We start from the raw sequence: 288358 nt of genomic DNA on the forward strand, positions 1-288358 counted from the left end.
GTTGTTGTATCTCTTAAATAGGAATGGTAATGAGCTTCATGGTCACTAAACTAATTTCCTGGCTTAATTTAACCCTCTGGTGGGAACAATATCTTTAATAATGAGTTTGGGAATAATGTGCCTGTCAGGCGCAGGCTAGAAAAATACCTATAACATCTAATTTTTGCAATTTCAGTGATCTAAAAGTGATCAGAGACCTTCATAGGGATGCAATAAAAGAGACTACACATTATCAGGCGCAAAACAAACCCATTTACTCAACATAAAAGTAATAACTCTGAAATACACACATTTCAAAACTCCCACCAAATAGCCCCCAGTTATAATACATAACGGTTATTAAAAAGAGAAAAATTTGGCTAAAAAACATAATTTCAAGGCACCTAAAATAATATTACACACAAAATTATTCAGATTTAGATCCTGAAGTTTTCCCAGAAAAAACACATTTGCAGAGCAAAGAGCAAGAGCAACCTTATAAAGTGTGATGTGTTCCGGAACAATGAGCCTGAGAAGCCAGCACAGGTATATCTGCTCTCCTGAAGCTCTGCACACCAACTGTGGTATCAGGTTTCACACAGCAGCTCGAGCCAACAGACTACCTGGAGAGAGGGGATTTCCTGAAAATCTGGTGAGGCGGGAGAAATGAAAGTAAAAGAGAAGCGCTTGTGAGGCACATTAATCCCATCTGAGGGTTAATAAACTCCTTCTCTTTACTGTTCTTATGTAGGGGCGTATATAGGAAGGAGAATTCAGGGCTCGGCTGGAGGCCCAAGTTGTCTCAAAGGTGGCTGAATTTTGCCGCCCACTTAAGTGGGATTTGCCCATTCTATGAGCCAGCAGTCAAGCTGATAACCAGCACAGAGGTGGTATAAGACGCTAGTTCCAAGCTGTAAAATATGTACTGCCATGCTTTATTCACTTGCATTGAGCGATGCTATGCATATCTAATCAAAATCTGGTTGGAAGTGTGCAACTGTCTGCCCACTCTTGCCACTGGCTTGGTAGAATCTTGACAGTGTGCATTGCACAAGCTGTGAGGATTCAGAAGTCTACAGTCACCTAAAGTGATTTCAGATTTTCATCACAAACCTTAACAAAACCCTTTAATTATAAAATTAAGCACTGTTGCAGGCCTGATCCTAACAGCATGTAATATAGTCACTGTTAAGAGTTGGCTCTGCTTGCCAGTTCTAGCAATTATCACATGACCAGTGATGAGTGAATATATTCGGCATTATTCGTTACTCGCACAAATATTAAGGTATTCATCATATCTGTTACTCATTTAGTATTTCGGTATTTGCCTCATGAGTTTTGAGACCCTTCCCAGACTGGTGCTTGATTTTCAGCCACTAAACAAGCTGGGATTGCCTACTAATCAACTAATCACAATAATACCATAGCCATATTTGCTACTAGCATTACTGCGATTGGGAGGCGAAGTGAAGAAAAAAAATCAATAACTGAGTATCCCTGTGTCTATCACACTCCTTCTGGACATACTCATTAGATATCATACATATTCACTGCTTCCTCTTTGCTGGTGTAAAGTAGACAGCTGGGGCCTGGTATCCTTAGGCTGGAGAGGCCCATGGTTATTGGACTCCCCTAGCCTCAAAATAGCAACCTGCAGCTGCCTATAATTAGATGTGACAATTCCAGGGCGTTACCTGGCTCGTCGCAATTTCCCTGGTGCGGTGGCAATTGAGGTAATATAAAGGGTTAATTACAGCTATGATTTTTCAAAACAGCAGCTGCCGTCAAGCCCTGGATTAGCAATGGGGAGGGGTCTATGAGATATGATCCTGTAAGTCAAAACTAAAAAAAATACAAACACATAAAAATCCTTTATTTTTTTTTTAAAAACACAACCTCTTTCACAAATTTATTAACCAACAAAACACCCCCGCAGGTCCGATGTAATCCACATGAGGTCCCACGATGATCTTGGGTCTGCTATGTCCAAAGTCTGCAGTGACCGATAACATGACCGGTCACTTCAGACTCCGGGAAACACTGGCAGCAAAGGGGGGGACAAGCGGTGACATCAGTCACTGGAGTTCACACTGGGGGCTCCCCGCTCAGTGAAAGTAGAACCCACTGCCAGATGGCCGTGCAGCCATGCCCCACAATCTGACAGTCCAGCAGTATGTTCCACTTTCACTGAGATCAGCAGGATCAACTTTCATTGAGGGCAGCAGGGAGCCCCGAGTGTAACCTCCAGTGTCCCATGTCCTGCAGTTCGGCAACAGGTTCCACTTTCACTGAGAGCAGCAGGGAACAAATGTGACCTCTGGTGACCTCACTGTAAGACTGTTGTATTGCGGGATGCGGCGCCACAGCAGTCTGGCAATTTCAAATGTATTTAAGAAATGGCAGTTAACAGAAACAATGGAGGTCAAGATAAGGTCTGGAAGACCAACCAAAATTTCTGTGAGAGCTGTTCGCAGGTTTGCTAAAGAGGCAAATCAGAACCCCAACTTGACAGCAGAGGACCTTCAGGAAGATTTAGCAGACTCTGGAGTTGTGGTACATTGTTTTACTGTTTGGAGACACCTGCACAAATGTGGCCTTCATGGAAGAGTCATCAGAAGAAAACCTCTCCTGCTTCCTCACCATAAAATTCAACATCAAAAGTATGCCAAAGAACATCTAAAGAAGCGTGATGCATTTTGAAAACAAGTCCTGTTGACCAAAGAGGTTAAAATAGAACTTTTTGGCCACAATGATAAAACATATGCAGGCTGAAAAATGACTAGCTAAGTGTAAACAGTGGCTACATTTGTCATTTCTCCTGAAGACGTTTCTACCAATTGTGCGTTGGGGCAGCATTGATGAATGGTTGTGCTATATCTACTCAGTGTGAGTTTTCTTTAAGTTTCATTTAGTCTTAGTTAACATTTTTGTCTTTGACACAAATCCCTTATAAGGCATTTTGGTTTATGACCCGATTTTATATCTGTGTGTTTGGCTATTCTGACATTTACTCTTCATGATGTACCATGCCTTTTTGCACATATATAGCTGTGGAGACACGGGGCTCAGTGGGTGCTCTCGTCCACTAAAACCCACCGTCTTTAGAAAGACAGCGTGGCTCAGGGCTCATCCCAACTGAACGCCGACCTCCTTAACCGTGGGCGTAACACTACTCAGACAACATAGAGTGAGGGAACCACAATAATTAGACTTTATTAAATCCCCAAACAATTAACGGAACATAACACATAACCAGCAAAACACAAATGTAACAGGCAACAGAGTCTCACCCTTCCGCTGACTCACCAGGGATTTAGAATGTCCATGCCTCAGAGCTTCCAGGGCCACTTACTCCAATCCAGCAGCACCCCGCTTTTGGCGGGCACCCACCAAAAAAGGAATAATGCCAGATTTAGGAAGCTGGCTGAGGTCTGAAAAGTCTGTAGCAGGTGACTGAACTGTCCCAACCTGAGTGTCCTCCTTAGGTATTCCTGGTATGATGTTACAATCCTGGCAGCCGGAGTCGAAATCCCTAGGCTGTGGATATGGTCTCCAACCGGAACCGGAGTCCCTAGATTGAAGCCATAAGATATCCTGATCCTCTAGTCAGCTCCAAAGAGTTTAGACTGGATCCATTAGCATCCAACAACCTGGTGGCTTAAAGAAGTCCCTTTTTATAGCCACAGCCTTCCACTTAGATACACTGCATCCTCATCGATTGGTTGGACAAGAGCGCCTCTCCCATTGGATGAATCTCAAGCTGCATGGACAATGTTCATCCAAATGATGTCTACAGAAAGACTGAAGATTTCTACATGGAGTCTGCAAGTCACAGACTCAACAATGGCTACTAAGGTAATCACATTAGCAATACACAACTACAATACAATGGTTACTGGAAAAGTCTGGAGAACAATACGTCTGGCTTTCAGTGGCCAACACAATTACATTGAGTCAACAAGAGTCTTGTAAAAACAATGAGGGACTTCTCCCCCGTCTATAAACAATCTATCATGCTGTCTGGCTGAATTTTAAGAAACTTTAACCCATGAGAGTCCATGTCGTCACATTCCTCCCTCTTCTTAATATTAGCCAGACATGATAGGCTTCCGATCATCCTTCTCCTCTTGTCGGGAAAGCCCATCCGCATTTCCATGGTTCTTGCCCTGTTTATGGGAGATGGAAAAATTGTAAGATTGTAATACCAGACTCCACCTGAGCAAGCGTCCGTTGTCCCCAGCAGTGCGATTTAGCCAACTCAATGAATTGTGGTCAGTGAGGACTGTGAACTCATTGCCATAGAGGTAGGGCTGCAATTTTTTTAGGGCCCAGACTATAGCCAGGCATTCTTTTTCTATGGTGGCGTAAGCCCTCTCTCGGTCCAACAGCTTCCGGGAGAGGTACGCTATCGGATGTTCCTCACCATTGTCCCCCACTTGGCTAAGTACAGCTCCTAGTCCTGTGTCCGATGCGTCTGTTTGGACAATGAATCTGCGACGGAAGTCAGGAGCAGTCAAGACTGGGCTTTGGGCTAGCCGGTCTTTCAATTGGAGGAACGCAGTTTCACATTCTGGGATCCAGATAAGGTTACGGGCATATCTTTTGGTTGTGAGGTCAGTGAGCAGTTTTGCTATGGTACTGTAATTGGGGATAAACTTTCAATAGTAGTTTGCGGTTCCTAGAAACGCACGGACCTGTTTTTGATTGACCGGGCGTGGCCACTGGATAATGGCTTCTACTTTTGCAGGTTCGGGATGAATGCACCCACTTCCCACCCGATGTCCCAGGTATAGCACTTCGGCCATCCCCATTTGGCATTTGTCAGGTCGGATGGTGAGCTGGGCTTTAGCTACCCTCTGCAGCATCTGGGACACATGCTGAAGATGCTCTTCCCAAGTGTCGCTGAAGATAGCGATGTCATCCAAATAGGCCTGGGCATACCCCTGACATCCCTCTAGTAAATGGTCTACCATCCTCTGGAAGGTGGCTGGGGCATTTTTCATCCCAAAAGGCATGCTGGTAAACTCAAAGAGGCCAAAAGGGGTTATGAAGGCCGATTTCTCTTGAGCGTCTTTTGTGAGTGGTATCTGCCAGTATCCCTTGCTCAAATCGAGGGTAGATATAAACCGAGACCCCCCTAACCTATCTAGTAGTTCATCCACCCAGGGCATGGGGTAAGCATCTGTAATCGTGAACTCATTGAGCCGTCTATAGTCCACACAGAAACGAGTACTCTTGTCCTTTTTTGGCACCAACACCACACTGGCAGCCCATGGGCTATGGGAGGGGACTATGACTCCCATATTTAACATGTCATCCACCTCGGCCTTCATCATTGCCAACACAGGAGGGGTCACCCGGTAGGCGAGTTGTCTTAGTGGGGTGGCTGCCCCTGTATTGACATGATGCTGGACCAGGGGGGGTTCTACCAGGCTGACTTGTGAACAGGGTTTCATATGTTCCGAGTATGTCTGATATCTGTCGCTTCTGTGATGGACAAAGCTGCTCCCCTAGTGATACATCTTTTACCCCCATTTCCCTTTTGGAGTCCACTAGTAGGTCTGGGATCTGGTCCAACTCTGGATCATCTAACTCTGGACAGCAAACTGATAAATTGGTGACTTCTCGTTCCTCATAAGCTTTTAGCCTGTTGATGTGGTAGGTACGCTCACGAACACCTGCTCGATCCAGGGCCACGGTGTAGTCAGTATTGCCACATTTCTTGGTAATGGTGAATGGACCCACCCACATGGCTTGCAGCTTGTTTTTCCGCACCGGTACTAGTACTAGGACCTTCTGTCCACAGGCAAATTCTCGGGGCCGAGCAGTGCGGTCGTAACATCATTTTTGCCTTTCCTGAGCCACTTCTAAATTCCCGTGGGCTAACGCCATGAGGTGCCTCATCCTTTCCCTAAACTTTTGAACATAGTCCAGTATGGGAACCTCTTCTGTGGGGAACGTGCCCTCCCAACTCTCTCGTACCAGCTCTAGGGGCCCTCGTACTTTTCAGCCGTACAGCAATTCAAAGGGAGAGAACCCAGTGGAGTCCTGCGGCACCTCCCGGTAAGCAAAAAGGAGCTGCTGCAGGTTTTTCTCCCAGTCCCCCCCCTCGGACTCCACATATCGGCTAATGAGCTGTTTGAGCGTTTTGTTGAAGTGCTCACACAATCCATTTGTTTCAGGATGGTAGGGGGTTGTGCGCATGGGGCGGACTCCATGTTTTTCCCACAGGGTGTGAATCAGTTCACTTTGGAACTGTGCCCCCTGGTCAGTCAATACTTCCTGTGGAAACCCTACCCAGCTAAAGATGTCCAGTAGGGCTTGAGCCACGTGCTCTGCATCTATGGAGGTTAAGGCAACGGCTTTAGGGTAACGGGTGGCAAAGTCTACCAGGGTGAGGATGAATCTTTTTCCACTGCGGCTGGGGATGGCTAAGGGGCCTACTATATCAATGGCAACTCTCTGGAACAGTTCTCCTATCAAGGGCATGGGTTGAAGTGGGGCACGGCATGGGGCTCCCCCCATACGCTGACACACTGGGCAAGAGGCTCTGTATTTTTGCACTTCTTGAGTGACCCTTGGCCAGAAAAAACTACGCAGCAGGCGGGCCCGAGTCTTTTTGGTCCCCATGTGCTCAGCCGCAGGGACATCATGAACTAAACGCAATAGTTGGGGTCGGTATTGCTGGGGTACCACAAGCTGATGTACACGGGTCCAGGGTTTTTCTGGGCAGGATGCGGGCTTCTCCCGATATAAGAGGCCTTTTTCCCATCTATATACCTCCCCCTGATTTCCTCCCCCAGGTTGGGCGGCCGCACTACGTATAAGCTCTAGGGTGGGGTCTGACAGTTGAGCTTCCCTGAACTCCTTACGATCTATCTCCCCCCAATCAATGGCCACAGTTGGGTTTGATGTACTCACATTTGTTGGCTCTGATGAGGAGGCTGAAGATTGAGGAGGAGGGTTGTCCTCTGATGGGCTGGAAGAAAGACCTGCACCAGGATGGTGTTTGGCTTGGCTGCGGGTGATGGCGGTGACAAACTGGCTGGATAGTCCTTGTCCTAAGTAATTTCCCAAAATTACAGGGGTGGGGAGGCCATCCATGAGCCCCACTTCAACCTCTCCTTGGTCAGTTCCCCAGTCCAACTGCACTCGTGCCAGACGGATGTTCGAGCGCTGGCCCCCAGCAAGGGTGATGGTCACTTGGCGGCCAGGAAAATGATGTTCTGTGGGAACAATATCTGGCTGACCAGGGTGATGGAAGATCCCGAGTCTCGAAGTCCCTGAGCCTATATATCACCGACCTTGACCGTCTGGATGTGGGGATGGAGGTTGGCTGGTGTACGGTGTCCGGCCTGCCGTAGGGTGTGGACTGGATAAACCACTTCCTCAACTATTGGTGTTTCTCGGGAGTAGCATTCCTCAGGTTTCGTTGGTTCATCTCGGCATATGTTGACTGGTAGACGGGCTCCAGGCATGGGGACCCGGTTTTGTAGACACTCTTTTGCCATGTGTCCAAGGCGCCCACACGTATAACAGCGCCGTGGGTAAGACAAGTCACCCGCCCTGTTGGTAAACCTTTGTCTTGTTGGGGCTTCTGTGGGGTAATGAGTTAGTCCAGCACGTAAGTCTGGGGGTTGCATGGATCCATGATTTAGGGACCTCCTCAGATTGGTGGGCCTATTGGGCCTCCAGCTGGGTCGGTTGGCTGTAAATTCGTCAGCCAATTGCGCTGCTTGCTCTGGGGTGTCGGGCTTCCTGTCAGCTACCCATTCTCGGATTTCCGGGTCCATCTGCTCCAGCAGCTGTTCAAGCACTATCACATCCCGGAGGGCAGCAGCGGAGTGGGCAGCCCGACCATCAAGCCAGCGATTACAGTGTCGTCGGAGTTGACTGCCAAATTCGACATACGAGACACCCTGGCAAGACATAGTCCGGAACTTAGTGCGATGTCTCTCGGGTGTTATGGTAAAAATGGCCAACAAAGTGTCCTTAATAATTCCGTAGTCCAAGCAGTACTGAGGCCCAAGTTATCGGACAGCCTCCTGGGCCTGGACCGGCAAGCTTGTCCACAGGTATTTGGACCACTCATCTGTGGGCACCTAGTGCATACGCATTAGCATCTCAAAGTTTTGCAAGTGTTCATCTATCTCAGTGCTGGAATCATTAAACACTGGCACATCCCTGTAGCGAAGATGACTTCCTTTGTGGTGGTCTATCCTGGAGGTAGATGCTGATGGTAAGGAAATTGGAAATCCAAATACAAATTGCAGAACACCAGCCCTCTCTTCCCTTGAAGCTTCAGGCCCCAATGCAGTAAACAATTCTTTGACTCTGTCTACTTGGGTTTGGTTTGTTTTCAGACTGTCAATGGATCTAGGATGAGATACAGGGTTTACCTCCTCTGATACCACAACGGCAGTGTCCTCATCATCCTCTGCATCATTCTGATTAATTTCTGTGGAAAAAGAAGCGCAATAGGGTCTTACCCCGGTATAAGGGGTCTTAAGATAAGTAATCCTACTCACCAGATCAGGTTGTGAAAGTCACAACTCCTATGCAAGCATGTAACTCCAGGTCACGGCAGCAGTCCCCGGTTGGCAGATAACAGAAAACAGTAGAGAGGGGTTTCACACCGCGCCAATGACCGACAACTCCTGAAATTTCAGATCAATGCTTCTTTATTTCACGCACAGGTCAAGTCAACGCGTTTCAAGAGTCTTAGCTCTCTTCATCAGGACAAGCTGGCAAAGAACATCAAATCTGCTGTAAGACAACCTATACAGCAATATATACCTTAGAGGTGGAGTCCTGATCCACCCCTTTTGAAAAAAATCGGCGGGAATCCATACATTTAAAAAACAACAAGACAATGTAAATCATAATATTGTCAAAAAAATTCCTTTGTGCGAATATATTCATAATTTCAAGATAATTGGTAAACCTGAATAAAAATAATATTGAACGAAAAAATAAAATAAAAGATGTATATAACAGTGTGCACAGGTGTAGTTCTTGTTTCCAAAAACATTGCAAAGACACATATGTTCCCAGATATGTCATTATTCCATAACCTGCCTAGAACCATATTACAAATGGTCTGCAGCCTACGATCCAAGTGTCAGGAACATAGCACCAGAAGCATTTAGCCGTCTGTGCCACAGATGAATACGAAAAAACCTGCCCAGAATCAGCTTTATCAAAAATATATATTCTCCTTAGTCAGAAACAGAAAAACAAGGGTGGGGAAGGGATGAGGAAATAAAAAATTGGATAAATATCCCTTTCATCGCCCAAAAGAGGGGTTTGAAATAATAATTATATATACTACCAGGTGTGAATTGAACCAAAAAAATACAGTGAACAAGTAACCGATCTAGTGATCAAAAGCCCGACCTGTGGTTCCACCCTGGGGACACATAGGAGGGCAAGTGAAAAACTTATATATACATTATTAACCTTTGCTGGGGCTTAAAGGAAAAATCCCCGAGTACCAATTTAATGCAACACAATCCTCTATGTTAAAACAGAGATTATAGCGTTAATTCAAACCCGCCATAATCTTATCAAAAGGAAAAAGAAATTATCGCCACAGGCGTGAGGAGTAAATAAGTGTAATGTGCTGTTAATCTGGGCTAGCCAAATCCCGAAAAAAGTAAAAGGTGAGAAGAAACTATCCCTAAATTCTTGACGGAGGAAAAGTCGGGTAAAGTTTATTCAACCACTCATTATAGTGGAGACCGGACCTATATCTATTCCGTAGCAGCTTAGTGCCGCATTCATGATGGCTTTAATGGGAGAAATAAGTGTAACTCTGTGACAAGGTGAATTAAGTTGAAGAGCAGTACGCATGCTCCAAGAAGGTGCATAGCTAGTGTTCCTAGAAAGTTAATCAGGGGAAGCCGGGGTGAAAGAAGTTCAAGGCGTGGGAAAATTTACTAGTGCGCATGTCACATTCTATTCATGAAAGTCAGTCCTCCTACCATTTGGATCTTAGGAGAAAGAACTATAAACCTGAAGGGAAAATCCCTCACAATAGCAGGGGACTAGCTCCATCTCAACCCCAAACCGGGTTAGGGACAAAACGCTAGTCGGGTCTATCCCTGCAAATTCCTTATGACATTTACGGGCAAATATGTGATAGGGAAATTAGGTGTCCATGTATTACACCAGCGCAAATATAAAAAATCTTAGTAAATGTGTATATAAATAATTACATAAGAGGGGGGTTAATATGACCGTAATGGATTATAAATTATAAAATATATGCCGATGCCCATATGTAATAAATATAATAATGATAATAATATAAAAAACCAAGAAGGATTCAATCCTACGGACGCACAAGATCATAAAGCACATGAAACATATACACAATATATAAAATATATAAAAAAATATATATATAAAAAATATATATATAAAAAAATATATAAATATAAATAAATAAAGGGGGGGACTAAAACCAAGAAAATTCATAATCAGGAGAAGTCCTAAACAAAAAACTCCATTTTTGCAAAGGTAGCAGGACAATAGTCCCATACGGGATTAATAAAAAAGGTCAGTGACCTCATTGAGCCCACAAGGTTTGAGGGTATTTGATTTGTAAATCCAATAAGTCTCTTTTTTCTTCAATAAATCGGTACGGTCGTGAGCAAGAGGGGGTATTTGCTCTATAGGAGTGATACTAAAATTCGATTTCCCTTTATGGCATATGGTCACATGCCTGGATAGACCATGCAGCATAAAACCTATCTTAATGTTGTGTCTATGGGAATTCAGTCTACAGTGTAATGCCTGGGTTGTTCTCCCTATATATTGTTTATTGCACTCACATTCAATCAGATAAATGACAAAATCCGATTGACATGTCAGGTGGGTTTTAATGGAGAAAACCTCACCCCCTCCTGGGGAATTAAAATTAACCCTTTGGTGCCGGATGGACTTACAACATAAGCAGTTTTTTGCCAGACATTTGAATGCACCTACAGTTTTACTAATGGTCCCTATACCAATAGTATTTCTTAGTCTACTGGGTGCCAAAATGTTTTTCAAGCTGGAGGCCCTACGGTAAGTGACCCCTGGTACCCCTGGAAGAGCATCTTTTAGAAAGGGATCATTAAGGAGGATCCCCCAATGCTTGCGGATGATGCCCTTAATCAGATCTCCATCTTTGCTAAAAGTAATCAAAAGATTGGAGGAAAAATTATGATCCGATTTATTGCCGGACTCTTTGTTCAGTTTGATCAGATCTGTCTGTGTCATGGTTCTGCTGTCATTGAATGCTCTTCTGATCAATGAGGATGGATAGTCTTTATCCAGAAACCTATCCTTCAAAACCTTCGCCTGTACAAGAAAGTCAGCATCCCGTGTGCAATTCTTACGGATCCTTTGAAACTGATTTCTCGGGACATTCCTGAGCCACTTATTGTAATGGCTACTAGAGAAGTGAATGTAACCATTACTGTCAACTTTTTTGAAAAAGGTTTTCGTATAAATAGTCCCTTCTATATGCATGATGGTAAGATCCAAAAAGTCGATCATGTTCTTATTAATAATGGGCGAGAAAGTGAGACCCCAATTATTCTTACTGATGTGTCCCAAAAAACTATTGATGTTATCATCTGAGTTATCCCAGATGAGGAACAGATCGTCGATATATCTTTTGTATAGAATTACATGTTTGAAGAAATCAGAGTTGTATATATATAGTAGCTCAAACATACCCATAAAGAGGTTTGCAAAAGTGGGTGCGACCTTCGACCCCATCGCTGTCCCACAGCACTGATGGTATAGTACATCTTGAAATGTAAAGTAATTATTATGCAATATGAACTCCATCCCTTCCAGGAGAAAATATCTTTGGGTCTCAGGTAATCGGTCGTCACTCAGAAGGAATTGTTTAAAACATTCCAAACCTAGGTCATGTTGGATGTTCGTGTACAGAGCTGCTATGTCCAGGGATATGAATAAGAAAGAATCCTGCCATTTAATGTCTTTGATCAAATTTATGAGATGTGTCGAGTCCCGTAGATAACTACTCAGGTTGGTTACATGCACCCGCATAACCTGATCAATATAGGAGGCTAAATTCACCGTAAGGGAATCAATCCCCGAAATGATAGGTCTCCCTGGTGGATTTTGAAGGCTCTTATGAATTTTAGGCAAATGTATTTTTTTGGTTCAATTCACACCTGGTAGTATATATAATTATTATTTCAAACCCCTCTTTTGGGCGATGAAAGGGATATTTATCCAATTTTTTATTTCCTCATCCCTTCCCCACCCTTGTTTTTCTGTTTCTGACTAAGGAGAATATATATTTTTGATAAAGCTGATTCTGGGCAGGTTTTTTCGTATTCATCTGTGGCACAGACGGCTAAATGCTTCTGGTGCTATGTTCCTGACACTTGGATCGTAGGCTGCAGACCATTTGTAATATGGTTCTAGGCAGGTTATGGAATAATGACATATCTGGGAACATATGTGTCTTTGCAATGTTTTTGGAAACAAGAACTACACCTGTGCACACTGTTATATACATCTTTTATTTTATTTTTTCGTTCAATATTATTTTTATTCAGGTTTACCAATTATCTTGAAATTATGAATATATTCGCACAAAGGAATTTTTTTGACAATATTATGATTTACATTGTCTTGTTGTTTTTTAAATGTATGGATTCCCGCCGATTTTTTTCAAAAGGGGTGGATCAGGACTCCACCTCTAAGGTATATATTGCTGTATAGGTTGTCTTACAGCAGATTTGATGTTCTTTGCCAGCTTGTCCTGATGAAGAGAGCTAAGACTCTTGAAACGCGTTGACTTGACCTGTGCGTGAAATAAAGAAGCATTGATCTGAAATTTCAGGAGTTGTCGGTCATTGGCGCGGTGTGAAACCCCTCTCTACTGTTTTCTGTTATCTGCATCATTCTGGGCATCCCAACAGACTAATTTCCGGATCAAGTCTGACCGAGTGTCAGTGTTCCCGTATTCAATCTTTCGCATCTGTCACAGATCCTGTAGCATCCATTTACTGCTTCGGTCGTATCTCCTCTCTGGTCCTTGTCCCATGGCTGAGCTAGTGGGGTTGGACATGGCAGCGTCCGAAACCTGAATGCCTCCCCTATGGCCTGCTGGGTATGCTTATGTGCCTCCCTGGTTGTTGAGCCCTGGACGGTGTTCACGAACACCAGTCCGCTGCAGCCCCCCTCGGTAAACCAGGCTGAGTAGTATCCCACCGCTGCCACCAATTGTGGAGACACGGGGCTCAGTGGGTGCTCTCGTCCACTAAAACCCACCGTCTTTAGAAAGACAGCGTGGCTCAGGGCTCATCCCAACTGAACGCCGACCTCCTTAACCGTGGGCGTAACACTCCTCAGACAACACAGAGTGAGGGAACCACAATAATTAGACTTTATTGGATCCCCAACAATTAACGGCACATAACACATAACCAGCAAAACACAAATGTAACAGGCAACAGAGTCTCACCCTTCCGCTGGCTCACCAGGGATTTAGAATGTCCATGCCTCAGAGCTTCCAGGGCCACTTACTCCAATCCAGCAGCACCCCGCTTTTGGCGAGCACCCACCGAAAAAGGAATAATGCCAGATTTAGGAAGCTGGCTGAGGTCTGCAAAGTCTGTAGCAGGTGACTGAACTGTGCCAACCTGAGTGTCCTCCTTAGGTAGTCCTGGTATGATGTTACAATCCTGGCAGCCGGAGTCGAAATCCCTAGGCTGTGGATATGGGCTCCAACCGGAACCGGAGTCCCTAGATTGAAGCCATAAGATATCCTGATCCTCTAGTCAGCTCCAAAGAGCTTAGACTGGATCCATCAGCATCCAACAACCTGGTGGCTTAAAGAAGTCCCTTTTTATAGCCACAGCCTTCCACTTAGATACACTGCGTCCTCATCGATTGGTTGGACAAGAGCGCCTCTCCCATTGGATGAATCTCAAGCTGCATGGACAATGTTCATCCAAATGATGTCTACAGAAAGACTGAAGATTACTACATGGAGTCTGCAAGTCACAGACTCAACAATGGCTACTAAGGTAATCACATTAGCAATACACAACTACAATACAATGGTTACTGGAAAAGTCTGGAGAACAATACGTCTGGCTTTCAGTGGTCAACACAATTACATTGTGTCAACAAGAGTCTTATAAAAACAATGATGGACCTCTCCCCCTTCTATAAACAATCTATCATGCTGTCTGGCTGAATTTTAAGAAACTTTAACCCATGAGAGTCCATGTCGTCACAATAGCCACTGTACAAACTTAGCTAATCATTGTTCTGTCCCCTGCACCTTGAAGTATTTATGTTTCTACATTCTTATTATAATGATGTTTTTATTTCCCTTCTATTCAATAATATTACATTTTAGGCCTTAAACTTTATTCTTGTTTTCTTTGGTTGTAATTAGGTATATAACTTTACTAGCTGTACTATCCGGCTTCGCCCGGGTTAATAACTGCTGTTAACAAAATAGAATGTATTAAGAAAAATGTATTCTGCACACAAAAAACACAAAACAAATAGGTGTGTTTTAGGGCGATTATGTGGCGAGGTTGGTGTATGTGTGGTGAAATGTGTGCTGAGGGTGGTATATGTGTTCAAGTACGTGGTAGTGTGTAGCGCATTTTGTGTGTGTGTTCATATACCCGAGTGTGGTGAGTATCCCATGTCGGGGCCCCACCTTAGCAACTGTACGGTATATATTGGCAGTTGTCAATTTGCCCCCAACTCTTTTCGTTTCACTTTTTCCCTATTATGTAGATGGGGGCAAAATTGATTGGTAAATTGGAACGCGCGGGGTTAAAATTTCGCCTCACAACATAGCACCCAGCGCTGCCCGGGATAGTAACTGTCTCTCTATTTCTCTCCCATTCACTGTCTGTCTCCCCCTCTGTATATATCTCTCTGTCTCCATCTCTTTGTCTGTCTGTCTCTTTCCCTGTCTGTCTCTTTCCCTGTCTGTCTCTGACTGTCTCTGTCTCTTTCTCTGTCTGTCTCAATCTCTTTCCCTGTCTGTCTATTTATCTCTTTCTCTGTCTGTCTATCTATCTCTGTCACTTTCCCTGTCTCTCTTTTCCTGTCTCTTTCCCTCTCTTTCCATGTCTATCTCTTTCCCTCTTTCTCTTTCCCTGTGTCTGTCTCTTTGTCTGTCTCTTTACCTGTCTTTGTCTGTCTCTTACCCTGTCTGTCTCTTTCCCTCTCTTTTCCTGTCTGTCTGTTTCCCTGTGTCTGTGTCTGTCTCTTTACCTGTCTTTGTCTGTCTCTTACCCTGTCTGTCTCTTTCCCTCTCTTTTCCTGTCTGTCTGTTTCCCTGTGTCTGTCTCTGTACCTGTCTGTTTCTGTCTCTTAAACTGTCTGTTTCTTTCCCTCTCTTTCCCTGTCTCTTTCCCTGTCAGTCTGTCTCTTTGTCTGTGTCTGTCTCTTTGTGTCTGTCTCTTACCCTGTCTATGTCTGTTTCTTACCCTGTCTGTGTCTGCCTCTTTCCCTGTCTGTGTCTGTCTCTTTCCCTGGCTGTGTCTGTCTCTTTCCCTGGCTGCATTGTGACACACCAACATTCCATATAAGGGCGTGGCTGCACATTCTTCTGAAGTTCTGGCTGCAATGTGGCTCCCAGCTCCATTCGCTTTAATGGAGGCAGATTTGTTGGCGAATAACTGTAAAGCGCGGGGTTAAAATTTCCCCTCAAAACATAGCCTATGAAGCTCTCGGGGTCCAGAAGTGTGAGTGTGCAAAATTTTGTGGCTGTAGCTGCGACGGTGCAGATGCCAATACCGGACATAAACACATACACACATACACACATACATACACACATTCAGCTTTATATATTAGATGGCCAATTATTAGTATTGCTTAGGGTACTGAGTGTTATTCAAAATCCACAATAGATGATCTCAAACGGCGTAAGCTGAAGGTTGTACAATGGCCCTCACAGTCCCCTGATCTGAACATTATGGAAATCTGTGGCTAGACCTCAAAAGAGCAGAGAATACAAGACGACCCAGGAATCTCACAGAACTGGCAGACTTTTCCAAGAAAGAATGGATGAAAATCCCCCAAACAAGAGTTGAAACACTCATGCCTGGCTATAAAAAGCATTTACAAGCTGTGATTTATCCCACTAGGATGCTACTAGGTACTAGCATGCAGGGTGCCCAAACTTTTGCATTTGCCCATTTTCCTTATTAGTTAATTTTAAAATGTAAAAGCTGAAAAGATATATACAACTACAAAGGAAATGTATTATCTTTAACTTTATGCCTTTTAGAGACCATTTCATCTTTAACTTGCTAAACTGTTCACAATTAAAGTAAGGGTGCCCAAACTTTTTCATGCCACTGTAAATCCATCTATGTCTTATGTCATGTTATCAGCAACACTGAACAGACATTAATCAAGCAAATCTGCTACCGCTAATTCAACTTTATATGTTTGTCATGTAGTTTCACCATTGAAATCAGTGTAACATGTTTAGCACATTTTTTTAAATCTACATATAAAGGATGAGATAATTTATTCTAACCTAATAACATTTATTTATAATTTTGTGAAACCCAGTGAAACTTAATTTTTGCAAATTGAGTTTGTGTAATACAGCAAAATAGTGGTCAGTTGGCTAATACTTTTTTGGATTCATATGTACCAAGATGAGGTAAAAAACAAGGAAATATCATAGTTACCTCACCACTTACATGTTACTGTCACTGCAGCTCCCCTCCTGTTCTCTGCTGCCTCCCTAATACAATGGCTCCTGCTCTGGCGTTCCCTTTAATATTTGTTGGCACTTGAAGCACATTTGATTTGCATCAAAAAAATTCATTGTGAATCAATTTTCTAGACAGAATTCCTTATAAAATGTCGGCAGATTCATGCATTTCTACTAATATTTCAAATTCTGTTTGATTTGTATCTTAATATATCAATATATTGATAAAGAGTGCCAACTGCCAAGTTCCCATTTTAGGCAGAGAGGTATATTATACAATTCTGGCTGTCTGCATTGGTATTTATTAGAGCAGTCCCAGATATTCTGAAGACTTGTCATGATGACTATGGGATAGCGGGGAACTGGGGCTCCTAAACTGACCCTCAATCTAGGGGGCCCTATGTTATCCCTAATATCAGGGATACTCCTGAAGGTGGAGAGGCGTGAGTCTCCTTCCTGGCCCTGCTCCTGACCAGTCCTGATCTGATTCCCCCTCCCCTCCTCACAGAGAGGGACAGGACAAGAGTCTGTTGAAAACCAGACATAAAGATAGACAACAGAAAACCAAAACTCTGTCAAACAGAATGCACACACAAAGGTTAAGAGAATAAGATATCCAAGAGGAAAAACAAGAGCAAGAAGAAAGTACAAAACAACAGTGGTAAACTCCACAACTGCTCTAAGCAATAGGCACAAATTTAATACAATTTCCACTAGAGAGTCAGGGACAACACACTTCACAGACCAACATAGAATAAACTATAGCTAGCATGGGTAGAAGGATTCAACCAGCATAAGTAGGAGGTGAGCACATGTGATAGGTTTCCCCACAACATGTAATTAAAGGCTGATAAAGCACTCCTGATACCTTCTAGGCCTAAAGGCCTATTTACATGCTACGATATCGCTAGCGATATCGCTAGCGAGCGTACCCGCCCCCGTAGTTTGTGCATCACATGCAAATCGCCGCCCGTGGCGCACAATATCACTAACACTCGTCACACATACTTACCTTCCTAGCGACATCGCTGTGGGCAGCGAACAACCTCTTTGTTAAGGGGAAGGTTCATGCGCCGTCACAGCGACGTCACACAGCGACCGACCAATAGAAGCGGAGGGGCGGAGACCAGTCGCATTAACGACACACCCACCTCGTTGCTGGACGATGCAGGTAAGCTGTTGTTCGTTGTTCCCGGGTTGTCACACATAGTGATGTGTGCTGCCTCAGGAACGACGAACAACCTACGTCCACAACGACCAACGAGATTTTGAAAATGAACAACGTGTCAACGATCAACGAATAGATGAATATTTTTGATCGTTAACACTCTTTCAGAGCTGTTACACGTAACGACGTCGCTAACGAGGCCGGATGAGCGTCATGAATTCTGTGACCCCGACGACATATTGTTAGCGATATCGTTGTGTGTAAATGGGCCTTAAATCTTGATAATAGGTTCCCTGTAAGACTTAAAAACAATATAGTATTACAAGGTGAATATTCACTTCACGCTTTATAAACTTTAGGAAAGCAAATTATTAATTATCATTGAATCATTAATAAATATGTTTAGTTTAATTAGACTGCAATTTTGTTTATGACTTGATCTATGAAAAACCTAATGAAAGTACACAAGACAAAAACCTCTATTACAGATGTTTTTATTTAACTTTGTCGTATGCAAAAACCATTAATTTGCGACAACACAGCTGGGTACCGATACAGAGCACCAGCCAAAAAAAATCTCTAGACTGGATGGCTTATTTTTCCGCAAGTGGACAATTTATTTAGTTAAATGGCCTGATCTATTCAGAGCTCGTAATCAGCCATACTAAACTCCCATCATCATTTTTCGCAGTGTTAAACATTCAGCAAAATTTCATCAAAACGATTAAACAAGAATGTTATCTACTTCCATTAAACAAATGGAGTCATTTAATTTCTCACCAATTTCCATTTGTTTATCAGATTTGATTTTTGGCATTTCTTCTCTTCCCTTCAGGAGAGGAAATGTATTTCTCTTACCATGATGATTAAGTAGTAGTTTAATAATACTAAGTGATTTTCCAGCAATGTTTAAAAGTCTGTCAGTGACACATTTTAATGGAAGTTGGCCTTCAAGTACCATTAAATTAATGATTGTACAAACCTGTAAAAAAAGAAAACAAAGTTTTAAGATTTTCCCGCTTCCTATTACTTTTTCATTCCTTTTAAGTCTTTCATGTAATTATTTCTCGGTGACAAAGTTATGAAAATACTCGCTAGACTTAAAATCCCAATTTAAAGTGTGTTTCACTTTAACCATAACCTAATTTTACATACAAAAATATTCTAAATTTGGGGCATGTGTGGAAGAAATACTATAAAATAAGAATACTTTCAAAAATAGAATTTTTTGTTGCTTATTTTTATCAATAAAGAGAATGAACAATAGAGGAATCGATTTGTGGTCTGACCAACCACTGCCTTCAACACACATTAAAGTATTCAAACTTGACAGGGACATTTTCTAAATATCTTCTAAGGATATAGGCTTGCTCAAATCCTTCTATCTTTTCATTTAAAGGAAATATCTCAGCATTTTTATGTTATCTCTTGTGAGAGCACCATGATGTAGGTAAAGATACACTGAATACAATCATGTATCACTTAAATTACTGGGTGCAACCATTCTGACACAACCATAGTATTTAGATTTAGTGGTTCAGCAGAACTAAGAAAGCAGACTCTGCCCACACTAGGCTCTCTATATACAATGTCTATAGACAGTGAGTTGGTAATCACAGCAGGGGGTATGTCAGACTACCAGGCACAAGGCAATGTAGTGCAGCAATGATAATCTCCTGGTGCTAAAAAAAAACCATTGCAGGTAAAAAAGAAACACAGACCTTGACAAGAGAGGCATCGCTGAAATCTGTGTTTTAACCCCTACAGCATGCGGTCTTCAAATTACATAGCAAAAAACTGCTGACAGATTCCCTTTAATCCCAAATAAATACTGAAGGAAAGAAAGGGTTATTTCCTGTGCTACCAAGCTGAAGAGTCATAGATGGAGCCACATACTCAAATTTGTAAGCCACATTTCTATCCAATCGAGTAGCTGAATCCATCCGTCTACTACTTTCTAGTTTGGCAATGCTAGAATTAACCCATTCTTTCTTTTAGTGTTCATGCTGTATGTATCTGCAATAGCCTTCTTCAAGCGATATCTGTGGTTGTCACAACATAAACCAGGTGAGTAAATTTCTCATTCCACCAAACAAATTTTGCCCAGGTAAGACACTATTGCGCTTGTCTTTTCAGCCTATTTTACTGTGTCCATTTAATCCCAGACATAATATTGTTGAGATAAGATCTCTGTGGTGGCCATATAATCACTTCCAGGACTCCTTGTTCTTCTTTATGTTGAAGATGGTTCTTAATATCTTGCCAAGTAATAAATCTGGAGGCAATCCAATATCTACATAATAATATTACATGATGGATACATATCAGTAATACTCACATATCAGTAATTTTCAGCATTTAGAAAACCAATAGTCCTCACCAAATCCAAAACTCCAAATTTGTTGAAATGCAGCCTCGAGCTTGTAAAGAATCTCCACCATGCATCACTGTTGCCTGCAGACATTCATTATTGTACAGCTCTCAAACTCATCTGTGATCAATCTGTCTTCTGTTGTAGTTAAATATTACAAATTTGAACTCTTCAATGAAGACCACTTTTGGTCAGATTTTTCTTAACAGTAATAAGTTGAGGATGAGTAATGCTGTGGCATTACTGTGATTGGCTGGCCGCCGCCATTTTGTGCACAGTACATTGCCAGCGTCTCTCCAAGCGCTTCATATTCACTGATCACAGGCACGGCGCGGCTGTCATGTTGCTCCCGCTGCCACACATTCTTCTTCCCTATCCACTCATTAGCCTCACTACATATTCACTGCTTCCCTGCTCACTGGCGTCTATGAGTGCTTGCAGTTAGACCTGCCCCCACGCTGAGTGTAAGGTGTCTGAGTGCAACCAATCACAGCTGCTGGTAGGCGGGTCTATATCGCACAGTAAAATAAATAAATAATTTAAAAAACGGCGATCGGTCCCCCCAATTTTGATACCCAGCCAAGATAAAGCCTCACAGCTGAGGGCTGGTATTCTCAGGCTGGGGAGACCCACGTTTTTTTGAGTCCCCTAGCCTAAAAATATCAGCCAGCAGCCACCCGAATTTGCCGCATCCATTATGCATACGTGATTTTTCCCATTTATGTGGATAACACAGGAGGCATCATCCATGTTAATCAAGGCAAGCGGATGGTGATCAGCAGTGGAGAGAAGGGATAGACGCTGCATCAAGGATAACTATTGGATCTGACAGTTCAGATTTATTTAGAGCGCAAGAGAATTTAGAAAGGTTTTTGAAGTGTATACAGGAGGAGTCAAGGGATAATATACACATTTATGAAATGCAGCTCAGGCACTACTGAAGGTGCTAGGATTCCTTTAATTCCTGTGAAGCACCTAAAGGGTTAATAAACTTCTGGAATGTGGTTTTGAGCACATTGAGGGGGTACATTTTTTTTAAAATGGTGTCACTTTTGCATATTTTCTGTCATATAGGCCCCTCAAAGTCACTTCAAATTTGATGTGGTCCCTAAAAAAATTGGTTTTGAAAATTTTGTTGTAAAAATTTGAAATTGCTGATAATTTTTTAACCCTTCTAACTTCCTTACAAAAAAAAAATGCTTCAATAACGCTGTTGTAAAGTAGACATGTGGGAAATGTTTATATAATTTAAATAATATTTATTAACTATTTTATGTGACATAGCTCTCTGGTTTAAGGGTATAAAAAATTAAACGTTTTAAAATTACAAAATTTAAAAAAATTTCCCTAAAATTCAGATATTGTTACAAGTAATTGTAAAGAATTTTGACCTAAATTTACCATAGTCACATAGTACAATTTGTCACAAAAAAACCCTCAGAATCACAGGGATTGCTTGAAGTGTTAGCAAGTTATTACCACATAAAGTGACTTTTGTCAGAATTGTATAATTTTTCCTGGTCAGGCATAGGTGATAATAGGTTAATTAACTATTTATTGTATTTGATTATATAATTATTGGTGCACATAGTTTTACTTTTAGCTATCATAATTATAACATGCATGATTGAAGCTCATGTTGTAACGTTGGCCCAGTCAAAGCCAAAGTAGTCAAAGTTTGGGAGGAAGAACAGTTGTGGATATCTCCAATAATCTTGCTTGCATCGCTTTATGATAGGTAGGCAGCATCAATGTTACCCACACTTTAAATTTACTCAGCTATTCCTCTCCTGACAAAGACGCATCACCTAATTAGCAAATTGAATCCACCTGTATGTAATATATTCATAATATAACTACAGCTGTTGTGTGAAGGTCTCAGAGCTTTGTTTGAGAACATTGCGGATAAAACACCATCATAAAAGCCAAGAAACACACCAAACAGGTCAAGAATAAAGTTGTACAGAAGAGTAAAGTAAGGTTAGGTTATACAAAAATATCCCAAAGTCTAAACATCTCAGGAAGCACTGTTCAATCCATCATCCAAAAATAGTAGGAGTATAGCACAACTGAAGTCCTACCAAGAAAGGGCTGTCCTCCAAAGATGGCATCCCAAGCAAAGACAGCACTAATTAGTGATGCATTTAAGAGGCCCATTGTCAGTGTGGAGGAGCTGCAGAGATCCACAGCTTAGGTGGGAGAATCTGTCCACAGGACAGCTATTAGTCATGTACTCCACAAATCTGGCCTTTATAGCAGAGTGGCAAAAAGAAAGCCAGTTTTGAAAGCAAGTCATTAGACGTTATGCAGTTTGCAAAAAGCCATGTAGGGGACACAGCTAGCATGTGGTAGAAGGTGATCTGGTTAGATGAGACCAAATTAGAACTTTTTGGCATAAATGAAAAATGCTGTGTGGCCAAAAACTAAAACTTCACATCACCCTAAAAACACCATCCCCACCATCAAACATAGTGGTAGCAGTATCATGCTGAAGGGATTATTTTCTTCACCAGAGACAGAAAAGCTGGTCAGAGTTGATGGGAAAATGGATGGAGTGTCACAAGGAGGTTTTTACAAACATCGCCAACTGTTAAGGCCATCTCAGGATCTGTGGAGACTACAGATTCTGGCATTCTGCCTGCTAACATCTCTGATATCTTGGCATTTTTCAGAATTGCCAGATGGACAGTCTAGCTCTGGGTCCAAGCTTTAAATATTATGACAATGGTGCTCCGAGCACCCATTTGTGGTCAAGACTTTGTGTATTAGCTGGGAAAAGCACTCGATGTAGATGCTAAGTACATCAATAGAGCTCCATCAACCCGATGAAGGTCAAAAGAGTTTCCCCTAGGTCTCCATTGAGACAGCATATGCCAGTACTGCAAAAAGAAGATATTGAGTATTTCATTTCATACAACGATGATTAAAACCACTTGGTTTATGTTTTTAATATTACTTTTTATGTCTTATATCTCCTGTAGGCTACAAGGCAACTGTATATTGGGACCCATCTTTTGCACCTCTGTATTCAAGATAGATAAATCAATGGAAAATAATAAAATTGACAAATATAAAAATCTAGCAAATATAATAGCAGATAAGTTAAAATCCCTGTCCTACATGGCAAACTGTAAATGTAAGATTTATGGCTTTGTATATGTGCTTCCCTGCTTTGTGTTTTCATGTTGGCTACAAATGGCACCCTGCTGTAGGTAAGGGAAACTGGCTAAGGATCAAAGGTTATACTTGCTCAAACCCAATTCCTTACTGTTATCCTAGCAAAGTCTTGGTCTGCTTTCCCTGACTAGGGGGTAACGTTAAATAAGAGATTGGGGATTTATCTGTTTTCGAGCCAATGTGTAATTTGAACCATTTGGCACGGAGCCTGTAAAGTCAGATTTGCAGCTCTTCAATGGTAAAGGTAATGCTGTGCTTTAAATACAAGCATCTCACTCCCGAGGTATTTAACAAAAATCTGGTTTAAGTCACAAATTCTTATTTTTTTCTCAGTCCCCAGTGATTAGTTAAATACATTAACAACATAGCTTCTCAGCTTTATCTATTCACATACACTGCAGATATAGGCAAGGCTATAGTATGGACGCAAGGGTCAAATATTATAATATTCAGATGTAAGCAAGTTCTATGCATTGTAGAATGTACACTCACAAAAGCCAGAAAGCAATGTAAAAAGCAATTTAATAGACATGTTGTTTATTAGTAAATTCGACTCTCAAATGACTCCTAATGTTGAGTCATCTTTTCTCTATTCAATTTCTTGGAAGAATAGTTGCACTTGGACTCAATATAATACAATGTAATAATACCAGAGTTACTCAATATCAGGATCTCAATAGAATATGTTATTCCAGCTAATCAGAAGACTGCTGTTTAGTATCTGTATGCAAACTCAGTATTGCATGATATTATATTGTAGTCTGACATTAAGTAGATTATTGTCCCTTTTCACCCTAAAAATGGTAGCTTATGGTAAATGATGGCATTTATAGAATATTTAGAACATTGTTACCTGTAACAATGGAATGGAAAGGAGTCTATTGATCCACAAGGAAAATGCCCTGGCATCGGTAGTCGAAACGCATTGGATTTACTCCCTAAGGGGTTTGTTTGGTGCCAGTACCACTGCAGCATTATTTCAATGATTCAATAAAAGGAAGATGATTTTAACCTAACTTTCCCCACTGGATTTCCTTCTTTCTATATAGAATATATGGGATAACTAATTTAGCATTTTCGAAATGTTACCACAACCAACCATGTTGTGCTGAATATTGCTTTGATTCTAAGATTTTGCAACAAATTAATGCTTATTTATATTGATGAATAGAGCACTCAGAGTATAGTTCCCATCTAGAATGCAATTGTAAAGATAGAAGATTCAGTAGCGTAACTTTCGGTGGGCTAGATAGCACAGTCGCCTGGGATCCATTTAGACTGTGGGCACCACTCGGAGTATCAAGACATTGTTAAACTCTTATGTATAGCAGGATTAAACATAGAGACATAGAAGCCATGGTTTGTTCTGTTGTCCGAAGGTCACTTTAAAGCGGCAACCTGCACAATGAGGAAGCACAGGATATCAGAATCCTGGCGCATGTGATGCAAAAGTCAACACTTTGCTTGTCCAAGAAACTCACAAGGATCCACTAAAGGCCAGTTTACATGCAACGACATCGCTATCGATGTCTCTGACAATCGCACCCGCCCCCGTCGTTTGTGCATCACGGGCAAATCTCTGCCCGTAGCGCACAATATCGCTATTACCTGTCACATGGACTTACTTTCCCAGCGACCTTGCTGTGGCCAGCGAACAGCCTCTTTTCTAAGGGGGCGGTTTGTGCGGCATCACAGCGATGATACACGGCAGGCGTCCAATAAAAGCGGAGGGGCGGAGAGCAGCCGCATGTAAGACACGCCCACCTCATTGCCAGAGGATGCAGCTACGGTGCTGTTCGTCGTTCCTGGGGTGTGACACGTAGCGGTGTGTGCTGCCTCAGGAACGACGAACAACCTGCGTCCAGAACGAGCAAAGATATTTTGAAATTGATCGACGTGTCAACGATCAACGATTAGGTGAGTATTTTGGATTGTTAGCAGTCGCTCGTATGTTTCACACGACGCAACAACGTCGCTAACGAGGCCGGATGTGCGTCACGAATTTTGTTAGCGATGTCGTTGCGTGTAAACCGGCCTTTAGTACTAAAAAGTGGCTGTGTCTTATACTTTTGAAACAGCTCTCACTGCCCGGCCTCCCCGCCGTGTCACACCTACCTCCCTGTCCCTGCTTCCTCAGTGACCTGGGAGCATGCTCAGAAAGTTGCTCCTCCCATTATGTAATTTTTTTACCATCAGAGTTTGGTCAAAGTTTAAAAAAAATGATGGAGGTTTCTCAAGGTTTTGCAACTGAAGAGTCTGTGAAAAATGGGCAGCACACGGATGGCATCTGAATATTGTCTGGTTTTTTTTCACAGATCTAAAGACTTCCATTGGCTTGTTTGGTATGACACCTGGATCAATCAATTATCGGACCAGTGCTTTTGTGTGGACATGTGAACTGCAACCATAGACTATCACGGTTACAAGTGCTGTCTATGAAAAACACAATTTGTGAGGGAAAAACTAGGCATATGGCAGAAAAGGAGATCCAAAGTAATGGTTGTACAGTTACATTAAGCCTTAGGGTAAGTGCACATATTAAGTATTTGCCACATGTATTCTGAGAACTCAGCATTTAACAGCACAAGCAAAGTGAAGGAGATTTCCGAAATCTATAGCACATGTTGCATATTTTTTTAGTAGTGATGCGATTGAAGTTCTCAAAGAATCAAATTTCCCAGTAAAATCGTGTGAACAGACAAATTCAAATTTTGCTCTTTCCACTCCTCTTTAAGACTATGTGCGCATGTTGCGGTCAGTTACTTGCAGTTGTAAACGCATCCTCTGGCAGAAATAGTCTTTGCCAAATTTGATTTTGACCACAAAAACGCTAAAAATACGCGTGCGTTTTTACCACGTTTTTTTTTTCCAGGAGGTGTAGATTTGGTGACGGAATATGGTATAAAAATGTCAGCATCAAATCTGCATCTCTTGGGAAAAAAATGCACAAAAACAGGGGTTTTTTTATGCCATTTCAGTGCAGTTTTCTTCCGGGAGCTGTATATTTGGTGCTGAAATCTGGTGCAGAAAGTGGAACAGGCTAGGTGGTGAGGTCTCCATCAATGGAAATCTTAAAATAGATGCTTGATTAACATATAGCTGAGATAATTTAGAAACACCTGTCCTCTCAGGAGGTTGGACCTGATAGTCCTTGAGGTCCCTTCCACCTTTACCATTCTATGACTTATAAACTCTCTCTCTCTCTTTCCTGTAGAGTGTAAGCACTTATGGTTAGCAAGGTCCTCTCCCTCTTCTGTAGAGTGTAAGCTCTTATTGTCAGTGAGGTCCTCTTTTGCTCTTCTGTAGAGAGTAAACTCTTATTGTCACTGGGGTCCTCTCTCTCTCTCTCATACTCTCTCTCTTCTGCAGAGTGTAAGCTCTTATTGTCACTGGGGTCCTCTCTCTCTCTCCTGTAGAATGTAAGCTCTTTTTGTCAGCGGGGTCCTCTTCTCTCTCTCCTGTAGAGTGTAAGCTCTTATGGTCAATGGGGTCCTCTTCTCTCGCCTGTAGAGTGTAAGCTCTTATTGTCAGCGGGGTCCTCTTCTCTCTCTCCTGTAGAGTGGAAGCTCTTATTGTAAGCGGAGTCCTCTTCTCTCTCTCCTGTAGAGTGTAAGATTTTATAATCAGCAGGATCTGTTTTTTTGTCTTTCCTGTATAGTATAAACTCTTATAGCTAGCTGTGTCCTCTCTCCCTCTCTCTCTCCCTCTCTCTCTCTCTCCCTCTGTCCCTGCCTCTCTCCCTCCCTCTCTCCCTCCCTCTCTCTCCCTCTCTTTCCCTCTCTCTCCCTCTCTCCTTCTCTCTCCTTCCCTCTCTCTCCCTTTCCCTCTGTCTCTCTCCCTCACCCTCTCTCCCTCCCTCACCCTCTCTCCCTCCCTCTCTCTCTCTCTCTCCCTCTCTCTCTCCCTCCCTCCCTCTCTCTCCCTCCCTCTCTATCCCTCTCTCTCTTTCTAACTCTTTCCCTCCCTCTCTCTCCCTCTCTCTCTCTCTCTCTCTACCTCTCTCTCTCCCTCTCCCTCTCTCACTCTCTCCTGTAGAGTGTAAGTTTTTATGATCTTCAGGGTTCTCTTTTTTCCACTCCCCACTTGTATTTTTTGAGCAATTACATGTATAAATGTCATGTAAATTTACATATCACAAATCAATTTTTGGATGAAAATTAAGCAAATTCAGCAAATTCGAATCTCAATAGATCTGGTCGTCTCTAGTTATCACCTAAAAGGGGCCCCGGTTATTTTTTCTGTAAGAAAAATAAGATGTAAATTCTCAGTTTGCCATCTTGTGTCACATAAATTGAAATGTAATTATTCTTAAAGGATAAATCTTACTACCATTGAAATTTCAATTTTATCTAATTTAGTTTAAATCTGCCAAACGTCTTGCACTCCGGTTTTGCTTTACTTTTAAAACATTTTCCTTATAAACAATAACATCCTTCTCATCACTTCCACCATCTTTCCTCATGTTGATTGAAAGAAGTGGTTCATTTTAAAATACCAATGAAGTGACATTCATCTACGAACCATCTGCTTTCAGATAAACTAAACAGAGAGTAATCTAAATAAGCAAACCGAGAGTGAATTCTGTTGATGTATCATTCTAAGCAAATATTTCTCTCTACGTGTATATTATGATGTCTAGCTTCAGCAGTACCTGTAACAAGGAGCTAATATTACAGTACAAAATTATTATTAAATGTTACATTTTAGACGTAATCGTGATGTGTATGGTTAATTTAGTTAACACATATTACACTAATAAACTAACCAAAGATTTTTATAGAAAATATTGAGAGCTATGAGAAAACCTACAGTGACAGTACAGCGGGCCACAGAGATCTAACTGCACCTCTGCAACAATAAACTTCATACAGTTTGTACAAATTAATAATGGAATACTTTTTTGCTGTATTGGATATTTTTTAAGTTTTCATCACCTAAAAACTTGTACAAGGCCAGAGGTAGGATTTTGGTACAAATGAATTGAAGAGACCAGTTTAAATAGGGTGATAATTTGTAAATGATCCTTCATTAGAATACTGCATACTATTATTGGTTCATATAAATATACCTCCAATAAGTTGACAAACAAGCAAAGCTCTTGTTCATGGGCATGGATATCATCATGAACTTGAATGCTAGCTTGCATTGTATTTGCAAACCTTCTGTCCCATACAGTTGTCAGCCTGTGGCAATGAGCCATTAAACAAGCTCCAATTAACTAGTTTACAGTTTGTTTTAGGAGTAGATACATCAAAGTGTCTACACCAGTTTTCTTTTGTTAAAGCCAAGTCAAAATTTTGCGACGTTTGGAGTGTTCATGTCAGTCCGGCCAGCTCTTCCAAAATGGCCGGAGCTGTGGCACGACCAAGAAATGCAAAGAAAATCCCTCAACAGCTCGTAGTTGAATGTGCGGTTGTCAAATTAGACTAATAAAACAGCTCTGCAAAATTGTAATGCGTATCTATTTTTCTTTTCTTTTTTTTAAACACCGTTCTCCCCACTAGACAAAAACACCATAACAAATAATTCTACTTTGCTAAATAAATTCATGCCCAAAAACCAAAGTGGACTAGTAAAACAGTTGTGTGCATATGTTAAGAATGTATTTTTTTAAATATATATATATATATATATTATATATATATTTTTTTATAAAATTCTAACTCCCCCCCCATCAACCAGAAGTTAGATATCTAGAAATTCTAAATAGATACATCTGTAGATGACCTATCAAACTTCAATGTGCTGTCTTTAATAATCTAGTAATGCCCGGTTGAAATTATATAGCATACATATTAGCAGTTATTAACAACCAACACAACAGGTAATAGGGCGGGCACGGCAGCTAAAGTTCCTTTCCGGTCACATGGGCCCGAAAAGCATCTTGAAGTCCAGGCAGTGTCTCTCAGGCACAGGCAGTGGCACAGTCTATTAGGCATAACTGATGCATTAAGAGGTCCTCAGTGACAAATCCCAGTGTGTCCAGGCAACTGCAGTATAGCACTGCCGAACAAAATCAGAGGCAAATATAGTAATAAGCTCCTCCTGTCCTACCCAAAGAATATACGCTGATACCGCGGCTAACCACTGCGTGCTGGCCGGTGTGAAACATCTCAGATTTGGGAGCAGCAGAATTTTGCCACTCTCTGTTGAACACCCCACTCCTGTGCCACAAGAGAGATGTTCATCTCTCATAGCAGAAGAGGTAATGGCCAAGGTAAATAAGTGGAGAAGGGAATTGATTTCATATAGCAAAGTTGTAATTGAATCCACAGTACTTATCACTGTAGTATTACTGATATTGCTATAATAATATTTATTCATTTATATATCACTATTAATTCCATAGCGCTTTACATACAGTACATCAGCAACACTGTCCCCATTGGAGCTCACAATCTAAGGTGCTATGAGGTGTGTCCATCTAATTATAAAGATGAGTAAATCTGTTGACATTCACATTTACCAGATTACCTTGGGTCAGGTCTGAAAATTTGATTCACATCAATAAATTTGATTTGTGTGTTATTATGCTCAGAGGACCTTCCAAACAGGAGCTGACCAACAAAATGTATAGGGCGGCTTGGCTAGACTGGTGAAGGCAGAGTGAGTAGAATTTTTTTTAAACTCTTCTTAGCCCTTTAGAATCCTGTAAAATGGTGAATGGATGACTGTTATTTTGCCGAATTTTTGCAAAGCAAATCCCAAAATAAACAAATTCAGGCACACTGATACTTTTTGTAAAATCTGAGAAAAATTATTTTTTTACCTTAAACCATTTTGCTCATCTCTACGAAATATATTAAAATGAAACTTGGCATCATTAACCACTTAATAATCTCTGTACCTTGTGGTCATAGAATTACCATTTCCTTCTGCTGCTGAACCCCAGAGCATAATAAGGGACATTAAATTTGCAGAGAATAAGTTCTCAAAGAATGAAATTTCCCAGTAAAATCGTGTGAACAGACAAATTCAAATTTTGCCTTTTCCACTCCTCTTTAACCCCTTCAGCCCCCAGCCTGTTTTCACCTTAAAGACCCGGCCATTTTTTACATTTCTGACCAGTGTCACTTTGACAGGTTATAACTCTGGAACGCTTCAACAGATCCTGGCGATTCTGAGATTGTTTTTTCGTGACATATTGTACTTCATGTCAATGGTAAATTTAGGCCGATATTTTTTGCATTTATGTGTGAAAAGTTTGGAAATTTGGCGAACATTTTGAAAATTTCGCAATTTTCAAAATTTGAAATTTTATGCCCATAAATCTGTGAGATATGTCACACAAAAACAGAAAATACCCAAAAGTGACCCCATTCTAAAATCTGCACCCCTCACACTGCTCAAAACTACATCCAAGAAGTTTATTAACCCTTTAGGAGCTTTACAGCTACCAAAGCAATGTGGAAGGAAAAAATGAAAATTTTACTTTTTTACACAAAAATGTTACTTTAGCCATAAAATTTAGCATTTTCACAAGGGTATCAGGAAAAATGCACCATAAAATTAATTGTGCAATTTCTCCTGAGTACACCGATATCTCATATGTGGGGGAAATCAATTGTTTTGGCGCACGGCAAGGCTCGGAAGAGAAGGAGCATCATTTGAATTTTTGAAAGCAAAATTGTCTGGAATAATTAGCAGATGTGATGTTGCGTTTGGAGACCCCCTGAGGTTCCTAAACAATGGAGCTCCCCCACAAGTGACCCCATTTTGGAAACTAGACCCCTCATGGAATTTATCTAGATGTTTATTGAGCACTTTGAACCTCTGGGGGCTTCACAAAAGTTAATAACTTTGAGCAATGAAAATAAAAAAAAACAAAATTACCACAAAATTGTTACTTCAACCAGGTAGCTTTTTTTTCACAAGGGTATCAGGAAAAATTGCAACATAAAATGTATTGTGCATTTTCTCCTGAGTACACAGATACCTCATATGTGGTGGAAATCAAATGTTTGGGCGCACAGCAGGGCTCGGAAGGCAAGGTGCGACAATTGACTTTTCAAACGCAAAATTGTCTGGAATCGTTAGTGGATGCCATGTTGTGTTTGGAGACCCCCTGAGGTGCCTAAACAATGGAGCTCCCCCACAAGTGACCCCATTTTGGAAACTAGACCCCTCATTGAATTTATCTAGATGTTTACTGAACACTTTGAACCCCTGGAGGCTTCACAAAAGTTAAGAACGTTCAGCCATGAAAATATATATATTTTTTTTTTACCATGAAATTGTTATTTCAACCAGGTAGCTTTTTTTTCCACAAGGGTATCAGGAAAAAATGCACCATACAATGTATTGTGCAATTTCTCCTGAGTACACAGGTACCTCATATGTGGTGGAAAGTAATTGTCTGGGTACACAGCGGGGCTCAGAAGAGAAGGAGCGCCATTTCACAGCAAAATTGGTTGGAATTATTAGCGTACGCCATGTTGCGTTTGGAGACCCCCTGAGGTGCCTAAACAATGGAGCTCCCCCACAAGTGACCTCATTTTGGAAACTAAACCCCCATGGCATAAATCTACATGGGTAATAAGCACTTTGAACCCTCACGTGCTTCATACATTGAGGCATAAAAACAAAAAAGTACTTTTTTTTTTTCCACAAAATGTTATTTTAGGCTCCATTTTTTAATTTGTACAGGGGTAACAGGATAAAGTGGACTGCAAAATTTGTTGGGCAATTTGTTCTGAGTACGCTGATACCTCATATGTGGCAGAAAAACACTGTTTGGGCGCACGGCAGAGCTCCAGAGGGAAGGAGCGTCATTTGACTTTTTAAATGGAAAATTAGCTGGAATCGTTAGCCGCACCATGTCGCGTTTGGAGATCCCCCTGATATGCCCAAACAGTGGAGCTCCCCCACATGTGACCCCATGTTGGAAACTAGACCCCCCCAATACAAAGAAATATTAGTTTGGCATAATAAAAAATACAGACGTCAGTAAAAAAAAAAAAATATATATGCACCTGCAACTGACACTAAGGGGCACTTTGCACACTGCGACATCGCAGGTGCGATGTCGGTGGGGTCAAATTGAAAGTGACGCACATCCGGCATCGCATGCGACATCGCAGTGTGTAAAGCCTGGATGATACGATTAACGAGCGCAAAAGCGTCGTAATCGTATCATCGGTACAGCGTCGGCGTAATCCATAATTACGCTGACGCAATGGTCCGATGTTGTTCCTCGCTCCTGCGGCAGCACACATCGCTGTGTGTGAAGTCGCAGGAGCGAGGAACATCTCCTACCGGCCTCACTGCGGCTTCCGTAGGATATGCGGAAGGAAGGAGGTGGGCAGGATGTTTACATCCTGCTCATCTCCGCCCCTCCGCTCTGATTGGCCGCCTACCGTGTGACGTCGCAGTGACGCCGCACGACCCGCCCCCTTAACAAGGAGGCGGGCCGCCGGCCACAGGGACGTCGCACGGCAGGTGAGTGTGTGTGTGAAGCTGGCATAGCGATAACTTTCGCTACGCCAGCTATCACCACATATCGCTGCTGCGACGGGGGCGGGCACTATCGCACTCGGCATCGCAGCATCGGCCTGCGATGTCGCAGTGTGCAAAGTGCCCCTAAGGCAAGTGCCACACGTGAGAGCAATGCACAAATCTCGCATCACATCACCCGACACAGCCGCACACTCCTGAGAGGGGAGTGGCAGATGCTGGGGCGGTGGAGCAGCAGATGGGGCGAGAGCAGTGACTGATGGGGAGAGGGGAGCGGCAGATGCTGGGGCGGTGGAGCAGCAGATGGGGCGAGAGCAGTGACTGATGGGGAGAGGGGAGCGGCAGATGCTGGGGCGGTGGAGCGGCTGATGGAAAGAGTGCAGCGGCCGCCGTGACGCTCTCCTCCCGCTGCGCCACCCCCTGCATCTGACGCCGCTTGCTCTTACTGCTGAGTAGCGGCGTCAGATGCAGGGGCGCAGTGGGAGAGCAGGGGCGAAGCACATGGAGCAGGGCAGCGGTGGATCGGGGGCTGTGACTCACAGATGGGCGCCTGCAGGGATCGCTCTCCTCAGATTCCACGGAGGGAGAAGCTAAGGAGAGCGATCTCCTACAGCGAGCTCACCCGGTTCCAGAGGCACGGTGCTGCTTGGAGAAATCGGTCACAACGCCGATCTCTCCAATCAGAGCTGGGGGCGGGTGCAGTAAAGCTCACTGAGCTCCAGCCAATGGCCAGTGCTGCAGCTGCACTGACATAGCTGGATCTCAATGCTTCAGCCATTTTCAATGGCTGAAACATAACACTGGCTGTGATTGGCTGACGAACGCCGTTCAGCCAATCACAGCCTCCGTAGGTCCGGGAAGGAGACACCACCCCTCCTGAGGTCAGGTACAAGTCCTCTCCTTCCCGAATCTACAGTTTTTTAAAATCGATCGCGGTGCCCGGTGCTCCGGGGCCGCGATTTCGCCATGACGGATCTAGCCGTCATGGGTCTTTAAGTACCAGGGCACCATGACGGCTAGATCCGTCAAAGGTCATGAAGGGGTTAAGACTATGTGCGTATGTTGCGGTCAGTTACTTGCAGTTGTAAACGCATCCTCTGGCAGAAATTGTCTTTGCAAAATTTGATTTTGACCACAAAAACGCTAAAAATACGCTTGCGTTTTTACCGCGTTTTACATGCTTTTCATTGCTTAAAGTCAGATGCATTTTCAATACAAATACACTACTAAATAAAGTTTAAACATTCAAACACTATGAAAAAACGGGAAAAAAATTATAACAAATATCATGCTTAAAATCAAACACAAAATAGCTAATTTTATTAAAATGATATCTGTGATCTATATATTTATGTTTCAAATAACGTTAAACTATTGATTTTCATTAATGTAATTGTCGGCCTATATGTGTGTGTAAAGGGACACATCATGCCCTTAATATAATGTGAAAAACGCATGCGTTTATTTTGTCAGAAAAGCAAGTAAAACGCTAGGATTTTGATTTAGGTTGCATTTTGAAACTTCTCATTGACTCTAATGTTAGTAAAACGCAGAAAAATGGCAAAAACAATTGACATGCTGCTTCTTTAAACGCAGAGATTTTGACAAATTTTCTGCAACTAAAGCGCAGCGTTTTTAACAGCATTGTGCGCACAAGAAAGCCCAATTTCCCATAGACTTTGCTTGAAAATCAAAACGCATGCATTTTTGCATTAAAATGCTGCAGTTGAAAACGCTGCGGAAACGCATGAAAAAACGCAACATGCACACACAGCCTAAGGCTATGTGCGCACTTACCGGATTTTGCTGCGGATTTTCCGCGGATTTGCTGCATGTTTCGCTGCAGAAAATGTTCATAAAATCTCTGCAGTGAATCACCAGCAAATCCTATGGAGAAAAAAAACCCTGTGCGCACTGGGCGGAATTTGACAGCTGCATGTTTTGCTGCAGGAATCCCGCAGCAAAAACAAGTGCATGTCAATTCTTTTCCGCACGTCGCTGCGGCATTTCACTCCATTGACTCCAATGTTAATCATGAAATCCCGCAGGGAATAACGCAGGCAGCAAATTCTGTGCGGTTCACTGCGTTTTCCTGCGTTATTCCCTGCGGTATTTCGCGGTTTACCTCCGGTAATGTAAATCGCTTGTCTGCGGTTTTGCAGGGAAGTGATGTCATTACAGGAAGAGGAAGCGGAGCAGAGAGTAAACACACACAGATCACAGACACAGACATCACAGACACAGATAGACATCACAGACACATAGAACACACATAGAAAGAAAACGGAAATATAGAAAACAAAGAACGTGGGCTCCGCTGCATATTTACCTTCCAGCCGAGGTAAGCACACAGCGGCGGCCCGGTGTTCTCAGGCTGGGGAGGGAGAGGGGCAGGGTTAATGTCCCCCGCCTCACTCCCCCTCCCGCAGCCGAGAATATCAGCCGCAGCTGCCCCGGCACTGTCGCATGCATTATGCGGCAGCACCGGCGTGTCCTCGGCTCTTCTTGCTGCCGTGTAGCAGTGGCAGCAAGGTAATATAAGGGGTTAATGATGGTGGGGGACCACCGCCATTAACTCCAGGCTTGATCATGGCAGCGTCTATGTGACAGCTGACATGATCAACCCGTAAGTAAAGTGAATAAAACACACACACAGAAAAATCCTTTATTTTAAATAAAACAAACAAGCCTCGTTCACCATTTTATTAACCCCTCCCGCACCAAAGCTCCGGCGTAATCCACAGGTCCTGCGCTGCTTCCATCCAGCCGCGACTGTCACAGACACAGCGCTGAATGAAAGCAGCAGACAGCAGAGGTAATTACCGGTCATTTCCCACGGCCGGTAATGTGAACTCACTGCCGACCGTGGGAAATGCAGCGATCTGTCCTCTATCTATCTATCTCTCTATCTGTCTATCTATCTATCCCTCTATCTATTCTTCTGTCTATCTACTATCTCAGAATTAAATGACTTTTTTTTTTTTTTTTTTCTTCAATGTGCTTTATTGCATTGAATGCAATAAAGCACATCCCAACCCGCACGCGGCAAAACCGCGGCAATACCGCGAACAATACCGCGGTAAAACCGCAGCAAACCGCATGCGGTTTTCGGGTGCGGTTTCCTGCGTTTTTTTACCGCGGGTGCGGTAATCTTTGAGAGCATGCGGAATTTTCTCAAGAAAATTCCATTTCCCAGTGCGCACATAGCCTAAGGGCGGCACGGTGGCTCAGTGGTTAGCACTGCAGTCTTGCAGCACTTGGGTCCTGGGTTCAAATCCCACCAAGGAAACCATTTGCAAGGAGTTTGTATATTCTCCTTTGGACACTCCAGTTTCCCACACTCCAAAACATACTGATAGGGAACTTAGATTGTGAGTCCCGATGGAGACAGTGTTGCCAATGTATGTAAAGCGCTGTGGAATTAATAGCGCTATATAAATGAATAAATATTATTATTGTTATCTTTAGTGTCAACTGATTTAGAAATGGTGTTTGTAGTTATTTTGTCTGTTATCGAGGTTATCTGGATATACAAAAATTCTATATGGGTTATACTTGTTTGAGGTTTAAATTGTATGCCCCAAGTGTTTTCATTTCATTAAATAAAGAATTTTTTACTTATTCTTTGTTGCCTTGCCAGATGATAAGTAGATCATCTATATATCCACGGTACAGAAATAATGTCATTTTCAAATCTGACCATAAGTACATTGGTTAAATTAAGTAACAATCTCAAGCCTATTACAGTCCCATTGTTCTCGTGGTAAATTATGTTGTTGTTATTATTATTATTATTATTATTATTATTATTATTATTATTAAATGGGATATGAATTTTAGACAGAATCATTGTGAATGGGCACTGCTTTGATACCCATTTTTAATACCTAAACTAATGTAAGCAGTTTGTTTGTTATTTATTTATCCCTAAAGGGGTGGTGAGAAGCATAAATTAATTTTGACATCACTTGCAGCAGCATCGCTGGTTTCTGCACACTGGGTATACTTACAACGCAGACTGAGTGCGCACTCTTGCCGACTCTGGTCAAAACCGGCACAGAGTGCACTGTCACTGTGCACATTGCACAATGACAAGAATCTACTGAACATTCGTGGAAACGACATCCATCGCATGCTCAGTGGAGGAGGGACTAGATCAGCCTTCGGAAAAATCACTGCTCTCTCTGTAATGACTTGCTTAATTTACCTCAATGCCATACAATTCAATGGTGTCCTGAACTGGAGTGTAAGTGCATTCCCCTGTGGGGCTGCAGTCCTTTTTTATCACTGGCATTCTGTTGGAGCTACTTCTATAAGAAATGCAGTGGCAGAATAAACAATATATTACACAATGCATGAATCCTTTGTAGATTAGGTAACAATGACATGATTCAGCATCTGTATTATACTTCCAGCACTTGATGGAGGACATGAACTTTCCTCCATATGTGATGCATCAGACAACTGTGTAAATGTACTTTAAAAAAAAATGTATCATGAAGATATATCCATTAATAAAAATTCCAAATTAATTTTGACCTCATGCTTTTATTTGTTGGCTGTACTTAAACGATTGGATACAATTCGTATAATTTACCCCCCAACAAGAATTTTTGTTAAGCTCTATGGAGTAAAATCATTGGGAACGTTTATATACCCATTAGATTAATTTCTAGACTGATGCTGATCTGGTCCAGAGTTTACTATAAAATTTAATTTGATTTTTTTTTTGTTACATTGTAATAGTTGTTGTTTAAACTTCTGCAATATTTCAAGAACACTTATTACGTTGTCTTAGTATTTTTTCCATTCCTAACAAATATCAGATCTATTTTTTTTTAATTGTTTAGTATTTTTAGACTCCAGAGACAGAGCTTGTTGGCAAAATTCCCAATATCGTCATGACTAGTAAAATAAGATGTAAATTACTCATTCTATTGGTTTTTCTTTATCTGCATCAATTATTATATACTATTATATATACTAATCATTGGATTAAAACCAATGCAATGTAAATTAAAAATAGATAAATAAATAAAGTTACAAAACCTAACTCCAATGATGTACAAACCATATTCATAATGCAACAAAATATATTCAGTTAGGGTTAATGATGAGCGAGTTTCGAAATACTCGAATTCACGATACTCAACGAGTACTGTCTAATACTCGTGTATGCATTACTAATAGTGTGTGCAATGCAAGTCAATGGGGAATACTCGCAACATAACGAATAACCGAATGCCATACGATTCGCTATTCGCACAAATAGTGCGACATTCAGGTTACTCATTACATTGCAAGTATTCCCTATTGATTTGCATTGCACACACTATTCGGAATGCATACACACGAGTATTAGACAGTATTCGTTACGATCATCGCGAATCCGAGTATTTCGAAACTCGCTCATCACTAGTTAGGATATGTCTTTAACTATTAATATGCATCTAGACTGATGTAAAATTAGCTTGGGACTAGAGTACACTTGGCTTTATTGATCAGAAAAAATGTAGTAGATTTTACACTGATTTAACAGCTTCGTAATAATAGACTATTCACATGTTTTTTGTGCTTTGTTTTATCACTGTTGGGGCTTTATTTTTCAATCATTTTTATTAAATATTATTTTTAGTGTTACTAAGAGGAAAGATATCCAAAAGGCAAATACAGTAAAACTAAATGAAACCATAATTATCAAGTGAAATGTTACTTCAAAATAAAGTGCTAAAATTAGTTGCAATTTTCACTTTTAAATATTTGTGAAACAGTTTTGAATGATTGGCCAGACTGAAAAATTAAGCCAAAAGTCACATTTGGATATATATTTTCTTTGAAAAGTAAAACTTTTAAAGCTAATTATAATACGTTTTCTAGAGTGAGTGGAGGAGTGTGTTCAAGATGAATCTCTTGAAATTCATGGTTTTATGAACATTGAAACTTTTTAGATTCAATTAATTTTTTTTACAAAAAAAACTTGCCCAGCACTCTGGAACATCAGAGAGCGGGCAAACGTCATTTTGCATTCCCGCATGGGACCTCCCGTAATGCCCTGCTGATGTAACATCTCTGGGATTATCATAGTTTATACTGTGATTGTCAGTACCTGGGTGATCAGAAATCAGCGGGTCTCAGTGAAGCACAGTTTACCGCAGCCATTTTCCAATCGAAAGAGTCAATAGGTAAGTTGCTCTTATAGTCATTGGGGTCTTCTCTCTCCTATAAAATATAGGAGCAACGAGGGTTTTACGCAGGTGACATCCATGGAGACAATGAGTAATGTAGGATATAAACAAACCAGTAGAGATGAGTGAGTTAAACCCTGCGCTGCTGAGGATCCAATGAGGAGATGGGAGTCGAGCAATATTAAAGTGCAGTTTTCATTATCATGGTGGGGAGATAAGGTATGCACACCAGTGACTATGTAAGGGGAATACATGAAATAGCAGAAACTGCTGTGTGAATACTGACTTGAAAAATCCAATAGCTATATGTAAGAGTGAAAATGTGAAAAATGGAATCTGCATTACTGCCATGAACATATGAATCAAGAGAAATTTAGCTACTGAAATGATCAATGCAATAGAGCCCCAACACTACGCCAAAGTATTTCTCTACGTTGGGGTCCCTAGCTAGTGTGTGTCCTCTCATGCAGTTAAAAAACTTACCGTGTATGGGAAGCTGAGACCCAGGCTATTTATGCGTATGATATGGATTGGCAATAGGTGTGGTTGGGGAGGGTTCACAAATGAAAAACTACTAACAAATAAGGAATAACGTTTGGAACACCATTCTAAGTGACATCCATGGAGACAATGAGTAATGTAGGATATAGACAAACCAGTAGAGATGAGTGAGTTAAACCCTGCGCTGCTGAGGATCCAATGAGGAGATGGGAGTCGAGCAATATTAAAGTGCAGTTTTCATTATCAACTCGTTTCGAATAAAATCTTCATCAGGACAACCACAAATATGTCAAATAAATGACATATTTGTGCTTTGTCCTGCAGAAGAAGATTTTCTTCAAAACACATTGACAATAAAGACTGCATTTAAAATGACTTTACTCCCATCTCATCAATAGATCTTTGGCAGCCCAGGGTTTAACTCACTCATCTCTACTGATTCGTCTATTTCATGTAAAATGTAATCCCTTATGGTCAATGGGGTTCTCTCTCTCATCTCAAGCTTTCCAGTATTAAAAATTGCATGAATTTATTTCCCACAAAAAAGTTGGGAAATTTTCTGCAAGTTCAGTGAATTTGAATTTCAAAAGATTCAGGAATCTCTAATCTTTTCCAATGTTAGAGGGAAAATTAGATCTTTAACAAGTAGAAATTTCTTTTGTCTTGGCATCACAAAAATCATATGATCAGCCATATGATTGTAAGGAATGATAAGTCCAAATGCTGGTCCCTCTATGACTTACAAAAAATAAATAAAACAATATATACAAATCAATTTTCATCTATTCGGCACTGAAGGTGCTTCAAATTGGCTGTGGAAAAATATTATTTTTGCAACTAATATACGTATATTTGAACCCCTGGTTGCTTTCCTCCCCTCTAATTAAATTTTGCGCCACCGTCGCCATTATCCCTTTGTCACTAAAATGGTGCACTAGTGAGCGGGTGCACTTACTGCCGTCTCCAGAGCCATCTGCAACAAACTGGTGACTGGATATATTCACAGAGACAGTGTCTTCAATAAAATGGCATTCGAGTTCGCGTTGACTTAGGTGCCATTTTAGGGTATGTGCGCACGTTGCTTTTTACCTGCTTTTTACCTGCTTTTTTGCTGCTTTTTCTTCTGCGCTGTTTAATGCCAAAATGGATGTGTTCTTCTATTCAAGCAAAGTCTATGGGAATTTGGGTTTCTTGTTCACACTATTGTTGTTCAAAATGCTGCCTTTTTGTGGCAGAACTTTGGTCAAAAACTCAGCTTTGCAGTGCAAAACCCAAATGGCAAAAACAATTGACATGTTGCTTCTTTGAAAAGCTGAGTTTTTGACCAAAGTTCTGCCACAAAAAGGCAGCATTTTGAACAACATAGTGTGAACAAGAAACCCAAATTCCCATAGACTTTGCTTGAATAGAAGAACACATCCATTTTGGCATTAAACAGCGCAGAAGAAAAAGCAGCAAAAAAGCAGGTAAAAAGCAGGTAAAAAGCAACGTGCGCACATACCCTTAATGAACAATTCAACTACACCATGACCATAGCTCTACACACGGGCTGGCCAAGCAGTTCGATCCTGGCTTTGAACAGAGGGAAGCGTTCAGCATTATATAGGAAATAAAGAATACGTACACAGTGTCTATTTTTTTCATGTGAATTATCATGCACTATATGCTCTTTATAAATACTGTCTTCTATATATATTATTTATGTATTTCCTATTTTTCTGCCTCAATTAATATATGTATAGTTTCATACTTAACTATAATACCTTATATATTTAGCACTCATTATGGGCGTTAGTGCCTTGCTTTTTCTCCCTATGTTTGTTCTTAGGCAGCATGCCCTCCCCTACTCTCTCCTTTTATGATTCAATGTATCCTGTTCCTCACCTCCCTCATCCCTCACCATAATGTGTTTGGTGTAGGCAGACCAAGATGATTTCGGATGGTTGGTGAAGCATCTTTGTTTCTCGCATCTCCCCTCCCTTTATATGACGTGTCTGATGTGTGCGGGCAGACGTGACAGCTGGCGCATGCTCAATGCTATGTTCATGGGAACATATCAATGTGCATGCACCGGCCTGGCTTCGGACAGAGTTGGACGTATTCAGCATTATATAGTGAATATTCATGATGTTTACTTAAGCTTTAAAATATATTCTCAGTTCTGATTTTTAGGCAAATTAACATTTTACTGGATCAATGTTTCTCATAACAGTGTCAGCCTTCATTTAGACATGGATTTTTCAAATACGTTAAAGGGAACTGTAGCACCCAGGGTGAAGGGGGTATCAGGCACGCGGGATCTCGTACCTGATTTACTAGTTACCGGGCCGGTGTGATGGTCTGGGATATCGTGGTTGCCTGCCCGGCTTCATGCCCCGAAGTGTACACCAATTATGAGAGAGGATCATGGGGGTTGTAGTAGGAAGATTGTCGTGATGCCACCTGCGGTACGCGGCTAGAGATTAGCCACCGCTGCTGTCGCTGTCATCCGGGGTGGATGGTAATAGCAGCAGAGATGTTGTCGCTCCCCACAGGTGGAGCAGGCCCCAGGAAAGATGATGAGGGGAGTAGTGACGGTGAAGGCTTTTGGTGCCGAGGCGCAGGTTGTCGGTAATAAGAGTCTGAGTCAAATGCTGAGGTTCCAGGTGTCTTTACTCACTCTTTGTGCCACTCGGGTAGTACTGGTCACTCGCTGTGATGTGCCCCATCGACCTCGGATAAATTAGAAGCAGTCACCGTTGTTTGAAAGAAGAAATTTCTTTGTCAGAGTTGAACCTTCCAGCCGTGAGGAACCTGTGCTGAGTGCTCCGCTTTAAGCCACAGGCCCTGTGAAGAGAAGAGAAGAAAGAGGTGATGGTGTTGTGTCCCAGAACTGGTGTCCTGGCTAGACTGACTCAAGATTGTGTGAGTGTGCTCCTACTTCTACCCTAAGTGGAACTCGCCCCCAGGTGGCTGGCTACAGTGACTGGGGAAGTCCCATGCCTCGTGATGGCCACTCCCCTGCCTACCCTGAGCCATCGCCCCCTGTGGGAAGGCTCCTAAGCTACATGTAAAGTGTGAATGTGGAACACTGATGATTAACCCCCTTCTTACCCAATGCAAATATCGCACCTTAAATAAGATGCAATACTATGTAGCGATTGGAGCCGCAGGTTGCACTAATGATATGTCCGCCCTTGCAAAGATTATAAGGGGTATGCGTTTTATCTGGGAAAACCAGAGATAGAACTCTTAAGTAAAACCTGTCACCAGATGTTTATAATACTGACCTAACAGTCAGTGCGGAGCAGACTGGTCTGATGAGCGTCTCCGTTCTCTGGGTCTATGCCTCCTCTTTCGGGCCATCTTTGTTCCTCTTCTGAAGCTAGTGTGGATGATGCGTTCTACATCATCTACACTAGCCAACATTGAGCTCCCGTGCAGGCGCACTACAATACTTTGATCTGCCCTACTAAGGGCAGATCAAAGTGCACCTGCGCAGGACCTCAATGCCGGCTAGTGTAGATGACGTAGAACACTTCATCCACACTAGCTTCAGAAGGAGGACAAAGATGGTTGAAAGAGGAGGCATAGACCCGGAGAACAGAGACACCCATCCGACCAGTCTTCTCTGCACTGAACATTAGGTTAGTATTATAAACATCTGGTGACAGGTTTTATTTAAGTGTTCTATCTCTATTTTTCCCAGATAAAACGCATACCCCTTATAATCTATGCAAGGGCGGCCATATCATTAGTGCAACCTGTGCAGGTGCACAGGGGCCCAATAGGTTAGGGGCCCCTTTGTCATCATAAAACAGTTTCCTAATATTAATTATATTATATATAAGGGTTAAGACTAATAAAGTTCAAAGCTCCCAGTTATTTATTTATGGAATTTTAGAGAGATAATTAACTTTTCCCGAACTATGGGATAAGAGGGGCCTATTTTTAGCTCTTGCACAGGGACCTCAGGGATCCACAGGGATTAGAGGTGAATACTCACTGTATTCACCTCTAAATCTATGGATTGATTATTATAAAATAATATATATATCTTTTTTTTTCTCATTTAACTAATTTAGGATTAGACTTCCCTATTCAAGTAAATTGGTCCATCAAAAATAAATTGACAGCACACGAATGTCATCCATGGCTCATCTGAGGGCTGTCCGTTTCTATTGTTTAATGACTAAAAGAAGGTTAGAAATTTTTTTTTGCATTTGAGATAAACTAATACTACAATGACACAAATAGTCGAAAGTTATATACAGATAATTCTGCTGCGCTGCTGGTCTAGAAGATGGAGATGATGGTGTTGAACTAAGGGCAGTTTTATTAATCCACACGTTTCAAAGTTGATCAAACGCCATTATTAGGAAACAAACCGCAATCTTCTTGACCATCAGCACAAGATAATTATCCATACATCCCTTTCTACTATTATATTTGGAGCAGAGAGGTACCTGATCCAACCCAAACAGTTGAGCAATACCATGCTATCAACAAAGTTTAATTCCCAGGTTATGTCCCATAGTGCTCTTATTGTAACTGTTTAGCTTTACTACACTGACACACAGACAGAAATGGATGAAAATTGAACTCAGCTCACTACTGAAAAATGTTCTTAATGATATCTATGGCAGCATTCACAAATTGAGCTTTATTTGCAGTGTTTTATACAGATCATTCAAGTCAAAATACAATAAAAGGAAATGTGTAAAGTGGTAATTCCATGAAAATACTATATTTCATTTAACAGTATGTTTCACATTTAGTTATACTAGCCATATCATTCTATTAAAAGTTCTGTGCTTAGATATCTTACTTTAACCTAAGTGGTATCGCCTTCTATGATCTCACTCCTGGGACTGAATTGCGTTATAAGGTGTGCAGTTGTGACACCCCTGATTCTATCAGGGTGTCACATGGAACAGAACCCCTGTCTCTCATGGTACAGAACTCACCCTCAATGGTTCTGGGTTCCTGCACACTGGTATTTCTTCTATCAGCACTCAAATCCTAACCACACCTCACGCCACACCCTGTCAGGCACACCAGTGGGTGGTCTAGCTGGAAAAGGGCCACCCGCCTAGGGGTCAGACAGACTGGTGGGAGAGAGGAAGTCAGATCAGTAGTAGCCCTCAGAGAGTGAGGAGACGAGGGAGTTGTAGCTCCCTGTATGTATGACCTTGGTTGGATCGCAGACGGTGGTCTGGGACCAGAGAAGTCGGAGACCCTGTCGCAGGGTATTGGAAAAGGGTGTACTGACTTAGTTTTGGAGAACGGTTGGCATCGGAAAGTCCAGAAACCAGACTGGAACAGAGCACAGCATGGTACAGGACCCTAGATTGGGGAGTAACTTCACGCAACCTGATAATTTACCTGTGGAGGATAGTCTCTTTATAAACTTTACCCAAGAGCTCAGAGATCGAAGGCACCAACACAACAAGGGGGATAGGGATTTCCAGCTTATGCGGCCTACAGAAATCCCAAGTGTTGTGAATGTCAGTTATGCTTTTGCTGCTGTGAGGCTCCCTCTTGTGGCCAGGAATGGTCTGGACAGAGACCAGGTGTGCTGGAGCAATGGGCGTTTCCATTGCTAACTCTCTGCCTATTTAAACCCTGGCCTCCTAGCAGGCTGAGCTGGTTATCATTGTCCTGTAGCTCACCAGCCTTTTCATCTTGCTCCAGACCACATCTACGCCAGATAAGTGCTTGGTTCTTTCTTATGTTGTTTTGTTCGTTTGTTCTTATATGGGTTGTCAAATATTGTGGTTTTTGTCAGTTTATTTGCATGCAGGAATCTTCCCTCTCTGTTGCTTTGCTAGGAAGCTCCCTGAAGCTATGTTTGGAGTTTTGCTCCTATAAGTCCATGTGTTTGTTGCTTCTTGAATTCGTAATTGTTCCTGTTTTCTGTTCATTGGTTTGACAAGAGCGCCTGATATAGGACGGAGTGCAGATCGTGTGATCTGAGGGCCTTTTGTACTATCAGGTATTTTGTTTTTTGTAGGGTTTTTCTCTGGCCACCATCAGCCCCTTTCCTATCCTTTCCTATTTAGTCAGTGGGGCCTCACGTTTGCTGATGCTATCATCCATCTGTGTATTGTATTTTCCTATATCACCGTAGTCTTCGAATGTGGGGGGCTTGCTATACCTTTTGTGGTCTATTTCTGAGGCAGAGAGGTATTCATCCTTCCTCCCTTTAAGATAGCTAGTTCTCCGGCTGGGTTCGCAGTGCATAGGATATAAGTTCACCCCTCAGCTACTTCTAGTGTTGATGGTTAGTAAGGGGATGGCGGCCAGATTAGTTGCCAATGCTCTTGTCACCTTTTTGCCAATGATCTATTATGATTTTCCATGGTTCTGGATCATAACACCCAAGTGTCAGCCATCGAGAGCACAGCTCTACTATATCAATATAGGGAGCGAGACCCTGACAGCTTCAGGCCAAAGGGTCACTTAGGAACATCTACAAAATTGTGCATGGAGGCAGGCTCCGGACCACTACGCAGTACCAGTGGGGATGGATACCCGGACGAGATCCCCCGAGTGGCAGCGGCACCGAGAGACTTGGTTTACTTCTGTGTCAGAGTCTGCTTAATAATTGCACCAATGTCTACACAACCTGAGTGAGTACACTGCACACCCTGCATCTTGCCTACCCGCATAGCCTGCACAACGCTATCCGCAACTTACATTCAGAGTACCGGGGTCTCCCCTACTCGTGGACGGATCACCATCTGGCTGCCCCACTCCATCTCCCCTGAGTACTCCCATCGGCAGTGGCGATACTCCCCTTACCGCGAACCACGGGCGGCGTCATGAACTCTCCCTTGTACATAACCCCCCCTTTAAATTTGAAGTGGCCGCAAGCCCCCGGGTCCGGAGACCCTCGAGCCACAGCAACCCCGGATCCAAGCAGTTCGACTGCTGCAGGGGCGGCACACAGTGTTTTGAACTTAGGTGCAGAGTGGTAAGTAAATTAGCTAAAAAGTGTCAAAAAGTTGTACAATGGCATTTTTTCTGTTGCATCAAAATCACTTGTCTAAATAGGGTAAGTTTATTACTTTGCCAAAATCCCAATGCTGCCGTGAATCTGCTCCTGCTTTCTCTTTTTCATTTAGTGCCTCTGTTGCTGAGATATTCCTTTTTTCTATTTTGGGGCCAAGTATACTTGTGGTCCTAGAAGACCTTACAGAAGAGTTTTTTTACTGGGGGTGTGTAGTCCTTCTCTTCTATGACTGTCCAATCACTTCTCTGTCACAAATGCACTGTTTGCAATCAACTTGCAGCTTCAAAATGGCTACCACGAAAAGGCTTAGCACAAGCTACTCCATTTCTCAGAACCCATGGGTCACACTGGCCTTCACCCTTTAACCACTGTGCAGGAATCTGTACTTACACAAGGGTTACTGTTTCAGTTCCACAAACTCAGCTGCTGTTCAGTGGTGCAAGCTGGCTGGAAAGAAAGTCAGGTAGCAGGGTCAGATCCAGGAGGTCACATCAGGAACATAATCAAAAGAATCATAAAACAAAATTGCAGTTAACGTTAAGTAGGGATCAAGGAGTGGAAATAATCAGAACAAAACACAAGAGCACAGCATAAATGTATGATACAGGATATCAGATCTATTGACTGGCAGTGGGAACTGGCTCTCATGGGTTTATATAGAAAACCAAATTAACAAGATTAACCCCATATCTTCAGGATTGTCCAGAGCAACAAGTCCCAGGAATGATATAAGATTGATGCTGTCAAGCATCACCCACAACAAAGGTGAGAAACCACCCAGCGGCCAAAGCTGTAACCGGCATGGATGTTACCCTTTCGATAGCATCTAAAAGCAGTGAGCAAAACCTTGTGACATATTCCTGTTCTTGCAAGGCCATGCTGTTAGAAGGCTAACCTCAGTATATGCCACAACCAAGTCATACATATCTCACGATTAAGAATAAATAATTTAGATTTGCACCCGTGCTCAATGACAAGACGAAATAAAACGAATTAAAAATAGGATATATTCTTAAAGTAAAAGAGACTGACTTACAGGTCTATAAACATATATTCCAAATACACGTGGCAGTGATTGATAAAACAATTACTTCCTATTATCTGTTGTTTAGCTTTATAAATCAGAGTTTAATGGGGGAGCAGAGCATTAAACATTGGCAGGACGAGCTTTGGCTCTCTAAACACTGCACATGCAATTGAACTTCAATTACGGAGGTCAGGGAAGGCCCTTGTAAGGTACTCTGCAGTTTGTCAGATGTATTTATTCATGTGCAGGAGATTAGAATTCATAAATATTTTGCACTTCTTCAAGTTCTATGCCTTAGACTTTGTTTTTCTTGGCACTTACAAATCAATAGAGCAATAAGCTGCTTTATATGTCCCATTATCAGCAAAATATTAGCTACAACAAAAATGTAATTGTAAAGATTGCAGCAATTTTTGATTCCCAGGTGGAGTCAGGCGACGTAAATGTATTGACTTAAAGGACTGGGGAATGTTCAGTTCTTCTAAAATATGTTGCTTGAGAAAAGACACGCAACAGCTTACCAGCCATAGTCAGCATTCTTCATTTACAGATATTTTGCATAAATTCAACCCATCTGAAATCTTTCCTTTAATTTAACTGACCCACAAAAATATTCACTTTGCAATATAATTTAGTTTCAAATAATAACAATGATAATCATTTGGGAAAGGCACAGGAAATTCCTGAATTCAGTTGCCAATTATGTTGATTTTAACAATAAACCAAAGAAATATCTCTTGTTATGTTTTCTTTTTCTTGGAAAAGGCTTAAGAAAATAGCTAGCTGTTGGTCCAATCAGCTGAGACTTTGATGATTCTAATGAATGTGTAAAAAATTGTTGATGTTTTTGGTTAACCCAGAATTTTAGGCAGAAAATTTAACTTTATAAATATATGTTGTTATAAGTTACTATTCTGGTGCATGTGTGGCGCCCCTGTGGCTTCAAGTGACACAGGGTACTGCACCTTATTCTGGGTGCAGTATTCATCTTGGATACGGAGGAGGTCATCACCAGTAAAATCACCACAATCCACCAAAACACACAGTTAGTTGCCCTCTCAACGGAACTTAGCTTGGGTAGGGTCATTTGGATGGTCACCATAAGGTAGGGGACCTCCCACCCACTAGCTTAGCAGCCTGGGGGGTGGAGTACACAAGGGAAGTAAGGCGACACACACACACAGCCATTCAGTCAGTCAGCAGACAGTGACAGACAGGGAACAAGGGAGACTTGGAGGACACGGTCGCTGAGGAGAGAGCTACGATATAGCTCCCTCAAGACTGGGCACAGAGAGAACAGGGTGCGGAGCCCTAGGCTGGTGAGCACTTCCAGCAGTATCCATCGGGCAGAGGATTTCAAGTCTTCTGGCCCACACAAAGTGACCGGGGCACAGCAACATATAGAGCCAGGAGTTGTGACACAATAGCGGCACCAGTAACGCCACTGTCTGCCATATGGGACAGGAACGGAGCCAAATCCAAAGACTTGGGTCCCAGCGTATTTTCAGACCATCAGGACTCACACAACACCACGCAGGGAGGAAGGACTCATAGAGAAACCCACCGGTTCTGACCTCTGAACTATCTGGGATCGGGTGGAGCCCATGACAGCGGAGACCGGCAGTCCAAAGGCAGCAACATATCAGTGAGTAATGAACTTTGATTGCAACCCCTGTGTCGCTCCTTTTCTTCACTGCCTCCAACCCTGCACTACTTTAATATAGTAGACTACTACTCCCAACATCCTCCCTGGGGCCTGAGCTCTGCCTGTGGAGATCTATACCATCTGTGCAGCGTTATCATCTGCCCCAGAGATGACATTCCGTATCGGCTGCTAAGACTTGGCCGCACACCACAGGTGGTGTCACGAATAACTACAACCCCAATCCTTATCATTCCCCCATTTATTAACACCGCTGTGGTCATGGAACTGGGCCTGGCCACTGTGACAATACGAATCAACACTGGCCCGGTGATGAGTAACCCTTGGGACCCCGTGGGTGCGTCACATGCTCTTTGTGCACTGTATTCAGAGCTGCAAGATTAAGGGGAAGGTTATGAAGTTGCTCAAAAAGTGTACGATGTTTGGCATTTTCAGTGGTGAAGCTGGGGCAGGATGTGACGTGAAAAATTCTGCCTGATATATTCATCAAAAATTGTGGCTTCATTTACGCCAGAAATGTTACTCTGATTTCTGATTCCTTAACATTTTTGGTGAGGTGCATGTCAGTTAAAAAAATGCATTGATCTTATTAAGTGGCATGTGCATCTTAATGAATTAGGCACACCTTACACCTGCCCATTATTAAGACTGAGATACAAACTACATATCTTAATTAATTGGACCCTGAAAGTTGCTAGGTGCCTTAAAGTATGGTGAGTATGGCTTGAAGTTTATTGGAGATCTCAAAATGGTGTCATTCCTGATGGGCCTCCAATGTGGTTTTACAAAGTGTACTTGGTTTCTTTGACTTTCGGACAGCTGGGACTCTAAGATGCGCTCTCTGTGCCTTCAGTAATTTAGCAGACCTGGAATCGTTGTGGGACCTTGTGTGTATTAAGTTGGACCTGGGATTTTTAGGGGTTAATAAAGGGGTAAGGGGTGGGGTTGTATTCTATTTCAAATAAAGTGTTTATGAAGTTTTTTTGTTTATTTCTTTTCACTTATAGATTAGTAATGGGGGTTTCATAGACAACTTCATTACCAATCTAAGGCTTAGTGGCAGCTGTGAGCTCTTATTAACCCCTTATTACCCCAATTGCCCCCACACCAGGGCAATCGGGATGAGCCGGGTAAGGTTCCGGGCTAGTCACATTTAATGGATGCTACAATCCTGGGTGGCTGCAGGCTGCTATCTTTAAGCTGAGGGGCCCAATAAGCATTTTTTCTCCCCAGCCTGGGAATACCAGCCCCCAGTTGTCAGCTTTATCATGGCTAGGTATCAAAATTAGGTGGACCTCAAGTTGTTTTTTAAATTATTTATTTAAATATTTTTTGAAAAAACCACATGCGGTCCTTCTTATTTTGATACACAGCCAAAATAAGCATATAGTTGGGGGCTGCAGCTTGTATCCATATGCTTTATCTATGCTGAATATCACAATATGGGGGGACCCTAAACCAATTTTTATTTATTTTTACAGCAATATAGATACACTCTGACAGCATTTCTGATTGAAAGCAGTCAGACACACTGTCACACAGGGTGGGGGCGCTTCTTACTGTAACCAATCAGAGACACGGGAACTGGCAGTGAGCAAGAGAAGCAGTGCATATGCATTGAGGCAATAAGCGGCCGCCGAAGTAGTATAAGAGGCCCAGAAGCAGTGTACAGCCATGAAAGAGACTCGGTAAGTATAGCTTTCCCCTGTTTTTCTTTATTTTTCCTTTATTTTTTTTTAATTATCCGAGTTGGCGGACCCGACTCATTACCCAGAGTTCTCTGAGAACTCCAGGAATGGAGTCAGTGCTCGGCTACTGTTGAACCTGTGCGGATCCAGACTTTTACAGTCCAGGTCAGAACACTTATGGCGATACCAAATTTATATATTTTTGTATATATATTGTGTTAATTTTGTACAATGAAAATGCTTTTGAAAAACAAAATCTTATTTGTGCCGCCATATTCTGGGAGCCATTAGTATTACAATTTTACATCAAATAGACTTTAAGGGGCTTATTGTTTGTGTGACAATATATACGTACTTTTTAGTATTACTTTTTTCTGCTAAGTATAACCTTTTGATTACTTTTGATTCCACTTTTTTTGGATATGGAATGTAAAAAAGAAACTGTAATTCTGAATTTTTTAAAACATTTTTCTAAACACTATTAGTTAATATGTTTACCTTATTCTGCAGGTTGACATAATAATGAAAATAACAAATTTGTCTATGTTTTACTACTTCTACACAATGAAATACATTGTTTTGGGGAAGGGAAGTTGCCTTTTGGGTATCAGTGCTCTAAAGAACCCACTAACCATAATGTGTAGAAGTTCATGATTAAAAGGAACCATTCAGGTCCCCTGTGCACCAAGAATCCTGAGCTGTTCTGCGTGCATATCTAGAATCCCTGCCTAACTATCCCATGGTTTATTAGCATGAATAAACAGATCTTTAGCAAAAGTATTTCTAAAGACCATTTATGAGATGCTAATTATGTCAGTGATTATATGAAGGAGCGTTAGTTCCCTGACTAGTCAGCCCACTAAGCATGTTATCATGCCCCTGTTAACGTGAATGGGATTATCGCGGTGTCACCCATGTTTATAAATGTTTTGGTGTCATCAGTGCTAACAGGTTTCATTCAAAATGCTGATCACCCCTCTGCACGCCATCTTTACTTCACAGCTAGTGTGCAGAGTAGTTGTATACTCTCTGTGAGCTTCTGAGTTAGAGATCACATTAGTGGCCATTGCAATCCTGCTGCATCTCCTGCATTCATTGCGCCAATCTGTGCTCTTGTGCTGTGTGTGCTGACTATGTAACATATCTGTGATCACAGCAGCAGTTCCTAAATCCCTGTTCCAGATACCTCCCATACCAAATCCATTCCATCCCCGAAGTCCATTTTTGTCATACTTTTTTTGTGCATTTTATGTATTTATATCTGCACACCTCAATTTCATTTTGCACTGAACATCTGGGCTCAATTTTTGGAGTATTTTTTTCTGACTAACATCTGCAGTCGCAACTCTCTGATCCATATTGCTGCTAATAAGTGTCTATGCCAAGGGACTTTTTCTTTTTTTTCTATTACTAGGATAGTGGATGTCACACTGTTAGTGACTAGAGATGACCAAACTTGTTAAAAAAATTCGCAAATCTTAAATTTGGCACAAGCCTTGCCCATTCTGATTTGGATTTGGATTAGCAATTAGAAAAATTCGAGCTTTTTTCAGTAACATTTTGCATTTGCATTAATGCTTTTATTCTTTCCTATGACTTTGGATGTGATAGTGATGCTGTATGATGAGTGGGAGGAGATGTTTGATAAGGAGAGGGGGTGGGGAGAGGTCAGTGGTGCGGTGGACTGCTTTTTTTTCTTACTTTAATGTGTGGATTTTCAATAATGACATGTTCATTCAGCTAAAAGTTAAAGAATACTGCAAGACACTTCATCAAAGACAGCAGACACCCCCAAAAGAAAAAAGACAGACTCTTCAATCGTAATCACCAGACTGGGACACTGTGGAACGTGAGGACATGCAGTGGAATGCATCGAGGACCTGCGGTGGAATGCACACATACCACAAACACACACACAAACATAAATACACACACACACATACACACATACACATCTGGTGATACCGTATTGCTCCAGTGACCTGGGATGCTGTGAAATGAGAGAACCTGCTGTGGAATTCATCAAAGTCGTGCGAGAAACTCATCAATGCTCTTACGCTACTTTGTGTGAGAACCACCACGTGCACTCGTGATGTCACCGCACATCAATGCCCACAGCAGGACACAATCGCTGTCTTTTAACCAAAATGGTGTGACCTATGGTGACCTCATGCCTCAAACAGCAAATAGTATAATGGCACAGCATGGTTGCATGGGACAATGTCTGGGACATTGCCTGTGAATTGCCAGCTGGCATCAAAGCCTGGTATTAGTAATGGGTAAGCGTCTATAGGACACCCCCATTACTAATCCAGTAGTTTGAAATAGAGAAAAAAATGTTGTTTGAACAAACACCCCCCAACTACAGCCCTTGTACACAAATTTATTTAAAATTTTAGCAAAAAAAGGTCTGTCGTAATCCATAGCAAGGTTCCACGACGTTCCCAAAAACCAACCTGAAAAACATAAAAAGAGAAAATTATTAAAGAAATGAAGACAAAAGACACTCTTATTCACCAATTAATTTCCCTGAAAAACCCTAATCCACGTATGCCGTAATCCAATAAGGAGGTACCACGATGATCCCATACTCACTGTCCCAGCCTTTGAAGAACAGAACATTCCTCTATAGGCTGGGAGAGCAGCCACTGCAGCCTCACACACTGATCTGTGTAAGAACCATTGAAGTGAACTGAGATGACTTCATGAGGACAACTCAGGTCACAGAAGCTGGTCAGACAGTGTGTGAGCCACCACAGGCATGGATGAGCAGTGACATGATGAGTACAGCACAGTTTACTGCCCGCAGTTCTCAAGCCAAGTATCGCAAGAGCCCATGGCTATAAACTGAGATGAACTCATGAGGTCAACTGAGCTCACTGACGGCAGTTCTCATGCCAAGTATGGCGAGAGCCCACAGCAATGAACTGCGGTGGACTCATGAGTTCAACTGAGTTCACTGCCTGCAGTTCTCACATAAAGTATTGCGAAAGTCATGGTGGTGAGAGCTGTGATATGCGGTGATGTCATGAGTTAAACGCCGGTCAGTCCTGGTGGCTCTCGTGCTACTTTGTGTGAGAACCACTCCAGCCACTGACCTGCGATGAACTCATGATGTCACCACACGTCAATGCTCATGGCAGGTCACACACTACTTTGTGACCCACCTACTGTGACCTGCGGTGACCTCATGAGGTTATCGCAGTTCACTGCTGTGGTTCTCTACAGCAGTGTGTGAGGCTGCAGTGGCTGCTGTTCAAGCCAATGGGGAATGTTCTGTTCTTGATAGGTTGAAATAGTGAGTCTGCAGACATCCTGGGACATCTTTATTGGATTATGATAGACCTGGATTACAGTTTTGCAGGGTAATAAATTGGTGAATGAGGGTGTCTCTAGTCTTTTTTCTTTAATATTTCTCTCTTTTTATGTCTTTCAGGTTCACCGTCGAGGAACATCATTGGCATTTCAACCTTTAACATTGATCAGTAACAGGTGCTGTAAATGGATGCATGAATTCTGCTGTCTATCAAAAAATCATAAATGAGAACTTCTGACCAGCTATTTGTAACCTCAAGCTGAAGCACACTTGGGTTATGCAACAGGAAAATGATCCACAACACAGCAGCAAGTCCATTTTTGAATGGCTTAAGAAAAACAAAATTAAGACTTTGGAGTTGCCTAGTCAAAGTCCTGAACTTAATCCGATTGAGATTCTGTGGCATGACCTTAAAAAGACAGTTCATGCTCGGAAACCCTACAATGTGGCTGAATTATAAAAATTCTACAAAGATGAGTGGGCCAAAATTCCTCAAGTGCATTGTAAATGACTCATTGTCAGTTGCAAATGTTTGATTGCAGTTGTTGTTGGTAAGGGTGGCCCAATCAGTTATTAGGTTTAGGTGGCAATCACCTTTTCAAACAGGGCGCTGTAGGCTTGGATTTCTATTTTCCTTAACAATAAAGACTTCATTTATAAACTGCATATTGTTTTTGCTTGTGTTATCTTTGTATAATATTAAAATTTGTTTGGTGGTCTGAAAGTATGACAAACATGCAAAAGAATAAGAAATCAGGAAGGGGGCACACACTTTTTCATATCCCTGTATGTGTGGTTTCGTATATAAGTGTATGTGCTCAGTGTATAAATATGTGTGTGCTATGTGTATAGATATGTGTATGTAGCATTCACATTTATAATTCCCAGATGCACAGATAAGAGTTCACAGGTGTTAACACTTAACAGGTCGGCAATCGCCTTACGAATGAGCCTAATGCTGCTCATTCATCGGGTGATATATTTGTTTATGGTGGGACAAAAATCATTTTTCTTAGCAGCACTTCGCCCGTTGCAAACTGTAGATATGTAGATCTGAGTGATAATATGATACTGTATGTAGACAGATTGTTTATATTTTTTTGTTGTTCCTAGCAGTTTATCTCATTCTGTGTCTAGAGGCCAGAAACAGGCACAAAGGACATAATATTGTCAATCGCACTCATTTACCAGTCTGAACTCAGTATGTGTAAATGCAACCTAAATGGTTGAGTATCAGTCAAGATTGAAGGAAAAAGCCGAGCACCAACCTCCAGCTAGCAATCACTGTGCCTTATTCCCCTGTCTCGGTGAGCAGACTTTTACCTCCCAAGTAAGGATCTGCAACTGGCGGTGCAACTTCATAGGATAAGCATATAACAATCAGCACAAAATGTGTGAGGATGGAAGGCACTGACCAGTTTTTTCTTGTGCAAAAATTCAGGTTTATTCTTTACAAAAGGACGAACATCCTAGGAAGGAGCGGGAGAGGGAGACACGGGACACACACAGACCATCTGTGTGTGTCCTGTGTCTCCCTCTCCCCCTCCTTCCCAGGATGTTCGTGCTTTTGTAAATAATAAACGTGAATTTTTCTGCAAGAAAAAACTGATGAGTGCCTTCCATCCTCACATATTTTGTGCTTTTTTTAAATGGTTGAGTATGACTGGGCAATATGTGAGCATTTAGGGCACAACTTTAAACTTTTGCCCAGGATCCCATTTTGTCTAAAGCCGAACCTGCAGGCAGGTAATTGGGAACTACCTGCTTGTTAAGCGGGCATTACATGCTGCGACATTGCTAGCCGATGCTAGCGATGGCGAGCGTGATAGCACCCGCCCCTATCGTTATGCCGATATGTGAAGATCGCTGCCGTAGCGAATATTATCGCTACGGCAGCGTCACACGTACTTACCTGCTCGGTGACGTCGCTGTGACCGGCAAACTGCCTTCTTTCTAAGGGGGCGGTTCACTCGGCATCACAGCGACATCACTAAGCAGCTGCCCAATCAAAGCGGAGGGGCGGAGATGAGAGGGACGAACATCCCGCCCACCTTCTTCCTTCCTCATTGCTGGCGCGTGGCAGGTAAGGAGAGGTTTCTCGTTCCTGCGGCGTCACATGTAGCGATGTGTGCTGCCGCAGGGACGAGGATCAACTTCGCCCAAGCGACAGCAGCGATAATTGGGAGAGGACCCCCATGTCAACGAGGAGCGATTTTGGACGTTTTTGCAACGATCCAAAATCGCTCCTAGGAGTCACACACAACGAGATCGCTACAGCGGCCGGATGTGCGTCACAAAATCCGTGACCCCAACGAGATCGCTGTAGCAATCTCGTAGCGTGTAAAGCCACCCTTAGTGCTTGGGCACTTTTTTTGTTTAAGTCCCAGATATACCCTTTAATCTTTACCAGACCTACAGTAGATAGAATGGTAAGTAGATGTGTAAAAACAATAATATAATGGTGAACCAGAGTGATTGTTCATTACATCAATAAGAAAAAAGCTTCAGTTTTCTTAAGGTAAAATAGAAAATAAAAATCACATCATGATTTGCTGGTATAGATAAGTTTTACTAGTTTTTATACATCTTTCTAAGTGTGTAATATGAGAAGATATGACTATTTCAGTCCTTATTAATCAAAACCTATGGTTTTACCTTATATCGCTGAAACAGATCAGACGCAAAATAGGTTATGCATTATTTTGAATGCTTTTAAGCATCTTTTGGACTTTGTCCTGTCTTTGACCTCATCATTTACTATAATTCATGTTTTTCTCCAAGATTAGTAAATGTAATTTCTATTTGTTATGTATGTCATTTATCTTGTATGCTCTTATCGTATTCTCAGTGATGATACACGGCGAGACTGTCTTCCTGTTAAGTATGCATTAAATGATCATTAGTACAAATCTGGAGTTAAACATCAGGCAGAACCTGAAAATCTAAGCTCATGTTCAGTTTATTGTAAGATGATTCTGTCAGTCATTGTTATTAATGTTTTTCCTGTTTAATGGAAAATACTTTAAAGAGGTGTCAGCTTTTCAATAGCATCTGTTTACCTATATATTTAAGAGGTTGTCCACTATTTTTACATTGATTGTGTCATGATTCCTCTGTGCAGAGCATATTCCCTTTGGAGATGTTCTACTGTGCTTTCCTGAGTTACTGAGCTAGCAGCCTGATTGACAGCTCAGGATTCCCTGTTGGTGCTGATTACTCAGATGCCCCACCTTCCTCATAATTGCTTCTGTCTTCTATACTGAGCATGCTCGCTCAGAACTTTGCCAGTTGTATTCTCTGGTTCTGCAGTTGTGCTGTTGGCTTGTGTCTCTGTTAGTGTTCTGATCTTGGATTCTGACCTCAGACCATTTCCTGACCACATCTCTGTTTTCTCCCTGAACCTATTATGTGCTCGCCTGGATTTCTGACACTCAGATATTGACCTTACTATGCTTTTTGCTTACTCCTTGTGCTCATATGTGTTCTCCTGTTACCAGACCCCAGCTTTCCTAACTAATCTTCCGTCCATACTAGCCAAGTAGTGTTTCAAAAAGAGGAGAACACGAGCAAATTTGCTGAAAAAAGTTCATAAATTTTATTAAATAGAATTTTAAAGTGCAAGTGCAAAAAATCACAATGATAATATACAATTTTGAGGAGGGGAGAGGCAGATGGTAAAGAACAGGACAATGGCCTGGTACGGACAACAGGAAAATAGTAGTATTCACGAACAGTATAGCCAAAATCACTGGCAAATAAGCATCAAGATGGATAAATAGTAATATTCAAAAACAGTATAGCCAAAATCACTGGCAAGTAAACATCAAGATGGATCAATAGTGGTGTTCACATACAATTATAGCCAAAATCACTGGCAAATAAGCATCAAGATGGATAAAAAGTAATATTCACAAGCAGTATAGCCAAAATCACTGGCAAATAAACATCAAGATGGGTAAAGGGTATCTTATCTCTGATGGGGATATGTGTCTCTAAATCACCAGCATGTAAGCAAGGGGGAAAAATGTGAATAGACCATCAGATCTCAAAGGAGAGGTGTGGACATGATAACCGTAAGAGGGAAAAGAACTTAACCCCAAATCTGCATTGGCCAGATGCAGACAATGAGGAAAAGAAAAATTCACCAAAACGCGGTACCAGTCACAAGCCTATATAATAAAGGGATGTACCCATTATAAACTAAGAGAATCCCCAGCAGAGATAAAGGACCCTAATCACTGGCCAGTAAGCAAAGGGGATAAGTGTGTAGAAAAAAACAGGAAAAGAAAGCCTGTAAATAGAAATAGTTGCAATAGTGTTGTATAATCAAATTGAGGGAATATACATGTATAAATCGTGCAGCCCCATCAGAAAGTGTTACAAATCGTATGAAACTTTCAAAAAGATAAAATGAGGAAAAGTCGCTTGCCGCTTCATCATGGGGGAAGGTGAGGAAAGGTGGCACCTTTCCTCACCTTCCCCCATGATGAAGCGGCAAGCGACTTTTTCTTAAAGCCGCGAAACGTACGTCGGGCCTCCCTGTACCACCGGACTCAGGTATAATGTATTCCGCAGTTAATACTCTATTTGGGATTTTTTGATTATCTTATTTGATCTAACTTCAGGAATTTGCCTGTATGGATTCCTAGCCTCCCTTACACTGTTTACGGGACAAACTGACTTGGCTTTAGTAATCCTGTCTATATCTTTTTTTAGGCTAAATACTCTGCCTTTCTGCTATAGTGTTTTGATGGACATTAGTGTACCATGGTATAACCCCCCTCATTTTATCTTTTTGAAAGTCTCATACGATTTGTAACACTTTCTGATGGGGCTGCACGATTTATACATGTATATTCCCTCAATTTGATTATACAACACTATTGCAACTATTTCTATTTACAGGCTTTCTTTTCCTGTTTTTTTCTACACACTTATCCCCTTTGCTTACTGGCCAGTGATTAGGGTCCTTTATCTCTGCTGGGGATTCTCTTAGTTTATAATGGGTACATCCCTTTATTATATAGGCCTGTGACTGGTACCGCGTTTTGGTGAATTTTTCTTTTCCTCATTGTCTGCATCTGGCCAATGCAGATTTGGGGTTAAGTTCTTTTCCCTCTTACGGTTATCATGTCCACACCTCTCCTTTGAGATCTGATGGTCTATTCAAATTTTTCCCCCTTGCTTACATGCTGGTGATTTAGAGACACATATCCCCATCAGAGATAAGATACCCTTTACCCATCTTGATGCTTATTTGCCAGTGATTTTGGCTATACTGCTTGTGAATATTACTTTTTATCCATCTTGATGCTTATTTGCCAGTGATTTTGGCTATAATTGTATGTGAACACCACTATTGATCCATCTTGATGTTTACTTGCCAGTGATTTTGGCTATACTGTTTTTGAATATTACTATTTATCCATCTTGATGCTTATTTGCCAGTGATTTTGGCTATACTGTTCGTGAATACTACTATTTTCCTGTTGTCCGTACCAGGCCATTGTCCTGTTCTTTACCATCTGCCTCTCCCCTCCTCAAAATTGTATATTATCATTGTGATTTTTTGCACTTGCACTTTAAAATTCTATTTAATAAAATTTATGAACTTTTTTCAGCAAATTTGCTCGTGTTCTCCTCTTTTTGAAATGCTCTTTGAGCTGCTGTGAACCTGGGGTGGCTCCTCCACCTGGTTCTCTTTTTTTCTATGCCTTCTGTGGAATGTATGATTGTTCTAGCCAAGTAGTGTCTAGCATCACAGGTGGCCTTTCCTTAGGATAGGTCATCAATGTCTGATTGACTGGAGTTAAACATCTGGAACCCCTGCCTATCAGCTGTTCTCAATGATGGCAGCAGCAACAGACAGCTGGAAATGCTCAGTTCTGGAACTGCTTCATCTTCTAATAGCGGCCACAACCCAGTACTGCACATTTGCCACCTATTCAAATCAATAGGAGTTGGATGTGCAGTACTCGGCTGTGGCCGCTGTCAGAAGTTGGGGCAGCTCGGGAACTGAGCATTTACGGCCGTTTGCCACTTTTGTTTTCACAAAGAACAGCTGATCGGCGTGGGTGCCAGATATTGGACCCTGGCCAATCAGACATTGATGACCTATCCTAAGGAAAAGCCATCAATGTAATATGAGATGACAACCTCTGTAAGTTATAGTATATACCCTGTCAATAGTTTGAGTTAATTTACCATTAGTCTGCCATAGAAATAAGCCAATTTGTTTGATGCATATCAAATTTCTATTGAATTTTTTTAAATTCACAGATCCCGGCAAATTCAAAGAAATTGTGACTCAGTTCACGTTTATTACTTCAAAAACAGGGGTTTGGAAGCCACTTAAATTGATATTTTTTACAGGAATAAAGACAAATCCCCTAAAGTTATTGTAAAGGTTTCATAAGTTTCCATGTTGTACAAAAGTATAAAAAAAATAAAGTCTATTTCCACTAAATTGTGCCAATCTTTTCAACCGCAATTCAACACATGTGGCATGTATGATTGTAATATTGGACTAGAAAATCAGGTATGTAAAACAAAAGACTTGCACAAATATACATTTAAATACGTTTTCTAATTTTTTGCAAAAATGAACACACTTTCCAAAAAAGATGTATGAAGAAATGTTACATATCCAAAAAAAACAGCACCTGCAACAGAGCACTGTGTTGGTATAGTGTATGCTAGAGATGAACACATCATGCAAATATTGAGTATGCCTGTTAGTCCAGATTTTACCAAAAAATTAAAATAGCAGAGAAGCTATTTGCTGTGATTTGAATGTCTGAAGACTCTAGAGCATAATAAATGTCAGATGTACAAAGTAAAAATAGAAAATCTTCTACTCACCTACCGCTCACCTCTGGTGCTTCTGCTCCTCTTCATAACATGTCAATGAGATCTCTGCATAAGTGACCAAAAGATCATGATATCATGGCATCACAATATTTGCTGTGACCTTGGGTGTACATGTGCTGAACCGTGTAGGGCATTTTCATGCAAAAAATGCAACGGGGACCAGTTGGGTGACAGTGAGCAGTGGAGGAGCTGGAGAGGTAAGCGGTAAGGTGACTATAAGGTTTTTGGATTTTGCTTTTGATAGTCCTTTACAGAAAAGCAAAATGGTGGCCAGCGACCTCCATTTGCTGAATCTGCACTAAAGTGAACTACAAAATAACCTGAATTTTAGCTAATGAAAATTATTGTAAAATTTGAGTAAAACTAATTTTCAGCTGAATATATTTGCTGTACAACATTATGTGCAGTTGTGCAAAAGAAATGTTTGCAACCAGCACACTTTATGAGGTAGAATGTTGCAGTTAAATGTCTGTCTGAATTTTGGGGAATTTCCCTTTATATTTTCAAAAGCCCTTTCACAAAAATGATTGCACAGAAATGCACAAACTAAATATAGTTGCTCATGACAGGCAAACATACCAATTCTAACTGACACTGCTTTCAGGTCCTTCAGCCCCCGGGCATTTTGTGTTTTTCCGTTTTGTTTTTTTCCTCTCTTTCTTCCGAGAGCCGTAACGTTTTTATTTTTCCATCAATCTTGCCATATGAGGGCTTGTTTTTTGCGGGACGAGTTGTACTTTTAAATTAAACCATAAGGTTTACCATATAGTATACTGGAAAAAGGCAAAAATATTCCAAGTGCGGAAAAATTGCAAAAAAAGTGTGATCGCACAATAATTTTTGGGATATTTTATTCACCGTGTTCACTATATGGTAAAACTGATGTGTCATTGTGATGCCTGAGGTCAGTGCGACTTTGTAGACCCCAAACATGAATAGGTTTACTTTACTTAAGGGGTTAAAAAAAATCACAAGCTTGTCCAAAAAAAGGAGCACGTTTTGCGCCATTTTCCAAAACCCATAGCGTTCTCATTTTTCAGGATCTATGGCTCAGTGATGGCTTATTTTTTGTGTCTCGAGCTGACGTTTTTAACAGTACCATTTTTGATGCTACGTTTTGATCGGCTGTTATTGCATTTTGCGCAAAATTTGCGGCAACCAGAAAAACATAATTTTGGCGTTTGGAATTTTTTTGCCGCTACGCCGTTTACTGATGAGATTAATTGATTTTATATTTTGATAGATCGGGCATTTCTGAACGCGGCGATACTAAATATGTGTATATTTTTTATTTTGCTAACCCTTTAATTTTCAATGGGGTGAAAGGGGGGTGATTTGAACTTTTAGGGGTTTTTTTTTTATCATTTTTTAAAACTTTTTTTTCTTACTTTTTTTTATTTTACTTGTCCCCCTAGGGGGCTATAGCGATCAGCAATCCGATCACTCTGCCCTGTCTGCAGATCACAGCTACAGAGCTGAAAACTGCAGATTTGGTGCTTTACTTTCAATGCTGGCTGTATTCCGTCCTTGAGAGGAAGTGACTCATGTTAGCTACAGGCGTCATCACATGACCCTGTGCTACCATGGCAACCACCGGAAGTCACGTGATCATGTCACGTGACTTCCGATGGGGGCGGGATAAGTCACTGTCATGGCGGCGCGCATATACATCTCTCTGCCAGATTTTGGCAGCGAGATGTAAGGGGTTAATGGCCACGGGTGGAAGCGATTCAACCCGCGACTAGCAAGCACACATGTCAGCTGTTGAAAACAGCTGATATGTGCGTGGATCGCCACGACCTACCCACGGCAGGGAGCGGGGATTAACCTCATACGATCCATGACGTACACAGTACGTCATGGGTCGTTAAGGGGTTAAAAAATGTTGTGTTGAATTGCTTCTGTTTTCTAATGCATTAATAATGAAGAAAACATGTTATTGTAATTCAAGTGCAGCAGGAGAAATGCAGAACCATATCACTGATCAATCACACTCAACATGAAACTACTGCTAGCACCTCTCCTATCTCTCTCCAACTATCAATTGAACCTCTGCATTACTCATTACTCTACTGCGCTCATCTTCTTTAGGCTATGTGCCCACGGGGAAAGTGTCCTGCAGATATATCCGCAGGACATTCTGCAGGAGCTCCCAGAAAACTGCAGCACAACTTTGTCTGTTTCCATGCTGCGGTTTTATTGCGGAATGTCCTGCGGATATGCTGCGGGCATTCTGCATTGAGGATACTGTACCATGGCTTCGGCACTGCATCCTCAATGCAGAACAAGTGCTGGAGTGATCGGTGAGTTCATTCTTAAATTCATCATGCAGCACTTCACTTTCCAGCCGTGTGTGCATCTGCACTGTGCAGGAGAAGGTGGGCGGGCCTGAACTAGCTCTGCTGTCACATGACCGAAGCTCATGCAGGCCCTGCCCACCTCCTGCTCCTGGCTCCACCGCGCTCCTCTGCACCGGAGAAAGTGACTCCGATGTGTTCTATCAAGGCAGGTAAGTATGGGACCCTGCGGAAAAATCTGCAAGAATAATCAACATGCTGCAGATTTTTCCGCAGGGAAATCCGCATTATTTCCGCTGCGGAAAAAATGCAGCATGGGCACAGCACTCCCCAAATGCCATAGAAATGACTGGAGACTCGCTGTACTGTGGATATTTGAAAAATCCGTGGAATTTCCGTGAAAAAATCGTGACAATTTTTCAAAAGCATGGGCACATAGCCTTAGTGCTGCATTTGTATAACACTTCACTGATGGGAGTATTTGCCCAATGTTTTAGGACTTTCTTTTTCAATCTCTATTGCTGTGGGCTCTTAGGTAACTTTTTTTCTCAAGGGTATCAGCAAAAAAATGCACCATAAAATTTATTGTGCAATTTCTTCTAAGTACGCTGATACCTCATACTGTATGTGGTGAATATCAATTGTTTGGGCACACAGCAAGGCTTGGACGGAAAGGAGCGCCATTTGACTGCAAAATTTGTTGAAATCATTAGCAGACACCATATCATATTTGGAGACCCCCTGAGGTGCCTAAACAGTGGCGCTCCTCCACAAGTGATCTAAGTTTGGAAACTAGACCCCTCAAGGATATCTAGAGCACTTTGAACCCCCAGGGGCTTTACAGAATGTTATAATGTTGAGGTGTGAAAATCAAAAAAATTATTTTTACCGCAAAATTGTTACTTCAACCAGGTAGCTTTTTTCCACAACAGTATCAGGAAAAAATGCACCATAAAATGTATTCTGCAATTTCTCCTGAGTACACAGATATTTAATTTATGTGGTGGAATTCTATTATTTGAGCGCACGGCAGAGCTCAGAAGGGAAGGAGTGCCATTTGAATGTTAGAGCCCAGAATTGTCTTGAATAGAGAGCGAACGCCATGTCGCGTTTGGTGAGCCCTCCTTGTGAGGTCTTGTTTTTTGTGGGATGAGTTGACATTTCTATTGGTATCATCTTTGGGCACATAACATTTTTGGACCATTTTTTATTCTCATTTTTGGTAGATAGAATTAATAAGAAACAGGAATTTAGGAATTGGTTTTTGTGATTTTTTTTTTATGCCGTTCACTGTTTGTTAAAAGTAACAACACAGGTTTATTCTGTGAGTCAGTAAGGATACAACAATACCACATTTTTATAATTTATATTTTGCTGCTTTTACACAAAAAAAATTTTTTTTAGAAAAAAATATTTTGGGGGCATTGCTGTATTTTCAGAGCTGTCACTTTTTTATTTTTCTGCTGATGGAGCTGTGTGGCAGGTTTTTTTTGAGGGACAAGATTTAGTTTTCAGTAATACCATTTTTATTTATTTTCAACCTTTTGATTGCATTTTATGCCACTTTTTGTTCTTCAGTATGATGAAAAAGCATTTTTGACACATTTTTTTAAACTGTTCACTAAAATAATTAAATTGTATGACAGTTTTATAGATCATGTCGGATGAGGCGTTATCAAATATGTGCATTTTTTTGTTTATTTTTGTTTTTATATAAAAAAAAATAATTTTTGGGTATAATTATTTTTTGTGATTTTTTTTTTTTTACATTTTGCAAGGTTTTTTTTACTTTTATAACCTTTTTTTACATAGTCTCTATATGGGACTTTCACTTTTCCTAGTCTGATCGCTGGTATAATGCCTTGCCCTGTAGCAGCATAGCAATGCATTATACTGGTAGTGTCAGGCTGCTGATCGCCTATCAGACTCTGCTGCAGGTTGGATCTGATAGGCCACCATACATGGCAGACCCAGAGGTCATCATATGACCTCCGACTGCCATGACAACCCTCGGCTCCCCATCATCATATCACAGAAGAGCAGGGAGAGGTAAGAGAAGCACTCTCTGCTCCTCTGAAACTTCTATGTGCTACGATTGCTATTGATTGGTGCATAGAGATGATTGAAAAGGCTTAATAACACCAGGACCTGATTCAATCAAGCCCTGGTGATGTCTCTGGGCAGAACTAAGAGAAACCCAGTGATGACAGTGTGCAGTGGGTCGGGATCCCCTCCAGAACACTTTACAGACCCTGCTGCAGGCTGTGTCTGATGGGCCACCGTACATTGGAGAGTCGGTGGTCATCATTTGACCTCCAGCTGCAATGATAACGCTCGGTTCACCCGTAATTGCGTTACAGAAGAGCCGGGAGAGGTAAAAGAAGCACTCTCTGCTCCTGATCCAATCAGGTCCTAGCAATGTCTCCAGGCAGAACTAGCGTTCTGCACTGGAAACCTGGCAATGGCAGCATGCAGGGGGTTGCAATCCCCTCCTGATGGCCGACCGAGAAAATGTGTCAGCGCTGCACAGAGCCCAGCAAGCACCGACGTATATTTACAGTCGGTGGTCCTCAACCGGTTAATGTACAATATATTGATTTCATACTAAGGATAGTACTCTTGGCATTTAAGTTAATTTACAAAAATTCTTACAACATTCTTAGCTGTATTTAAAACAGTAACTAATAAGAAAATGAGGCGTCTCCTTATTTACTTTAACTCTACATCAAATTCTCATTCTATCGCCAAGAAAAAAGAAACACCTGCACAAGCTCAGAAAACTAATATTATAGATGGAACACGTGAACAATGCAACAGAACCTGCATAGCATGTAATAAAACACAGTCTGCAGACGACATCAAATTCTTCATTGTGCTCATTGGGGATTATAAAGATTTTGCTATAGCAAATACGGTGACCCCTTCATTTTCAAACCACCTGATACACTTGAGGTAATATAGTTTTCATTGCCAAGTACACCCAAGGAGAGGCGGAATAAAATAAAGCGAGCAAACAAAAATTGCTGGGTACTCATTACAGAGCGGAGAAATCCCGCTATTGTGTAGAGCAGTAAACTTTTATCCAACACTTTAGTGTGAATTAAAACAGCTGTATGTTTTATGACTGTCCCCGTGAACTGTTTTGCTTTGTACTCTGGGAGTAGGTTAAATATTCTATAAATATTCTGCAAACTGCCAGAAAAATAGAACAGATTCAGCTAAGCACCATGGGTTTCAGTGAGAATTTAGACATAGCTTGCGGAAAGCCTATTTACACATTTACTGCAATAACAAGCACATTCAATTTCTTGAAGAATAACACAGGAAATCACCTGATTTAAACTAGACTTCCAAGATTTACTGGGGAAAATAGGGGTAGCAATGTAAATATAGCCTGAATTTAAACCTCACAATTCACAATAATGCAGCTAAAGAAATTGGTAGTTTGAGAGTCTGTAAAGTGACATCATCCCTATTGACCTCTGGTGAAGCCAAGATTTATTGGAAAACAGTTAAAATGCCAAAAGGAAAAGTTTGATATCCACATCATTTAAAGGGATATATAATCAGAAAACAACTTATTGTTTAAACCAGGTTTCTGTGCTAAATGTGTGTGTGTGTGTGTGTGTGTGTGTGCCGCCCCCGTACCGGCAGCCTGACGCTACTCAGGTCCCGGCCTTCTGGTGGGTGGCTCCAGGGTCTCCGGACCCAGGGGATCCTGCGGACACTCTGAATGAATAGGGTTTTAGGGTGGTGGATGTAGGACGTATATGTACGGGCTGGGCCGTACTAGGTTCGTGACGCCACCCATGGTATGTGTTGAGCTTGGACACCACCACTGCAGTTACGGGGCACCCGGGGGGAGATGTTGTGCAGCAAGTTGTTAACCCCTCTGTGGGCAGGGATGGTGGCCCCAGGATTTGCTGGTGCAGGGAGATGGGCGACCACAGGGTACTGGTGTACTCACTAGTGAAGGAAACACACGAGTCTCTGGTAAACCAAGGTGATGCTGATCGGTGCCCGCAGCCGGCTGCGTTCTGGTCCCCCACCCAGCTGGTGGTCTCTCTCTTTCTCTTGCACTTTAGTGTAATAGTGGACTGCTTGTGCTTGCAACTTCAAGAGTCCGCTCCCGGCTGGATGTGGCCTAAGGAGCCCTTGCCCACAGACTCTGGCCCGTGGGATCTCTGAGCCCTGGCGGTGGCCTGTTATCCCCCTCAGTGGGCTGTTGCCTTCTATTGGGACTTTTGGTGGGACAGGATCTCTAGTCCTGGCCTCAATCAGTTAAGTAACCAGTTCCAGTTGCTTCTGGACCTAGCTTCAGGGTCTGAGTACCCCCTGTGTGCTCCAGTTTCCGATTCGGTTCCCCGGGTCGGTACCGGTGGGCCACTACCCTGTCCTGGTCCACCTAGGGTCCACCGAGCCATCTTCCCGGCTCCTGCAGATGGAGACCGCAGTCTGCCTCCTAGCCAAAGGCACCAGGGCTCCTACCCTGGTACCTGTCAGTTTACTTCAGGCCTGAAACACAGGCCTGACCTCCACTCTAATTGAACTCTAAAACTGATCTGTCTGAAGACTTACTGTTTTCCCGCCCCGGGCTGTCTAGACTCCTTGGTGGGCATCTTCCAACCGCCTGGTTCCGCCCCCCGGTGTGTCTATCTAGCCCTGAGGGGGGTTACTAGGGTTTTAAGGTCGGCTGATGTCACCTGTAAGGGAAAGGTGTAGTGCAGGGGCCTATCTGTCTATCTGTGACAACCTGGCCCGGCCAGGGCGTCACATGTGTGTGTGTGTGTGATATATATATATATATATATATATATATTTTTTATATGTATTTATACATTAACATTAAGTTCACGAACAATGATGTACTAGTGCATCATTGGTCATGAGGCAGTAATCACCATTGATATGATCTTGGGAAGCAGATGGTTGCCATGGTAGCTTGGGGGTCATGTGAAGACCCCTGATGGGACCATGACATACTTGCTGTTAGGCCTGTGTCACACTTGCAATTGCCTTGCGTGTATTTATTGTGTGCAATAAAAGCTTTTTTATATGCATGAAATATGAGTTGGGCTAGATCAATTATGTATTTTCTATCCGGTGGCACTCAAAGTCCTTTCTCTGTCAAATATTTTTCTCTAGTTGTAGGGACGTGCCGGTACAGCCAACAGAGAGCTGTGCTAGTGTCTTTTTCTATACGGTTTTGTTTATTTTTGGTTTTATTTCTTTTTCTTTTTATTTTTAGTTATGGCTCTTGGAAGAAAGGGAGCAAAAAAAACAAAAACAAAAATTGCTTGGGGGTGATGGGGTAAAAATTTTAAAATCTTGCAATTTTCACATTGTCCACTGGGGCTACTCTGCACTCATGCTTTTTATTGTTTGAGGAAATACACATGTACATTAGCAACAAAAGACTGACACTGACTCGGACGTTATATTTAAGCTTTTAATGCTCATGTGGAAAGGTCAATGTGAAGGGCGTGGAGATGAAGCTGTGACATCGCCTATTGCGAAAGTGGATCCTGTGTTATCAGCTGAGTAGAGAGGTCATACCTGTCCTTAGATTTTGCTTCTGATGACAGTGACACTTCATAAAAATACTTTTTTGAATGGACCGGAAATGTAGTGTAAAATTGCCCCAGCAGCCTGTGTGAAAATTGTAAGACTTCGAAACTTCCTGTAAAAAAAAACAAGAAAAAAATAATTGCTGATCGTATTAATAAAAAAAAATGTTAAAAAAAACCCTGATTTAATCAACAGGTTATTTTCTGAAGATAAATTTCCTTTAAGTTATATTTAAAATTACAATTGAGATTCGAAATCGCTCTCAGTCAAACTAAAATTCTTCAAGAATAACTCTCTAAAGCAAACATTCTCCATAGTTAGGATACACTCAAAAAATGTAAGGTGTTACACCTTGTGGCTCTCCTGTGGCAAGGAATGAGACAGTCTCCTTGCCTGCCACGAGCGCTCCTGCTCCGCAGCGCCGAAGGTCTGCCAGACTGCGCAGAGTGCAGGAGAAACCTCCTCAGAGAGGCAGCACAAGGGTGACACCTAGTGGTACTCCTGTTGCAAGAAATGAGGCGGTCTAACATTCCTTGCCTGCCACAGCTCCTCCTGCTCAGCAGCCTCGAAGGTCTGTGAGGTTGCGCAATGTGCAGAGATTTGCTGCTCAGGGAAGCAGTGAGACTCCCGTTATCTCTACACATTGTGAGACCGCGGATCCCGCCTCTATTTCCCAGAGGCAGGAGGGTGAGCATGTGCTATGCTTGGTGGATCCTGATTCGCCCACTGACGTCACACGGCTTGATGACAAGGCTGGTGACATGGTGAATCCTGACTGGCCAGGCTGGGATGTCGTGGATCCTGATTGGGTCAAGTCCGTCATCTCCGCCTCGCGCCCGCCCTTGGCTGGAGCTACACCTCCTTAAAAGCTCCTCCTGCCATCATGGCGGCGCGCGACCATCCTTCTATGTTTGGATGTCTGGCAGCGTGCTGCCACGCCACTGCTCAGGCATTATCTTCTTCTGTGGGCTTGGCCCTTGCTGCTTAGGCAGCACCTGGTTTGCAGGCCGTGTCCCTGCCTTGCTGCTCCGGCAGTAGCTCCTTCTACAGGCCGTGTTCCTGTTCCAGGTGAGCTCCTCGAGTCTCCACTGGACTCACCTGGTTATTGAAAGCACACGTGCGTGGGCACCTCTGTGCTACCCTCGTGCCATATTCTCGTGACTTCCACTGGCACACGTGCGTGGGCACCTCTGTGCTTCCCCGTGCAACAGGTACACCGAGCCGTGTGATCCCTGCCATACAACCCACACGGGTTAGGGCAGACCGGTGTATATAGATCGTCTGTGACATTCCAGACGATCGCTAGCAGCAACCCGCTCACTCTTCACCCACCATAGCAGCGATCCCTTACACCGCACAGTGGACCTTGACCGGCGGAAGCTGTCCATTCCCCATCTTGGCACGCTTCCCCGGGTCCCCCTCGTAAAATTACGGTCGCGCCAAAGGTCTGGCTATGGCTGAAGAGCAGCAGCAGTTGCTGCGTTATGTGCAGCAGTTGGAATCACGTTTGGCAGCAGTGGAGCAGTCTTCCTCCGACAAGACTGCTCTGACGACAGTCGCCACCCAGGCGGCTACCCAGGCTGTGCTATTGGGCGGAAGGTCTCCTCGCCTTGCGCTTCCAGAGCGCTTTAGCGGGGACAGCTCCGAGTGCCGTGGGTTTATAAACCAAGTTACCACCTACTTAGAGCTGTCCGCGACTCTTTACGCTACCGAGAAGGCAAAGGTAGCCTTCGTCCAGTCCCTGCTCACAGGGAGAGCGCTGAAGTGGTCCACGCCGTTGTGGGAGCGCGGAGATCGGGTGGTGAATAACTTAGCATCTTATCTTGGGGCCATGAGAATGGTGTTCCTCGGGCCTCAAGTCACCCACGACTCCGCGCTGCGCCTCCTACGACTTCGGCAAGGGTCCGCTTCAGTCGGGGACTTTGCCGTACACTTTAGGACACTTGCCGCAGAGCTGGACTGGTCCGATAAGGTCCTTGTCCCTGTGTTCTGGGAGGGCCTGGCAGGGTTCGTCAAAGACGCACTGGCCACGCGTGAGGTGCCTGCTACTTTAGAGTCCTTGATTGTGGTTGCCTCTCGCATAGACATCCGCCAGGCGGAGCGGAGGCTCGAGGTCTCTTCAGCACCCACGTCCTCACGTCCTAAAAAGCGTCTGGCTCCCGTATTCCATCAGACAGGTCTCCCAGCCAGCTCTGTAGGCGACTCCGTGGAGTCAATGGAGGTGTCCAAAGCGGTCTCCTCTACCCCAGGTTCTCGGTCTGGTGTCATCTGCTTTTCCTGTGGGCAGAGGGGACACATAGCTACTCGATGTCCCAAACCGTCGGGAAAAGACAGCGTCTAGTTTCCATCAGAGGGGGGTTACAAGATGCTGCTTCTCCCTCTAGGTTGACTATCAGCGCCCAGTTGCAGTTTGGCACTACTCTCTTCTCTGCTCTGGCCTGCCTGGACTCAGGCGCTGATGGCAATTTCATTTCGACCTCCCTGGCAACCCGATACTCAGTTCCCCTGGTTCTCTTACCCAAGCCACTCAGGGTTCGGGTAGTCAACGGGTCCCTACTAGTCGATCCCATCACCCAGATCACCATCCCTCTCAGGATGGAAGTACCACCAGGACACCATGAGCAGGTGTCCTTCCTGGTGCTTCCAGGGGGGACGGATGAGATCCTACTGGGCCTCCCCTGGTTGAGACAGCATGCTCCTATACTCAACTGGGCAACAGGGGAGATCTCATCATGGGCAGGATCCTGTAGGGAGCACCTCGTGACTACCGAACCACCCGCTACCATTAGGTCGGTTGGGTCCTCAGGGAATACAGGGGAGCCAGGTTTACTGACACCTTATGAGGCCTACAGGGACGTCTTCTCCAAGAGGGCCGCAGATACCCTTCCTCCCCACCGGCCATACGATTGCCGAATAGACCTGAAGCCAGGCTCCGAGCCCCCTAGGGGCAGAGTGTATCCCCTCTCTGCTCCAGAGACGGAGGCTATGTCCAAATATATTCAGGACAGCCTGGCAAAAGGGTTCATTCGCAAGTCTATTTCACCGGCCGGTGCGGGGTTCTTCTTCGTGCAAAAGAAGGAAGGGGATCTACGCCCCTGTATCGATTACAGGGGATTAAATGCAATCACTATCAAAAACAAATACCCTTTGCCCCTCATTACGGAGTTATTTGATCGATTCCGCGGGGCAAAGATCTTCACGAAGCTGGATCTACGCGGGGCGTATAATCTAGTGCGAGTCCGAGAGGGCGATGAGTGGAAGACCGCCTTCAACACCAGGGACGGTCACTACGAGTATCTCGTAATGCCCTTCGGACTCTGCAATGCCCCCGCCGTATTTCAAGACTTTGTGAATGATGTTTTCCGGGATTTGTATCTTTCCGTGGTTGCATACCTGGATGATATCCTTATCTTCTCCCCCGATCTTGCCACCCATCGGAGGGATGTCATCCGAGTACTTAAGAGGCTCCGCACTCATTCGTTATATGCTAAGCTAGAAAAGTGCGTTTTTGAACGTGAATCCTTGCCGTTCCTGGGGTATATCGTGTCCAGTCAGGGGTTAGCAATGGATCCGGGGAAGTTGGAGACAGTGATGAAATGGCCTGAGCCCCGCTCGCTGAAAGCGATCCAGCGATTCTTGGGGTTTATCAATTATTATCGCCAGTTCATTCCCAACTTCTCGACGGTGGCAGCACCCATCATTGCCCTTACCCGCAAGGGCGCTAATCCCAAAGCATGGACACGGGAAACGGTAGAGGCATTTCACACTCTCAAAACTTACTTCTCCAGAGCTCCCATCCTTCATCGTCCAGACATCTCCAAACCCTTTCTACTAGAGGTAGACGCCTCTTCGGTCGGTGCTGGTGCAGTCCTGTACCAGAAAGACGAACGAGGAAGGAAGCATCCTTGTTTCTTTTTCTCCAAGACCTTTTCTCCGTCCGAGAGGAACTACTCCATAGGGGATAGGGAGTTACTGGCGATGAAACTAGCATTCCAGGAATGGCGGCATCTCCTGGAGGGTGCGAAGCATCCATTTGAAGTATTTTCCGACCATAAAAATCTCACATACCTCCAGACAGCACAACGCCTGAACCCAAGGCAGGCCCGTTGGTCCTTGTTCTTCTCCCGGTTCCGCTTTATTATCCGCCACCTGGCCGGTGAGAAGAACGTACGGGCCGATGCCTTGTCACGTTTTATGGTTGTGTTGGAGGAGGACGAGGAGGAGCCTCGTCTTATACTACCCCCGGACAGCTTGAGGATGGTCACTCCCACTTCTTTGGACCAGGTGCCACCTGGCAAGACCCTCGTTCCCCCTGAACTACGGAATGAGGTGCTATCGTGGGCCCATGCCTCCAAGGTCGGGGGTCACTTTGGGGTCAAAAGGACCAGAGACCTTGTGACTAGGCACTATTGGTGGCCGAGACTACCCCAGGACATACAGGAGTATGTGGGAGCCTGTATGTCGTGTGCACAGAATAAACCGTCCCGGCAGAGACCGGCAGGTCTTCTTCACCCACTGCCAGTGCCGGATCGTCCCTGGGAAGTGGTGAGAATGGACTTCCTGGGAGATCTGCCCAAGTCAGCAGGCCACAAGGTCGTATGGGTCATCACGGATCACTTCTCTAAAATGGTCCACTTGGTGCCTCTCCCACGACTCCCGACGTCACGTGCTCTCGCCACCTTATTCATTAGGCATGTATTTAGGCTGCATGGCATGCCTGACAAGGTGGTGAGCGACCGGGGTCCCCAGTTCGCGTCTCGCTTCTGGAGAGAGCTCTGTAAGCTCCTGCAGATAGAGCTGAACATCTCCTCCGCATACCATCCCGAAACCAATGGACTGGTAGAGAGGACCAATCAGACCTTGGTAACTTACCTCCGCCATTTTATCTCCGCGCACCACGACAACTGGGCTAACCTCCTTCCTTGGGCCGAATTTGCCATTAATAATTCGGTCCATGAATCGTCTGGTCAGACTCCGTTCCTGCTCAATAACGGACAACATCCCAGAATCCCGGTTCCGATGCCCATTACGTCACCCGATCCTAGAGTGGAGGATTGGGCGACCGAGGCCCGGGAGATCTGGGATAACACCCAAGAGGCCCTTAAGAGGGCTAAAGACCGGATGGTGACAACGGCTGATGAGCGCCGCCGCCCTGCACCATCCTTCGCCCCTGGTGACCTAGTGTGGCTGTCCTCTAAGAATGTTAACCTACGGGTACAGGCAGCCAAGTTCGCCCCTAGGTACCTTGGTCCGTTTAAAGTGCTAGAGCAGGTGAACCCGGTGGCATACCGACTCCAGCTCCCTCCACGCTGGGCTATAGCCAACACCTTTCACGTGTCCCTCCTGAAACCCGTACGACTTAATAAGTTCTCGGAGTCCCTGACGCCTCAAACTGACTCCCCGCCCGACGACTCTGAGGTGGCGAAGCTTGTGGAGACAAAAGTTATACGGGGCAGGAGGTACTACCTCGTGGAGTGGGTCGGCCGTGGTCCGGAGCATAGATCCTGGGAATTGGAGGATCATATCCACGCCCCGGGTTTGATAGCGGCCTTCGAGCACGGGCAGGGGGGGGGCCTAGACAGGGGGGTAATGTTACACCTTGTGGCTCTCCTGTGGCAAGGAATGAGACAGTCTCCTTGCCTGCCACGAGCGCTCCTGCTCCGCAGCGCCGAAGGTCTGCCAGACTGCGCAGAGTGCAGGAGAAACCTCCTCAGAGAGGCAGCACAAGGGTGACACCTAGTGGTACTCCTGTTGCAAGAAATGAGGCGGTCTCCCATTCCTTGCCTGCCACAGCTCCTCCTGCTCAGCAGCCTCGAAGGTCTGTGAGGTTGCGCAATGTGCAGAGATTTGCTGCTCAGGGAAGCAGTGAGACTCCCGTTATCTCTACACATTGTGAGACCGCGGATCCCGCCTCTATTTCCCAGAGGCAGGAGGGTGAGCATGTGCTATGCTTGGTGGATCCTGATTCGCCCACTGACGTCACACGGCTTGATGACAAGGCTGGTGACGTGGTGAATCCTGACTGGCCAGGCTGGGATGTCGTGGATCCTGATTGGGTCAAGTCCGTCATCTCCGCCTCGCGCCCGCCCTTGGCTGGAGCTACACCTCCTTAAAAGCTCCTCCTGCCATCATGGCGGCGCGCGACCGTCCTTCTATGTTTGGATGTCTGGCAGCGTGTTGCCACGCCACTGCTCAGGCATTATCTTCTTCTGTGGGCTTGGCCCTTGCTGCTTAGGCAGCACCTGGTTTGCAGGCCGTGTTCCTGCCTTGCTGCTCCGGCAGTAGCTCCTTCTACAGGCCGTGTTCCTAACCCAGGTGAGCTCCTCGAGTCTCCACTGGACTCACCTGGTTATTGAAAGCACACGTGCGTGGGCACCTCTGTGCTACCCTCGTGCCATATTCTCGTGACTTCCACTGGCACACGTGCGTGGGCACCTCTGTGCTTCCTTGTGCAACAGGTACACCGAGCCGTGTGATCCCTGCCATACAACCCACACGGGTTAGGGCAGACCGGTGTACATAGATCGTCTGTGACATTCCAGACGATCGCTAGCAGCAACCCGCTCACTCTTCACCCACCATAGCAGCGGTCCCTTACACCGCACAGTGGACCTTGACCGGCGGAAGCTGTCCATTCCCCATCTTGGCACGCTTCCCCGGGTCCCCCTCGTAACAGTAAGGTATGTTTTTTTTCTTTTGGTCGTATTTTTTTAATGCCTCATTATCTAGGTGTAACTTTGTTTTAGTGTTTTTCAAAAGGTTTCTCTATAGAGCTTGAAAAACAAATGTTAAACGATGTCTTAGGGTACGCTCAAACTGATGTATAATAAGAAGGGGAGCAATGCGGGAAAATCTCCCATTGCATTCTGACCAATATTAATTAATAATGCAGGTCAAATCTGAATTCTTTTTCTCATGCCAATTCAGCATGAGGAAAAAGGTCACATTACGCTGTGTTTGGCAGCATATATCGGATCACACGCACCCATAAAAGTCTATGGGTGCATGTAAAACACCGGACTGCACTCAGATGTCATCAGAATGTAGCCCGATATAGCACAGACAGCCAGCGGGGAAAAGGGAGAGATTAATCTTTCTCTCTTGATACTCGATTCACGCTCTTGCATCAAATGCTGTATACTAATGTGAATGCACTCTTAGGCCCCTGTCAGATGTTCAGCTTTCTAGTACGTGTGGTGTCCATTTTTACACGTAGTGGAGACATGTTCACACGCATACTCTATGAAATCTTCGCACTTCCGTATAATCCCCAGGAAACATATCCGTTTCTTACTGTCTGCATGGATGAAAAAGGTCAATAGAAGTCTATGGGTCCATGAAAAACATGTACAGCACATGGATGACATCGGGATGACATCTGTGTAACACATACCAGAACCTGATACATTCAACAAATTAATGTTTTTATGTGTTAAAGATGTGCAAAGATGAAAGATAGATAGATAGATAGATACTGTATATAGACAGACAGATACAGAGATAGATGATATATAGCTAATAGATAGATTGCTATTTATATTTTACAGCTATTAGCCAAATAAAAAAATAAATAATTAAAAGAAAAAAATCATGTGGGGTCCCCCCATTTTTGATAGCTTGTAAAGGTAAAGTAGACAGCTGTGAGCTGATATTATTAGGTTTGAAAGGTCCACTGTTATCGAGCCCCTCCTAGTCTAAAAATATCAGTCCACAGCTGGCCCAGAAGTAACTAGATGCATCAATTCTGGTACTTTGCCACGTCTGTTCCTGATTTTCCTGCTGATATAGTCCAGCACTTCCCACAATGTTCCTCAATTACATAGATCAAAGGCTATGGGGCCTCAGTACAACGCTCTATAGGCTTTGAGCAGCAGCCACTCTGACTATCTTTGAAATGTGCTCCTGTTTTGCCCCTCATTGGTTTCCATAGCCACCTAGCAAGTGACATTGTGTCGCCCTGGACAAGCCAGGGGCCACAAAGAACAACACCACAACACCCCACACTCCCTGCAGGCACATCAAGGTCAGACACAAAACCCTTGTTGCCTTCCTCCAGGGGCTGATGTCCACACCAGGGGGTGGAGCCAGGCGCTTAGTCTCCACCCACCAAGGAGTTCACAGTCCTGGAGGCGGGAAAACCAGGCAGAACAGTTGGAGGAGTGGAGAGATTAGGTTTGGAGTTTGAAGTGGAAGGAGGAAAAGTAGTGAAAGAGAAAAGTGACAGCTAGAGAGCCTGAAGTTGGTCCGGGTGTGTGGCCCGGACGAGACAGCAAGGTTGGCAGACAGTGGTGACCATCTGCAGGAGTGGCCGATTGGAGTATACCGTAAGGACCGTGGACGGGTGGTGGCCCGGCGGTACCGGACCGGTACACAAAGAGAAGCCAGCACCAGTGGCAGGGGCCTTTTGGACCCCGGCAAGGCTAGGAGTCGCCGTGAAGTTGCCGAATCCGTTAGTGAAGGGGACCTCCGGGTTTCCAAACAGTCAAGTCTAGATAGAAGGCAACAGTCCAACCACAGTGAGAGAGACACCGCCACCGCCAAGGCAACCGTTTCTCAGGGCCAGCGCCTGCGGGCAAAAGGGGCTCCCCCGGCTCACATCCAAGTCGGGGAGCGGGTTACCGGTGGGAACCCATCGAAACCAACACAGACTTAGGTGCAGGGAGAGACAGTCACCACTAACCTGCAGGGAACTACAACACCGCAGCCGTCCGAGGGACCCGTCCATCCAGCCACTTGTTTACCGTGAACTGTGTCCTCATCATTGGGATGAGTGAGTACCTCCGTGCCGTGCGGCACAGCGCTGCCCCTGCGACCCTGCACCTCACCAGGCCCTGTACCCGCCTGCCATCAATCCTTACCCCATCACCGGGCCCCGGGAAAACCAACGCCCTACCCACGGAGGGGAGAATTAACAACAAAGCTGCTCCCTGTCACCGCTCCCGGGATCCCCGTCCAGAGCAGCGGTGGTGTCCACACAATCACCACAACCGTGGGTGGCGTCACGGACAATATCCCCAAAACCAAACCACCCCTTTTCACTCACGGGCGAGGAGCGCCGCTCGAGTACCCGGGATCCAGCCCATCTCTCGAGCCACTGAGCAGCCGCAGAAGCAGCGGCGGCCAGACCCAAGCAGTGGGAGAGCGCGGCGTCCCCTCCTCCGCCCGCGACAAGTTGGTGTCACGAACAGGATCTTACCGCTCTGCCGTTGGGTAGAGGTGCACCTTGTTACCGCCGGAGGTCTCCGGCCAGAAAATTTGAAAACCCGCAATCTTGGGCGCGAAGAGTTCCCGCTCGAGCGTCTCCTCGAGTAGTGGAGGCGCGAAGGCCAAGACCCCGCCCCGATAGAGGAGGGGCCGGAAAGAAACTAAGGGGGACGAAATGGCGACAGGTTGCATGTAGCCGCGGCTATAAAAGCAGGGACGCCAGGGCTCTGTGGCCATCTTGTTCCTGGGAGAGGCTGCCAGCAGGATGTACATGTCATCCCAAAGCACTGTAGCCCCCGCACCTGGAACCGCGGCGTGGGTGGAGATCCGGACCGCGCAGCTCCAACAACGGCTGCAGGTCAAGATGCAGCTCCTCCTGGAGGAGTGGGAGACCGACATGGCGGAGGTCATAGCGGCCATGCGGAGACGTGAGGAGGAAGTGGTGGAAGAGAGGGTGAGTGACCCACGCCCCGATACCCCTAGTGGGTTGGTCATCGCGGCTGTGGGACCCAGTCTGAACCCCCTCGCCCTACTGCCTCCTTCGCCACCCGTCCCGGCTGCCGTGGCCCCGCCACTAGGCCTGCTATCCCCGCAACCGGTAGCGATACACAGCATGTCCGCCCAGGCGGACCGACCTGTAGCCGGAGCCTGGAGCTGACCGGAGGTGCTCCCATGGAAAGCCCCGAAGCCTGGACCGGAGGCACCCCCGAGAGATTCCCCGAGCCGGAGCCAAGAGCCCGCTCCGTGCCGAAGGCCCAGCAGAGGAAAGCCCCTGTGCCCATCCCCCACACCTCGGCTGAGGTTGCGCCGGGTTTCCGCTGCAAGGCGGCGTCCAAGGCCAAGTCACCGCAGGACCTTCCGCCCAGATCACCAGCAGTGGGCAGTGTCCAAAAGGTCTCGCGGGGCCCGACCCATGCGCCGGAGCTCGCAGCAGCGCCATATTGGGATAGGGAGCCAGTACCGTTGGGCCCGGAAATCGAGGAGAGGGAAAGAAAGAAGGCAGAGATGGTGGCCCGTACAATCCGGGAGAAGGAGAGCCTGAGACAAGCAACCTTCCGTGTCCGGGGCCCGCTGTATGAGGGGCAGGTGAGGCGGTTTGATGTCCACCGGGGCTATGGATTCATTTATGAACCGGGCCTGGAGGCTGAAGTATTTATAGCACGGCGGGATGTTAATGCTCACCTGTCAGAAGAGCACCCAGGCCGCAACCTGATGCCGGGCGACCTGGTGCAGTATACCCGGCACTGTGGGGAGAGGGGGTGGTTTGCGCTGGATGCCAAACTGAGGGGCAGCCAGGAGGCCTGGGTGTCCGCCGCACCCTCTCCCCCAGCAGACACCGAAGAGTCGGAGTAAGGGCAGCGGAGTACCGTTGCACTGTCCCCATTGGGACCATGAACAGTGTGTGTTTAAAAGTTTAAAAGTTTGAAAGTTTAAAATGAATGATAAGTGATCAAAAAATGAAGTCACCTGATTGAACCGTGATTTGGAACTGGTCGTAGCCGGCAACTGGTCCCCGTTGGGACCCTCTTTACAAGTTCACATAGGAACTCCAATGAACAGGCCCGAGAACTTGCAGGGCAACCGCAAACTTAGTGGCTTGTAAATAATGTTTTGTTACAGCTTCTACTGTTGCCGCCTCCGGAGAAGCAGATTGGAGGGAGGGCCCGCAGTAGAGCAGGCTGGGGCCCAGCCACCACCGGAACCGGTGGCTACCCCCTGGGGTTCCAGGGCTCCCCATGGACGTGGGTCCCCTGGAAAGGACAGAACCCGCTCGGGCAACTTGTGCAGGACTGGGGTCAAGGGGTGCTGCCTGTTTGCTTAGGGGCAGCATCAGGGCCAGGTTGCTTGGGTGGGTGAGAGTGGAAGCCGTAACCGTTTACCGTAACGTTTAAGTAAGAGTACCTCCCGATGTGGGAAGATGTTATTTTACTTGTATGTGTGTTACCGTTTTACCTTTTTCATATTTTTACAGTTGGTGAAAATAAAACCGGTGTTGGACGGGCAGCCCGAGGACGGTCTGCATTAAACTAAGGGGGAATGTGTCGCCCTGGACAAGCCAGGGGCCACAAAGAACAACACCACAACACCCCACACTCCCTGCAGGCACATCAAGGTCAGACACAAATCCCTTGTTGCCTTCCTCCAGGGGCTGATGTCCACACCAGGGGGTGGAGCCAGGCGGTTGGTCTCCACCAACCAAGGAGTTCACAGTCCTGGAGGCGGGAAAACCAGGCAGAACAGTTGGAGGAGTGGAGAGATTAGGTTTGGAGTTTGAAGTGGAAGGAGGAAAAGTAGTGAAAGAGAAAAGTGACAGCTAGAGAGCCTGAAGTTGGTCCGGGTGTGTGGCCCGGACGAGACAGCAAGGTTGGCAGACGGTGGTGACCGTCTGCAGGAGTGGCCGATTGGAGTATACCGCAAGGACTGTGGATGGGTGGTGGCCCGGCAGTACCGGACCCTGAAGCTAGGCCCAGAAGCAACTGGAACTGGTTACTTAACTGATTGAGGCCAGGACTAGAGATCCTGTCCCACCAAAAGTCCCAATAGAAGGCAACAGCCCACTGAGGGGGATAACAGGCCACCGCCAGGGCTCAGAGATCCCACGGGCCAGCGTCTGTGGGCAAGGGCTCCTTAGGCCACATCCAGCCGGGAGCGGACTCTTGAAGTTGCAAGCACAGGCAGTCTACTATTACACTAAAGTGCAGGAGAAAGAGAGAGACTACCAGCTGGGTGGGGGACCAGAACGCAGCCGGCAACTGGTCCCCGTTGGGACCCTCTTTACAAGTTCACATAGGAACTCCAATGAACAGGCCCGAGAACTTGCAGGGCAACCACAAACTTAGTGGCTTGTAAATAATGTTTTGTTACAGCTTCTACTGTTGCCGCCTCCGGAGAAGCAGATTGGAGGGAGGGCCCGCAGTAGAGCAGGCTGGGGCCCAGCCACCACCGGAACCGGTGGCTACCCTCTGGGGGTTCCAGGGCTCCCCATGGACGTGGGTCCCCTGGAAAGGACAGAACCCGCTCGGGCAACTTGTGCAGGACTGGGGTCAAGGGGTGCTGCCTGTTTGCTTAGGGGCAGCATCAGGGCCAGGTTGCTTGGGTGGGTGAGAGCGGAAGCCGTAACCGTTTACCGTAACGTTTAAGTAAGAGTACCTCCCGATGTGGGAAGATGTTATTTTACTTGTATGTGTGTTACCGTTTTACCTTTTTCATATTTTTACAGTTGGTGAAAATAAAACCGGTGTTGGACGGGCAGCCCGAGGACGGTCTGCATTAAACTAAGGGGGAATGTGTCGCCCTGGACAAGCCAGGGGCCACAAAGAACAACACCACAACACCCCACACTCCCTGCAGGCACATCAAGGTCAGACACAAATCCCTTGTTGCCTTCCTCCAGGGGCTGATGTCCACACCAGGGGGTGGAGCCAGGCGGTTGGTCTCCACCCACCAAGGAGTTCACAGTCCTGGAGGCGGGAAAACCAGGCAGAACAGTTGGAGGAGTGGAGAGATTAGGTTTGGAGTTTGAAGTGGAAGGAGGAAAAGTAGTGAAAGAGAAAAGTGACAGCTAGAGAGCCTGAAGTTGGTCCGGGTGTGTGGCCCGGACGAGACAGCAAGGTTGGCAGACGGTGGTGACCGTCTGCAGGAGTGGCCGATTGGAGTATACCGTAAGGACTGTGGATGGGTGGTGGCCCGGCGGTACCGGACCGGTACACAAAGAGAAGCCAGCACCAGTGGCAGGGGCCTTTCGGGCCCCGGCAAGGCTAGGAGTCGCCGTGAAGTTGCCGAATCCGTTAGTGAAGGGGACCTCCGGGTTTCCAAACAGTCAAGTCCCGATAGAAGGCAACAGTCCAACCACAGTGAGAGAGACACCGCCACCGCCAAGGCAACCGTTTCTCAGGGCCAGCGCCTGCGGGCAAAAGGGGCTCCCCCGGCTCACATCCAAGTCGGGGAGCGGGTTACCGGTGGGAACCCATCGAAACCAACACAGACTTAGGTGCAGGGAGAGACAGTCACCACTAACCTGCAGGGAACTACAACACCGCAGCCGTCCGAGGGACCCATCCATCCAGCCGCTTGTTTACCGTGAACTGTGTCCTCATCATTGGGCTGAGTGAGTACCTCCGTGCCGTGCGGCACAGCGCTGCCCCTGCGACCCTGCACCTCACCAGGCCCTGTAACCCGCCTGCCATCAATCCCTACCCCATCACCGGGCCCCGGGACAACCAATCCCCTACCCACGGAGGGGAGAATTAACAACAAAGCTGCTCCCTGTCACCGCTCCCGGGATCCCCGTCCAGAGCAGCGGTGGTCTCCACACAATCACCACAACCGTGGGTGGCGTCACGGACAATATCCCCAAAACCAAACCACCCCTTTTCACTCACGGGCGAGGAGCGCCGCTTGAGTCCCCGGGATCAGGCCCATCGCTCGAGCCACCGAGCAGCCGCAGCAGCAGCGGCGGCCGGACCCGAGCAGTGGGACAGCGCGGCGTCCCCTACTCCGCCCACGACAACATCACCAAGCTTTCCCTTGCGCGCAGTCATTGGGAGAAGTAGTTTCCGGACAGAACTCTCCTCCACATGCACCGCTATTCACCAGCCAAACCCAGCTGCCCAGAGCTCTCATCATACTTACGGTGCCTCTGGGCACATTCTCAAGCAAACCCTCTTCCTGTGCATCTAGTGGTACATAACTGACCACCACTGTAGGGCAATTACATTTATTCCCTACACCCATTTTTCATGCACCACCCAGACCTTCTAGAATAAAAATATATAGCCCACAGCCAGTAAAGTTATAATTGTGCATTCACAGCCTGCTAACCTTCTTCTGGGCACCGCATGCAATCTGAGTACCACACATCTTTGTATTTCAACTAGACAGCCCCATGTGCCAAGTACCATTATCACTTTATGTGATGCCCTGGCAAAACCAGGTAGTCAAAGATGACTCTACCCCCCACCCGTCTGCGACATTATTATTCTGAACTGTAATAACAAACACCAATCCCAGCCCCCTACCTTTTTTTCACTGACTATATTCCTTTTAGGAAGGTACTAGTCATCCATACCCCCTGCCGCCCTTCCAGGATCCAAAATTTAGGGGCACTAAAAGTCCCACCTCCACCTGGGAACTGAAAAGCAAGTCCACACAAATGGCCCTACTGTAAGCAACAGATACTACACTGTCTTATACTCATTTTAAATCCCCTTGTATTTTTTCCCATGCCAGTGGAACTCTGCATGCCATTTTGGATCTGCAATACCTCCTTAGGGACCACACAAACAGCCTCCAGAATCTACAGGTACCCACCATTTAGTATACTCTATTCATTCTCGTTTATTCCTAAAATATTCTCGTTGTTTTTTTACCAGTAGTATTAGCACAGCAGTCACCAAGACGATTCTATAGTATGTTAACTAAAATACTTATCCGTAATAATGGATTCCCATATCCAAGAAATAAAGTAGCATGATAAGACACAAATATCTATAATTTAACTGGCAGGTAATTTAATCGAAAACATGCGAATGATAGTTTTCATGTAGACCCCTAGGAGCAAGTGAATCCTTCCTGAAGATCCAGTCACTCTATTTTTTGAGGATATTTCTATTGTGATTCCTCCCCTCTACAGTTCCTTATCTTAAAGATGCTATTTCACCAGTACCTACAATCACATATAGAAAGGGGCGATCTCTTAAAGGGAACCTGTCAGGTCCAATATGCACCGAGAACCACGAGCATTTCTGGGTGCATATTGCTAATCCCTGCCTAACCATCCCTGTATACACTAGGATAGATAAAGGCATTTTTAGAAAAAGTATTTCTAAAGATATTTTACCGTATGCTAATGAGTGCGAGGACTAGTTCCCTGGGCATTAGTTCCCCTGGCTAGTCGGCTCCATTAGCATGTTAGTACACCCCTGTGGGCCCCTCTGGATGTGCTAACATGCTATTGAATGTGCAACATCACAGGATGATCTCACTCACCTCTCCGCTGCCATCGCCGCCCGACACTGGATTTCGGCTCAGTGCGCTTGACCCCATAGTTTGAGTCATGTGCACTATGAAGCTGGATTTACGCGTCCTGTCTTCAAACTGAAGTAGTGCGCATTACCAAACCTCCGGAGTCATGCGCACTGAGCTGAAATCCAGCGTCGGACGTTATGGTAGCCGGAGAGGTGAGTGAGATCATCCTGTGAAGCTGCACATTCATTAGCATGATAGCACACCCACAGGGACCCACAGGGGGGTACTAACATGCTAATGGAATTAACGCCCAGGGGACTAGTCCTTTCGCTCATTAGCATAAGATAAAAGATCTTTAGAAATACTTTTTCTAAAGATCTCTTTATCTATGCTAGTGTATAGGGCCAGTTAGGCAGGGAATAGCAATATGCACCCAGAAATGCTCGTTTTCCTGGGTGCATATTGCACCTGACAGGTTCCCTTTAAGGACAATTTGGTGCATAGTCTATATAAAAAAAACGCCATCATCAGAGACCTGCCTTGACAGAAAGGTTTTTATTCTTTTTGCTGTGGAAATTATTTTGTGTGTTAATGGATGAACCAATGTAAATCTTGGAGTAGTGCGTCCACACCAACGCAATTTTTTTCTCAGATATTTTGCTAATTGCAAAACAAGTTTGGTAGTTCACATGGTAACATGTACCGGTCCCCTAAATTATGTTGGAAAAGAGGGAGCTGATGAGAAGGGGTGGGCGAACATTTGGGAGATATCGGCCATATCGGTCGTGACATATGAATAGTGTCCATATAGGCAAATTAAAGGAAGTATCAATTTCTGTAATTGAGAACAATTTATATGAAATTACATAATATCTAAAGCTTTTTGCTTGTTCATCATAAACCCTTAAAAGTACATGAAAAAATGAACACTTGTCCCATTACACGAAACCTTGGAGGCAATTTGCTTAGAACTGTTTCTCGCAGTCTCACGGAATCTTTCCTTATACTTTATACCTGGAAAGTCGCATAAGAATTGAAGTTTCGTTTAAATTTAATTATATTTAAGATGATTGTTATATTTTAGCTTACAGAATGTATTACCTATCCAAAATAATTCAGCTTACTTCACATCTGCGCCATGAACTTCTGTTACACTGCAAATAAATACTTTATGATATATGGTTTTTAAATTGGGAGCATATTGTATAGACTTCATTCACTCTCTTTTTAGCACATTGAGGAATGCCAATATTTTTTTCTTTTCCATTTTAATGAATCAAACTTTCGGTTTAAAGGCTATTATTAATTTATAGAATTTTTACAAGGTTTACCAGAACCCACTTTGCTATGTTTTATAAATTCATATTAATCCAAATCTCAAGATTAAATGGCTTGTAATTATTCCATGCAATGATATGTACCTGTTTTACATATACAAGGACCTATTCATCAAGGTGTGTGCCAAAATTGTGGCATAAAACACCTTGAAATGTCACAAATTTTTGCACAGCTTAAAATTGACCAAAAATCGTAAGACTATTGCAGCTTTTACACCTGTACCGCCCCGTGCTCGGCAGCCGAGCCGCTCGGATCCGGACCTTCAGTGGGTGGCTTGAGGGTCTCCGGACCCGGGGGTCCTGCGGTCACTTCAATCAAAAGAGGTTTTGTGGTTTGGGGGCGTAGATGTACGGCCGGAGCCATGTTAAGTTCGTGACGCCACCCATGGGATGTGGTGAAGGTGGTCACCACCGCTGCAGTTACGGGGCACCCGGGGGAGATATTGCACAGCAAGTTGCTAACCCCTCCGTGGGTAGGGATGTGGCCTCGGGACCCGTTGGGGGTGTTTGGCGGTGCAGGGAGATGGGCGGCTAGAGGGCACTGATGTACTCACTATTAGTAAACACACGAGTCTCTGGTAAACCAAGGTGATGGTGGTCAGTGCCCGCAGCCGACTGCAGTCTGGTCCCCCACCCGGTTGGTGGTCTCCGTCTTTCTCCCGCACCTGTTTGTGATGGGGGACTATCTGCGCTTGCAACTTCAGGAGTCCACTCCCGGCTTGTGGTTGCCTGAGGAGCCCTTTTGCCTGCAGACGCTGGCCCGTGGGATCTCTGAGCCGTGGTGGGGGCTTCTATCCCCCTTGTTGGGCTGCCTTCAGTCGGGACTTTGGGTGGGACAGGACCTCTAGTCCTGGCCGCAATCAGTTAATTAGCTAGCCCCCAGTAGCTTCTGTACCTAGCTTCAGGGTCTGAGTACCACCTTTTGTGCTCCGGTTTCCGAGTCGATTCCCCGGGTCAGTACCGGCAGGCCACTACCCTGTCTCGGTCCACCTCGGTTCCACCGAGCTGTCTTCCTGGCTCCTGCAGACGGAGACTGTCGTCTGCCTCTTAGCCCGCAGTACCAGGGCTCCTACCCTGGCACCGGTTCAATTTGGGTTTTTGCCTATGCTGGAGCTGCACACAGCTCCAGCCCACCATCTCTCCACTTGAACTCTAGACAGAAACTACTGAACTTTCCCTCCTCAGGCTGTCTGAGACTCCTCGGTGGGCATCTTCCAACCGCCTGGTTCCGTCTCCTGGTGTGTCCATCAAGCCCTAGGGGGGTGACTAAGGTTTTTGTGGTTGGCTGTGTGTTACCTATGAGGGACAAGTGTAATGCGGGGCTCTATCTGTGACTACCAGGCCCAACCAGGGCGTCACACACCAATACCAGGCCATGTGGTAGAGGCTAGGTGTGGCAAAACCTGCCCGACAAATGTATATTTATGCCACTAAACTCAAATAAATTACATCAGAAATCTGCGCCAGCCCCTGACTGAGTAACATTTCTTGAGAAGTCTCATGGCAGTTGTAAGATGCACCAAATTTATTAAGAGATGAATGTCTTTTAATGAATAAAGTACATCTTACTCCAGCCTTTATTAAGATTGGTATACATTTCCAATAATTAATCAGGCACATAGTGTCACTCCTTTAAATGTTGTCCTTGAGAACTCTAACATTAGTTTACAATGCAACATTATAGATAATCACATATTTTCTCAAGGTAATGCAATATCACATGACGGAAAATAATGCTCGACTGTGCTCTATCCTTCGAGCCACACATCCAAGCCCTCTTCACCTCCTGCTGACTACAACTCAAAAATATTTCCTGGATTTGGGAATTCCTTAACCAATAGTTAGCGAGAACATTAGTGCATGCCCTCATCATCTCCTGCCTTGACTACTGTAACCTGGGCCTCCCTTCCAACACTCTTGCACCCTTCCAATCTATCCTAAACTCTGCGGCCTGACTAATCCACCTCTCCCCTCGCTATTTCCTGCTCTCGCCACTCTGCCAATCCTTTCACTGACTTCCCATTGCCTAAAGACTCCAGTTCAAAACACTAACCATGACATACCAAGCCACCCACAACCTGTCTCCTCCTTACATATGTGACCTAGTCTCCTGGTACCTACCGGCATGCAACCTCATATCCTCACAAGATCTCCTTCTCTGCTCCTCTCTTATCTCCTCTTCCTACAATCGCATACAAGATTTCTCCCGCGCCTCCCCCATGCTCTGGAATGCTCTACCCCAGCATATCAGACTCTCATCGTGCAAAGCTTCAAAAGGAACCTGAAGACCCATCTCTCTCAACAAGCCTACAACCTACAATAACCCTCAGTCCAGTACACCACTGCGCAGCCAGCTCTGTCCTCACCTACTGTATCCTCACCCATCCCATGTAGATTGTGAGACCTCATGGGCAGAGTCCTCTCTCCTCCTGTACCAGTCTGTTTTTGTAATGTTCATAATTGTTGTACTTGTTTTTATGTATACCCTTTTCACTTGTAAAGCACCATAAATGGAATAAATGGTGCTATAATAGTAAATAATAATAATAATAATAATAATATGTAAAGTATAATAGAATTTTCTCCTAATTAGGAAAGAAATATTAAGTGAACACTTCAATCACACATTCGATTACGATGAATAAATAATTGAAGCCAAAAAAGATTTACTGATAAAATTGTAACTTGCCCAGAAAGTATTCACATATCAATGGTTAATGTAAAGCACTGATAAATAATGGAATAAGAGATTGTCAATTGGCTTCAGGTCTGGGAAATGTGAGAGCCAGTCCATATCAGCCATGCCTTCATGATAGTTCCTCTATCTACATGCTCTGGTGCCTTGAGATTGGGCTTGTCTTCTGCCAAGAGGAACTCAGAGCCAAATCCAGCAGCATATGATCTGACAACAGATGTGGATAAAAAAAAAAATGGACATTAAGGTCTTATGCTGCCGATCAGATGTGAACCAAAACCAATTTCTATGTATACGAAAAGACTATTTTATTAAAAAAAAAATATATATATATATATATATAGGCACTGTGTGTTTTGGAGGCTATCTGCCTCCTTCCTCAGGTTCACATAGAGCCACAGCCACACCATGATTTACCAGATACATATATAAACGGTAAAGACCATATTATGTATGAGAGACTGGATGGGGACTGAGGATGAGTCGTAATAACTATAAGATAAGGAGAAACACACGACCAAGTATCCAAATTGCAAAGGTGAAAATCTTTATTAACAAGGGGTAGGTGCGGGGCGGCACGGAACAAGTAGGGACACAGACCATCAATCTCCAACCATTATGCATTACATTTGAAAATTATTCTATGCTGAGATAGTCTAGTCATTTGCACATATATGTATAACCAGACATAAGAGTAAACCACAAAGGGTAGAAAAAATGGGTATATAACCACAAAGAGAGTTCAATCAAACAGAGATATATCACTGAAAGATGAAAAATATTTCAAATATAGTATATCAATATAGGTCCTTACAACCAATTATACACACATGATATCCATCATCAATATGAGGGTAGCAGAAGAGGGTAACAAATTACATGCATAACCATACAAGTCAAAGAGGAAGAAGTATGACACTGTCGGACGGAAGGAAAATTCATTCCCATCCTAACAATGAAAGTCCCCGATCAACGCGGAACTATAGCTGAAAGGTTTAAGGTTGAATATTACCATACCTAACCTGCGTATATAATTACATCAGGGAAACGATTTCAAGGTTCAAATATGTGGAGAAAGAGCAGTGGCACACTCTACCTGGGAGACTTGGGGAGGTCAGAGAGAGGCGTCCGTGTCCTTCCCGACGGCCGTTTCGGCGGTGAAGCCTTCGTCAGGGGGCGTGGACTAAGTGAGGGGAAGTGCAGACTAAAAAGAGGACATCAACCAATCAGCACCGGTTGACGTGCTAGTGACGCAGGTGGTATCCAAGGCAGCACGGGACGCATAGCGCCTAACCGCGCCGCCACCCGTCCGACAGTTCCGGTCACATGATCACCACGTGTGCGCATCACGTGGCCATCACGTGAGCGGACGTCACACAGAGAGAGGTGGCGCGGTGGCGCAGCAACCACCACCGCTCCCGGACATGCGCACCAGCACTCAAACAGGTGATGTGGAAATAGGGTTTTAACACTGATGTGTAAAGATTGGAGTATGAGGATGTACATATCTCAAAATCGCCCCCATATGTCGTAACAAAACTCCTATTATAGATGCAAACATAATTTCACATCTCTTTTTTATACAACACAGGGGGCCATCAATACATATATATACATATATATATGTATATACATACATACATATACATATATGTTGAATATCAGGGAACATGCCAGATAATAGATAGACATAACACTATACATAGTGGCTGGTGTGGGTGAATATTTTGCACTAAAGATAGAATAGCACATATTTGCAATTTGGATACTTGGTCGTGTGTTTCTCCTTATCTCCTTCCTCAGGTGCATAGGTTAGAACAATACATTGCCATCTTATCTAGGAGGATCATGACATGCACATGACCCCAATTAAAACACATGATACCAATTCAATAATTCCATAAAAACATATTAATATATCACTTTCTCTACAAAATGAATAAAAGCATAATAAAACAAACACATTCTCCAAGAATGGGAAGAGAGAAACCGGCGGTGATTGGGCACTGGGCTCACATGACATCACCCCGTTATGTGAGCCCCAGGAACTCAAGCTCGAACACAGCTGCAACAGGGCCAACATGAAAGGTGAGTATAAGCTTTTTCTATTTTACCTGGGGAAAACATGTGGAATCAGAAGAGCTTGTCCTAGTAGTGGACAACCCCTTTAAGAGAAACATAACACAAGGTTATTGTGTAGACAAGTTTGAGTTTTGAGCCACAAAAACATATGTAACCACTAACTGGAAAAAAATACCCAATGAGTAGTTATACACAGTTCAGGATTTTTGGGATGATCAACCAAAATTGTAGAACAAAAGGGTTATTATTGGCTGGTCTTTTAAAAGAAGATGGTCAGCATGTATGTTATATGGTGAAACTAACATTCTGTCCCAAATTTGGCCTGAATGTTGGATTGTAGTCTGAAAGGGTGTTTCTTTAGAGATTTTACTGTATTTTAGATTGAAATTTGCTGTGAATAGCATGTCCTTTTTTTTTTCTTCTTTTTAAACCTTAGGGGTACTTTGCACACTACGACATCGCCGGTGCGATGTCGGTGGGGTCAAATCGAAAGTGATGCACATCCGGCATCGCTGTCGACATCGCAGTATGTGAATCCTTTTACATACGATTAACGAGCGCAAAAGCGTCGTTATCGTATGATCGGTGTAGGGTCCAACATTTCCATAATTTCGCAGCAGCAAAGGTACGATGTTGTTCCTCGTTCCAGCAGGCAGCACACATCGCTGTGTGTGAAGCCGTAGGAGCAAGGAACATCACCTTACCTGCGTCCCGGCTGCAATGAGGAAGGAAGAAGGTGGGCGGGATGTTTACGTCCCGTTCATCTCTGCCCCTCCTCTCCTATTGGCCGCCTGCTGTGTGACGTCACTGTGACACCGCACGACCTGCCCCCTTAGGAAGGAGGCGGGTCGCCGGCCAGAGCGACGTCGCAGGGCAGGTAAGTGCGTGTGAAGCTGCCGTAGCGATAATGTTTGCTACGGCAGCAATCACAAGATATCGCTGCTGCGACGGGGACAGGGACTATCGCGCTCGGCATCGCAGCATCAGCTTGCAATGTCGTAGTGTGCAAAGTACCCCTTAGGCTTTGTGTGCACGCTGTGTTTTTTTTTGCGTATTTGCTCGTTTTTTGGGTGCAGTTTTGGTCCCAAAACTGCATACATTTCCCTCCCCAGCAAAGTCGATGAGATTTCATTTTTGCTATCCGAACGTTGCAGCTTTTCTTTTGGCTGCATCTTTGTGGTGACCACAAAGATTCAGCATGTCAATTCTTTCTGCGTTTTTGCCAGCCTTTTTGAGCCCTTCCACTCAATAGATTTGACTTAAAAAAAACACATTGGGCAAAAACGCAGTAACAAATGCAGTAAAACGCAGCAAAAAATGCATGCTGAGTGTTCATTTTTTTGGGACCAAAAACATGCATCTTTGTGGTCACCATAGCCTTAGGCTGTGTCATACATTACTTTTTTTGCGTTTTTGACACTTTTTTGTCTATTTTTTTCTGTTCAGTTTTGTTCCCAAACCTGAAGGGTTTTCTGACGCAAGCAAAGCGAATGAGAAACCTGAAGTCTCATGCACATGTTTTTTTTTACTTTGGTTGTAGATTTAAATCTTCATTCTTTCAGACTTTTTGCTGCAGATTTCACCTATACTAATGAATGGGGAAAAATCTGCACCTAAAACGCATGTAAACATAAATGTGTATAAAATTGAGTATTTTATGCTGCCAAGAGATGCAGAAATGGTGCAGAAATGTCTGCACCAAATATCTTGTATCTGCACATACCCTTAAGGGGGCTTTACACGCTGCGACATCGCTAGTGATTGCTAGCAATGTTGCGAGTGATAGCACCCGCCCCCGTCGTTTGAGCGACATGTGGTGATCGCTGCCATAGCGAACAATATCGCTACGGCAGCGTCACACGCACATACCTGTTCAGCGATGTCGCTGTTGCTGCCGAACAATCCCTCCTTCAAGGGGGAGGTGCATTCGGCGTCACAGCGACTTCACAAAACGGCCATGCAATAGAAGAGGAGGGGGGAGATGAGCGGCCGGAACATGCCGCCCACCTCCTTCCTTCCTTCTTGTCCGGTGGACACAGCGATGTGTGGTGCCGCAGGAATGACGAACAACCAGCAGCATGCACCACCAACGATATTATGAAAAGGGGCGACGTGTCAACAATCAACGATTTTTGCCGTTTTTCCAATTGTTGATCGTCGCTCCTAGCTGACACGGTGCGATGTCGCTAACGACGCCGGATGTGTGTCACAAACACCGTGACCCCCGACGACATATCATTAGCGATGTCGCAGTGTTTAAAGCCCCCTTTAGAGATAAAGTTCCAAAAATGCTACAAAAAAATTATTTTATATAACTTGTAGTTTTTCTTAATTCAAGGCTTATGAAAAAGGATGAATGAAACTTAATTAAGTTCTAATTATTTGTATTTCAGCAGGAATTAACCAGAGAATTGCTCGATATAAACTTTTTGTCCCAACAGTGTGGATAAAATGCTGCAATTAGAAATTGTGAAACAAAATGCTAGATAAAAACCTGTAATTGATGTTGAAGTTAGATATAATAAATGATAAAAGCAATAATAAATAAACAGGGCATTTATAAGAAACAAAACAAACTTTAAACAGGGCAAAACTTTTTCAACCATCGCCAGAACATCTTAAGAATGTTATTAATAACAGTTTTCATACTTGTAAAATTGTATTTGGACAGCAGGCCACTTATAATAATAAAATAATAATTGATTCTTCCTGAATGTACTTATTAAATTAAAACCACACATTGGCCTGTTTTCATTTAAATCGAAATAAAAGGACTTGTTCTAGGCTGTGAACTATTTTTTTTAACAATTTTTTTTTTTATTTTGTGTAAGCAATTCTGAATTAAACATATAGATGACAAAAGTAGGTTTTTTTTACCAATGTTTACCAAGATGTCACTGTCCCTAATTTTGACAGACAAGACTAATTCAGAGGCCCCTTTAAAGGCCCAATATAAAAAAAATAATGACCTGAGCCTTACTCACTCATCGCTGCCTCTCTCCTGCTTTAACCAGTTTTGCTGACAGTCTGCAGCAGTAAAACGTCACATCTTCAACATATGACTACAGACAATTGCTGGTCTCAGCAGTAGCTGACAGAAGACCCTTGAACCCAGTGACTGGATGTAAAGATGGCATACTGTAGCAGAGATGTTATTAGTAATGTGTCGGTCGCAAGCGATCTGAGGCCTAAAACACACTTCTGCATAAAAAACGTACGTGTCTCATGTTCCGTTTTTCGAGTCCGTGTTCCGTTTTTTATGGGCGTTTCTCCGGTACGTATGACTTCCGTGTGATGGCGTATGCTAGCCGTGTGTGCGTGTGGAATGACTGTGTATGCGTATGTGTAATGTCCGTGTGAAATGATCTGTGTGGGATGCTCAATGTCGTTGATACATGTCGGCTGACAGCAGACAGAGTTGCGCGATGAGAATGAACTCGGGTGAACTTCACCCGACTTCATTGTCATACCGCGGGTCTGTCTGAGTGTCGCGTACTGATTAGCGGTCACCCGTGAAGGACTCACCGGTGACCGCTAATCCCCTGAGTGACTGAAGTGAGCAGCGCGAATAGCGCTGCTGTCACTCAGGCTACCCGCGACTAGCTGGATCCTCCACCCATGACCGCAACTCACCTGTGACTTCATCGCTGTCACTCGGGTGACTTGCTGTCACAATTGGAGGATCCAGCGGTGGCCGCGAGTAACCTAAGTGACATCATCGCTGATCGCGCTACTCACCTCAGTTGCTGCGTGGAGCTGACAGGAGAGACGGTGTTCGTCTGCAGCTCCTGTCACCTTCATGTAGCAGAGCTGGAAGCGACGCGGGACCTCCGTGGATTACGCCGGACATGGATGGGTTTTTGGGGCTTAATAAAGTGGTGAACGAGGGTATTTGTTAGTGTTTTTTATTGCAAATAAAGGATTTTTCGTTGTGTGTGTTTATTAACTTTAAATTACAGGTTAATCATTGGGGGTGTCTCATAGACGCCTGCAATGATTAATCCAGGACTTAGTGGCAGCTATGGGTTGCTGCCATTAACTCCTTATTACCCCGATTGCCAACGCGCCAGGGCAAATCGGGAAGAGCCGGGTAGAGTTCCAGAATTATCGCATCTAATGGATGCGGCAATTTTGGGCGGCTGCTGGCTGATATTTTTAGGCTGCGGGGCTCCCCATAACGTGGAGCTCCCCATCCTGAGAATACCAGCCTTCAGCCGTGTGGCTTTACTCTGGCTAGTATCAAAATTTCGGGGGACCACACGTCGTTTTTTTTTAATTAATTAATTATTTTACTGCACAGTATATACCCGCCCACCAGCGGCTGTGATTGGTTGCAGTGAGACAGCTGTCACTCAGCGTGTGGGCGTGTCTAACTGCAACCAATCATAGGCGCCTGTGCGCGGGGGAAGCAGGGAATAGTAGATTGATTAATGAGCGGCCGGATTTTTCAAATTAATTGAAGCCGCGTATCTTTGGCACAGCTGTTCTTCACCGCACTGATGATCGGGGATCGGTGAGTATGCGACAGGGGAAGATACAGACCAAGCGCCAAAGGGATGATGACAGAAAAAAAGGTAAGTAGACTGACATTTAACAAAAAAAAACCAAAAACCCTACATTGTTCGTTTAAAAACACACACGGACGGTACGTGCTGAACACGGACATGCTACGTGTGCCGTCCGTGCAGGCACGGACCCATTGACTTTAGCGGGTCTGTGCCTGCGTGCTGACCACCAAAAATGGACATGTCGGCCGTGTGGGAAAACGCACACACGTACTAATCACACGGACACACGTTCCATGTGATTTTACATGTGTGTGCCATCTACCATAGGGTAACATTGGTCAACGTGTCTCCGTGTCTCCGGTATGTGCAAAAACGTACCAAACACGTACCGGAGGCATGGATGTGTGTTGCAGGCCTGACACAAAGAGCTGGCTGTCTACTGTGAACGACGGGAGCGGCACCCCAGTGAGATACACAAAGTTCTCTTAATGGATGTCACTGTGCATAGAAGTCTGGTGTTCGGTGGTCAAAACCCCACCCACCTGAACAAAACTAAGCCCATTCAACAATTTAATTGGCTCATTGCAAGTGGGCGGGGTTTTGGCAGCCTTAACATAATCTTAAATATATGTTCAACTGGTGGGATCATAAATTTAATAGGGATCCAATTAGAATTCAAAAGATAAGGCTCTTTTTGGTGAATCGGGTCACCAAAAAGAACTAGGCTGCCCATCACTAGCTGTCATCACTGTTGTCAGAAACAGAAAAGAGGAAACACTGAGTCAATATACAGTTTGTAATTTTTTCACCTTGGGAAGCCTATGGTCAGAAATAATATTATTCCTAAAAACTAAAGATGGGCAAATTTAGCAGCGTTAAATTGAATTCTACTCAAGTTTTTCAAAAATCTGTATTCTAGAGAATGCGTAACTTGCTACAAGCTAAATTCAATATAATTTTGGCCAGCTGCAGCCTCCATCTTGCTGAAAAATAGAGGGCCTGCAAAAGGTTAAAAAGAAAAAAAAAACATCTGACAGTTCACCTTGCTGGCTTGCCGTGCTTCTCCATGCATGTTGTTTGGTTCCTCACAACTCCGTTGCATCACAGTTCCGGCTCAGGCTCGAACCGCCCCCTTAGAAAGGAGGCGGATCACCGGCCAGAGCGACGTCGCAGGGCAGGTGAGTGCGTGTGATGGGGGTAAGCGAGGTTGTGCGGCACGGGCAGCGATTTGCCCGTTTCGCACAACCGACGGGGGCCGGTACGATCGCTTGCGATCTCGCTAGCGAGATCGCAGCGTGTAAAGTACGCTTTAGATGAGAGGTGGGAGGAAAGTTCATTGTGACTCAGTTGTTAAGTCTGTAGCCACCAGCTTCATAAGTAATCTAATAAAGGACATTAGGACATACAGAACATTGATAAATGCTTAATGCTTTAGGTGTTTCTTGATCAGAATTTACTTTCAAAGAATTTGGAATCTCTGATAGTGTTTTCCACAGATAACAATATAGGGAATATAAAACCATCTTTAGAGGCCACAATCACCAGGTATTATCAAACTAATATCATCAACAACCAATTCCGCCATACGACATATTAAAACAACTCTATGTACTGTAGAAACAAGGGCACCCATTTAAAGGGCTTTTGCCACAAATACATCTTATAACTTATCCACAAGATAACCTCCATATAGGAGAAAAAGGATATGTAGAAAGAATGAACATGGAGGTATTTCAGGACAGTCAAGCAGCACAGTCTTTAGTCAGTAATAGCTGTCCAAAGTCCACCAGTGTTGGACTGGAATGCTGAGGTCCCCCAATGATATTGATTTTGGGTGCACACTGTAAGGAAGGATAAGGAATAAGTTCTATAAGGAATATTATTTGATCCTTGTTCACCTTTGCTTTTGCTTCTCCATAATAATATCATGTTTTTTCAAAAATAAGACCTACCCTAAAAGTAAGCCCTAGCAAGGATTTTCAGCATTTTTGGAGCAAGGCTTAACTATAAGCTCTATTGCGAAAATAAGCCCTATTTGTGGTTCAATAATGAACTGTCCATACAGCTAAAAAAGTTAAAAAATACGCAGGACATTTCACTATAAAAAGCAGACATCCCCAAAAGAAAGAAGAAAGAAGGAAGAGAGAAGACCCTGAAATCATACTCACCAGACGCCAAATGGGAGGACCTGCAGTGGATTGCACACTCATACACACCGGATCTCACACAACAGATCGCACACCCACACACATCAGATCGTACACACACACACCGCTCTTAGGGGTACTTTGCACGCTGCGACATCGCTAGCTGATGCTAGCGATGCCGAGCGCGATAGTACCCGCCCTCGTCGCGCATGCAATATCTTGTGATAGCTGCCGTAGCGAACATTATCGCTACGGCAGCTTCACATGTACTTACCTGCCATGCGACATCGCTCTGGCCGGCGACCCGCCTCCTTCCTAAGGGGGTGGGTCGTGCGGTGTCACAGCAACGTCATACGGCAGGCGGCCAATATAAGCGGAGGGGCGGAGATGAGCGGGATGTAAACATCCCGCCCACCTTCTCCCTTCCACATTGCCGGTGGACAGCGGGCGCAGGTAAGGAGATGTTTGTCGCTCCTTTGGCTTCACACACAGCGATGTGTGGAGCTGCAGGAACGACAAACAACATCGTACCTGCGGACGTACCGACATTATGAAAATGACCGACGTGACACAGATCACCGATTTTTGACTGTTTCATCTTCTCTCCTAGGCATTACACGTTGCAACGCCGTTACCAGCGCCGGATGTACTTCACTTTCGATGTGACCCCGACGATATCGCAGTAGCGATGTCGCAACGTGCAAAGTACCCCTTACACAGGGGCTCATCGTAGATTTACCAAGGGATTCCGAACCTGAACAACACCACCAAATATGAAATTGAATTTCGTATTTCTCTATGGGTCATGTAAAAAAAGGGCAATGGCTTGTACTACTTTTAATTAAGTTCTTTAAAATGATGTTATGAAAACACACCTTGGACAATCTCAGAGGAACCCTTAAATCACTGTTTTCCTCAATCAAAATGTTTCCAGTACCTATAGATTGTAATCACTATATTAGAGAAATTAAGCATTACCTTCTTGATAGGCCTTCGCAAAGACTTATTTCTGTCACTTTTTATTGAGAAAAACATTTGTATGATGACAGCTCCCATACCACCAACCTTTACATGACCTTTAATCTACAAAAGAAATAAAAAAACTTGGACAGAACTGAAATAAGTTAAACTGTAAAGTAAAATTTGCAGATTTACAAGACTATTTTAGTATTTTACTCAGATGTAAAATAATTGAAATGACTTAAGATTTAGCTCAAGGTATCTGTGGAATGTAATTGTGTATTTGATGTAGGTAAAACTGCTCGGTTATTTTTCCAGTTCCCTTCTAATCACATATTACGAGGATTTAAAGCAAGGCTAAAGGAATATGGTGGTTGAATGTATTTTCATATGCTGCCAAGAAAATCAGTTTTACATAATATGTGGCAAGGCTCCAAATATATCCAGAACTCATATAAAGGTTTTAAATAAATGATTGTTCAAGGGTACACCCATAACGTTGTGGAGTAAGAACATCCAGAGCTAACAAACATTAACATTCTGGCAACTTACTGTGTAATTCATGGCTGGTATTTGTGTTTAGCTATATATATTATTTTTAAATTTATCTGCAGACACCAATTGTATTATTGTAATTTCTGTTTATGAGCACAAGAGGATTTGAAATCTAGTGCCACCTACTGGAAGTAGCAACCCTAAAACTTAATATCAACACTTTAAAGGGTTATTCCCATCCACAAGACCCTATCCCAATATGTAGTGGGTGTAATAATAATAATAATAATAATAATAATAATAATAATATTAGCTAATATCTCCAATGAGAAATGTAGTATAGTGCTTCTAATTCACTATGTTGCTTACCTCATGTTTAGAGCATTGCTGGACCTTAGCTATCCATGGTTATGACCACTAGCAACTAGCAGAGGGTACGGTTCCACTTGCGCATAGCTTGTGATGCAAGAGCATCATCAGCTTATGCTAATGATCCTCTGCTACAAGCGTCAGCCGAGGGTAATGCGACTGTGATCCAATCTTGCGATCAGATCACAGCTGCGGAGAAGAGGGAGGGAGCACTTTCTCCCCACCTCCTCCCCGGCCTGTCTCTGCGTACATCGCACTGTAGTCGGATGACATGTGAGTGCAGTGAGATGTTTCACACGCTCCTATAGACTTGTATGGGGGGATGTGAGCCAAGAATGGGTGCCAAACCCAGCATGTTGTGATTCATTGCTCAGGCCGATATGGCATGAGAAATCAATTGCAGATGGACACTGCCACATACCTTTGCACTGGTGCAAGTGCAGTCTGATATTATATAAGTGAATAGGATAACTGAAGTGAGCACTAATATATATATATATTATGAGTGCAAGCCAAAAAATACATACTATATAAGGATAAGGCTGCACATCAAACTTAGATAATGGTATAATGCCTCAAGCATATGGAAAAATATTGGAATATACAATGAAAAATGCTACTTGCTAATTTGAACATGTGAATAATGAAATGCATACCTGCCATGAATATTAGGAAAAAGGAGATATTTAGCAATCGCATTGATCAATGTAACTGAGCCCCAAGACCTCGTCAAGGTATATCTCTATATTGGGGTCCCTAGCTCTGTGACCCTAACTGTGTGTCATCTCATTGCAATTAAAAACTGCTGTGGGTGGAGAGGGGTAACTAAGGACTTTCTTATATAGGAGATGGAAAAAACATGGCCGAAAGGGGCGGAGCTGTGTTCACATTCAGAAAAAAACTACATATAACTGAATAGGATAACTGAAGTGAGCACTAATATATATATATATTATGAGTGCAAGCCAAAAAATACATACTATATAAGGATAAGGCTGCACATCAAACTTAGATAATGGTATAATGCCTCAAGCATATGTAAAAATATTGGAATATACAATGAAAAATGCTACTTGCTAATTTGAACATGTGAATAATGAAATGCATACCTGCCATGAATATTAGGAAAAAGGAGATATTTAGCAATCACATTGATCAATGTAACTGAGCCCCAAGACCAATATGATATTATATAAGATCCTACAAGGTCCTAAGGTCCTACAATGCCCTAAACATGAGGTAAGCAACATAGTGAATCAGAAGAACTACACTACATTTCTGATTGGAGGTATTTGCTAATATCATTATTATTAAACCTACTACATATTAGGTTAGGATCTTGGCGATGGGAATGACCCTTTAACAAGACTTGCCCCATGAGTTAGTATAAAAAATCATAAGTCAGGTGACGAGACTCATTAAAGGGTCGATATTGAGGACTGCAACATGCAAGAGGTGGCACCAAGGTGGTCCAAGTTCTCTTCCTCTCTGAAGAAACAATTTGCATATAAAAAAACAGACATTCTATTTGCAGACACATATTTCAGAGTGTTCTTACCTCTTGTTTTGAACTGATGAGAGGCTAAAACCCCAAAACACATCTGCAATTGTGACGTCCCAGGGCTGTGGGGTACTCGGTCCCAGGCACCTGGTGCGCGGTGGGGACAGTCGTGGTCACGACCGATGCCCGGTTCCGTGACCCTGGGGGTCGGTCCGAAATAAAAAGGGGGTAAAAATAAAATAAACGGGAAAAATAAAAATAAAGACTTTTTCGATGCCATTTGTGGAGTGCGGCCAGGTTATGGGAGCCGCCGCTGCAGGGTCCTACTGGGGCTGGTGGAATAATGCAGCTTAAGTGTTTTGGGCCCTCCTCGAGCTGGCCTAGGCCCCAGCAGTGGATGAAGGGGATAGTAGAGGGGAACCGTCTGTGTGAGTGCATAGAGGCGATAAGAAAACAGTCCACACCAGTATTGCAGTTTAAACTTGCCTTGTTTTTTTTTACTTGGTTTCAGTATTTGGACCCGCTTGTGCCGGTTCCAGGTGTTTCCGCTCCCCTTGTTCTCAGTGCCAGTTGTGACCTGAGGTAGCTGTCCTCCGTGCACTCTCGTTTGTATTGGGCTCCCGTGGCTTAGAGCTTCTGGGGGAGCCTCTCTGTTTCAGTCTTGGTCCTATTGCAGGCAGCCTGGACTATTTATGGGGTTCAATCCCCAATCCCCTCTTTGCTGCTGATGCTTCAGACCTTTTGGTGGGCGATGGACCCTGGAGATCTTCTCACCTGGCAGATTTAACAGTTGACCATGAAGTGTCCCGCTGTCCTAGGGTCTGCACCCCGCCTCGTGCTGAGTCCCCTGAGCCTAGGTTCCAGACTTCCACAGGCGCCCCGCGGTTCCTGGAGTATTCCTCTTCCACAGGTAACCCACGGTCCCTGGAGTACTGGTTCCTTACTCCACAGTCCCTCACTCCTGTTACAGTGTTCCGTTGTTACTTCAGGTCTTTCTACACTTTTCTTTCTTTACTTCACTCTTTCACTTCACTACAACTCCTCTACTTCTTAACTCTTTCCTTCCTTCTTCCTTTCTGAACACCACTTCCTCCTGCCAACTTCCCAACTGAGCACTGGCCCCTCCCCTCGCTGGGTCTCTCCCTACAGATTGGGTGGCGACTATCCTATCAGTGCCCATCCTTTTTACCTGTTACTAGGCAGTCTGCCAGTCTGGAATTGGGGTTGTGTATGTGGCCTGAAGGTGCTGGTGTGTTGACTGGCATGGATATTCCAGGGTTTTGGTTTCCATGTTACATTTGTGGCACCTGGTACCTCATGGGTGCTACACAATTAGATTGCCTTTTTTCTCTTTTATCCTAAGTAATAAGACCTTTTTAGGATTTTAATAGGTGGTACTACAGATCAAGTCATTTTCCTCTTTGAAAAGTTTATTTGCATGTTTAATTTTCCAGAGGAGCTTTGTATGGCTTATACATTTCCTTATGCCAGCTTGTCAATCTCCACAAAGAGAGACATTTTCCCGTAGAATTCCATTATGAAATTTTACCTATAGCATATTTACAAGTAAAGTCACAAATGGTCAGGCCCGCATTTGCCACTATATGGAGAGAAGGTATGCACACCAGTGACTATGCAAAAGGAATACATATAATATCAGAAACTGCTTTGTGAATACTGGCCTGAAAAATACAATAGCTACATGCAAAAATGAAAAAATGAGAGTTGAATCTGCATTACTGCCATGAAATATGAATAAAGAGAAATTTAGCTATTGAATTGATCAATGCAAACGAGCTCCAAACCTCTTCACGGTATTCTCTTATTTTTGAGGTCCCTAGCTAATGTGTGTCCTCTCATGCAGTTAAAAAACTTACCAGGTATGGGAAGCTGAGACCCAGGCTATATATGTATAATGTGGACCGGCAAGGTATGGGTGGGGTCAGGTTCACAAACGAAAGACTACATCGCTGTGTGTGAAGCCGCAGGAGCGAGGAACATCTCCTTACCTGCCTCCACCGGCTATGCGGAAGGAAGGAGGTGGGCGGGATGTTTACATCCCGCCCATCTCCGCCCCTCCCCCTCCGCTTCTATTGGCCGCCTGCCATGTGACTTCGCTGTGACGTCGCACGACCCGCCCCCTTAGGAAGGAGGCGGGTCGCCGGCCAAAGCAACATCGCAGGGCAGGTACATGCATGTGAAGCTGCCGTAGCGATAATGTTTGCTACGGCAGCTATCACAAGATATCGCATGTGCGACGGGGGCAGGTACTATCGCGCTCCGCATTGCTAGCCGATGCTAGCAATGTCGCAATGCACAAAGTACCCCTAAGAATGGTGTTACAAATGTTATTTCTTTATTCGCATTTGCCACCAGGCAGAAGAAATCTGCTCTTTTTTTGGCGGAGGGAAGCGCGCATCTCCATTTATTTCTATGGGCATCTTTAAGACATGAATGCGAATTACCTATGGACTCAGGGAGCTAATACACCATGGAAGTAACCTTCCAGGGTCAGAGTAGCACAAATCGGCTCTCTGCTACCTGCTACGTGCTGCGGCGTCCAATGCTACTGATATACATGTAATGCAATAAGCTCATCCAGGGAACCAAGGCGGGTGTGCCACTCAAGATCCCACTCTCTGGTACCAACTTGGGACGATATAGCTGGAGGGGTCATGCAGACATCCCTCCGCTGTTCATCAATCTGCATCTGTGATGAAACCACATCTTGCAGCCCCACCCTGATGTCTCTAATACATCGGACCCACGCGATACGACTTTGTTACTTCTGTGAACACACAAGTTCTATTCCTCCAAGAGGTATGCTTGGCGCAGTGTAACACTGACACTGCCTGTCAACACGTGTACAGGGTGGCATGGGTAGGGAGACAGGTCAGGCCGTGCAAACTTTGGCATGGCACCCAGCTTTCCCACAACCCTGACAAGCCACCAGAAGCTTTTCACTAGCCCCAGTGAACAATCTTCTGCCAGTCCAGTACAGTAGTCTGCCACCAGTTCCTCATAATCTATAGGCCTGGTTCGTTAGCAGGACTATACTGGACCAGAAACCAGCACAGGTAGCATGTAATATTAAACCGAGCTCATGGACATGGGGTTCGGGGATCGAGATAAAAGAAATTGCCCAAGATTAAATTTTATATTTAATCACCTTAAAGGCATACTAGATAATACACTATATGCAAGATTAGATTACAGATATTATGCCAGAAATACAGTTACGAGTAGGTTATGGTTGCAAGCAGATAAACAGATTTATCAGTTACCTTGTTCCATATGATTAGGCCTGGTGCTGGCTCGGCACAGGGAAGGTACTCTGGAGCGCCTGGTTTCCTTGGGACTTTCTCATATGTGATACAACGCGACCTCCCAGAGACAAGACACACACCAAATGTCCACTCTCATTTTTATGAACCTATATACCTCCCATGTACCGCCCCCTTTGTGACCTAAGATTGGGTGACTGGGTTTAACATGGGCTGTGCTTTCAGTTTTCAGAAATTGACAATTTTCCCCATATCAGAAGATATGATCATCATATTTCTATTTAGTATTTGATCTATCCATGGATAGGGAACATGAGGTGTCTGTTGGCTTCCCACAGCAAGTTATTAATTTTGAGCTAATCTGCACGTCCCACTATTAAGAAACAATATGTGTGACTGTGATGTGCATCTCACCATCATGAAGCCGTAAATAGGCCTGCCGTACATGTGGATGCTACACACTCACCAATATTGTAACTTTTTCCCCGGAGCCATTCTGACTACAAAATGTGTACTGAATCTTGCTGATGGCCACCCCCTTCCTTAGCTGAATTACTTTGCCAGCAGGGGGTTCCTTTGTTAATTGGATTCTGTCATCTGACATTTTGTGACCAGATCTGGGTGAATTCTCCTTGCTGTGGGGCAGGGGGTGTGTAAATGAAATGTCGTTGTTAACTGACATGTAGGAATGTCATTCCTCATCATATTCCTCATAGGAGGACAGACACTGGTGCTAAGAGGAGGATGGATACCAGACACAGAAGGAGGATGGACATGGGTCAGGTAAGCTCTCATAAATCTAATGATTCAGAGGGGATGGGGGCTAATTATATAATATGAGGATTGGGGGGAGGCTAATGCTATTGAATGGGTATTGTGGAGGCTAATTCTATAGAATGGGGATTATGGTGGGAGTGGAGGCTATTGCTATAGATTGGGAATTAGGAGGGGAGAAAGGGAGGTAATGCTATAGACTGAGGATTAGGGGGCCTATTACTAAAGACTGGGGATTAGGGGCTATATGTCAGTTAAACATTTATTTGACTAAATCCCCCATGCACTATAGACAGCTGTCCCATCATTTAGCTGGTAGCTTTCTCGCCTGACCCTCCCATACACAGCAGCACTCACTGTCAAGTGCCTTTTGGTTCTAGCTGCTTCTAGACATCTTTGGCTGTGTTCTCATCTCTTAGAGAACAAAAGAATCCACAGTCCGAAATATACTCAGTCCACATCTTCATGACAATCATTAGATTCTTGGCTGAGCCAGTCTATCTCTGGGTTTGGCCAACTTCAGTCTGTGTATGAATGCCTTAACTGTTATCTAAAGGGTATGTGAACTGTAAGAGGTACTTTGCACACTACGACATCGCAGCTGCGATGTCGGTGGGGTCAAATCGAAAGTGACGCACATCCGGCGTCGCTGTCGATATCGTAGTGTTTAAATCCTTTATGATACGATTAACGTAAAACGACGCAAAAGCGTCGTAATCGTATCATCGGTGTAGTGTCCGACATTTCTATAATGTAGCTGCAGCGATGGTACGATGTTCCTTGTTCCCCTGCGGCAGCACACATATCTGTGTAAGAAGCAGCAGGAGCGAGGAACATCAGCTTACCTGCGTCACCGCTGCTCACGCCGGCTATGCAGAAGGACGGAGGTGGGCGGGATGTTTAGGTCCCGCTAATCTCCACCCCTCCGCTTCTATTGGCCGCCTGCCGTGTGACGTCGCTGTGACGCCGCACGACCCGCCCCCTTAGGATGGAGGCTGGTTGCCGGCCAGAGCGACGTCGCAGGGCAGGTAAGTGCATGTGAAGCTGCCGTAGTGATAATGTTCGCTACGGCAGCTATCACAAGATATCGCTGCTGCGACGGCGGCGGGAACTATCGCGCTCGGCATCGCAAGCATCGGCTTGAGATGTTGTAGTTTGCAAAGTACCCCTTAGGGTTTGTGCAAATGATGTCTTTTAGACATCTGCAAATCCTTTGCGTTTTTAAGGTGGTAGACAGTTTAAGGCCTCTGCCACACTTACGTGACAAAACGTAACGTTTTTGTCACGTACGTGTTAAAGGGGTGGTTTGTTCCCCGTGTGCCGTGTTTATGGCACGTACGTGTTCTCCATGTGTTATACGTCAAACACACGGAGAACGGAAAGCCCCGCCTTACCTGATTCTTCCGGAGCTGTCTGTGGTGCTGAATGACAGCGTTCGGCACAGGCCACGCCCCGCTGACACTGCTTCCGGCCTCCAGTGAAGAAGATGCGTTGTTCAAATTCACTGAGGGACGGATACAGGTGACAGCCGCGGCAAATACTGCAGGGCTCGTGGAGGTGAGTATGTGTTTTTTTTATTTTTAACCTGACATGTGTGTTTCTCCGGCGCGTGTCACACGGAACCGCATCCACACTACATCCGTGTGGTACGTGTGCGGGCCGTGTGACACCCGTGCTGCCGGAGCAACATGGACATGTCAGCGTATGGAATTCACGGAGACACGTAAGTACGGAACGGACACACGTTTCATTTCTAAATACTTACGTGTCTCCTAACCATTGGGATTACCTGGGTCCCCGTGTGTACGTGTCTCCAGTACTTGTAAAAAATGGCAAACACCTACCGGAGGCACGGATGTGTGACGGAGGCCTATTAGATACACTGTCAGTTTTTTTTGTTTGGTCATAAAGTGGCTTTTTTACTTCTTTTCTAACATCTTTTGGCTGCTGTTTTTTTTTTCTTTAAGTGAAATTGTATAAAATACTAGTCAGCAAATTCCTAGTGGTAGCAGCCCAAAAAAAATGGTTACGTTACCTATTTTAACTGCTTGGTGTATTTGAAAACATGAAGCTGTTAAAAAAAAGCTCAAAATACTGAACATACACTGATGAGCAAAAGGGTAACAATCTTTTGAACTTTTGAATTTCAGGCTCAATATTTCACCATCCACTACATCTTTGAGGTTGAGCTGCCTTTATTTTATAGATAATCTTCTTGGTTGGCTATCTCATGCATACATTTGATTTGCAAATATTTAGCATATGATTAATTATGCAGATTGTTGCCATGTCACTGCATTGTTACTGTTTTGCTCCTGGTGGCGAAAAAAAGTTTTTTTTCCTGTATGCTACAAATTATAACTTGTTCTCACATTCCTTAATAGCTCAGTATGTTATTAGGTTGATTTCCATGTAAAAGATCACTGGTTTGATTCAAGGAGCAGCCATGAAAAACGTTTCCCAAGAAACAACATGATCCAGCTCATTGATAGCGGTCTCTCGAACAAGAATATTGCCAAACTGCATCATGTGAATGCCATGACAGTTGGAAGAATATGAAATTAAGTCCGCCCATCCATTCAAAAGCCAAGAGGTGGGAGTCCAGGAAAAATATCAGAGTCAACAAGTTTGCTTGGCTCATCATAAGTAAGGTTTATCAGTTCTAGTGGGACAAACAAAGCCGTCGAAATGGCTTGTATGCCTCGTAATACTGAGATCACAGACATCCATGAAAGCACCGTGTGACGCATGTTGTACAAGTCTGAAATGGTGATGCAGAAAAAGGTGAAGAAGCTTCAACTTTAACATTGTCATCAGAAGCGTCAGCTCGAGTATGCAGAAAAGTACAAACAGTGGACAGTAGAAGATTGGAAATGGGATGATTTAGAGTCAATAGACTAGGCTCTGATGGGTGCAAATGGGCCTGCAAAGACACAAGGGAAAAAGGAGTTAACAGCTCGAAAATTGAAGGAACTGTAAAGTTTGGTGGAGGAAGCCTGATGATATGGGGTTGTTTCACAGCCAAAGACATTGGATACTTGACCAGGATCAATTGTGGTCTCAATGCTGAGCTATATGTGAATATCCTACAAGAAATGTTACTTTGTACACCCGAGTACTATGGCTTTGAAAAGGATGACATGGTGTTCCAGCAAGACAACGACCTGAAGCATACATCGAGATTGGCAAAGATATGGTTTGATGACAATGAAGTAGAAGTGCTGCGTTTAGTCCCAACAGTCCCCAGACCTCAACCCAATTGAACACTTGTGGGTAGAGTTGAAGAAAAAGCTGTATACATACCCAAATGAGTTGCCCAGTATGCACCAACATTGGGAATGTGTTGAAGAGACCTGGAATCAGATTTTGGTCTAGACATGCTTGAGTCTGATCCACAGCATGTCCAGAAGGATTCAGGGAGTGCTAAAAGCCAAGGATTTACAAAATACTAGCAAAATAATAAAAATTTAAATTTATATTTTTCAGAGAAAAACAGTAACAATGCAGTGACATGACAAAAATCTGCATAACTAATCTTTTGCTAAATAGTTGCCAGTCAAATTTATGTATAAGATAGCTGAGATGATTGTTTATAAAATGAAGGTAGTTTTATGCTCTAAAGGCCCTGTCACACACAGAGATAAATCTGCGGCAGATCTGTGGTTGCAGTGAAATTGTGGACAATCAGTACCAGGTTTGTGGCTGTGTACAAATGTAACAATATGTCCATGAATTCATTGCAACCACAGATCTGCCAAAGATTTATCTCCAGTGTGATGGAGCCTTAAGCTGTAGAAAATGGTGAGATATGGAACTTGAAAGTCAAAATTTCAAAACATTGTTACCCTTTTGCTTGTCAGTGTATGCACAGCAAGTGCAGTTGTTCATTCTTTTAGCATTTAAATGTTGCTTTTTCAAGCATGTTACAGAGCAGATCTGCTGTAAATAGATATTGTGCATACGTACTCATAGTTTGACTTGTCAGTAAGGGATATGACCACTAAAAGGGTCTAGGGCAGCATGAATGCCAAATAGGGCCCTGCATATAGTACAAAAAAGAAACACGGAATTACCATAAAGGTTATGTGTTAGTATGACTCTATAGGGATCAATTACAATGCTTTTACATCTTTTCTAAAACGTGAGCAGGATTTTGCAGCAAAAGGGGTAGAATTTTCAACATAAATTGATTTAAATTTTAGTGTACCGTAATTTTATTCCAGCTAAATTCTGGTGAACATATAAGTTTGTGGACATTCTGAGATTTTCAAAATGTATTGATAGATTGCATAAATTTAGCGAAGTTTACACTTTTGTTTAACCCCTTGACCTTGGTGTAACTAGAGTCTGATGTGCCCCGGTGCAAAGTTTTGGCATCACCCCCCAACATTTTGGTCAGATGAATGGGTCATTATAGCATTCTAAATCCTATAAAGACATACAAGTTGCCCACCCTCCCCATTCATTATGTAGCAATGTCCCCCATCCTGTACTAATGTCCCCTATCCTGGGCTATGTCCTGGTAAATATGTCACCGATCCTGGTAAATATGTCCGCCATACTGGTAAATATGTCCCCATTCTGTCATATATGTTCCCTATCCTGGTATATATGTCCCCATCTTGCTATATATATCCCCCATCCTGGTATATATGTCCTCCATCGTTGTATATAAATCTCCTATCCTTGTATTTATCCCCCCCCATCCTGGGCTAAACGTGGTATATATGTCTCCCATCATAGGCCCCATCCTTGAAGATTTTTCCCCCATCCTGGTGCACTTGTTGCCATCCAGATATATATCTCCCATCCTGGTATATATGTCTCCCATCTGGATTTATATGTCTCTCATCTTGGTATATATGTCTCCTTTCTGGTATATACTGGTATATATATTTTGTTTCTTGTGTCCTTCGACAGCTCTTTGGTCTTCACCATAGTGGAGTTTGGAGTGTGACTGTTTGAGGTTGTGGACAGGTGTCTTTTATAGTAATAACAAGTTCAAACAGGTGCCATTACTACAGGTAATGAGTGCAGGACAGAGGGGCATCTTAAAGAAGACGTTACACGTCTGTGAGAGCCAGAAATCATGCATGTTTTTAGATGACTAAATACTCATTTTCCACCATAATTTGCAAAACAAATCTTGCCAAATCAGACAAGGCGATTTTCTGGATTTGTTTTCTCACTTTGTCTCTCATAGTTGTGGTCTACCTATGATGTCAATTACAGGCCTCTCTCTCATCTTTTTAAGTGGCGGAACTTGCACAATTGGTGGCATACTAAATACATTTTTTTCCCCACTGTATGTCTCCCATCCTAGGCCCCATCCTAGTATATGTGTTCCTAATTCTAGTTTATATGTCCTCCATCCTGGTATATATCCTAATCCTTGGCCCATACTGATAGATATGTCCCCATTCTGGTATATAAGTCATCTATCCTTGTATATACACCCCCCATCCTGGGATAAAACTGGTATATATGCCCCCTATCCTAGGCCCCTTCCTTGAAGATTTGTCCCTTATCCTGGTATATATGTTCCTATCCAGGTGTATATGTCTCCCATCTGGAATTGTATGTTTCCCACCTTGGTATATATGTCTCCTATACTTTTATATATCTCTCCTATCCTAGACCCCATCCTGATATATATGTCCCCCATCCTGGTGTATATGTCCTAATCCTTTGCCCATCCTGGTACATATGTTCTCCATCCTGGATCCATTCTTGTATATACTGTATGTTCTCCAACCTAGTATATATGTCCCCTATCCTGGTATATATGTCCCCATAAAAAACAACACATAGCTCAAAAATGCACCAAAAATGCACCAAAATGCATGATTGTTTTGGTATCTTTTCTGCCACAAGGTGCGTTTTTTTGGTGCAGAAAATTTCTGCACCTAATCTGCAGCGTGCGCATATACCCTTATAATTATTTCACCAATTTCAGACTTTTTTCTACTAATAAAATGAAAATAAAGACTAATAAGTTTGATATCATTATAATTGTACTGACAAGTTGAATTAAGGTCCCAGGTCATTTTTACTATAAAATGAAAGCTAAAAAGAATTACCCAAAAAACAATGGTGAAATTGTGTTGCATTTTTTTGCCAATTGATGACATTGGGAATTTTTTCCCTGTGTTTCAATACCTTATATGATAAAATGGTGCCATATAAAATTTCAACTTGCCCTTACATGAATATGTCAAATTGAAGTTAAAAAAGGTATACATATTTGAATAAGGGAGGAAAAAAGAAACATGAAAAAAGAAAATCAAACTGTAATAAAGAGGTTAAGACATACAAAAAGTATAAAATAAAACCCCAAAAACTGGGAGCCAGTGATCTTAGACGATTATAAGTAATATTATATTCTGTAAGCATGTATTGTTGATCTTCTTACTTAGTTTTCTGAGTGGAGTCATGCAGCCAAATGACAGATGTGAAAGCAATAGCACATAAATAGAGCGATCATGAGACATATCAATGAGGTTACAAACAGATTGTATATACAGTAGAAAAGGCAACGCAGAAAACCCACACGACAAAGCAAGTATGTGCCATGAAAGTGGAAGAAAGGGGAGAGTCACTGACAAACTTAATGGTGTGCTAAAGAAGTGTGAGCAAGTCTCCGAGATCCAAATCATGAACTTGACTGCAAATTCACTTCAGTTTTACAACCGAGATCAGCAGACTTAAATCTTTCATTGCAGAGCAGGGATAATTTTGAACTTATATTTACCTTAGCAGATGGCAAATTAGATAATATTTTCTATCCATATATAGCATATAAATATTGCATTTGTGGCAGCAGAACATAAAGATTTACTTAGCAAAGCACAAATGAGTAATGTATAGCTACGTACACTTTCGTCTATAGCAGGGTACATCTAAATACTTACTGACAATGCACATCAATTTAGGCATATAAAAAATGTATCGGAAAATGGTCTTGGAATATATTATATATGATCATATCCCGTATAACTCCCTACCACTTCTTGGTCATATATACAGTATATACTGTAATATATATATATATATATATATATATATATATATATATATAAATAAATAACACGCCCCACCAGGGCCGTCTGGGGGACGCTCGGAACCAAGCCGCGGTTCTGGTTTTAAGGAGGTCACGGCGGCAGGGCCCGTCTCCATGACCCTGGCATTTACATGAGGAGCATTTACGGGGCATAAGTTGTGACACCACCTGTGGTCTTCGGCCAGGTATGGCCGACACTGCCTAGACGGGACTGCTGGGGCAGATGGTGACGCAGCTGAGATGGTACAGCTCCCCACAGGTGGAGCTGGGACCCCAGGGCAACCTTAGGCAGTGGTTAGCCGATGAAGTGTTTGAATAGTGCGGGGCGGGTGGCGCAGGCAATAAGCCTAGGACACAGCAGGAGGCAGTCATTAGTTTTTTGCTCACAGTTGTCAATTCCAGATTATCACATCGGGACGGTCAAGTGCTGCCCTTGAAGCGCTGAGTCCTGCGGTGATGCGATCCAGCCAATCCCCAGGTTATTTGGAGGCACAAGAATGGTGTCCCTTTCTGTCTCCCTTTCCTGGTCATCTTCCAACGCTGGCTTCGCCCTCCTGCCCTGCATTTCACACACAGTGCCCTGAGTCGGTGTCCGCAGACCCTGTTTGGGAGGCTCTTCTGCCTAATCCCCTGGTCCTCTGTGGTCACCTTTTCAGTGGATTTGCGTGTGGTTGTGGCTTCGGCATGTGAAGTTACCTAAACCTCTGGTTGTGCTAGCTGAGCCTGGTTGTTCTCCACTAGTCTAGGGGCCGATCCTCTTTGCTGCCTAGTTCCTCCACTGTGTACTGTGGTCTGTGTGCTCCTCCTTACCAGGGAATGGGGTCCCACATCTCTGGCAGAGGTACAGTACCTCTGTGGCGACTGGACCCTCAGGGGTGCCACACATTATATAATATATATATATATATATATATATATATATATATATATATATATATTATATATATATATACAGTTAGGTCCAGAAATATTTGGACAGTGACACAATTTTCGCGAGTTGGGCTCTGCATGCCACCACATTGGATTTGAAATGAAACCTCTACAACAGAATTCAAGTGCAGATTGTAACGTTTAATTTGAAGGTTTGAACAAAAATATCTGATAGAAATTGTAGGAATTGTACACATTTCTTTACAAACACTCCACATTTTAGGAGGTCAAAAGTAATTGGACAAATAAACCAAACCCAAACAAAATATTTTTATTTTCAATATTTTGTTCCGAATTCTTTGGAGGCAATCACTGCCTTAAGTCTGGAACCCATGGACATCACCAAACGCTGGGTTTCCTCCTTCTCAATGCTTTGCCAGGCCTTTACAGCCGCAGCCTTCAGGTCTTGCTTGTTTGTGGGTCTTTCCGTCTTAAGTCTGGATTTGAGCAAGTGAAATGCATGCTCAATTGGGTTAAGATCTGGTGATTGACTTGGCCATCGCAGAATGTTCCACTTTTTTACATTAATGAACTCCTGGGTAGTTTTGGCTGTATGCTTGGGGTCATTGTCCATCTGTACTATGAAGCGCCGTCCGATCAACTTTGCGGCATTTGGCTGAATCTGGGCTGAAAGTATATCCCGGTACACTTCAGAATTCAGAATTCATCCGGCTACTCTTGTCTGCTGTTATGTCATCAATAAACACAAGTGACCCAGTGCCATTGAAAGCCATGCATGCCCATGCCATCACGTTGCCTCCACCATGTTTTACAGAGGATGTGGTGTGCCTTGGATCATGTGCCGTTCCCTTTCTTCTCCAAACTTTTTTCTTCCCATCATTCTGGTACAGGTTGATCTTTGTCTCATCTGTCCATAGAATACTTTTCCAGAACTGAGCTGGCTTCATGAGGTGTTTTTCAGCAAATTTAACTCTGGCCTGTCTATTTTTGGAATTGATGAATGGTTTGCATCTAGATGTGAACCCTTTGTATTTACTTTCATGGAGTCTTCTCTTTACTGTTGACTTAGAGACAGATGCACCTACTTCACTGAGAGTGTTCTGGACTTCAGTTGATGTTGTGAACGGGTTCTTCTTCACCAAAGAAAGCATGCGGCGATCATCCACCACTGTTGTCATCCGTGGACGCCCAGGACTTTCTGAGTTCCCAAGCTCACCAGTCAATTCCTTTTTTCTCAGAATGTACCCGACTGTTGATTTTGCTACTCCAAGCATGTCTGCTATCTCTCTGATGGATTTTTTCTTTTTTTTCAGCCTCAGGATGTTCTGCTTCACCTCAATTGAGAGTTCCTTAGACCGCATGTTGTCTGGTCACAGCAACAGCTTCCAAATGCAAAACCACACACCTGTAATCAACCCCAGACCTTTTAACTACTTCATTGATTACAGGTTAACGAGGGAGACGCCTTCAGAGTTAATTGCAGCCCTTAGAGTCCCTTGTCCAATTACTTTTGGTCCCTTGAAAAAGAGGAGGCTATGCATTACAGAGCTATGATTCCTAAACCCTTTCTCCGATTTGGATGTGAAAACTCTCATATTGCAGCTGGGAGTGTGCACTTTCAGCCCATATTATATATATATATAAAATTGTATTTCTGAACATGTTTTTGTAAACAGCTAAAATAACAAAACTTGTGTCACTGTCCAAATATTTCTGGACCTAACTGTATATATATATATATACTGTATATATACATATATATATATATATATATATATATGTATATATACTGTATATATACACTACAGATCAAAAGTTTGGGGTCACCCAGACAATTTTGTCTTTTCCATGAAAAATCACACTTTTATTTATCAAATAAGATGCATAATGAATAGAAAATATAGTCCAGACATAGGTTAGAAATAATGATTTTTACTTGAAATAATAATTTTCTCTTTCAAACTTTGCTTTCGTCACAGAATGCTCTTTTGCAGCAATTCCACATTTGCAGACCCTTGGCATTCTAGCTTTTAATTTGCGGAGGTAATCTGGAGATATTTCACCCCATGCTTCCCCCCTCCCACAAGTTGGATTGGCTTGATGGGCACTTTTTGGTACCATACGGTCAAGCTGCTCCCACAACAGCTTAATAAAGTTGAGATCTGGTGACTGGGTTGGACACTCCATTACAGATAGCATACCCGCTGCCTGCTTCTTCCCCAAACAGTTCATGCTTAATTTGGAGGTGTGCTTTGCGACATTGTCCAGTTGTAGGATGAAATTGGCTCCAATCAAGCGCTGCCCACAGGGTATGGCATGGCGTTACAAAATGGAGTGATAGCCTTCCTTATTCAAAATCCCTTTTACCTTGTACAAATCTCCCAATTACTAGTGTGGCACCTTGGACAAGCCAGGGGCCACAGGCAACTACACTAACACACCCCACACTCCCGGTCAGGCACACCTAAGTCAGACGAAAACCCTTGTTGCCTCCCTCCAGGGGCTGATGATCACACCAGGGGGTGGGCCAGGTGGTTGGCCCTGCCCACCGAGGAGTTCACAGTCCTGGAGGCGGGAAAACCAGACAGTTCAGTTTAGGAAGTGAAGGTGAGAGGAGTAAAGTGGCAGCTGAGCAAACTGAAGTTGGTCCGGGTGTGTGGCCCGGACGGATCAGCAAGGTTGGCAGACGGTGGTGACCGTCTGCAGGAGTGGCCTATTGGAGCTAACCATAAGGACCGTGGACGGCGGTGGCCCGGCGGTACCGGACCGGTACGCAAAGAGAAGCCAGCACCATCCGGCAGGGGCTTACGGACCCCGGCAAGGCTAGGTGTCGCCGTGAATTTGCCAAATCCGTTAGCAAAGGGAACCTCCTGGGTTTCCCAGCAGCCAAGTCCCGACAGAAGGCAACCGTCCAACCGTTAGAGTGAAACACAGTCACCGCCAAGGCTAAAGTTCCAAGGGCCAGAGCCTGCGGGGAAAAGGGGCTCCTTCAGCCCATATCCAGGCTGGGGGAGCGGGTTACCGGTGGGAACCCATTGGAACCATACACATTTTACACAGGTGCAGTGAAAGGCAGTCACCATCAACCTGCCGGGAAGAGAAACACCGCAGCCGTCTGTGGGACCCGTCCATCCAGCCGTGTGTTTTACCAAGAACTGTGTCCTCATCATTGGCTGAGTGAGTACCACCATGCCATGCGGCACAGCACTGCCCCAGTGACCCTGCACCTTGCCAGGCCCCGTAGCCCACCTGCCATCCATCCCTACCCCATCACCGGACCCCGGGACAACCAACCCCTTACCCACGTAGAGGAGAACTAACAACCAAGCTGCTCCCTGTTACCGCTCCTGTGATCCCCGTCCAGAGCAGCGGTGGTGTCACCAATATCACCACAACCGTGGGTGGCGTCACGGACAATAACTAAATCCCTCACAATCAATCCCAACCCTTTTCACTCACGGGCGAGGAGCGCCACTCGAGTCCCCGGGATCCGGCCCACCGCTTGAGCCACCAGCAAGCAGCAGCAGCCGCAGCAGCAACGGCCGGACCCGAGCAGTGGGAGAGCGCAGCGTCCCCTCCTCCGCCCGCAACAACTTGGCGTCATGAACAGGATCCTACCGTCCTACCAACTGGTGGAAGTGCGCCTTGTGTGACCGCTGGAGGTGTCCGGCCGAAAAATTTGCGAAGCCGCCATCTTGGGCACGAAAAATTCCCGCTCGAGCGTCTCCTCGAGTAGTAGAGGCGCGAAGGCCAAAACCCCACCCCTGTAGAGGAGGAGCCGGAAAGAGACTAAGGGGGACTGATGGCGTCTGGCCGCATGTAGCCCGCGGCTATAGAAGCAGAGACGCCAGGACTCTGCAGCGATACTGGGTTCCTGGAAGACCTTACTGCCAAGATGCACCGTCCGACTACCAACAATGACGCTCCTGCACCCGGCACGGCAATGTGGCTGAGAGACCAGACCGCCCCGCTGAACAACCGTCTGCAAGCCCATATGCAGCTCCTCCTGGAGGAGTGGGAGACCGACATGGCGGACGTGGTGGCTGCTATGCAGAGACGCGAGGTGGAGGAGGACTTGGAGGAGCGGGTAAGAGAACCACGCCCCTGTATTCCTGAGGGATCGGCCACCGTGGCTGAGGAGCCCGGCCTGCACCCGCTCACCCTGCCCTCTCCCCCGCTGCCCATATTGGCTACTGCCGCTCCGCCACTAGGCCCGCTACCCGTCCAACCGGTAGCGATACCCTGCCAATCCGCCCTGGCAGACCAACTGGCTGCAGACGCGCAGGGCCGGCCTGAATCGCCCCTGTGGGAACCAACAAGATCGCGGCCCCTTAGTGAAGATGTATCGGAGGCCCCGGCCAGGATGGCACCGGGGCGCTGTGCCCGAGCCCGGGACCATGGAGTGGATGAAGGCCAGAATAATTGAGTTCAACCAACGCCAGCAGAACCAAATATGCCTTATGATGGAGCAGTGGACCAATTATTATTATTATTATTATTATTATTTATTATTATAGCGCCATTTATTCCATGGCGCTTTACAAGTGAGAGAGGGTATACGTACAACAATCATTAACAGTACAAGACAGACTGGTATAGGAGGAGAGAGGACCCTGCCCGCGAGGGCTCACAGTCTACAGGGAATGGGTGATGGTACAATAGGTGAGGACAGAGCTGGTTGCGCAGTGGTCTACTGGACTGAGGGCTATTGTAGGTTGTAGGCTTGTTGGAAGAGGTGAGGTGGAGGTGAAGATGCTGATTGCAACTACCCCGATGTACGGGATGGGAACAGATGTGACGGAGCCGACTGGTGACCCACGTCCCTATGTCCTACCAGGACCGGCCACTGCGGCTGAGGGGCCCGGCCCAGTGTCTACCCACACATCGCCCTTACCATTACTTATGGGGCGCCTCAGCGTGAACCCGCCTGACCTGCTGCCCCGTGATACTGCAGAAGGATCTGATGTGCTGAATACTGGAAGCCAGGAGGCTGCGGCAGCTGGCGGCAACCCACCTGACGCAGAGACAAGTGATGCCGAGGACTCAGAGTGATGGCAGCGGAATACCGTTGTCGTTGTCCCCCGTTGGGACCTCCAGTGTGTGTTTAAAGTTAAAATGTTTTGAAGATAAGAATGATAAGTGAATGATTTACCGAAGAGTCACCTGATTTGCTACCTGATTGTCAGCCTGCTGATTTGCACCGGTCGTTGCCGGCAACTGGTCCCCGTTGGGACCCCCTTTACAATTATGCATAAGGAACTCCTTATGAACAGGCCCGAGAACTAGCAGGGCAACCACAAACTTGTGGCTTGTAAATAATTATGATGTGGCTTTCACCGTTGCCGCCTCCGGAGAGGCAGATTGGAGGAAGGGCCCGCAGTGGAGCAGGCTGGGGCCCAGCCACCACCGGAACCGGTGGAGATCCTCTGGGGGTTTCAGGGGTTCCCCATGGACGTGGGTCCCCTGAAAAGGACAGAACCCGCTCGGGCAACTTGTGTTGGACTGGGGTCAAAGGGTGCTGCCTGTTTGCTTAGGGGCAGCATCAGGGCCAGGTTTCTTGGGTGGGAGAGAGCGGAAGCCGTAACTGTTACGCAACGTTTAAGTAAGAGTACCTCCCGATGTGGGAAGATGTTATTTTAATTGTAATCACTGTTTTACCGTTTTATCTTTTCCAGTTGTGAAAAAAAAACGGTGATGGACGGGAAGCCCGCGGACGGTCTGCATTTTACTAAGGGGGAATGTGGCACCCTGGACAAGCCAGGGGCCACAGGCAACTACATCAACACACCCCACACTCCCGGTCAGGCACACCTAAGTCAGACGAAAACCCTTGTTGCCTTCTTCCAGCGGCTGATGATCACACCAGGGGGTGGGCCAGGCGGTTGACCCCACCCACCGAGGAGTTCACAGTCCTGGAGGCGGGAAAACCAGACAGTTCAGTTTAGGAAGTGAAGGTGAGAGGAGTAAAGTGGCAGCTGAGGAAACTGAAGTTGGTCCGGGTGTGTGGCCCGGACGGATCAGCAAGGTTGGCAGACGGTGGTGACCGTCTGCAGGAGTGGCCTATCGGAGCTAACCGTAAGGACCGTGGACGGGCGGTGGCCCGGCGGTACCGGACCGGTATGCAAAGAGAAGCCAGCACCATCCGGCAGGGGCTTACGGACCCCGGCAACGCTAGGAGTCGCCGTGAATTTGCCAAATCCGTTAGCGAAGGGAACCTCCTGGGTTTCCCAGCAGCCAAGTCCCGACAGAAGGCAACCATCCAACCCTTAGAGTGAAACACAGTCACCACCAAGGCTAAAGTTCCCAGGGCCAGAGCCTGCGGGCAAAAGGGGCTCCTTCAGCCCATATCCAAGCTGGGGGAGCGGGTTACCGGTGGGAACCCATTGGAACCGTACACACTTTACACAGGTGCAGGGAAAGGCAGTCACCATCAACCTGCCGGGAGGAGAAACACTGCAGCCGTCTGTGGGACCCGTCCATCCAGCCGTGTGTTTTACCAAGAACTGTGTCCTCATCATTGGCTGAGTGAGTACCACCGTGCCGTGCGGCACAGCGCTGCCCCGCGACCCTGCACTTCGCCAGGCCCCGTAGCCCACCTGCCATCCATCCCTACCCCATCACCGGGCCCCAGGACAACCAACCCCCTACCCATGGAGGGGAGAACTAACATCCAGGCTTCTCCCTGTCATCGCTCCCGGGATCCCCGTCCAGAGCAGCGGTGGTGTCACAACCTCACCACAACCGTGGGTGGCGTTTCGGACAATAAATCACCAAAACCCAACCCCCTTTCACTCACGGGCGTGGAACGCCGCTCGAGTCCCCGGGATCCGGCCTATCGCTTGAGCCACCACCGAGCAGCCGCAGCAGCAGCCGGACCCGAGCAGTGGGAGAGCGCAGCGTCCTCTCCTCCGCCCGCGACACTAGCACCAAAGCAACCCCAGAGCATCACATTACCTCCACCATGCTTGACAGATGGCATCAGGCACTCTTCCAGCATCTTTTCAGTTATTGTGCGTCTCACAAATGTTCTTCTGTGTGATTCAAGCACCTCAAACTTCGATTCATCTGTCCATAACACTTTTTTCCAATCTTCCTCTGTCCAATGTCTGTGTTCTTTTGCCCATATTAATCTTTTGCTTTTATTAGCCAGTCTCAGATATGGCTTTTTCTTTGCCACTCTGCCCTGAAGGCCAGCATCCCAGTCACCTCTTCACTGTTGACATTGACACTGGTGTTTTGCGGGTACTATTTAATGAAGCTGCCAGTTGAGGACCTGTGAGGCATTGATTTCTCAAACTAGAGACTCCCACCTACAAAGAAGGGAGAGGTCTGTAATGTTTATCGTAGGTGCACTTCAACTATGACAGACAGAATCCCCCCTAAAAAATCCAGAAAATCACATTGCATGATTTTTAAATAATTAATTTGCATTTTATTACACCAAATAAGTATTTGATACAATAAAAAACAGAACTTAAAGGGAACCTGTCACCGGAATGTTTCCCTATATGCTGTGGTCACTACCTGTAAGCTCTTATATACTGTATATAAGAGCCCAGTCCCCTCTGTAGAACGTACAAAAACCTTTATAATACTCACCTAGGGGCGGTCTGGTCGGATGCATATCACTGCTCTCGGTCCGGCACCTCCTCCATCTTGTGCAATCGCTGTCCTCCCTCCCAGCCCCATATGCATAATGCATCCTGCATCATTCATACCGAGGCCTCCATTGCACTCCTGCACAGGTGCACTTTGACCTCCAAGGCTAAGGGCAGAGCAAAGTACTGTAGTGTACATGCGCAGATGGTCTTTGACCTTTCCTCGCACCTGCGCATTACAGTACTTTGCTCTGTCCTCAACAGGGCAGATCAAAGTACGCATGCACAGGAGTGCAATGGCAGCCCCTGTGTTACACTTAAAGATGTATCAAGCATCGCTGGGCATGGCACATGACACTCAGTGTGGATGACGTAGGACACATCATGCAGATGGGGCTGGGAAGCAAAACCGCAATCACAGAGGAGGGGGGAGGTGCCAGACTGAGAGCAGCGACATCCATTGGACCAGACCGCCCCTAGGTGAGTATAGTAAAGCTATTTTTTACGTTCTACAGAGTGGCCTGGGCTCTTATATACAACATTCTGGAATGCTGTATATAAGAACTTATTAGAGTGGCCGCAGCTCATAAGGGAAAAACCTGGTGACAGGTGCCCGTTAATATTTGGCACAGAAACCTTTGTTTGTAATTACAGAGGTCAGACGTTTCTTGTAGTTCTTGATCAAATTTGCACACACTGCAGCAGGGATTTTAGCCCACTCTTCCATATAGATCTTTCAGGTTTCATGGCTGTCCCTGGGCAACATTGAATTTCAAATCTCTCCAAAGATTTTCTATTAGGTTAATGTCTGGAAACTGCTTAGGCCACTCAAGGACCTTGAAATGCTTCTTACTGAGCCACTCTTTAGTTGCCCTGGCTGCGTATTTCGGGTCATTGACACGCTGGATGCCACAACCCATCTTCAAGTCTCTTACTGAGGTAAGGAGGTTGTTGACCAAAATCTTTTGATAGATGACCTCATCCATCCTCCCATCAATACAGTACCCCCTTTGCAGAAAAGCACCAATAAAGTATGATGTTTCAACCCCCCATGCTTCACAGTTGGGCCGGTGTTTGTGTCGTTGTACAAATACTTCCCTTCCTCTAAAAACAGCGAGTGGCATTGATACCAAAAAATTCCATTCTGACTACATGACTGTCTCCCTTGCCTCTTCTGGATCATCAAGATAGTCATTCGTGAACTTAAAATGGGCTTGGAATGTGCTGGTGTCAGCATGAGGGCTTGCGTGCCTTGCAGGATTTTAATCCATTACAGTGTAGAGTGTCATTAACGGTAATCTTTGAGACTGTGGTCCCAGCTCTATTCAGGTCATTGACCAGGTCCTCTTATGTAGTTCTGGGCTGATTCCTGACCTTTCTCAGAATCATACTTACCCCATGAGGCAAAATCCTGCATGGAGCCCCACACCGAGTAAGATTGATACTCCAGCATACTCCATCCAGGACTATATGCAGGAGTTTTTTGCCCACCAAAAAAATTACGTGGGCTTCACCATATTTTTGTATGCTAGCCAAGTACAGCAGGCAGCTACGGGCTGCCCCCAACCCCCAGCTGCCTATTTGTACCCGGCTGGTAACTAAAAATATAGGGAAGCCCTTTTTCTTTTTAATTATTTCATGAATTTCATGAAATAATTAAAAGAAAAAGGCCGGGGGCTTCGCCCAATTTTTGTGTCCGGCGAGGTACAACTAGGCAGCTGGGGATTGGAATCTTCAGCGCAGGGTGCCCAATCTTTCTGGGCACCCCTGCTGCGAATTGCAGTTAGCAGCCGCCCCCAGAAAATGGCGCTTTCATACAAGCGCCATCTTCTAGCGCTGTATCCAACTCTTCTAGCTGCCCTAGTGATGGGTGGTTTGCTGGGTAATAATGGGGTTAGGGCTAGCTGTATATTATCAACTGGCCCGAAGCCCGAAATTCATGGTGTCATGCCAATATTAGACATGGCCACCATGAATTTCTAGTACAGATAAAAAAGAAACACAACACATAGAAAAATATTTTTATTAGAAATATAACACAACACAATTAGTGACTCCATCTTTATTGCAATAAAGAACACCCTCCGCAGTAATCCTGGGTCAAAAGTCCTGCGCCGTCGAATCCGGATCCAATATCATCTGATCGGTTTGCTGGAAGGCGAAGCGATCAGAGGATGTGACAGGTTCAAGGGCCTGAATCACATGACACAGCAGCTGATTGTATAAACGGCTTTTATACAATCAGCTGATGCATCGGTGCAAAAAAAAAAAAACTAACCACTTCTGTGCAGACTCCTGTCCGACAGCAGCAGCTGATAGTTTAGTCGGCTGGGTGGTAAAAAGCTGGCCTCACCGCTCGACTTATAGTGTCAGCTGATTCCGTCAGGTGACCACATCAGCTGATCATCGCCAGGTCTGAGAGAGAGAAAAGAGAGAGAGAAAAGAGAGAGAGAAAAAAGAGAGAAAAGAGAGAGAGAAAAGAGAAAGAAAAGAGAGAGAAAAGAGAAGAGAGAGAAGCGGAAAGAAGAGAGAGCGGGAGAGAGGAGAGAGAGGAGAGAGAGAGAAGAGAGAGGAGAGAGAGAAGAGAAAGAGGAGAGAGAATAGAGAGGGAGAGAGAGAGAAGAGAGAGAGAAGAGAGAGAGAGGAGAGAGAAGAGGAGAGAAGAGAGCGAAATAAGAGAGAGGCGAGAGAGAGAAGCGAGAGAGAGGAGAGAGAAGAGAGAGGAGAGAGAAGAGAGAGCAATGCAGCCTCGTTCTGTGAACTGCTCCGATTTTAGAGGTGTGCCCCGCGGCTCACAGCTGATGTCCGGCTCCTCCCCTCAGTGCATAATTAAATTTAATTATAATTATAAATAAATTATAATTTAAATTCTTTACTGGGACGGCTGGGGCTCGAACTCGTGAACTAATTCTCCTTAGGCAGTAGCTCTACCCATTGAGCCACTGCCTCAAATGAAAAGCATAGGAAGATTTGGTAATCTTGACCTCTGTATTGCAGTAGAGAATCCAGAAGTGGATTATTCAGCTACAAAGAGGAGAGAGAGAGGGAAAAAGAGAGAAAAAGAGAGAGAGAGAGAAAAAGAGAGTAAAAGAGAGAGAGAGAAAAAGAGAGAGAGAAAGAGAGGGAGAGATAAAGAGAGAAAAAGAGAGAGAGAGAGAGAGAAAGAGAGAAAAAGAGAGCGAAAAAGACAGAGAGGGAGAAAGAGAGAAAAAGAGAGAGAAAGAGAGAAAAACAGAGAAAAAGAGAGAGAAAGAGAAAAAGAGAGAAAGAGAGAAAAATAGAGAGAAAAAGAGAAAAAGAGAGAGAGGGAAAAAGAGAGAGAAAAAGAGAGAGAAAGAGAGAGAGGGAGAAAGAGAGAAAAAGAGAAAGAGAGACAAATAGAGAAGAAGAGAGAAAAAGAGAGAAAAGGAGAGAAGAGAGAGAGAAAAAGAGAGAAAAAGAGAGAGAGAGAAAAAGAGAGAGGAGAGAGAGAAGAGAGAGAAGAGAGAGAATAGAGAGAAAAGAGAGAGTGCAGAGAGCAATGCAGTCTCATTCCGTAAACTGCTCCGATTGTAGAGGTGTGTCCCGTGGCTCACAGCTGATGTCCGGCTCCTCCCCTCATTGCATAATTAAATTAAATTATAATTATAAATAAATAATAATTATAATTTACAATTAAATTAAATTCTTTACCATGACGGCTGGGACTCAACGCGTTCTCCTTAGGCAGTAGCTCTACCCATTGAGCCACTGTCTTTAATGAAAAGCATAGGAAGATTTGGTAATCTTGACCTCTGTATTGCAGTAGAGATATATCACATGGAGGCACTACCTGAGTGAAGTCTCCGGTGACAGCGCGGCTCACGTCAGTTGCTGCGTGGATCTGACACAGAGCGCTCGTGTTCTACGGCGCTCCCTGTCAGCTTCATGTAGCAGAGCTGAAAGCGTCATGTGGATTACTTCAGACCTGGATTGCTGTTTGGGGATTAATAAAGATGTAAATGAGGTTTATTTTGTCTTTTATTCCAAATAAAGGATTTTTCATTGTGTGTGTTTATTTACTTTCACTTACACGTTAATCATGGAAGGTAGCTCGGGGAGACGCATGCCATGATTAACCCCTTATTACCCACGTTTGCCACCGCACCAGGGCAATTCGGGATGTATCGGGTAGAGTCCTGGGACTGTCACATCTAATGGATGCGGCAATTCCGGGCGGCTGCTGGCTGATATTGTTAGGGTGGTGGGCTCCCCATAACGTGGTGCTCCCCATCCTGACAACACCAGCCTCCAGCTGTGTGGCTTTATCTTGCCTGGTATCAAAATTGGGGGGAACCGCAGGTTTTTTTTATTATTTATTTAACTGCACGATATAGACACGCCCGCCGGCGGCTGTGATTGTTTGCAGTGAATCATGAATGGATGAGAAAGTCGGGTTTAACACTGCGCTAAAACCATGAAGCCAAACGATGTGATGAATTCTTTGCTATATTTTCTTTATTTAGGCCAAGTCTACGCGTTTCAAAGGCATGTCCGCCTTCTTCATCAGGACAAAGGAAAAAACAGCATGATACCAATTGCTACTTGGGGATACATATATATTGAAAAAGAGGCTCCACACCTACACAGGTGATGTCAGTCAGGGAGTGGCTGAACATCACGTGTGTGAATAACAGAAAGCAGTGGAGAAAAAAATGGAAGAAACAGAAAGAAAAAAAAAAAAAAAATGTGCTTTATTTATAAAGCTTGCGCCTAAAAATACATAAAAATATAATGTCAGGTCGCTGCCAAAACAATCAGCAAGAAGGTGCAAAAATATTTCAGCAAGAAGGTGCGAAAATATATATATGTATAATACTGGAGATGATCCAGCAGTAAAAAAAAAGGGGGGTTTATGCTTTAATAAAAACAAATGTGCTTTATTTGTAAAACTTGTGCCTAAAGATACATAAAAATATAGTGTCAGATCGCTGACAAAAACAATCAGCAAAAAAGTGCAAAAATATATATATGTATGATACTGGAGATGATCCAGCAGTGAAAAAAGGGGGTTTTTTTTCGAGGTACAAAAATGTGAAAAAAAGGGGGGGTGGGACACACTGGTTTTTGCTTTAATAAAAAACAAATGTAAAGAAATGTGCTTTATTTGTAAAGCTTGCGCCTAAAAAATACATAAAAATATAGTGTCAGGTCGTTAACAAGACAATCAACAAAAAAGTGCAAAAAAAAATATATATATGTATAATACTGGAGATGATCCAGCAATGAATTCTAAGCCTGCATTGTTTGCCAGATTCTAAGCCTGCATTGTTTGCCAGATAAGACCCTATGTGCGCTTTTTTCTCCACAGCATTTTGATTCTTACACCGTTTTTTGGCTTTGAGACCAAAAATCCTTTCCAGTGGAGTGCAGCTGCAAGGGTTTATTTTAACCATCATCAGTATGGATTACTTTGACAACCGCTTATCCTCTAGAGAGAGGCTTATCCAACGTACTGTTGGGCAACAAGAAGATTTTGATATAGACGTGGACCCACCATCTCCTTTTTCTGAGGAGGACTCAGCAATTATGAGAAAATTATTCCATTGCTTGGAAGATATCCTAAAGGAGGAACTTCATTTCAGCCTTGATGCGAGGTTCCTCTCCATTTACATGGAAGAGAGACTCTGTCCCAGAGGCTTAAGGATCCAACATACCTCACCTTTCCCCCAGGACTTGTCTTTCACCACTGAATGGGATAAACTCCTAATGGACTGCATGCAAGGTATGCTCCTTTGTTTATACAAAAAAAAGGGATAGCATAGCCACGGCATGCATTGATAAAATTTCTGCTTTATATAAGGACTTAATTCGTTATAATTCACATCCAGAATATAAGTACCTTAATTCTGACATTAATACTCGCCTAACCCAGCTGGAGCATGATACTATCATTCGTAAATCTAAAAAAATCCAGAGAGACAGGCAGGACTGCGTCTCTAAAGCTCATACCAATACTACAATTAATTCCAGCCCAATTAGAATACCTAAATCCAGGAGACATAGTTCTACTAACAGTAGAAATTTTGTTAATAGTAAATTTCATAAACCTTTGAGATCAGACCCTTCTAAGGACCGTGATCTGGCAAAAACTGCAGTAAATCCATCAGCTGCCACAATTTCATCCCTCCCTAAAAAAACTTATAGGAAAATTCCTGACACTATAGATCAGTTAGCGAGTGAGGTTTTTTCACGAGTGGGCACTGCACAAAATTCCATTTCACCTGGTAAATCCCAGTCCACCAAAGACACCAGTGTGCCCCCTTTGGAACCCAACCCCAGGGATCCAAATGAGATACGGGAACATTTAGCAAATATTAGGCTTCAGATTGAGAAAATCAGAAAGGAGAGGGACCTCTCTGAGTCCCAAGGGTTAAAAATTTCAGCATCAAATACTGAGAATACACAGGACTTTGATTTTATAGATTTACTCAATCTATCTACTCATGAGGATTCCCCTCCAACACCAGGGGCGCAGGAGATATCTGTTTCACAGTCTGCTGGTACATCTTCAAATGACAACCCCATGACTCATAAAGTCATAACAATTGATAATACTCTTAAAGCCACTCCACTGGTTCCTTTTTTGCCCCCAGTTCATGCCAACAAAGAAAATCTGATAACAGATTTCCTCATACCCAGGGGTTCCACGAAAAAAAGAAAAAACACTTTAGAGGAGTTCGAGCAGGTCGCCGGCTCCAGCAAAAAAGAAATCAGATTAATTTAGATTTGAAAATAGCTAATAACACCAAGAACATCTTTAACCTCTCCAGTTATGAGTTGAATAAATGGGAAATATCAGTACTCCAAAAAGGCCTCTCCTATTGCCCTTCATATCAATCCAAGGACTTTGATGTGTTTTTAGATGTCCAAAATTATATCAGAAAATTGACTCTAAAGAGGCATTTTTTATTAAATAGTAATACTCCCCCCATTAGTGACACGAATACTCTTCCAACAGATCTCCCCTTTGTCCACACTATTGTCAAACCCAAATCAAAATTCTACCCCACAGGGAGCAAAGGTCATCACATCAAGACTTTTAGTGACTTAGTTTTGACAGACCTCAAGGTGTTCATGAATACCAAAAGAAATTTGCAGCATAACCTCTCCCATAAAGAGAGATTGGCACTCAAAAACCTAAAAAATAATCGAGAAATTGTCATCAGATCGGCCGATAAAGGGGGAGGCATTGTCGTCCAGAACAGGGACGATTATGTAAATGAGGCCTTAAGGATACTCTCTGATCCCTTATACTATCAGACAGTAGAATGGGGGAAATATGATTCTGCTGTCATAGCCTATAAGGGTTTAATACAAAAAGCCGCTGATAATAATATTTTGAATTCATCTGAAAAGAGATTTTTACAGATTGATAGTTTTAATGTAGCATTTTTTTACCATCTGCCTAAATTGCATAAAAATCCGGTAAACCCCCCTGGACGCCCTATCATCTCAGGCATCAATTCACTCACAGCAAATTTAGCGGCATATGTGGATCAATTACTGCAACCGTATGTGATGGATTTAGGGAGTTATCTGAGAGATTCCTCCCATCTCATAAACATAATCAAAGATATTCCTTGGAAACAATCGTATCTCTTTGTAACTGTTGATGTTTCCGCATTATATTCAAATATTGCCCATGATTTGGGTCTTTTCAGTCTATGGTTTTTTCTCACCAAAGATAGCAGGTTTCCTGCAATCCAAAAGAGGTTCCTTTTTGGAGGCTATGAGCTTCATTTTACATAACAATTTCTTCACGTTCCTAGATAAACTTTACCATCAATATCTGGGTACAGCGATGGGATCAAAAGCAGCTTGTTCGTATGCAAATTTATTTATGGGACTATTCGAGAACCTCCATATACTGGATGGTAGTCATGTAAACAGTATTGTTGTCTACAAAAGATTCATAGACGATCTGTTTTTTATATGGGATAATGAACAAAACAATATTGATTCCTTTCTTGCTTTGTTAAATGAAAATACTTGGGGTTTGAATTTTACATCAACTGTCCATGATAAGACAATTCATTTTTTAGATCTGACACTTTATCATCAAAACAGCCGTATTCTTACCAAGACTTATTTTAAACAGGTGGACACTAATAGCTATATAAATTTCAATAGCGAACACTATGATAAATGGTTGCTCAATATACCGGTAAATCAATATAAAAGGATAAGGAGAAATTGCACAACAGATGAGGATTTCTCTGATCAGGTTGCCATTTTAAAAGAGCGGTTCTTGGAGAAAAAATATCCCCGTAATTTAATCAAAAAAGCCTTCACTACCACAAGATCTTTAAAACAAAAGGATTTGCTTGTTTCTAGGAAAGTTTTCCAATCCGATAATAAAGCAGACGGCGCGAGCCCGATTGTTAATGATTTTGCCCTCAATTTTATTACTACTTACAGCAGTGACAATTTTAGGATTAAAAAATTTTTTTCAAAACACTGGGATATACTTTTAAATGACCCCATTTTAATGGGCATTTTACCCTCCCAACCGGGTTTTACTTTTAGGAGAGCTCCTACTATTAAGAATATTTTAGCTCCCAGTAGACTTAAAGATGCTAGGAGCTCTAACACTACAACCCCTGTAATGGGGTCATTTAGATGTAATGCAAAAAACTGTCTCTGCTGCAAGATCATCGGTCATAATAAGATATCGTTTTGTTCGCACGTGGGTGCTGAGATTTTCCCTATTAAGGATTATATGACCTGCCAGACCGACCATGTCGTTTACTTATTGGATTGTATCTGTGGTAAGCAGTATGTGGGGAGGACTTGCCAGGCATTGCACAATAGGTTAAATTCTCACCGACATAACGTCAAGATTGGATATATGTTGCACAGTTTATCTAGACATTGTGCTTTATTTCACAATAAGATGATGTCCTGTACAATCACCCCTATTGAACATATTCCCTCAGATATACCAAATTGATTAGAATTATTAAGCAAAAAAGAGACCTTTTGGATCCATAAGCTCAGTACTCTAAAACCGCATGGGCTCAATGAATTGACCGATCTGTTTTATTAATCCTCACTTATTATTTAAAAAAAAAAAAAAAAAAAAAAAAAATTTTTTGGATTTTTTTAATGGTTTATGTGAAATAAATTCCCAACAAATATTTTTTGGATATATATTATATATATTTCTTTTACATTTTCTAATGCGGTCTGCATAAACATGAAGTTTTTATACACCCAGTTTTTATCCTAATATAATAAGGACATTTTAATTTTTATATATGTATTTTTCCCCATTTTATTAAGATACTCCAAAAATTCCTTCCCCCTTCCCCAGCTTTCATTATAAGGTGGGATTGTATGTTTTTATATACAACTTTTCATATATATCCTTTTATCTGTTGGTTGTGATAATTAATTTATTTGGTTTCAGCGTGTTTCTTAAAGGTTTTTACTCTTTATTAGTGATGAGCGAGCATGCTTGTCACTACTCGGTGCTCGCACGAGTATCGCTGTACTCGGGCTGCTCGGCGGGGACCGAGTAATCTCGCGATACTCGTGCTGTACTCGTGGTCTTCATTTCTGCATGTTGGCGCTCTTTTGAGAGCCAGCCCTCATGCAGGGATTGGCTGGCAGACCACTGCAATGCCACAGCCCTGTTAGTTGTGGAATTGCAGTGATTGGCCGGCCTGCACAGCGTGACCGAGCCTTTATACCGACCGGCGCGCTGTGCTCTGCTCACAGCTATTCAGACATTCAGTGTAGGGAGAGTGTCGCTGATTCAGGGAAAGCTTTGCGGCCCTTTATAGCTTTTTCAGTTGCAGGGCTGCAAACAGTGTGACCAAAAGTCCTTCTCAGGACTATTCTAGTTGTATACAGGCAGGGTATAGCCAGGTCGGAGTACAGTAGCAGAGTCCTTCTCAGGACTACTGTTGCTATATACAGGCAGGGTATAGCCAGGTCTGAATACAGGCTAGTGACCAAAAGAGTCCTTGTCAGGACTATTGTACCAGTATACAGGCAGGCAGGCAGGCAGGGTAGTGGTGACCGTATACCAGCCTTCATCATATCTGGGGCTGGTGTACACAGTGTAAAACAGTCCAGATAGTGTCTGACTTGTCTGTAATTGTCGCTCCCCAAAAAAACCTGTTAGGTTATTATTGCGTCCGTGCTTGGTTTTTAAAACCGCACGTGTGTGCCTGTTGGTGGCAGCGTACAGGTGCACTTGTGTGCAATTTCCACACACTTTGATATAACGCACAAGTAGTGAATATACACGTCAGCAGTGCACAGCATTGCAAAATGCGCAAGGGCATTGGCAAGGAACAAGGAAGTGGACGTGATGGTGGTGCAGGCAGAGGCCGAGGTCGTGGGCAAGCTCTAATTTCGCCACAACAAAGGGCCACATCTAGTCGCTCGCACGTCCTGTCCCAAATTCTTGGGGACCGCAGCAGTACACCGCTCTTGAACCAAGACCAGTGTCAACAGGTTGTTAGTTGGATAGCAGATAATGCTTCCAGTCAGATTGGCACCACCACAAACACTCTGTCTTCCACACGGTCAAGTGTCAGTAGCCGTGATACTGCACCGCACATTTCTGAACCTGATCCTCCTTCCTACCACCAGGCTGAGTACACGTCCTCCTCGGACATTAATGATCCCACACTTGGACACTCGGAAGAGCTGTTCACGTTTCCATTCACACATTCTGGCCTCTCGCCAGCTCATATTGAAGTGGGTCATGAGGAGATCGTCTGTACAGATGGCCAAATATTTGAGCAGCCACGTTCTCACGAAGTTGGCAACGTGTCTCAACAAGTGGTGGACGATGATGAGACACAATTGTCAGCAAGTCAGGAGGAGGAGCAGGGTGCGGAAGAGGAAGACGACGTGGTGGATGATCCAGTAACTGACCCAACCTGGCAGGAGGATATGCAGAGCGAGGACAGCAGTGCACAGGGGGAGGGAGGCGTAGCATCACAACAGGCAGTAAGAAGCAGGGTGGTGGCCCCAGGCAGAAGTCAGGCAACCGTTCCCCGGAACAACACGACGACACAAGGTGCCTGTACAAATGTTAGGTCTTCCCGAGTCTGGCAGTTTTTTAAGTTGGATCCAGATGATTCAAAAAAGGCCATTTGCAACACCTGCCGTGCCAGCATCAGCAGGGGTACCAAAACTAGCAGCCTGACCACCACCAGCATGATCAGGCACATGTCAGCCAAGCACCCGACTTTGTGGGAAGTACAACAGAGTCGAGGAGCAGTGCTTGCTGATGTCACTGCTACGTCTTCGCTGGTTGTGCATGGGAGCCAATCCTCTGTCCATGCTGCCTGCGAACAAGCCTCCTCCACTCCTGCACCTGCAGTTGCCTACGCAGAAAGAACACCATCATCAAGCACGTCCTTGTCCCAGCGCAGCGTTCAGTTATCCATTCAGCAAACCTTTGAACGCAGGCGCAAATACACTGCCAACACCCCACATGCCACAGTTCTAAATGCTAACATTTCGCGACTGCTTGCGCTGGAAATGTTGCCTTTTAGGCTGGTGGAGACTGAAGCATTCCGTGACCTGATGGCGGCAGCTGTCCCACGTTACTCGGTCCCCAGCCGCCACTATTTCTCCCGGTGTGCCGTCCCCGCGTTGCATAACCACGTGTCACAAAACATCACACGTGCCCTGAACAACGCTGTTTCACCCAAGGTCCACCTAACCACAGACACGTGGACAAGTGCTTGTGGGCAAGGCCGCTACATCTCGTTGACGGCACACTGGGTTAATATTGTGGAAGCTGGGACCCAGTCTGAGCGAGGGACGGAACACGTCCTCCCCACACCAAGGTTTGCAGGCCCTACCTCAGTCAGTGTTTCACCCACACTCTACAGCTCCGGAATGTCATGCTCTTCAGCCTCCTCCTCCTCCTGCGCATCCTCATCCACTGTGCCCTCCACACCAGTCACAAGCTGGAAGCACTGCAGCACTGCCTCGGCGAAGCGGCAACAGGCTGTGCTGAAGCTAATCTGCATAGGTGACAAACCCCACAATGCAGAAGAGCTGTGGACAGCTCTGAAACAGCAGGCAGATCACTGGCTCACACCTCTGAACCTAAAGCCAGGAAAGGTCGTGTGTGACAATGGCCGGAACCTGGTGGCGGCTTTGAGGCGAGGCCAGCTGACACATGTTCCATGCGTGGCCCATGTGCTCAACCTCGTGGTTCAGCGGTTTATAAAGTCATACCCAGAGCTGTCTGATCTACTGGTAAAAGTTCGCCGCCTGTCTGCACATTTTCGAAAGTCACCTACTGCTTCAGCCGGCCTTGCCGGCTTTCAGCGCCGTTTGCATCTTCCGGCTCACAGACTGGTGTGTGATGTCCCCACGCGTTGGAATTCAACTCTGCACATGTTGGTCAGGATATGTGAGCAGAAGAGGGCAGTTGTTGAGTACCTGCATCACCTAAGCCGTCGGGAAATGGGTCAAACTCCACACATAACACCTGAGGAGTGGAGATGGATGTCAGACCTATGTACCATCCTCCAAAACTTTGAGGACTCCACCAAGATGGTGAGTGGTGATGACGTCATTATTAGCGTCACCATACCGCTACTCTGCCTTCTAAAACGGTCTCTGCTGAAAAACAAACATGATGCATTGCAGGCGGAGCGCGATGAGTTGCAGCAAGAAACAGTAGTGGGTGTGGGTGATAACACACAGCCCAGCCTCGTCTCATCACAACGTGCAGTGGAGGACTATGACGAGGAGGAGGATGAAGACATGGAGCAACTCTCCGGCCAAATTGAGGATATGACATGCACACCAGTCATATCCTCGGTTCAGCGTGGCTGGCCAGAGGACAGGGTAGATGAGGAGGAGGAGGAGGAGGAGGAGGAGGACAGCATGTTCAGTCATCTTGTTGGTCAGGCTACTGAAGTCCTGGCTGTTAAGAGTCTGGCGCACATGGCTGACTTTATGGTAAGCTGCCTGTCTCGTGACCCTCGCGTTAAGAACATCTTGGCCGACAATCATTACTGGTTGGTAACACTGTTAGACCCACGCTACAAGGAGAACTTTTTGTCTCTTATTCCCGTGGAGGAGAGGTCAACCAAAATGCAGCAGTTTCGGAAGGCCATACTCACGGAAGTAGGCAAAGCATTCTCCTCACAAAACGCTAGCGGCATAGGTCATGAATCAGTGGACAACCGAGGCGTACAGCCGAGAGAGGCACAAGTCCAATCCGCCAGAGGTAGGGGAACAGTCTTTAAGATGTGGGACAGTTTTCTCAGCCCCTCACGTACCACAGCCCCTGAGGTGCGGGGTAGTGCCACAAGAAATCCTAAGTTTGCCCAGATGCTGAAGGAGTACCTTGCAGATCGAACAACAGTACTCCGACATTCCTCTGTGCCTTACAATTATTGGGTATCCAAGCTGGACACGTGGCATGAATTGGCTCTCTACGCCTTGGAAGTCCTGGCCTGCCCTGCTGCTAGCGTTTTGTCAGAGCGTGTTTTTAGTGCCGCAGGTGGAATCATTACAGATAAACGCACCCGCCTGTCAACTGAAAATGCTGACAGGCTGACTCTGATCAAGATGAACAAGGGTTGGATTGGGCCAGACTTCACCACACCACCAGCAAATGAGAGCGGAATTTAAAGTTTGCCATGTACCTCCACTCACCCATGGGTACACACTTCTGGACTTTGGATAATCGCTGGACTCCTCCTTCTCCTCATGCGCCACCATGATGATGACCGTTACAAATTGCAATACTTAGGCCTTTGTTTCAGGTATACCCCCAGTGGTAAATTTTTTCGCCCATTCTTTGCAGAATGGACATTACAACGACAGGAGACCCGCTCCTTTGCAATGGGAACAATGTTTTGAGGCCCTCATGCACGTCTCTACCCAGGGACAACGTGGAGCCTCCCAATTTTTGGCTGCCCTGCCTAAGGGCTATACTATAATACACCCACTTCCTTAAAATGGACACTTAATGTTTTGAGGCCCTCATGCACGTCTCTACCCAGGGACAACGTGGAGCCTCCCAATTTTTGGCTGCCCTGCCTAAGGGCTATACTATAATACACCCACTTCCTTAAAATGGACACTTAATGTTTTGAGGCCCTCATGCACGTCTCTACCCAGGGACAACGTGGAGCCTCCCAATTTTTGGCTGCCCTGCCTAAGGGCTATACTATAATACACCCACTTCCTTAAAATGGACACTTAATGTTTTGAGGCCCTCATGCACGTCTCTACCCAGGGACAACGTGGAGCCTCCCAATTTTTGGCTGCCCTGCCTAAGGGCTATACTATAATACACCCACTTCCTTAAAATGGACACTTAATGTTTTGAGGCCCTCATGCACGTCTCTACCCAGGGACAATGTGGAGCCTCCCAATTTTTGGCTGCCCTGGCAAAGGGCTATACTGAAATAGACCCACTTCCTTACAATGGGCACTTCAGGTTTACAGGCCATCATGCACGTCTCTATCCAGGGACAATGTGGAGCCTCCCAATTTTTGGCTGCCCTGGCAAAGGGCTATACTGAAATAGACCCACTTCCTTACAATGGGCACTTCAGGTTTACAGGCCATCATGCACGTCTCTATCCAGGGACAATGTGGAGCCTCCCAATTTTTGGCTGCCCTGGCAAAGGGCTATACTGAAATAGACCCACTTCCTTACAATGGGCACTTCAGGTTTACAGGCCATCATGCACGTCTCTATCCAGGGACAATGTGGAGCCTCCCAATTTGTGGCTGCCCTGGCAAAGGGCTATACTGAAATAGACCCACTTCCTTACAATGGGCACTTCAGGTTTACAGGCCATCATGCACGTCTCTATCCAGGGACAATGTGGAGCCTCCCAATTTGTGGCTGCCCTGGCAAAGGGCTATACTGAAATAGACCCACTTCCTTACAATGGGCACTTCAGGTTTACAGGCCATCATGCACATCTCTATCCAGGGACAATGTGGAGCCTCCCAATTTTTGGCTGCCCTGGCAAAGGGCTATACTGAAATAGACCCACTTCCTTACAATGGGCACTTCAGGTTTACAGGCCATCATGCACGTCTCTATCCAGGGACAATGTGGAGCCTCCCAATTTTTGGCTGCCCTGGCAAAGGGCTATACTGAAATAGACCCACTTCCTTACAATGGGCACTTCAGGTTTACAGGCCATCATGCACGTCTCTATCCAGGGACAATGTGGAGCCTCCCAATTTTTGGCTGCCCTGGCAAAGGGCTATACTGAAATAGACCCACTTCCTTACAATGGGCACTTCAGGTTTACAGGCCATCATGCACGTCTCTATCCAGGGACAATGTGGAGCCTCCCAATTTGTGGCTGCCCTGGCAAAGGGCTATACTGAAATAGACCCACTTCCTTACAATGGGCACTTCAGGTTTACAGGCCATCATGCACGTCTCTATCCAGGGACAATGTGGAGCCTCCCAATTTGTGGCTGCCCTGGCAAAGGGCTATACTGAAATAGACCCACTTCCTTACAATGGGCACTTCAGGTTTACAGGCCATCATGCACGTCTCTATCCAGGGACAATGTGGAGCCTCCCAATTTGTGGCTGCCCTGGCAAAGGGCTATACTGAAATAGACCCACTTCCTTACAATGGGCACTTCAGGTTTACAGGCCATCATGCACGTCTCTATCCAGGGACAATGTGGAGCCTCCCAATTTGTGGCTGCCCTGGCAAAGGGCTATACTGAAATAGACCCACTTCCTTACAATGGGCACTTCAGGTTTACAGGCCATCATGCACGTCTCTATCCAGGGACAATGTGGAGCCTCCCAATTTTTGGCTGCCCTGGCAAAGGGCTATACTGAAATAGACCCACTTCCTTACAATGGGCACTTCAGGTTTACAGGCCATCATGCACGTCTCTATCCAGGGACAATGTGGAGCCTCCCAATTTTTGGCTGCCCTGGCAAAGGGCTATACTGAAATAGACCCACTTCCTTACAATGGACACTTCAGGTTTACAGGCCATCATGCACGTCTCTATCCAGGGACAATGTGGAGCCTCCCAATTTTTGGCTGCCCTGGCAAAGGGCTATACTGAAATAGACCCACTTCCTTACAATGGGCACTTCAGGTTTACAGGCCATCATGCACGTCTCTATCCAGGGACAATGTGGAGCCTCCCAATTTGTGGCTGCCCTGGCAAAGGGCTATACTGAAATAGACCCACTTCCTTACAATGGGCACTTCAGGTTTACAGGCCATCATGCACGTCTCTATCCAGGGACAATGTGGAGCCTCCCAATTTGTGGCTGCCCTGGCAAAGGGCTATACTGAAATAGACCCACTTCCTTACAATGGGCACTTCAGGTTTACAGGCCATCATGCACGTCTCTATCCAGGGACAATGTGGAGCCTCCCAATTTGTGGCTGCCCTGGCAAAGGGCTATACTGAAATAGACCCACTTCCTTACAATGGGCACTTCAGGTTTACAGGCCATCATGCACGTCTCTATCCAGGGACAATGTGGAGCCTCCCAATTTTTGGCTGCCCTGGCAAAGGGCTATACTGAAATAGACCCACTTCCTTACAATGGGCACTTCAGGTTTACAGGCCATCATGCACGTCTCTATCCAGGGACAATGTGGAGCCTCCCAATTTTTGGCTGCCCTGGCAAAGGGCTATACTGAAATAGACCCACTTCCTTACAATGGGCACTTCAGGTTTACAGGCCATCATGCACGTCTCTATCCAGGGACAATGTGGAGCCTCCCAATTTTTGGCTGCCCTGGCAAAGGGCTATACTGAAATAGACCCACTTCCTTACAATGGGCACTTCAGGTTTACAGGCCATCATGCACGTCTCTATCCAGGGACAATGTGGAGCCTCCCAATTTTTGGCTGCCCTGGCAAAGGGCTATACTGAAATAGACCCACTTCCTTACAATGGGCACTTCAAGTTTACAGGCCATCATGCACGTCTGTATGCAGGGGCATTGGTGAACCTCACAATTTTGGACTGCCCTGGCAAAGGAAAATACTACAAAGACTCACTTCCTCAAAATGGGCACATTAGACTCAAGAGGCCTTCATGTACGTCTCTTCTCAGGGACATCGGAGTGCCACACAATGTTTTCACGTAAAATCTTTCATGTATTAATCTCAAAAAGTAACATACACCAGCTCTATCTCACTATAGGGTATGTGCCCTTAACATTTCTGCCATGAAAAATCATTTTGGGGTCATTTTGGAAGGTTTTCTGGTGAGTCCGTAAAAATGGCGTGAAACGCGGACAAAATTGTTCACAGCTGTGACTTTTGAGTGATAAATGCTTCAAGGGGTCTTCCCCATGCTGTTGCCATGTCATTTGAGCACTCTTCTGAGACTTTTGTGACATTTTTAGGGTTTCTACATGCTGCCGGGGGGTCATTTCACAAAAATACTCGGGTCTCCCATAGGATAACATTGGGCTCGTTGCTCGGGCCGAGTACACGAGTATCTTGGGAGGCTCGGCCCGAGCTTCGAGCACCCGAGCTTTTTAGTACTCGCTCATCACTACTCTTTATATTATATTCATATCTATTGTATGTATTTATTTAAATGTGATACCATCAAACACTGTTTTTTGCCCTTGGATGGATGAATACAAAATTTGATCTTTATATTTGTCTCACTCTCCAGAAACTATCTTCTTTATTCTTTTCATATTTGATCTACCCCCTTTTTCACTCACTGTATTTTGTTCCGGCCCGTTCTCTATGCCGACATGAATTCTTTTCACCCTGCTCCTTCATGCGCACGCATGCGCAGATCACTTTTTTCCCACGCTTTGAACTCATTTCACCCCTTTCAGCACTTCACATAGCACGTTGGAGTTTTTTTTTTTTTTTTTTTTTTTTCCCCTATGCCCGTGTGTCCTATTTTTCTTTCACTTTCTTGTACCTCACAAAACCCCTTTTTTTCACTGCTGGATTATTTCCAGTATCATACATATATATATTTTTGCACCTTTTTGCTGATTGTTTTGTCAGCGACGTGACACTATATTTTTATGTATTTTTAGGCGTAAGCTTTACAAATAAAGCACATTTTTTTACATTTGTTTCTATTAAAGCAAAAATCCGTGTGTCCCATTTTTCTTTCACATTCTTGTACCTCACAAAACCCTCTTTTTTTCATTGCTGGATCATCTCCAGTATTATACATATATATATTTTTTTTTTTTGCACTTTTTTGTTGATTGTCTTGTTAACGACCTGACACTATATTTTTATGTATTTTTTAGGCGCAAGCTTTACAAATAAAGCACATTTCTTTACATTTGTTTTTTATTAAAGCAAAAACCAGTGTCCCACCCCCCCTTTTTTTCACATTTTTGTACCTCGAAAAAACCCCCCCTTTTTTCACTGCTGGATCATCTCCAGTATCATACATATATATATTTTTGCACTTTTTTGCTGATTGTTTTTGTCAGCGATCTGACACTATATTTTTATGTATCTTTAGGCACAAGTTTTACAAATAAAGCACATTTGTTTTTATTAAAGCATAAACCCCCCTTTTTTTACTGCTGGATCATCTCCAGTATTATACATATATATATTTTCGCACCTTCTTGCTGATATATTTTTGCACCTTCTTGCTGATTGTTTTGGCAGCGACCTGACATTATATTTTTATGTATTTTTAGGCGCAAGCTTTATAAATAAAGCACATTTTTTTTTTTTTTTTTTTTCTTTCTGTTTCTTCCATTTTTTTCTCCACTGCTTTCTGTTATTTACACACGTGATGTTCAGCCACTCCCTGACTGACATCACCTGTGTAGGTGTGGAGCCTCTTTTTCAATATATATGTATCCCCAAGTAGCAATTGGTATCATGCTGTTTTTTCCTTTGTCCTGATGAAGAAGGCGGACATGCCTTTGAAACGCGTAGACTTGGCCTAAATAAAGAAAATATAGCAAAGAATTCATCACATCGTTTGGCTTCATGGTTTTAGCGCAGTGTTAAACCCGACTTTCTCATCCATTCATGATTCCCTGTTGCATCATCGGGGCTGCTGCTTGACCATTTTCTGCATACATAGGAGTTGTGCCTGTCACAACTTCCATAGGTGAGCACCTGTTTTCATTTTCTAAGCCTGCATTGTTTGCCAGATAAGACCCTATGTGCGCTTTTTTCTCCACAGCATTTTGATTGTTTGCAGTGAAACAGCTGTCACTCATCGTGGGGGCGTGTCTGACTACAACCAATCATGGGCGCCGGTGGGAGGGTAAAGCAGGGAATACCAGATTGAATAATGAACGGCAGCCATTTTTAAAAGAGGAAAAGCTGCCGTAGCTTTGTGACAACCAAGCAGCGCCGCACCCTTGATCGGTGAGTAGGAAAGAGAGAGGAATTGTGCTCGGGACGCAGGGCGCATGCAGATACACAACGTGCGCACATATCCTTACTGTGAAAAGCCACGCTTTTGGTGATCGAACCGTTATCGAACGGTAACTCGAACTGCTGAACTTGAAGCAAATCGTTCGAGTTCGTCGAACGGCTTGAACACCGCCCAAAATCCCTCGAATTTGAAATTGGCGAACGGTTCGAATCAAACATCGCTCAACTCTAGTAATAATGAGGAATTGCTCAGGAAAAAAAGTATTAAATACATAGAGAAGGAGAGGTGCAATCTATCAGTAATTAGAAAGCAATCCTGACACTTAGTCAAAAATAATATCAGCTGGTTAAACTGATGACCTATTAAAAGATTTCTCATCACCAAGGTGCCACAGAAGAAACATCTCATGATGGGTAAAACTAATGAGCTGTTTAACACCTTTGTCACCCTATTATTGCAAAACATACTGATGGCATTGTTTATAGAATAATTTCTAAACTACTGAAGGTTCCAGTCAGTACTGTGTGTTAACGCCATAATCCAGAAGTGGAAAGAAAATCATTTCAACATAAATCAGACATGAGACGGTCCTCGAGATTTCAGACAGAGGAGTGAAAAGAATTATCAAATGTTGTCCAGGAGTCATTAGCCACCTATGAAGATCTACAGAAAGACCTAGAATCAGCAGATACAATTGTTTCAAAGAAAATAATAATGCACTCAGCCTCCATGGCCTGTATGCACGCTCACCACACAAGACTCCATTACTGGATAAAAAGCCGGTTCAAGTGCATTCAATGTTTGCTCAATAACATTTAGACAAGCCTGTGAAATACTGGGAGAATATAATCTGGTCAGATTAGACCAAAATTGAACTCTTTGGAAGCCTTAATACACACCATGTTAAGAGGCCAAAAGGCACTGCATATCACCCCAAAAACACTATATCAACAGTGATGTTTGAAGGTGGATAGATCATGGTGTGGAGCTGTTTTCAGCATACAGCACTGGAACACTTCATATAATTGTAGGAAGGATTTATGGACAAAGGTACCCAGACATTCTTGATAAAGATCTGCTGCCATCTACCAGGATGATGAAGATGACTCTGGGGAGGACATTTCAGCAAGACAATTATCCCAAACACACAGCCATGGAAACTCTCAATTGGTTTCAGAGAAAGAAAATAGATCTGCTAGAATGGTCAAGCCAAACACCTGACCTGAGTCAAATAGAAAATGTATAGAAGGAACTAAAGCTCACAGTTCATAGAATGAGCCCACGGGACCTTCAGGATTTGAAGAGTGTTTGTGTGGAAGAACGAACCAAAATCACACCTGAGCAATGCATGCAACTAGTTTTCCCATACAAGGGGCATCTTAAAGCTGTCATCACCAAGAAAGTCTTTTGTACAAAGTACTAAAAAAAATTCAAGAATTGTGGTCAATACCATTCCCCTGTGTCATTTCTCGTTCATTATTACACATCACTAAATGTATGTACATCTATCTTTTGATTGCTTTGCCTATGTGGATTGGGTGGGTTGTTAACGACATCTGGTAAGAAATTAATCTAACAGCATGTTTAAAAACATTTTTACTTAAAAAATTGGGGACGTGTTCAATAGTTATTAACCCACCGTATATACAGTATATCACAAAACTAAGTACACCACTCACATTTTTGTAAATATTTTTTGATATCTTTTCATGGGACAACACTGAAAATATGACACTTTGATACAATATACAGCTTGTATAACAGTTAGTGATGAGCGAGCATGCTTGTTACTACTCGGTACTCGCACAAGTATCACTGTACTCGGTCTACTCGGCCGGGACCGAGTAATCTCGCGATACTCGTGCTGTAATCGTGGTCTTCATCCCTGCATGTTGGCGCTCTTTTGAGAGCCAGCCCTCATGCAGGGATTGGCTGGCAGACCACTGCAATGCCACAGCCCTGTTAGTTGTGGAATTGCAGTGATTGGCCGGCCTGCACAGCGTGACCGAGCCTTTATACCGGCGGGCGCGCTGTGCTCTGCTCACAGCTATCCAGACAGTCAGTGCAGGGAGAGTGTCGCTGCTTCAGGGAAAGGTTTGCGGCCCTTTATAGCTATTTCCGTATCAGGGCTGCAAACAGTGTGACCAGAAGTCCTTCTCAGGACTATTCTAGTTGTATACAGGCAGGCAGGGTATAGCCAGGTCGGAGTACAGTAGCAGAGTCCTTCTCAGGACTATTGTTGCTGTATACAGGCAGGGTATAGCCAGGTTGGAATACAGGCTAGTGACCAAAAGAGTCCTTGTCAGGACTATTGTAGCAGTATACAGGCAGGCAGGCAGGCAGGCAGGGTATATAGCCATTCCTAGTGGTGACCGTATACCAGCCTTCATCATATCTGGGGCTGGTGTACACAGTCTAAAACAGTCCTGATAGTGTCAGACTTCTCAGCAATTGTCGCTCCTAAAACCTGTTAGGTTCTTAGTGCGTCCGTGCTTGCATTTAAAAACCGCACGTGTGTGCCTGTCGGTGGCAGCGTACAGGTGCACTTGTGTGCGTTTTTACCAAACTATTATATAACACACAAGTGTAGTGTATAATACACGTCAGTCAGCAGTGGCTGATAGTGTCAGAGTTCTTAATTTTTGCTCCTAAAACCTGTGTTAGGTTCTTAGTGCGTCCGTGCTTGCATTTAAAAACTGCACGTGTGTGCCTGTCGGTGGCAGCGTACAGGTGCACTTGTGTGCGTTTTTACCAAACTATTATATAACGCACAAGTGTAGTGTATAATACACGTCAGTCAGCAGTGGCTGATAGTGTCAGAGTTCTTAATTTTTGCTCCTAAAACCTGTTAGGTTCTTAGTGCGTCCGTGCTTGCATTTAAAAACCGCACGTGTGTGCCTGTCGGTGGCAGCGTACAGGTGCACGATTTGCACAAACTTTGATATAACGCCCAAGTCTAGTGAATACACGTCAGCACAGCATTGCAAAATGCGCAAGGGCGTTGGCAAGGAACAAGGAAGTGGACGTGATGGTGGTGCAGGCAGAGACCGAGGTCGTGGGCAAGCTCTAATTTTGCCACAACAAAGGGCCACATCTAGTCGCTCGCACGTCCTGTCCCAAATTCTTGGGGACCGCAGCAGTACACCGCTCTTGAACCAAGACCAGTGTCAACAGGTTGTTAGTTGGATAGCGGATAATGCTTCCAGTCAGATTGGCACCACCACAAACACTCTGTCTTCCACACGGTCAAGTGTCAGTAGCCGTGATACTGCACCGCACATTTCAGAACCTGATCCTCCTTCCTACCACAAGGCTGAGTACACGTCCTCGGACATTAATGATCCCACACTTGGACACTCGGAAGAGCTGTTCACGTTTCCATTCGCACATTCTGGCCTCTCGCCAGCTCATGTTGAAGTGGGTCATGAGGAGATCGTATGTACAGATGGCCAAATATTTGAGCAGCCACGTTCTCACGAAGTTGGCAACGTGTCTCAACAACGGGTGGACGATGATGAGACACAATTGTCAGGAAGTCAGGAGGAGGAGCAGGGTGCGGAAGAGGAAGACGACGTGGTGGATGATCCAGTAACTGACCCAACCTGGCAGGAGGATATGCAGAGCGAGGACAGCAGTGCACAGGGGGAGGGAGGCGTAGCATCCCAACAGGCAGTAAGAAGCAGGGTGGTGGCTCCAGGCAGAAGTCAGGCAACTGTTCCCCGGAACAACAACACGACACAAGGTGCCTGTACAAATGTTAGGTCTTCCCGAGTCTGGCAGTTTTTTAAGTTGGATCCAGATGATTCTAAAAAGGCCATTTGCAACACCTGCCGTGCCAGCATCAGCAGGGGTACCAAAACTAGCAGCCTGACCACCACCAGCATGATCAGGCACATGCCAGCCAAGCACCCGACTTTGTGGGAAGTACAACAGAGTCGAGGAGCAGTGCTTGCTAATGTCACTGCTACGTCTTCGCTGGTTGTGCATGCGAGCCAATCCCCTGTCCATGCCGCCTGCGAACAAGCCTCCTCCGGTCCTGCACCTGCAGTTGCCTACGCAGAAATAACACCATCATCAAGCACGTCCTTGTCCCAGCGCAGCGTTCAGTTATCCATTCAGCAAACCTTTGAACGCAGGCGCAAATACACTGCCAACACCCCACATGCCACAGTTCTAAATGCTAACATTTCGCGACTGCTTGCGCTGGAAATGTTGCCTTTTAGGCTGGTGGAGACAGAAGCATTCCGCGACCTGATGGCGGCAGCTGTCCCACGTTACTCGGTCCCCAGCCGCCACTATTTCTCCCGGTGTGCCGTCCCCGCATTGCATAACCATGTGTCACAAAACATCACACGTGCCCTGAACAACGCTGTTTCACCCAAAGTCCACCTAACCACAGACACGTGGACAAGTGCTTGTGGGCAAGGCCGCTACATCTCGTTGACGGCACACTGGGTTAATATTGTGGAAGCTGGGACCCAGTCTGAGCGAGGAACACGTCCTTCCCACACCAAGGTTTGCAGGCCCTACCTCAGTCAGTGTTTCACCCACACTCTACAGCTCCGGAAAGTCATGCTCTTCAGCCTCCTCCTCCTCCTGCGCATCCTCATCCACTGTACCCTCCACACCAGTCACAAGCTGGAAGCACTGCAGCACTGCCTCGGCGAAGCGGCAACAGGCTGTGCTGAAGCTAATCTGCATAGGTGACAAACCCCACAATGCAGAAGAGCTGTGGACAGCTCTGAAACAGCAGGCAGATCACTGGCTCACACCTCTGAACCTAAAGCCAGGAAAGGTCGTGTGTGACAATGGCCGGAACCTGGTGGCGGCTTTGAGGCGAGGCCAGCTGACACATGTTCAATGCGTGGCCCATGTGCTCAACCTCGTGGTTCAGCGGTTTCTAAAGTCATACCCAGAGCTGTCTGATCTGCTGGTAAAAGTTCGCCGCCTGTCTGCACATTTTCGAAAGTCACCTACCGCTTCAGCCGGCCTTGCCGGCTTTCAGCGCAGTTTGCATCTTCCGGCTCACAGACTGGTGTGTGATGTCCCCACGCGTTGGAATTCAACTCTGCACATGTTGGTCAGGATATGTGAGCAGAAGAGGGCAGTTGTTGAGTACCTGCATCACCTAAGCCGTCGGGAAATGGGTCAAACTCCACACATAACACCTGAGGAGTGGAGATGGATGTCCGACCTATGTACCATCCTCCAAAACTTTGAGGACTCCACCAAGATGGTGAGTGGTGATGACGCCATTATTAGCGTCACCATACCGCTACTCTGCCTTCTAAAACGGTCTCTGCTCAAAACCAAACATGATGCATTGCAGGCGGAGCGCGATGAGTTGCAGCAAGAAACAGTAGTGGGTGTGGGTGATAACACACAGCCCAGCCTCGTCTCATCACAACGTGCAGTGGAGGACTATGACGAGGAGGAGGATGAAGACATGGAGCAAATCTCCGGCCAAATTGAGGATATGACATGCACACCAGTCATATCCTCGGTTCAGCGTGGCTGGCCAGAAGACAGGGTAGATGAGGAGGAGGAGGAGGAGGACAGCATGTTCAGTCAACGTGTTGGTCAGGCTACTGAAGTCCTGGCTGTTAAGAGTCTGGCGCACATGGCTAACTTTATGGTAAGCTGCCTGTCTCGTGACCCTCGCGTTAAGAACATCTTGGCCGACAATCATTACTGGTTGGTAACACTGTTAGACCCACGCTACAAGGAGAACTTTATGTCTCTTATTCCCGAGGCGGAGAGGTCAACCAAAATGCAGCAGTTCCGGAAGGCCATACTCACGGAAGTAGGCAAAGCATTCCCCTCACAAAACGCTAGCGGCATAGGTCATGAATCAGTGGACAACCAAGGCGTACAGCCGAGAGAGGCACAAGTCCAATCCGCCAGAGGTAGGGGAACAGTCTTTAAGATGTGGGACAGTTTTCTCAGCCCCTCACGTACCACAGCCCATGAGGTGCGGGGTAGTGCCACAAGAAATCCTAAGTTTGCCCAGATGCTCAAGGAGTACCTTGCAGATCGAACAACTGTACTCCGACATTCCTCTGTGCCTTACAATTATTGGGTATCCAAGGTGGACACGTGGCATGAATTGGCTCTCTATGCCTTGGAAGTCCTGGCCTGCCCTCCCGCTATCGTTTTGTCAGAGCGTGTTTTAAGTGCCGCAGGTGGAATCATTACAGATAAACGCACCCGCCTGTCAACTGAAAATGCTGACAGGCTGACTCTGATCAAGATGAACAAGGGTTGGATTGGGCCAGACTTCACCACACCACCAGCAAATGAGAGCGGAATTTAAAGTTTGTAACGGGAATTTGCCATGTACCTCCAGTCACCCATGGGTACACACTTCTGGACTTTGGATAATCGCTGGACTGCTCCTCCTTCTCCTCATGCGCCACCATGATGACCGTTACAAGAGTTAGGCCTTTGTTTCAGATATACCCCCAGTGGTAAATTTTTTCGCCCATTCTTTGCAGAATGGACATTACAACGACAGGAGACCCGCTCCTTTGCAATGGGAACAATGTTTTGAGGCCCTCATGCACGTCTCTATGCAGGGACAACGTGGAGCCTCCCAATTTTTGGCTGCCCTGCCAAAGGGCTATACTACAAAAGACCCACTTCCTTCCAATGGGCACTTCAGGTTTACAGGCCCTCATGCACGTCTCTATCCAGGGACAACGTGGAGCCTCCCAATTTTTGGCTGCCCTGCCTAAGGGCTATACTACAAAAGACCCACTTCCTTCCAATGGGCACTTCAGGTTTACAGGCCCTCATGCACGTCTCTATCCAGGGACAACGTGGAGCCTCCCAATTTTTGGCTGCCCTGCCTAAGGGCTATACTACAAAAGACCCACTTCCTTCCAATGGGCACTTCAGGTTTACAGGCCCTCATGCACGTCTCTATCCAGGGACAACGTGGAGCCTCCCAATTTTTGGCTGCCCTGCCTAAGGGCTATACTACAAAAGACCCACTTCCTTCCAATGGGCACTTCAGGTTTACAGGCCCTCATGCACGTCTCTATCCAGGGACAACGTGGAGCCTCCCAATTTTTGGCTGCCCTGCCTAAGGGCTATACTACAAAAGACCCACTTCCTTCCAATGGGCACTTCAGGTTTACAGGCCCTCATGCACGTCTCTATCCAGGGACAACGTGGAGCCTCCCAATTTTTGGCTGCCCTGCCTAAGGGCTATACTACAAAAGACCCACTTCCTTCCAATGGGCACTTCAGGTTTACAGGCCCTCATGCACGTCTCTATCCAGGGACAACGTGGAGCCTCCCAATTTTTGGCTGCCCTGCCTAAGGGCTATACTACAAAAGACCCACTTCCTTCCAATGGGCACTTCAGGTTTACAGGCCCTCATGCACGTCTCTATCCAGGGACAACGTGGAGCCTCCCAATTTTTGGCTGCCCTGCCTAAGGGCTATACTACAAAAGACCCACTTCCTTCCAATGGGCACTTCAGGTTTACAGGCCCTCATGCACGTCTGTATGCAGGGTCATTGGTGAACCTCAAAATTTTGGACTGCCCTGGCAAAGGAAAATACTACAAAGACTCAGTTCCTCAAAATGGGCACATTAGACTCAGAGGCCTTTATGTACGTCTCTTCTCAGGGACATCGGAGTGCCACACAATGTTTTACGTAAAATCTTTCATGTATTGATCTCAAAAAGTAACATACATTAGCTCTATCTCACTTTTGGTTATGTGCCCTTAACATTTCCGCCATGAAAATTCATTTTGGTGTCCGTAAAAATGGCGTAAAACGCGGACAAAATTGTTCACAGCTGTGACTTTTGAGTGATAAATGCTTCAAGGGGTCTTCCCCATGCTGTTGCCATGTCATTTGAGCACTCTTCGGAGACTTTTGTGCCATTTTTAGGGTTTCTACATGCTGCCGGTGGTCATTTCACAAAAATACTCGGGTCTCCCATAGGATAACATTGGGCTCGTTGCTCGGGCCGAGTACACGAGTATCTTGGGAGGCTCGGCCCGAGCTTCGAGCACCCGAGCTTTTTAGTACTCGCTCATCACTAATAACAGTGTAAATTTGGTGTGCCCCCTGTAAGTAAATCAACACACTTAATGTCTAAACAGCTTGTGCCAAGAGAGAGTACACCCCTTAGTCAAAATGGCCAATTTGTGCCTAATTAGCCATTTTCCCTCCCTGGTGTCATAAGACCATTTTTTGGTGCTTCTTCAAAAGAGCTTGAACAGCACCATCTTGAAACTCCAGTCTAAATTAAAATATTTTCCTGGGAGTGACCTTGCTGATATACGGTAATATAATTTCCTTGTGTATTGGTGCTGTACCCATTCTTGCCATGGTGTATCACCTGTGACATTAATCTGTCTCCTACAACCTTAACTTTGTCACAGAGTTTGCCTTTTTTTCACCCAATTTTATGCCTCTTAATTCCGCTTTACACGCAACGACATCGCTAACGAGATATCGTTGGGGTCACAAAATTCGTGACGCACATCCGGCCTCGTTAGCGACGTCATTGCGTGTGACACCTACGAGCGATTGCAAACGATGCAAAATACTCACCAAATCATTGATTGTTGACACGCCGTCCATTTCCCAAATATCATTGCTGATTTTGGACGCAGGTTGTTCATCGTTCCTGAGGCAGCACACATCACTATGTGTGACGCCCCGGGAACGACGAACAACAGCGTACCTGCGTCCTCGGGCAATGAGGTGGGAGTGACCTTCATGCGGCTGCTCTCCGCCCCTCCACTTCTATTGGTTGCCTGCTGTGTGACGTCACTGTGACGTCGCACGAACCGCCCCCTTAGAAAAGAGGTTGTTCGCTGGCCACAGCGACGTTGTTAGGCAGGTAAGTACGTGTGACACGTACATCCGATATTGTTCGAAACGGGCAGCGATATGCCCGTGATGCACAAACGATGGGGGCGGGTGCGATCGCTAGCGACATCCCTAGCGATGTCGCAGCATGTAAAGCGGCCCTTACACAGATAGTTGTTTCAATTAATGATTATGTTTCAATCTAAATTTGAAAATAATGACCCTTATAACCTGTTTGGATTTTATTAATCACTCATACATCTGACTAAAACCTCTCAAAATCCCTAACTTTGTGCTAATGTACCTAAAAATATCAATGTTGTTTTGAAAATAAAGGGTAGTCATACAAATGTTGGTTTGATTTAGATTTCTCATTTTTTATTCAATTTACATTTTATTGATTGAAACTGTTAACATTTCGATTTTTTAGGGCATTCTAAGGGTGGCTTTACACGCTGCGACATTGCTAGCCGATACTAGCGATGGCGAGCGTGATAGCACCCGCCCCTATCGTTATGCCGATATTTGGTGATTGCTGCCGCAGCGAACATTATCACTACGGCAGCGTCACACGCACTTACCTAGTCGGCGGCGTTGCTGTGACTGCTGAACAATCCCTCCCTCAAGGGGGAGGGACGTTCGGCATCACAGCGACGTCACTAAGCAGCCGGCCAATCAAAGCGGAGGGGCAGAGATGAACGGGACGAACATACCGCTCACCTTCTTCCTTCCTCATTGCTGGCATGTGGCAGGTAAGGAGAGGTTCCTCGTTCCTGTGATGTGTGCTGCTGCAGGGACGAGGAACAACTTCGCCCAAGCGACAGAAGCGATAATTGGGAGCGGACCCCCATGCCAACGAGGAGTGATTTTGGAAATTTTTGCAACGATCCAAAATCACGCCTAGGAGTCACACACAACGAGATCGCTACAGCGGCCAGATATGCGTCACAAAATCTGTGACCCCGATGAGATTGCTGTAGCGATCTCGTAGTGTGTAAAGCCCGCTTTACTCTGCAGCATTTTTCCACACCTTCCTAAAACTCATACACTTTATTGTATACAGGTTAGAGGGGCATATGACATATATGGCCAATTGATAGAATTCATCAAGTTTCCGATATACACATATTTGAAGCTGTCCCTTGGATAATTATGGATTATAGCTAAGTGAGAAAACAAGCAAGAGATTGTGTAAGGACAAAAATATATAAATAAGTTCCAAATTATCATCCATTATGAACCACTTTGATAAAATGGCTACTTTTTATGTATATTCCCTCTATCTTAATAAGTGTATATTATTTAGTATTTATCAGTAGAAATGAGTGGACCCGTGTAAGTTTGGTTCAGCGGGGTTATCTGAACTTTAAGATCGGATTGGAACCCAGACTTGACCTGAAACCCAATGGAAGTCCCTAATTGGGCAGTTTGGGTCTCAAACTACATGCAGTCTGTCATAAGCAGATCACTTCCGGGGAAAGTGGGAGGGCAAGGTTTTTCCTTTTGTTTTGGTGCACACTATATCCGATCATGCTGGTACCCCCAGTGTGAGCTGTTAAAATACTGCAAGCTTCTCGCCCTGACCAGAGCACCGAGCATGTTGGAGGTGAAAACGAGGGCTATTGTAGTCGCAGCAGAGGCTTCTGGGCCGCAGCGCAGCCCAATATGAACACCTTGTGCCCCAGACGCCAATCTGATGCAATAAAACAATAAAATTCCATTTACTTGCTGAAACATTAACTCAGACACTTACAAGTTTATTTTTGTCACTGGAACTGTACTTTGCAGGTTCACACACAAAATTTCTTCACGCAGTATGCGGGCACAACATTTACCCCCGACTAAGTTTCCCATAGCAATGGTTACAATATTCACTTTACAGGCCGACTACTTCCCTGGTACTTGAATCTTCTTGAAGATCTCTAAGCCCCTCATCTTCTCTAATCATGTCATTGTACGTTAGCAGGTTCAAAAAGTCCTTTTAGCACACTTCATCCCACCCACAGGGATTTAGCTTTCGCCAGTGAAGGGGCCTATTACGACAACACTCCTGGGCTTTCATGTTTGGTTTCCACCCTCCCTTTAGGGTCACACTGTCTGTCTTTAGAGGGGATTCTTTAGATATCATTCCAGGGAAACAGACTTAACCCACTCTGGGAATGCAGTTACAATCAGTCCACTCCACCGCTAGGACCCTGCGTGGGATCCAAGTTTGACCCGAAGGTCCGGCCAAATTGTATTCAACGGGCTTCTTGCCTGCTTCACCTCCTGCAGCTGCAGCTTCTTATCTCTTTTTCTTCACTGGGTCTCTCCTAGCCTCTTCCTAATACTTTCCCTTTTTATAAACTACACTGCTCCCTGCATTTAATCCTTTTCTACCAGAAGGTACCAGGTAAGCGATCACTACACTATGGCCATCTAGTGGCCGTAAAAAAGTTAAAATAATTATTTGTTACACATAACACAATACATTTTCTTATGGGGGTGGCAGAGCCCTAGACTCCCCTACCCAAACACAGCGATGATCACGCGAGTGGTGTTCATACGTAATGCTCCCAAACTCTGAACCCAAACACTGTTTTTCTTGTAAAGTCTGTGTTTGGTATGAACACCAAACACGGAACCTTGGGTTCACTCATCTCTTTTTAGCAGTATTTCTCACTATTAGTAAATTTAGCCCACCAAGCTCTTGTCACAGAATAACAAACTTACTGGCCTTCATAATATATTCCTTTTTAATATTTCCTTGATTGAGGACAGCGACTGCAAGAAATAAAATTTATTTCATTGGCGTAGGAGCCACGTGGAGTATTTTGTTAATTTAAAAGGATGGCAGATGAATGATGAGGAAAAGTTATAGGAAAAGATGCTCTAAAATTATTATTTTATGGTGAATGCATGTATTAATTAAATCAGACATGTCAAAAGACCGATTCTTTTAACCCCTTCATGACCCATGACATACATGTGCGTCATGGATCGTGCAAGGTTACTCCCCGCGATCCGTGCACATTTCAACGATTTCAATAGCTAACATGTGTGCCTGCTAGTCACGAGTGGAATTGCTTCCACCCGCGACTATTAACCCCTTACATCTCGCTGTCAAAATCTGACAGCGAGAAGTATATGCACGCCACCATTACCCAGCCAGATCGGAAGTCATGTGACGTGATCTCCTGACTTCCAGTGGTTGCCATGGAAGCACAGGGTCATGTGATGACTCCTGTACCTATCATGAGTCACTTTCTCTCTCATTGAGAGTAAAGCAGCATATCTGCAGATCTCAGCTATGTAGCTGTGATCTGGAGATATGGAAAAGCGATCAGATTTCTGATCGTTATAGTCTCCTAGGGGGACTAGTAAAATAAAAAAAGTTAAAAATAGCTTTAAGAAATTAAAAAAACTAAAAGTTCAAATCCCCTCGAATTCGCCCCATTGAAAATTTAAAGGGTTAAAAAAATAAAAAATATTCACACATTTGGTATCGCCATGTTCAGATATGCCCGATTTATCAAAATATAAAATCAATTAATCTGATCGGTAAACGGCATAGTGGCAAAAAACTTCCCAACACCAAAATTACGTTTTTTAGTCGCTACAAATTTTGCGCAAAATGCAATAACAGGTGATCAAAATGTAGCATCTGCACAAAAATGGTACAGGTAAAAACGTCAGCTCGAGATGCAAAAAATAAGCTGTCACTGAGCCATAAATACCAAAAAATAAGAATGCTACGGGTTTTGGAATATGGCGCAAAACGTGCGCCACTCTTTTAGACAAATTTGTAAATTTTTTTTAACCCCTTAGATAAAAGTAAACCTATATATGTTTGGTGTCCACAAACTCGCACCGACCTCAGGCATCACATCGACACATCAGTTTTATCATAAAGTGAACATGGTGAATAAAATATTCCGAAAACTATTGTGCGATCGCCCTTTTTTTTGCAGTTGTTCCACACTTGAAATTTATTTGCTGTTTTCCAGTACACTATATGGTAAAACGTATGGTTTCATTTAAAGGTAAAGCTCGTCCCACAAAAAACAAGCCATTATATGGCAAGATTGACGAAAAAATAAAAATGTTACGGCTCTCGGAAGAAAGAGTGGAAAACAAATGGAAAAACGCCCGAGGGTGAAGGGGTTAAGATTGTAAGTTGGGAGTGTTGACTTAACATTACACAAGTAAGATAAATACTGGAAAATACTTAAGCTACAACTAAGACAAGTCATCCCATTCAAATTTCTGCTTATTTGCCATAATTTTTAGCTTTTGGTGGTTTTATGAATCATAAGTTGAGATAATATTTTTCATTTAATTGTAAAATACTTTTTTGACGTAATGGAAATTTTTCTGTGTATCTCTTCCTAAACAGAAATTATATTATATTCTTAAAGGGAAGAAGGTATCAATTCATAAGTGCAATTAACACCCCCAGAAGTTTTAGCTTAATGTAAGATATCAGCTAGGACTAGGTATAGAAATTAGTTAAGAGAGGATTGTATGATATTAGAAAAAAATAACATCAGCCTTTAATTGCTGCGCAGCCTCATTTACTTTATACCACAAAGAGCCCATGGCCAAAAGGTGTATAAATTCTAGTAGAGGTGATATCTTTTTGACTGCTGGGGGCCAACCTACCCCATTTGATGTTGATTTCTTAAAAGCTTTTATTCCCTGAACATCCATAAATATCTACGGTTATCTTTTTGCTTAGTCATTTAAAGGGGAAACTGTCAGAATGATACTGATACGCCCTTACCCCAAATTGTTAGTTATGAAATCTGTTGCTCCCTCACAATAAAAAAACCAAACTATTGTTTTCATGTGTAAATGAGTCTAAAGTACTCAGGGTGTGTTAAAGCACTTTACAAGCCTCTGCTTTACCAACTCTATTCCCTGTCCAGCTCTATCTTCTTCTGCTGGACTGTCAGCACACTGGCCATGTATAATGTGGTTTATTAATTTAATTATGTGACTAAGTTCAGGGCACCATGTATGTTGCCACTAGGGGGAGCTAAGCTTAAGTGGAACAGTATATAATGTAAAGCCATAGATTAAATCCAACAATTGGCACAGCAGTCTCAATACTGATGATAACAATCATGAAAACTTATAAGAATGTAGGGTGATATATATAAACCCCACTTGTAATTGGTGAAAGAAAAACATAAGAATGTATAACAAAAAAAACTGGGTACTTTTACATAGTTATATAGTTAAATAGGTTGAAAAAAGACATACAGTTTAAACCAGACATTTACATGCCACTGCCACTAAGCCCTAGATTAGTAATGGGAGGCATCTATGAGATGCCCCCATTACTAATCTGTAAGTGAAAAGAAATAAACACAAACAGCAAAGAAATTCATTTTTTTTTTTTTTGTAAGTAAAGCGCCCTTGATTTATTATTTTTTCTTTAGTTTTCTTTAATTTTTGTATTACCGGAGTGGATCAATACTTGGAATTCCCTAAGAAATCCGGGACCGGGTCCAGAACTCGGGTACTTTTGAATGCACGTTGGCCTGGACTGTTACAGTTCAGGTCCACCGATCACTACTCTTGATGCCATGTATTTTGTGAAGTGCACCAATTCCTCCTGCAGCAAAACAACCCCACAACATGATGCTGCCACTCCCGTGTTTCACAGTTGGGATGGTGTACTTAGGCTCCAAAGCTTCTACCTTTTTTCCTCCAAACGTAACAATGGTCATTATGGCCAAACAATTCAATTTTAGTTTTGTCAGACCAAAGAACATGTCTCCAAAAATTAAGGTCTTTGTTCCTGTGTGCATTTTCAAACATTAATCTGGCTTTTTTATGCTTCTTTTGGAGTAATGGCTTCTTTCTGGCAGAGTGCCTTTCAGCCCATGTTGATCCTGTACTTATTTCACTGTGGATATGACACAATCCTATCAGTTTCCGCCAGCATCTTCACATGATCTTTTGCTTTTGTTCTTGGGTAGATAAGCACGTCTGACCGTCTGACCAAAGTACATCTTTAGTACACAGAACGCATCTCCTTCCTGAGCGGTATGATGGCTGGACATTCACATCTTGTTTGTACTTGCATATAATTGTTTGTACAGATGAACGAGGCACCTTCAGGTATCTGGAAACTGCACCCAAGGATAAATCAGACTTGTGCAATCCACAATTCTCTTCCTGAGATCTTGGCTGATTTCTTTTGACTTTCCCATGATACTACACATAGAAGAAATGTGTTTCAGGTGTACATTAAAATACATTCACAGGTGTGTCTCTAATAAACTCAAATGTTGGCAATAAACATATCAGAAGCTTCCAAAGAAATGACATCATCATATGGGCTGTCCCATATTGTTTAAAGGCATAATACTCAGTGTATGTAAACTTTTGACTTTGCAGAAAGGAATAAAAATGCCTTAAACATTATCTCTCTGGTATTCTGGTATTTGGCAAACATACATAACATTATCTCTCTGGTATTCTGGTATTTGGCAAACATACATAAGTTTGGTAATCCTAACTGACTAAAATGGGAAAGGTTTACTCTGATTTCATGTCAGATAGTGAGAAAACATGCATATGTCTTTTTTTAGATAGTGTATGTAAACTTCTGGTTTCAACTGTAGGTCCATCAAGTTCAATCTGTTAAATAAAAGTTTAAATAGTACAATGGAGAAAAAAAATATATTCTTTAATTTTTGCTTCCATTTTTAAAAAAATATCACTAATGTTCACATAATACTAAAATACTGAAAATAAATGGTTGCTACAAATAAAACTTACTGAAATAATTTAGTAGACCATAATTAATGACCTCTCCAAGCTCCAAATGCCACAGCAGTGTGCACACCATATAAGAGAATATATAACAACAATCCACCGATTATTCCTAATACAAGTTGATTCACTTGCTACACTACCTGGAAAAATTGCTGTTACTTCTAAAAGAGTATCTATTGTACTGAAATTTGGACTGTACATACATTTGGCTCCCGAGAAACTAATATTTTAAAGCAAATGTTGAAAATATCCACCATTTGTATTCAAGTACACACGCATGCACCATCCATAATGTTGAATTTAATCCCCTAGACATCTGGGGTAATAGCCTGAATTTCTTGCTTTATTTTCTCTCAGAGTTCCTGTAATGTTTGTCGCTTGCTTTTGCACACTCAACCTGGCCCCAAAGGATAAATCAGGTGATCTTGGTGTCCACAGTCCCTTGGAGATTACTTTGTCATCAAAGAAGGCTTCAATCTCTGTCATTCTAAAAACTGATGTGTGATACATTGCACCATCCTGTTGGAAGTAGCCCATTCTAATTTCCTTATCATCCAGCTGATTGGTCAGGCTTTGAAAGATATCCATGTACACCGTTTTTGTCCCTGTTGCTTAAAAAAAATATATGTGGCCAATTATTAATAATTAATTATTTGGAATCCTTTGTGGATAGACTTATAAACCCACCACTCTGATTAACAAAATCTAATCTTACATGTACCCCATTTAAAGGTACCACAAAAATTTTGTCTAGCCTTCTGGGATCAAGTTCTTTTGGTACAAGTTGACATTTTACAATCAAGCCCCTTAAAGGGCACTGTCAGGTGCAATATGCACCCAGATCCACGAGCAGTTCTGGGTGCATATTTCTAATCCCTGCCTAACTGTCCCTGTATACACTAGCATAGATAAAAGGATCTTTAGTAAAATTATTTCTAAAGATTTTATATTGTATGCTAATGAGCGAGATCAGTAGCCCCAAGGGCGTTGCTTCCCTTGCTAGTCGCCCCCATTAGCATGTTAGTACGTCCCTGTTGGCGTGTCAACATGCTAATGAATGTGCAACATCAGAGGAGATCTCACTCACCTCTCCGCCGCCATTGCATCCAATGCTGGATTTCGGCTCAGTGTGCATGACCCCGGTGTTGCAGTCATACGCACTACTTTAGTTTGAAGCCAGGATATGTACACTGGGCTTCATAGTGCGCATGACTCAAACTCCGGGGTAATGTGTACTGAGCTGAAATCCCCTGTTGGACACAATGGCAGCGGAGAGGTGAGTGAGATCATCCATTGACGCTGCACATTCATTAGCATGCTAATGGGGGTGACTAGCAAGGAAAACAACGCCCAGGAGACTAGTGCCCTTGCTCATTAGCATACGATATAAGATCTTTAGACATACTTTTTCTAAAGATCTCTTTATCTATGCTAATGTATACAGGGACGGTTAGGCAGGGATTAGCAATATGCACCAAGAACTGCTTGTGGTTCTGGGTGCATATTGGACCTGACAGGTTCTCTTTAAGTTTCTGCCCTTTTCGTTACATAATGGATGCTGTGATTTTACCAGCAATATCATTGCCCAGTTGCACAAAACCCAAGAAAGAATATAGGCTATCCGTTACTTGCATCTGTTTAATTCTAGAAGTAACAATGAGTTTAAAGGTATTATAGGAGTGTTTCTTTTGCTTGGATACCAGTAAGGTATTACATTTTGCTACTAAGGCTGCATGCCCACGATCAGGGTTCCCAGCATTTTGGATGCAGTGTTTTCCCTGTGTCCAAAAAAGGCTGCGTGGTACAGTACAAGCACAGTGGATGGGATTTCAAGAAATCCCATGCGCATTGTGCGAGTACAGCCCGCCTCAAAAACTGACCTGCGGTGCACCTTTCCAAGCCACAGCATGTCAATTCTTTGCACAGGGAGAACAGAACACAGCGAGACGCCACAACTGCTCGAGCCCGGATCTTAGACATGTGCAGCTGCGGGTCTCCTGTGGAGGAGATTCGCGGCCCGTGTCCAGCATGCAGCAGGTCCTGATCGTGTATACATACCCTTAGGTTTAATGATAAGTAAAATTCAGCCCTATTTCTAAATCTTTTTTTGACACTGACTGCTTCTCATTAAAACCAGTGTTCTAGATTGTTACATACTGAATCAGTTCCATGAAATTTTACATTGTACATGATATTGGGATTCCAACCAGACAGAATTTCCTTGTAGTTCACTAGTGATCAAGCAGCTACATTCTGGAATGAGTTTAAACTTGAGCATCAAGGCCAAAAATGCATACAAATCCTTCCCAAATCCTGGGAACATATACCACAAGTACAAAGTTTTTTCTGTGATTAATTGTCTACATACACAAATGTAACTGATGAAACATGAGGCAAGTATTGAGGAGTATAAATGTTCAGTTCATGATCCATTAGGATGCAGGTTGGTTGTACAAAAAACATGCAAATGGCAGTTCTCTTCCACATACTTGGCACTGGCCAGTCTTGGCAGACTATTTAGTACAGAGAAACTTTCGAAGTAAACACTGAGTAGTGTGTATGGGTGGGAGGCAGTATAAGAGAGGGCTCAGCATGTGTGGACAGTGTGAGGGCACAGCAAGGAGGAGACAGTATGGCGAGCAGGAGAGTGTAATAAGGGGGCACAGTATAAAGAATGAACAGTATAGGGACGATATAGTGCAAAATGACAGAGTGAAGAGGAAGCTCAGTATGGAAAGGAGAGGGCAGTGTGGAGGGTATGTACCTTAAGAGGGGCAGTGTTGGGTCATATTTTGTCTAGGAAGCACAGTGAGAACAATTAATTATTCAGGGGCACAGAGTAGGGCAGATATTTTTGTTCAGGTGCATTATTCAGGTTGTGCTGCAGAAGACCAGATGGAAGACTGCAGAGACAAGCTGAGGATGTGAATAGTCATTGTGGTATCTGAACAAGATGAAGAAGAAAAGTAAGAAAATTACTCCAATCAGAAAAGATGTCCCCAACAAGGTACCTAGATATAAATGATTATTTGCTATACTGAATATGTCTCATCTGTACAGTGGTTCCTGTCTGGTCTGCAGTTTGATGATGACTGTGGACAATAATTTTCAATATCTCCTTATAATTATTAAGGACACACTGCGAATTGTAGGTTCATAATATACTAATCTATATAGATCTGACCTGACATTACAATTGATTTACCATGTACTGATTGGTGATTCCAGTGTTGAATCCATGCAAGAATGGTGATCCTAATGATCAATTTATGTATTGATGGTGGTTTTGGTGATGTATTAATTTACTGACAGTGGTTCTAATGTTCATTCATATACTGCTGGTGGTTCTGGTGATGTATTTCTGTATTTTTGTTGATTCTAACAATTTATCTATGTACTGCTGGTGATTTTAGTGATGTATTTCTGTACTGCTTGGGCGTTCTGTACAGCTAGTGGTTCTGTTGATTTAATTATGTACTGATGGGTGTTGTGATGCTGTGTTTATGTACTGATGATGGCACTGGTCATGTATTTCTGTATTGATGGTAGTTCTAATGATATATTTTTGTACTGTTGGTGGTTTTGGTGATGTATTCCCGTGCTGTTATTCTGATCCTGTGTATATATAAGGTTAGTATGTTTTTATTTATGTTAAGAGCATTAAAGAGGTTGTCCAAATTTGTGATGAAAGTCTGCAGTCACTCTATGTGACTGCAGACTTCTGAATTCTCACAGCACAAGTAACGCATGCTGTCAGGATTCTCTGGTGCTGGTGGTGAGAAAGAGAGATTGTAAAACTGCAAGTATGTGATTTTCACAAAAGGTCATATGCACTGCCTCATTCAATACAAGTGAATTTAACAAGACATGTCTTGTTGGAATGTGGCGAGAAGTATGCAAAATGCATGCTTGTACTCACATGACCATCAACTCAGAATACTGATAATGTGCAGTGCACATGCTATGAGAATTTAGGAGTATGCAGTCATATAAAGTGGCAGTAAGATTTCATCACATGTCTCAACAACCCCTTTAAATAAAACATGCCCAATCCTAACAATAAGTAATACACTTTCAGGATTCGTCTCTGCTTGCTGGTTCCAGAAGTTATCACAGGACCTGTCATATGCGATTTTGTTTCTTACGGGCACATAACAACTAACTGTTCTTAAAGCTTCTCTTCATGAAGCAGGGATGGTAGTATTTCACTGAATTTTGAGAAAATTAGGAACAGCAGTTCATCGGCATGTGATTGTAAGTATGCAAATCATATTTGAGCGTTCACATGATGACCGCTCAAACCCATTGAGCTAGAGGGGGAGGGCACCAAGCTGAACGTTTGCCCCAGGTGCCAGAAAACGTTGATCCGCCTCTGGGTATAGGCATCTACTACACTTTTCGCTTACACTAGAGAGATGGGTTGCTTTAACAGCAATGGACATTTTATAAAACCCTTCCCTCCTCTTTGCGATTGCGATAACAATGAGTCATCTTTCAGGATATAGTATGTCTATCTGTACTAGGAGAGACCATTGGATTAGATGTGTGTGTGTGTGTGTGTGTGTGTGTGTGGGTGTGTGTGTGCGTGTGTGTGGGTGTGTTTGTGTATGTGGGTGTGTGGGTGTGTGGGTGTATCAGTGCATGTGTATGTCTGTTAGATTAAAAATTAAAAACATTTCCTTATTAAACATTTCAGGTTTTAAAAGACATCCACAGCCTCTGATAGTATACAATAGTACACTACCTGTTGTACAATGTACCTTCTTTTGAAAAAGGTACTCATTCAACATTTAAATATAGTCACAAAGGGAAAAATTCTGCAGGTTATAAATGCCAAGTTCTTAACAGAAAATAAAAGACAGTGCTGAGCACTGCTGGTTTTCCCAGAGTATCATTAAATGAATATATTAGAAGTTTTGTGTAGTAAAAGAAGGGAAATTATGAAGTTCATAACGATTCAGGAAATAAATATAAGATTTTTTTATAAATTGTAATGATTTGCCAGTTATACTGGAAGATATATTGTTGCGTGGAGTGAGATGACTCACTTTTCACTCAGAATTTGGGCAAAGCAGTTCTTTTTTTTGCCAATTCAGATCTGACTCATTACCACTGGTGAATCAAGAATAAAATACTTCTGGCTTTCACCATTATTAGATGTTTTTGTTCTCTGCTTCCCTGAAAAGACAAAAAAATAACAGAGCAAAAAACAATCTTTCTTTGTTTATTTTCAAGTGGAAAACCTAGACGAATGTATAACAAAGTCTAGAGAAAATAAAGCAAAGTTTCAGAACGAATCGTGCTACATTAAAGGCATTATCGGTGACTGCATTTCCTTGAAATTAAAGTTTCAGAGGAAATAAGTTTATACAGAGGTTACAAGATCAGCTCATTGGAATCAAAGGCTAACCATATGGCTTTCCTAGTGCTTCTACCACTCTGTTCTACCAATTGCAGATGTCACAAACCATGTTGGCATTGATAACATAACATAACTCAGAAATGTCATAAAATTGAGGCAACCACCATACAAATATAGAGAATAACATGTAATCAGATTGATTTAGAAGAGTAGTCAAACCTGGGGAAAACTTCAGAAATATCAATACAATATTACAGTATTGCACTAGAAGTATCTAGGGAAACAATGACTTGCTTTGAGCAGTAGACAAAATTAATTTTCTAAATACACTGTACCTATAGTGAAACATAGTGGTGGCAGCGTTCTTATGTGGTACTGCATGAGCGCTGCTAGTGTTTGGAGCTACACTTAACTGATGGTATCATGATATCAGAGATATACTGACCTAAATTGAAAGAGAAGATTCTACCATCATTTTAATGCTCTTGGTAGAGATGATTTTTTCCTACATGACAATGATCCAAAACACAAAGCATTTCTGAAGAAGAAAAGGGTGAAAGTGATTCAGTGGCCAACTATGTCTCCTGATCTGAACCCAACCAAACACCTATGTGGAATCGTGAAGAAAAAAAGTTGAGCATCACTCTCCATCCAGCAACCAGGCTCTAAAAGGGTTTGTTCTAGAAAAGTGAAAAAAGATAGCTCATTGTAGATTGTAAGCTCTCACGAGCAGGGTTGTCTTTTTTTTTTTTTTTTTTTTCCCTCTAAATATTGTATTTTCTATAACTGTTACTTGTTTGTATATGATCCTCCTGAATTGTAAAGCGCTGCGGAATATGTTGGTGCTATAGAAATAAAGATTATTATTATTATTATTATTATTATAATAGATGTTGCAATATGTTGCAAAGTTCTTCATTCCATGCTTAGAAGACTTACTGCTCTCCTTAAAGATCATGGCTGTCATACAAAATACTAGATGTAGTGGCTTTTGACGTGGAGTGTATTCATTTTTGCATCAATTAATTTGAGTGAAACTAAAGATTTGGTTATGAAAGTTATATTCTTTACCTTACTTTCATGTTATGGATAAATAATATGTTCTGTAAGAGTAAGTTTCATCAAAATTTTGGATATTATTCTTGTATTCAGTAAGACTTACTTTTCAAAGGGGTTGTACTCCATAACTTGGAGAAATGAAGGTCTATTAATCCATTTTGTGTAATGTTCAAGAATTAATGTTGAGCTAGCACTACCATGCTTCGATGCTCGTTACTCAAGTCATAACGAGCTGTCAGATGCTCAGACAGACTTGACTCGTGTACCAAGTATAATAGAAGTCAATGGGAAGTTCGAGCATTTTTCCGAGGAAAAGCCTCAGGAAAAATTCTCTAGTTTCACTGCAGGCTTATGAATCTTTCTAGCGCATGCATTGTGTGATGTGAGGATTCGCCGCTTTCTGAGCTGAGAATGGTCATCAATGGACCACTATTCTGGGATATGCATGTTCTCCTCCAAAACTCAACCAGTGGCAGTCACAAAATGCATCAAAAATGCATGTAACATAAAATGCACAAAAACGGTAGGAAACTATGCAAGTAAACTGAAGTGCGGAATTGATGCAGAAATATTGCAGCTTCCAAAACTCAACAAACAATGATCATGGGAACACACCCAAAGACAACCACAATCAGAGTTTGATGCATTTTTGATGTTGCAGCTGTAGCATTTCTGCAATTATTAACAAAATTATTTTGCTTGTGATTTTTTATTGCATTTTGTTTGCAAGGGTTGTTGTATGTTGTTACATCCTTGATGTTACAGTTTTGTCTCTATTTTCTCATGTGTTATATTAATCTGCATTTTAAGTGGTTTCCGCAGTGGAAATGCACTAAAAACGTGTATGTCTTTTAACCCTAGAACCATAAAAATCTACAATAGAAAACAGGTAACCTAACAGGCCTGCAAGACCCCAGGTATGCGTTCTAGGGTTAACTTGCAGATATTCAGAATCTAATGCAATACTATAGGGGAAATCGCACATAAGGCCTCGGTTCCACTTGTGCATAGCTTCTGATACAAGAGCATCAGAAGCGATATGCTATTGTGGCGCCCTGGACTAGCCAGGTAGTCACAGACAAAACACATACACACCCCCACCCCCCAGACAGTTACATTAGTCAGAAAAAAACCCTTGTTGCCTCCCTCCAGGGTCTGATGTCCACACCAGGGGATGGAGCCAGGCAGTTGGCCCCACCCACCGAGGAGTTCACAGGCCTGGAGGCGGGAAAAGTGAGAGATCAGTTTAGGAGGTGAAAGTGAGAGGTCACGAACTGCGAGTGTCTGGGTTGGAGCCCAGGCACTGACAGCAAGGTTGGCAGACGGTGGTGGCCGTCTGCAGGAGTGACGGATCTCTGCGGAACCGTAGGACTGGCGTTGGGCGGTGGCCCACCGGTACCGAATCGGGGACCGGAGTGAAGTTAAGTACACAGGCAGGGCCATTGGACCCCGACCAGGCTTGGAGCCGCCGACAATAGTCAAATCCGAGTGTGACAGGAACCGCAGGGGTTTCCTAACTACCCAAGTCCCGTCAGAGGGCAACTGTCCGCACCGTGAGGATATACAGCCACCGTCTAAGGCTAGAGATCCAAGGGCCAGCACCTGCGGGCAAACCGGGCTCCTACGGCACCTATACACCGGGGATAGGACTACCGTTGGGAAGCCATCGGAGTCAAGACAGTACACAAAGGTGCAGGGAAAGACAGCCACCATCACCTGTCCGGGGAGAGACACTGCAGCCGGCTACGGGACCCGTCCATCTAGCCGTTTGGTTTACCGGAGCCTTTGTGCATCTGTTGCTGAGTGAGTACACCAGTGCCATCCGGCACTGCGCCGCGCTGTCCCTGCAACCCTGCACCTCACCAACCCTGCCTCCCCGTCACACCACCGGGCCCCAGGACCACCAACCCCTACCCACGGAGGGGGAAAACAACATCCCATCTGCTCCCTACCCGTCACCAGCAGCGGTGGTGCCCATCTTCACCACAACCCGTGGATGGCGTCACAGACTAAATCCCCAAACAAACCACCCCCTTTTCACTCACGGGCGAGGAGCGCCGCTCGAGTCCCCGGATCCGGCCCACCGCTCAAGCCACCGAGCAGCAGCAGCGCCAGACCTGAGCGTTAGTGAGCGCAGCGCCCGCCGCCCGCGACACTATTGACACTCTGCTGCAAATGTGAGCTGATGGTCATATGACTGTGATCCGATCTTGCAATTGGATCACAGCTGTGGAGTAAAGGAGGAGCACTTTCTTCCTTTCCACCCCGGTCTGTCTCTGCGTGCATCGCACTGTGGTCGGATGACATGCAAGTGCAGTGCTATATTTCACGTGCTCCCATAGATTTGTATGGGGGGGTGAGCTGAGACTCACTGTCGATTCATTTCTCAGGCCAACATAACATGAGAAAACAATCACAGATGGACACTGCCCCATAATTTTGCACTGGTGCAAATATAATTCAATGTTTTATTGTATTGCACTCGGCTATGTTAATCGCAAGTGGAACCAAGCCCTAAAGCTCAGTGTACCTGCAAGAGAGCTTGTCATGATGCTGATTTAAAGGTCAGTATATGCAGTGTAAAAAGAAGCACAGTGGGCACAAGATTTCTATAAATTCCATCTACTTTGATAGAATTTGATGTTTTCCCTATAGATGAGATTAGGGAAGAGATGCCACCATGGCGCTAATCTAAGTGTGTTAATAGTTTATGAAAAAGAGAACAACTGTAAGATTGTACGTATCAAATAGTAGGTTCAAATAGGCACATAGAGTCGCTATCGATGAATAATATGATCCCGGTGCTGTATACTGCTGACACTTTGAGCTGCACATGAGTTCCTCCCTTTGAACTTCCACCGATGGGTAATAGAGGTATAATAAATGTTGTGCTCCCAGGGACCACCATGGAATCTGGATAGATAAATTATGAATATTGTATTGGTATTAAACGACATACAATGCATTTCTGCCCTCAAAAGGCCTTTATCAGGTAAAAATAAATAAATAAAAAAATTAAAATTTAAAAAAATAAAAAGGTATCATGCCAAAAAAGGGTATTTATTTATTTTTACCTAGTGAAGGCCATTTGAAGGCAGAAACGTATTATATGAACTCTAATACCAATAAAATATTCAACATTTATCTATACAGATTCCATGGTGGTCCCTGGGAGTGTGACATTTATTATACTTTCATAGAAATGAAAGATGCTGCTTTTTTTGCCCAACAAAAATTACGTAGCATTTAAAAACTCGCCAAAAAGTAATTTTGGGAACCTAGCCTAAAGGAGTTGCCCGTTTAAAAAAAAACCAAAAAAATGTTTTTATCCAAGGAATTTAAAGTTAAACCTGCAGTCTACTTCTAACAAGTTATCACCTATTCACAGGATAGATGATAATACCTCCTAGATTAGGGGGCAGTGACTGATGGGACCCACACCAATTTAACAAAACAAGGGCATTGTGTCATCCGTATGAATGAAGCAATGGTTATGTATGTCACTTTATGTGTCACTTTATATGACTGCAGATTTGTGGATCCTCACATTGCGCGCACTGTACGCTGTGAGGATTATCCGGTGTCAGAGCCGGGAACGGTGGTCATGTGACCACAATTATATGATATGCATACTCCAGATATTCAGAATCTGATTAGATGGGCACAGCCACACTCAGTGCAAGCATTCCCATTTAGTCGAATTCTGACCAGGAACATGCATATTGCATAATTGTGGTCACAAGACCATCATTCCTGGCTCTGACAGAGGAGAATCCTCACAGCGTACAGTGCCCACGATGTGAAGATCCACAAGTCTGCTGTCATATAAAGTGACTGCAGACTTGTCATTTTAGACCAGACAACCCCTTTAACTTTTTATGGACCTGCCAAATATATCTCCATCAGAGCCAAAAGGATTGACTGGGGTAGGATGATACGTACATGTTTGCTGCTTAATTACCATAAGGTTAACAAATCTGGTAATATTGGGTGCTTAGTATTAAGATGTCCATCAGTCTAGGAATGATTAAGTCCCCTTCACATGGCAGTGATTCTGGTACATACAGTTAGGTCCAGAAATATTTGGACAGTGACACAATTTTCGCGAGTTGGGCTCTGCATGCCACCACATTGGATTTGAAATGAAACCTCTACAACAGAATTCAAGTGAAGATTGTAACGTTTAATTTGAAGGTTTGAACAAAAATATCTGATAGAAATTGTAGGAACTGTACACATTTCTTTACAAACACTCCACATTTTAGGAGGTCAAAAGTAATTGGACAAATAAACCACACCCAAACAAAATATTTTTATTTTCAATATTTTGTTGCGAATCCTTTGGATTAAGTCTGGAACCCATGGACATCACCAAACGCTGGGTTTCCTCCTTCTTAATGCTTTGCCAGGCCTTTACAGCCGCAGCCTTCAGGTCTTGCTTGTTTGTGGGTCTTTCCGTCTTAAGTCTGGATTTGAGCAAGTGAAATGCATGCTCAATTGGGTTAAGATCTGGTGATTGACTTGGCCATTGCAGAATGTTCCACTTTTTTGCACTCATGAACTCCTGGGTAGCTTTAGCTGTATGCTTGGGGTCATTGTCCATCTGTACTCTGAAGCACCGTCCGATCAACTTTGCGGCATTTGGCTGAATCTGGGCTGAAAGTATATCCCGGTACACTTCAGAATTCATCCGGCTACTCTTGTCTGCTGTTATGTCATCAATAAACACAAGTGACCCAGTGCCATTGAAAGCCATGCATGCCCATGCCATCACGTTGCCTCCACCATGTTTTACAGAGGATGTGGTGTGCCTTGGATCATGTGCCGTTCCCTTTCTTCTCCAAACTTTTTTCTTCCCATCATTCTGGTACAGGTTGATCTTGGTCTCATCTGTCCATAGAATACTTTTCCAGAACTGAGCTGGCTTCATGAGGTGTTTTTCAGCAAATTTAACTCTGGCCTGTCAATTTTTGGAATTGATGAATGGTTTGCATCTAGATGTGAACCCTTTGTATTTACTTTCATGGAGTCTTCTCTTTACTGTTGACTTAGAGACAGATACACCTACTTCACTGAGAGTGTTCTGGACTTCAGTTGATGTTGTGAACGGGTTCTTCTTCACCAAAGAAAGTATGCGGCGATCATCCACCACTGTTGTCATCTGTGGACGCCCAGGCCTTTTTGAGTTCCCAAGCTCACCAGTCAATTCCTTTTTTCTCAGAATGTACCCGACTGTTGATTTTGCTACTCCAAGCATGTCTGCTATCTCTCTGATGGATTTTTTCTTTTTTTTCAGCCTCAGGATGTTCTGCTTCACCTCAATTGAGAGTTCCTTAGACCGCATGTTGTCTGGTCACAGCAACAGCTTCCAAATGCAAAACCACACACCTGCAATCAACCCCAGACCTTTTAACTACTTCATTGATTACAGGTTAACGAGGGAGACGCCTTCAGAGTTAATTGCAGCCCTTAGAGTCCCTTGTCCAATTACTTTTGGTCCCTTGAAAAAGAGGAGGCTATGCATTACAGAGCTATGATTCCTAAACCCTTTCTCCGATTTGGATGTGAAAACTCTCATATTGCAGCTGGGAGTGTGCACTTTCAGCCCATATTATATATATAATTGTATTTCTGAGCATGTTTTTGTAAACAGCTAAAATAACAAAACTTGTGTCACTGTCCAAATATTTCTGGACCTTACTGTATGTTACTGTTTCTATACGTACCAGAATCATGGACATACGCAGAGCTATTCTAATCAATGGGTCTGTGCACACATCAGTGATTTTTCACTGACCGTGTTTCCATGCGGTGCAGTTACATCCCCACCAGAGTCCGCTCCAGCGACTTCTACTTCGATCACCAGGCGACGCCGTGTTCCTACCATGGATAGTGCTGGTGATGGGAGAGGAGTCAATGCCAGCGACGCTGGTGGGCGCAGGCTCTACTCATCCACTGGGCTGGGTTTCCTTTGGATCTGCAGTACCACTGGCTGACTGTAGCTGGTGTGTCTCTTCCAGCTGAAGTTGCCATCATTCAGCTACAACCAATGGGAAGACACCACACCGTTCTTATTTCCCCTCCTGTCTGCTGACCACTGCCAGAGATAGTTCTGTATTCTTGGTTCCTGTCCCGCCCTGCTCAGTTTAGTGATTCTGGTGTTCTGACTTCTGCTTGTTTCCTGACTATCCTCCTGCCTGCTGTTTATATAAATTGCTGCCCGATCCGGATTTGACCTCTGCTTTGTTTTCTGTTTATGTCCTTGCCTGCTGATTCTGTCCCTGTTTTGCATTTCCCAGTTCGACCCTGCCTGACTACTACTCTTATCGGAGCGCATCCTTTCATAGGTAGTGATCACCTTGGGCCCTGTGTAATTACAAATCCCTGTATAGGGGTTAAAGGGTTTCAGGGTTCTAGTGGTCCTGCTTGGTGAGTGGCTTCCCTCTAACCTGCCCATTACAGCCCTTCTAAATCTGTGGATCCAAGCAGGCGTTACAGGTGCACACGCGTGTCCGTGTGTTCATCACGAAGAAAAGTCCATTTTTCTCTGGCATCACTGATGTCCCATGGACCACACAATGGTGTGATCATGTAACACATACCAGAAAAATCACGTACATTTAAAATAAAAAGCTTTTTAAACTCAGCCATCTCCAGACCTGCTGTCTTCAGCAGCTTCTGTCTCTTGCTTCCAAGCCGTCTAATTATGCTGATACATATTCACTGTACAGCTGACCCAAAGTAGCTGCAAAGGGGAGACAGCAGCGGCCGGACACAGGAGAGCTGGAGATTCAGCACCCCAAATAGCAGTGGCGTGGACAGGTGAGTATAAGTGTCTGATCTCTCTGTATTATCACGGATAGCGCAACGTGAGATCACACGTGAGCCACAATCACAGCACACGGAGAGACATTTGCATCTTTAACACATCAGTGAAACATGTGAGTTTTTCACTGATGTGTGAAAGAGGCCTAAGGCGGGCTTTGCACATTACGACATCGCAAGCAGATGCTGCAATGTCGAGTGCGATAGTCCCCGCCCCCGTCGCAGGTACGATATCTTGTGATAGCTGGCGTAGAGAACATTATCGCTACGCCAGCTTCACATGCGCTCACCTGCCCTGCAACCGTCGCTCTGGCCGGCGACCCGCCTCCTTCCTAAGGGGGGGTCGTTCGGCGTCATAGCGATGTCACATGGCAGGCGGCCAATCAAAGCGGAGGGGCGGAGATGAGCAGGATGTAAACATCCCACCCACCTCCTTTCTTCTCATTGCAGCTGAGAGGCAGGTAGGAGATGTTCCTCGCTCCTGCGGCATTACACACAGCGATGTGTGCTGCCGCAGGAACGATGAACTACATCCTACCTGTCTCTGCACCGGCATTATGGAAATGTCGGAGAATGCACCGATGATATGATAACGACGCTTTTGCGCTCGTTAATCGTATCATCTAAGATTTACACACTACGACATCGCAAGTGACGCCGGATGTGCGTCACTTTCGATTTGACCACACCGACATCGCACCTGCGATGTCGTAGTATGGAAAGCCGCCCTAAGTCTGAGTGTGTTGATGTGTAATGTATGTAATCACATGTATAGTAAAACATATCAGATCCTTAATAGTTATGGTGTAAGCTTCATCTTAATTCTGGCATACAGTCACCATTTCTATCCTACCAGAAATTAAAGGTTTCATCGCCAGTGGGAGATATTTCCCAGCCTATGCACGGATCTTTTTAGGTGGCAAATTTATTATTACAAGTGAAATATTTTTTTCAGACTAATCCTCATAATCCAAGCACATCAAGGGTCTGGACTGCAAAACAAAAAGAATTCTTCAGGAAATATATTTCAGTGGCAAATTCAAGACTATCCAGGGAAAACCATGACACATGAGAGCCCTGCCCAACGCAGATGTTCAGTGTCTTCACTGTGCTCAGCCCTATACTGCTGAATTCAATATACTATTTCTTTATAAAGGGTGTGAATATTCACTCTTCTTAAGACCCGGGCCTTCAGATCTCAGATCATACATTCAGATCTCAGGACGCTCCCCAACATTTTGCTATTACCTCTTCATTTTACACCTCATCACAAATTGCATAAGGCGTATGTACTGTCAAGTTTTATAGGAGAACATAGTGACATATTGGAACATGTTAGGTAAATAGAAACACATCATGGTTGTGTGAGTAGCTGTATGCAAATTGAAGATGATAAAGATTTTCATTAGTCTAAACAGAATTTACATAATTAGCATAGAATATTTTGCACTGTACTTGTTCTATCCTTATACTCTCTGACGTTTAGACTTGGGAACCTTAAACATTTATGTTTTTAGGAAGAACTGCCACCAGATTTCACAATAGAAACTAAATGTATTGTTGACAACTCTGGTTTATACACGGACATGTGAATGAGGCCTAACCAGTAGTTATTTGATTCAAATGAGGGTTGTAATACCATATCATTCCCAGCAATCTTCTCTCCGTAGGGTGCTGTCATTCAATTGATATTATGGCCTAGTGTAAATGTGGCGCCCTGGACAAGCCAGGGGCCACAGGTAACAACACACACACACCCCCACCCCCAGCAGTTTCACAGCAGACATCCCCAGTGAAACTTGATTCCTTTCCTCGGGCTCAGACTGACACACCAGGTGGGCGGAGTCAGGAGATGGAGACGCCCACCCAGGAGTTAGCTGGCCTGAGCCAGGAAACAAGCCCAGTCAAGTCCTAGGAGAGGAAGAGAGAGGAGGTCTGCAGAGAGGCAGACGCAGACTGGGGCCTAGGATTGGAGCCTAGGGCCCTCGTGCAGCAGAGAGTCAGGCAGACGGTAGTGGCCGTCTGCAGGGAGCCGGGGAGACAGTTGGTGGAACCGTAGGTAGCCGGGGCTGGGCGATGGCCCACCGGTACCGAACCGGGGAGCCAGCTGGAAGCCGGAGCGCAGGAGGAGCGTGCACGGAGGTGGAAGAAAGGACTTACACCACCAAACTGGGTCAGGGGAGAAACAACAACCGCAGCCGTCTGTGAGCACCCATCCATCCAGCCGAGTGTTTTACCAAGGACTGTCTCGTGATTACTGGCTGAGTGAGTACCCCGTGCAGGGTCGTGTGGCACAGCGCTGCCCCTGCGACCCTGCACCTCACCAGGCCCCATAACCCGCCTGATACCCATCCACCTACCTCACCGGGCCCCGGGACAACCAACCTCCTACCCACGGAGGGGAGAACTGACATCTAGCTGCTCCATACCATCACTCCCGGGATCCCCGTCCAGAGCAGCGGTGGTGTTCCAATCTCACCACAACCGTGGGTGGCGTCACGGACAATCTCCCTTACCAAATCCCCTTTTACTGTGGAGCCTGGGATCACAGACCGGGTCACGCCAACGTGATACCCACAGAAGTGACCTCATGGCCCGGATCTGAGTACCCCCTGGTCCCCGGGCGACACATAAACCTTTTCTAAAACATTTAATCTTGTGCTCTTCTGAAATGTCATATATACAAGTGCATCTCAATAAATTAAAATATCATCAAAAAGTGAATTTATTTCAGTAATTCAGAAAAAAAAGGAAACATATGTATTATATAGAGTCATTACACACAGAGTGATGTATTTCAAGTGTTTATTTCTGTTAATGTTGATGATTATGGCTTATCCATATGAAAACCCAAAAGTCATTATCTCAGAAAACTAGAATAATTACCACAAAACACCTGGAAAGGCTTCCTAAGCATTTAAAATGGTCCCTTAGTCTAGTTTGGTAGGCTACACAATCATGGGGAAGACTCTTGACTTGACAGATGTCCAGAAGACAGTCATTGACACATTCAACAAGGAGGGTAAGCCACAATATGTCATTGCTAAAGAAGCTGGCTGTTCACAGAGAGCTGTATCCAAGCATATTAATGGAAAGTTGAGTGGAAGGAAAATGTGTGGTATAAAAAGATACCCAAGCAAGCGGGATAACTGCAGCCTTGTTAGGATTGTTAAGAAAAGTGTTACGGTTGCTGCGAGCACTGGAGACTATGTCCAGATTTCTTGCTACTGCACATGTGCGAGCGCTGGAGACTAAGTCCAGATTTCTTGCTACTGCACATGTGCGAGCGCTGGAGACTAAGTCCAGATTTCTTGCTACTGCACATGTGCGAGCGCCGGAGACTAAGTCCAATCTTGGAGCCATTGCACATGTGCGGGTGACATCATCGCTGACACGAGGTCACATGTCTCTGACACCTTCTATGCCGATTGGTCGCTGGTCATGTGCTTGTGACGTCTTGCTCGGTGATAGGCCAGCATGACGTCACTCCTGTCGTTCTGGAAGCGGATTGGCTCTGGTGTCCTCCATCTTGGATGAGGCACAGAGTCTATATAAGACCCTGACACACGCCGCATGGTGCTCAGTCCTCTTGGTTCATGCATGAGGGTAGACGCCCTGTGCACGTTCCTCTAGGCATTCCTCTGTCTATGCTAGGTGAGCGCTACCGGCAGGGTAGCGTTCTTATACCTTACAGCTTCGGCTGCTGTCCGTATCCTTACCTCTTAGGGGAGCGGACATAGGCAGGTGCCTGAGGCACATGGTCTGGCTGGGCCTTGTGATTCGACTCGTAGGTGGACGTTGCCGCTAGGGTAACGTTCCTTATACTGCGTCTGGCAGTTGTTCGTATCCTCGCACACTAGGGGAGCGAACAGAGGTAGGAGCTTTGTGCGGCTTACGCTGCTGTTCGTCTCTTTTGCACCACTAGAAGAGCGGACCTAGGCAGGTGCCATATCTAGTGGTTCGTGTCCTCGCACACTAGTGGAGCGAACGCAGGTAGGAGCTTTGTGCGGCTTACGCTGCTGTTCGTCTCTTTTGCACCACTAGAAGAGCGGACCTAGGTAGGTGCCATTTCGCACACATTGCCTTTATCTCTGTTATTATTAACAGAGATCATTCCACACACCCTCCAAGTAAGGGAGGAATTGCTTTTTCTTACTTATTATATCCTTCTGTGAGTTAACAGAGGTATTGCACTCTGCCATAGTCTGCAGCAAAGTCTTTGCACGGTGGACCCTGACTGTCTGATACTCCTTTAGGTCATTATCAGACAGCCCCCCGTAACAAAAAGGCCATTCAAAAATTTGGGGGAGATTCACAAAGAGTGGACTGCTGCTGGAGTCAGGTCTCCAAAAGCCACCACATACAGATGTATCCAGGACATGGGCTACAACTGTCGCATTCCTTGTGTCAAGCCACTCATAACCAATACATAACGCCAGACGCATTTTACCTGAGCCAATGAGATAAAGAACTGAACTGTTGCTCAGTGGTCCAAGGTGTTGTTTACAGATGAAAGTAAATTTTGCATTTCATTTGGAAATCAAGGTCCCACAATCTGGAGGAAGCGTGGAGAGGCTACAATCCAAGCTGCTTGAGGTCTAGTTGAATCTCCCCAAACCATCACTGAACCAATCACTGATGGTTTGGGGAGCCATGTTATCTGCTGGTGTAGGTCCACTGTGTTCTATCAAGACCAAAGTCAGCGCAGCCGTCTACCAGGACTTGGCACCTCTCCACACTGCCAAAAGTACCAATACCTGGTTTAAAAACCACAGTATCACTGTGCTTGATTGGCCAGCAACCTTGCCAGACCTAACCCCATAGAAAATCTACGGGGTATTGTTAGGAGGTCTTGATAAAACACAGTGGACCTACACCAGCAGATGACATCAGTCCCCAAACCATCACTGATTGTTTCAGTGATGGTTTGGGGAGATTCAACTAGACCTCAAGCTGCTTGGATTGGATTCTCTCTGTGGTTTAGGTCTAATAACTGCTGAGAAAAAAAAAGCAGATTGTATACGGACAGCACACAGATGACAAGTGAGAAAAAAAGCGTCCTAATTTACTGGATGAAAATTAGACCAATTTTGTATATGCTAGTGTGAGCGTATCCTTAATTCGATTGTATTAACATCCTAATTGGAGTAAGGGTTTGGGATTTACAGCTCTTTAGAATTTAGTCGTCTTTTTTTCATGGGATCAAAAGTAATTGATCAATTATCACAAAAGCTCTTTAATGGGCTGCAAGGGCTTTTCCCTCATTGCTACAAAATCAATTAAACAGGTAAAAGGCCTGGAGCTGATTCCAGGTGTGGCATTTGTATTTGGAAGCTGTTGCTGTGAACCCACAACTTGTTGTCAAAGGAGCTCTCAATGGAAATAAAGAGACCATCACTAGACTGAAAAAAAGGAGAAAGCTATCAGACAGATAGCAGAAATGTTAGGAGTAGCCAAATTAACAGTATGGTACATTTTACAAAAATGGAGTATACTGGTAAGCTTGGAAACTCTAAAAGGAGTTCACACCTAGGGAAGACAACATGGATGAATAATTGCAGAATCCTTTCCATAGTGAAGAAAAACCCTTTCAGAGAATCCACCTAAGTGAAGAACACTCTTCAGGAAGTAGATGTTTCAGTGGCCCCCTGCACCGACCGAGATCATTTAGGGGTCTACGTGCGATCCACATGAAACAGGTAAGAGGACACTGAAGAAACAGAGGCCAGGTGATAAGAATGTTTTGTGTGTCTATATGAACAACGAAAAAATAAGGGACAAGAACAGAACAAGTATGAGGACATTACTAAAGGATGGGCACATTACTACAGGGCACAAGGAAGAGCACATTACTATAGGGTACATGGATGGGACACATTATTACAGGGCACAAGTATGGAGCACATTACTACAGGAGACAAGGATGGAGCACATTACTACAGGGCACAAGGATGGGGCACATTACTACAGGAGACAAGGATGGGCACATTCCTATAAGGCACAAGGATGGGGCACATTAAATGTATTTGGTATCTATTTTTATTTTTTAAATTTACCAGTAGCTGCTACATTTCCCACCTTAGGCTTATACACAAGTCAATAGAGTTTTCCAAATTTTTGTGGTAAAATTAGGTGCCTCAGCTTATATTTGGGTTGGCTTATGCTCGAGTATATACAGTAATCAGTGAAGGAAGTAATTAATGAACCAAGGAATGAATAAAGAAATGCTTTATGGCATGTGCTATAAAGTAGATAAGATTACTGTTTTTCTTTGAGTGTGTAAGTAATTTTTTGAAGCTTGTCTTATTTTATTAAACTAATTTACTATTTTGTTATTTATATATTAAAATATAACATAAATCCCCCAAAAATAGATTGTTATTGGATGCTCTGAAATATTTACTGATCTAACACAAGGAAATGCATCTAAGCCTATGATTAACCATTCAGATATATCTGACATATTAAAGCATTGTGTAAAGTGTATTCTTTTTTTCCTAACAAAATATGATGAATGAATCTCATGGGCTGGAGTTACTCAGGGGAACAGTAAAGACGAATAGTATACGGGTGTATTTGTTCCAGCAAAGAATGTTATTTGAGAAATTAGTTAAATAAAAAAGCATATTGGATCAACTTTAAAGCTGGTCTCTACCACACCTAAATTATTCATGCTTCTGGAATAAACAAGTCTTAATAAAAACTTTTAATAGAAGTGTCATTATAATATTTATTAGAACAATAATACATGCACAATCTACATTTTCATGAAATTGACAGTAGAAAGCTTTTGTTTGAAGAAAAAAAAATATAATATAAATATATCTTCATGTAATTCAGGCACAATGGATCCGAAAGATAAGGGAAGGTCCATTCACACTACAGGAAAACGCTCGATTCACGATAATCATGCATTGTAAGCAGGATGACAATCACCAGACAAAAGAGCAAAACACTTGTTTGTTGGGTGAAATTATCTTTTGGTTTGAAAAGATCATTGTTCTGAGCAGCACATTGTGCGTAAACAGGACCTGTGCTGCCGAGAACAATTGCAGCGTATGAACACTGAACTACCGTATTTTTCACTTTATAAGACTCACTTTTATTCCCCCAAATTTTGGTGGAAAGTAGGGGGTGCGTCTTATAATACGAATATACAGGGGGTATATATATATATACTACAGAGTCCAGGGGAGGTAGGGGCACCTCTGGAGCGCTGGTGGGGGCTGGTGAAAGCTGCAGGAGAGGCAGCGGGAGATCTCTTGCTCCCGCTCATATAATATGCACTGCCGCTGTCCATCACCGTGGTGCTGATACCGCACCGTGGTGATGGGCTGGGGCAGTGGCGCATATTATCTCTGCCTGTGCCCCCCTTTGAAGACACATTCCCCCCCTGTGTTAGATATGGCCCCCATGCTGCTGCCCATAGTAAAATAAAAAATTCTTTATTTACCTCCTCCAGCGCTGATCTCCCGGTCTCTTTGCTGCCGCTGTGATCAGGAACACAGAGATGATATCACTCTGCTGTGCTGATCACATGACCGGCACTGAGAACCAGGAAGTGCAGGAGCTCAGCAGCACGGAGGGAGACATGAGGGAGGACAACACTGGAGAAGGTAAGGAAAGAGTGTTTTATTTTACTATGGGCAGCAGCATGGGGGCCATATCTAACACAGGGGGAGGTGTGCCATCCATAGGGGGCCATATCTAACACAGGGGGAGGTGTGCCATCCATAGGGGGCCATATCTAACACAGGGGGAGGTGTGCCATCCATAGGGGGCAATATCTAACACAGGGGGAGGTGTGCCATTAATAGGGGGCCATATCTAACACAGGGGGAAGTGTGCCATTCATAGGGGGCCATATCAACACAGGGGGAGGTGTGCCATCCATAGGGGGCCACATCTAACACAGGGGGAGGTGTGCCATCCATAGGGGGCCATATCTAACACAGGGGGAGGTGTGCCATCCATAGGGGGCCATATCTAACACAGGGGGAGGTGTGCCATCCATAGGGGGCCATATCTAACACAGGGGGAGGTGTGCTATCCGTAGGGGGCCATATCTAACACAAGGGGAGTTGTGCCATCCATAGGGGGCCATATCTAACACAGGGGGATGTATGCCATCCATAGGGGGCCATATCAAACACAGGGGGATGTGTGTCATCCATAGGGGGCCATGGGAAGCACAGGGGGACGTGTGCCATCCATAGGGGGCCATGGGCAGCACAGGGGGACGTGTGCCATCCATAGGAGACCTGTGCCAGCTGTAGGAGACGTGTGCCATCTATAGGAAACCTGTGCCAGTTGTAGGGGATATGTGCCAGCAATAGGGGATGTGTTCCAGCACAGGGAGACATGTGCCATAAATAGGGGACATATTCCATCAATAGGAGACATGTGCCAGCAATAGGGGATGTGTGTCAGCAATAGGGGATGTGTGCCATCAATGAGGGACTTGTGGCATCACTGGGGGACGTGTGCAAGCACAAGGGGGCTATATTCAATATTAGGGGGCCATATCCAGATTAAGGGGGCTAATTTTAGGATGGGGGGTATGAGGAACATATACCCTATATGATTTGTTAGATGGACACTGGCATTATAAGATGGACCCCATTTAACATTAAAAAAAATAAATTCTCTTTTCCTTCACCAAATTTGGGGGTGCGTCTTATAATTAGGTGCGTCTTATAAAGCAAAAGAATACGGTATATATTACTGAGTTTTCCATCTCCAAGATCCCATCCCAATATGTAGTAGGTGTAATATTAATTAAATTAGCAAATACCTCCATATTGAAATGTAGTATAGTTCTCCTGATATAGCCATGTCTCTTACCTCATGTGCAGGGCATTGCAGCTTATGTATCTCTGGTTTTGACCACTCATATAGTGATAGTTACTTAGTTGCTCATGGTCATAACCATAGATACCAAACCTGCAATGCCCTGCACATGAAGTAAGAGACATGGCTGTATCAGGAGAACTATACTACATTTCTAATTGGAGGTATTTGCTGATATTATCAATATTATTATTTTTATTATTATTATTATTATTACATCTACTACATATTGGGATAGGATTTTGGAGATGGGAATACCCCTCTAACTATATATCGCCCATCATTGGTTGTTTAATGCAGCTTGTCATGCAGTGCATATGCCACTATAGGGGCATGCACAATTGTTAATAGAATATACAATAAAAGGAATCTGTCATCAGGGTTTTGGTATGTAAGCATGCTGTAAGAGTTAAACAAAAAGCTACTGTGCTTCTCTGTATGTATGCAATTGTTTACCTAATCTAAAGGGTTTATTATCCTCTAATTAACATTACATGACTAGAAGGTGCACACCAGTCTGACAATGCCCCCTGCTGTGACTGACACATCACAGTCAATGCACAATTTCCATTGAGAGCCTGATGTGGGCGGACAGCTCAGTCAGGTGTGGGATTTCCTGGATCTAAATTCTTTGATTACATGACAATGGCTGCAAGCAATAATCTATGTGATACACCTTTGGATTCAGAATCTCTTTACCTACATTTTGTTGCTGTCAGATGAGGTAGCAAAAACCTGCTGACAGATTCCCTTTAATTCTGCTATTGAATATGCAGAAGCAGTCTGTAAGTTTTGGAGCTAAAGCACATTCCAGAGTCTAAAATTCTGCAGCATTTTCCTGCCAAGTATAAATGTACTTTTAATATTTTCTATGTTTTTTACATTGCCTGAGATACTGGCCACCACTGCACTATAACAGCAATGGCCTAAGATGCAGAGTGCTTACAAGCTATTTTCAATTGCGCATGTAAGCACAGTCTGTTGGTTGTGATAGCTGGAGTGTGAAGTTATCTACTGATTGTGGCCAGCTTCACTGCTACTGTGCTCCTTCGATGGTGCAGAGTTAAAGCTGCCTAATATAGAAGCATCGGAGAGCATACAGTTTGGAAAAGCGGTGCAAGCATACCACTGGTCCTAAGTATGAATGAACCAGGAGCGGTAGCCCCCAAGCAAGCAGTAAGCCAATAGCCTAGGAACCGGTTTGGTCCTGAAAAGATGATCTGCAGCAACCCCCTTAACAGAGGGGTCCCCACATTCAGCATATCCATCCATTAGAGAGGAGAGAGCATCTTTAGCTGTAGAGGATCTGGCGTCTTGCCTGACAAGAATGAGGAATTTCTTTTTGTAAATTCAATCATTTGCACTTGACATTACCATTATGTCACTAACTGCCGAATTATGGAGGAAAATAAATATTTGATCTCAATTCCTGTGACTAATTGGGAACTTTGTAGAGTGAAGGATGAGAGCGAAGTGAATCATGTTTAAGTAATGAGTAAGTGAAGTCAAAAGAAAGAACTGAAAGTCAAGTAAACATTGTGTCACAGAAGGACGGACAATCTGATGGAAAGAGTCCTGCTCACAAAAAGCAGCAAAGGGAAATCATTTTAGAGAAATGGCAGTATCCTTAACAACAATACATCTCCATTTGCTCTATTATAAAATGTTTGGTTAAAGGAATTTAAGGGAAATCAGTCACTATTATAAATCATGCAACGTTAAGCATCAACATTCTCTTTAAAGGAACCTGTCATGTCAGATAATAATATCTACCTGTAGAAATAGAGTTAATCAATATGTAAATAGTCTTAGGCCATGTACTCACAGGGAAAGTGTCCTTTGGATATATCCGCAGGACATTCCTCAGGAGCTCCCAGAAATCCGCAGCACAACTTTGTCTGTTTACATGCTGTGGTTGTATTGCGGAATGTCCTGCAGATATGCTGCGGGCATTTAGCATTGAGGATACAGTACCATGGCTTGTGCACTGCATCTGTGGCGCCCTGGACAAGCCAGGTCGTCACAGGTACTACACCAACACACCCTACACCCCGGCTAGGCACACCTAAGTCAAACACAAATCCTTGTTGCCTTCCTCCAGGGGCTGATGTCCACACCAGGGGGTGGGCCAGGCAGTTGGTCCCGCCCACCGAGGAGTTCACAGTCCTGGAGGCGGGAAGAGTTTCAGAACAGTTTTGGAGAGTGAAATGGTAGTAGAGGAGACTGACCGTGTCCGGGTGTGTGGCCCGGGCACACAGCAAGGTTGGCAGATGGTGGTGACCGTCTGCAGGAGAGGCTGATTGGAGTGAACCGTACGGACCGGGGATGGGCGGTGGCCCGCCGGTACCGGATCGGGGAGTGAAGAGAAGCCAACACCATTCGGCAGGGCCTACGGACCCCGACCAGGCTAGTAGTCGCCGTAAAACCGGTCAAATCCGTTAGCGAAGGAAACCTCCGGGGTTTCCCAGCAGTCAAGACCCGATTGAAGGCAACAGCTCACACCATAGAGGGAAACACAGTCACCCCCAAGGCTACAGTTCCCAGGGCCAGAGCCTGCGGGCAAAAGGGGCTCCCTCAGCATCCATCCAAGCTGGGGGGCGGGTTACCGGTGGGAAGCCATTGGAACCGCAAACACAACACAGGTGCAGGGAAAGGCAGTCACCATCAACCTACCGGGAGAACAACCGCAGCCTCCTGTGGGACCCGTCCATCCAGCCGTTTGTTTGACCAGAGACTCTGTGTGAATTACTGGCTGAGTGAGTACCACTGTGCCGTGTGGTACAGCGCTGCCCCCATGACCCTGCACCTCACCAGGCCCCGTAACCCGCCTGCCATCCCTAAAACCCTCACCGGGGCCCCGGGACAACTAACCCCCTTCCCACGGAGGGGAGGACCAACATCCAAGCTGCTCCCTGTCATCGCTCCCGGGATCCCCGTCCAGAGCAGCGGTGGTGTCACAACTTCACCACAACCGTGGGTGGCGTCACGGACAATATCCCCAAACCACACACCAACCCCCCTTTTCACTCACGGGCGAGGAACGCCGCTCGAGTCCCCGGGATCCGGCCCACCGCTCGAGCCACCACCGAGCAGCGACAGCAGCAGCAGTAGCCGGACCCGAGCAGTGGGTGAGCGCAGCGTCCCCTCCTCCGCCCGTGACACATCCTCAATGCAGAACAAGTGCTGGAGTGATCGGGGAGTTCATACTTACCTGTATCACACAGCAACTTGGTTTCTGGCCAGCTTCTGGAGAAGAAAAGCGGGGCCTGGACGAGCTCCAGCTGTCACATGACTGGAGCTCGGGCGGTCACATGATCACAGCTCGTGTAGGCCCCGCCCACCTCTTGCAGCCCGCTGCTGGCTCCGTCCCGCTCTTCTAGGTGCAAAATCTGCAGCATTGAAACAGCACTGCCCAAATCCTATAGGATAACATGGGGAGTGTCTGTACTTGCGCAAACCTGCGGATTTGTCTGGAAAATACAGAAAATCCGCAGGTTTACCGCAGCTAAATCCACATGAATTTTGTCCCATGGGCACAGGGCCTTAGAATGGTACCAGGTTGCCTAACTGAAAGCACCTCTCTGAGGAAAAAATGAACTTTATTCTTCTTGGAAGTCTCTGCCTTTGAGTCATGAAGGCATGCTGGTGCAGCTGCAGTCACCTCTTACAGCATCCTGAACAGTGGCTATAAGCATGCCCTGTGCTGTCCCATCATGTTTAATGATATATCCACTGTTATCTATGTCTTGTTATATACAGTATGTTCATGCTTGTCCTTTGCTGCCATCTACTGGTCAGGCCCTTCTGTTCCCCTAGTTTGTTTTAGTCCAGCCTGTGGGAGTGTTTTCAGCCCTCCATGTGACTTCACATCCTGCCTCCATCTTAGTTTCAGTTTTAGTCAGTGCATTGTGAGGAGCACATCTCTCTCTCCTTTGGGCTTCAGAAAGGCAAAGTTTTTGACCATTAGCGGGTCTAGGACAATCATCTCACGACTGCCACAGTTACAGCCATTTAATCACTATACTGCATGTTTTCGTTCACAGAGGAAAAAATAAACCACTGTTGCTTCATCTCAGCGTGTGTACATTTGAATCCATCCACCCTGGAGCGCTCTGGTCATGTCTGCCTCACCTAGTGAAAATGAAGGTAAGACTCTGACTCGCCCACCCCAGGGCTATGGGACACCCGGTGCCGGGCCGGACTAGTCCGGTGGTAGTCAGTGGTGGCTGGGCCCGGCTCCGTGGCCCTGGTGGGTGTCAGTTGAATATGTGGCTGATGAGTTAAAGTTAATGTTCGTGACGCCACCTGTGGTATGCGGCTATTAAGCCGCCGCTGTTATGGGAGAACTCCGGGGTGATGTTATGGCAGCTATGATGGTACTGCTCCCCACAGGTGGAGCGATGCCCCGGGATACCGTTGGTGCCCGTGAAAGTCTATGGTGTTGTGTGGCTAACACGGTGCAGGGCCGGCAGGCGAGGAAAGAACCAGGCACAAACAACAGTCTCTTTACCTTCTCCTCTTTTACTCTGGGAACAGTCCAGTCCTGGGAGACCGTTACAGGTGGTGATGGGGATCCGGTCGGCCTGGAAGTACTTGGGATGATCTTTCTGGCCAGCTGAGTATGAGGCCTACTCCTGTACTTTGCTTTGTGATGATAGGACCCTGCTTCTCTGAATCCAGCAATGGCCCTCTTTGCTGCTGGGACCGATGGCACGTCCCTTCTTTCTGTAGGTGGCTGCGCAGACCCTCTCTCTGGTGCTTCTCCGCTGGAGTCCACACCGGGCCCTGATGCTGCAGCTGTACCTTGGATGTCTCTGGGCCAGGGGCTTGCAGCTCTCCTGCCCTTCGGACTCGGCTACCAGGGACGGATTTTATACCCTGGCAACCACAGACTCCGATGTCTGAGTCTCTCTGCTGCCTCTCAGCTATTCCTGCTTCTCTGGGCCAAGCTGCTCCAGCTCTAGGCCCCAGATTCACAGGACAGCTCACTCTGCGTCTGTTCACTTCCACTACTCCCCTCAGACTGACTCTACTTCCTCCCTCTGGTCAGGTAGAGGAAGGCTCCCTGGAATTCCAGGTTCAGAGCTCCCCCTGCTGGCCGGAGGGAGAACTGTGTTGGGTGTTAAACCTGCTGGCCAATGGATCTCCCAATTACCTCCAGGCTCAGCATTAACCCTTTGGGAGGGCAATGCTGTTGTGGCGACCAGGTCCTAGGGCGCCACACTCCCCCTTAGTTAAATTCAGTACTCCCGGACTGTGGAAACAAAACATAACATGTCATACATTTCATCCCAATATGGGAGGCACATTCTCTTTAACGTTACAAATTCAAACAGTACTATAAGAGTCCCGTGTGGCTCCCTGCCGGGTGTCCATTACACTGCTCCATGGGGGACCCGCCGCGATAAAACCCCCAACGTAGGCTCTGGGCGTGCGTCAGAGCATTGATGACCCCCCTCTATGCACGCCGGACGGGTTTTTCTTCAGGGGTGTCGAGCACACTGGTGCTAACTATGAACAATTTAGGTGTTGGCCACCCATAGTCCAGTGGCCCAATTGTCCATTTTCACAATCAAAGAAAAAGAAAAACATTTTGTACACAACATTACAGACATTTCGCATAACTATTTACATTCCAATAAATACTCTTTCTTTCTCCTTTATACATTTGATTCCCTATACCTTAGAGGGGGTTGTCCCCGAGTGCTGCGTTGGGACCTGCGTAGCTCTGGTGTTTGTCCCTGACTACTTAGTATGTCTCCTATCTCAGCACTACCGGTAGGCCTAACCCCAATAGGTATGCATGATGATCGCCCATGTGGTCTAAGAGTCGCCAAGGGTATGACAGGTTCACCACTGACAGGGGGTTGATCCTCCTGTTCCACTGCTGGCGTGTCACCTCGTGTCGGGGCGGACGGTTCTTTGGGTGGATCCGGAACCTGTTCTGTTTCTGGCTCGACCAACTGTGGGAACGTCAGGACCGGTACCACTACGGCACCATTTATGCGGGTCCAAGTCTTGGGGAATTTGCCGAGGATTGTTTGTATCATCTCTTCCCCCTCTTCTCGAACTTCCTCCACTTCCTTTTGAACTTTGCACCGCTCAGGGCACGTCTTCAGGCGGTCTCGGGAAATTGCTTGGCAGGTCTTGCCTTCATCTTTGCTTATGAGGCATACCTTACTATTGTCAAAGTTGGAGGGGATAATGGTGTAGGGCTCGTTTTCCCACTGATCATCCAACTTATGCGTCTTCCGCTTCTTCTTGAGGACTTGTTCTCCAGGTGCTAAGGGAGTTGCTGGGGCTGTTTGATTGTAATGCTGTTCTTGTCTCGTTCTTGCTTGAGACAGGCTCCTTTCCACGCACTCCTGGACCTTACGGTACCGCTGCTGCCGTTCTGCATCCCAATCCTCTATTTCTTGAACCGCCTCAGGCGACACAGTCCCCATCTCAAAGTCTACAGGCAACTTGCCTGGTCTGGCTCGCATCAGGTAAGCGGGGCTGCAGTTGGTCGAAGTCACTGGGATGTGGTTGTACAGGTCTACCAGATCTGGCAACTTTTCTGGCCATTGGTTCCTCTCTTCCAGCGGTAGGGTCTTCAGCATATCAATAACCACATGGTTCATTTTCTCGCACAGTCCATTGGTCTGGGGGTGGTACGGTGTGGTTCGAATTTTCTTACAACCGTACATGTTACAGAACTCTTGGAACACTTCAGCCTCGAATGCAGGACCCTGATCCGTCAGTACCCTTTCCGGATAGCCGTGCGGTCGACAAAAGGATGCCTGGAACGCTCTAGCTGCCGTCCTGGCTGTCTGGTCCTTCACAGGCACTACTACCAGGAAACGAGAGTAATGGTCCACAATGGTGAGGGCGTACACATAGCCTGACCGACTTGGTGTCAACTTCACGTGGTCCAGGGCCACCAACTCCAGGGGCTGCTTCGTGACAATTGGCTGTAGGGGAGACCTTTGGCTGGCATCATCCTTCCGCCTCAAGTTACACGGGCCACAGTCTCGGCACCATTTCTCGATCATCTTTCTCATGTGCACCCAGTAGAACCGATCACGGAGTAAGGCCTCCAACTTCTTCCACCCGAAGTGTCCTGCGTTATCATGATACGCTGCTAGGACCATTGGAGCATCCCTCTGCGGAACCACTATCTGCCAGACAAGTTCATTTGTTCGATAGTTGACATATCTCTTGCAGAGCTTGCCTTGGTAGGTGAACAGTCGTCCCCTCTCCTTCCACAGCTGCTGGGCTTCCTCTGGAGCGTCTGGGCCAAGATGGGTCTCAGCTTGCGCTAGCTTCTCTTTGACCAATCGCACGGCCGGGTCACCATTCTGTGTTTCTTCCCAATTATGGTGGAGTAATGGGTTAACCGAGACCTCGTGTTGGCTCGAGCGCTTCACTCCCACAGCATGCTCACACTGGGAAACACCCTGATGATGGAAAGCCGGTAACTCTATCTCTTCGAGTTCATCCAGGTCTTCTCCAGATTCGGGTAAGTGAGGCATTCTGGACAGCGCATCAGCATTGTTATTCTTCTTGCCAGCCCGATACTTGATGGTAAAGTCAAAGTTAGACAGCCGGGCCATCCACCGCTGTTCCAACGCACCTAACTTGGCTGTTGCCAGGTGTGTCAACGGATTGTTGTCCGTGAAGATGGTGAACTTGGCCGACGCCAGATAGTGCTTGAAGCGTTCAGTCACTGCCTAAACAATAGCGAGGAACTCCAGCTTGAAGGAACTGTAGTTTTCTGGATTCCTTTCTGTGGGCCGAAGCTTCCTACTGGCGTACGCTATCACCTTCTCTCTGCCTCCCTGCACCTGGGACAACACGGCTCCCAGGCCCACGTTGCTGGCGTCTGTATACAGTACAAACGGCTGGCTGTAGTCAGGGTAGGCCAGAATTTCTTCTCCCGTGAGAGCCCCTTTCAGCTGGACAAAGGATGTTTCCAGTTGGCTGCTCCATTCAAAGGGAGGGCTCTGCTTCTTAGCCTGCTTTGGCTGGCCCACCAGGAGATCTTGAAGGGGCGCTGCTATCTTGGTGAAACCATCAATGAACCTTCGGTAGTAGCCCACCAGCCCAAGGAACTGCCGCACCTCCTTTACCGTGGTGGGTCTTGGCCAGTCCTTGATTACGGTGACTTTCTCCGGATCAGGTGCCACACCTTCTGCGCTGACCACATGACCCAGGTACTGTACCTTTGGCTTCAAGAGGTGACATTTGGACGGCTTGATCTTCAGGCCATATTTTGACAAAGACTCAAACACTTCTGCTAAGTGCTTCAGGTGGTCTTCATAAGTCTTGGAGTAGACTATGACGTCATCCAGGTACAACAGCACGGTTTCGAAGTTGTGGTGGCCCAAGCAGCACTCCATCAACCGTTGGAATGTCCCCGGGGCGTTGCAGAGCCCGAATGGCATACAGTTGAACTCGCAGAGGCCCATTGGCGTCGTGAATGCCGTCTTCTCCTTGTCCGCCTCTGCCACGGGAACCTGCCAATACCCACTGGTGAGATCCAAGGTGGAGAAATAGTTAGCTGACTTTAAGGCTGTTAGTGACTCCTCTATTCTGGGTAGTGGATAAGCATCTTTATGTGTAATGCGGTTAATTTGCCTGTAATCTACACACATTCTCATTGTACCATCTTTTTTCTTTACGAGCACTAGTGGAGCTGCCCAGGGGCTACAACTATCTCTGATAACCCCAGCCTCCTTCATTTCCCGTAACATTTCTTTGGCACGCTGATACTGTGCGGGGGGTACAGGGCGGTATCTCTCTTTAACGGGAGGATGATCACCCGTGGGGATTTGATGTTTAACCCCTTTCACCTGCCCAAAATCTAGGGGGTGTTTGCTGAAGACCCGCTCGTACTCCTGTACCACCCGGTAAACCCCATGCTTTTGGTGTGAGGGGGTGGAGTCGGTGCCCACATGTAAGTTTTGGCACCAGTCTTCCAGCTGCCCCTTGGAGCCATTGTCTTCCGCCTGGTCGGACGGGATCAAGGGTTCCACTGCTTTGATGGTGTTGTTGCTGACAGTGTACAGTTTTGCTACAGTGGCGTACCGGGGCAATTTGGCTTCCTCCTCCCCACAATTCAGGACACGGATGGGCACTCTCCCCTTGCGGACGTCTGCTACCCCTCTGGCTATCAGGACTCCAGGCCTGCTGTCTGAATACACCGGTTCTACCAAGGCATGGTAATCCTGACCCTTGAGGCCTATTGCTGCCCGACACCATATCAACATTTCACTCCTTGGGGGTATTGCAATGGGGAGGGGGTCACTTACCCTCACACTGCCAATTTCTCCTCCGGCCAGCTCTACCTGCTGCCTCCTCATCAGGGCTCTGATCTCCCTCTGTAGGGCACGCTGCTGCCCGGAGCTGGCAGTTTCAGACGCCTGTTGCAACAAAATTATCACTTCGGCAACACAATTTTCTATCACATTTGTACCAATGGTTACCAATGGGTCAGATTCTTTGCGATCAATATCTACAATTATCATCCCCTGACACGGCAATTCTACCCGCCCCACTTTAATGGTTACTTCTTTGTACCCAATTTGAGGTAAGGGCTGACCATTACTGGCCACAATTGTTAAATCATCATCTGGGCCATGGTCAATGTCTGAATCAGCCCAATATCTTTTGTACAGTTTGTAGGGGATGGTTGTTACCTGGGACCCCGTATCCAGGAGGGCATTCAAAGGGATCCCATCCAGCACAATAGGAAGGACCGGTCGTCCTCCCACATACTTGCTGCGGCTGGGTGTTGAGCCGGGCTTCCTTACACCTGGGGGTCGGCTCCTGGCCCCAGGCTCGGCCCATTTAAAGGACAGTATCGTGCAATGTGGCCCGCCTGGCTGCAGCGGCGGCAGATCGGTTGTCCCGTTGAATCATACCGGTCTGTGTCTCTGCCTCGGGTCGGAGGAACCCTCCTCTGTCGCATCCATGGGACGTCATCTGGGCTGGAGGCCAACTCGATTCTTGCAGGCGATGGGGTCACTTGTAGAGACTGCACGGTCTTGGCAAGGGCAGCCACAGTCTTGGTCAGCTCCTGGACCTGCTGTCTGAGCTCTGCAGTGGGATCCTTATCCAGGGACTGCGCCTCAGCCCCTGCAGTGGCTCGTGTTGCAGGCACCACCCCGGGGTACGTGATAGCAAGAGTCCGGAGGGGTACTGGGTCATTCGGTGTAGATTCTCTCAGTACCCGGATGGCCTGGTCCTTAAACTTTGTAAAGTCCAGAGCAGGGTTCTGCAGGACCAGGATACGCAGCTGGGTCCTGTGGGCATCTGACAGGAGCCCCTCTATGAACTGCTCAGTTAGGAGTTTGTGTTCCTCACGTACACTCTCTGGGTCCACTTGTTTAACCGCTTTCAGGGCCTCCTGCAGGTTTAAGGCATAGTCCCTTATGCTGTCTGTGGCCCGCTGCTTGCACCCAAAGAATCTCATCTTTATCTCTGCTGCGGTGCGGGTGTCAAAAGTACTCTTTAGCTTGGCCAGTATCTGGGTTACTGTCCCTTTATCTGTATCAGGCCAGGACTTCACTTCACGCTGGGCTGCGCCGGCTAGCTGTCCCATTAATATGCCCACCTTCTGGCTCTCAGTCAGCGGATACACCCGGAACAAGCTGTGCAGGCTTTCTCTGAAGTTGCTCAAGGTATGGGACTCCCCGGAGTACTGCGGCAGCCATTCTGCGCCCGGTATGTACGGCATGGTGATCGGCATTACCGGCGCTACAGCGGGGGATGGGGCGACGGCGACAGGGATCGCTTCGGCTGGTGCTGCGGCGTCTCGGGCTATGGCAGCCACCTGCCCTCCCTCTGCGTCGGACATCTTCCTCCCCCTTAGTGAACCTTACCAGGCTCCGTTCACTTTTCAAATTTCCTTCTGGGTCGCGCGGGGTTAACAGCGCTCTGCTCTGATGGCGCGCTCCCTTCGCGCTCTTTGTCAGGCACGCCCCCCTTCTTCCTGCGCTCAGTGAGGCTAATGGCGGCGGCAGTTTTCAAACAGTGAAACACGCAGTAATACAGTCTTTAAAGCGCAATTCTTCAGGCGCACAGTACCCGGTGTGACCGGGCACGAAATCCTGTTCGTGACGCCAAAAATTGACTCGCCCACCCCAGGGCTATGGGACACCCGGTGCCGGGCCGGACTAGTCCGGTGGTAGTCAGTGGTGGCTGGGCCCGGCTCCGTGGCCCTGGTGGGTGTCAGTTGAATATGTGGCTGATGAGTTAAAGTTAATGTTCGTGACGCCACCTGTGGTATGCGGCTATTAAGCCGCCGCTGTTATGGGAGAACTCCGGGGTGATGTTATGGCAGCTATGATGGTACTGCTCCCCACAGGTGGAGCGATGCCCCGGGATACCGTTGGTGCCCGTGAAAGTCTATGGTGTTGTGTGGCTAACACGGTGCAGGGCCGGCAGGCGAGGAAAGAACCAGGCACAAACAACAGTCTCTTTACCTTCTCCTCTTTTACTCTGGGAACAGTCCAGTCCTGGGAGACCGTTACAGGTGGTGATGGGGATCCGGTCGGCCTGGAAGTACTTGGGATGATCTTTCTGGCCAGCTGAGTATGAGGCCTACTCCTGTACTTTGCTTTGTGATGATAGGACCCTGCTTCTCTGAATCCAGCAATGGCCCTCTTTGCTGCTGGGACCGATGGCACGTCCCTTCTTTCTGTAGGTGGCTGCGCAGACCCTCTCTCTGGTGCTTCTCCGCTGGAGTCCACACCGGGCCCTGATGCTGCAGCTGTACCTTGGATGTCTCTGGGCCAGGGGCTTGCAGCTCTCCTGCCCTTCGGACTCGGCTACCAGGGACGGATTTTATACCCTGGCAACCACAGACTCCGATGTCTGAGTCTCTCTGCTGCCTCTCAGCTATTCCTGCTTCTCTGGGCCAAGCTGCTCCAGCTCTAGGCCCCAGATTCACAGGACAGCTCACTCTGCGTCTGTTCACTTCCACTACTCCCCTCAGACTGACTCTACTTCCTCCCTCTGGTCAGGTAGAGGAAGGCTCCCTGGAATTCCAGGTTCAGAGCTCCCCCTGCTGGCCGGAGGGAGAACTGTGTTGGGTGTTAAACCTGCTGGCCAATGGATCTCCCAATTACCTCCAGGCTCAGCATTAACCCTTTGGGAGGGCAATGCTGTTGTGGCGACCAGGTCCTAGGGCGCCACAACTCCTCATACCTCTACCCAACTACCTGCCTTCAATCGCCTCTAAGTGAGGACAGAACATGCCCCAACACTTTGACTGATAGTTGGGTGCATGAATGCATGAATTGAGTGCTGCCAGTGCTTGCAGTGTTTAAGGTGGTTGTCCACTACTTTTGCATAGATGGCATATCCTTATGATACTTCAATGTCTGACTGGCCGGGGTCCGACATCCTGAACCTCTGCCGATTAGCTTTTCTTGCAGTTAGCAATGCTCAGTTCTGGAACTGCCCTGTCAATTGTAGCGGCAACAGTCAGGTACTGCACATCTGCCTCCTATTCTTTTGAATGGGAGGTGGATGTGCAGTACCCAGCCATGGCTACTATCTTTTGATGGGGCAGGTCCGGAATTGAGCATTTTCCATTGACTTACATTGCGCTACCTACTCATAACGAATATGTGACTAGCGGACAGTACTCGCTAATGAGTAAAAATAGTCAACTACTTGCTCAACACTTCCAGATAGAATTATAATGGTGAGTACCATTTTCCTTATAATTCTATCTGAATATGTCTCCCCTGAAATGAGCACCGTGGAGCAGCATGGAAACCTGCCTGTTTACTATTGGTATAATGGACATCGATCGCATAGCATGAGTAGTATAGTAGTGTTTGGAGCAGTGCCCCATATTCTCTTCTACTTTTTGAAGTTTACTTGCTCAACACTAGTCAGTACTGAACTGTGATTTTTTTTTACGGAAAAAATCACAGCATGTAGAGTAAGGTGTCATAAAACGGCCGAGACTCACCAACGCAAAACTATTGGTGCAACAAAAAAAACATACCGCACCCAAACCATCTGTATGCTATCCTTTTTTATGGATACATTACCATTCTGTAGCATAGGACATTGTAAATCGTCCCATAAATGACTGTAGAATAACAGCTGCTGAGAAATAAAATGCATGTCATATGGATGCAAGAAATAAATCGCACACTCGCATAGCGCTTTGGTTGTGTGTGGCACAAAATTGTTAAAATTTTCCTGCAAAAAATAATCTTTCATATAGCTACGTCGAAAAAAAATTAAAAAAAAGTTACGGTTCATAGAATTTCACAAATAAAAAAGTGCAAAAAGTGTGTGGAAATTAAGACTAAATTAGCTATGCTTCTTAAATTATTAATAAACAGAAGCTGCCAAATATGTTTCCTTCCTTGGCTCTGCCTGACACACAGTGACTCTCCTATATCTCCTTCCTATCAATTAACCATATTATTCTCTTTTCCTCACACACTAATCTCACAGGTGTACAAAATTTGGGTTTCTGAAAATGTTTTCAAATCCAATGACTGATTCCTATGTTTTATTATGCAGCGATTTAAAAAATGTTTGGATTTTTAACCATCACATATGGATTTTGCACAAAATAAGAGTGAAACTACGTACAAAAGAGAAGAACAAGAAAAATATTTATTGAAGCCAAAAATATACAGAATATTATATAGAAAAATGTATTGAACATTCATTCTGTAACTTTATTGGAAGTTAATTCTTGCATCTTTTCCTTTTCTCTTCAAAGCTTCTCTTGACCCTTTTCTCTTATAAAAGGCCTGTGGATCTTCTCTGTGAAGCATCTAGCATTACAAGTAAGCTGAGCTGCAGCATTCAATGTCAGGCAGCAGCTACAAAAGCAAACAAGATTTTAGGGTATATAAAAAGAGAGATTACAACCGTGACCTCAACCTATTGTTACCGCTCGATAAATCCCTGGTGAGGCCACATCTAGAATATGGGATCCAGTTGTGGGTTCCATATTTGAAAAAGAATATTCAGAAGTTAGAGTCAGTTCAAAGGTGTCTAACAAGAATATTACACAGGATGGAAGGCCTACACTGCCAGAAACTGGATCATCGAAGACTCCCTTTCTCGTAGGGAGTATATTAAGCAGGTAGCCACCCTCATACCCTCATAAACACTTGGCAATTTATCAGAAGAGGGGTAGAAGTGAATATGCTGATAAGATCTGGTCCTAGTGGATATATTGTTAGGAACAATGTAGTGTCAGTAGTGATTAAAGCTGGAACTGTCAGGTGAATAAATCATGGCACTAACAAAAATAGATACCTGTAAATAAACACTGCAGAATTTTGGACTTGTCATATATGTATGCTACATGTTTATGGTTTACTTTAAGGGGGAAGGGATGGGAAGGAGGTATTTGTTTTTATTTGTTTGCTGATGTTTTTTTCTTTTTTCTTACAAAGCAAAATCATTGTCTGTTATTACCGTATTTTTCGGACCATAAGACGCACTTTTTTTCCCCCAAATGTTGGGGGAAAGTGGGGGGTGCGTCTAATGGTCTGAATGTAGGGCATGGCTGCGGGGAATGAGGGTGCTGCGGTGGAGCAGGTCATCGGGGGCACGAGCAGGCAGCAGCAGCGCCTGCCATGACCACGTGGGCCCGCTCATTACATATGCATTACTTATACGCCCATCCTCCCACCCATCTCTCAGCGCTGAAGCCGGGGTTGATAGGTGGGCGGGATGATGGGCGGGGACGCGCGCATAATTAACAGCCGCCCATGATCACCCCTGGCAACTACAGCCTGGAGTGATCATGCTCGGCTGTATTCACTGCCCCCCACCCGCATCATCATGAGCACGGGGTGCAGTGAATAAATGTACTCAATGTTCCCCTGCAGCACCGAGATGTCCTCCAGTCTGCCTGCCGCACTGTGTGGACTGGAGACTAGCGGTGCTCACAGCGATGACGTCATCGCTGTGCGCATGTGTGTCCTCACAGCCGCGCCAGCAGACTGGAGGACATCGCGGTGCTGCAGGGAACGTGGCCGGCTCAACACAGCGCTGCCGGCACAGACAGGAGGAGGAGCCATGCTGTGTGGAACGAGGAAAGGTGAGTGTAAACGTTTATTTATTTTTTTGTGTGTGCCGCAGGATGGGGGTATATGAGCAGGATGATTGGGGTATATGAACAGGATGATGGCATATAGCAGGATGATGGGGGTATATGAGCAGGATGGGGCCATATACCAGGATGATGGGGGTATATGAACAGGATAATGGCATATAGCAGGATGATGGGGGTATATGAGCAGGATGATGGGGCCATATACCATGATGATGGGAGTATATGAACAGGATGATGGCATATAGCAGGATGATGGGGGTATATGAGCAGGATGATGGGGTTATATGAGTAGGATGATGGGGGTATATGAGCAGGATGATGGAGTATATAGCAGGATGGGAGCACATACCAGGATGCAGTATATAGCAAGATGGGGCGATACCAGGATGAGGGACATAAATATATACACAAGGCAGGAGGATCATTACCAGGATGGGGTACCTTAGTAGAGAATTTGGGGATATTACCTCCATAATAGTGTCAGCAGCAGATCCTCGCCCCATAACAGTGTGTCATGACCACATTTTTTGTTTAAAATTTTATTTTTCTATTTTCCTTCTCTAAAACCAGGGTGCGTCTTATGGTCCGGTGCGTCTTATAGTCCGAAAAATACGGTATATATCATGTTATGTATAAAATTAATAAAAACTATTTGATTGAAAAAAAAGATCAAAGTATATAAAACTCACCACTTACGTTTGAAACAATTTTCGCAGATCTTCACTAGTGACCTGTTACACACTATGGCACTGATTCATCAAGACTTTTTCTTGCCAGTCTTGATCAGTGGATTCAGATGCTCTTGATTCATAAAGAGGGCACCCCAACTCTGTGCCCCACGCCGGGAATCTTACACCAGCCTCTTACTCGTGTGAGATTTCTGGCACAACAAACACCACAACTCGTAATAAATTAGATGAGCCATGGCATCACACCTCACCTTCACCACACCTAAGCTCTACCCAGCTTTGCAAATTTTGGCATAGCCAGGAGAAACTGGTGCGAATACTTTTCAAAACAATTTATGCCAGAATTATTGCAAAATTGCTTTGATGAATCTGGGCCTGTTTGTACAGTTTATTTAGTTTTTTACAACTTTCTCTCCCTATCTCTACAGCTGGGGCTGAGTTCACATGGTCATGAATCATCCAGTTGAAGCAGATCCAGTAAACAAAAAAATTGGATTATTTTCAAACTTTTGAAAAACTGATGCACTTTCTATCTAATCCTTTCTCATTGACTTTGATGCTTTAACAAATGGATCCAACAGAAAACTGTTCTTTAAGCTGGATGAAAAAGATGTGTCTGCACTACTTTTATGCTTGTCAAAAATAACAGATTGCTGTTGTATTTGTTTCTTAAATTATTGAAGTCAGTTTGAAAGGGTCAAGTATAAAGTGCATCAATTTTTCATCAGTTTGAAACTGACCCATTTTTTGGGTAATTGGGTCCATTTCAAACAAATGATTACTGGACATGTGAATTCAGCCTAAGCTGAGAGTTGGGATCATTTTTACTGTCTAGATTCACCACAAAATGGCTGCTGTATTTCCTGTGTGAATGAAATCAACTTTTATCTTTGCCTTTTGAACTCCAAGTAATAGTTTGTTTATTAGAGCTCAGGAAATCAGTCTGCACAACCTTAGGATGGTGTACTAAATAGGATTTCTGGTTTGTCGTCACATAGTCCAAGTTCATGCAGCCAATAGGAAATTAGGGGCATGAACAGAAATATGAAGCTTCTCTGGGCAGCAGTGTTACCTTTGGACCACCATAAAACAAGAGTTAACAGACAAGATGAATACACAGAGACAAAATGGAATATGTTCTCTCTCACCTGCTTCTGCATTTATATGGGCTATAATAGTCTCTACTGATTGTCTTTGTTATACCATGTTATATAAGGAAAGTTGCATGGCCACTTCCAGTCATATAATCCTATTCTGACTGTTCCAATCTTTTGCAATGTGAAAAATATCAGCTGTTATTTTAGGCATATCACATGAAGTGAGTAGCATATTGTATAAATTCGATGGGTTCAACAAACTCCTAAAATATCTATATCAATTTGATTATAGACATATAATAGGTTTGTAACATTATCACTCATGTGTATGGCAGAATAAATCCCATTTTGATATCAGAACCTGGAATTTGGATGCTGTCTGCTTTGAATACACTCTACATTTAGACAGTCATGAGTGTATGTCCTGATCTTACGGGCACAGCAGACGGGCCTGTCCAAATACCCATTTGAGAAATGACAAGACAGAACAAACTTAAAGCAATTTTATCTCAAAAGGATTTTGATTTAAAGGATTACTGCTCTCTCATTTATATTCCCAGAGGCACAAACAATGACATTGAGTGTTATATACAGACACCCTGTCCTATAGAAGAATTCCAGATTAGTCTTGTGATATTAAAGGGGTTATTTAAATTTCTCCTTTAGATGCCTCTCAGTAATGTAGGCATACTAGTAGTATAGTTTTACTATACAGCCCACACTTTACGTCCAATATAGGGGCTCGCTTACACATGCACATAACATGGCCAAGTGGTATCCAAAGTTTTGTCGGATAGCTCTTAGCCCAATGTTATGTACAGTGCCTACAAGTAGTATTCAACCCCCTGCAGATTTAGCAGGTTTACACATTCGGAATTAACTTGGCATTGTGACATTTGGACTGTAGATCAGCCTGGAAGTGTGAAATGCACTGCAGCAAAAAAGAATGTTATGTTTTTTTTGTTTGTTTTTTTTTTAAATTGTGAAAAGTTTATTCAGAGGGTCATTTATTATTCAACCCCTCAAACCACCAGAATTCTGTTTGGTTCCCCTAATGTATTAAGAAGTATTTCAGGCACAAAGAACAATGACCTTCACATATTTGGATTAATTATCTCTTTTTCCAGCCTTTTCGGACTAATTAAGACCCTCCCCAAACTTGTGAACAGCACTCATACTTGGTCAACATGGGAAAGACAAAGGAGCATTCCAAGGCCATCAGAGACAAGATCGTGGAGGGTCACAAGGCTGGCAAGGGGTACAAAACCCTTTCCAAGTAGTTGGGTCTACCTGTCTCCACTGTTGGGAGCATCATCCGGAAGTGGAAAGCTTATGGAACTACTGTTAGCTTTCCACGGCCTGGACAGCCTTTGAAAGTTTCCACCCGTGCCGAGGCCAGGCTTGTCCGAAGAGTCAAGGCTAACCCAAGGACAACAAGGAAGGAGCTCAGGGAAGATCTCATGGCAGTGGGGACATTGGTTTCAGTCAATACCATAAGTAACGTACTCCACCGCAATGGTCTCCGTTCCAGACGAGCCCGTAAGGTACCTTTACTTTCAAATCGTCATGTCAAGGCTCGTCTACAGTTTGCTCATGATCACTTGGAGTACTCTGAGACAGACTGGTTCAAGGTTCTCTGGTCTGATGAGACCCAGATCGAGATCTTTGGTGCCAACCACACACGTGACGTTTGGAGACTGGATGGCACTGCATACGACCCCAAGAATACCATCCCTACAGTCAATCATGGTGGTGGCAGCATCATGCTGTGTGGCTGTTTCTCAGCCAAGGGGCCTGGCCATCTGGTCCGCATCCATGGGAAGATGGATAGCACGGCCTACCTGGAGATTTTGGCCAAGAACCTCCGCTCCTCCATCAAGGACCTTAAGATGGGTCGTCATTTCATCTTCCAACAAGACAACGACCCAAAGCACACAGCCAAGAAAACCAAGGCCTGGTTCAAGAGGGAAAAAATCAAGGTGTTGCAGTGGCCTAGTCAGTCTCCTGACCTTAACCCAATTGAAAACTTGTGGAAGGAGCTCAAGATTAAAGTCCACATGAGACACCCAAAGAACCTAGATAACTTGGAGAAGATCTGCATGGAGGAGTGGGCCAAGATAACTCCAGAGACCTGTGCCAGCCTGATCAGGTCTTATAAAAGACGATTATTAGCTGTAATTGCAAACAAGGGTTATTCCACAAAATATTAAACCTAGGGGTTGAATAATAATTGACCCACACTTTTATGTTGAAAATTTATTAAAATTTAACTGAGCAACATAACTTGTTGGTTTGTAAGATTTATGCATCTGTTTATAAATCCTGCTCTTGTTTGAAGTTGGCAGGCTCTAACTTATTTGCATCTTATCAAACCTGCTAAATCTGCAGGGGATTGAATACTACTTGTAGGACGATTTGACCCTTTGTATATGTTTCATGAGTGCTGGAGTTGCCCTTTATGAGATCTTTTTATGGTTAGTGAGGAACGCGATCCGTACTCAATCTCCTAAAATACATAGGACTTCTGACTCTCTCTTCCTATCGTGAGTGTCAGGAGTCCTGAGTACAGCAGGAGAGTCAGCAGGGATCACACTCCTCACTCTAAGAGGACATGATGTGTCGCGGGCGGCGGAGGGGACGCTGCGCTCTCCCACTGCTTGGGTCCGGCTGCGGCTGCTGCTGCTCGGTGGTGGCTCGAGCGGTGTGCCGGATCCCGGGGACTCGAGCGGCGTTCCTCGCCCGTGAGTGAAAGGGGGGGGAATTGTTTTGGGGATTGATTGTCCGTGACGCCACCCACGGTTGTGGTGAGATTGGTGACACCACCGCTGCTCTGGACGGGGATCCCGGGAGCGATGACAGGGAGCAGCCTGGATGTTAGTTCTCCCCTCCGTGGGTAGGGGGTTGGTTGTCCCGGGGCCCGGTGATGGGGTAGGGATGGATGGCAGGCGGGTTACGGGGCCTGGTAAGGTGCAGGGTCGCGGGGGCAGCGCTGTGCCGCACGGCACGGTGGTACTCACTCAGCCCAATGATGTACACAGATTCTCTGATGAAACAAATGGCTGGATGGACGGGTCCCACAGACGGCTGTGGTGTTGTTTCTCCCGGCAGGTTGATGGTGACTGCCTTTCCCTGCACCTGTGTAGTGTAACGGTTCCAATGGGTTCCCACCGGTAACCCGCTCCCCAGCTTTGAAGGTTGCTGAAGGAGCCCCTTTTGCCCGCAGGCTCTGGCCCTGGGAACTGTAGCCTTGGTGGTGACTGTGTTTCCCTCTCTCGGTTGGACTGTTGCCTTCTGTCGGGACTTGGCTGCTGGGAAACCCAGGAGGTTCCCTTCGCTAACGGATTTGGCAAATTCACGGTGACTCCTAGCCTTGCCGGGGTCCGTAAGCCCCTGCCGGATGGTGCTGGCTTCTCTTTGTGTACCGGTCCTGTACCGCCGGGCCACCGCCCGTCCACGGTACTTACGGCTAGCTCCAATAGGCCTCTCCTGCAGATGGTCACCACCGTCTGCCAACCTTGCTGTTCCGTCCGGGCCACACACCCGGACCAACTTCAGTCTGCTCTACTACCACTTTTCTTCCTTCCACTTTCAACTCTCAAACTGATCTCTTCTCTTTTCCTGCCTCCAGGACTGTGAACTCCTCGGTGGTCGGGACCAACCACCTGGCCCACCCCCTGGTGTGAACATCAGCCCCTGGAGGGAGGCAACAAGGGTTTTGTCTGACTTAGGTGTGCCTGACCGGGAGTGTGGGGTGTGTTGGTGTAGTGTTTGTGACGTCCTGGCTTGTCCAGGGCGCCACAGATACACTGAAGGATGGGTCTGTGTATTGTGGGCCTAAGAGGAGTGCTGCAGGATGGAGCCATTTATCAATGGGGATGAGAGAAACAATGTAGTGCAGGAGTCCACTGTAAATGCAAGGGTTGAGAGGAGAAAACTGCTGCAGTAAATAGCTGCAATTAAAAGAGCTGAGAAGAGTAATGTACTGTAGAATGGGGTTGTATACTGAAGTGCCTGAGAGGAGAGATGTACTAGAGGATGCGGGTGAGAGGAGTGATGTATTACAGTATGTTACAGTGTATAAAGGACAGACATGGCAAGCATCAGGCAACTGAGAAAAGGAGACATTGGCTACATTAGAAATTTCAATTTCAGACAGTAGCAGACAGTTGTAGATTGAATAAAGAGGAGAAAAAGAGTCGCTGTATATAGGGATCAACCAATAAGATTTGTTCAATTAACAAACAATAATTTTATTGATACAAAATTTGTGCATATGTCGCGGGCGGGGAGGAGGATGGCAACGCTGCGCTCACCCACTGCTTGGGTCCGGCTGCTGCTACTCTGTGGTGGCTCGAGCGGTAGGCCGGATCCCGGGGTCTCAAGCGGCGCTCCTCGCCCGTGAGTGAAAGGGGGGTTGTTTTGGTGGTGAGGATTTGGTTATTGTCCATGACGCCACCCACGGTTGTGGTGATTTTAGTGACACCACCGCTGCTCTGAACGGTGATCCCGGGAGCGATGACTGGAGCAGCTAAGTTGTTAGTCCTCCCCTCCGTGGGTAGGGGGTTGGTGGTCCCGGGGCCCGATGATGGGGTAGGACAGGATGGCAGGCGGGTTATGGGGCCTTGTGAGGTGCAGGGACGCGGGGGCAGCGCTGTGCCATACGGCACTGTGGTACTCACTCAGCCTGAGACGTTGACACAGTTCACGGTAAAACACACAGCTGGAAAGACGGTTCCCACGGACGGCTGCTGTTGCTTTTCCACGGTAGTTAACGGTGACTGTCTCTTTCCCTGCACCTAGTACTTCTGTTAGTTCCGATGGGTTCCCACCGGTAACCCGCTCCCCGGCTTGGATATGGGCCGGAGGAGCCCCTCTTTGCCCGCAGGCGCTGGCCCTGAGAAACTGGTGCCTTGGCGGTGGCGGTGTCTCTCTCATATGGTTGGACTTTTGCCTTCAATCAGGACTTAGTTGTTTGGAAACCCGGAGGTCCCCTTCACTGACGGATTTGGCAAATTCACGGCGACTCCAAGCCTTGCCGGGGTCCGAAAGGCCCCTGCCAATGGTGCTGGCCTCACTTTGTGTACCGGTCCGGTACCGCCGGGCCACCACCCGTCCACGGTCCTTTCGGCAACTCCAATCAGCCACTCCTGCAGACGGTCACCGCCGTCTGCTAACCTTGCTGTCTCCGTCCGGGGCACACACCCGGACTCAGTCAGATAGTTGCTCCACTACCACTTTGCTCCTCACTAGAGATGAGCGAACCGGTCCCGGTTCGGCTCGAGGTCGGTTCGCCGAACGGAGGTACCGTTCGAGTTCGGTTCGTCGAACGTTCGACGAACCGAACTCGAGCCAATAGGAAACAATGGCAGGCAATCACAAACACAGAAAAACACCTAGAAAACACCCTCAAAGGTGTCCAAAAGGTGACAAACAACTCACAACACAACACAAACACATGGGAAAGTGACAAGGACATATACTCATGCGAAAACAAAACAGCTGGACAAGGAAAAAGAAGAGGACACACCGATATATGAGTATATGCAAGGAAACATCTATTCCATTATTGTGCAACTTGAGCCCTGCTCATTTTAGGCTTCCAATCTGGATAAATTGCCTGAGCTCGCCACGTACGCCTTGGGGATCTTGTCATGTCCTGCAGCCAGCGTTCTCTCGGAACCTGTCTTCAGTGCTGCTGGTGGTCTGCTGGCAGATAAGCACACGCGTCTGTCCACTGACAATGTGGACATGGCTCTCAGAGGACTTTTCTTCCCCTGGGTCAGCCAGGGGACGGGAAAGGCACGCGTATTTTTGAGAGTGCTTCATGCAAAGCATCTTTTTCTTTTTCAAAAGGGGGGTGTAACCGATGCCAGTCAAGTGGGGTGTGTGTGGCCCAGTTAGTGGCAACGAGGGAGACTGTGGTTGGAGTCCCCTCGCTGTGTTTCTAAAAGAACCAAGATGAACAAGTCATGGCTCTCAGAGGACTTTTCTTCCCCTGGGTCAGCCAGGGGACGGGAAAGGCACGCGTATTTTTGAGAGTGCTTCATGCAAAGCATCTTTTTCATCTTGAAAATTGGGTCAACTGATGCCAGTCAAGTGGGGTGTGTGTGGCTCAGTTAGTGGCAACGAGGGAGACTGTAGTTGGAGTCCCCTCGCTGTGTTTCTAAAAGAACCAAGATGAACAAGTCATGGCTCTCAGAGGACTTTTCTTCCCCTGGGTCAGCCAGGGGACGGGAAAGTCACGCGTATTTTTGAGAGTGCTTCATGCAAAGCATCTTTTTCTTTTTCAAAAGGGGGGGTCAACCGATGCCAGTCAAGTGGGGTGTGTGTGGCCCAGTTAGTGGCAACGAGGGAGACTGTGGTTGGAGTCCCCTTGCTGTGTTTCTAAAAGAACCAAGATGAACAAGTCATGGCTCTCAGAGGACTTTTCTTCCCCTGGGTCAGCCAGGGGACGGGAAAGGCACGCGTATTTTTGAGAGTGCTTCATGCAAAGCATCTTTTTCTTTTTCAAAAGGGGGGGTCAACCGATGCCAGTCAAGTGGGGTGTGTGTGGCCCAGTTAGTGGCAACGAGGGAGACTGTGGTTGGAGTCCCCTCGCTGTGTTTCTAAAAGAACCAAGATGAACAAGTCATGGCTCTCAGAGGACTTTTCTTCCCCTGGGTCGGCCAGGGGACGGGAAAGGCACGCGTATTTTTGAGAGTGCTTCATGCAAAGCATCTTTTTCATCTTGAAAATTGGGTCAACTGATGCCAGTCAAGTGGGGTGTGTGTGGCCCAGTTAGTGGAAACGAGGGAGACTGTGGTTGGAGTCTCCTCGCTGTGTTTCTAAAAGAACCAAGATGAACAAGTCATGGCTCTCAGAGGACTTTTCTTCCCCTGGGTCAGCCAGGGGACGGGAAAGGCACGCGTATTTTTGAGAGTGCTTCATGCAAAGCATCTTTTTCATCTTGAAAATTGGGTCAACTGATGCCAGTCAAGTGGGGTGTGTGTGGCCCAGTTAGTGGAAACGAGGGAGACTGTGGTTGGAGTCCCCTCGCTGTGTTTCTAAAAGAACCAAGATGAACAAGTCATGGCTCTCAGAGGACTTTTCTTCCCCTGGGTCAGCCAGGGGACGGGAAAGGCACGCGTATTTTTGAGAGTGCTTCATGCAAAGCATCATTTTCTTTTTCAAAAGGGGGGGTCAACCGATGCCAGTCAAGTGGGGTGTGTGTGGCCCAGTTAGTGGCAACGAGGGAGACTGTGGTTGGAGTCCCCTCGCTGTGTTTCTAAAAGAACCAAGATGAACAAGTCATGGCTCTCAGAGGACTTTTCTTCCCCTGGGTCAGCCAGGGGACGGGAAAGGCACGCGTATTTTTGAGAGTGCTTCATGCAAAGCATCTTTTTCTTTTTCAAAAGGGGGGGTCAACCGATGCCAGTCAAGTGGGGTGTGTGTGGCCCAGTTAGTGGCAACGAGGGAGACTGTGGTTGGAGTCCCCTCGCTGTGTTTCTAAAAGAACCAAGATGAACAAGTCATGGCTCTCAGAGGACTTTTCTTCCCCTGGGTCAGCCAGGGGACGGGAAAGGCACGCGTATTTTTGAGAGTGCTTCATGCAAAGCATCTTTTTCTTTTTCAAAAGGGGGGGTCAACCGATGCCAGTCAAGTGGGGTGTGTGTGGCCCAGTTAGTGGCAACGAGGGAGACTGTGGTTGGAGTCCCCTCGCTGTGTTTCTAAAAGAACCAAGATGAACAAGTCATGGCTCTCAGAGGACTTTTCTTCCCCTGGGTCAGCCAGGGGACGGGAAAGGCACGCGTATTTTTGAGAGTGCTTCATGCAAAGCATCTTTTTCATCTTGAAAATTGGGTCAACTGATGCCAGTCAAGTGGGGTGTGTGTGGCCCAGTTAGTGGAAACGAGGGAGACTGTGGTTGGAGTCCGCTCGCTGTGTTTCTAAAAGAACCAAGATGAACAAGTCATGGCTCTCAGAGGACTTTTCTTCCCCTGGGTCAGCCAGGGGACGGGAAAGGCACGCGTATTTTTGAGAGTGCTTCATGCAAAGCATTTTTTTCATCTTGAAAATTGGGTCAACTGATGCCAGTCAAGTGGGGTGTGTGTGGCCCAGTTAGTGGCAACGAGGGAGACTGTGGTTGGAGTCCCCTCGCTGTGTTTTACATGCTTTTAGAAGGTCATGACATGGCTTGGAGGTTGACTTTCAGCATCTGCAAACTGTTGGCTACCAAAATGCTGCCTTTCCAACACCTGTGGTTATAGACAATGAGGAACATACTGATGAAGATGAGACGCAGATACCCGATTGGGATGACAACTGAAATATTCGGTCAGGGCAAGAAGAGGCTCGGTCTGAGGGGGAGGGGAGTGCAAACACAACAATTGATGATGAAGTTCTAGATCCCACCTACTGTCAACCCACAGTCAGACACTCGAGGAGGTCAACAGAGGCGGTGGAGGAGGATGCAACCGACGACGAAGTTACCTTGCGCCTTCCTGGACAGAGTCGGAGCACTGGTAGCACGTCTACAACTGCATCCTCAGCCACCACTCTGCCTCTGAGCATTATTCGGGGTGGATCAACAGGTCGCATGGCCTCTAAGCCTTGCCTAGCCTGGTCCTTTTTTGACATAGAAAAAGATCGCCCAAATTATGTGATCTATAAAATTTGTCATGGTTCTCTTAGTAGAGGTCAAAACCTCAGCAGTTTGACAACTTCTTCCATGAATCGTCACATGAATAAATATCATATGGCCCGGTGGGAAGCTCACCGTGCTGCAATGCGGCCTAGCGGAGCGAACCATCCACCGCCTGCCCCTTCCAGTGCATCCGCGCGCTCGTCATCTTCTAGGACTGTGGGGACAGCTGTCACACCTGTTTTTCCACCCACAACTTCCACCACTGTAACCGCAACAGGCAGTTTGCTTGGTAGGTCGTCAGTTGGTTTGGAAGGGGAAACAAGTACGTGTGTACAGCTCTCTCAGACATTGATAGTGTGAAGCCCCTCCAGTGTTGTGTCGGTGCATTACCTTCAGGGACTCCACGTAGCTGGATCTTGTCACAGGTAGGAGATCTTCTTTTAGGATTGTCGTGACGCCACTCTCAGAATTGCGGTCAGTGGGGACCGCCACTGCAGATTAAGGGATGCCTGGGGCTGATGGTGGGTGCAGCCAGTTGTAATAGCCTCCTGAGAGTGAGGCAAGCCCCAGGGCCCTGGGTAAGTGTGTGGAACCACAAGGCGCAGAATAACTCAGCACAAGCAGAATGTCTTTCAGGGGTTTTACTCACAGTTGATGGCAGGGTGAGTAACCCGGGCGTAGCTGGGATGAACCAGGCTGGAACCAGGTATCCTTCAGGCTGACTGATGAGGGTGGCTACCGACTCGCCTTCCTTAGCCCTTCTGTGGTTTGTGGTAACCCCGACTTTTAGTCCCTATGGGGGTCACCCAGGGAAGTAGCTGCTCCCCTCTTTTGTTTGCCGTTTGCTTGTCGCCTGGACCAGATCACTCCAGCTGCTTGCCTCCTGTGAACTATGGGCCCTAACTGTGGCTACGTGGCTGCGGCTTTTGTGGTGTTGTGGCGTGGGCTTTAAGGGCCCCACACCGGCAGGTTTAGCAAGGAAAGGTGGATCTATCCCCGCACCGGGATCTGCCGCCCGTTTGGGCCTGGTACTCCCTGACAGTGTCCTTACTTTCCACTACACTGCTCTCTCTCCAGCTGTGTGTGGTGTTCGGGCAGCACTACCAGGTGACCGTTCTCCCCCGTCGGTAGTCACTGCGCGGACGCTGTTAGACTGCAACAGCTCCAGGGTCTGCTTCTGCTCTTCCTGAGCTGCTGCACTAAACTGGCTCACTCGTTGGACCTGCACTGCTGCTCCTGTCTGAGCTCCACTTCCATGCTCCTCACTCCTCCACACTCTGCTTCAGACTGTTTACTCCTCCTTCTCTTTTCCCCTTGTGCCTGCCTACGCCACCTAGCAACCAGGCTCTCTACCACACCCCTTGAGTGGAGATGGAGGCTTCGCCCCCTCCACTCCTCAAGTGGAGGTGAAGGCTTTGCCCCCTCCTGGGATCCCAAGGGGTCCTCTCAAAGGTACATGTGTGAGACCTGATCACTATGCGCCTGTGTAGTCACACCTCGGTCAGCCTTCTGGATTACCTGTTTGTACTGTCCCCAGCATGGGTGCAGTACTCAGTGGTGCCTGACCAGGTCAGGGGCGCCACAATAGCACCAACGTTGGATGAAGGCAACATCATGTCTCCGCCTGCACTTTCCTCACAAACCTGCATTTTTCCAGGGACACCCTACTCAACACCGTCTACACACAGCAGCCAGATCTCTGTCCCTCAGATGTGGTCAAATAAAAGGCCACTTCCTGCGACCCATGACAAAGCTAAGAGGTTGACTCTATCCCTCTGTAAGCTGTTGGCTACCGAAATGCTGCCTTCCCGCCTAGTGGACACACAGGATTTTAGAGACCTTATGTCTGTCGCTGTGATCCAGTACAAGATGCCCAATCACCACTGCTTCTCCAAGAACAGCATGCCCGCGCTACACCAGCATGTCGCACACAACATCACCACTTCCTTGAGCAACTCTGTGTGCGACAGGGTGCATTTCAACACAGATACTTGGACCAGTAAGCATAGACAGGGTCATTACATGTCACTGACTGGGCACTGGCAAACTATGGTGAGAGATGGAGAAGGGTCTGCTGTCCAAGTCTTGCCGTCCCCACGAGTTGTTTCAATCCTTCTTCTGTATGTAGAAGTTAATACACTGCTTCTGCCTCTTCAACCTCGTGTGGGTCCTCCACCTTGGCGCAAACCCTGTGTGGTCAGGCCACCCTTCCTTTTAACTGCGCACAAGGAATACCACACACCTCCTTACTATGCTGGCAGCAGAGCTCAATGCCATCAGGCGGTCAAAGGTTTACTTTGAAATGTATGGGAAATGTGAGTCACACCGCTGAGAAGTTGTGGACGGTTAGCTCTGGAGACCGAGTTTCATCAATGGTTGTCTCCACTGAACCAGCAGCCAGGGAAGGCCGGGTGCGACAATGATGCAAACATGGGTGCGGCCCTTCGCTGTGACAATGTGACACACATGGCTTGTGTGGTTCACGTGTTGAACCTGGTTGTCCAGCAATTTTTAAAGCACTATCCTGGCCCACATGGCCTTCTGCAGAGAGCACGGTGTAACGCCTTCCTTGATCCACACACTCAGATGGGCTGTTAATGATAGGCTAGAGGGAAGCCACTCACCAAGTAGGACCCCTAGAACCCTGAAACCCTTTAACCCCTATACAGGGATTAGGAATTACACAGGGCCCAAGGTGATTAATACCTGTGGAAGGCTGCAGTTCCAGAGAATAGTAGTCAGGCAGGGTCAAAACATTAATTGAGGAACAGGAACAGAATGGGACGGGCAGGACTTAATCAGAAAACAAGCAGAGGTGAAATGCGGATCGGCCAACAAGGTACATAAACAGCAAGCAGGAAAAGTAGTCAGGTAACAAGCACACAAAATCATAAAACAGAACTGGGGGTAAAATTAACCAGAGGTTCATAGCTATGTCTGGCAGTGGTCAAAAGACAGGATGGGCATAAAAAAGGGTGTGGTGTCTTCCCATTGGTTGTAGCTGTATGATGGTATTTCATCTGTGAGATACCCACCAGCTACATTCAGCCAGAGATTCTGCATCTGTCAAGGTAATGCAGCCCAGTGTGTGAGCATAACCTGCGTCCACCTGCGCCGCTGGCATCGACTCCTCTCCCATCATCAGCACTATTCATGAAAGGAACACGTTGTCACCTGGCGACCGGAGTACAAATTGACGGAGCGGACTCCGTTGGTGACTTAACAGCCGTGTGCGGCAATGATGCAAACCTGGCTGCGGGCCATCAGCATGGCAATGTGACACATGTGCCTTGTATGGCTCACGTGTTGAACCTAATTCTCCATCAATTTTTAAAACACCATCACGGCCTACATGGCCTTGTGCAGCGTGCACGCTCGCTATGTGCTCACTTCCATCGTGCGCACACAGCAGCTCAACAACATTCGTCGCTACAGAAGTCTTTAGGTCTGGTGGTTAAACGCCTGAAATGCGATGTGCCCACACGCAGGAATTTGAATCTGCACATGTTGCAGCGTTTGTGACAGCACCGCCGAACCCTGCTGCAATACGTTATGACATATAGCCTGGGATAACTTGATCCAGAGGTGGTGCAGATCACGCTGCTGGAGTGGTGTCAGATCAAGGACCTATGCACCCTGCTACACAGTTTACAAATGTCGACGAAGATGTTTAGTACTGGCAATGTCATTCTCAGCGTGACAATTCTGGTCATCTACATGATGGAGCGCACTGTAATTATTATTCGGAGTCAGGTGTTGGGACAAGAGGAAGGGGAGGAAGTACAGGAGGAGTCATATGCGGAAGGGATAACAAGATCTACGAGGTCCAGATGGTCAGCGGCACCTAGGCGGCAGTCATGGTGAGGGAGAGTGATTAACAAGGGTGCATAGTATCAGCAAAAAGTGTTGAGGAAGGTGCAGGAGCCAATGAAGAAATGGGGGACGAACTTGCGATGGGCATGGAAGACTCAGCAGATGAGTGAGAGCTTGCTCACATTTCGGTTGTGCGAGGTTGTGGTGAGAGGGCAGAGGAAGGAGGCACGATTCTCACCTCTCTGCCACCAACACACCAAGGACTTGGTCCTCCTGGATGCACAAGACACATCAGCGGCTTCTTGCTGCACTACCTACAACATGACCCTCGGATTGTACGAATTCAAAGTAATCCAGAATACTGGGTTGCCACACTGTTACATCCCCGGTACAAGACAAAATTTGGCAAAATAATTCGTGCCATAGAAATGGACGCACGTATACAGGAGTATCTGCACAATGTGGTACGCAATCTTAGATCTACTTTCCCACTAAACACCAGTGCTGCACAGAGTGAATCTCAACGCTTTGTCATGGATAGGAGGAAATGGTCTTTTACTTGTCCACATCTGAGGGACCGAGGGCTGGCTGCTGTGCTGAGATGGCGTTGAGTACGGTGTCCCTGCAGAGTTGCACTTTTGTTCATATACCAAAATGAGTTGAAAAAGGACAGATGCTGGTGGAAAGGGGAACAGGTGTGTTGGAAAGGGGAAATAAGTTTTGGTCCGTGGATTTGGTGGTTAAGCAACAGTAACATTTGCTGAAGAAACACCATCTGTTACAGTGGGACTGGCAGATTTGGATAAAGTGGTATATACTATGTTACGGCTATATAACGTAAATTAATAAGAAAAGAAAGAGAAAGGTATATATCACCTTCAGCAGTCAGTGTCCACCGTGCTCCCAGTTGGAAAAGGAGAGTTTGGCAACTGGAAGGTTTGGTGGAGGATACAGAGCTGTGTGGCTATGAAACTAATAGTATCCTGAACCGAGTTAGACGCCATTCGGATCTGGAGACTGGGAGCCCTGTTAGCGTCACAGGGTCCACATGCCCACCCAGCCCAGGAACTCCCTGTTAACCACACAGGGGCCATTGAGTACGCTGACCGTGTGCGTAGGGGCCACACCTGTGGACAGCAGGCGCATCAGCAGCAGCAGCAGGCCTGTTAATGCCACTGGGCTGCACAAGCAGGACTGGTAGGACAGGAGCTGCTCTTAACCGTTCTGCGTTACCAACTGTGGTGGTGGCCTGCATCCACCACCCTATCCCTGCCTACCTCTGGCCTAAAGCCGCAATGGGTTCAACACATGGAGGTGTGCTCTTTCGTAGCATAATAGAAGACTGCGCACCTCCTTGTTGGCTCCAGCCCCTTTTATAACCTGGGTCTGCCCCAAACCAGAGTGAACCACAATGCACCTCCTGGAGACAAAAGTAAAGTGACACGTCATGAGTGGCATAAGTAGCGTCCTATTTGGAACCGCAACTTCAATGATGACCTCATGGCTGCCATGACCCAAACACCTCACCAGTCATCGTCTGACCATCAATAATGCGGTGACAAGTCATAGGGGTGGGCCTCTGCAAGCCATTTGGGAGGACAGCTGATGCCCTGTGGTCTATATGGGACCCCCACATCAGGGGCAGGGCCCAAGAGTTCATTACCGTACCTAGTCTCTGATGCAGTAAGTTCCTGAGCATGCTCAGTAGCATGAAATACAGTCTCTGAAAAAAGACTATCAGCTTTAGCATGGTGTCTAGGCACAAAACAGGACTTAGACCCGGCACGGAATGCAAGCACCTGTGCAAAGAGGCTTTTCACACTTAGTGTGGGAGCATGCGCTGTATCCCGAAAAGAAGACTTAGCGTCAGGAATAACACAGTCAGGCTGAGCATACTCACTAGGCAAAACACTGTAATTAGGCTGCAGCTGGGGTAAATCGGCACACGCATGCGCACTAGCTGCCTCTCCACACTTAGACGTGGAGGGGAAATTGCTCTTGGAGATGCTGTCTATGAACAGAAGGAAAAGCTAAAGGAAGCCTGACTTTCTATCCCTCCGAATTATGAAATGCAGCAATGAATTCCATGAGTTTGCTATAACATTAGCGTAGCAAAATGTGCATGAGGGTGTCATGTAGAGGTGCTATAAATAGCTTGTCACCAGTGGGGCACTAATGGAATACAACAGCCAGTTCTATGATGCCACAAAATGGCAGTATTTTTTGCTATCATTATAGCTCATTAAAAACAGAGCAGGAGGGTGTCATGCAGACGTGCTGTACATAGATTTGCACTAGTGGGACTATACAGAAGTCCAATAGCCACGTTTAGGATGCCACTAGGTACACTGACTGTTTGCTAGTATAATGGCTGAGTTAAAAAAAGGTGGAGTGTGCAATGCAGGCAGACGTGCTGCAAATATCTTTACAATAGTGTGAATAGACAAAAGTCCAATAGCCACGTTTAGGATGCCACTAGGTACACTGACTGTTTGCTAGTATAATGGCTGAGTTAAAAAAAAGGTGGAGTGTGCAATGCAGGCAGACGTGCTGCAAATATCTTTACAATAGTGTGAATAGACAAAAGTCCAATAGCCACGTTTAGGATGCCACTAGGTACACTGACTGTTTGCTAGTATAATGGCTTAGTTATAATGAGTTGGAGTGTGCAATGCAGGCAGACATGCTGCAAATATCTTTCCACTAGTTTGAGTAGACAAAAGTCCAATAGCCACGTTTAGGATGCAACTAGGTACACTGACTGTTTGCTAGTATAATGGCTGAGTTAAAAAAAGGTGGAGTGTGCAATGCAGGCAGACGTGCTGCAAATATCTTTACAATAGTGTGAATAGACAAAAGTCCAATAGCCCCGTTTAGGATGCCACTAGGTACACTGACTGTTTGCTAGTATAATGGCTTAGTTATAATGAGTTGGAGTGTGCAATGCAGGCAGACATGCTGCAAATATCTTTCCACTAGTTTGAGTAGACAAAAGTCCAATAGCCACGTTTAGGATGCAACTAGGTACACTGTCTGTTTGCTAGTATAATGGCTGAGTTAAAAAAAGGTGGAGTGTGCAATGCAGGCAGACGTGCTGCAAATATCTTTACAATAGTGTGAATAGACAAAAGTCCAATAGCCACGTTTAGGATGCCACTAGGTACACTGACTGTTTGCTAGTATAATGGCTGAGTTAAAAAAAGGTGGAGTGTGCAATGCAGGCAGACGTGCTGCAAATATCTTTACAATAGTGTGAATAGACAAAAGTCCAATAGCCACGTTTAGGATGCCACTAGGTACACTGACTGTTTGCTAGTATAATGGCTTAGTTATAATGAGTTGGAGTGTGCAATGCAGGCAGACATGCTGCAAATATCTTTCCACTAGTTTGAGTAGACAAAAGTCCAATAGCAACGTTTAGGATGCCACTAGGTACACTGACTGTTTGCTAGTATAATGGCTTAGTTTAAAAAAGTTGGAGTGTGCAATGCAGGCAGACGTGCTCTGCAAATGTCTTTGCACTAGTGGGACTATAGCAAAGTCCAATAGCCACGTTTAGGATGCCACTAGGTACACTGACTGTTTGCTAGTATAATGGCTTAGTTAAAAAGAGTTGGAGTCTGCAATGCAGGCAGACGTGCTCTGCAAATGTCTTTGCACTAGTGGGACTATAGCAAAGTCCAATAGCCACGTTTAGGATGCCACTAGGTACACTGAGTGTTTGCTAGTATAATGGCTTAGTTATAATGAGTTGGAGTGTGCAGAGGACAAGAGGGTACAGTGGCAGGATTGTGGGGCTCTGGGTAGAGGAATGGAAGCCTGCCTTTCTATTCCCTCCTAATGGTGAAATGCAGGGAGGAAATCCCTGACCTTGGCTACACAGACGCTGTTGCTGTTTTCAGGACCTGTCACCTATGGCTCTCTGACCCTACCGGTTTGAGCCCTTAAAAGGACTGCTAGAAAGTGCTCTCCCTAAGCTGTCTAACGCTGTGTATGCAGCGCATACAGCTGTATCGGCGATAGGACTCAGGAGGACGGAGCTGCAACAGTGATGTCTGACACCAAAGACGCAGAAGGCAGATAATGGCGTCCTGGAGGAAAATGTCCGTTTTTATAATGCAGGGACATGTGACATGGACATCCTATCACACATGCCGTTGCTTCTCTGGCTAAAAGTCCACTTAGCTGTGTGTGTGTCTGGGATTGGCTGACATGCTGGCCCGCCCCACAAGACGCGCGCGCTTAGGGAAGGAAGACAAGAAAAAAAAAAAAAAAAAAATGGCGATCGCCATTATAGAAACAGCAGTGATCTGAAGGCGCTGTTCACGCACACTATACACTGAAATGTCATAATAGTGTGATTCACAGAGTGACTTACACTATTACAGCAGAAACCAAGCTAGGATTTAGCTGGTTTTTTGCTGCTAGAACCGTTCTCGAACGTTTCTAGAACTATCGAGCTTTTGCAAAAAAGCTCGAGTTCTAGTTCGATCTAGAACATGCCCCAAAATCACTCGAGCCTAGAACTGGAGAACCACGAACCACGAACCGCGCTCAACTCTACTCCTCACACTTCCACTGTCCAAACTAATCTGTTACTTTTCCCGCCTCCAGGACTGTGAACTCCTCGGTGGGCGGGACCAACCGCCAGGCCCACCCCCTGGTGTGAACATCAGCCCCTGGAGGAAGGCAACAAGGATTTTTGGGTTTAGCTCTGGTGTACCTAACTGGGGTGTAGGGTGTGGTGATGTAGTTACCTGTGACCCCTGGCTTGCCCAGGGCGTCACACATACATAATAACTACACAAGACAGTGAAAAGGTCAATGGATTAAAAACATTTAAAATACAGAAAATCTACGAACACCCCACTACATAGTTCCATGTCAGCAACCTGACACCAAAATCCCAAGTAGGACTATACTAGGTGTATTACTCAATAATAAATCTAGGTTCAGGTGCAGGATATGAGTGTGATCTGTCACTGCAAACCATATATCCTATCACACACAAAAGGATAGTACTATATCTGACCCCACCATAAATGCATATAAAATGCTAATTACAAACCACCAGCAGGGTAGCTGATACAATATAGCTGATGGTGATCCCAATATGGGGAAAGGTGCCCCCGTTCTTTAAATTCAGACAGTTTTAGATTGTCACAGAAAAATTCGAACTACTTATGAATATTACAGGCATTTGTTAAGTTTTTAGATTCTGTCATGGGTCTTGGAAATCCCCTTTAAGACATACTTAAGTAAGGCTGGTTTCACACTACGTCTTTTTAACATCCGTTGAAAACGTTATTTTAGCGGAAGTACGGATCCAGTGCAAATGCGTTTTCATTTCAATGCATTTGCAATGGACTCGCGTTAACATCCGTTCACCTGCGTTTGCGTGCGTTATAGTGCGGATCCGGTGACTTGCAGTTTTTTAACATGTTTCAAAAACGCTACTTGTAGCGTTTTTGAGCTGCGTCAAAATACTGCAAGTCACCGGATCCTGACTAAACAGCACGCGAACGCAGGTGAACACTGGCGTGCTGATAGACAGGATCCTGCTTTTGGACTGAGCATGCCCAGAAAGTACTGAGCATGCCCAGAACCAGTCTCGCGTGATCTGTCTCTCTCTCCTCCTCCCTCCCTCACCCTCTCTCTCTCTATCTCTGTCTTTCCCCCTTCCTCTCCTGTCTCTCTCTCCCACCTGAGAGCTGCGGACACTCGTAACCAAGGTAAATATCGCGTAACCACTTCTCTTAGTTACCCGATGTTTACGTTGGTTACGTGTGCAGGCAGCCCTGCTCCTAGCAGCTGCAGACACTCGTAACCAAGATAAATATCGGGTATCCAAGGCCGATGTTTACCTTGGTTACCAGCGTCTGCAGCTGTCAGAAGCCGGCTCCCAGTCTAGTTCCCCTCACTCCCGATCACATGACTCCAATGCCCGCCCCTAAACATCCAGTGCAGGATCCTGCAAAATAACAGATGCGTTTGCATACGTTATTTGCTGTAAAAGCAGGATCCGTACTTCCGCTAAAATAACGTTTTCAACGGATGTTAAAAAGACGTAGTGTGAAACCAGCCTTAGCCTTACAAGATGTTCTCTGTATATTAAAAGGTATAGTTTTAATATACTGGCATTTGAACATCTATCCATATAATAAAGATAGGACAAATTTCCTTTAAAAAATTTGAAAAATAATAGAATTAGAAGTTGCAAAAACACATTGTAGGATTTAATTTATTAGATATTTATCCTAACTATAAGACACCTGGGCCTGTCAAATTGTACTAAAATATTCCCATGCCTTTTAGAGATTCTTTTCAATTGTCTATTATAATATATAATATTTCAAGGTATTTTACCATCAACTGCTAAATATTATAAAAAAAATATTATAGAAATTGGATATTTAAAATATGTGACACAGCTACTGTCACTGGTACTGCTCAGGCAGTAGACTACAGTAGTGTCAAGTGTTAGCTACCGCACATTGATGATCGTCTTTTTCTGGCCCAGACTGTATTCCCCGATGTCCTGTCCTAAAATATTTAACATCTACAATTATAATCTGACAATTTGCAGCGGGTCAGAAAAGTGACGGTAAATCATCAATGTAAACATCCCGTGACTGACTACTGTCTATGTCATGTTTACATTACTGTAGCCCTATGGTAAAACCTACAGATTTCCATCACCCCAGGCTTTGTATGTATAGAGATATAGAAATATTCTGCTATTCTTTAATATAAACACAGGAACATTTTCGAATGACTGTTTAGCCCTAAGATGTTTTTCCTCCTTGGATTTATGTATACTTCCTAGAAATGAAACTCTATTTAAAGATAACTAAATAACACAAATAAACATCCGACAGAGTTGAAAAATCAGCTTTGATTATGCATGAAAACCTACAATGTCATTGTGTATTCTTGTGTCGTATTCTGATTGCCTGTTTATTTTTATAGGACTGCTGGCGAGCCTATGGAAGAAGAGTTCGCTTTGTAAAGTGCCAAGTCTTCCCTGATATATCCTGTGTGTGACTTCATTGTGTATTCCCCAAAGGCACCCTCAGACATGTCTTGTCTGCTCCTTGGGTGGCACAGATCACATGGAACATAAACAATGGGCATAACACTCTAGGCAGCCGCTCTGCACAGGCACTAAATGAGTGGAAAAAAAATAACTTTCAGCGGCTCTGGGTAACATTACAACAGTAGAATCACTGTAAGCCAGAACTGGGAGAAGTGGTGAAGGTTACATTTCTTTAAAGTCACCGCAGACCTCATTGTGAGTTTGAGCTGCAATTACACCATACATGTTTATAGCAGAAGAAGGTAGCTGGGGGGGTGTTACTCATAACATCTAAAATATCTACATTGATACAAATACATGAATAAAACATGATGAAATAAATTGGGGTTTGGAGAACACAGATTGAACTCACTGTAGTACGTAAAAGAGAGGAGTCATTGCCCAACTGATGCCACCTGCGGAATGTCAATATGATGTCCTTGCATTTAGGACAGGTGTAGCTCTTATTGGTTGCTCCTGCTACATTTATTCAGGTGAGGTTGAAATAATCTGTCCCAGATGCCAAAAAAAACCATTTAGGATGAGCAGTAGATATTTAATAACTCACATATTTTTTGTGGTCCTTCAGATTATATTACAACTAAAAATGTTATGGAGTCACCATCTGGGATACTCAAAGAGTATTTGCATATTTGCTTCAGTCTGTGAACAATCCTTAATGTGTAAACTCCAGCTGCAGAGAAGTAACGATTATGGTCGCATGAGCCCAGGTGTGGGAGGGTCTGCCAACCCCAGTTCATGCTTCAGCAGGATGTGTGTTCGAGAGTGATAAGTAGTTATGGGTGGACCTGGACTGGATCCATTCAGTTTCAAAAGTGACACGCCCGCCCCAGGGCTGGTGGACTCAGAATTGGGCCAGACTAGTCCAGGGACGTCAGCCTTGGCGGGGTCCGGTTCCGTGACCCTGGCGGGGTCTTTTGGAGTAAATAGAAGGGGTTTTAAAGAAAAGAAAAGAAAAGAAAAAGAGTTTTTGTCGACAATGCCACTTGCAGTGTGCAGCCAGGTAATTTGGGACCGCCGCTACATATTTCTGCTGGGGCTGATGGAGTGATGCAGCCTGGATGGTTAGAGACCTCTGCAAGCAGGGATAGGCCCCAGCAGTGGATGATGCTGGTTGCAGGGGGAAAACAGTCTTTGTGAGTGCACGCCTTAAAGGAAACACTCCACACCAGTGTTGTAATTTAACTTGCCTTGTTTACTTTGCTGTGGTGGTACCTGAACCCGCGGGTGCCGGTCCCAGGTGTATCCGCTCCCCTTGTTCTCCGTGCCAGCTGTAACCTGGGATTGCTGTCCTCCGTGCACACTTGTTGTTGATTGGCTCCCATGGCCTAGAGCTACTTGGGAACCCCTCTGTTTCTCTTAGTCCTATTGCAGGCAGCATGGACTATTTAAGAGGTTCAATCCCCGGTCCCCTCTTTACTGCTTGTGCTTCAGACTATTTAGGTTGGCGATGGACCCTGGAGATCTTCTCACCCGGCAGAATTGACAATGTCCATAAAGGCTCTCATTGTCCTAGGGATCTGCACCCCGTCTTGTGTTGAGTCCTGTGAGCCTTAGTTCCAAACTTCCACAGGCCCTCCGTGGTTCCTAGAGTCTGCTGCTTCCACAGGTAACAGCACGGTCCCTGGATTCCCGTTCCGTACTCCACAGTTCTCACTCCTTATTACAGCACTCCGTTTTCGCTGCAGATTACTTTCAGTACTTCACTCTTTCTACTCCTTCCGACTACTACTCCTCTCCTCCTCTCCTTCACACTAACTACTCCCCTCTTCACCTCATTCTCCTCAGGCTCTGACTGACTGCACACCACTTCCGCCTTTTCCAACTGACTACTGGCCCCTCCCACTCACTGGGTCTCTCCCTACAGGCTGGGTGGCTACATCCAATCAGTGCCCTCCCCTTTTACCTGTTACTAGGCAGTCTCCCAGGTTGGTGTTGGGGTTGTGTATGTGGCCTAAAGGTGCTGGTGTGCTTACTCTGGCATGGATAGTCCGGGGTTTGGATTTCCACGGGTTAAATTTGTGGCACCTAGTACCTCAGGGGTGCTACAAAAGTATCCAGGTGCCGATCCCGGGCCCAAAGTTCTCACGGAACTCCGGCTAATGATCAAGGTCTGGCAACTCGGAAAATAAAAAAAAAATAAAGGAAAACTAAAAATAAAGCAAGTGAGCAATACTTATCGAGCCCAGGGTCGCTGTAACTTCTTCAAGGCCTCTCCCTCTTCTTCCAGGGCCGCTCATTATTGCTCATCCATATTCACTGATTCGACCGCTCACTGGCAGCCATGACGTCTGTGATTGGTTGCAGTCAGACGTGCCCCTAGCCTGTGTGACAGCGTCTGACTGATTGTGATCACAGACCCTGTCTACGGCTCTATTGTGGTGTAAAAATAAATAAATAAAAAAATTGGGAAGGGTTCCCCATATTATGATATGCAATAACTGTGGAAAAAGACATGAACTGCACATTCAAAAATTATACTTTATTCTAATACCGCAAGGCAAAAATTTATATATCTGAATATGAGGTTCTTGGTTTACCATTCTGATCAGACTGTCATGGCAAACCACTGAGTCCCTAACTTATTTTAAGCCTTAAAGGTGTGGCGCCGCATGCCAACCACTGCCGCAGTGACAATGCACCAGCAGGGCATGTGACCTGGTACCTCACAACACCAATCCTGCAAGGCTGAGCCCCCATGGTTCCAGTCCCCACCGCCTCACTGACACAAAACCACCACATCAATGGTCACCATACAGCACCAGCACCTATGTGAAAGGAGCTGGCAGACTCACCTTCCACAAGCTCACAGTGTGTGAACTGAGAGCAAAAGGCAGAATCCCTCCTTGCAGTCTCCTGCTATTTAAAATTGCAGGTGCCAAATGGCAGGTGTTCTAGTTCAAATACAAAAAAAACTTTAACTGCTTGCGATCACAGACCCTGTCTGTGGCTCTATCGTGGTATAAAAGTAAATAAATAAAAAAATTGGGTAAGGTCCCCCATATTATGATACCCAGCACAGATAAAGCATACGGCTACAGGCTGCGGCTTATCTCGGCTGTGTATCAAAATAAGAAGAACCGCATGTGACTTTTTAAAAAATTATTTAAATAAATAATGTAAATTCAGCGTGCAGTCCCCCCATAATTTTGATACCCAGTTATGATAAAGCCCGACAGCTGGGGGCTGGTATTCTCAAGCTGCCGAGACCATGCTTATTGGCTCCCCCCAGCCTAAAAATAGCAGCTTCCTGCCGCCCAGGATTGCTACATCCATTAGATGTGACAATCCTGGAACATTACCTGGCTCTTCCCGATTGCCCTGGTGCGGTGGCAATTGGTGTAATAAGGGGTTAATGTTAGCTCACAGCTGAAACCAAGCCCTAGATTAGTAATGGGGAGGGTTTATGAGACTCCCCCATTACTAATCTGTAAGTGAAAAGAAATAGACACAAACACCCAAGCAAATCCTTTATTTGAAATGTATTAACCCCAAAAATACCTAGCTCCGATGTAATCCACTCAAGGTCCTGATCTGATCAGATTCTAGCACTTAGAAGAAACTATCACATGAGAATAAATTGACAATATTTATTAGATATTAGAATAATATTAAATTATGCCACTTATAAAGTATAACATTAAAGGGAACCTGTCATAAGAATTGGTGACTATAAGCTACGGCCACCTCCACTGAGCACATATATACAGCATTCCAGAATGCTGTATATAAGAACCCAGGCTTCTGTGTACAATGTAAAAATCACTTTTATAATACTCGGATGGTCTGGTCCAATGGGTGTCGCTGCTCTCGGGTCCGACGCCTCCTCTCCGTAGCGATCACTGTCCTCCTTTGACCCAGCCCAGTATGGATGATGTATCCTACATCACCCATACAAGCCGGAATTACGGTCCTGTGCAGGCGCGCTTTGATCAACGCAGGGCAGATCAAAGTGCCTCTGTGCAAGACTGCAATGTCGGGTAGTGTGGATGACATAGAACATGTTATCCATACTGGGCTTGGTCGAATGAGGACAGCAAAAGCAGCAGAGAGGAAGTGCCAGACGGGATAGGAGGCGCCGGACCGGAGAGCAGGAACAACCATCGGATCGGACCATCCCCTAGGTGAGTATAATAACAGATGTTTTTACATTCTACAGAGTGGCCTGGCCTCTTGCATACAGTATTCTAGAATGCTGTATATAAGGGCTCACTGGTGGGGGCCAAGGGTTATAGTCGCCAAATCTGGTGACAGGTTCCCTTTAAAGACTATACTCCAGATAAACATATTCAAAGCAAGAGCAAATACTCTTAATATTTTATGATTATGCCAATCTATAATTACCAAATTAATTTACCCAATTAAAGGACACAAATGTTGGGGAGAATCTATACGTATCGGCCACTGCTGTGTCCTGCAGAAAAGTCCCTATTCTTGAGAATTTAGCTGATCATAATTTGACAGTACATTTCAGTAAAGCTGAAGGAAAGCTCATGTTTGTGTTACTTTGAAACTGCAAGAAGGCCTTTGTTATGTTGCTGCAGTGCTGGTTTATGTGTCTGAATAAACCAAATAGACTGTTTAAATAGAATACCATTCCTGTGTGCCTAAATCTAGGAGCCAATTGAGTGTCCCCCATTACATTCAGTGAGTGCAGCCTCACACCACAGCAGACTTTTTCTTCTAGTAATCTTATATAACTCTAATTTTGCAACTTTGTGTATTTCATCATCCCAGAAACATTTATTATAATTGTGCTAGCCCCTAATGGGAAACTACTACCCTTCTGGTAGGAAGCCTACAAAGCTGACTGAATTTGTTAGTAAAATAATAAGGCATTGTCCAAACTCCATGTAACTGTGAGGAAACAGAACTGCTCAAGATAAGTAATGCAAAGTGTATCTGTTCTTGGCTGATGCTCTACTGGGCCCCATCCTGTTGCCCCATCAATCCATATAATAAGCCCCTACTAGCATGTTTTGATGATCTCATAGATAATGAGTTTGCCATGTTATTTACATTACTATGAAGGAGGGTGGAATCTTGGGATTTCTTCTTCCTCAGAACTGTGTGCACTGCTTGGTATCCTGGCACAGTTCTCCATGTAATGAAAAAAAGCAGGAATGATGTATTCTCTAGCAATATCCTAGTCACAGCACTTGATAGTGGACGGACGTCTAAGGCATTATTCTTTTTCCCTTTTTTTTCATATTTTTCTAACTGTAAGGAGATATATTAAAGCCATAAGTGAAGATTGTCATGCTTTTTAGTCAGAAATATGAAAGAAAACTTAATTAAAACAAGATTTGGGGAAAAGCAGTGATATGAAAGATATGGAACAATATGGTTTCATTTACTCCAGACTCAAACCTGTAAATCAAAGATGAAAGATTTCACTCAGCTAGGATTATATAATTCTCTTTTGTTTTACTCTTGGACTGTTTGGTGCTTACTTTTTGGGTTTGTTTAGGATTAGCATTCAATATAAAAGAGACTTTTATTACACACATGTAGATACATACTGTATTCGAAGATTGTTGAAACAAGATACCTTTACTGTATGTGTCCGCCGTAACAAGAATAAAAGACATAAAATCTGATTAAAATCTAACTTATCATGCGATGATTGGGGTAAAGATACCGAAATGACAAAATCACAGATCTATGTAGAGAATTGTAATTTTGCGTTAATACTTTTAGATTACTTTTATAGAAAAAAATGTCAAAATTGCTTTAAGTTCCTATAAAGTAACATACTGCCAAAAAAAATCTTTTAGATTATTCTGCCAACTTTGTTATGGTTTAGTGGCTAATTTTATTAGTTATATTATATTACTGGAAATATCTGCAAAAAAAATTATCTTTGTTTTATGAACTAAAAAATGTACAGATGTAGCAATTCTGAATGTGTCATCTACCTATCGGTTCCCATTATTCTAAGATTGTGAGTCAGTATAATATAAATATCAAACTATGAGCAAGTCGTACAGAGAGCAAAGTCAGCTCTTCTATCTCTATGAAAAACAAACAGAAAGGATACAGCAGCACTCTAAGCGCCAAGATCTGTGCAAACAAAGAATATGTGAAATATATAATAATAATAATATAATAATAATATTTATTCATTTATATAGCACTAATAATTCCACAGTGCTTTACATTCATTAGTAACACTGTCCCCATTGGGGCTCACAATCTAGTGCCTCTATCAGTATGTCTTATACATTATCTGCTTGCATGTATATTGGTGCATAGAGTGCTGCTGTATCCTTTTTGTTTGTGTTTCGTGTAATTTTAACAGTTAGCACCTGTTCACACTTGCTTTGCTGCATTTTTTTACATGTTGTTTTTCATTGGTTTTATGCAAATAAATGCAAATTAAAATCTGCTTTTTACAGTGCCAGGAAAACCTATAAGAATCCAGAAATCTTGAGCGTACACCTGCTTTTCTTCCTCACTAAATTGGAAAATTGCTGCGGTTTTTTTCGAAGATGCATGTCAGTTCTTTCAGCGTTGTTGCTGCTTTATTTTTGCATGTTTTTTTTCATTAACTTTATGTAAATAAATGCAAATTGAAACCTGCTTTATACAGTACCAGGAAAACCTATGAGAATCCAGAAATCTCGAGCATACACATGCTTTTTTAATCATTAAATTGGAAAATTACTGCGTTTTTTTTTCTTTTTTTAAAGAAGAAGCCTGTCAATTCTTTCAGCTTTTTTGCTGTTTTTTTCATCATTGAAATCAATGAGACTACAAAAACACTTATTTATGCATTGTTTGCAGCATTTTGTTGCGTTTTGTTTTTTGGGATTTTTTGCTCTTTGATTTTTGCTGCTTTTGTTGTGGATGAAGCTAAGTTTATATAAACATGTATTGTAGACAAATGACACCAAAAACAGCAAAAAAGCTGCAAAAATGTTGCCAAAAGAGAAGGTTTTACTGCAAAAAAAAATAAAAACTCTACGTGTGAACATAGCCTAATAAGAAAAAAAGAAGATTAAGCACCTGGTATATACTACTTTCTAATTTTATATTAGTCCCAATAATTTAGGGGCAGAAATAAATGACTGACTACAGGGTAATGATGATACATTTATATATAGAGCAACTATTTATTTCATCCCGATCTCTATCACAAAAGAATGCGCTGAAATATAAAGGTTTGAATTTATATTACATGTTTAGGTATCTTATTCTATCATAGTGTATAATGTATCACTCCAGCTGTTAAATATGTTTACATACTTACGTCACTTTATTGTTTTATAAATGTATTTACTTTTCTTGTATAAAGAGCATTTTTACTGTTACTTTATGGCAGCGAATTTGTAAACAGCTTTAAAACAGTCATTTTATTATTTCCTTTCTAAGCAGAAAATCATGTTCATTGTCTCATCTTCTAGTTTATACCTCATCTGCTGGTTTACACCTCATCCACTGGTTTATTTTTCCTGACATTTTACATTAAACGAGCGTCTGAATTCAATTTAATTGTATATTTCAACCTAAAAATCTGGTTCTAAATGTAATAAAACAGCGCAGACATTCAGAGTCAATCTATAATGATACAATCAGATGACTCTTTTGATGAATTTATTGTATACAAAGCTAATCTGATGAAACTCATGTATTTATGTATTCTGTATAACTTTATATATTTTATGTTTTATTTTTTTTTTATTTATTTAGATTTTTATGTATATTTTATATTATATTGTAATCCTGGTTATTATGTTGTTATTATATTATTTTCTACAGTTGTATAATTTTTTAGCTCTCACCATTGGTTAATATCACCATTATTATACTAAATTTAATACAATAATTAACAAAAAAGTAGAGAAAGACAAAATAATATTTTACAGGATATTAGAAAACACATATCTTTATTACTTAGATCACTGGTTTGCATTTAATAGTCACAATAGTTTTATTTTTATTGCATGTGATATTTTAATATCAATATTAATTCTCTTTTAATTTATTATACTAACTCTTCAATATTAATCATGCATCAAAATAGTTTTTTTCAGAATATAAAAGATATCTCAAATATATTTCATAGTATAATATGTTTCATGGCATAATGTCTAACTAAATCAATATTAACCCCATCATTTTTATTGTCCTGTCCATCTTCCAAGATCAAAAATGTTTTATTTTTACATCATCAAAGCTCTTTTAGGTCTTTTGTTTTTTTTTTGCAGTAGTTGTAGTTTTGAACGACACCGTTCACATTCATTTTATCCTATAATGTGCCAAAAATCGGTAAAAAAATAAATTCAAAAGTGCTGTGAAATTGTTTTTTGTTTACAGAATTCATTGTGCAGTAAAATTACCTTGTAACATTATTCTGCAAGTTAGCATGATGATAGTAATACCAAACTTGCATTGCGTTTTTAGATGGCAAAAAAAATAAACAATTTATTAAAAACAAAAAAAAAAGTTGTTTGTGCACAAATTTTCTGAGATCTGTAACCTTTGATTCTTTCATCAATTGACCTGTGTTACAAGTTGTTCTTTGTGCACTGAGCTGTTGTTTTTATATTAATATTTTTGTAGTTTATTAGTTCAGTTAATTATGCACAAAGCAATACCAAATATGTGTTTTTTTTAATAAAATGTTATATTTCACTATTTTTATTTGGGGGAAAAAGGTAGTTTAAATTTTTATAGGGTTTTTTTTTCAGTTAGCCTTCTTAAAGGACTTGAACCTGTGCTCACCTAAACAATACGCTACAATACTGTGAAGTGTATTGTGAAATAAACAATCTCCTAAGAACCATAGACACATGCTGACTCCATTAGAGACCTGAGATGGCATACATTGCGATCTTCAGAAGGACTTCAACCACCAAAGTAACTGATCACAAGGTACCATTGACTGTTAGACGTAATGAATAGAGATGAGCAAACATTTAGAATTTCGGTTCGCCAGGTACTTTCGAACCTTAAAAAAGTTCGGTTTTTGATCCCGACTTCATCCGAACCTTGATGGAAGTCTGTAATTGATCAGTTTGTGTCTCCACCCACATGCTACCAGCCATAAGAAGAACACTTCCGGGGCAGGATGTGCGGAGTTTTTCAATTTTATTTCATTTTTTGTGTGTGTGCACATTAAATCCGGTCATGCTGATTTCACCCCAAGTGCGAGCCATTTAAACACTGCAAGCGGCTCGCACAGGGCACATACCCGAGCACAGGGGTTTTCACTCGTAACTCACTCCAACTTTGAACCCAAACTCTGTTTTTTGGAAGTTGGTTCATGAACCCAAACTCCAAACATCAAACCTCAGGTTTGCTTATTTTTAATTACTAGTAATGAACGCCATCTTGAAGTCCTTTAAATGCTGCTGTCACATTTGACAACAGCATTTAAAAGGTTAAACTGATGAATTCTGAACTAGCACCAATCAAATTAGTCACTATCGGGTGCTGGCTATGTAACACATATGCGCTGCATGTAAGCTGATTGTTACCAAGGGGTTAAAACTTGCACATAAATATTTTTAAAAGTTACTGAAAAAAACTATTATTTCATATTTACTAAATATCACATTTATTACATAAAATATTTATAAATAGGCAGTGATACAGTTTCAAAAGCCCACTTTATGCACACCAGATTTTCTGTGACCATTTTTTCGTTTTTCATATATTTTATAACTACCGGCCATCTTATTTGTGGAAAAATGAGTTCTCCCCACTAGATGACCACTTTTTAGTGCAATTTTGTGATTTAATCTTAAAGAGCTTTCATTATATACACATATATGTTTGTCATATATTGTTCCAAGCATGCAGAATATGAGTGATACGCCTATACTATATATAGTTAGATATAATTTGCAGAGAATAAAATTTTGAATCTCTTACATCCACCATTCATCGCTGTTTAGTGTGCATGTTTTCCATTCTCAGATACAGACTGACAACAATTTATGGAGATTAGATTGGGATCTTTACAATATAAAGTACAGATGGTTCCATGCTGCAGTATTAATATAATTGTGCCATATGTATGGATTGTATTTTGCAGTTTTCTACTTTATTTCCTCCCATAATTTTAACCAGAGCAATGGACTGAGATCACTATTGCCATAAGTTGCTATATTTAATCAAGTCGGCAGTCCTTTGAACTTAATCTCTTGTCATTGTATGTGTAAAAAGTGTTTAAAATATACAATAAATTGGTTGTAGAATTTGAGCGTATTTTGTTTCCCTCTAATAATTTATGATGCACGATGATCAATTAATTTGAATATTTGTGCTGTATATGTAATCAATATTCTCATTGGATTATATATACAGTATAATGCAGATTCACAACAGACTTATCTCACGCAAATAACCTTTAAGTCATGTGGAAAAGGGTCATTAGCAGTGATGGGCATACCCACAAATAGCCAGAATCGGCAGGTTCAATCGGGTTTAAAAAAAACCCGGTTATGACCCAGAAATGATCAGGGATATCTGCCCGGACGCCGATCCCCATATACGTCTATGGGGACTAGAGCAAGCGTATTATACTTTCCACTCCCTCACGCAGCTGTAATGCTGCTTCCGTGGCCTCTCATTAAGCCTCATTTATACTCAATGCTTCCCCCACACACCGGCAGTCCCAGCATCTCTGATTGGTTGTAGTCAGACGCGCATCCAGCCTGTGTGACAGCATGTCTGACTGCTTTCAATCACAGACACTGTGAGCATCTCTATAGTGTAAAATTAAATAAATAAAAAATATTATGACACCCAGCACAGGTAAAGAATATAGCCCCAGGCTGCAGCCCCAGCCACGTGCTTATCTTGGCTGTGTATCAAAATAAGAGGAACTGCATGCCACTTTTTAAAAAAAAAAAATTACATAAATAATTTTTTAAAAAAACAGTGTGCCGTCCCCCCCAATTTTGATACCCAGTCTTGATAAAGCCTACAGCTGAGGTCTGGTATTCTCAGGCTGGGGAGAACCAGGGTTATTGGGCCCCCAAACCTGTAATTAGCAGCCTGAAGGCACCCTGGATTGTCACATCCATTAGATGCAACAATCCTGAAACTTTACCTAGCTCATGCTAATTGCCTTGGTGCAGTGGCAATCAGGGTAATAAGGTGTTAATAACAGTTCACAGCTGCCATTAAGCCATAGATTAGTAATGGGGAGGAGTCTATGAAACCTTCCATTTGTGAATTGTAAGTAAAAAGAAATAAAACAAACACAGAAAAAAATATTTTGAAATAGAATACAAAAACAAACACTTCCTTCCCTATATTGACCCCCACTGAGTTCACAGACCTGTATCTCCAAAACTGTGGATTTCTGCCAGCAGATGCAACTTTGGTGCTGAAATGTATGAACCAAATTTCTACACCAAATTTGTATCTCTTGGCAAAAAAATACACCGAAACATTGTAAGACCATTTTTGTATGTTTTTTTGCCAAGAGATGCAACTTTGGTGCTCAAATTTATAGACCATATATCTGCCCCAAATCTGCATCTCCTGGCAAAAAAATCGCATCAAAACTGCATGTGTTATGATGAGGTTTTTTTGCCAAGAGATGCAGATTTGTGCAAAATATGGTGTATAAATTTCAGCACAAAATTTGCATCTCTTGGCCAAAAAATGAATAAAAACGGTTTTGACGCTGTTTTGGTGTGTTTTTTTGCCAGAAGGTGCAAATTTAGTGCTGAAATCTGGTGCAGACATTCCAGCATCAAATCTGCACCTTCTTGCAGAAAACTCCAAGAAAACAGCATCAAAACCGGGCATTTATTGGTCAATAGATGCAGATTTACTGCTGAAATTTTTACATAATATTCCTACACCAAATCTGCATCTCCTGTCAATAAATCATATCACTATTGCATCACAACCGCATTGTGTTTTGATGCATTTTTTTTTACCAGAAGGTGCAAATTTGGTACAACAATATGGTATAAAAGTTTCAGTACAAAATCTATATCTATTAGCAAAAAAATGCAGTTTTTTTAAAGAAGATGCTGGTCTGTCAACTCAGTGACCTCACCTGAGGTGATAATGAGATCACCTGAGGTCATGTTCTGAGCCCACACGATGTGCCTCAATATGTAGCTTAACTCATTGTGGGGCCTTATGTTGATTACATCGGAACTTGGTATTTTGGGGGTTAATAAAGGGGAGAAAGAGGGTGTTTTTTTGTATTTTATTTCAAATAAAGGATTTTTTCTATGTTTTGTGTTTTTTTTCTTTTCACTTACAGATTAGTAATGGGGGTCTCATTGATGCCTCCAATTACCAATCTAGGGCTTAGTGGCAGCTGTGAGCTGTCATTAACCCCTTCCAACACCGATTGCTACCGCAAAATGGCAATCGAGATGAGCTGGGTAAAGATCAGGGATTGTCGCATCTAATGGATATGACAATCCAGGGTGCCTGTAGGCTGCTATTTTTAGTTTAGGTGGGTCCAAGAACCATGAGTCTCACCAGCCAAAGAATAACAGTCCACAGCTTTTGGTTTTATCATGGCTGGATAGCAAAATTGGAGGGGGTGGCGCAAGTCATTTATATATAAATAACTAAAAAACAAAGCCAATATGGTCCCTCTTATTTTGATACACAGCCAAGATAAGCACACAGTTGAGGGCTGCAGCCTGTTGCCATATGCTTTATCTGTGCTAGGTATCATAATATGGGGGACCCTACTCCAATCTTTTAATTTGTTTATTTTTACACCAATATAAAATACACAAACAATTGCAAGCAGTCAGACACGCTGTCACACAGGGTGGGGGCACTGTCTGACTTCAACCAATCAAAGACGCTGTGACTGCTGGTGGGTGGGAGAAGCAGTGAATATGTCTGAAGGATAATGAGCTCCACAGAAGTAGTGTTACAGAAGCGAGGGAGACTGGCAAGTATAAAGCACCTGCTAATCCTTTTTTTCTTTATTATTTACCCTGGTTGTCGGATCCGTATAGGTACCCAGAGTTCCCTGACAACTCCGATCTGGGGTTGGTGCAAAAGTACTTTTGAACCTGCGCTGATCTGGACCTTTACAGTCCTGGTCTGCCCATCACTAGTCTTAGTGGAATTCACCACTTTAAGGTTTTTTAATTGGTGATGAGTTGGAGATCTAACACCTCTGTGGAATAACAGTATATCACAAAAGTGAGTACACCCCTCACATTTTTGTAATTATTTTCATCTGACAACGTTGAAGATCTGACACTGATACAATATAAAGTAGTTAGTGTACAGCTTGTATATCACTGTAAATTTGATGTGCCCTCTAAATACGTTAACACACAGCTATTAATGTCTAAACCACTGGCAACAAAAGTAAGTACACCCCTAAGTGAAAATGTCCAAATTGTGCCCAAAATGTCAACAATTTGTGTGGCCACCATTATTTTGTAGCACTGTCTTAATTCTCTGGCATGGAGTTCACTAGAGCTTCACATGAGCCAATGGAATACTCTTCCATCCTCCAGAACGACATCACAGAGCTGGTAGATGTGAGAGACCTTGCACTCCCCCATGTTCCTTTTCAGGATGCCCCACAAATGCTCAGTAGGGATTACGTCCATTTGAGATGGGTCTGCAGAGCTCTGTTCTCTGTGTTCCACAGCCTTGATCTTCGGATCATTGGTGGGTTCTAGACATTGCACCCCTACAAATGAGCAAATTATATCCTCTGCTACAAGTCAAGGATAGCATGTAATTTTGGGAATATTTCTTTTAGTCATAGACCTCCTGTTAGCTTTTGCCTTCGTAAACATGGTGTGATTTAAAGATGGACGTTCAATTACAGTGAAGCTAAAAATAAAACTATTAGAACCAACAATGAAGTGCCTGATGATATTGACATACTTTTCACGTGGGCCTCAGGTGCATGAAAAAAAAAATCCCAGCATGCTTTAGTCTGGTCCGATTTACAGACGTGACTTGTCAGATAAATTCTGCACCTGTGTGAACAGAATAATATAAACATGTAACATCTCGTAACTATCATTAAAAACATAAACTGCAGTAATAGAATCCTCAAAGTCAGGGGTCTCAAACACGCTGCCCGCGGGCCGCATGCGGCCCCTCAGGGTAGTTCGTGCGGCCCCCAGGCCCGTGCCCCTTTTCACTATCACGGCAGGTGCAGGGGCCGCAGCCACTGTCTGCGCTGTATGTCAGATGAATGTGTTGTCGGCGCTGCGCTCTCGCGCCGGCAATACAATCATCTCACATAAATCACTGACAGTGACACTGCACCTGCCGCGATACTGAACAGGGGCACGGGCCTGGGGGCCGCACGAACTACCCTGAGGGGCTGTATGAAGCAGAGGTGAGGCAGCGGAAGGAGCGCGGGACAGGTGAGAAGAATGTTGTGTGTGTGTGTGTGTGTGTTGGACATTAACCCCTTAGCGACCTATGATTTACTGGGTACGTTATGGCTCCCTGTAACTTAAGGACCCATGACGTACCCAGTATGTCATGGCGAAATCGCAGCCCCGGTGGCTACGATCGCTGCAAATACCTTAAGCTGGGTTCACACATAGCGACAGCGACAACGACGTCGCTGTTATGTTACCATTTTCTGTGACGCAACAGCGACCTTGTAAGTCGCTGTTATGATCGCTGCTTAGCTGTCAAACACAGCAGAAGCAGCAGCGATCATAACGACACGCGTCGCTGTGCTACATGTGCAGAGAGCAGGTAGCCACGCTAACTGCTCAGGCATGGCTCTCTGCTCCCCTAGCTACAGTACACATCGGGTTAATTACCCGATGTGTACTGCAGCTACATGTGCAGAGAGCAGGGAGCCACACACACTGCTTAGCGCTGGCTCCCTGCTCTCCTAGCTACAGCACACATCGGGTTAATTACCCGATCTGTACTGCAGCTACATGTGCAGAGGGGAGCCGGCATTGGCAGCGAGAGCGGCGGACGCTGGTAACGAAGGTAAATATCGGGTAACCAGGGAAAGGTCTTCCATTGGTTACCCAATGTTTACCGTGGTTACAGCTTACCACAGGCTGCCAGATGCCGGCTCCTGCTCCCTGCTCGCTTCATTTCGTCACTCTCTCGCTGTCACACAAAGCGATGTGTGCGTCACAGCGGGAGAGCGACGACCAAAAGATGAAGCTGGACATTCAGCAATGACTGGCGACCTCATAGCAGGGGCCAGGTCATTGCTGGATGTCACACACAGCAACAGCGACGGGACGTCGCTGCAACGTCACAGAAAATGGTGACGTAGCAGCGACGTCGTTGTCGTCGTCGCTGTGTGTGACACCACCCTTAGATTCGGGGAGGAGGGGACCTCAGGAGGGGTGGTGTCTCCTCCCCGGACCTACGGAGGCTGTGATTGGCTGACGCCGCTGCTCAGCTAATCACACCCACTAATGTTTTAGCCATTGAAAATCACTGAAACATTGAAATCCAGCCAAGATCAGTGCAGCTGTAGCCCTGATCATTGGCTGGAGCTGGGTGACCTGTGTTTCACCCGCCCCAAGCTCTGATTGGAGAGACCGGCCTTGTGACCGATCTCTCCAATCACTGTGGATCTCGGGCCGCAGACCACTCCCCTCAGCTTCACTCCGGCGTCTGTGGAAGGTGAGGGGAGCTGCTGACCCATTACTACAGCATGGGGACAAAGTGCGCACATTACTATGGGATGGGGATAAGGCTGGGGACATTACTATAGGATTGGGACATTACAAGGATGGGCACAATACTATTGGATGGGGACATTATTACTATAGTATAGGGACATTATTACTATAGAATGGGGACAAGGCTGGGGACATTACTATAGGATGGGGACTAAGATGGGCACAGTACTACAGGATAGGGACATTACTACAGGATGGGGACAAGGTGGGCTCATTACTGTAGGATAGGGATGTCGCGGGCGGGGAGGAGGCCGCCGCTGTGCTCTCGCTAACGCTCGGGTACGGCGCTGCTGCGATGGCTGCTCGGTGGCTCGAGCGGTGGGCCGGATCCGGGGACTCAAGCGGCACTCCTCGCCACCCACGGGTCGTGGTGAAGATGGGCACCACCGCTGCTGGTGACGGGGATCCCGGGAGCGATGGTAGGGAGCAGCTGGGATGTTGTTTTCCCCCTCCGTGGGTAGGGGTCGGTGGTCCCGGGGCCCGATGATGAGATGGGGAGGCAGGGCAGGTGAGGTGCAGGGTTGCAGTGACAGCGCATCGCGGTGCTGGATGGCACTGGTGTACTCACTCAGCAATGAATGCACAAAGTCTCCGGTAAACCAAACGGCTGGATGGACGGGTCCCGCAGACGGCTGCAGTGTTTTTCCCCTGACCCCTGGTTGGTAGTGTAAGTCCTTTCCTGCACCTTATTGTACGCTCCTCCTGTGCTCCGGTTTCCAGCTGGCTCCCCGGTTTGGTACCGGACAGGCCACTACCCTGTCCCAGCTACCTACGGTTCCACCAAGACTGTCTTCCCGGCTCCTGCAGACGGCCACTACCATCTGCCTGACTGGCTACACGAGGGCCCTAGGCTCCAACCTGGGCCCCAGTCTGCGTCTGCCTCTCTGCACACCTCCTCTCTCTTCCTCTGCCTGGACTTGTCTGAACTTGTTTTCTGCCTCAGGCCAGCTAGACTCCTCGGTGGGTGTGCCCATCTGCTTGACTCTGCCCACCTGGTGTGTCTGTCTGAACCCGAGGGAAGAAATCAGGTCTCACTGGGGATGACTGCTGTGAACTCCTGGGGGTGGGGATGTGTGTGTGTTGTTACCTGTGATGACCTGGCTAGTCCAGGGCACCACAGGGACATTACTACAAGGGGACAAGGATGGGAAACATTATTATAGAATAGGGATAATGCTGGGGACATTACTATAGGGTGGGGACAAGGTTGGCACATTACTAAAGGATGGGCACATTACTATAGAATGGGGATAGTACTATAGGATGGGGACATTGCTACAAGGGGAAAAGGATGGGGAACATTACTATAAGATGGGGACAAGGATGGACACATTACTATAGATTGGGGACATTACTATAGGATGGGGACAAGGATGGACACATTACTACAAAATGGGGACAAGGATGGGGAACATTACTTTAGGATGGGGACAAGGATGAGCACATTACTGTGGGATAGGGACTAGGTTGGGACACAATACTACAAGGGGACAAGGATGAGCACATTACTGTGGGATGGGGCACAATACTACAAGGGGACAAGGATGGGCACGTTACAACAATATGGGGAACATTACTAAAAGATGTTGGTGAAAATTTCTATATAGTGCTAATTGTAAGACTATTAGTTACAAGAAAGGGCTAATATGTAAAAAAAAAAATGTTTATATTTAAACAAAGAATCTGCACGTTTGCTATAATGAACAAGTGAAAATGTTCAAAATCAGTGATCCCAAGGTGTGTAAAAAAAATATAATATATATATTATATATGGTACCAATACAAATGTCACTTTGTCCTGCAAAGAATGCGGCCCCCCAAATTATTTTTTTTCCTCTGTGCTGCGGCCCATACACCCAGCCGAGTTTGAGACCCCTGCTGAAAGTAGTTTTGTATCAATGAAGGATAAGTTACACAAATTATTACTGTGTATGTCTTTAAGAAGTAGGAAAGTAAAACTGCCTAGAAGAAACAATGGATGAAATAATTGTAATATTATATGTGGGATATAATTAGGGAAAGTGTATTAAGGTATTTGTGTTACTTTTCTAGCACAAGTACATTGATAGAAATAAGGGCCTACCCCATATTTACGAAACTCCCTTTACTGACACATTTGAATATATCAGGAAAAGTCGGTAGGGCTTAGGTAGAAGCTCAGCATTATTTTTAGCTATGTTCCTGCTGATGAATCTAGTCCATACAGTATAGTGGATAGTTGTTGGAGCATGGTTGTCACTGTCATGCAGAATGACAGGAATGGGGGGCGACTGGATGGGGAACCCTTTACTGACCCTAAGACTAAGTGTACCCTAGGCTTTCTCTCAACCCAGGGGTATGCTTAATGGTAGTGAGGCCTGGGCCCCCAACGTCACCCTGTCTTCTGTCCTTGCCTTTCACCTTGAGTGGTGGGTTGTCGAGGAGGGTCTTATCATCAGTGTCAAGGACAGGAGGCAGGGTGAAGTTGGGTGCCCAGGCCTCGCTACCATTAAGCGTACCACTGGGTTGAGGGAAAGCTTAGTGTATGCTTAGTCTTAGGGTCAATGTAGGGTTCCCCTGTCCAGTCGCCCCCCATTCCTGTTACTCTGCGTGACAGTGACAATGGTGCTCCATGTTGTGACAGTTTTTGTAAATGTGCCCAATAATGTTTGCATTTAGAATAGACCTTTTAGATACCCTTTTAAATAAGTCTCTTCTAGGTTAACAGCCACCAGATAGCGGACTAAAATGTACCAATTAGTGATATTCCGTTAATTAAATCAAATTCAATTCTGCAGTATTAATGTTTTCTAAAATACTTTACTGCTAACTTTAATCTCTAATTATATTGACTTATCATCTTTTCTATAATGTTGCATTAAACTAAACAAACAATATATCATAAAATGTATTTAATGGCAGTGTGCTCCGTATCATAAGATATTTCCCATTTAAACCAATGCATTGTGAAAAAGTCCTCTTTAAAACAATTATATACACTAAAGTGATCCTCCAATGGTGGAAAATGTTTATTTGCTCTTTTATTGTATATTTAAGCTAATGTGTCCCACAAGATCAATTGTCCTTTTCCATTGCTGTTATCCTAAGTTTTTAAATTAGAGGATCTCATAGTTTTCCCATAATGTATGTAACATTGCCTTCCTCTGGGAACAGTTATTATTTTTTGGTATATATAGTTATCACGTAAAGTACTTTTATGTGGGGATGAATTGTCTTTCTTGCTTGTAAATAAAGAAACATGAATCTTTGTGGCTTTGATGGTTGCTGTTATAACTGAACATGTTTGTTAAATGAGACAATAAGCTTATAAAATGGAATGGGAAATTATTTGGAGGAAATGCTTTAAAATGTTATTTACGTACTAAAAATAGGCAGGCGTGCATTAGAAGAGCAGTAAGCATGAATTTTCACATAATTGACATAAGGGATGAATGGCTAGCTATGTTCTGGGGAAAACAATGAGTTCTAACTAGTGAGGAACGAGACCTACCATGCTTGAGTATTTGTTAAAGATAATCTGTCAATGGGTTTTTGGAACCTCATCGGAGAGCAGCATGATGTAGGCAAAGAGATACTGATTCTGAAGATGTACCACTTAGATTACTGGGTGCAGCCGTTTGGACACAATCAGAATTTTGAGAGAGCTGTCCCACGCACACCAGGCTCTCTATAGAGATTCATAAGTGATTGCACCATACAAGCCATACCAAGCATGCTGGGCTGATAGTCAGAGAATACTCATTGCCAGACCCAAAAACTCCATTGAAATATAATGAAAAAGGAGGACAAGGACTTTATGAAACAATATCAAATACCTTTGTTAAACAATTTGCAAATACTAAAATCAAGAGATGACCAAACAAAGGGAAAGTGGTGGGAAGGCAGACTGGATCATGGTGGTATCAAGAAGCCGGCTGGAAATATACACTGGTAAAAGATATACAGTAGATTATACAGGGTTAAAAAAGACAGCTTCAATACCCCAAATAGTAGACTAACATCATATATGTCTATAAAGGGGATAGCTGAAAAGCAACCGAGGAGGAGTATTAGACAAAACTAGTGGGTCAGAGCCAGTCTAACCTGGGGAATCCCAAACATGAGAGGAGTGTAATGGGCATGTCCGCAGCAATGCACAGATAAACACATACCAGTACTATAAGAGAGACTGGAAGTATGGAATGCAGCAAACTGGCAAAGAAACTCACCCTACGTATGTTTCGCTGTTGTTAATACAACCAACTCATGGGGAGGAAAGTCCGTAGTTTTTTATTGGTTCTCTCTTGATGTTAATATTTGCAATTGTTTAATAAAGCTACTTGATATTGTTTCATATACTCTGTGTCCTCCTTTTTCATTATCTATAAAGATTGTACATTGACAGTGAAGTACTAATCTGAGGTGGCGGTGTGCCAGACAAACTTGCATGTATCTTTGTAGTCCAAGCAATGATAAGTCATGCTGCTTAAACAAGCATTCCAGGAAAACAACAAATCAGCATCCCTGAATTCTATATTCTAACCCTTGCAGCATACTGTCTTCAGGTTACACAGCAAAATCCTGCCAACAGATTCCCTTTAAGAGCAGTCAGATGCTCAGATGGGCACGACTCAACCACCCAAGTATAATGGAAGTCAATGGGGGACTCTAGCATTTTTCCTGGAAATCTTCTGGAAAAATGTTTATGTCCCCCTTTGACTTCCATTATATTTGGATGCTTGATTCGAGCCCGTCTGAGCATCCACCTGCTATTATCAAGTACTGAGCACCCGAACATGGCAGTGCTCTCTCATCACTAGTTCTAACAACAGTGGATGGACCAGCTTTCTCTCATTTTCTTATTGGTGTCCCATCCTTAGCATCTGGGTGATCATATCCCCAATGAGTCATGTAGACAATCCTGGTGTGTAAGTGTTTCCTGCATTATACAAAGCTTATTCTATAGACTCATTGCAGAGCATTGACTATTGATTTCCCATTGTAGTATATGTTAATTGGGAAACAATCAGTGGTTGTTTTTTATTTCCTCTCCATAGTTATGTTACAGGCGGGGGCCAGACCATAGCTAAGGGGCTGCTCGGGGATGCTCGGATCCGGGGCTTTACTGTGGCTCGAGTGGGGACCGGACCCGGGCTCGAGTAGCGGTCCGCCGCCCACAAGTGAAAAGGGGTTATTTTCAAGAGAGATTGTCTGTGACGCCACCCATGGGTTTCGGTGATGAGATGGTGGCACCGCCGCTGCCTAGATATGGGGGTGCCCAGCGCTGATGGAGCAGGGCAGCAAGGTGGGATGCCCTCCACAGATAGAGGAGGTGTAGTCCCGGGGCCCAGGGTAATGTGAGAGGTTGCAGGGAGCAGTCTTTAGGAGGCAGGAAATAGAACACTCACAGTTGGTAGTCGTGGTGCTGGATGAGGCTGTGCTCATGTGGAGGGTCAATAATACACAGAGTCCTTTTGTAAACCAAAGCCGTATGCCGGGAGCCTTCTGGAGGGGTGTGCTGGTCCCACGCCTGGCATGACAGGGCAGGAACCCTTCTCCTGCACTGTGTGGTTCTCGTATGTTGATTTAACCCATGTGGAACGGGAGAAATCCACTCCCGGTGTATTATGTACCTGAGGAGCTGTGCCCGCAGATGCTGGCCCATGGGATCTATGAGCTTTTGGCGGATGCCCTATCCTTCTCTGTGGGCTGTTGTCTTCTTTCGGGACTATGGTTGGGACAGGACCTATAATCCTGCCCTCAGTTGGTTAATTAGCTTGGCCGCTGGTTTCGATCCTGGCTTCAGGGTCCGAGTACCCCCTCTGTGCACGCTTTCCAGTTTGGGTTCTCCGGTGTCGGTACCGGCAGGCTCCAACCCTGCCCCGGTCCGCCACGGATCTGCAGAGCCATCTTCCCGTCTCCCATGGCCCTGCTCTGCCGTCTGCCACCTAGCCTTTTGCAGATGCTGCTGTGGTCCAGGGGCTCCGTCCCCCAACCACACTTCACTGGCTGCTCAGCACAGCACGACTGTCACTTTCCCTGTCCAGCCCAGCTCTGCCTTGATCCCTCCCCTCGCACCTCAGGACCCCTAGGTGGGCATTCTCCAACCGCCTGGTCTCGCCCACTGGTGTGTCTCTATTGCTATGGGGGGGTGACTAGGGTTTCAGGTCAGCTGTATGTAACCTGGGTGAGGGATGGTGTTATGCGGGGGGGCCTAATGTGTGACTACCTAGTTTTGCCAGGGCGTCACAGTTATAGATGTTTATCAGTAATTCAAAACTGTAAACAGAATTTAAGAATTTTTTTTTCTCTAGCATATTTGTTCCTGTGCATAACTGAGTAGCATCTCTGTCCAGGGACCTTCAATATCGCATGTTTTCTCAAGTCCTGACACACATTAAGGTAAAACTACATTTTTCTTTAATTAAGAATATTTTACACATTTTGCCTGCATGATAGCCACATACACATACTATAAGTTCACTGTGAAAGCACCCAAATCGACACTGTAGCGAAAGCCGTCATCGCCTTACCCATCAATCATCAGTTAATTGCATATAGTCCTGATGATTGGAGGCAGTGGAGTGCTGTTCCCGAAATATTGGTGGCAGATGTGGGATATCTGCGTGATCTCCTGGGCTGTCTTCTTGACAGATTCCATTTAATGTCATACAGGAACAATTTTTAAAAAGGTTATTTCAAAAACAACTTTTATCACCTATCCACATTGTACATGATAACTATATGATTGATGGGGTCCAACTGCTAAGACCCCTACTAATTAGAGATGAGCGAACCGGTCCCGGTTCGGCTCGAGGTCGGTTCGCCGAACGGAGGTCCCGTTCGAGTTCGGCTCGTCGAACGTTCGACGAACCGAACTCGAACTGCATAGGAAACAATGGCAGGCAATCACAAACACAGAAAAACACCTAGAAAACACCCTCAAAGGTGTCCAAAAGGTGACAAACAACTCACAACACATGGGAAAGTGACAAGGACATATACTCATGCGAAAACAAAACAGCTGGACAAGGAAAAAGAGGAGGACACACAGATATAGGCATGGCACGCCCTTCTAAAATCATGTAAAACACCGCAAGGTGACTCCAAGCGTAGTCTCCCTTTTTTTCCAAAAATTGGGCCCCACACACACCCACCCATTCAGTGGTAGCAGTTGTGCCCCAGTTGTACAATTCACAGCTAGATTTGCATCAAGCACATTCAAAAATACGCCATTCTTATCCGTCCCCAGGATGACATCGGGGTAGGTAGCAAAGTCTTTCCTGATCCCAGCTCTGTTCATCTTGGCTTCTTTTAAAAACACAGCAAGCAAGGGTTACTCCAAGCGGAGTCTCCCTTTTTTCCAAAAATTGTGCCCCACACACACCCACCCATTAAGTGGCAGCACTTGTGCCCTAGTTGTACACTTCACAGCTAGATTTGCATCAAGCACATTCCAAAATACGCCATAATTAACCGTCCCCAGGATGACACCAGGGTAGGTAGCAAAGTCTTTCCTGATCCCAGCTCTGTTCATCTTGGCTTCTTTTAAAAACAATGTAAGCAAGGGTTACTCCAAGCGGAGTCTCCCTTTTTTCCAAAAATTGTGCCCCACACACACCCACCCATTCAGTGGCAGCACTTGTGCCCTAGTTGTACACTTCACAGCTAGATTTGCATCAAGCACATTCCAAAATACGCCATAATTAACCGTCCCCAGGATGACACCAGGGTAGGTAGCAAAGTCTTTCCTGATCCCAGCTCTGTTCATCTTGGCTTCTTTTAAAAACAATGTAAGCAAGGGTTACTCCAAGCGAAGTCTCCCTTTTTTCCAAAAATTGTGCCCCACACACACCCACCCATTCAGTGGCAGCACTTGTGCCCTAGTTGTACACTTCACAGCTAGATTTGCATCAAGCACATTCCAAAATACGCCATAATGAACCGTCCCCAGGATGACACCAGGGTAGGTAGCAAAGTCTTTCCTGATCCCAGCTCTGTTCATCTTGGCTTCTTTTAAAAACAATGTCAGCAAGGGTTACTCCAAGCGGAGTCTCCCTTTTTTTCCAAAAATTGTGCCCTACACAAACCCACCCATTCAGTGGCAGCACTTGTGCCCTAGTTGTACACTTCACAGCTAGATTTGCATCAAGCACATTCCAAAATACGCCATAATTAACCGTCCCCAGGATGACACCAGGGTAGGTAGCAAAGTCTTTCCTGATCCCAGCTCTGTTCATCTTGGCTTCTTTTAAAAACAATGTAAGCAAGGGTTACTCCAAGCGGAGTCTCCCTTTTTTTCCAAAAATTGTGCCCCACACACACCCACCCATTCAGTGGCAGCACTTGTGCCCTAGTTCTACACTTCACAGTTAGATTTGCATCAAGCACATTCCAAAATACGCCATTCTTATCCGTCCCCAGGATGACATCGGGGTAGGTAGCAAAGTCTTTCCTGATCCCAGCTCTGTTCATCTTGGCTTCTTTTAAAAACACAGCAAGCAAGGGTTACTCCAAGCGGAGTCTCCCTTTTTTCCAAAAATTGTGCCCCACACACACCCACCCATTCAGTGGCAGCACTTGTGCCCCAGTTGTACAATTCACAGCTAGATTTGCATCAAGCACATTCAAAAATACGCCATTCTTATCCGTCCCCAGGATGACATCGGGGTAGGTAGCAAAGTCTTTCCTGATCCCAGCTCTGTTCATCTTGGCTTCTTTTAAAAACACAGCAAGCAAGGGTTACTCTAAGCGGAGTCTCCCTTTTTTCCAAAAATTGTGCCCCACACACACCCACCCATTCAGTGGCAGCACTTGTGCCCTAGTTGTACACTTCACAGCTAGATTTGCATCAAGCACATTCCAAAATACGCCATAATTAACCGTCCCCAGGATGACACCAGGGTAGGTAGCAAAGTCTTTCCTGATCCCAGCTCTGTTCATCTTGGCTTCTTTTAAAAACAATGTAAGCAAGGGTTACTCCAAGCGAAGTCTCCCTTTTTTCCAAAATTGTGCCCCACACACACCCACCCATTCAGTGGCAGCACTTGTGCCCTAGTTGTACACTTCACAGCTAGATTTGCATCAAGCACATTCCAAAATACGCCATAATTAACCGTCCCCAGGATGACACCAGGGTAGGTAGCAAAGTCTTTCCTGATCCCAGCTCTGTTCATCTTGGCTTCTTTTAAAAACAATGTAAGCAAGGGTTACTCCAAGCGAAGTCTCCCTTTTTTCCAAAAATTGTGCCCCACACACACCCACCCATTCAGTGGCAGCACTTGTGCCCTAGTTGTACACTTCACAGCTAGATTTGCATCAAGCACATTCCAAAATACGCCATAATTAACCGTCCCCAGGATGACACCAGGGTAGGTAGCAAAGTCTTTCCTGATCCCAGCTCTGTTCATCTTGGCTTCTTTTAAAAACAATGTAAGCAAGGGTTACTCCAAGCGGAGTCTCCCTTTTTTCCAAAAATTGTGCCCCACACACACCCACCCATTCAGTGGCAGCACTTGTGCCCTAGTTGTACACTTCACAGCTAGATTTGCATCAAGCACATTCCAAAATACGCCATAATTAACCGTCCCCAGGATGACACCAGGGTAGGTAGCAAAGTCTTTCCTGATCCCCAGCTCTGTTCATCTTGGCTTCTTTTAAAAACAATGTAAGCAAGGGTTACTCCAAGCGGAGTCTCCCTTTTTTTCCAAAAATTGTGCCCCACACACACCCACCCATTCAGTGGCAGCACTTGTGCCCTAGTTGTACACTTCACAGCTAGATTTGCATCAAGCACATTCCAAAATACGCCATAATTAACCGTCCCCAGGATGACACCAGGGTAGGTAGCAAAGTCTTTCCTGATCCCAGCTCTGTTCATCTTGGCTTCTTTTAAAAACAATGTAAGCAAGGGTTACTCCAAGCGGAGTCTCCCTTTTTTCCAAAAATTGTGCCCCACACACACCCACCCATTCAGTGGCAGCACTTGTGCCCTAGTTGTACACTTCACAGCTAGATTTGCATCAAGCACATTCCAAAATACGCCATAATTAACCGTCCCCAGGATGACATGGGGGTAGGTAGCAAAGTCTTTCCTGATCCCAGCTCTGTTCATCTTGGCTTCTTTTAAAAACAATGTAAGCAAGGGTTACTCCAAGCGGAGTCTCCCTTTTTTCCAAAAATTGTGCCCCACACACACCCACCCATTCAGTGGCAGCACTTGTGCCCTAGTTGTACACTTCACAGCTAGATTTGCATCAAGCACATTCCAAAATACGCCATAATTAACCGTCCCCAGCATGACACCAGGGTAGGTAGCAAAGTCTTTCCTGATCCCAGCTATGTTCATCTTGGCTTCTTTTAAAAACAATGTAAGCAAGGGTTACTCCAAGCGGAGTCTCCCTATTTTTCCAAAAATTGTGCCCCACACACACCCACCCATTCAGTGGCAGCACTTGTGCCCTAGTTGTACACTTCACAGCTAGATTTGCATCAAGCACATTCCAAATCCACAAGCATTTACTCTCCCCAGGATGACACAGGGGTTTTAAATTCCTTCTGGATCCATGACTTGTTCATTTTGATGAACGTCAGTCTGTCCACATTGTCACTGGGACAGACGCGTGCGCTTATCTGTCAGCATACACCCAGCAGCACTGAAGACACGTTCAGAGACAACGCTGGCAGCTGGACACGACAAAAATCTCCAAGGCGTAAGTTGAGAGCTCTGGCCATTTTTCTAGGTTTGAAAGCCCAAAAGGAGCAAGGCTCCAGTTGCACAGTCATGGCATCGATGTTCATTTGGAGATACTCCTGTATCATCCTCTCCAGCCGTTGACTATGTGTCAGACTTGTTGTCTCTGGTGGCCTTGCAAAGGAGGGTCTAAAAAAAATTATGAAAAAGATTCCAGAAAATTGCTGTTACCAGCACCAGATACGGTCCTACTGGTACGTGTAGACTGTTGAAGATGACAAGACCGTCCCATGTTTTGTCAAGTTACAACTGGGAGATTCACTCCCTGCACCTGCACGGTTGTTTGGTGGAAAAGCGGATCTAAGATCGAGTAACAGCTTCTGCTGATACTCCTGCATACGTGCGTCCCTTTCTATGGCTGGAATTATGTCACAAAATTTGGACTATGTACCGGGGATCTAATAGTGTGGCAAGCCAGTAGTCATCATCACTTCTAATTTTTGACAATACGAGGGTCATGTTGGAGGTAGTGCAACAAGAAGGCACTCATGTGTCTTGCGCAGCCATGCGGACCAAGTCCACGCTGTGTTTGTGGCATAGAGGTGCTAACCGTTCTTTCTTCCTCTGACATCTCCCCCCCAACCTCTTTCAACTGAAATTTGACCAAGAGTCTCCCTCATCTGCTGAGTCTTCCATGTCCATGGACAGTTCGTCCTCCATTTCTTCATGTCCTCCTGCACCCTTCCTCAACATCTCGCCTGCTACCATGCGCCCTTGTTGATCCCTGTCCCCCATGCTCCCATGCCTGGCGCCTTGGTGATGATGAACGTCTGGACCTTGGTGATGTTGTTGTGTCTTGCGCATATGAATCCTCCTGTAGTTCATCCCCTTCCCTGTTGTCCCACCCCCTGACTACGAATAGTGTATTAGCGTGTGTTCCAGCATGTAAATGACTGGAATCGTCATGCTGATAATGGCATTTGTCAGCGCCTAAAACATATTCGTTCGCCCATGTCGAAACTGTGCAGAAGGGTGCATAGGTCCTTGATCTGAGACCACTCCATCAGGGTGAGCTGCCCCACCTCTGCATCTCGTTGGCCCCAGGCTATACGTCATGACGTATTGCACCAGGGCACGGCGGTGCTGCCACAGTCGCTGTACACATGTGGAGAGTTGAATTCCAGCGTGTCGCCACATCGCATTTCAGGCGATGAACCGGCAGGCCGAAAGACTTCTGGAGCGATGCAAGTCGCTCAGCTGCGGCGCTTGAACGGCGGAAGTGAGCAGACAGTTTTCGTGCCCTGTTCAGAAGGCCATCTAGGCAGGGATACTGTGTTAAAAATTGCTGCACGACAAGGTTCAACACGTGAGCCATACAAGGTACGTGTGTCACCTTGCCCAGGCGAAGGGCCGCACCCAGGTTTGCAGCATTGTCGCACACGGCCTTACCAGGCTGCAGGTTGAGTGGAGACAACCATTTATTAAACTCGGGACCGCAGAGCTGACCACAACTCCTCAGCTGTGTGACTCTTATTCCCAAGACATGTCAAGCTAAAGACCGCCTGATGCCGTTGCGCTCTGCTGCCAGCATAGTAATGAGGGGTGCGTGATTCCATCTGCGCAGTGAGAACGCTGGTGGCCTGACCAGGCAGGCTTGGGGCGGAGGTGGAGGACCCAGATGAGGTGGAGGATGCAGAAGCAGTGGCGGAACTTGGACCAGACAGAGGATTGACACACAAGTCGTGGGGACGGCAAGACTTGTGCAGCAGACCCTTCACCATCTATCACCATAGTTACCCAGTGCCCAGTCAGCGACATGTAACGTCCCTGTCCAATGCTTACTGGTCCCAAGTATCGGTGGTGAAATGTACCCGTTCACACACAGAGTTTCTCAAGGAAGCGGTGATGTTGTGGGCGACATGCTGGTGTAGCGCGGGCACACCTTTCTTAGAGAAGTAGTGGCGACTAGGCATCTGGTACTGGGGCACAGCGACAGACATAAGGTCTCTAAAATCCTGTGTGTCCACTAGGCGGAAAGGCAGCATTTCGGTAGCCAACAGCTTACAGAGGGATAGAGTCAACCTCTTAGCTTTGTCATGGGTCGCAGGAAATGGCCTTTTATTTGTCCACATCTGAGGGACAGAGATCTGGCTGCTGTGTGTAGACGGTGTTGAGTAGGGTGTCCCTGGAAAAATGCAGGTTTGTGAGGAAAGTGCAGGCGGAGACATGATGTTGCCTTCATCCAAAGTTGGTGCTATCGATGTCTGAGACAGCTGTACACACTCACTTGTTTCCCCTTCCAAAACAACTGACGACCTACTATGCAAACTGCCTGTTGCAGTTACAGTGGTGGAAGTTGTGGGTGGAAAAACAGGTGTGACAGCTGTCCCCACAGTCCTAGAAGATGACGAGCGCGCGGATGCACTGGAAGGGGCAGGCGGTGGATGTTTCGCTCCGCTAGGCCGCATTGCAGCACGGTGAGCTTCCCACCGGGCAATATGATATTTATTCATGTGACGATTCATGGAAGAAGTTGTCAAACTGCTGAGGTTTTGACCTCTACTAAGAGAACCATGACAAATTTTACAGATCACATAATTTGGGCGATCTTTTTCTATGTCAAAAAAGGACCAGGCTAGGCAAGGCTTAGAGGCCATGCGACCTGATGATCCACCCCGAATAATGCTCAGAGGCAGAGTGGTGGCTGAGGATGCAGTTGTAGACGTGCTACCAGTACTCCGACTCTGTCCAGGAAGGCGCAAGGTAACTTCGTCATCAGTTGCATCCTCCTCCACCACCTCTGTTGACCTCCTCGAGTGCCTGACTGTGGGTTGACAGTAGGTGGGATATAGAACTTCATCATCAATTGTTGTGTTTGCACTCCCCTCCCCCTCTGACCGAGCCTCTTCTTGCCCTGACCGAATATTTAAGTTGTCATCCCAATCGGGTATCTGAGTCTCATCTTCATCAGTATGTTCCTCATTGTCTATAACCACAGGTGTTACAGTTTGTGACAAAGGGTCAACATTATGCTCCGAAACTTGGTCCTCACGGCCTGAATCAGAGTCACAAAGGTTCTGGGCATCACTGCAGACCATTTCCTGTTCTGTACTCACTGTAGCTTGGGAGCAGACCTCTGATTCCCAGGCTATAGTGTGACTGAACAGCTCTGCAGACTCAGCCATCTCAGTTCCACCATACTGTGCAGGGCTGATGGAGACTTCAGAGCTGGGAGAAATCAAGTTTGATTGGGATGACAACTCAGAGGACTGGTGTTTTTGGATGCGGTACTTGAAGTGGCTGAGAGGGCACTTGTTGGACCACTTGAGATCCATTCAAGCATTTTCCTTTTTTGCCCATCATCTACCTTTGTTCCTGTTGTTCGTGTCCGTAAAAAAGGGAGCACATCGGATTGTCCACGGTAAGTAGTAGACATCTTACTTTTGCTGGTAGATGGTCTATCTTCAGCAGATGATAATGGAGCTTTGCCACCTTCCCCACGGACAAAACCTTTTTTGCCTTTTCCACCACGCCTCTTCCCCTTTCCACCAGCATCTGTCATTTTGCCACTCATGTTGATTGCGACAAGATTGTGGACTGACAATGTGGTAGTAAAAATTGAGAGGTGGTGTAGATTGCAGTGGTGGTCTAGCTTTATTAACAGCAGAATAATAAAGAATAAATATCCCTGACAAAGCAACTACGGCCCTTAAACTGGCAGCATCAATTGCTAGTATAATGGCTTAGTTATAATGAGTTGGAGTGTGCAATGCAGGCAGAGGTGCTCTGCAAATGTCTTTGCACTAGTGTGACTAGACAACAGTACAATAGCCACGTATAGAATGCCACTAGGTACACTGAGTGTTTGCTAGTATAATGGCTTAGTTATAATGAGTTGGAGTGTGCAATGCAGGCAGACGTGCTCTGCAAATGTCTTTGCACTAGTGTGACTATAGCAAAGTCCAATAGCCACGTTTAGGATGCCACTAGGTACACTGAGTGTTTGCTAGTATAATGGCTTAGTTATAATGAGTTGGAGTGTGCAGAGGACAGGAGGGTACAGTGCCAGGATTGTGGGGCTCTGGGTAGAGGAATGGAAGCCTGCCTTTCTATTCCCTCCTAATAGGGAAATGCAGGGAGGAAATCCCTGACCTTGGCTACACAGACGCTGTCGCTGTTTTCAGGACCTGTCACCTATGGCTCTGACCCTAACGGTTTGAGCCCTTAAAAGAACTGCTAGAAAGTGCTATCCCTAAGCTGTCCAGCGCTGTGTATGGAGCGCATACAGCTGTATCACCGATAGGACAAAGGACGGAGCTGCGACAGTGATGTCTGACACCAAAGACGCAGAAGAGATAATGGCGTCCTGGAGGAAAATGTCCGGTTTTATAATGCAGGGACATGTGACATGGACATCCTATCACACATGCCGTTGCTTCTCTGGCTAAAAGTCCACTTAGCTGTGTGTGTGTCTGGGATTGGCTGACATGCTGGCCCGCCCCACTACACGCGCGCGCTTAGGGAAGGAAGACAAGGAAAAAAAAAAAAAAATGGCGATCGCCATTATAGAAACAGCAGTGATCTGAAGGCGCTGTTCACGCACACTATACACTGAAATGTCATAATAGTGTGATTCACAGAGTGACTTACACTATTACAGCGGAAACCAAGCTAGGAATTAGCTGTTTTTTTGATGCTAGAACCGTTCTCAAACGTTTCTAGAACTATCGAGCTTTTGCAAAAAGCTCGAGTTCTAGTTCGATCTAGAACAGGCCCCAAAATCACTCGAGCCTAGAACTGGAGAACCTCGAACCACGAACCACGCTCAACTCTACTACTAATCCCAAAAATGAGGATCAGTATTATGTAAATGAAGTGTTAGTGGCCATGTGCAACCATTACTTCATTATCAGTCAATAATTCTAGTTATTGAGCACTTAATGGAGAAATAGTCACACATGCTCCCTTACTCCCCTCAAATCTATCCTAAATTCTGCTGCCCCCTGTCCCCCTTCTATTCCCTGTCCTCTCCTTTCTGACAATATCTTAACTGGCCTCTCATTGCCAAAAGACTCAGTTTCAAAACACTAACCATGACATACCAAGCCACCTGTGACCTAGTCTCCCGGTATTTACCTACACGCAACCTCATATCCTCACAAGATCTCCTTCTCTATTCTCCTCTTATCTCCTCTTCCCACAATCACATACAGGGTTTCTCTCAAGCCTCCCCCCATACTCTGGAACTCTGTACCCCAATACATCAGACTCTCACCTTCTGTGAAAACCTTCAAAAAGAAGCTGAAGACCCACCTCTTCCGCCAAGGCTATAACCTGCAGTAACCATCAGTCCACCATAGAGTCACACAACCCGCTCTACCCTCACCTACTGTAGCCTCACCGCTTCCCTGGGGACTGAGCCCTCACAGGCAGGGTCCTCTATCCTTCTTCACTAGTCTGTGCCTTGTATTGATCAATATAATTGTACTTATCTACGTATATGTAGTGCCCCTGAATACATCAAGGTGCTACAGGGAAGTGAGAGAGCTGTGGAGTGTTAGCTCCCAGGGAGCTAGAAGGACCAAGGTTGGGTCGCAGACAGTGATCCGGGACCAGAGGAGTCGGGGATCGGTAGCAGTGACATTGGAAAAGGGTGCGACAGACATAGTCGTTAAAGACTGTCGGCACCAGAAAGCCCAAAAGAATTGACCGGTACCGAGGTTGACAGGGTACAGTACCCTAGGTCAGGAGCCGATTCAATGTCCTGACAATTGACCTGCAGAGGAAGGGGACCTTCAGGGACCTTCCCAAAAAGCTCAGAGACTGAGGGCATCAGCACACCATGGGGGAATGGGTTTTCCAGCGAAAGCAAAGCACTAAAGTCCCAAGTATCAGCCCTTGGGAGCAAGTCTTCACTTAAAAACTGAAGAAGCGCCATGGAAAGCGTCATGGAATAAATGGCTGTAAAATTAAAAATAATAATAAAGAGAGGACGGAGCATTGCCCCCCCCTCCCCCCCCCGGGGCATTTGCGGAGGCCTGCATGACCCCTGATTGGTGGGGAGGTCAGGGTGTCATGGGTGGTGGGAGGGGGAGCGAGCCCGTTTTGAAAGGATTGGATGGCCAAAGGGGAGGAGCGGCACTTTCCCGCTCCCCTGGCTGAAGGAAGAGTCGCAGCCACCTTACCTGCGGCAATGGAGTCGGTGGAACAAATCCTGGAGCGGCTGAGAGCGGCGGCTGGCGACCATCCTCCAGGCTGGCTGCAGGCGTCTGTGCAGGGACTCATCGGAGGGAGTCGGGAGGCGGTGGGGGCTCCCCCCCCACGTGAGCGGCGCCTCCGTAGATCCAGACCGCCGGAGCGGTTATCCCCTGAGGTGACTCCCCGGGCCCAGCGACGCACTAGAAGCCCCTCCGGGGACCCTCCAGGCCGGGCGCCATGTGCAAAAAAGTCCAGCAGGCCCCGGTCTGGGAGGAATTCAAGAGTGCGGCCGGGTCCAGCGGTGGAGAGCAGGCCTCTGCTGGAGTTGTGGGCGTGGCCTGCTCCCACTGTGTCAACGGTGGATGTCGGAGCTGCGGCGGGGCGCTCTGGTGATGTGCCTGCCGAGCGCCCTGAGCCCTGTCTGCGGTGGAGGTCGGATGAGGGGGCGGGCCCCAGCGGAGGGGGCGGATCAAGACGGCTGGGATCGGTAGTGCACCGGGCCTGGCGCGCAGGGCCCTCATCAGTAGAGGCCCCGAATGACGGGGGGGCCCCGTGGAGTGGGATGTGGGACCTGCGTCGGCAGGATCCAGAGGACCGCAGACAGCCCCCTGTTGCAGCCGGCTGGGGGGGCGGACATCAGCCACAGGATCAGCTCCTGGAGGGATCTTCCGGCCCTGCAGCAGCAGGGGCCAACGGCTGCGAAGCGGAGGTGCGGAGCCGGGAGTCTACAGAGCAGCCGGAGGGACGTCAGGAGTCTGGTGGTCCGGCTGACGGGGCCTCTACCCTCGTGCAGCCCGGTGAGTATGGTTCTATGTCTTGTTTGTCTGCCCAGTATTGTCAGGTACAGAACACAAGGGGGGATGTAGGTCACCCAGGGTTTAGGCAGGGGATACCCACGGGGGGTGGAGGATATGTGTCAGGAAGGGGGGAGGTGGGAGAGCTTATAGGTTGTGTGCGTACGTTGCTGGAGCGGATTGGGGGGGCACGGGAACACTCAGGGCCAGTGGGGGCTTGGATTAATCCACCTCCCTTGGGCATTAGTGAAACGCCGGTTGCAGGTATTTCTTCCCCGGTGTCGGTGTCGGTTCAGACGGAAAAGAATAAGGAGGACAGGCTTCATTTAGATGATCGGGCGCGGGGCGAGGTTTTCGTCTGTTTTGAGGGTCCCTTGGGTTCCCATCTTAAGACAGAGGTGAGGGAGAAGATCTGGAAGGATGAATACGTAGAGATCTTCTCCCTGCTGCCGTTGGCAAAATTTAATTTGGACAAAGGTAAAAAGGACGATAGCAAGAAAGAAGAGGAGAAGAAGCGGCGATGGCGCTTGATCCCTCAGACGTTCACTAATTGGTTACAGGCTTTTGCTATTTTGGCGAGTGTGATAGGCGAAAAGGCGCCGGAGAACTGTTCACATTTGTTTTGCTATATGGACTCTATTGGTGAGGCTTACAGGGTGTATGGGGGACAGACATGGCTTAGGTATGACGAACAGTTTCGTCAGCGGAAGGCCGTTCGACCTTCTATTAGATGGGACCAAAAGGACATCGGGTTGTGGTTACGGGTTATGGCGCCGTTGAGGTATGGCCAGCCCTTTCAGGGCGGGGCCAGGTCTGCCGGCCAGTCCGGAACGCAGGGTGCCGGTAGTCAACAAGGTCAGGGGGGATCGCAAAAGCCCGGCGTGTGTTGGCAATTCAATGAGGGGCAATGCAAGTTCGGGGCCACCTGCCGTTTTAAGCACCTCTGTACCCATTGTAATGGGACCTCACATGGAGCGGCAAAGTGCTTTAAGAAAGGCAAATCCAAGCCCGGCACCACTCATACCCAAGGGTCTGACGCCGGTGAGCTTAGCCGCGATGCTTCCGTACCTAAATAGGTACCCTGATAGGGAGAAAGCTGAAGTTTTGCGGTTGGGATTTGGGGAGGGTTTCAGAATTCCGGCTCCCAATTTTAATGTGCCGGCGGCGACGAAGAACCTTTTGTCAGCTTACCAGCATTCGGTGGTCGTGGCCGAAAAATTAGGCAAGGAAGTGGCTTTGGGGAGGATGGCGGGGCCGTTCCAGGCCCCTCCTTTTCCTGATCTGGTGGTCTCGCCGCTGGGGGTGGTGCCAAAAAAGGAGCCGGGAAAATTCCGGCTGATTCACCATCTGTCTTACCCAAGAGGTAGGTCGGTAAATGACGGGATACCGGGTGAACTGTGTTCGGTGGTTTATACGTCATTTGATGAGGCCACAAGATGGGTAAAAAAATGTGGAAAGGGGGCACTTATGGCTAAGACGGATATTGAATCAGCTTTTCGGCTTTTGCCAGTGCATGCAGATTGTGTCCGGTTGTTGGGTTGCTTTTGGGAGGGGGCGTATTTTGTAGATCGCTGTTTGCCCATGGGGTGCTCAATCTCATGCGCATTTTTCGAAACATTTAGTTGCTTTTTGGAGTGGGTTGTTCGGGACGTTTCGGGCTTGTCAGCATTGGTACATTACCTCGATGATTTTTTGTGTGTAGGTCCTGCCGATTCGGCGCAGTGTGCCGGGATCTTGGCAACTATGGAGTGGGTTGCGGACCGATTTGGGGTCCCCTTGGCGCCTGAAAAAACGGTGGGACCGACTACTAGTTTAAGTTTTCTGGGCATTGTAATCGATTCAGTGGCCTGGGAAGTCCGGCTTCCTGAGGACAAGGTTGCGGCCATGAGGGACGAGGTGGCAAGGGCACGGCGGGTGAAGAAACTGCAATTAAGGGAAGTGCAGTCCCTACTGGGAAAACTTAACTTTGCTTGTCGGGTGATGCCAATGGGCCGGATTTTTTCGCGACAACTTGCCAGGGCAACGGCGGGGGTGCTTGCTCCGCACCATTACGTTCGGTTATCAGCAGAACACAAAGCGGACTTAGCAGTTTGGGGACAGTTTTTGGAACACTACAACGGTCGTTCCCTGATCATGGAGGATGCAGTGGACAATTTTGACTTGGAGTTGTTTACGGATGCGGCGGGCAGTTCAGGTTTCGGAGCTTTCTTCCAGGGTCAGTGGTGTGTGGGTCGGTGGCCGGACAACTGGACGGCTGCAGGCTTGACAAAGAATGTGGCGCTATTGGAAATTTTTCCAATAATGGTGGCACTTCATCTTTGGAGAGGCCAGTTGGCAAACAAGAAGATTCGTTTTAACTGTGACAACATGGGGGTGGTGCTGGCGATTAATCAGTTTTCGGCGTCCTCTCCTCCAGTCGTTCGGGTGTTACGGGAATTGGTATTGGTTTGTCTGCAAATTAACGCATGTATTACGGCGGCTCATGTGCCAGGTGTTCAGAACCTAATAGCTGATTCCCTCTCTCGTTTTCAGTGGGATCGGTTCCGGGTTTGCGCACCAGAGGCAGAGTCCAGCGGGTTGGAGTGCCCAGCACACCTTTGGAACGTGGTCTTCGGGCAGCGGGACCGCTAATTCGGGCGTCCTTGTCGGGTAACACGTGGACAGCATATCAGGCAGCATGGGGGCTTTGGGAGCAATGGTTGCAGGGTGGGGATTTTTCTGAAGAGGATCAGTTGGGAATATTGTTGGAAAAGTTGGGGGAAGCGGCGGTAGCAGGGTGGTCGGTTGCGAAGGCAAATCGTTTCATGGCAGGGTTAGCATTTGGTTTCCGGTTACGAGGGTTACGAGATTTAACTAAGTGTTTTTTGGTTGTCCAGGCGTTGAAGGGTTTTCGCAGAGGACGAAAGCTACTGGATGGTAGACGACCAGTGTCATTCGGATTATTGGAACGGCTGGGTGGGGTGTTGGGGGAGGTCTGTACATCTCCGTTTGAGGAACATTTGTTTAGGTTGGCGTTTTCATTGGCGTTTTTTGGAGCCTTGCGGGTGGGGGAATTGGTATCTCCCAGTAAGTTGTCCCCTGGGGGTTTGAGTCGTGGTGACATTATGGCGGTGGACAGGGGAATTGAATTGTGGATAAGTAAATCTAAAACTGATCAACGGGGGGCAGGGAAGCGAGTGTGTTTGGGAGCGGTTAGGGGATCGGATATGTGCCCGTTGAGGTGTTTCAAGAATTTTGAACAGATTCGTAAAAAGGTGGACGGCCCGCTGTTATGTCATGACGACGGGTCTTTCTTATCACGATATCAGTTTGTGAGTGTTTTCAGGGCGTGTTTGAAGTCGTTGGGGTTAGATCCTAAGTCTTTCGGATCGCATTCTTTTCGCAAAGGGGCGGCAACAGAGGCATCCATGTGCGGTTTGTCTGAAGACGCGGTTAAACAGATTGGTAGGTGGAAGTCGGGGCGTTTTAAGTTATACGTCCGCCCCCAGGCGGTGGTCGGAAACTGAGTGGGGACTCTTACGGTGAATGGGGGGGGGCGGGGTGTGGGTGTTTCGTTTGAGGGTATCAGGCACTAAAATGGTTGTTTGTTTGTGCTTTTGTATTGCAGAAACACCCCTTCCCTCCCCCCCGCTGGTCTGGATCCTGGGCCATTCCTACGTGTATTGGGGAGCCCGGCGAGCGGATGCGAGAAGGAACGGGAGACAGTTAGGCTTCGCCAGGGACGTGGCTCTCGTACGATGGCTCGGGGTTCGGGGGTTAGGGTGGAGCAGGGTGTTACAAGAGGTGCATAAACATGCCCGATTAGACAGGCCTCCTGAAGTGTTGGTCTTACACGTTGGGGGGAACGATCTAGGGGAAAGGCCTTTCAGAATCCTAATAAAAGACATCAAGCACGACTTGTTGCGGCTATGGGTGTCCTTTCCAGGGATTACGGTGGTTTGGTCAGAGATGGTGGCGAGAAGGAGTTGGCGGAAAGCGCGGTCTGTTGATAGGCTGAATAAGGCGCGGGCAAAGGTTAATAGGGCGATTTCAAAGTTTGTTAGTCGGAATGGGGGTGTTTGTATCCGGCATGTGGAGTTGGAAAGGACGGAAGAGGAATTTTGGTTGGCGGACGGGGTACACTTAAATGCGGTAGGGATCGATTTGTGGGCCCTCGGCCTGCAGGGAGGTATTGAAAGGGCCCTGAGGTTGAGGGGGGTCTCAGGCACTTGAAGGTTATCAAGGTGCCTTCGTTGTGGCGTGTTATTGGTGGGTCCTTGAAGTTGGTTTAAAATTGTTCGGGGAATCCATACGGGTGTGGATCCCCTCATTGGCACAATTGCTGGTCACCTGGTGATTTGGAGGGGAATCCCGACGGGGATATCGGGGCCCCTGTGGGTGTGTTGGGGTTAACGAAGGATTAACCCTTACAGTTTGGTGCGCCTGAGCCAGTGTGGGTAACGGCTGGGAGCAAGTTGGTTTTATGGTTCGGTTTATGGGAATCACCAGGGTTGTAGCTTCAAGGACCTTACCATATTGCAATTTTATTGGTTATGTATTTATGTTAATAAATGGCTGCTATGGCCAGAATTATCCAAAGATATTCGGTGTCTGCGTAGTCATTTTAGATAAGAATGGAAATGGTGGAAGGAGACGGGAGGAAGACCGGAGTCAGCAATTCCAGGGTCATGCTAGTTAACATTTCTTTTAAACTTGAAATTTAGTATTTTAGTACTTGTGATCAGTAGAGCCCCAGGAGTTGGTTCCCAAGTGATCATAGTTTGGAGAGATGATATGTGTTTATGGGATAACCCCGCTGAAAGCATCGAAATGATTTATTAACTTTCCGTGGAGATATTGTATAATGCCTTGTGCAAAAAAAGAAAACTTATAAGTATTCTTAACATATTCTACCAAGTGCAGAAAATGGAAGAACACTTTAATAAATATCAGCAGGAAAAGTAATTGTCATGCTCCATGAAATAACATAGGAAGTGGATTGGTTTCACTACTTGGAAAACGTTCCATATTGTTAACATCTGAAGCCATTCTCTTTGTAGACATCCAAACATTTTACATATGTGGAGTAAACAATTCCTTTGATCCTCGCTCTGCCTATTTAATATACAATATTCCTCTTTTTCCCAGAATTACAATGCAATATTACTGTGATTACAAGAAATCCAGAGCAGTAAATGTCTAGAGGACATGTTTAGATTATTGTGACAACAACCTGTGTCCACATTGTCTTGAAGTTGTATTTGTGATTGTTCTGACTAATGTGATGATGAGTTATGTGTTACAGCCAAAGCATATTGTGAATGTCTGGAGTTGCAAAGGCAACTCTTACAATGTCTTCAGTTCACAGAGGTACTTTCTTTTGACTGGTTTAGTTCAACAGCGCTATCACTCCAGCTACTGTACTGGTTTCTATAACGTCTTCATTGAGGTTATCAGTATTGATACCAGAACAAGAAACCATGAAGCATGAAACACATTTACGGTATTTCCTGGTACTGTTTACCAAAAAAATAAAGGGAATCTGCCAATTGGTTTCTGATAAGTTATCTTAGAACAGGGGCAGAGAGCCTGATTCCAGGGATGTGTAACTAGCTCAGCAGCTTACTGCAGTTTCAATGCAATCAGTGTTTTTTCAGCAGGAAATTATCACTGTAGGACTACAATGCAATCCAAATAATCTGTGTAATTACTCCCCCCAACAGTGATTGGCAGCTTGCTGACACTGCACAAAGGGAGCTGCCAATCAGTGGTGTGGGTGGAGTTATAATCAGCTCAGCATTCTGATAACTCCTACATCTACAGCAGGAAAAAACCGGGATTCCATCAAAACTGCATAAAACAGTCCAGTAAGTGATACATCACTGGACTTAAGCTCTCTGCTGCTACATCATGCTGATCTCAAATGTAATAGCAAATACCTGTTGATGAAATCCTGTTAAAATAAAATATGTAAGAATAAAAAACTATAACAAAAATGCAATGCATGTTTAAAAGTATGTGAATACCTTATTATTCACTTCAGCAACATGTATTGATATAAGAAGAACACAATTTTGGCACACCTTTTAGGTGTGGCATGGTGGCTCAGTGGTTAGCATTGCAGTCTTGCAGCGCTGGGGTCCTGGGTTCAAATCCCACAAAGGACACCATCTGCAAGGAGTTTGTATGTTCTCCCTGTGTTTGCATGGGTTTCGTTCTGGTTCTCCAGTTTCCTCACATACTCACAGGGAACCTAGATTGTGAGCCCCAATGGGGGGGATAGCTTTGCCAATGTATGTAAAGCACTGTGGAATTAACAGCACTATATGAATGAATAAATATTATTATTATATACAGTTAGGTCCAGAAATATTTGGACAGTGACACAATTTTCGCGAGTTGGGCTCTGCATGCCACCACATTGGATTTGAAATGAAACCTCTACAACAGAATTCAAGTGCAGATTGTAACGTTTAATTTGAAGGTTTGAACAAAAATATCTGATAGAAATTGTAGGAATTGTACACATTTCTTTACAAACACTCCACATTTTAGGAGGTCAAAAGTAATTGGACAAATAAACCAAACCCAAACAAAATATTTTTATTTTCAATATTTTGTCGCAAATCCTTTGGAGGCAATCACTGCCTTAAGTCTGGAACCCATGGACATCAACAAACGCTTGGTTTCCTCCTTCTTAATGCTTTGCCAGGCCTTTACAGCCGCAGCCTTCAGGTCTTGCTTGTTTGTGGGTCTTTCCGTCTTAAGTCTGGATTTGAGCAAGTGAAATGCATGCTCAATTGGGTTAAGATCTGGTGATTGACTTGGCCATTGCAGAATGTTCCATTTTTTTGCACTCATGAACTCCTGGGTAGCTTTGGCTGTATGCTTGGGGTCATTGTCCATCTGTACTATGAAGCGCCGTCTGATCAACTTTGCGGCATTTGGCTGAATCTGGGCTGAAAGTATATCCCGGTACACTTTAGAATTCATCCGGCTACTCTTGTCTGCTGTTATGTCATCAATAAACACAAGTGACCGAGTGCCATTGAAAGCCATGCATGCCCATGCCATCACGTTGCCTCCACCATGTTTTACAGAGGATATGGTGTGCCTTGGATCATGTGCCGTTCCCTTTACTTTTTTCTTCCCATCATTCTGGTACAGGTTGATCTTTGTCTCATCTGTCCATAGAATACTTTTCCAGAACTGAGCTGGCTTAATGAGGTGTTTTTCAACAAATTTAACTCTGGCCTGTCTATTTTTGGAATTGATGAATGGTTTGCATCTAGATGTGAACCCTTTGTATTTACTTTCAAGGAGTCTTCTCTTTACTGTTGACTTAGAGACAGATACACCTACTTCACTGAGAATGTTCTGGACTTCAGTTGATGTTGTGAACGGGTTCTTCTTCACCAAAGAAAGTATGCGGCGATCATCCACCACTGTTGTCATCCGTGGACGCCCAGGCCTTTTTGAGTTCCCAAGCTCACCAGTCAATTCCTTTTTTCTCAGAATGTACCCGACTGTTGATTTTGCTACTCCAAGCATGTCTGCTATCTCTCTGATGGATTTTTTCTTTTTTTTCAGCCTCAGGATGTTCTGCTTCACCTCAATTGAGAGTTCCTTAGACCGCATGTTGTCTGGTCACAGCAACAGCTTCCAAATGCAAAACCACACACCTGTAATCAACCCCAGACCTTTTAACTACTTCATTGATTACAGGTTAACGAGGGAGACGCCTTCAGAGTTAATTGCAGCCCTTAGAGTCCCTTGTCCAATTACTTTTGGTCCCTTGAAAAAGAGGAGGCTATGCATTACAGAGCTATGATTCCTAAACCCTTTCTCCGATTTGGATGTGAAAACTCTCATATTGCAGCTGGGAGTGTGCACGTTCAGCCCATATTATATATATAATTGTATTTCTGAACATGTTTTTGTAAACAGCTAAAATAACAAAACTTGTGTCACTGTCCAAATATTTCTGGCCCTGACTGTATTATACCTTTTAGAGCTCAGGATAGGACATAGAGCTTTAAACAGACCTGTTGGGCATTGGTGGTGAACACTATGTAGGTGTAAGCGTGGTTCAAGGTAAGAAAGAAAAAAGAACCAGCACTCACCGTCCCAGAAGCTTGATTTATTGCTATATAAATACAAGGGAATTAAAGAACGAGAGAAAGAGAGTAGTGAATGCAAAAAAATATTTTATTAAATGTGGTGGCAAGATAAAACACCAATGGTTTACAGACAGGAAGGTAGGAATTGAGAAAAGCAACACACGGACTGTACCACTATTACATATATGCACAAAATTCACATCAACAGGGTATTGCACATAGCCCTAAACCAAGTTAAAGTGCATAGAAAGAGAGTATAATGGACACCTGTAACTGCCAAATGTGAAAACCACAGCATGATAAAGAGCAAAATATACTCAAAGTTACATACCAGTCTATATGTGGGACACAAAGGGTCAACAAGCACAAAAGGTCAGCATGGTTGCAGGCCCAGAAAACAAATCCCCAACGTACATTTCACATTGTTTGGTCACAAAACAGCTTCATGAGGTGTCCATTATACTCTCTTTCTATGTACTTTAACTTGGTTTCGGGCTATGTGCAATACCCTGTTGATGTGAATTTTGTGGATTTTTGCAATAGTCTTACAGTCCGTGTGTTGCTTTTCTCAATTCCTACCTTCCTGTCTGTAAACCATTGGTATTTTAACTTGCCACCACATTTAATAAATCATTTTTGCATTCACTACTCTCTTTCTCTTGTTCTTTAATATGCTTTTGGAGTATGCACCATACCCTCCTTCCTGCACACGTGTAGTTTGGGTTTGCTTGTTTTAATCCATATGGATATTATTATTTATAAATGCATGGGAGCTGCTGGGAACAAGAGGACAGCGGTCTTTTTGCGTAGTCCACACGCTTCAATGGGTCCTGTGGTAGACATTACAGCGTGTAGGCCATGCGAAACGGCCGTGGTCCTCTTGTTCCCTACCCTCTCCCTCGTTATATTTACGCCACAATAAATGTAGCTGATGGGACAGTGAGTGCTGCTATTTTTTTTCTTTCTTACCTTGAACATGTATTGATAGAAACACTTAGTTTGAAGCTTACTTTGTAATTTCAGGTAACTTTGCAGAATAAGCTGTTTTGTGTTTATATAAAGATAACATGATTTCTGGCCATTACATGGCTTAAATCCTGAGTTTTCAGATGTTTTCTCCCTTGCAGGCCCTATCTCAAATCTTCATTTTTCTCGCAGCTGGTGGGTATAAACTAGCTCCTATGATGTCTCCTATGCACAGTACACACAGGGATATTCATTTTGGTACTTTTTTCTCTGTAGCACACAGGCAGCAGTGACGGCAGCAGCATGGAAGATGATATACTGCAGTACTGAACTGTGTGGCTGTGAACGAAACAATGAAGTATGTTAGAAGCTGCGGGTTGATCTGCCTGTGTATGAGGGTTCTTTCATTGCCCCAAAAGCTTCTCATTCCTCATCCTCTACCCCTCTCGGTAGACTTCAATATGCTTCAATATTTGCTTTAACCTAGATTTGAGTTGATCTGCATATGTACTGTATATTGGAGTAAGGAGACATATAGTACTGTACAAATCTTTAGACAGGCGTAAAAAAAAGGCTAAGTAAGAATGCTTCAAAAAATAGAAGGGTTAAATGTTTATTCTTATCAAAATGGGCAATGAAAAGAAATATCTAAATCAAATTAATATTTGATATGACCAGTGACCACCCTTTGCCTTCAAACCAGCATCACAACAGCAATTCTTCTAGGTATATATGCACACAGTTTTTGAAGGTACTCAGCAGTGAGATTGTTCCAAACATCATGGAGAACTAACCTCAGATCTTCTCTGGATGTAGGCTTACACCAATCCTTCTGTCCCTTCATGTAATCATGGACAGGTTTGATGATGTTGACATCAGGGTTCTGTGGGGCTATATCATCATCACTTCTAGAATGCCTTGTTCTCCTTTATGCTGATAATAGTTTTCAATGTTACTGGTGGTATGTTTTGGGGTCGTCCTGCTGTAGAATTTATGTGAAGCCAATCGGACACCTCACTGATGGTATGCGATGATCTGTCTATATTTTTCAGCAGTCAAACAAACGACCTAAGCTTTTAGTTTGTCTGGCCAGCATTAGATTTTTTTAGTTTGATCCTTTTCTCTCAGAGTTGAGTAGATCATGGGATAATTATACATTTTGGGTACAATTACAGTAAAACTATAACAGCATATAAAGTTAATACATGACATACAATCAGTGGCAGAACGTGGATCCTAAGATCCAATGTAAAATTAGCAACCAAGCCTTCCACCGACCATTTATTATACTGGTGTCTTCTTATATGGATACAGTTACACAAGCGTCTGAATCGGATAAGTACAATGTGAGAAAATCTCGCATTGCACTCAGACCAATGTTAGTTAATGAGGGAGAGCAGATGGTCAGCTTATTTGTCATCCAGATTTTGGATGAGAGAAAAGTTGCAGAATGCAACGATTGTCAGCGAGAGATGTGTCACTCGCACCCATACAAGTCTATGGGTGCGAAAGAAACATCAGACTGCACTCGGATGACATCTGAATTTAGTGCGATAATCACATCAGCTGATAATGGAGGAGATAGGGAGATTAATCTCTCCCTCTCCTCCCCAGCTGCAGGATAGGGTCACAGTCACATGACTCTCGGCTCACACTGGAGCCGAGGGACATTAGCATATCACTTCTTATGCACTTGCATCCAATGCTATATGTTCCTGTGAATCCAGCCTACAGCAGAGAAGCTTCAGGGCCCTTCACCCACTAGAACTGAAAGGTGACTGCTTTCTTCACTCCTTGATGACCAGGCCTTTACATAAAACCTCTCATTGTAAGTACAGGAGAACTATGTACCGTACTTGTGGCTAGCATTGTACATAGTAGGTAATGATCTTACTGTAGGAACAAAGGATATTTGTCTATACTATATGACTGACTAGCCATCATGTTTCTTTCTTCCTGCAGTTCCCAATGTTCTGTTTCTGTTGGACAGGACAATATGAGTCCAGACAGCCATTATTCCGACACAGCTCGGCTCAGGAAGGGTTTGTGTAGGGTAAGGGCAGTTCATAATTTTATTTATTTTGCTATGTCAAGCTGACAGGATTGCATCCAGATTACACTATTGCCATGTTTCTGTAACCTCATAAGATTGCTTTATAAAAAGCTATTTCAGTCATACAAAGTCCTTTTGAATCGAATAGTCATATTTTTGGATTGGAAACAATACACATTAACTGTTGTCAGAGCTGTAAATCATAGAACGTTCACCTTTTTTATTGCTGTCGAGTAGGAGTGTCTGAAATCGGACAAATGTTGCTAGCAAGAATATAAGATGTCAAGTCTGAGAAGTTTAAAGTTATTTTTTGAAAGTCAATGTAAGAATTCTTCCTTTCTCTACTCAATAATTGGTCATTTGCAGTGTCTAGTTTGATCGAACACAAATTCACACTTTTCTTGCAATTTTTTTCGCACTTGGAATTTTTTTGCCATTTTCCAGTACACTACACTGTGTCCAGAATTATTAGGCAAGTTGTATTTTAGAGGATTTTTTTTTATTATTGATCAACTATGTTCTCAATCAATCCAAAAGACTCATAAATATCAAAGCTTAATATTTGTGGAAGTTGGAGTGGGTTTTTTTTTAGATTTGGCTATCTTAGGAGGATATCTGTTTGTGCAGGTAATTATTACTGTGCAGAATTATTAGGCAACTTAATAAAAAATAAATATATTCCCATCTCACTTATTTATTTTCACCAGGTAAACCAATATAACTCCACAAAATTTAGAAATAAACATTTCTGACATGCAAAAACAAAACCCCCAAAAATTAGTGACCAATATAATAATAATAATAAGAAGAAGAATTAGCCACTCTTCTTTATGATGACACTCAACAGCCTACCATCCATAGATTCTGTCAGTTGCTTGATCTTTTTACGATCAACATTGCGTGCAGCAGCCACCACAGCCTCCCAGACACTGCTCCGAGAGGTGTACTGTTTTCCCTCCCTGTAGATCTCACATTTTATGAGGGACCACAGGTTCTCTATGGGGTTCAGATCAGGTGAACAAGGGGGTCATGTCATTATTTTTTCATCTTTTAGACCTTTACTGGCCAGCCACACTGTGGAGTAGTTAAATGCATGTGATGGAGCATTGTCCTGCATGAAAATCATGTTTTTCTTGAACGATACCGACTTCTACCTGTACCACTACTTGAAGAAGTTGTCTTCCAGAAACTGGCAGTAGGTCTGGGAGTTGAGCTTCACTCCATCCTCAACCCAAAAAGGTCTCACAAGTTCATCTTTGATGATAACAGCCCATACCAGTACCCCACCTCTACCGCTGGCGTCTGAGTCAGAGTGGAGCTATCTGCCCTTTACTGATCCGGCCTCTGGCCCATCCATCTGGCGAATCAAGAGTCACTCTCATTTCATCAGTCCATAAAACCTTTGAAAAATCAGTCTTAAGATATTTCTTGGCCCAGTCTTGACATTTTATCTTATGTTTCTTGTTCAAAGGTGGTTGTTTTTCAGCCTTCCCTACCTTGGCCATGTCCCCGAGTATGGCACACCTTGTGCTTTTTGATGCTCCAGTAACATTGTAGCTCTGAAATATGGCCAAACTGGTGGCAAATGGCATCTTGGCAGCTTCACGTTTGATTCTCCTCAATTCATGGGCAGTTATTTTGTGCTTTTTTTGCCCAACATGCTTCTTGCGACCATGTTGGGTATTTACCATGAAATGCTTGATTGTTCGGTGATCACACTTCAAAAGCTTGGAAATTTCAAGACTGCTGCATGCCTCTTCAAGACATCTCACAATTTTGGATTTTTTAGAGTCCGTCAAATCGCTCTTCTGACCCTTTTTGCCAAAGGAAAGGAAGTTGCCTAATAATTAAGCACACCTTATATAGGGTGTTGATGTCATTACACCACACCCCTCCTCATTACAGATATGCACATCATCTGATTTACTTAATTGGTAGTTGGCTCTCAAGCCTATACAGCTTGGAGTAGGACAACATGTATAAAAAGTATCATGTGATCAAAATACTCATTTGCCTAATAATTCTGCACACAGTGTATATAGCAAAACTTACGGTTTCATTAAAAAGTACAACTCGTCTAGCAAAAAACAAGCCCTCATATGGCAAGATTGTTGGAAAAATAAAAGTTATGTCTCTCGGAAGAAGGGGAGAAAAAAATAAAATGAAAAACAGAAAATCATCTGGAGGTGAAGGGATTAAGCATATGTACAGTTTTTGACCATCTATCCCTTAGGCTGTTTTCAAACTTCCGTCTTTTTCCATCAGTCACCGTTCATTTTGTGACTGATGTGACAGATGCGTTGGAGATTGTGGTACAACTGATGGGACGGATCCGTTAAAAAAATGCATCCGTTATAGCAGTTTGCACCTGCTAAAATTATTTATTTATTTATTTTACTGCAAGATATAGACCCGCCCACCAGCAGCTGTGATTGGTTGCAGTGAGACAGCTGTCACTCAGCATGGGGGCTCTCTAACTGCAACCAATCATAGGTGCCGATCGGCAGTGAATACAAAATGGAATAATGAGCGGTCAGCATTTTCAAAAGCAGGAGATGCCAGCGGAGCAGTGTGAGGGCTGTGCAGCGCCACGCCACGCCTGTGATCAGTGATCGGTGAGTATGAGAGAGGAGATGAGAGGGAGAGACCGACTGACAGACTCACTGACAGAGAATGAGAGAGAAAGAGACCAACATCGACAGAGATAGAGACCAACCGAGAGACCGACAGACAGAGAGAGATATTTTCTAACCAGAAAGGAATTTACACATCTGAGCATGCTCTGTTGCTAAAAGACGAAACTGTCACCAGAATACATCATTTGACGGATTGGACGGATTCAGGCGCCCATAGGCTTCCATTATAACCAACGACGGACACAGACGGAAACCTACGCACTGTGTTTTTTCGATGCTACAAAAAACGTTACATTCTGCGTTGCTTACGCCCGGTTGTCAGTCATTCCATGACTGATCAGTCGCATAGCGGATGCAACACAGGGCCATCAGTCACAATCTGTCGTTAATACAAGTCTATGGGAAAAAACTGAATCCTGCAAATTATTTTGCAGGATTCAGATGTATCTCTAAGCGACGGATTGTGATTGAAGGAAAAAGACAGAAGTGTGAAAGCAGCCTTAGGCTAGGTTCGCACACTGCGTCTTTTTGACTCTGCGTTTTTGGCCGCCAAAAACGCACAAAAACGCACCTGCGTCGTTTTTGGCTGCGTTTTGCTGCGTTTTTGATCTCTGCGTTTTGCTGCGTTTTTCAAATGCATTGCATGGGCGGAAAACGCAGAAAAACGCAGGAAAGAACTGACATGTCCATTTTTTTTTTTACTCAAAAATGTAGGTAAAAAAACCAGATGTGTGCGGACAGCAAAAATGAAAACTCATAGACTTTGCTGGGGAAGCATAGTCCTGCAGTTTTGAGGCCAAAAACGCACCCGAAAAACGTGCAAAAACGCCGCGAAAAACGCACTGTGCGCACATAGCCTTACCCTTCCTAATTGGAGAATCGACCATGAAAAGATCAGCTGCTGCCTTGTGCTTGTTTTCACCCAATCTTTTGCTGTCTGGTCCAAAATAGCAGGTAAAAACCATAAAAGAAAAATAGGACCTAGTAATTCTGCACACAGAAAAATACAAAAATAAAATACTGAGTAAAAAAAGAAAACTACATGCAAGAAATAAAAACAAATAATATTTATGATGACTAAATGACTTTTAGTATACTATCTTCCCTGCTGCCCTTTCTGACTTTCATGCTGTTTTATTTTACCCTAAAGGTGGTGTCACACACAGCGACGGCGACAACGACGTCGCTGCTACGTCACCATTTTCTGTGACGTAGCAGTGACGTCCCGTCGCTGTCGCTGTGTGTGACAGCCAGCAACGACCTGGCCCCTGCTGTGAGGTCGCCGGTCGTTGCTGAATGTCCTGCTTCATTTTTTGCTCGTCGCTCTCCCGCTGTGAAGCACACATTGCTGTGTGTGACAGCGAGAGAGTGACGAACTGAAGCGAGCAGGGAGCAGGAGCCGGCTTCTGGAAGCATGCGGTAAGCTGTAACCATGGCAAACATCAGGTAACCAAGGGAAGCCTTTTCTTTGTTTACCCGATATTTACTTTAGTTACAGCGTCCGCTGCTCTCACGCTGCCAGTGCCGGCTCCCTGCTCTCTGTACACAGCCAGAGTACACATCGGGAAATAAGCAAAGGTTTGCTTATTAACCCGATGTGTACTGTGGCTATGAGTCCAGGGAGCCAGCGCTAAGCGGTGTGCGTTTGTAACCAAGGTTAATATCGGGTAACCAGAGAAGCACTTTGGTTGGTTACCCGATATTACCTTAGTTACCAAGCGCAGCATCGCTTCCACAGCGACACGTGTCATTATGATCGCTGCTGCGTCTGCTGTGTTTGACAGCTAAGCAGCGATCATAACAGCGACTTACAAGGTCACTGTTGCATCACAGAAAATGGTGGCGTAACAGCGACATCGTTGTCGCTGTCGCTATGTGTGAACCCAGCTTAAGATTGCAGCTGCATCCCCCTCCTTTTACAGTTCCAATATTTACTGCATCAAATAATTTGGAGATCGCTATAAATGTATATAAAACTTGCTGGCAATGGTCAGGTAGCTACAGTCTTCTGGAGTTTGACAAAGATGAAATTTTCCCGAAAAGATTTACTTTTGCAGAACTAAATACAAATCAGTATTATCTACTAATTTTCTGGGTCTTAAATCATGTCAATAGATTCTACAATCCAAATTATAGATTTCCTGAACACAATTTTGGCAATACCGTATATTTCGGATCACAAGATGCACTTTTTTCCCACAAATGATGGGGGAAAGTGGGGGGTGCGTCTAATGGTTTGAATGTAGGGCATGGCTGCGGGGAAGGAGGGTGCTGCGGTGGAACGGGTCATCGGGGGCACGAGCAGGCTGCAGCAGCACCTGCCGTGACCATGTGGGCCCGCTCATTACATATACACGCCCATCCTCCCGCCCATCTCTCAGCGCTGAAGCTGGCACTGACAGGTGGGCGGGGTGATGGGCGGGGACGTGCGCATAATTAACAGCCGGCCGTGATCACCCCTGGCAACTACAGCCTGGAGTGATCATGTGCGGCTGTATTCACTGCCCCCAGCGCATCATCATTAGCGCGGGTGCAGTGAATCAATGTAGTCACCGTTCCCCTGCAGCATCGCGATGTCCTCCAGTCTGCCGGCTGGTGCTCACAGCGATGACGTCATCGCTGTGCACTCGTGTGTTCCCACAGCCGCGCCAGCAGACTGGAGGACATTGCGGTGCTGCAGGGAACATGGCTGGCTCAACACAGCGCTGCCGGCAGACAGGAGGAGGAGCGACACTGCGTGGAACGAGGAAAGGTGAGTGTAAACGTTTATTTATTTTTTGTGTGTGCCGCAGGATGGGGGTATATCTGCAGGATGATGGGGGTATATGAGCAGGATAATGGGGGTATATGAACAGGATGATGGGGGTATATGAGCAGGATGATGGGGGTATATGAGCAGGAGGATGGGGGTATATGAGCAGGATGATGGGGGTATATGAGCAGGATGATGGGGGTATATGAGCAGGATGATGGCGTATATGAGCAGGATGATGGCGTATATAGCAGGATGATGGCATATATAGCAGGATGGGAGCACATACCAGGATGGCAGTATATAGCAAGATGGGGCTATACCAGGATGAGGGGCATAAATATATACACAAGGCAGGAGGATCATTACCAGGATGGGGTACATTAGTAGAGAATTTGGGGATATTACCCCCATAATAGTGTCAGAAGCAGATCCTTGCCCCATAACAGTGTGTCATGACCACATTTTTTGTTTAACATTTTATTTTCCTATTTTCCTTCTCTAAAACCAGGGTGCGTCTTATGGTCCGGTGCGTCATATAGTCCAAAAAATACGGTACTTGTTTACAATTTCCAATTATTGTGTGGGACAATAAAACCATCTGTGCCTCCAGAATCTATTTTGTACTTATTTTAGGGGAGTAGATACTGAAGCACCTATTACATTATTAGGCACAGTAGCTGGGGAAAGTGCTATAAAACGAGAGAGTCAAAACTGGTCAGAAAGAGATCCTGAAGAGATAAGTTGTAGAAGAAATCCTCATGGAATACTGGGAAAGATGGAGAAGAAATGAGAATAATCCAATTAGAAAAGACATTATTTACCACATACAGTGGCATGTAAAATCCAATTAGAAAAGACATTATTTACCACATACAGTGGCATGTAAAAGATTTGACATGTATGGTCAAAATTTCTGTTATTGTTAACAGTTAAGCAACTTGAAGATAAACTGATCTCTAAAGGACATAAAGTTAAAGAGGACACATTTTCTTTGTAATTTAAGCCAGCTTTACACCTTACAATTAGGTGTGCGATCTCGTATGCGATGTGACACGCCCAGGTCGCATATGCGATTTAATGAGATTGCACGTAGGTCGTTCATTTGCTGTCACCCGTGCGTTAGTAGTCTATGTTAAATTGATCAATTTTGTGTGCGATCCTTTAGATCACGTGTTCTGTGACGTATGCATTGGGCACCATTTTTATTTTTTATTTATTGACTTGCCAAGCGTGTGTAATGTGTAGGGATGCGTTTTTACTATGTCATCTGCCATTCAGCTCTGCTACATGGCTGCTAACAGCAGACACAGACAGCCATGTAGCAGAGCTGAATGGCAGATGACAGCAGACACAGAAAGAGCTGCACAATCAGAATGAACTTGGGTTAACTTCACCCGACTTCATTGTCATGCTGCGGCTCTGTCTGTGTCGCGTCCTGATTAGCGGTCACCTGTGAAGGGCTCACCGGTGACCGCTAATCTCCTGAGTAACTGAATTGAGCAGCCCTCTCTCATATGCTCACCGATCCCCGATCCCTGGCGCGACGCTGCACGGCATTCACACTGCTCCGGCGGCTTTTACTATTTTGAAAAAGCCGGCCGCTCATTAAACAATCTCGTATTCCCTGCTTTCCCCGCCCACCGGCGCCTATGATTGGTTGCAGTGAGACACGCCCCCACGCTAAGTGACAGGTGTCTCACTGCACCCAATCACAGCAGCCGGTGGGCGTGTCTATACTGTGCAGTGAAATAAATAATTAAATAATTAAAAAAACGGCGTGCGGTCCCCTCAAATTTTAAAACCAGCCAGATAAAGCCATACGGCTGAAGGCTGGTATTCTCAGGATGGGGAGCTCTACGTTATGGGGAGCCCCCCAGCCTACCAATATCAGCCAGCAGCTTCCCAAAATTGCCGCATACATTAGATGCGACAGTTCTGGGACTGTACCCGGCTCTTCACGATTTGCCCTGGTGCGTTGGCAAATCGGGGTAATAAGGAGTTAATGGCAGCCCATAGCTGCCACTAAATCCTAGATTAATCATGTCAGGCGTCTCCCCGAGATACCTTCCATAATTAATCTGTAAGTGACAGTAAATAAACACACACACCCGAAAAAATCCTTTATTAGAAAAAAAAAACACTAACATATACCCTTGTTCACCACTTTAATAAAAAGTAAATCCTGGATGGTCCAGCGTCGCTTCCAGCTCTGCTGCATGGAGGTGACCGGAGCTGCAGAAGACACAGCCGCTCCTGTCAGCTCCACGCAGCAACTGAAGATAGCCGCGCGATCAGCTGAGCTGTCACTGAGGTTACCCGCGGCCACCGCTGTATCCAGTGACAGCGGGTAACCTCAGTGACAGCTCAGCTGATTGCGCTATTCCCTTCATTAGCTGCGTGGAGCTGACAGGAGCGGCGGTGTATTCTGCAGCTCCGGTCACCTTCATGCAGCAGAGCTGGAAGCGACGCTGGAGGTCCGTGGATTCCGCTGAACATGGAGGGCTTTTTCGGGCTTATTAAAGTGGTGAACCAGGGTATATGTTTGTGTTTTTTATTTCTAATAAAGGATTGTTCGGGTGTGTGTGTGTTTATTTACTGTCACTTACAGATTAATCATGGAAGGTATCTCGGGGAGACGCCTGACATGATTAATCTAGGAGTTATTGGCAGCTATGGGCTGCCAATAACTCCTTATTACCCTGATTTGCCAAAGCACCAGGGCAAATCGGGAAGAGCCGGGTACAGTCCCAGAACTGTCGCATCTAATGTATGCGGAAATTTTGGGCGGCTGCTGGCTGATATTGTTATTATTAATATTAAGGAATAACGTTTGGAACTCCATTCTATGTCTGAACTGGGTGCAAAAAACCTAAAAAAACATCACTATGGGGAGATAAGGTATGCACACCAGTGACTATGGAAGAGGAATACATGCAATAGCAGAAACTCCTGTGTGAATACTGACATGAAAAATTCAATAGCTATGTGTAAGAATGAAATGTGAAAAATGGAACCTGCATTACTGCCATGAATATATGAACAAAGAGAAATTTAGCTACTGAATTGATCAATGCAATAGAGCCCCAACACTACGCCAAAGTATTTCTCTACGTTGGGGTCCCTAGCTTGTGTGTGTCCTCTCATGCAGTTAAAAAACTTACCGTGTATGGGAAGCTGAGACCCAGGCTATATATACGATGTGGATTGGCAATAGGTGTGTATGGGGAGGGTTCACAAACGAAAAACTACTAACATTAAGGAATAACGTTTGGAACTCCATTCTATGTCTGAACTGGGTGCAAAAAAACTAAAAAAACATCACTATGGGGAGATAAGGTATGCACACCAGTGACTATGGAAGAGGAATACATGCAATAGCAGAAACTCCTGTGTGAATACTGACATGAAAAATTCAATAGCTATGTGTAAGAATGAAATGTGAAAAATGGAACCTGCATTACTGCCATGAATATATGAATAAAGAGAAATTTAGCTACTGAATTGATCAATGCAATAGAGCCCCAACACTACGCCAAAGTATTTCTCTACGTTGGGGTCCCTAGCTTGTGTGTGTCCTCTCATGCAGTTAAAAAACTTACCGTGTATGGGAAGCTGAGACCCAGGCTATATATACGATGTGGATTGGCAATAGGTGTGTATGGGGAGGGTTCACAAACGAAAAACTACTAACATTAAGGAATAACGTTTGGAACTCCATTCTATGTCTGAACTGGGTGCAAAAAACCTAAAAAAACATCACTATGGGGAGATAAGGTATGCACACCAGTGACTATGGAAGAGGAATACATGCAATAGCAGAAACTCCTGTGTGAATACTGACATGAAAAATTCAATAGCTATGTGTAAGAATGAAATGTGAAAAATGGAACCTGCATTACTGCCATGAATATATGAATAAAGAGAAATTTAGCTACTGAATTGATCAATGCAATAGAGCCCCAACACTACGCCAAAGTATTTCTCTACGTTGGGGTCCCTAGCTTGTGTGTGTCCTCTCATGCAGTTAAAAAACTTACCGTGTATGGGAAGCTGAGACCCAGGCTATATATACGATGTGGATTGGCAATAGGTGTGTATGGGGAGGGTTCACAAACGAAAAACTACTAACATTAAGGAATAACGTTTGGAACTCCATTCTATGTCTGAACTGGGTGCAAAAAACCTAAAAAAACATCACTATGGGGAGATAAGGTATGCACACCAGTGACTATGGAAGAGGAATACATGCAATAGCAGAAACTCCTGTGTGAATACTGACATGAAAAATTCAATAGCTATGTGTAAGAATGAAATGTGAAAAATGGAACCTGCATTACTGCCATGAATATATGAATAAAGAGAAATTTAGCTACTGAATTGATCAATGCAATAGAGCCCCAACACTACGCCAAAGTATTTCTCTACGTTGGGGTCCCTAGCTTGTGTGTGTCCTCTCATGCAGTTAAAAAACTTACCGTGTATGGGAAGCTGAGACCCAGGCTATATATACGATGTGGATTGGCAATAGGTGTGTATGGGGAGGGTTCACAAACGAAAAACTACTAACATTAAGGAATAACGTTTGGAACTCCATTCTATGTCTGAACTGGGTGCAAAAAACCTAAAAAAACATCACTATGGGGAGATAAGGTATGCACACCAGTGACTATGGAAGAGGAATACATGCAATAGCAGAAACTCCTGTGTGAATACTGACATGAAAAATTCAATAGCTATGTGTAAGAATGAAATGTGAAAAATGGAACCTGCATTACTGCCATGAATATATGAATAAAGAGAAATTTAGCTACTGAATTGATCAATGCAATAGAGCCCCAACACTACGCCAAAGTATTTCTCTACGTTGGGGTCCCTAGCTTGTGTGTGTCCTCTCATGCAGTTAAAAAACTTACCGTGTATGGGAAGCTGAGACCCAGGCTATATATACGATGTGGATTGGCAATAGGTGTGTATGGGGAGGGTTCACAAACGAAAAACTACTAACATTAAGAAATAACGTTTGGAACTCCATTCTATGTCTGAACTGGGTGCAAAAAACCTAAAAAAACATCACTATGGGGAGATAAGGTATGCACACCAGTGACTATGGAAGAGGAATACATGCAATAGCAGAAACTCCTGTGTGAATACTGACATGAAAAATTCAATAGCTATGTGTAAGAATGAAATGTGAAAAATGGAACCTGCATTACTGCCATGAATATATGAATAAAGAGAAATTTAGCTACTGAATTGATCAATGCAATAGAGCCCCAACACTACGCCAAAGTATTTCTCTACGTTGGGGTCCCTAGCTTGTGTGTGTCCTCTCATGCAGTTAAAAAACTTACCGTGTATGGGAAGCTGAGACCCAGGCTATATATACGATGTGGATTGGCAATAGGTGTGTATGGGGAGGGTTCACAAACGAAAAACTACTAACATTAAGGAATAACGTTTGGAACTCCATTCTATGTCTGAACTGGGTGCAAAAAACCTAAAAAAACATCACTATGGGGAGATAAGGTATGCACACCAGTGACTATGGAAGAGGAATACATGCAATAGCAGAAACTCCTGTGTGAATACTGACATGAAAAATTCAATAGCTATGTGTAAGAATGAAATGTGAAAAATGGAACCTGCATTACTGCCATGAATATATGAATAAAGAGAAATTTAGCTACTGAATTGATCAATGCAATAGAGCCCCAACACTACGCCAAAGTATTTCTCTACGTTGGGGTCCCTAGCTTGTGTGTGTCCTCTCATGCAGTTAAAAAACTTACCGTGTATGGGAAGCTGAGACCCAGGCTATATATACGATGTGGATTGGCAATAGGTGTGTATGTGGAGGGTTCACAAACGAAAAACTACTAACATTAAGGAATAACGTTTGGAACTCCATTCTATGTCTGAACTGGGTGCAAAAAACCTAAAAAAACATCACTATGGGGAGATAAGGTATGCACACCAGTGACTATGGAAGAGGAATACATGCAATAGCAGAAACTCCTGTGTGAATACTGACATGAAAAATTCAATAGCTATGTGTAAGAATGAAATGTGAAAAATGGAACCTGCATTACTGCCATGAATATATGAATAAAGAGAAATTTAGCTACTGAATTGATCAATGCAATAGAGCCCCAACACTACGCCAAAGTATTTCTCTACGTTGGGGTCCCTAGCTTGTGTGTGTCCTCTCATGCAGTTAAAAAACTTACCGTGTATGGGAAGCTGAGACCCAGGCTATATATACGATGTGGATTGGCAATAGGTGTGTATGGGGAGGGTTCACAAACGAAAAACTACTAACATTAAGGAATAACGTTTGGAACTCCATTCTATGTCTGAACTGGGTGCAAAAAACCTATAAAAATATCACTATGGGGAGATAAGGTATGCACACCAGTGACTATGGAAGAGGAATACATGCAATAGCAGAAACTCCTGTGTGAATACTGACATGAAAAATTCAATAGCTATGTGTAAGAATGAAATGTGAAAAATGGAACCTGCATTACTGCCATGTAGTGTTGGGGCTCTATTGCATTGATCAATTCAGTAGCTAAATTTCTCTTTATTCATACATTCATGGCAGTAATATAGCCTGGGTCTCAGCTTCCCATACACGGTAAGTTTTTTAACTGCATGAGAGGACACACACAAGCTAGGGACCCCAACGTAGAGAAATACTTTGGCGTAGTGTTGGGGCTCTATTGCATTGATCAATTCAGTAGCTAAATTTCTCTTTATTCATATATTCATGGCAGTAATGCAGGTTCCATTTTTCACATTTCATTCTTACACATAGCTATTGAATTTTTCATGTCAGTATTCACACAGGAGTTTCTGCTATTGCATGTATTCCTCTTCCATAGTCACTGGTGTGCATACCTTATCTCCCCATAGTGATGTTTTTTTAGGTTTTTTGCACCCAGTTCAGACATAGAATGGAGTTCCAAACGTTATTCCTTAATGTTAGTAGTTTTTCGTTTGTGAACCCTCCCCATACACACCTATTGCCAATCCACATCGTATATATAGCCTGGGTCTCAGCTTCCCATACACGGTAAGTTTTTTAACTGCATGAGAGGACACACACAAGCTAGGGACCCCAACGTAGAGAAATACTTTGGCGTAGTGTTGGGGCTCTATTGCATTGATCAATTCAGTAGCTAAATTTCTCTTTATTCATATATTCATGGCAGTAATGCAGGTTCCATTTTTCACATTTCATTCTTACACATAGCTATTGAATTTTTCATGTCAGTATTCACACAGGAGTTTCTGCTATTGCATGTATTCCTCTTCCATAGTCACTGGTGTGCATACCTTATCTCCCCATAGTGATGTTTTTTTAGGTTTTTTGCACCCAGTTCAGACATAGAATGGAGTTCCAAACGTTATTCCTTAATGTTAGTAGTTTTTCGTTTGTGAACCCTCCCCATACACACCTATTGCCAATCCACATCGTATATATAGCCTGGGTCTCAGCTTCCCATACACGGTAAGTTTTTTAACTGCATGAGAGGACACACACAAGCTAGGGACCCCAACGTAGAGAAATACTTTGGCGTAGTGTTGGGGCTCTATTGCATTGATCAATTCAGTAGCTAAATTTCTCTTTATTCATATATTCATGGCAGTAATGCAGGTTCCATTTTTCACATTTCATTCTTACACATAGCTATTGAATTTTTCATGTCAGTATTCACACAGGAGTTTCTGCTATTGCATGTATTCCTCTTCCATAGTCACTGGTGTGCATACCTTATCTCCCCATAGTGATGTTTTTTTAGTTTTTTTGCACCCAGTTCAGACATAGAATGGAGTTCCAAACGTTATTCCTTAATGTTAGTAGTTTTTCGTTTGTGAACCCTCCCCATACACACCTATTGCCAATCCACATCGTATATATAGCCTGGGTCTCAGCTTCCCATACACGGTAAGTTTTTTAACTGCATGAGAGGACACACACAAGCTAGGGACCCCAACGTAGAGAAATACTTTGGCGTAGTGTTGGGGCCCTATTGCATTGATCAATTCAGTAGCTAAATTTCTCTTTATTCATATATTCATGGCAGTAATGCAGGTTCCATTTTTCACATTTCATTCTTACACATAGCTATTGAATTTTTCATGTCAGTATTCACACAGGAGTTTCTGCTATTGCATGTATTCCTCTTCCATAGTCACTGGTGTGCATACCTTATCTCCCCATAGTGATGTTTTTTTAGGTTTTTTGCACCCAGTTCAGACATAGAATGGAGTTCCAAACGTTATTCCTTAATGTTAGTAGTTTTTCGTTTGTGAACCCTCCCCATACACACCTATTGCCAATCCACATCGTATATATAGCCTGGGTCTCAGCTTCCCATACACGGTAAGTTTTTTAACTGCATGAGAGGACACACACAAGCTAGGGACCCCAACGTAGAGAAATACTTTGGCGTAGTGTTGGGGCTCTATTGCATTGATCAATTCAGTAGCTAAATTTCTCTTTATTCATATATTCATGGCAGTAATGCAGGTTCCATTTTTCACATTTCATTCTTACACATAGCTATTGAATTTTTCATGTCAGTATTCACACAGGAGTTTCTGCTATTGCATGTATTCCTCTTCCATAGTCACTGGTGTGCATACCTTATCTCCCCATAGTGATGTTTTTTTAGGTTTTTTGCACCCAGTTCAGACATAGAATGGAGTTCCAAACGTTATTCCTTAATGTTAGTAGTTTTTCGTTTGTGAACCCTCCCCATACACACCTATTGCCAATCCACATCGTATATATAGCCTGGGTCTCAGCTTCCCATACACGGTAAGTTTTTTAACTGCATGAGAGGACACACACAAGCTAGGGACCCCAACGTAGAGAAATACTTTGGCGTAGTGTTGGGGCTCTATTGCATTGATCAATTCAGTAGCTAAATTTCTCTTTATTCATATATTCATGGCAGTAATGCAGGTTCCATTTTTCACATTTCATTCTTACACATAGCTATTGAATTTTTCATGTCAGTATTCACACAGGAGTTTCTGCTATTGCATGTATTCCTCTTCCATAGTCACTGGTGTGCATACCTTATCTCCCCATAGTGATGTTTTTTTAGGTTTTTTGCACCCAGTTCAGACATAGAATGGAGTTCCAAACGTTATTCCTTAATGTTAGTAGTTTTTCGTTTGTGAACCCTCCCCATACACACCTATTGCCAATCCACATCGTATATATAGCCTGGGTCTCAGCTTCCCATACACGGTAAGTTTTTTAACTGCATGAGAGGACACACACAAGCTAGGGACCCCAACGTAGAGAAATACTTTGGCGTAGTGTTGGGGCTCTATTGCATTGATCAATTCAGTAGCTAAATTTCTCTTTATTCATATATTCATGGCAGTAATGCAGGTTCCATTTTTCACATTTCATTCTTACACATAGCTATTGAATTTTTCATGTCAGTATTCACACAGGAGTTTCTGCTATTGCATGTATTCCTCTTCCATAGTCACTGGTGTGCATACCTTATCTCCCCATAGTGATGTTTTTTTAGGTTTTTTGCACCCAGTTCAGACATAGAATGGAGTTCCAAACGTTATTCCTTAATGTTAGTAGTTTTTCGTTTGTGAACCCTCCCCATACACACCTATTGCCAATCCACATCGTATATATAGCCTGGGTCTCAGCTTCCCATACACGGTAAGTTTTTTAACTGCATGAGAGGACACACACAAGCTAGGGACCCCAACGTAGAGAAATACTTTGGCGTAGTGTTGGGGCTCTATTGCATTGATCAATTCAGTAGCTAAATTTCTCTTTATTCATATATTCATGGCAGTAATGCAGGTTCCATTTTTCACATTTCATTCTTACACATAGCTATTGAATTTTTCATGTCAGTATTCACACAGGAGTTTCTGCTATTGCATGTATTCCTCTTCCATAGTCACTGGTGTGCATACCTTATCTCCCCATAGTGATGTTTTTTTTAGGTTTTTTGCACCCAGTTCAGACATAGAATGGAGTTCCAAACGTTATTCCTTAATGTTAGTAGTTTTTCGTTTGTGAACCCTCCCCATACACACCTATTGCCAATCCACATCGTATATATAGCCTGGGTCTCAGCTTCCCATACACGGTAAGTTTTTTAACTGCATGAGAGGACACACACAAGCTAGGGACCCCAACGTAGAGAAATACTTTGGCGTAGTGTTGGGGCTCTATTGCATTGATCAATTCAGTAGCTAAATTTCTCTTTATTCATATATTCATGGCAGTAATGCAGGTTCCATTTTTCACATTTCATTCTTACACATAGCTATTGAATTTTTCATGTCAGTATTCACACAGGAGTTTCTGCTATTGCATGTATTCCTCTTCCATAGTCACTGGTGTGCATACCTTATCTCCCCATAGTGATGTTTTTTTTAGGTTTTTTGCACCCAGTTCAGACATAGAATGGAGTTCCAAACGTTATTCCTTAATGTTAGTAGTTTTTCGTTTGTGAACCCTCCCCATACACACCTATTGCCAATCCACATCGTATATATAGCCTGGGTCTCAGCTTCCCATACACGGTAAGTTTTTTAACTGCATGAGAGGACACACACAAGCTAGGGACCCCAACGTAGAGAAATACTTTGGCGTAGTGTTGGGGCTCTATTGCATTGATCAATTCAGTAGCTAAATTTCTCTTTATTCATATATTCATGGCAGTAATGCAGGTTCCATTTTTCACATTTCATTCTTACACATAGCTATTGAATTTTTCATGTCAGTATTCACACAGGAGTTTCTGCTATTGCATGTATTCCTCTTCCATAGTCACTGGTGTGCATACCTTATCTCCCCATAGTGATGTTTTTTTAGGTTTTTTGCACCCAGTTCAGACATAGAATGGAGTTCCAAACGTTATTCCTTAATGTTAGTAGTTTTTCGTTTGTGAACCCTCCCCATACACACCTATTGCCAATCCACATCGTATATATAGCCTGGGTCTCAGCTTCCCATACACGGTAAGTTTTTTAACTGCATGAGAGGACACACACAAGCTAGGGACCCCAACGTAGAGAAATACTTTGGCGTAGTGTTGGGGCTCTATTGCATTGATCAATTCAGTAGCTAAATTTCTCTTTATTCATATATTCATGGCAGTAATGCAGGTTCCATTTTTCACATTTCATTCTTACACATAGCTATTGAATTTTTCATGTCAGTATTCACACAGGAGTTTCTGCTATTGCATGTTTTCCTCTTCCATAGTCACTGGTGTGCATACCTTATCTCCCCATAGTGATGTTTTTTTAGGTTTTTTGCACCCAGTTCAGACATAGAATGGAGTTCCAAACGTTATTCCTTAATGTTAGTAGTTTTTCGTTTGTGAACCCTCCCCATACACACCTATTGCCAATCCACATCGTATATATAGCCTGGGTCTCAGCTTCCCATACACGGTAAGTTTTTTAACTGCATGAGAGGACACACACAAGCTAGGGACCCCAACGTAGAGAAATACTTTGGCGTAGTGTTGGGGCTCTATTGCATTGATCAATTCAGTAGCTAAATTTCTCTTTATTCATATATTCATGGCAGTAATGCAGGTTCCATTTTTCACATTTCATTCTTACACATAGCTATTGAATTTTTCATGTCAGTATTCACACAGGAGTTTCTGCTATTGCATGTATTCCTCTTCCATAGTCACTGGTGTGCATACCTTATCTCCCCACAGGCTGATATTGTTAGGCTGGGGGGCTCCCCATAACGTGGAGCTTCCCATCCTGAGAATACCAGATTGTTTAATGGGCGGCCGGCTTTTTCAAAATAGTAAAAGCCGCCGGATCAGTGTGAATGCCGTGCAGCGCCGCGCCGGTGATCGAGGATCGGTGAGTATGAGAGAGGGGGTAAGAGGGATAGACTGACATGGACAGAGAGAGAGGGACAGAGATAGTGACCGGCTGACAGAGATTAGTGAATGACAGACATTGTGAGGCGCTTCAGAACGCAGCTTTTCAGCTGCGCTCTGAAGCAGACCTTTTTTAAGCTGCGGTGCAGAGCACACACCTGCGCACATAGCATCAGACATCAAAATCGTATGAGGGAGGTCACACATTTCAATTGACTAGGTTCGTACAACAAAACATCCAATGTATGAGGAAGAAACAATGTGTATGCGATCACCGTATTTGCGTTCAATCTTGATTGCACGTAGGTGTCACACGCAAATACGTCACGAACGATGCCGGATGTGCGTCACTTACAACTTGACCCCGACGACGGATTGAAAGATTTATTGAAGCGTGTAAAGCAGGCATTAGGCAAAAACATATATTTTCATCTAGTACATTTTTAAATTAACAAAAAAGAAAAATTGGCTGATTCCAAAGTTTGGGCACCCTCTATGGCTAGTACCTAGTAGCTCCCCTTTGGCAAATATCACAGCTTGTAAACACTTTTTATACCCGTACAAGAGTCTTTCAATTCTTGTTTGAGGAATTTCCATCCATTCTTCCTTGGAAAAGTCTTCCAGTTCTGTGAGATTCTTAAGTCCACTTGCATGCACTGCTCTTTTGAGGTCTAGCTTTAGATTTCAATGATATTCAGATCAGGGGACTGTGAGGGCCATTGTAAAACCTTCAGCTTGTACTTTTTGAGGTCGTCTATTGTGGATTTTGACACGTGTTTAGGATCATTATGCATTTGTAAAAGCCATCCCCTTTTCAACTTCAGCTTTTTAAAAATGGTGTCATGTTGGCATCAAGAATTTGTTGAAATTTCATAAAATCCAATCTTCCCTCTACCCATGATTGTTACTCGTGCCATTGGCTGCAACACAACTCTAAGCATGATTGATCCACCCCCATGCTTAATGGTTGGGATTATGTTCTGTTCCTGAAATTCTGTTTCCTTATTTCTCCACATATACCTTTGATCATTGTGGCCAAGAGTTCTATTTTATCCTCATCGGTCAACATGACTCGTTTCCAAAATGCTTAAGGCGTCTTTAGATGTTCTTTTGCATACTTCTGGGGCTGGAATTTATGCTGAGGACACAGGAGAGTTTTTCTTCTGATAACTCTTCCATGAAGCCCATATTTGTGCAGGTGTCTCTGAACAGTAGAACTATGTACCAGAACTCCAGAGTCTGATAAATCTTCCTGAAGATCTTTTGCATTCAAGAGGGGGTTCTGCATTGCCACTCTAGAAATCCTACAAGCAGCTCGAACAGAGATTTTGCTTGGTCTTCCAGAACTTATTTTGAGAAATACCCCAATAGCAACATGTATTACCATGTAAAGTAAAATTCATATGTGTAAAATACCTAGGCAAAAAAGCAGCATGTCATTATGTACATATATAATGTGTGCAAAAGCAGAAGATGACAAAGCACTACTGGCACACATAATGCACTAAGCGGCAAAATACAAAAAAAGAAGTAAAGTACTTCTCTTTAATAAGGTCCTAATGCATGTCCTCAATGCATTTTATCCCCAAGGGATGCCAGTTCATCAGGAGGCTGGGTGGGGAGTGGACTGGCGGAGCCTGTGGCTAAAATGGATAGTGACTGCAGCACTCCAAATATTATAATGACCCCCACATAGCGATCCAAATTGGCCTCAACAGAACCCTCCAAGTAGTTTAAGTGCCTCAACAAATCTACAAAGCCCTTCAAATAGTATAATGGCCTCAACATAGTCTTCTAAATATTATAATGGCCTCACATAGCCTTCCATATAGTATATTGGGCCCCCCATATTCCTCCGCATAGTATAATGCACCCCCATAGTCCTCCATATAGTATAATGTACCTCCGTAGTTCTTCATATTGTATAATGCACACACCATAGTCCTTTGGCAACCAATGTACTTGAAAAAAACAATAATCACCTCGTCTCGGTCCCCCGCTGCTCTTGTGACTGTGCGACAGTTCTGCAGCTCTGCATATGACATCATCATACCAGCTGCACTGAGACATTGGAGTGCAGACAAAGCAGGAGGATGAGGAATGAGGGAGGAGGGAGCGCAGTATGTGTAAGCCAAAATCAGGAGTGGAACAATCAGAGAAAAAATACACAGTAATAGGGCACCACTTCTATATTTTCCCTCTACTCCTGATTTTGGCTTACAAAACCTGATTTAAAGTCCTGACCAAATACTGAATGTGTGAACATGGCCCTACAGTTGAAAGTGTGATGACAGGTGGGAGGGCACATGGGCAGGGGGGCCACTCCACTCATGAGCCCCACTCCACTCATGGGCCCCATAGTGACTGCATTGTCTGCCACCATTGTCAGTTCGCCATTGTTGATAATGCTGATCAATCATTTTTTTTCTATTAAATTTTCCTTCAACTCAAAGGCTTCATAAATGTATCTACAAGATATTAACTGAAGATTCTCACTACTCAATGAGCATGACCAGCTGGAAACGTCTGAGTAAATGAGAGGTGCAAGAGTATATGTTGTAGACGATGCAAGTATCAGACAATCCTGGCACTTGGGAATCTATCCTTGGATATGCACTCATGCTTGGATGATATGTCTGAAGATTTTACACACACCTGCCTTAAATTACATTTCTGCAGTACACAGTTTATATAAGAATTATAAAGTAATTCTGTTGTTCTCTGTGTGAATGCCAGATCTTTGACAGAAGAGAAACGACACTTTTTTATATTAAATACCCCAATTGCAGAGATCTCAAATGCAATGTGGAGCAATTCAGGTCACTTGAACAGGTTCAGGGCAACATGATAAAACATTTTAAGTTACATTAGGTTGTAAATATATTCTGCACATGTGTGGGACTGATAACTATATCACATACAGTATAAATGATTCCGCTTATTATTTAATTAGGCAAAATATGTAAATTACTAATGACATGTATTACAGTTAATATTCAAAGGAAAGAAGTAGAATGGAAACCCAACAGAAAAAAAGTCAATTAGAGATGTCCAATTTACAGGAGTGTAGAGGCGCGGATCAAGCTAAATCAAATGAGCCTGTGAAACATGTGTTACGGGGGGAGTGGCAGATCAAGATAAGGGGATAAATATCCCAATCGCCAGTCGGGGCTTACTGTGCTCCAGATGACAAAGAAGCTGCTGGCAACCCGAAGGTTAGGCAGAGAATACAGAGCTGGGTGGCTCAGTGGAGACCTGAAAACCGGTCACGTGTGTAGGGACACGTCAGACCGGACGACAACTCAGTTAGCACGGTGCCTGACCCTGACCCTAATGTGCTGAGCCACTAATCTTGGCGTGACAGGCACCATTCACCTAACCTTACCTACCGCTTCCAGAACTAGTGGCCGCAAAGAGACTCAGTGCATGGAGGTGTACACAAAGCAATGACATAAGTAGACTGCGCACCGCCATGTTGTCTCCAGCCCCTTTTATAACCTGGGTCTGCCCCAAACCCAGGGTGGACCACAATGGCACCTCCTAGGGCCAATTGTGGAGTGCCACATCATCAGAGATGTCACCAGCAGCCTATCTGGAACCACCACGTCACTGATGACGTCATGGCAGCCACGCCCCAGGTGCCAGGTCATAGGGGAGGGCCTCCGTGGGCCAGTCCGGAGTGGTGATGTCATCAGGACACCTGATGCCCTCTGCCCTATCAGGGCCTGCCAACTCACGGATATGCCCAGTGAGGTCCTTACTGGAAATAGTCTCTGATGTACTAAGTGCCTGAGCATGGTCAGTATCCCGAACAGCAGTCTCAAAAATCAGACTGAGCATGCTCAGTAGGCAGAACACAGGACTTAGACATGGCACGAAGTCCAAGTACCTGTGCAAAGAGGCTTTTCGCAGGAGCATGCTCAGTAGCCTGAACCAAGGACTTAGCCTCAGAAATGGCACTATCAGGCTGAGCATGCTCACTAGGCGAAACACTGGACTTAGGCTCTGGCTCGGGTAAATCGGCACACGCATGCGCACTGGCTGCCTCTCCATGCTTAGACGTGGAGGAGCAAGCAGCCAGCTGGACAACCCAAGGCATGGCCAAAAACGGCGACGACTGGAACCGCAGCAGGCAGCTTGCAGCTACAGCGGCGCCGATTCGTAACAACATTTTTTTCCCTGGAAAATTTGAGTTATTCAATCATAATTATCGTCTTAATTTGTATTTCATAAATCAATAGTAAAAATGAAAATAAGCAACTTTGTAATATATGTTATTAGAGAAATCTACTTCTTTCTCTGGCAGAATTGATCAGTCATTATCACAATTTTCAGTCCTAGAGTAAAATCTGTATTCAGTGAAGACTTTCCCTTTACTGAGATAGGAGATGGAATCTGTTACTAATGAAAACCTATGATGATGGGAGGAGAGAAGAGCTAGAGGCAGGGGAAGGAGCTAGAGGTAGAGGGAGAAGCTAGATGCAGAGGGAGGAGCTAGCGGCAGGGGAGGGAGCTAGAGGTACAGCTGCACCCCTCCGCTTTCTAGCTACTTAGAATCTCATCCATAACAGCTGCCATCTCCTCTCAGTAATGTGAAAGTCTTCACTGAATACAGATTTTACCTCAGAATTGAGAGTTTTGAAAATGACTGATCAATTTTGGCAGAGAAAGAAGAAAATTTGTCTGATAAGATATAATACAAAATTGTTTATTTTCCCATGTAATATTGATTTATGAAATTAAAATTAAAATGACGGTTACTCTTTAACACCTTCACAACTCAGTCTATTTTCATCTTCCTGACCAGGCCAATTTTTATGTTTCTGATCGGTGTCACTTTGTCATGACGGTATCATGATGGAGAGTGGTCCATCCTATTTCTGGTGTCATGAGATCACAGCTCCAGGCCACACACACACTTACACAGAGTAATTCTAATGGCTGTACAGATTCTCCTTGATCCAGTGCTGCTAGGTAAAATGTTTTTTTCTGATCTCCCAGAGTCTGGATTCTAGCTGGGATTAGCTGTTGTCTGATTACCAATTACCTCTGCTATAAAGACTCTTCTCTCAGCCTAGGGAGTTGCCAGTGATAGCTTTTGCTAAGCTTGCCTCTAGCAGGAACCTGTGAACTGTGGACCTGGAAGTCATTTTGGGATCCATTACTGAAGTTTGCTGTTTGAAAGCTGTGTTGTGTTGTTCCCTTCCTCATCTTTTTTTGTTTAGCTTCACTGGACCATTCCACATTACTCCCTCCTGCTGTTTGGAGTGTCTTGTATGATTGCTGTTTCTTTTACCCGTCTGTCTTATTCTCTCAGTGTATTTAACCTAGAGCAGGACTAGCATTCGCCCTGCCTTGCTCACTAGACAGTACTGTGTCCAGGGACAGACAGGGATAGGAATGTGATCATGCACACGGGGTGAAAGAACCTATCTAGGGACCTCAGGAAGCTTAAGGAAAAGTTTCAGAAAGATAAATCCTCTCCATCCTTCCATTGTGACAGTGTATCCCTTCTCCCACCTTGCCTTGTGCCAACCCTGGTGGAGAGTGACAACCAGGAGCTGACCTGCAGTCGTACCTGTGCCTATCATCAAACATCCTCCCCATCAGAGGCTCTGGAGAAGGCTGGATAGGCACTTAGTCATTCCCTTCTCAAGGTGAGTCTGGTTCTCGGAAAAATGGATCTACATCCCTCTTTCCCCACCATCACCATACTGTGACACAATTTATGAGGCAATAACTCTTGAACACTTCAACGGATCGCAGTGATTCTGAGATAGCTGTTTTTTGGGACACGTTGTGCTTTATGTTAGTAGTAAACTTAAGATGATATTTTAAGCATCTGAATATATACCGTATTTTTCGGATTATAAGACGCACTTTTCCTCCCGAAAATTTGGGAGGAAAATGAGGGGTGCGTCTTAAAATCTGAATACAGCTTACCAGGGGGCTGTATATGAGGCAACCGGGTGCGTTCGGGCGGCCAGGTGCCTGTGGCTGCATGCGGGCAGCCGGGTGCCTGTGGCTGCATGTGAGCAGCCGGGTGCCTGTCTGTGGCGGCTACCTCTCTGTCCTGAAGGCCGGCTGCCTCTCTATGCATGCGTGCGTGCGGGCGGCCTGCTGGCTTCCACTTGCTGTGCGGCAGGTGTCCCAGTGTGTCCACGGTCCCAGTTTCAAATGATGGTGTCGGGAGTCATCACATGCACAGATGGAGCCCTTGGATGAGAGCTCCATCTGCGCATGCGCCGCTCCAGGCGTCATCATTTGAATCGGGACCGCGGACAGACTTGGACACTCACTGCACTGGCCTGCTCCACCACTCACCCGCTACCACTGCTGCTGCCGCCACGGACCTTCTGCGCCTGCTGCACAACCTCTGCTTCCTGTGACCATGCTTCACCACCACTGCTGCCCCACTCTGGTAAGACAACACCGGATTACAAGACGAACCCCATTTTTATTTTTTTATCTTTTTTTATCTCTAAATTTGGGGTGCGTCTTATAATCCAGTGCATCTTATAAAATGAAAAATACGGTACATATATATATACAGTATATATACTGTAAATATATATATATATATACAGTTGTACCTCGCTTAACGAGTAACCCACTTAACGAGAATTTCGCTTAGCAAGCAAAGCTTTCTGTAAATTTGTAACCCGCTTTACGAGAAAGCTTTGCTGTACGAGCGAAATCCTCACTGCACACACTTACGATTCCATCCATCCACCGCGCTCTAACCCCCACTTGCAGTCCACACAAACACACACATGTACGCACAAACACACACAAACATACACGCACTCACACACATACAGTATTATGCTCACCTTACCTTCCGTTCCACCGCCGGCCTCATGGTTCTTGTAGTTCCCGAGTACATCGCGGCGAACTACAAGTACCATGAGGCCGGCGGTGGAACGGAAGGTAAGGTGAGCATATAATATCTGTACCTTCCATTTTCATCACCAGCCTCCTGGGTCCTGTAGTGCGCCGAGCCGCTCCGCTCCACTCCAGGCATCGGCATCCATAGTAACGAAGCAGGAACTTCCTGGTTCCTGTCACCGCTTGTCAAAGGCAGCGTGCTGGCCAATCAGAGGCAAGCGGCTCTGCCTTTGACGTCAGCGCTCTGGCAGGAAGTTCCGCCCTCGTCGTTATGGTTCCCTGATACACGGCCCGCACCGGAGAACAGCAAGTCCCAGGAGACCGGCGATGGAACGGAGGAAAGGTGAGGATATAATATGTGCGTGTGTGCATGTGTGTTTGTGTGAGTTTGTGTGTGTTTGTACATGTGTGGAATGATAGAATAGGGGACCAGGATGGGACATTTAACACATTGTGGAACGAATTGTCAGCATTGCAATGATTTCCTATGGGAAATCTTGCTCTGCTGAACGAGTAACTTGATTAACAAGCACAGTCCCAGAACGGATTGTTCTCGTTAAGCAAGGTACCACTGTACAGTCATATGAAAAAGTTTGGGCACCCCTATTAATGTTAACCTTTTTTCTTTATAACAATTTGGGTTTTTGCAACAGCTATTTCAGTTTCATATATCTAATAACTGATGGACTGAGTAATATTTCTGGATTGAAATGAGGTTTATTGTACTAACAGAAAATGTGCAATCAGCATTGAAACAAAATTTGACCGGTGCAAAAGTATAAGCAACCTTATCAATTTCTTGTTTTGAACACTCCTAACTACTTTTTACTGACTTACTAAAGCACTAAATTGATTTTGTAACCTCATTGAGCTTTGAACTTCATAGGTAGGTGTATCCAATCATGAGAAAAGGTATTTAAGGTGGCCACTTGGAAGTTGTTCTCCTATTTGAATCTCCTATAAAGAGTGGCATCATGGGGTCCTCAAAACAACTCTCAAATGATCTGAAAACAAATATTATTCAAAATAGTTGTTCAGTGGAAGGATACAAAAAATTGTCTCAGAGATTTAAACTGTCAGTTTCCACTGTGAGGAACAGAGTAAGGAAATGGAAGAACACAGGTACAGTTCTTGTTAAGCCCAGAAGTGGCAGGCCAAGAAAAATATCACAAAGGCAGAGAAGAAGAATGGTGAGAACAGTCAAGGACAATCCACAGACCACCTCCAAAGACCTGCAGCATCATCTTGCTGCAGATGGTGTCAATGTGCATCGGTCAACAATACAGCACACGTTGCACAAGGAGAAGCTGTATGGGAGAGTGATGCGAAAGAAGCCGTTTCTGCAAGCATGCCAGAAACAGAGTCGCCTGAGGTATGCAAAAGCACATTTGGACAAGCCAGTTACATTTTGGAAGAAGGTCCTGTGGACTGAAGAAACAAAGATTGAGTTTGGTCATACAAAAAGGAGTTATGCATGGAGGCAAAAAAACACAGCATTCCAAGAAAAGCACTTGCTACCCACAGTAAAATTTGGTGGAGGTTCCATCATGCTTTGGGGCTTTGTGGCCAATGCCAACACCGGGAATCTTGTTAAAGTTGAGAGTCGCATGGATTCAACTCAGTATCAGCAGATTCTTGACAATAATGTGCAAGAATCAGTGATGAAGTTGAAGTTACGCAGGGGATGGATATTTCAGCAAGACAATGATCCAAAACACGGCTCCAAATCTACTCAGGCATTCATGCAGAGGAACAATTACAATGTTCTGGCCATCCCAGTCCCCAGACCTGAATATCATTGAACATCTGTGGGATGATTTGAAGCGTGCTGTCCATGCTCGGCGACCATCAAACTTAACTGAACTGGAATTGTTTTGTAAACAGGAATGGTCAAATATACCTTCATCAAGGATCCAGGAACTCATTAAAAGCTACAGGAAGCGACTAGAGGCTGTTATTTTTGCAAAAGCAGGATCTACAAAATATTAATGTCACTTTTATGTTGAGGTGCCCATACTTTTGCACCGGTCAAATTTTGTTTAAATGTGGATTGCACATTTTCTGTTAGTACATTAAACCTCATTTTAATCCAGAAATATTCCTCAGCCCATCAGTTATTAGATATATGAAACTGAAATAGCTGTTGCAAAAACCCAAAATGTTATAAAGAAAAAAGGTTAACATTAATAGGGGTGCCTAAACTTTTTCATCTGACTGTATATATCAAACATTTGCCACAAAATTTGAAAATGTTTCAATTTTCAAACTTTTAATTTTTATATTCTTGTCCTTAAACCAAAAGGTTATGTCACACACAATAATAATCCAATAGAGTTTACCGCAGGCCTACCTTATATACAGTAAGTATTATTTTTTAATCGTTCTGTTTTTTGGGAAAGTTAGAGGGGTTAAAAGTTTATAAGCAATTTCTAATTTTTCCAACAAAATTTAGAAAACAATTACATTTGAAGTGACTTTGAGAGAACTATGACAAAAATACCCAAAGTTGACGCCATTGTAAAAACTGCACCCTTCAATGTGCTAAAAAAAAAATCAATAAGTTTACTAACCCTTTAGGTGCTTCACAGGAATTAAAGCAAGGTTGAAGGAAAAAAAAGAACATTTTATATTTTTCCAGAAAAATGTTGCTTTAGCCCTAAATTTTGATATTTCACAAGGGTAACAGGAGAAAATAAACAATACAAGTTCCTATGCAACGTCTTCTGAAAATGCCAATACCCTATATATGGTGAAAATTAATGTTTGGTCGCACAGCAGGGCTCTGAAGTTTTGACTTTTTGAAAGCACAATCTGCTGGAATTGATAGCGAATGCTAAGGCGTGCTTGGAGAGCCCCTGATGTTCTTAAATAATGGAAACCCCAACAAGTGACCCCATTTTAGAAACTTGACCCCTCAACAAATTTAACTAGATGTGTTTTGAGCATCTTCAGCCCCAGATGCTTCAAAGAATTTTATAATGTTGAGACATGAAAATCACATTTTCCCCATAAAAATGTTAGTTTAGCCCCAAATGTTTTATTTTCACAAGAGTAGCAGAACAAAATTCACTATAAAATTTGCTATGCAACTTCTTCTGAGTACACCAATACCCCAAATGTTGTGGAAAAACTACTATTTGGGTGCACGGTAGGGCTTGATAGGGAATTATCACCATTTGATTTTTGGAATGCAAAATTGCCTGGAATCAATAGCGGATGCCATGATGCATTTGCAGAGACCTTGAGGTTTTTAAACAATGGAAATTCCCCACAAAACATCCCATTTTGGAAACTAGACACCTCAAGGAATTTAGCTAGATGTGTATTGGTATACTACATAAAAGCACAAAGTAACCAAATTAATACAAGACAATTCACCTGACTAACTTATGACTACAAGAAAAAATATGAAAAATCACGAAAAATATATATGATAAAACAATTAAATTGTATTAGCACTTATTAAATATATTTTTCACAAACATAGTAAAATAGTGAGGAGTACATACACCTAAATGCTTCAGGGAAAAACTTATCTGGAATAAGGAATAATAACAGTGATTATACATGTAAAGGTCCTGTTACACGGGACGATATATCGTGCCATCGCAAAAGTGATCGCACCCGCCCCCATCGTTTGAGCATCACGGGCAATTTGTTGCCCATGGCGCACAAAGTCGGTAACACCCGTCACATGTACTTACCTCCCGGACGACGTCGCTGTGGGCAGTGAACATCCTCTTCCTGATGGAGGAGTGACGTTCGGCGTCACAGCGATGTCACACAGCGGCCAGCCAATAGAAGCGGAGGGGCGGAGATGAGCGGGACATAACATCCCACCCACCTCCTTCCTTCCGCATTGCCAGCAGGATGCAGGTAAGCTGTGTTCGTTGTTCCTGGGGTGTCACACATAGCGATATGTGCTGCCTCGGGAACGATGAATAAGGGGTGACGATATTATGAAAATGAACGACGTGTCAACGAGCAATGATAAGGTGAGTATTTTTTTTTCTCGTTCACAGTCGTTCGGGGGTGTCACTCGCTACGATATCTCTAACGATGCCGGATGTGCGTCACAAACTCCGTGACCCCGCCGACATATCGTTAGATATATCGTCCCGTGTAACGGGGCCTTTATAGTATCACAACGTTGTGATGTGGCATATATTAGTATAGTGCATAGTGTACTTGAGGACACGAGTACTGTTATGATGTGCAATGTGTATTGTGACATGTATTATTACCGATAGATTGTATTTTGACAGACAGTGAGGAAAGTTAGAGTTACTGTTTGAGACTAGCCTTGAGTGGAAGGGGCTAAAGTGAAGGGAGAGAGACAGTTTTCTGTTAGAAGTTTAGATGGGACAATGTGTGCAGTAGAAGCAGAGCTAAGGTCTGAATAGTGAACAGAACCTCATGTCATGGATGTCCCTGACTCGAGTAGTGGAGACCAAGACAGATGATAGTGTAATTCTAATCGAAGAGTAAGGAAAATTAACACAAGGACCAAGTGGTCAACCTTGAGACAGGTCAAGGAACAGGACACCTAGCAGTATGGCCCCGAGTTTATAACTGAGAAAAGAAATGGACCAGGATGGAGCAGAAAATGTGTGTCACGTTCTCACTGCCAGCAGAACCAGGAAGGCAGTGAGCATCTGGGGTGTAGGAGTGGACCCACTGGACCACATTGGAGCTCGGACTTACCCTTTAGCAGAGGGAGGGGCTAGACTAAGCGCCTACTGCAAGGCAGAATGACAGGTGCCACTCCCAGGGCAAGCGACCGGGACTGTGGCAGCTGAGCAGACCAGGATGACAGCCAGAAACACAGAGCAGGGACCTGAACAGGAACGAGCAAGGTAAGCACCAGCAGACATCAGGCACGAAACACAAGGAGTAGGACCTCAGGCATGGGTCCTCAGGCATATGTCGTGGACATTGGGTCAGGCTCCAGATATCAGGCAGAAGGCATCAGACACTGGACATCGGGTAAGGCTCCAGACATTAAGTAGAGGTCATCAGACACCGGACATTGTGTACAGCAGGCACGGACCACAACAGGGCAGTGCCGGCACAGATGTAGACCACACCAGAGTGATGTCAGCACAGCAAGTACATCCAGACTTCAGGTTACATAAAACACGACTTTATTCACAGGACACGGAAGGACTTTGTGTACATCCAAAGGCAGTATATCAGGGTACATCACATGGCAGAAACACAAATACAGGGCACAGGATCAGGCTAGAGTCCAGGGGGAATGCCAGTAAACAGATATGCTGCTCCCTAAATCAGGGATATCAACCATCTCAAGGTTACAAGTCGATCTCACAAAATCTTGATGTTCCTTTTTCCATGGTGTGCAACATAATCAAGAAGTTTTCAACTCGTGGCACTGTATCCAATCTCTCTGAATGTGGATGGCAGAGAATAATTGATGAAAGCTTGCAACTCAGGAGAGTATGGATGGTGAATAAGCAGCCCCAATCAACCTCAAAAGAAATTCAAACAGTCCTGCAGGCTCAGAGTGCATAAGTGCCAGTGTGAACTATCCGTTGACATTTGCATGAAGTGAAACACTATCACAGGAGACCCAGGAATAGACACTGCTGATACAGAGACATTAAAAGTTAAGGCGGCGTTACACGCTACGATTTATCTGATGATATGTCGGCGGGGTCACGGATTCCGGATTCCGTGACTCACATCCGGCATCGTTAGCGACGTTGTTGCATGTGTCACCTACGTGCGACTCCGAACGATCGCAAATAGGTTGAAAATCGTTGATCGCTAACACGTCGTTCAGTTTCAAAATATTGGTGGTCGTTTGGAATGCAACAGACATATTGCTACGTTTGACACCCTTCCAACGACGAACAACATTCACACGACCGCCTTGGTCAAACAATTTATCGCTGATCGCTGTTGCGTCATTGGTGAGATGTGTACGTGTGACTGCTAATAAACAACCTATGTGCGATCTTGGCATATCGAAACTATGATCTGGACGTGTCACATTGCTACTGAGATCATCAGATAAATCGTAGCATGTAAAGCGGCCTTTAGACTACAGTTTTCCAAAATGTAGGTGAGAAAGCAAAAATCCTTCTCGAAAAGCATCTTGTGAACAGTTGACATCAAGATAGAGCTTTTTAGGACAGTATATCAATATACTGTTTACCGAAAGCGGAATGGAGCCTACAAAGAAAAAAAACAAAGTACCTACAATAAAATATGGTGGAGGCTCAAACAAGTTTTTAAGTTGTTTTACAGCCTCTCGCACTGGGTGCCTCGATTATGTGCAAAGCATCATTCCCAAAAAATTTTAAGTCAAAACGTAGTGGACAGTTTTTGAAAACTGGGTTTGCATCCTAGATCATGGTCTTGCAGCAGAACAATGACCTCAAGCATACTTCAATAA

Source organism: Anomaloglossus baeobatrachus, chromosome 6, assembly GCF_048569485.1.
Source record: "Anomaloglossus baeobatrachus isolate aAnoBae1 chromosome 6, aAnoBae1.hap1, whole genome shotgun sequence".
NCBI classification, from domain to species: Eukaryota; Metazoa; Chordata; class Amphibia; order Anura; family Aromobatidae; genus Anomaloglossus; species Anomaloglossus baeobatrachus.